The sequence below is a fragment of the Rhipicephalus microplus genome, chromosome 1, assembly GCF_043290135.1.
Source record: "Rhipicephalus microplus isolate Deutch F79 chromosome 1, USDA_Rmic, whole genome shotgun sequence".
Lineage (NCBI taxonomy): Eukaryota > Metazoa > Arthropoda > Arachnida > Ixodida > Ixodidae > Rhipicephalus > Rhipicephalus microplus.
In genome coordinates this window covers 28,020,902-28,309,259 of record NC_134700.1, presented here as the reverse complement: position 1 = coordinate 28,309,259, position 288,358 = coordinate 28,020,902, and the positions used below count along the sequence as shown (strand labels likewise).

At 45.1% G+C, this 288,358-nt stretch overlaps 3 protein-coding genes and 4 long non-coding RNA genes across 12 annotated transcripts; 3 read left to right on the top strand and 4 right to left on the bottom strand.

Annotated features, from left to right (window-relative positions):
* Window positions 1-45,121: 45,121 nt before the first annotated feature.
* On the bottom strand, window positions 45,122-59,488 carry LOC142767683 (uncharacterized). Its single transcript, XR_012885104.1, has 4 exons — window positions 59,210-59,488; window positions 56,337-56,494; window positions 55,973-56,137; window positions 45,122-45,438 (listed from the first exon to the last, which is right to left on the bottom strand). It is a non-coding gene; the product is annotated as an uncharacterized LOC142767683 (long non-coding RNA).
* A 67,685-nt stretch (window positions 59,489-127,173) lies between these two features.
* LOC142809951 (uncharacterized) lies at window positions 127,174-135,136 on the top strand. Its single transcript, XR_012894663.1, has 2 exons — window positions 127,174-132,197; window positions 132,247-135,136. It is a non-coding gene; the product is annotated as an uncharacterized LOC142809951 (long non-coding RNA).
* Lamp1 (lysosome-associated membrane glycoprotein 1) lies at window positions 134,689-197,939 on the bottom strand. The gene is made up of 5 exons (XM_037429262.2): window positions 197,751-197,939; window positions 196,879-197,096; window positions 185,560-185,776; window positions 145,467-145,649; window positions 134,689-135,324 (listed from the first exon to the last, which is right to left on the bottom strand). The coding sequence occupies exons 1-5, from the start codon at window positions 197,794-197,796 to the stop codon at window positions 135,182-135,184; spliced, it is 807 nt and encodes a 268-aa protein (XP_037285159.2). The 5' UTR covers window positions 197,797-197,939; the 3' UTR covers window positions 134,689-135,181.
* LOC142810047 (uncharacterized) lies at window positions 157,669-163,850 on the top strand. The gene is made up of 2 exons (XR_012894664.1): window positions 157,669-157,900; window positions 161,474-163,850. It is a non-coding gene; the product is annotated as an uncharacterized LOC142810047 (long non-coding RNA).
* A 167-nt stretch (window positions 197,940-198,106) lies between the features above and the next one.
* LOC142809852 (uncharacterized) lies at window positions 198,107-226,090 on the top strand. The gene is made up of 2 exons (XR_012894662.1): window positions 198,107-198,717; window positions 214,463-226,090. It is a non-coding gene; the product is annotated as an uncharacterized LOC142809852 (long non-coding RNA).
* LOC142770505 (uncharacterized) lies at window positions 201,429-207,298 on the bottom strand. Its single transcript, XM_075872683.1, has 4 exons — window positions 207,199-207,298; window positions 204,342-204,703; window positions 203,400-203,567; window positions 201,429-201,458 (listed from the first exon to the last, which is right to left on the bottom strand). The coding sequence occupies exons 1-4, from the start codon at window positions 207,296-207,298 to the stop codon at window positions 201,429-201,431; spliced, it is 660 nt and encodes a 219-aa protein (XP_075728798.1).
* LOC142809265 (THAP domain-containing protein 1-like) lies at window positions 204,568-213,003 on the bottom strand. 6 transcript variants are annotated; one of them, XM_075891452.1, is made up of 6 exons: window positions 212,607-213,003; window positions 212,340-212,471; window positions 210,112-210,224; window positions 209,729-209,828; window positions 207,199-207,300; window positions 204,568-204,703 (listed from the first exon to the last, which is right to left on the bottom strand). In XM_075891452.1, exons 1-3 carry the CDS (start codon window positions 212,766-212,768, stop codon window positions 210,168-210,170), a joined length of 351 nt encoding a protein of 116 aa, XP_075747567.1. In that variant the 5' UTR covers window positions 212,769-213,003; the 3' UTR covers window positions 204,568-204,703; window positions 207,199-207,300; window positions 209,729-209,828; window positions 210,112-210,167. The 6 variants fall into 6 exon arrangements, with proteins under 6 accessions (XP_075747567.1, XP_075747565.1, XP_075747571.1 ...); XM_075891450.1 differs by having other exon boundaries at window positions 209,739-209,828; XM_075891456.1 differs by lacking the exon at window positions 209,729-209,828 and adding an exon at window positions 210,588-210,668 and having other exon boundaries at window positions 212,607-212,997.
* Window positions 226,091-288,358: the final 62,268 nt, after the last annotated feature.

The window sequence follows — 288,358 nt, the reverse complement described above, 5'->3', positions numbered from 1 at the left end:
ATCTAAAAGCAACAGGATGTGTTGCGTGCCTCAGCGCACGAACAGAGCGGTGAAGGATGAGATAAGCCTTCATTCGTTTCCACTGGAAGTAAGTCTCAAGAAGAAGTGGGTGGTGAAGGTTCGTATAGGCAAGCCTGTGACGAAGCCAATGAAGGTTTTCAGCGCACATTTTGTCACCGAAGACTTCTTCTGGAGCAGCATCGGTAAGCCAAATGCTATTTGTTGACATTGTTCACGAAAGCATAAGGATTACGCTCTAACAATATTGTTGAAATGAACGGCGCCGTTGATGCGGGACGATGGACGTAAACACCGCAACACTTGATTATTGCTTTTGGAGAGTTAGGAAGCTAGTGCCTGGGCGTCTGTCACCCGCATAAAATGAAAGGAGCGTTAATTTTGGCATTCTATCGGTCTTTTTAACAAACCTTAATGCGCGACTGCACTTTAAAGTGTGTTTCCTCATGGGCTCTTTCATTGCGATCAGGGCCAATCCAGATCGGATTTCGTAATCAAAAATGACCGCTGTTACACGGCAAAAAACTGTTCGGATCATTTTCGGTGCAGACGTCAACGAAACCGCGATCATACTAATTCCAATCACACTTAATCGCAAGTGGCATTGTAGGGGCGATCGATATGGACCGAGCCCGATGCAAATCAGCCCTGGCCGCGAGAAAAATTTCCTTGTGACGCAGGCTTTGCTTTTTAGCGCGATAGCTTTGCGACTGTTTTTTAAGTCTCATTAGTGTGCATTAGCAATCTGGTTTAACCAACAAAACATTTTAATTTTTAATTCCACCGATAGCCGGTGCATTGTTATGAATGCAGAATTACGTAAAATGCTTGGCTACCATGCATGCATTGAATGCTCGTTTAAACAGTAATGTATTCGAAATGTGCGTTTCTGTAATATACTAAATTAGAATGTTGTTGTGGCACATGAAATTGCAGGATTACATTTCAATCTTCATTTTATGTAGATCCCAAATTGTGGACACCTAATCGAAGACGACTGAAGAAGGCTGGTGTGCCTTCGCGGAGCTTGCCCATAAGAACACATGAAAAAGAAGACATGACAAGGATTCAGAAAGCAGCAGCGCGAGATGCCCGTGCCTCTGCTAGACATGAGCATGGTATGTTTGTTATTATTAAATTTATTATGACACGCCACACAAGGCATACAACAAAGAAACCTTGGAAAGCTGTGGAATCAACCATAAGTGGGTCGCACTGTGGTATATTGTTTATTAGTCCGCATTTGTTCTGCTAGATTAGAAAAGATAGTAATCCCATAGATATTTACAAGCTTTTCAGCGCGCGAACAAAGAAAAGAAGGGATAGGACTGGGTCCACGTCGCTGAAGAGTTCACGACACTTCTTTTATTTAGCTGCTGGGCGATCGTTCCCGAGAAGCTGTACTTGCAGGGCTTGACGGTACAGACGAGCCTGCCGAAGCCATTCCGAGCGTAGAATCTTGGATACTCTTAAACCATTGCCAACAGAGGGAGTGAGGCCACCAAACAATGACTTGATTCGGGAAGTATCTATAGCCGGATGCAATACGCCAGAGAGCATGCGCGGCAAACCACCACACTGATTAAACTGACCAGAACGGCTCGTAGAAGAGGACATATAGATGCCCGATGTACTAGAAATGTAACTAAAATATAAGATAGCCAGTTGTAAGAAAATGTTCAGTTGTGTAATGTCAAACCAATTCAGTTCTGTTCTGGAAGTGCTTCAAGCTATTGAAGCAATACTGGCTGTCAGCGATCTCTACACTTTCCATAGGCAAAAGTTTCATCTCTCCTAAATTTCTTAGAATTCTAATTTATTCTGCAACCCCCATGATGTTGCAGACACTGCAAAACAATAATACCCGACATTAAGGCTGCCACTGAATTGTGCGTCATGGAACTGCAAAGAATGCACAAAATGAAACTCATGCAAAGTATTATAAGTGCATGACACCAATATTAGCAACTGGTTGAAACGTATCACGTCGAGAAACAAAGGCACAAAGAAGACACACACAGAGTGCGTTTTTCTGTCTTTGTTTGTCCTTATGTAGAGTTCACACTGCCTTTGTGTCTCTGTTTGTCTTTTGTGTTGAGTCTGTACCTTGCAATCACATTTGAAAGAAACTTGAAAGTGCCTAAGTCCTTGAAAAATGCAACAGCTGGCTGCAGAAATGCATGGTTGACGAACCGTAAATGAGCCAGACTGATTGGCTGCTCTGACTATTTGACATGAAAGAGCTGCTGTGCAGTTTCGAGTGCATGTTGTAAAATGTCTGCAGCAAAAACAAAAACTAACAAGGCATAGAGTGTGGCTTGTGACATTGTCCAAATGGCATTTTCTCGTGCTCCAGCTCAAGCAGTGAAGAAATGACAGGACAGGACGTGAGAGCTTTCAGTTACACTCCTTTCCTATTCGAAAATTGGCTTCGTTGCAGTGATTTTAGGTGGTCAAAAGATGTAATAATGCCAGACGTATATCGTCAAAACATGTGGAGCTCACTCACGCTCGGCAAATACATTTTGCCTTTAGGGCTCATTCGGCCTCAGGCTTACAAAACATTTTCTCAATCCGACTCAAATTGACTAAATTACTTACCCCGATTCACTCATACACAGACTCACCACTTCGAGTTTGAGTGAGTTCACTTGTGAGTTTGCCAACCTTTGATGCTAGATAATATCTTGAAATTCAGGACATAACAGGGCTAATTTAAAGCATTACTCACATGACTAGACTACATCACTGTAAACAAGAATAAAATTGTGCTGACCAGTAGAGCTGCTTGCACCCATCTGGGGCTTGAAAATGTAAACCAATCTACAACTATTCAAAGTATACTCATGTCGTGATATGGCCAAGATAAAGCAGTTTTCAATCACTCTTTAATATAAACTGCCTCAGGCTTGCATGTTCAACATATCGTAAGTACACTCTGAGCTGTCACTGTGCCTATATACTTTTTTGTAATGCAGAATGTTTACGAATTCTTTCATTTCACTTTTGTGCAGGATCAGCTTCTCAAAGAATATGTTGGGAGCCTGCTCAACCTGTGAATGTGTCACCCTGTGAAGAGAACCCAGATGAAGCCCTTTGTGATGTAAAGGCTCAATCATATGCTGTAATATGTAGTGCCATTGTAGTTATATGCATCCAGGGTGAAAGCTTGGAAACTAAAATAAGGATTTATACTAACCAGAGAGAACAACTTTATGTCAATAGCTTGAAGCATGTATCCCTCGAAGCGTTGTTACGCCCTCTGGCAACTTTTTTACCACCATAAGCCGTACATCTAACCTTCAATATGGGCACGAATAATAGCTGGCAGGATGGCAGCGGAGAATGAAGTGAGCAGCACGAGCTAGTATGCAAGGTATGCACAGGGTAAAATTACAAAACGGCTCAAGGAATGCATATCAACTTATGTACTACCATCAAATATGAAGTGAAAACTTCTACAGATTTTTAGAGACACTTCGGAAAAAAAATATGCCACATTTCACCTATTGCAAGCATTCATACTCTTGTTTCAAAATAGGGTTGTTGCAGCATGTACCCTAAATTTTCTCATATTTTGCTCCGTAGTCGAAAATCTCAACATGCCACTTTATCACAGAAACAATGAGTCAAGCAGCTGACAAGATAGGCAGGGTGTGAAATGCCAGAACACTGATACAGTCAAACTCATTTATAAGAGACACTAATGTAAGAAACAATTGGACATAAGAGACTTTAGTGTGCGTAGGTTTAAATAGGGGTTCATAAGAAAATGCTTACATGGTGCCCTGATCATAAGAGACATCTCATGTACATGACAAGAGTTGCTCCCCTGTGTATGCCTCTTATAAAAGGGTTCAACCGTATGCACAAATTGATATAAACAGTATAAGATCATGGCGTCACACTATGGCACGCATCATCAGTCGTTAGGCAACTGTGTATACATGTGATGCTATGAAGCATTCAAAAACAATTACAAAGCTAAACGAGCTATGTTATTGCTTTTAATAGCAATTAAGCCAAAACAAGTTAAATCATTTTGACGTCATTTCTTCCAAGAATTAGAAGATTCTCCGCACTCTTGCATTGGTTTGAATCTGTCTTTATGGGAAATCTTTCTTGCGTGCAGGTTCCAGAGCCGGGCCAGGAAACTGCATCACATCCATGTGCTAGTGGTGCAACTGCTACAGCTGTATCAACAGTGGAGGTTGCAGAAGCCCTTCTTCAGCTTTCGCAGTGCATGAAGAATGTATCAGACATCATGTGCACACAAGACAAAGGCATCCAGGTCGATGTAGAATCCATTATAGGGAAGCAGTTCAGGCTTGTAGATATGCTGACATCACATACTGTGTTTGCTTTTACTGGTGTGTCATCAATGATTTTGCTTGTAGCCGTTAGTAATGAAGTGAGCAGTACTGAAGACGCAGTAGCTGAAATATCTACTCTTGAACGAGTCATTCTCGTTCTTGTGCGATTGAAAACTTGCTTACCTTTTGTGTGTATGGCACCACTATTTTCTGTGAGCCGTACAACCATATCTCGCCATTTCTACAGCACTCTGTGTAACCTTGCAGCAGTACTGAAATGTGCAAATAAATGGCCAAACAAACAATAAATTGCAAGCAATCTGCCTCAACGTTATGAAGAATATAAATAGGTGCGTGTTGTGCTAGACTGCACGGAGGTTGCAGTAGAAAAATCGCACAGTGCTTTTTCTAGATTTTTAACATACTCTTATTACAAAGGTACACACACAGCAAAGCTTCTTGTTGGCGTCTCACATGCTGGCTTAATTACTTTTGTGAGCTGCGGTTTCGAAGGCCGAGCGTCGGACAGGACTGGCGTAGAGAAATCGGGAGTTCTAGAAAAACTCGACAGTTTTGAAGATGATGTCATGGTTGACAAAAGTTTCAACTTAGGCTCGCTATGCGAAAACCTTGGGCTGGGGGTTAGGCAGCCTTCGTTTCTTCGTGGACAGCTGCAGTTCACGGCGGAAGACTCAGAAAAGACTCTAAAATAGCCAGGGTACGCGTGCACGTTGAGCGTGCCATCCAGAGGATGAAAGTTTCTAAAGTTCTGAAGGAACCTGTACCTTGGGAAGTTGTCGGCGTTCTTGATGAAATATTTATTGTGATTGGTGGAATTGGAAATCTCTCCTCCCCTATTCTCTCTGAGAAAAGGTTCGAGTGATATTATGAAACTTCTGTTCGCAATAAAATGTAGTAGAACTTATGCAGGTAGTCAGAAACTGAATCAATGAAGAAACTAAAGAAGCTGAGCACCACAACATGACGAATAACACACCATTGTGCTATGTAAAGACTATTGAGTTAACGGAACGACACACAGGTTTCCTTGGGCAATCACCTAAGAAGACTTAAAAACGAAGGCCATCTTCTTTTTCTTCTATGTCGATGCACAGTTGTACCCCCGCCCCCCCACCCAGGGCACATTTGTTTGTGAAGAGAGTTATTTTAACTGCATTTCCGAGCTGAGGAAGTTATTTTCGATGTACTCCTAAGCATATGCATAGCTGTTTGGTAGAACACCTGCTAGCCACGCAAATGGTCTGAGCTTAATCCTCACTGGGACCCGGAAATTCATTACTTATTTTATTCACATATATCTCGATTTTTCAATCATGGACAAGATGATTGTTCACTCACAACCAACGACCCCAACGCCTGAATTTCTGTGAAACGAGCTCTTTAATGCTACCACATTATTATTCACAAACCCGTTGATGCTTCCGACTGCTCACACCATGGCTGTGTATAGAGTACATGACGAGTGGCATTACACATCCTAAGGGCAGAGGGTAGGCCCATATCTCCCATGTGTTCTAAGGCTTCAGTATCATGCAGTTTTTCTTTACTGCATGTAAAGTGTTATAGTTTGTTTCGATTTGTGCATTAGCATGTTCTTGCAGTGAAACTAAATGATAATAATATATCCACTGTTGATATTTTTCACATTTGTTTAGCGAAGCATGTGCATTTCGTCCTTACCTCATTATAGTTCGGTAGCTTCGTATTGATGTTGGGTTTATTTGAGGAAGATTTGATCTTCTGTCTTAAGTTAGAAGTATTTCTTAGCGAACTGCAGGCTATCTGTCTCGCCGCCTAAGCCTGGATGTTATGCCTCATGATCACCTCCTTGACTTGGGGTAGACCAAAATTAGTATGGAAGGATAAGAGGGTTTTGAGAATATATGCGGCTGATCTTGATATGAATAATGGGAAAATCATGTGATTTACATCGTCTAAACCTTTCTTCAAGACACGTGTGGCCCATACCTGTTATCATTGGTCGCGGTAGACAGGTAATGCGAGAAAGGTGATTGACAGTTTTTATCTACCTAGGAACGGCGAGAACAAACATTGGTGATTCTTTGGGGCATTCAAGCATTCTACCATAGTACCACACCAGGTCTCGAAACAGTTTTGGAAAAAGGCCCTGTGGAGCCGTCATGCCAGTGCCGTGTCGATTGTGGTGTTTGCTACCTCATTATATAAACCTAAATATTCCCCATGTACTCCAATGATGCAGGCGTCATGTCGAGTTAACATCATTTGGAGTTAGGCGCCATCCTCCAAAGTCAGTTTAGGTTGCACTAGCCAGGACTACTGTCCTCGCAACCATCATAAGGGATACATATCAGTTAATCACTTCTGATGTTGGTAATATCCACGTTTCTGTTAGAATTGTTACGGAACTCTTAACAACTGGCTATATAAAACACACGTGACTGTGCGTGCGTATAACATTTGTGCATATCTTTAGAATCATTTTGTAATGTTTTACTGAATGAATCAACTACAGCAGAGTCACTTCCCTTCCGCATGTTTCGTATAACAAATGATTCTCATGGTATGTCGGATCTGCCAAATTTTTTTAAGTTGCTCTGATAACTGGTCCAAGGTAACAAAAAATTGCTTTGACATATAGAGAGCTGAAGTGAAGAAAAAGTTCATTTCTTGTTTTGTTCGACTAGATCATCTGCCATGAAATCATGACATGAATCATCTCCCTTTCTTTGTTCCTGGTTTGCTTTGCTGTAACTTCCGTCTCCATTGGCAGAATACTGATAATGGCGGTCAATTGCACCAAATCATATCGCAGCGTTACGCCCAAACGGCCTTTATAGTGTTTAGTGCGGCCATTTAGGCCTTTTAAATAGTCAGAACAGTTTCAAAGGTGGCAGTTTTGGGGGCTTTTCATTTAAACAAACATGATACAATGTGTTCTCTATGTGTTTCATGGTTCCTTTGCATTCTGTGCAGATACAATTACTCGAAATCACGGTTTGTGGAACCTCCACATAAATAAAGGGAGAATATCATTTGTCACCGCAACAAAATCAACAATGGTGCAACTAAACAGAAAATGCATGCACAGAACAGCGCCTACATGCACATCCTCGACACACGAGGCAATGGGCCTAGGTGAATGCAACACATCTTAAATGTTAAGAAAAGCAGCTTCAAGCACCTTTAAGTAGCCATAATATTTTTCTGGAAGTCTGTTACGCTAATAAGAACTACTGGTTTCAATTTTAAAAACCATTACTTGATTTTCAAGTTATTGCACACCGCTTAGATGACAAAGACTGAACCACACGGACACAAGCGCAAACTTTTAACTGAGTTTATTAGACGGACACACGATGGTTTGGTACAATCGTGTTTTATGGTTAGAAAAAAATGCTGACAGAGATTGATTGACAAAAATGTAAACAGTACACTACTAATAACCACACATGCCGAGAAACCACATACCAATCGCACAACCGTACATTACGAATACAGATACATTACGTCCATCTGCGTTAGTCCCACCGATGGCATACTGACGCAGCCATTCTGTAGTCGAATAATCTCTGACACCTCAATGATTTCGCGCATCTAATAACTGTGTAGAGCGACCACCATGGTTTCATGGAACTTTGGCTGACATCCGCAATCTTGACGATGCAAGCCTAGGTGTTTTTGTACAGATCTGTGCACAGTGTTGTTCTGCTCCCAGAGTCATTAATTAAGGCACCTTCCCCTCTGGCCTACGTAATTCTTTCCGCACGAGAGCGGCATCACATCACCACTTTTTGGACACAATCCACAAACTTGTTCGTGTGGTTAGTTGTGCAAGCATTTATTCCCTTCACATTTTTCTTTGTTACCCTTCAAAGTGATGAGAACTTTCGGAGTACCAGAAAAACCGCTTGCACTCAGACACGGCTCGCAGTCTTTTTCAGGCTATGGGAAACATTGTGAAAGTATGATATCACAGTGGTCCTACAAAAGTCTTCGTCATCTAAGTGGTGCGCAATAACGTAACAATGAATAGATACTAACTTGCTCAAGCAAGTACTCATATTCACTTGAGCCAGGAACCCCAGGTTGTGCACGCTCCAAGAAAAAAAGGGACTTGGCTGCTCGTCAGTTGGTCTTCAAAAGCCAGGTCGTTCAGCTTAATCAAAACACACAAAAATGTGTGGGGAATTGAATATTGTCAAAGAAAGCTCTATCATCACAAACAACCAAAAAATCTAAATCTGATTTTATTAAATTTACCCTACCCTCAGTCCTTAAGAACTTAACATGGCAGAGCATGTAAACGAGGCCAAATGTTACTCAACAGAAATGCATAGCCTGCTCATCCTTAAGCAAACTCAGCAAGTTTCGGCAAAACGTGCTTGAAATACACAAATTGCGGCTTCCGGGCAAATTTGTCGATGTGTTCATCATTTCTATGCACAGTTAATATCATTGACTCCAGTTCTGAATACACTACGAAGTGTGTAACAGCCAAGTTCAAAAAAAACATGCGAAGTGGCACCTGCGAGAGGTATGCATGGCTAGGGTTCACAGTGAAGTTTTCGCCGTTCTTCTTTATGTAGGCAAGCTTCTTTTGCGTAGCAAGTTGGGTAGCAGTTGAAGTTTTTCCCAGTACAGGGCTCTTGACTTCCAACAAAATTGCAGGGTTGGAATTCTTGAAAAAAACACCATCTGGGCTGTATCCAAACCATGGAACCTTGGGGTGAACAACGAAACCGATCTTTGAAACGTCGTTTCTGGTTATGCTACTGTATTTCTCAACGGCTAATTGTTCGCAGTTTTCACCATAACAACCCGAGCTAACGGGGGAGTTTCTACTCCGTCCCAAGCCTAGCCGTGCGTGGCTTTGCCGTGTCCGGGGAAAAGGGGATCCTGGGGGTTGAGCCGACGCTAGGTGATTGGACCTTTAAGGCCCCCCGGCAGAGGCAACACACCCCTTTGGCCCCGGCTTCACGTAGACGGCACCCCTGGGCTGACCCACCCAGGGGAAATCGGCAGTCGCCTTTTCCTATCTCTCTCTCCCTACATCTTCGTCTTTATCTCTCACTTTTTATCTGTCCTGTCTTCTCCTTTCTTCTGTTTACTTCCAAACTTCCTGGCGGCTAGGGTTAACCCTGTGCAAATAGCCTACCTTGGTCTAGGCGCATTGGGTTATAGTAGCGTTGTACGGCTGGCGTCTGCAGATTTTAGCACCCGCAAACTTGTAGCGTCCCCTCGTTGGGCTCCGTGGTGGGTGACCGCCAACGCTTCTGAAGAAAATTAAACTGGCATGCATAGAGCATTTCCATTATTAAGTGATCGTACCGCCTTAAAGCGCGTACGCACCGAAGACTTAGGATTTTTCAACCGATCAACTGAAAACTTCCCCCATTTTCATGTTATACATAGGGAGATAAGCAGCAAGCAAGCCAGAACTGTATCCCCATTTGTAGTAGCCAGATGTCTCACAGAAACTCTAGAAGCCGGGTACAAAGTTACCAAAATGGCCAACGGAGACCTGCTCTTTGAAGTTCGAGAAAAAGAACAGTATGAAAAGCTACAGAATCTTTCAACTTTTGGTGACAATCCCATAACTGTAACGCCAAACAGATCCATGAACACAACCCGTGGAGTAGTATCTGATGCTGATTTGCTCGGCTTGACTGAAGAGGAACTTCTGGAGGGGTGGAAGAGTCAGAATGTGACCAATGTACAAAGGATCACCATTAGAAGAGACAACAAGGTAACACGAACAAAACACCTAATACTCACGTTCGCTTCCAGTAATCTGCCAGAAAGTATTCAAACAGGGTACACTAAGACGTTGATCAGACCATACATACCTAACCCACGTCGTTGTTTTAAATGCCAGAAGTATGGCCACGGCTCACAAAGCTGCCGTGGTCACCAAACTTGTGCACAATGTGGAGTGTCAGGCCACAATTCTGACATTTGCGAAGAACCATCACACTGTTTGAACTGTGGCGGAAATCATGCCGCATACTCACGTTCTTGCTCATTTTGGAAAAAAGAAAAGGAAATCATCACATTGAAAATTAAAGAAAATATTACATTCAAGGAAGCAAGACGAAGAGTGTCGCCATTTTATGGCGCTACATATGCTGATGCGGCGCGTCAGGGGGCAACGCTGCACCAGCCCTCGTCACTCCTTCGGCCAGCGCAGAGCGAGCCGACGGCTGTGGCACCTGCCCCCAAGGCGGCAGTAGTTCAGTCTACTCCGCCTCCTAGCGAATTGAGGCCGGAGACTCCAGGGTCCTCTGCTCTCAAGGCCTCCCCTCACCAGGCGAGGCCTAAAACCCGAACCACCAGCTCGCATGTGCGGGCACCCAGTGCCTCTGAGGAGGCAATGGATACACTGGTACCCTTGGTACCAAAAGAGTGGCGCACCTCCTTGGAGCGCGCCAAGAAAATTAAAAAACCAATAACGGGGCCGGACGACCGTCCTGTCACCTGAATTAACGAGCTCACTCCAACACAGGATGCTCTTTGTACACACAGCAGCATCTCTCTTGTTTAAATATGCAGACAGAAATATTACAGTGGAACATACGAGGCCTTCTTCGAAACCTCGATGACTTACAAGAACTCCTCCATGAACACAATCCAAGAGTGCTGTGTGTACAAGAGACACACTTAAAACGAACTAACACAAACTTTTTACGTAACTACATAATCTTCCGAAAGGATAGATATGATGCCATGCTACCATCCGGTGGTGTAGCGGTTATAGTAAGTCAAGGTATAGCATGCACACAATTACCCCTTCAAACTTCCCTCGAGGCAGTGGCTGTCCGAGCAGTTATTCTAAACAAACTTGTCACTGTCTGCTCTTTGTACATACCTCCGCACCACCGTCTCGAAAAACTTCAATTCCAGTCTTTAATAGACGAACTACCTGAACCTTATCTGGTCCTTAGGGACCTGAACGCACATAATGGTCTGTGGGGTGACTCTCGCTGTGATGCCCGAGGTCGTCTCATTGAACAATTCCTCATTTCATCGGGTGCTTGTCTGTTGAATAGGAAAGAGGCAACATACTATAACCTTGCCAACAAAACTTACTCTTCCATAGACCTCAGTATCGCATCTCCTTCACATGTACCATTACTTCAGTGGAAAGTCATAAGTAATCCATACGGAAGTGACCATTTCCCTTTAGTTTTGAGTACACCAATAATAAATGAATGTCTTCCACATGTTCCCAAATGGCTGGTAAACAAAGCCAACTGGGAACAATTTCAAAAGCTTACTCACCTAAATTGGACTGACATATGCGGGTTAGGCATAGATGAAGCTCTGCAGTACTTCACGGCATTTCTTACTGACGCAGCAACCAAGTGCATTCCACAAACATCTGGACTGCCCGGCAAACGACACGTTCCGTGGTGGAACACTGAGTGTCAGAATGCGCGAAAGGAACAGAACAGGGCATGGAGGTTGCTGCGGAACTCGCCGACAGCGGAAAACCCTTACAGCTTTAAGAAAATAAAATCTCGAAGCAGGAGAACGCGTCGGCAGGCCAGAAAAGAAAGCTGGCACAAGTTTTTATCAGGGATAAATTCATATACACAAGAGGATGAGGTCTGGAACATGGTTCGTAGGGTAGAAGGAAGACAAGTACACTCACTCCCACTCGTAAACACACAGGATGATAGCCTGGAAGATCAAGCGAACTTCATCGGTGCACACTACGAGCAGGTCTCTAGCTCGTCACACTATACTGAAGCTTTCCAAAGACACAAAGCAAAGATAGAAAAGCAGAAACTAGAATCCAAGTGCACAAATTACGAGGAATACAACCAACCTTTCAACTTAGCTGAGCTACAAACATAAGTAAACTCTTGCAATAATTCCGCTCCATGCTACGACCGTGTCACATATGAAATGTTGAAAAACCTGCCGCTCGAAACGCGAAAAACTTTACTCTCTCTATACAATGCTATCTGGCTATCAGGCACCATCCCTGCTTCCTGGAAAGAGGCTATTGTTATCCCAATTTTGAAACAGGGCATGGACCCTTCCTTAGTTTCAAGTTATAGGCCCATTGCACTAACCAGCTGCCTTTGTAAACTTTTTGAAAAAAATGATAAACCGCCGACTTTTACATTTCCTTGAAACACACAATTTGCTCGACCAATTGCAGTGTGGGTTTCGGGAGGGTAGATCCACCACCGACCATCTGGTGCGTATCGAGGCACAGATCCGAGACGCTTTCGTCCACAAACCATACTTCCTCTCAGTGTTTCTCGATATTGAGAAGGCCTACGACACAACATGGCGTTTTGGCATATTAAGAGACTTGTCTCACCTGGGTGTGCGCGGTAGAATGCTTTCCATAATCGAGAGTTACTTGTCCAATTGGAAATTCTGTGTCCGTGTGGGCAGTATTCTCTCGCAAACATTTGTGCAAGAAACGGGAGTACCGCAAGGTGGTGTACTTAGTTGTACGCTTTTTATTATTAAAATGAATTCCTTGCACCTGTCCATCCCCCGCAACATGTTCTATTCAACATATGTCGATGACGTCCAGCTTGGCTTTAAGTCATGCAACCTAGCAATGTGTGAGCGGCAGGTTCAGTTAGGTTTAAACAAGGTCTCCAAATGGGCAGAGGAAAACGGATTCCGGCTGAACCCAGGAAAAAGCACGTGTGTCTTGTTCTCCCGAAAGAGAGGCATGCACTCAGAACCCGACATTGAACTGAACGGCCAACGTCTGTCTGTGAATGCGGAGCATAAATTCCTAGGCTTAATCTTGGACAACAAGTTGACCTTCGTACCACACATAAAGTATTTAAAAACAAAATGTTTAAAAGCCATGAATGTTATAAAAGGGTTGTCACGTACTACGTGGGGTTGTGACAGGAAATGCCTTTTGAATCTGTATAGAAGCCTCATTCGCACCCGCTTAGATTATGGGGCCATTGTTTATCAGTCTGCGACTCAAAGCTCTTTGAAGATGCTGGATCCCGTGCACCATTTAGGCATCCGCCTTTCTATGGGTGCTTTTCACACCAGCCCCGTAGAAAGCCTTTACGTTGAGTCAAATGAGTGGTCGCTTCATCTGCAAATAACTTACATGTCCTTTGTATATTTTCTTAAGGTGAAAGCAGACAAGAGGCACCCCTCATACTCTACTATTAATGTTTTGTCGAGCTCCATTCTGTTTCAAAACAGGCCTTCAATGAGGCAGCCCTTCTCAGTTCGCCTGAAGGGTCTAGCTGAGGACACTGGAGTGTCACTCGAACACAATTTAATGGCTCCTGTAGCATACCTTCCACCGTGGCAGTGGCAGATTGCGATGTGTCTTTCCTAGAAATTACTAAACATGCACCTATTGCCCATATTGGAACATACTTCCTGCAACTTCAACACAAATACACACGTCCTGAGTTCTTTACAGATGCCTCTAAGTCTAACTCCTCTGTGTCCTACGCTGCTGTTGGCCCTTCCTTTTCCGATGCTGGCCCTCTACATCCAGGCACAAGTATCTTCACAGCGGAAGCTTACGCGATACTTGTGGCAGCTAACACATCAAAAAATTACAAATACAAAAAGCAGTAATTTTTACAGACTCCCTCAGTGTGGTAACGGCTCTGCGCAGTCTTAAAAAACAAAAAAACCCTGTCCTCGTTTCACTTTGCTCCATTTTATGCACACTCTACACACTCAACCAACATGTTGTAGTGTGCTGGGTGCCAGGGCACCGTGAGATTCAAGGCAACGTGAGGGCGGATCAGCTCGCTGCATCCGTCCACAAAAGCACGGCCCCTACACCCATATCAATCCCGTCCCTTGATCTTCAGCCGTCTCTCAAACGAAACCTCGGGATATACTGGCAGAGCAAGTGAAATACACACACACAAAACAAACTACACGTTATTAAGCCACACCTTGGTCATTGGCTGCCCGTATCGAAATCGCGTCATACAGAGGTAATACTAACGAGACTCAGGATAGGACACACATACACGACACACACATATCTTTTGTCTGGTGGCGATCCACCATTGTGTGACAGATGTGGGGAAGCATTGACAGTCCTTCACATGTTAATCCAGTGCAAACACTTAGAAACTCTAAGAAAACGACATTTTCCATTACCCTACCGACAGCATATACATTTACACCCTGCAATGTTCGTCGGTAGAAAACCGCTTTTTAGTCATAAATCATTGTTAGCGTTTTTAAAAGAAATTCATAATTTTCATATCATATACCCGGGCATTCCGTAGCACGACCTCTCTAGAGAGGTTTTTGCTGCGGAGGTTACACAAGAAAGCACTTGCCTCACGGCCCTTGGACGCAAGGGTATGAACGAGTGAGGCACTTGTGCTAATGCCATACATATCCGCCATCGTCATTATTATCACCAACTTTTGTCATCATTCACACCATACACATCTTTCACGGCATGGTCATCATTTTATTACTTGTATGTTCTTACCCGCCTTATCGCGAGGAATTTTATGGCCCTTATACAGCCGCTTATCACAATCATTGTCCATATTTTTAGTAAGATGAAATGGCGCTCTTTGGCCAACAAATGGCCCTTGCGCCAAAAAACACCATATATCATCATCATCATTTTCACCATAACAAGTAGCGTTATTTCCCCAGAAGCTTTCGGAGAGCATTTTGGACACCTTGCTTTCCCAAGATGTTGGATCTTTTCGAATATATGTAAAATAAGCGTGACATATGCTCCCTGCTATCCTCACTTTTCGAGCTTTTCGCCACTTTGTGTTGTCCTGATGCCTTGTCTCAGTGCACATTAGAAGTGCCTCCTCTTCAGTGAGTTCAACGTGTGTGTTGTAGAATTGAAGCTCATTTTTCGCAAGTTCATTTTTGGAAAACCTATAAATTCTTATTGCTGTTGCATCACTGAATGCCACGTCATGCAACATTAGTTCACTGTATTTTTCCATTTCATTCTTCATAATATGCATGATTAAAGTTTTCTCCTGAATAGTGGCACACTCGCGAACTTGATTGCTTTCAATATGGTGCATTCTGCCACGCTGACGCAGCGCTAATGCACTCTGGTGTGCTGTCGCAATCAGTCACTGGCGAATTTCTTTTTGTTGTTCGGTGCCCAGAATTGGCAGCGGTTTGGACTGTAGATGGCACAGTTCTTTGAGTTTACAGGCCTCATATAGTGCATTTGTCTTTAACTTGCCCCAGGCTTGTGTAACATCAGTAGACGTCAGCAGGTCCAAGTTCTGGATGCCAGCCCTATTAATAAAATGAAAGAAACAACAAATAACACTCAAGATAGCTTCTGCTACATTGCAGTGCTGAGAAATAGATTGCTTGGGAAGCACGTGTCGAGCATGTTTTGCAAATTCGCACGTAAAGGTTTACTGGTTAGTAACCAGTGATGTGGGCTCACTTTCTGAGAAATGCTTGTTACACAGTCACCTTGAACATTTTGTTGTGCACGTCAATGTTCCCGGTTTTGAGAATTTATTTATTTTGCTCTGTATCAATGAGCGTTTAGCAGTGATTCTGGCATGAACCGAACGGCATGAAGAGACCATAGTGAACCATGAGATTACTTTTTCACTCATCTGTAACTTTAGCTACTTATACAAAATACTTATGTGCAGTCAGTCTTGAGCTACTTGATTGAGAAGAGGCAAATTGAAAAAACAAATGCTGCGAAAGGTTTTCGCACAAATATTTTTGGTGGTGCAGCTTCTGGTACTACCATCAGAGTTTACGAACAATTCTGTTGGGACAGTAGCCCCATTTAATCATACTGGAGGAACCAGAAGCATCAGTGCATTTGAATGCTGGCTGCTGCAGCATTAAAAGCCATAAGCCGAAAGTGGCGAAGGGAAAATTAGAACCACTTTTAATGTTTGTTTGTTTCTGAGTTTTGGACACCATGAATTCGAATAGTGTGTATTCTATGCCTGAGAGTGTGAGAAGGCCAGTTGCTGTAAGAGGCAATGCTTGTGATAGCGACAGATAAGTATCATCATTTGATAGTGATTGCAAATTTTTGCATGCCTTTTTGTAACCTGTTGGAGTATGACAATGTGACTACGCGCACTTGCAAATGTCTGTATCATGAATATATATTGTAGGGTGATGATAAATAAAAGCTGAAAGTTGGCGCCTGTTCATGTTCATTCTTTCCATGTCCCTGCCGAGTTTATAAGCACATACCAGTTTTACCTTCAAGTGTGAACCAAAGTGCCAAGATAAAAGTTTTATCACTGTAGAAAACATTGATGGAAGTTTAGATCGCGTTGTCTTGCTATCTGTATGCTTGGCTGGTGTTTTATACAATTGAATATAATGAGAAAACTGCTCCTTGCCTGTTCATATGTAGCAACATTGCAATTATATGTTTGCAACGCTCAGAGTTTCCGGCCTTGCAGGAGCAGTGGCCCTGCAGAAGAAAGTAAGTTATGCACATAAACCACCTTTGAGAACATGGTAACATTTCTTCCAAATAAAGATTGAACTACTGCGTTAGTCACCTAGGCTCAGAAAGGCAAGCTGCTTCCCGGTGGCAGCTGGCAACTGTCAAACTTGGTCCACCATATCCTCACATGCACCATAACCACCCGTAGTTTACCTGAATATGCTTTCTGGGTCAGTTATAAAAGCATAAAATCTGCAAACTGATTTTAGGTATTCTTGCTACTGCGGTTTCATTTACAACAAAAAATTTCGTTGCTTTGGGTAACGTTTCATTATTTCGGAGTGCCATAATTATAGTGGGCTAAAATTCAGTTAGGAATACTGCTTGATCACTTGCATCATACACACAGTTTATCGCCGCTGTGCATGAATTTTGAGTGTTTGATAGTTTGGCAGAAGTACAATAAAATTTTGAAGTACAGAAGTGCAGCTCGCAATGCAGGAAAAAATGGCAAGGTACAGCCTGTTTCATACTCAACGGAATACCAGGAGCGCATTACAATAAGTTTTCACCGTAACGTACACCGATGAATGCTTGGGTTGCGGCTATTCGCGGTGCTTTTTTTCTAACCCACGTAGGTTGTACGATAGTGTTTTTGAACCCCAACCCAAGCATCTTGCTTTGTTTTCATTGCTGAGGCAGGCGAAACAGAATAAGCAAATTTCATGGGCGGCACGCTGAAGCGCACGTCCTTCACCTCGCAGGCTCATTGCATACGAACGAAACAGGGTCCGCAGCTCCATGCCGTCACTAGCTATCTAAGCTCAATCTTATATCATGCACTAACTACCTTCGATCCTAATTCAATTTGCAAACGAGAACAGCGTACTCTTTCTGGCCTACTCCGAAAACGCACAACACCATATCGTCGTTTTCAGATACTGTGCGGTAAGATAAGCGCGTACGCACTTCTTGTTCGTGACGACACGATGTCGAGCACGTACGCATTACTTATTGAACATGCTAGTCATCGATATTTACATAGAGTACGTGACGGTTCGGTGTACCCATATGCGCAGTCACTGTAACCGCATAAAGCTCACGTGGTACGTACCTTGATGCGACTGTTCACGTCGAAAACGAGCTCCAGCTCATGAGGCTTCCCTCGAACATGGGACGTTTGCAGGCAGAGTCATTGAATGGCAATGGCGTCAATGTTGCATGCTTTGACGCCACAACAAATAAGGTGGCCGGCGTTCAAAAACTCTTCTCCCTCGATGAGACACCAAATTCTTTTTTTCAGAAGCTTCGAGGTGTGCCATATTATTGGCTAGTGATAGCCTTTTTGTAAAAGGCAGCGGCATTTTACAGCCGTTCAGAATCAACTCTGATAGAGACTACAAAAGGCCGGCCTGCTACGACACGCTACGTGCAGTGAACAAGTTGATCATCTCTTGGTACTCCATCTTGAATCACCACGCGCTCCACCTATAGTTCGTGTGCATTGCGAATACGTCAGTCTCTACAGATCGCACCACGAAAAAAAAAGAACGAACTGGCCTCACAAACGCTACCTTATTTCATTCACAAAAGTATTCCTACACAACACATAAACTATACCTAAAAGCAGTTCTACCACTTGGAGGCAAGCTCGTATCGTAACAAGCAACTCAACAAGAAATGCACAACAAACAAGATTTTTTCACATCACGCTGGAACTATTAGTCTATTCAACCCACTTAAACATCACGCATAACACTTTAACGGCGATGCTAACTACTGTACAGTCATTGCATTCATAGGAACTACTTCAGTGGCTACATAACAACAAGAACAATGAAAAAAACTCAGCCGTATGAAACAGACAAAACATCACCTTGCCACTAAGGGTCACTATCACCGATTACAATGATCATCCGAGATGCGAAAGAGCATCAGCAGCCTCTCTCAGAGCGCCCCACTTACCAACATTTTTTTGTTTCACATTCGCCTCTCATTCAACTGTGGACGCCTCCCATTGCGATTGGCTCAGGCTCTCACTGAAAAGTGCGACTGATCATTGCCATTCCCCTATTGTTTGGGAGAGGCAACCTCTCATTGCCGTTTCCGATGCGTTCGTAGCCAAACAGAAAGCTTCGCTGGGCTGGTTGCCGTCGACTCATAAATCAACGCAAAGGCCTCCAACTCAATCAAACGCTGTCTGTGCTTCTACCTTTCATGGCAGCGTGTTCAAAACTTTCGAACTGCCGTTACTAATAAATAGCCGACTTTTCACTAAAAGCCTTTAACCATGCCACCACTCTTCGGTAACACGCCATACCTAAACACTACAAAAAAAGCGCAAAGCTAGTTACAGAAATAACTTCTCTCCGCGGCGATTACATTAAAAAAAACCTGTTTCAAACCTTGAAAAAACAACAAACCAATTTAAATTTCTTTCAACTAATTCGGTAGTTCGATTCTACAAAGAACTTGCTGCTCCATTTCACACTTCAGTCGCGCACGCGATGGTCTTACTATGAGTGCTTTTCCTATTGAACAGGCAATACGCAAGACGATGAACCCCCTCGTTCAACCGCCGAAACCCAATGCTAGCCGCTTTTCAACGCGCTTTCTCGTTTTCGTTTCTGGGCAGTTACAACCGCACGAGTTGTCGATCGCTGACACTTCATCTCGGCTCGACTCTGACACCACAGACTGGCGGGGCTGTTTCCCGTGTAATTTCTCTCTGTGATGCAGTAACCGTACATCGTTTCCTTTGACATGCGATACCTCTTTCACCTGACGCCGCGCATCGGCAAGTGACTCATCGCGTTCCTCTTCCCCGTCGCGATAATTTCCACCAAATGGACCCAGCCGCTCGCTGTCCACATTACATTCCGCAGCAGAATTGCAACTTTTCAAGTGCGCCTGCTCTAAAAGTGACGCGGACATAGTCGTTTGCGGCTCGGTGCGCTTACCAGGTGTGCATGCGACAGCGAGGTGCCCCGACATCCTATCAGCACTCGGTACAGCAGGGGAAGGTTATGCTCGTCTCCCTGTCGCCACTATGTCAGACAAGTGGTCGCGTGCCCGCGTCATTCTCAAAGGCATGCATGCATGCAAACAATGGCTTAAACTCAGACGGTGGCACCTGACCTGCCTCTTGCCAGACGCTTTTCCGGGTAAACCTTCTCCTTCTAATCCCGAACGGGGGCGATCTTGACGGCTCTGCACGTGAACCGTGCGAACGAAAAAATCTCCTTTCTTTCCGTGCTCGGATCTTCCGTGTTCACCTTCGCGGAACCGATCGGCTTCGCTAGTTGACGGGTCGGGAACTGGCTACGCACTCTGCATCAGCCGCATTAATTGCGCTACACACAACAAGGCGGTAACTTTTGCCTCATACCAGCTGCAGGGGTGTCCTCTGTCACTCTTGTTGTTCATAATGTACCTACAAGAGTTTGAGGCCACATTAGAAGGAAGTAGACTGGGCTTCAACCTTACTTTCATCAAACAAGGAAAACTCATTGAACAGGCACTACCAGCATTTATGTACGCAGATGATATTGTGCTAATGGCCAACAAAAAAGAAGATATGCAGTGATTGATGGGAACCTGAGGGAGATAGGTTAAATTTTAGATTCAGTAAAAAAAGCAGCAGTCATGGTTTTTAATGATAATGAAGGCAGTGAGCTTAGGATACAGGATGTCACGCTAGAGATAACAGATTATTGCAAATATCTGGGCGTATAGATAAGCAATGGGATCGAGTAGCTAAGGAAACACTAAATATACGTAACGACTAAAAGTAACAGGAATGCAGCAGTAATGAAAAATAGGCCACTGTGGAATTACAATAGGTATGATGTTGTGAGAGGAATAATAAAAGGGGTCATGGTTCCTGGTCTGACGTTCGGCAATGTGGTCTTGTGCATTAGATGGAAGTTCAAGCAATATTAGAAATTAAGCAACGTGGAATAGGTAGGCTAGCTCTAGGAGCTCATGGGAAGACACCAAATCAGGGAGTACAAGGTGATATCGGTTGGACATCATTTGAGGGCAGGGAACCAAACAGCAAGATAACATTTGAGAAGCGATTAAGAGGAATGATGTATGAGCGTTGGGCTATGTAGTTTTTCAGCTACTTACACATGAAGAATGTCGATACAAAATGGAGGAAGCGAACTTGAAAATTGATGGGTAAATACTTAGAAAACAGCAGGAGGACAAACCAAAAAAAAACTATCAGGTAAGAAGAGGATGAAGGAAACGGAGACCGACATGTGGAGAATTGGCATGATTAAGAAGTCCGCAGTCCGCAATAGAGATATATCAAACTTTTAAGCAGGAAATTGCTAAGGAAAGGATCTATGATATTACTCTGGGTTGTTGTCTACTGTTGGAGGCCGGGACGAGAGTATTGCGAACCAAGACATATTGGGCCAAATACGAAGGGGTAGACACGGTATGCAGTGCATATGGAGAGGAGGAGAAAACTGCCGAACACTTGATAATGCTCTGTAAATGACCCTACCCTATAGTTTAGATTGATGATGCACAGTTTTTCAAACCACCGAAGTTTAGGGACCGGGAGGGCAAAATAGACTTTAGTCGTGTAGAATTAACTAGAAGAAGGTTATCTGATTGGTGGCAAAAGTCAAGGCACAAGTGCAAATTAAACCCTTCACTCCAAAGTACCAGTCCTCAACTTCACGATTTAAAGAAAAAAAAAGATAGATCTAGTTGTTGGTTCACTAAGTATTACGGCTAGGTGGCGTTAGCTGCCGCGCGATCTAAAGGGCACCTCCACATCAATCCATTCATCTATAAGGGCCTTCGTACTTGGCCTTTGAGCAGCAATTTTGGTGTTTGCTAATTTCATAGGCTCTAGCCTTTAATTGAAAGGGTAGCCTGTTGAATAAGTGAAAAACGTCTTTCATCTATGGCGGCGTCACTTTCGTAGGGTGAATATTAATTATGTTCGCACCTTTTTACAACTTTTTTTACATATTTTTGTTGCATATTGTCTCAAACACGCAAAAACTTATTTGAAGACAACCCTACTTAAGTGGCGCCAATTCCGTAGTTCCGACGACGGCCGCTTGTCAATTGACCGCCTATAATCCGGCAGGCAAGGGAAATCCAGGAGGCTCTGTACTGGGCCACAAAAGAGTCATGGGATGAATCTGTAAGCAACTATTCAGTCGAGCTGACATCTCCAAAACCCAGAGACGGATCATGCATTGGGGCACCACTGCAGACTAACACATACCCAAATTTACTGACACACTCACAGCTACATTCCGCAGTTCGATTTTCTGATTTGATGGGTAACATCTACAGATACCACGACGATTTGTTTAATGAATTGATCATGAATTTTCGTTGTCAGGATGGTGATGTACTTACCAAACGTCAACGAGGATACATTCACGTTGAACGGAGCTATAGCTGCCAAACACCGAAACATACATTCGGCAAACCATTCGTCAATGTAAATATTTTGTTACCCCGGTAAAGGCACGTTTTACTTTCGTGTTTTAGGCCGATTCTGATGACGGATGGATCAACCATGTTTTTTAACGAATGATTGCTGTTATATTTTTTTCATTGCAAGTATTACAGGTTCTTGCATATATTCAGTCTTGTGTGTGTTATAGGTTGCCTTGTTGCTAATAGTCTGAATATTGTTCCGGGGTTGGGAGTGCAATCATTATAATATTACTATATTACTGTAAACACCTTGTTGTGAACTACTCAAGCTTTTTTCTTAAATAAAAATGTATAATTTGTGATAGGGGCGTTTTACACACAATGTATTTTTATTAGGATTTATTAGGTTCCCCGGGCACCTGCATAAGTGCGCCTATTAAAACGGGTGAACAAAGTTTTCCTTTGAAAGAACAAAATACAGGTGGTTATAAAGTTAAACTACCCTCGTTGCTTCATTTCAAATTGGTCGCTAGCTGTATATAATTGGTGTAAATGGCCTTAGTAATGCTCACAGTACCAGCTTGTTACGCAAGGCAACAAATGACGCGAAAATAATTTATGCCGTAGTGACCTTTATGCACGCCCATGTAAAAAATAGGAAAATAAACTATTTTTGATATGGCATATTGTTTGTATTGGTTCTTCAGCATTGAAAATTCCTATGTGCCCAAGATCGCCTGCTTGTTAAATGGAATCACGAAGCTGGAAAGCATCTCCTAATGTAATTTAAGTAGGCTAGCTGCCAATCACATAAGCAGCGGCTCTTTACAGCAGCTGGCGAGATAAGTACTTGCGGCATAACGGTGCTTAGTAGTTTCTGTGCGTATACATTTCTGTGAGCTGATACGTGCTGAGAAAAAGGTAAATAGAGAGAAATAAGCAGCGCCGCACGTGTGTTCTTCTTTGCTGTCCGAGATGTTTTTTCTTTGCTGTAAAAATACAATTCAAGTTGGGTGAAAACCAACTAGCCAGACTCTTAACTGAGCCTCCATTGTGTTAAACCACGGTCTCTCACCTTCTACCATGTCCGGTGGGTTAAGTTGCGGAGCAAGCATAAAAGCTGAGCTTGTGTCCACTGCTTTATTTGTTCTCACTTTGCAAGCTGCAGCTATGGCTCCAAGTTACCATAAGCAAGGCAGATGAGGTTTATCAGAGACTAAGGGGAAGCAATTTTTGGCGTTGCAGTACGGAAAAACTTGAACGTCAAAATGATTCGTCACATTCATCGGCTCGTAACAGCTTCGACAGAGCAGGGGTGATCATATATCCTTTTCGAAAAAAAATTATTTTCTAGAAGCGGCAAATGCATTTACCGGTCTTTAAAAAGTTTGCGCATTTCCATCTTTAACTGCATCAACGAGTCACAGCAGAATAAAAGCATGAATAACTAATGTAATATTGTAGGGACTCTGTTCAGCACTCACCTGTTCTGCAACACTACAGCAAAAGAACGCGTCGCATGGGCGACCCGCACCTCAAAGAGCCTACAAGGAAAATAATCACAGCGAAAACTTTGGCGAAATTTCACGTTGTGACATTGCCTCGTAACATTTTTATTCTCTTGTAAGAACATAATTGAGTGATTACTGTTGTGACGGAAAACTTTGCCTTGTTGGTTTCCCCATGCAGCGTGCAGCCAAAAGTGACCACTGTCGAAGTGGGGGGGGGGGGGGGGCGCTCAGCTTTTTTTTTCTCCGACTTTTCTAAAAGGGCTAAGCGCTCCCCTTGCCCCCTCCCCCGACTGATACGCTTATGTCTGTGAGGGGAACTCAATACAGGCCAACATTTTACCACATCGGTCGTGGGAAAATCTCTGCGAAAAGGCCTTGAGGAGCTTAGTGGTTGCCTTTGACCAAGCCCAGTAAACTGATAGTCGGTGAAGCCCTAAGTGCCCCATCGACCCTAGCTCTGAAGAACGTTTCAGCTTTTTAAATGTTCCCTTTATTCTTGCTACAGCCCAACATATGCAACCTTGTTCAGACACCTCGCTTTGCTAACATTTGGTGCATCCCCTCCTCTTCCTTTTATGCCAAAGCCTGCAAGAGACACTAGCAAGCTTTTGCTTCTCAAGTTTTGTTTACTTTCAGCTTGCATCTGATTCTTCAACATGATCTACTCAGTAAACCACTTGAAGTAAACCACTGTAATACATAAAAAACGTAGCATCTTAATCAATTTAGCAAAGCTACAACCAAGAAGCAAATGAAACAGCTACTGAAATATAGTCTTTTGTTATAAAGCCGTGAGTTGGGCTTGTCACTGCATTATTCTGGTGCACTAAAGCGCAGAAAACACACAATAGACAGAACACAAATGACCGCTAATCGGGAGAGAAATCCTGGCAGGTTATATAATCACTACCAAGAAAACCTTCAAATTATTTTCTGTCATGCGCATTCTTCACATTGTTCACAAGATCTCTTAGCCTATCGTTTGTGCAACGCCCAGTTTACCATTGTACACTTTACCGAGTTTAAAGGAATTTCATACACCATCCCTTCTGCACAATCAGCCATGGGCGTCCTCTGCTTTGAGTCACAGACCTGTTCCGTCTTTGCTTCCGGGTCGGTCAATCTGCAGAGCTTACGCAGCCATTTTGGTGCTGAAAATGAGAGTTTCATGTTTTACCGCTGGGCCCCCTTTTTCAATTTGGGCGACCACTTATGCAAATAAGGTATCATCGCTACCTTCTGTCTGCGTTGTGCGATGGCTTCACAAATATGCGGGTGATGGTGCACCTTTTTGAGCAGGCTGTCTACAACTGAAATGAGGAGTGACTTGAGATGCCAAGCACCTGAAAGCTTTTCAGCTTGACACTCAAACGCTTCAAAAGTAGTGTGGGCAAGATTTGCCCAGAGCGGTCTTGAGACACGACACAGCAATAGCTCGTTTGACGAGCTTAGAGTCGACAGACATGAAAGGCAGTAGTGGTTTGTTATTGTATGATTCGTATCTCCAGCAGATGCTGTAAAACAAAACTGGATATAAATATCTTATTTTGGGCATTTACTCGGAGAAGAGGGTGCGGCAAGTATCGAAGCGAGTGGACGCGTGCTGGCGTCAGCTCCGATTTCAACACATGAGTTTGCAGCCAAAATCACCAGATACCCGCAAGTATTTCGTACCACAAGATACAGATCGTCGCCAAGAGTCATCTGACATCACAATCAACGTGGGAACTCAAGTTTTCTCTACCGCACGGTCAACTACACATCTGTGCCTGCAGACCAAGAGCTGGGACGCGCAACATGCACGGCCGCCACCACTGCTGTAAAGGCTGCTGAGCAATTAGGTGGTAGCAAAGAAGCACCGGTTGGTGCGTCTGAAATGCCTCATTTTACTAACAAGGTAGAAGTCACCATGGGTGGTGAACAGGTCTACAATGATGATCTCGAAGAAAACGCAGGATGGCGGACAGTAGGCTCGCGGCCGAACTTTGGCTCCCCGCGTGGAGACTACAGATGACAACTGCAACAAGAAACAAGCAGTGTCTACAACAACTCGTCAAAGCAAGTCGCATGCCACATTATAGCTTGAAGTGACTACAAGATAGTTATGCGCCTATGAGGGGGTCTCCGCGTAGCAGATTACGGAACCGTCCACCTAGTGACTAGCGTCTACAAAGCAGCAGTAATCACGAAAGAAGCTCAAGATGAAGACAAGGTTTGTCCTAATCTACAACATAACACATTGTCATGAGTACCCCCATCGAGGCACATGCTGATAATTATCAACGTATAACCCACATCAAGGTCGGCAAGGACACGTATGAGGCCAGTGCCTACGAGGCTGCACCAGACTATACTTGCAAAGGCGCAATACGCGGCCTCCTTTTGGGAGATAGCCCCGGCGACGTCACCGCCAGCGTTGTCACACCCAGAAATCCCACGGCATTGGCTGCTAAAAGGCTGAGTAACACAAAGACAATGATCATGCTGTTCGAGGGATTCAGGGATCTGAAGTCTGCTTGCTACGGTAAGGCTCTACTATGATGCACCCTATATCAAAAACAAGTCATATACATGTTATCACTGCGGCAAACTAGGACACCGCGCGGATGAGTGTCTGAATCCCCAAGTTCATATATGTCGAGAATGCGGATCGCCGAGTCGCCCCAAAGACCACCAGTGTACACCCACATGCCAACTTTGTAAAAGCAACCACCAGACGGCCGTCAGGACCTGCAAGGCACGGTACAAGAACCCTTACATTGTGACACGTCGTTGCTAGGAGGGGCAACAACAAGTTTTGCCCCAGCCTACAATCATCAGTAACGACGCAAATCAGCGGGACACTCTTTCTCTTTGACCACAAGGAGGCCGGGACCAGTCCAATCGCACGCATTAATGGTCTGTATCCAGGTCACGGAGCCGAACACCAGGATCACACGAATTGAGGTGGGCAGACGTGGTCGCAGGAACACATCATAGGTATGAGGAGGCCGCACATCAGAGCACATTGAACAACTTAGAGTCAAAGCTAGTTCAACTCAAACAAATGCTTAGTCGATGCAAGCAGAAAATAAATGCTTTAAGCGAGGAAAACCGCATGTTTAAAGAGGAGCTTCATAAATTCAAGAACTCAGAACTACACCCAATAAATACCCCCCTACAAACCATGTCTGAAACACCCTTGGAACAAACAGAGGAGGCGGTGACACACACCTGCTAACCATAAAGCAAAAATTTTGGATTGTGAGGACAGACCAACATGCATTACCACCAGTAACACCACCCTTTTTGACCTGATGAAATCAGTTAAAAAGATCAGGGCGTGGATGACCACTACGTCTCGCCTCATACCTACACTCACCCATCATGTAGAGACGCTTACTCAATACAACAGCAAAATGAGCACTTGAACCAAATAATAATAGCAATGTAGTCTTGGACCTCTTCGCAGTCCTTGAACGCAATGACACCCAGAGCTCAACAATCGCAACCCATTTCACCATCCAGCGGTTTGATTCAGCCGGCATTATTTATACCCCCACTCCTCACCATGGCTAAGCAACCTACGTAGAACGTTTGGCAGTGGAATTGTCGAAGCTACGCGAATAAGAAAGCTGATTTAACCCAATACATCCCTGATAAGAACAAGCTAGATATTGCTACGTAGCTGACATATCAGGGGTCAGAAGACGACAACGAGGAAGTGGTCTGTTGGTTGTGCGTGCTGTCCTCCATCTTAGTCGACGCCATACGCATGAGTTTGAATATAGATTTTAAATAGACACGCCTCGTGTCGCTTTTACGTAACATCTTTGTGGTGGACGTGCTGGGTACTTCCCCGTCTTCATCACGAAGCTCCGCAACGGCTGCATCATCATAGGTCCAACCATGTCACAAGTTGAACAACCATCGTCTTCACAAACTGCCCCTTCCGTGACTCCTACATACGTCGTTCTACCTCCTGCTCGTGATCCCGGTGTATTTTCCGGTCAGAATGGCGTTGACGTCGACAAATGGATCAACCGGTACGAACGGGTCAGTGCAAGCTATAGGTGGGACCCGACTCTTATGCTTGCCAATGTGCTTTTTTCCCTCGATGGCCCACCACGAGTGTAGTTCGAGACGCACGAAGCGGAGATTACAAACTGGGACTCCTTTAAAGAGAAGATCCACGACCTTTTTGGCGACACCGTTGGACGACAGATCGCAGCACGAAATCAACTGGCGGCTCGTGCACAGACGTCGACGGAGTCGTACGTCGCGTACATTCACGACTTCACCAACCTATGCTGCCAGATTGACGAGCACATGAGTGAGTCTGAGAAAGTGGCCCATGTGCTGAAAGGCATAGCAGACGACGCATTTAATCTTCTAGTTTACAACAACGTTGCCACTGTCGAAGCCATCATGAAAGAGTGCTGGCGGTTCGAAGAAGCCAAGAGCCGCCGTATTACTCAGCGATTCACCCGGCTGCCCAACACGGCCGCAACCTCATCGTGTGAAGCCGCCCGCCAGTCCCCCACGTATGACAACGCCACACACGTTGTTCGCCGGGAAATTGAAGCCGCCAGTCCGGCTACTCTTCAGCCACCCGTTTTCGCAGCGCTCACCTCTGACCAACAACAGCCGTCAGTGGCGTTAATACAAGCTGTGGTGAGGCAGGAGTTTGCGAACCTCGGCCTTCCATCAGCATGTCCCTTGACTCGCCCTGAAGTCCTGTCTTACTCCCGAGGACACGCTCGCCGTTCATCTCCAACAATGCCCTTCCGTAACCCTTCGGAATGGCGAACACCCGACGACCGGCCTATTTGTTTTTCCTGCCACCAGTCTGGGCACGTTTCTCGCTATTGCCGCCGCTGTTCGTCAAACCAACCACGTCAGGCTTTCTCTACATCGGCGCTCATGCATCCAACGACCCCTCGACGTTCACTCACCGCACCCTTCAATTTCTATCCGTCGTCATCTTACGAGCCTTCCACTGACGCCTCTTTGCCCGGTCACCGCAACCCTGACGCCCCTTCGTCCAGTCGCCGCAGCTCTCGCTCCCCGTCGCCGCTACGTCGCAAATCCCGCTCTCCGCAACCTCGGCGCTTTTCCTCGCCGAGCTTCTCTGGACGACCGCAGCAGGAAAACTAGATATTGCAGCTCATAGAGGTGAAGCTGCTATACCAATGACGGCCGAAAATCCTCTACTGACGCTTCCCACGTACCACAGCCTGCTTGAAGTACAAGTCGACCATGTTCCTGTGACCACCCTCATTGACACAGGTGCGCACCTGTCTATTATGAGCGCTTCTTTACGCTGCCGCTTACAAAAGACTATGACGCCATCTACGACACAGGCATTACGTGTTGCCGATGGCGGTACTGTACCAGTACTCGGAATGTGCACTGCTCGTGTCAGCATTGCCGGTCGTCACGCCATGGTCCTTTTTGCCGTGCTAGCCTGCTGCCCTCATGACCTCATATTTGGCCTTGATTTCTTTTCGCCACACTAGGCCTTAATTGATTGTTCGTCTGGTACCCTCAACCTTAATCTTCAAATCTTTGCCAACTACTCTGCAAAGCCCACCAGCCGCTTGAGTCCAACCACTTTCGCTCGCCTGTCACCTCGAGCCACCACGTACGTGTCTTTGTCATCGACCCCTCCCGTTCCTGACGGTGATTATATCGTTACGCCAATTACGGTCGTCCGGCTGACGCGCAGTGTTACTGTGCCCTATACTATCGCGACCATAGCGGATAAGTGTGTGTTACTTCCGCTCTTTAACTTTGGTTTCACCCCTCAAGTGTTGCCCTGCCAGATGTCTCTAGCCCAGCTAACTGCCATAACAGAGGACAATGTCAGTGTTGTCGCTGTATATATTCTTGATCGAAGCGCAAACTTATGGTTACCCAGCTCAGACGATGGTATTTTTCGGAACATGATTGGATCGGAGCTGTCGCCTCACAGGCCGACGCTCTCTGCCAAGTTTTGGCCTTATACAGTGACATTTTCGACACTGATGATTGTCTCTTGGGCCAGACTAAAATTGTCACTCACCGAATCAACACTGGTGACTCTGCGCCCATTCACCGTCGGCCGTACCGCGCGTCAGCATCCGAGCGAGAAGTGATTCAGAAAGAAGAGACTAAAATGCTTACGAAAAACGTAATCGAACCATCAACGAGCCCTTGGGCATCCCCCGTGGTATTAGTAAAAAAGAAAGACGGCTCATGGCGTTTCTGCGTTGATTATCGCCACCTCAACAAAATTACCAAAAAGGACGTGTACTCTCTACCACGCATTGACGATGCCCTTGATTGCCTCTATGGCGCCACCTTCTTTTCATCTCTCGACCTCCGATCTGGCTACTGGCTAATTGCTGTAGATGACATGGACCGAAAAAAGACCGCCTTCGTTACCCCTGACGGTCTTTACCAATTCAAGGTCATGCCATTCGGTCTTTGCAACGCTCCAGCGACCTTCGAGAGAATGATGGACACGCTCCTACAAGGATTTAAATGGCCGACATGTTTGTGTTACCTGGACGACGTGATCATTTTCTCACCTACCTTTGCAACCCACCTTGAACGCCTTTCGACCATTCTATCCATATTTCGACGGGCCGGCCTGCAGCTCAATTCCTCCAAGTGCCACTTCGGTGTTCATCAGATTACTGTATTGGGTCACCTTGTTGACGCTGCCGGCGTACGGCCAGACACGGCGAAAGTACGCGCTGTAACAAACTTCCCAGTCCCACGCTATGTCCATGATGTTCACAGTTTTGTGGGCGTCTGCATCTACTTTCGCCGGTTCGTGAAAAACTTTGCGGCACTCGCACGGCCACCCACCAACCTTCTCAAACAAGACGTCCCATTTCGTTGGGGCCCTCCTCAGGCTGACGCCTTCTCTCAGCTAATCTACGCTCTAACGAAACCTCCTATTCTTGCCCATTTCGACCCCGATGCTCCTACCAAAGTGCGAACAGACGCAATTGGTCACGGAATTAATGCAGTTTTGGCACAAATTCAGCGGGGCAAATGACCGTGTGATCGCGTACACAAGCCGTCTGCTTTCTATGTCTGAACGCAATTATTCTATAACAGAACGGGAATGTCTCGCCCTTGTTTGGGTGGTTTTGAAATTCCGTCCTTACTTGTAGGGCCACCCTTTCTGTGTCATCACAGATCGTCACGCGGTGTGTTGGTTTTCTTCTCTGAAGGACCCCACTGGACGACTTGGTCGTTGGGCATTACGCCTACAGGAGTATTCCTACTCGGTTGCTTATAAGTCTGGACGTCTCCATCTGGACGCGGATTGCTGATCCCGCTACCCTGTTGATCAGCCCGACGAACCAGACATCCAGCCTAGCCTGAGCGTCATGTCAATGTCCCAGTTTCTTCAGATTAGTGATGAACAACGGCGTGATGCTTCTCTGCGACAACTTATTGACCGTCTGGAATCTGCTCCGAACAACACGTCACTTCGCATGTACGTCCTCCTGAATGGCACGCTGTACCATCGTAGCCTCCAGCCAGATGGCCCTGAGCTCCTTCTTGTCGTGCCGAAAAATGTGCGTTCTACCGTGCTGCATGAGCTTCACAATGAACCAACTGCTGGTAATCTGTGTGTATCTCGGACGTACGACCGCTTGCGTCGCCGCTTTTTTTGGCGCGGTCTCGCCCGGTCCGTTCGCCGTTACGTGTCCTCCTGCGATAATTGCCAACGTAGGAAGTGACCTACTGCGCCCCCGGCTGGACTTCTTCAACCGATCTCCATCCCTACCTTTCTTCCGTGTTGGTGTAGATCTTCTCGGTCCTTTTCCCGAGTCGAAATCGGGCAACAAGTGGGTCGCCGTTGCTATAGACTACGCGACTAGGTATGTCATCACTCGAGCGCTCCCCGCCAGCACCGCTACTGGCGTTGTGAACTTTTGCTCCATGACGTCATCCTACAACATAGCGCTCTTTGCCAATTACTCAGGGATCGCGGTTGCGCATTTTTGTCCCGTGTAATCAACGGTCTTCTGCGCTCTTCCTGGACGCACCACAAGCAGACCACTTCCTACCATCCCCAAACAAATGGCCTTACCAAACGGCTAAATCGGACCGTCACGGACATGCTCGCGATGTATGTGTCTTCCCAACACCATAACTGGGACCTGGCACTACCTCACGTGACCTTTGCGTACAATTCTTCGTGCCACGACACCACTGGTTATTCACCCTTTTATTTGCTTTATGGCCGTGATCTGACGTTACCACTCGACACCCTACTTCCAACCGCTACAACGCCGTCAACCGAATATGCACGCGACGCTATTGCTCGTGCCGACCACGCACGTCAGATCGCCCGCTCTAGACTTTCGGCTTCGCAAGCCACCCACAAAGCCATCTACGACAGCCGGCATACTGACGTTGACTTCTCACCCGGTTCTCTTGTTCTCCTGTGGTGCCCAGTTCGTCGAGTTGGCTTATCAGAGAAGTTGTCTCGCTACATGGGTCCTTACCGTATCATCCGCCAGGTAACCGACATCAACTATGAGATCATTCCTGCATCTGAGACGACAAGCCTGCCTGCAACCACACCCAGTGATGTTGTGCACGTCAGCAGGCTAAAACGTTACCACCTGCCTTCTGAAGACCGTAGTTAATTTGCACCGAGACGGCGCTTTTACCGCCGGGGGGGGGGGGGGGGTAATGCTACGTAGCTGACATATAAGGGGTCAGAAGACGACAACGAGGAAGTGGTCTGTCGCTTGTGCGTGCTGTCCTCCATCTTAGTCGACGACATACGCATCAGTTCAAATATAGATTTTAGACACGCCTCGTGTCATTCTTACGTAACAATAATATTATTCTACAGTAGTTGCATAATTTAAACAAATTAAAAGGGTACCGCACAATTGGCTGTGCCACTGGAGATACTACCAACCTTGCACCTCTAGTCCGCAGAGACCACCACACTGTTATAAAACACGATACTAAAATTAGGCCTCCTCGTACTTAACATATACACCGAAACCTCGTTATAAAGAAGTTTAAGGGGAGTCACAATTATTTCGTTATATTCATTATTTCGTTATATCGATTACAACAGTTCGTGGCAATGTATGCGCAGATGGGCGCACACTTATAAGCATGCTAAAAAAGAAACTGCTTGCGGATCGATGTACCGCTACGCGCCCAAGCGTGCCACAGAAAATAAACTCAATCGAACTTTCGGGTAATTCGAACTCATGCTGAGGTCCCGTCAATGCGATGTATATTCCAATGGGTGAAAACGCCCCGTAATTCGAACGCGCAAGCCCTTGCGACGGTTATTTCACGCATCCCGTGCTCTGAAAGTGCTCTCAGCACCATGCCCAATACTTCGGCGGCACTTCTCAACGCTGCGCGCGAAGGAGAAAAAGAAGAAAAGGAAAGAAAAGACTGTGTGGCATTGTTTGCTCTCTCTCAAATGCCGATCTGCGACACGCCTGTGCGACGCATCTCCCTTTTCCGTCTCTGCACGTAGAGACCCTTCTCCTTTCAAGGCACCTCGCGGAGAAAGACGGGAAAGAAATGAAAGCTAAGACCCCTCACGGAGAAAGAAAGAAAAAAAAGAAAGCTGGAAAAAAATAAAGAGTCCTCCTTTCTCGGTGCAGAAGGTTGCAGCCATGGTAGCAGTGGAGACGCAGTCGTTGCCATCTTGAGAGAAAATCGATTTGCACCACGGCGCCGCTTCTTCGTCATGTGACCCGCTGAGCGCTACCTAAATCCTCTCGACTGGTTGTGTGAGGAGGACAGCTCTCTCGGCCGCGCGGGGCGTGGCTGTAAGGTTGGCGCAGAAGTTTTGAAAGAGTGCGCTGAACGAGCGTCAAACTCCGCAGAAAACAATATACTTAACACACTACTGTTGTTTTTATAGTCTATTTGATACACTAATTTAGTTCGTTATATCCATTTACTGGTCAATTTTACTTTTTTACAATGAGGTTTAAAGTACATGGTTCTCAATGGAGCTTTCAAGGAGAATTTTATCTACTTCGTTATATCCATTATTTCGTTATATCGTGTCACACTATAAGAGGTTCGAGTGTACAGTAATCATAAACACAACAAAACTCAAGTATGGCAACCTCTTTAAGCGCGCTTTCAACATCGCTGGTTCCAATTGCATTATATTAGGAGGAAATTTGAATGCTCCATATATAGCTTGGGGATATTCTGCTCACCCAAAAGGTTGCGATCTCTGACTCGATATCCGAAACAAAAGCATAACTCTCATCACGAATCCAAGCGTGCCTACCCATGCCGGCATAACTAATAGCCAGGACAGTACATCAAATCTCACATTCGTCAAACATGCACCCACAACAACATGGCGTAACACACTAAAGGACTTAGGTAGTGACCATTACATCATCGATATCCACATCAAGGGGGCCCTCCAAGACCGGCAGGAAAACAACATAAGCTAGTCGACAGGGCCAAGTTGCACAAGTCACGAGAAAATAATGTTTCACCCATCGATGATATTGTACATTGAACCAACATTTTCAGAGGGGACATTGATTACGCTACACAGTGCCCCCAGAGGTGCACGTTGAGGAGGTTGATAGCCAACTTGTATATTACATGTGGGAAGCAAGATAATCACTCTAAAAGAGTTCGAAAACCTAAAATTAAACAGGAACCTTTGGAAACGTATAGCGCTCCTCAAAAGGGATCGAAACATGTGCTAAAAATTTAAGCCAGTGACAGTGGCATGAAATTTAGTTCATGGACAACCTGATAGGTTCTTGCAAAACATGGCCCCTTCTCCGTCATCTATTGGACCCTGAGAACAACAAAGCTGTCCACCATCAGAATATCAATAAGCTCATCCATGATCAGTACACAAGTACAGAGGAGGAACTGTTGCGAGAGATAGCAAACACACACTTCTCCCAACCGCCTCCTCAACTACACCGGAGTTACACCGGTCAGACAAATGCAACTCTTGAGCAGGAATTTTCGGAAGCAAAAATTCGTGCCGTGCTGCACCATTTTAATACCAAATTCGCTCCTGGTTTCAAATCCACTACTATCAAGACACTACGTAACATAGATGATGAATCTATTAGTCACCTTAGGACTACATTAACACATGCTGGAATACAGAATGTGTGCCCCCACAATGGAAAGTCGCCAAGAATATTCTTATCCCAAAACCGGGGAAGCCACTGATCATTCACAACCTTAGACCTATCTCCCTAACTTTCTGCGTAGGCAAATTCATGAGCACGCCTTCTTAGCTCGACTAACAAATTATTTTGAAGACAATGAAGTTCTCCCGTGCACTACGTTAGGTTTCCGAAGGCACCTTTCATGCCGTGACACAATGCTTCAATCGAAGCACCAAATCATATAGATACCATAAACCGCTCTACCAAAGCTTTACTAGGCTTAGATCTTTAGAAAGCATTCGATAATGTTACACTCAGTACATTACTCCAACAAATGAACACCTTAAATCTCAAAACTCGAATGTATAACTATATTAGGCGACTTCCTTGCAAATCGACAAGATGTAGTCAAAGCGGGTGCACTCATATCATCTGAGATACCCACAGGAAGCGCAGCAACTTCACAGTGCTGCATGATATCTCCTATGTTATTCAACTTAGCTCTTCTCGATTTGCCCTCAAAACTGTTCATGATTCCCGGGCTTCATCACAGCATCTATGCCGACGATATTACCTTCTGGATATGTGATAGAAGCGAAGGCTTTATAGCGGAATGGCTACAAGAAGCGGTTAACATAGTGGAACAATACCTACGCAGAACAGGGCTCTCTTCTTTGTCGGAGAAGTCCGAACTCCTCTTTTACCACCCCAAGCTCAGAGGCAGAGCACCGAAACAGCACTGTTCAGCAAGCTAATATACAGACCTTACCCTAAAGACGGCTGATGGACCCTACATACCGACAGTCAATAAAATAAGCGTTTTAGGACTTCTGCTTGAAAGCAAATGCATAAATGGCGAGACAATCTGAAATTAGAAGTCAAGGTTGTGCAAATCATGCGACTTATTAAAAGAACTAGTAACAAACATCAGGGCATAAAGGAATGTAGTATTCGCCGGCTTATTCACTCCGTCGTGCTCAGCCACATTACTTATATCGCTGTCTACCACCGATGGTTCGCGTCGGAAAACACTAAACTCAACCGGCTCATAAGACGAGTTTTTAAACAGGTACTAAGGCTTTGGCAGAGTAGCAGCACGGAACTCTTTCTTAAACTAGGCCTTCATAACTTGCTTGGAGAAATAATTGAAGCGCTGCAGATCTCGCAGTACGAGCGCTTGAGCAATAGACCTCTACCGGGGTACGTCACAGCGTAACGTCACCGACGCACGTGCAAGGCAGTGGTTGGCAAAACACTCCCGCCGGTAACTGAGTGAGGTGCAGTCACTTGGTGCTTGGGGCAAGTTTTTGTTTCTTTTTGAAAGCTTAATGTTTGTCTCACAATGGCAACATTAGCTGTGGTATGTGTCAGAGAACACCTAGTTGTGTGGTAAAGTGCCTGATAAAATATTTGCCTCGCAGGCTGGCTGTTTATCTCGGAGAAGTGAACACCGTGGCAGCCTGTGCGAGCAACAGCGGTATAGTCTTCGAAAATGTGCAGTGTTCACTGTGACGTGTAGTGTGCGTTGAAAGGCATCGACAATATTGGTTCACCTGTACGGACGGGGAAACTGAGAATATTATACGTGGTATGTGCAGTGTGAATAACGCGATGTGTCCTAATCGCGAAAACAATGGTATTCATTGTGGGCTCGTTGTAGTAAGCGGTTGTCGATGGAACTTTACTATCTGACTTTCGGTCAAGGTAAAAATGCATTTGACGCGTTCATCTGCGAATGGGTACATCTCAGCATATGCGCGACGTGCCAAAAAATAAAAGTGCATGATCTCCTGGTGATTTATACGAGTATACGCATGAGCGATAAGCATGTTGCAGCGTTGCAGAACCTGCTTATACGCTTCACCACAGCTATAACTCGTATTATCGGATACCTGTTAATGGAAACAACGGAGATTTTCATTTCTTGTCTAGTTTGTACTTTTACGGCTTGATTCTTATGATGTAACGGTGTGCATTAGAAGTTTTTGTATTCAACCTGAAGGAGCAATGTGGGCACAAAAACACGTTATAGGCGTCAAGTGCAGCAATGTAACTGTTCCAGATAATATTGTATATTATTTTCTACCGGGGTTTACATGACATGAATTTTTACTGGCTCATTAAGAAACGCGGTGGCAGGATTTCACTTTAATTTTCACGAAGACATTTTAACCTCAGCCTATCGCACGGCAAGAAGTGTTTCTTTTTTTTTCATTCTCTCCGACTAGACTTTTTTTTCTCAATCAGTGAGAATCTTATCTGTGATATCGCGCACAGCAGCTCAAAAGCATGCTGCTGCCAATGGGGCACATGCCACGACGGAAATTTAATAAGTTTACATCCATGCCATGCAAATATTTCTCAAAGTGCCAGTCACCGTGTGCATTGAATACGTTCACTTTCGAAAAACATCAGATTTTTTATGGCTGCCTTCCACGTGGGTGAAGCCTACTGCGTGATAGTCACTTCTCTCCGTACTGTAAGTAAAGTTTCTCCATCCATTTACGACGAGCGAATTTCCACACTATGAGAAGTGACCCTTCCGCGACCCCCTTTTTCAAAAGCTGTGACTTTAGAATATTGCAATGTAAAATTTTTGTCCAAGGAATGCAGACACGCAGCTCTGCTTTGCAGAAAAATGCCCCCGGTGGAACGTTCTTGCCAATGAGCACCTGCTCCAAGAGAGGGTATGGTGGGCGGAGTGCCCGCAGTGACGTCACACTGTTTACAAACAGAAAAAGGTATATACAAAATCAGGCCATCGAATTCTCGACAGTCTCAACATTTCTTACCACGCACAGCTTTGTACTGAATATGACATACAACGCGAAATTCGCACTAATCTCGTAATACTACCATTGCCGAAAACATGAATCCTGAGCACAACAAAGGCAGAAAAAGCAGTAGAGCCAAACTTATGATCCGAACTTTTGGACGCAATGGAGAGGCAGTCTTTGTCGATGCAGCGCGCTATCAGAACTATCGCCCTTTTGTAGCTAGGGTTGTAGACTATACAAACAAATGCATGACCAACGCATCAATCGATACAAATCACGTGGTTGTGTGATTTGTGTTGGCAGCGGAGGTCGCTATTACGCTCACCATAGCTCACCCTCATGGCCAGTATATTATCAGTGACTCCCAAGCAGCAGTCCAAAATTTTCCAAAGGATAGCATCTCTCCAGTGGCGTCAAAAGTCCTTATTAAAGGCAAATGCTTCTGACAACCAAAATGCATGCATCCTCTGGTTTCCCGCCCACACACCCTTCGACCACAGGGAGCTCAATCTTAAGGAGGTGTCGCACGACGTGGCTGGAGATCTCACAATCCGAGCTACGTCCTTGCTTGACACCACCCGTACAGACTCTCTTGTGGAGGAGAGGAAGTAGGGAGATATATTTACCAAACTCAACGAAATTACCTAACAATATAGATTTCAACAACGGGAATACTCCCCCCCCCCCTCACGCCAAGCTCAACTGGGCCCAATGCGTTTAATGGTGGTGATTACAACCTGACACCTACACAAATCCCGTAATCATGGAGCACATTTACCCCAATTTGTATATGACCAATTCTTGGAATTATTGTAGTAATAGGGCCACACCAGCGCATATCCTCTAGGAGTGTCCAGCACCAGTTGGCAGTTAGAGAGACGTGGCCTCCAATGACGACCTTCAAGAGTGTTGGCGGACCGCGGGGCTAAGATCAGGACTCGATTATCAACTCTGGACGACCCAGCAGTCCAAGAAGCTGCTGAGAGACATGGTCTCTCTGCTGACACTTAGGTGGGAACCCAGCCTGGTAGCGACATTACATTCGAGCACCGTTCAATGGATGGACGGACGGATGCATGGATGGATGCATGGATGGATGCATGGATGGATGGATGGATGGATGGATGGATTGATGGATGGATGGATGGATGGATGGATGGATGGATGGATGGATGGATGGATGGATGGATGGATGGATGGATGTGGCTCTACCCTTTTGATCGGGCAGCGGCTAACGCCACCTAGCCGTTATACTTAGTGAACTAACTACTGGATTGATCTTTTTTTCCTTTAAATAGTGAAGTTCAGGACTGGCACATTGAAGTGAAGGATTTATTGTCACTCGTGCATTGACTCTAGCCAACAATCAGATAACCTTCTTCTAGTTGATTCGACTCGCTTAAAGTATATTTCGCTCTCCCTGTTCCTAAACCCCAGTGCTTTGAAAAACTGTGTGCCATCATCCTCAACAATCGGGTGAAGCCCTTTACAGAACATTATCAAGTGTTCGGCAGTTTCCTCCTCCTCTCCACATGCATTGCATACCGTGTCTACCCCTTCGTATTTGGCCCGATATGTCTTGGTTAGCAATACTCCCATACTGGCCTCAAACAGTGGACAACTACCACAAGTATTATCATAAATTCTTTCCTTGGCAATATCTTGCTTAAAAGTTCGATAGATCTCTAGTGCGGAATTCTTAATTATGCCAAATCTCCAGATGTCAGGCTCCGTTTCCTTTACTTTCTTCTTAACCTATAGTTATTTTTGGTTTGGCCACCGGCTGTTTTGTAAGTATTTACCAGTCAATTTTCTGGTTCGCTTCCTCCATTTGCATCGACATTCTTGATGTACAAGTACTGAAAAACTTCCTAGCCCAACCCTCCTCCCCCATTTCTCTCAATCCCTTCACAAATTTTTTTATTGCTGCTAGCTTTCCTGCCCTCAAATAATGTCCATCCCATATCACCTTGTATTTGGTGTATTCCCGTGAGCTACCAAAGCAAGCCTAACTATTCCATGTTGCTTAATTTCTAATCTTGTTTGAACTTCTGATCTCATGCACAAGACCGCCTTGCCGAACGTCAGACCAGGAACCATGAACCGTTTCCATATTCCTCTCACAACATCATACCTATTGTAATTCAAGAGTGCCCTATTTTTCATGACTGCTGCATTCCTGTTACCTTTAATCGTCACGTATATTTCGTGTTCCCTCAGATACTCGGTACCATTGCTTATCCATACGCCCAGATATTTGTATTTATCTGTTATCTCTAGCGTGACCTCCTGTATTCTAAGCTCACTACCTTCATTATCATTAAAAATCATGACTGCTAAATTTTCTTTACTTAATCTGAAATCTAAGTTAGCTTCCTCATTACCGAAGATGTCCATCAATCTCTGCAAATCTTTCTTGTTGTCAGCCAATAGCGCTATATCATATGCGTACATTAAGGCTGGTAGTGCCTGATCCATGAGTTTTACTTGTTTGAAGAAAGAGAGATTGATGCCGAGTCCACTTCCCTCTAATTTGGCCTCTAATTCTTGTAGGTAAATTACGAATAACAAGGGCGAAAAAGGACAACTTTGCCTAAGCCCCCGTTTCACCTCTGTGGGCTTGGATACCTGTTTTCCCCACTTTATAACTACATTGTTACTTTTATAGATATCATTTAAAAGATTAGTGACTCCATCTTCCAGACCTGATGTGTCCAGTATTCCCCACAATTCCTCTTGAACCACCTTATCGTACGATCCCTTGATATCCAAAATACTGGCCACAGGGGCATTTTCTGCTACTTCGATGCGCTGCGTCAGTAAAACAGATTGTCTTACAACCTCCTGTGCTTTCGAAATTCATTCTGCAGTTCCCCAGCACCCCCTCATCCTCTATCCATGCCTGCATTCTTTCCTTTATAATCTGCGTTGCCAGCCTGTAGACCACTGATGTCACTGTTATAGGATGGTAGTTGTTTATGGTAGCTTTGTCCCCCTTTCCTTTATAGATCATACTCATGCTGCTAAAATTCCATCCATCGGGAACTTTACCATCGATTATTGTTTTGCTCACTGTCTCTTTCGAAGTCTGTTTAGACTTCCTACCCAATGTATTTATCAGCATATTTGGAATGCCATCTGGGCCTGCTGATGTACTTATTGCAATCCTCTTCTTGCCCTTTCCCACTCTCGTTTTGAAAATGGTGCCATTGCGCAACTTGATCCATCCTTGCCTATTGTGGTGCATAAGGCACTTTTTTGTTGAATTTTTCTGTCACCCTTGTTCATATATATTCAATAGCTTCGCCCCCTTCTAGCCTAGCACCTTAAGCATTAGTTATAAACCTCTGCTCTAGTCTTGTTTCATTTCTTGGAGAATTGAGATGGTTCCCAAGTATCACAGCTGCCTTTCTGTCTTCTTTATAAACTTCTGCCAGCCACTGAGAACCCTTTCTTCTAATCTTTTCATTGATCAGGAGAGATGCTTCCTTTCTAGAGCTTAGAAAGACGTCCCATTATTTTTCAACATCATTTGTTGGTTCACCCCGCTGCTTAGCATGTCTGTGTTCCCTAGAGGCTTCCTGACATTTTGCTATGGCTCTATTAACTTCCTCATCCCACAAACTCTTGGGCTTGTGTCTTCTTTTCCGGGGTGACTTGTCACGTGCCTTAGCAAGCTCTAGCTCAAACAGTCTAAATATATTTGTATATGTCCACACTGTTTTATTATCCTCAATGATTACTTCGTCAATTTCTTTAGTAGCGATTTCTATTTGCTTTTCTGAATGAAAATTTTCCTGTAGTTGCTCGTTTTGTCTGCTTCCTGCTTTCACTGCTCTTCCGAAACATAGCTTGATACGTTTGTGGTCACTACCCAGACTTCTGGAGCCAACTTCATCTATGTGCATTCCCCTGAGCTTATGATACATCCTTGGTGACATAAGTGCGTAATCTATCGTCGACTGCAGCCAGGATTCCTACCTCCCATGTTATTTGCCCTTCACGCTTCTCAGTACTGTTGCAAATAATCAAATCAAGCCTTTCACACATATTCATGATCATTTTGCCTGTTGAGCCAGTATACCCCTGTGCGCATTCAAATCTCCTAATATATTTATTTCGCACTCCCTTCCTAATTCCTCAACGTCTTTGATATACACTCCACCATTGCCTGGTTTTCCTCTCTGAACTTTGCTCTTGTCCACAAGTACACTAAACCAAGGAGTGTCATCTGGCCAGCTACTTTCCCTCTTAACCATGAATGTTCCATGCATCCCTGAGTTAGTATGAGGCACCAATTACCACCGTGTTGGGTGCATTGCAATTATTCCGGCTGATGTAGCGCGCGTAGCCAGTTCCCGACCCGTCAACTAGCGAAGCCGATCGGTTTCGCGAAGGCGAACGCGGAAGAACCCGAGCAGGGGAAAGAAAGGAGACTCCTTTGTTCTCACGGCTCACGAGCGGAGCTGTCAAAGCTCGCCCCCGTTCGGGATTAGAAGGGGAAGCCTTACTCGGAAAATCGTCTGGCAAGAGGCAGGTCAGGCGCCACCGTCCACGTTTAAGCCATTGTTTGCATGCACGCGTGCCATTGAGAATGACGCGGGGACGCGACCACTTGGCTGAACGAGACATAGTGATATTTGCAAGATGTTTCAGCGCGCGAACAAAGAAATAAGGACAGGGTAAACAGAACGAGCGCTGACTTCCAACAAACTTTATTTCAGAGAGTGGCAAGAATTTGTACGTCTAAAAAGGAACTTCACAAAGTATGAAGATAAAAAACAAACCTAATCAACACACCAGTAACAGCACGTGTGACGGGTCCTCTATTGCCTCTAAGCCCAGCCAGGTAATCACGTTCAGCCTGTGATAAAGCAACCGATGAAGTGCTTACGCATTTACCTCCTAGCACGTGTATTTTTTCGTCTTGGATAATTTCTCGGGTAAACTGGTCCCTGTGCCTTGCCAATATAGAGCACTGATCAAAGAGGGGGGTGCACCCACAATCTCCGCAATGAATGCCAAGATGCCCTTGTACCACATTGTGCACATTGTTTCGGTGTTCATTGCCGAACTTCTTCAAAACAGCCGCTTACCACGTTCACGTGGTCAACGTCACTGAAACTTTGCCTGTGTCCCACACCTACAGTAGTCGCAAAGCTAGTTATTGATTAGGAGAGAAAAAGTAATAATGGTGTTGACAAACACAAAGAAATGAAAGGAAGCTTATCTCTCGTTGCGCGCTACTTCTGCACCATCCGACCTTGCACAACCTTGCACGACCTTGAATTTGCCGAACAGGTGGAGCCCTCGAAAACACGTCCGCACAGCTCAATAGTAGGGCGAAGTCCTACCTGTGCGAGTAGTGGAAATAATGCGATATTCATAACGCCGGTGTCACACAGACCCTTGTGATCAACGTTTCTAGAACAAGGTAAGTTGCAAAACTGCCCACGTCCAACGAACTGTCACACGGCGTCGAGACAACTTCCGGCTCGGTGGCGCCAGTGGCGCAAGAAGCTTCGGCTAGCAAACGAAAACGCGCAGTCGTCGTGGCAAGACGCCGTGGCGGCCATTCTGAAAGAGCTTTTCCAACAGTATATTCTCGGGATTACTTGTTGTGCTGCCACAGAAACTTAATACTGCGTAATATTTAGCGGTGTCAGGTAAATACAGTATATTTATGGCTTTCTGAGCTGCCCACGATCAACAATGCTTGCTAGCATAACATACGAGTCTGCCCATTAGTTGCTAGATGGTGTGCGTTCGCAATCAATGCTTAGGCGTGAAAAACCCAACTACGATATCTTGTATCCTCTCTTGTGACTGTGCTTTTCGTGCCTTAAAATAAATTACAACTGTGTGGCGCAATCCCGTGGCTTTTTCTGGTTCTCTTCATGTTAGTCACATTCTTCAGCAGCTTAGACAGTCGAAAAGCTGCGCGTGCAGCGCCTTCCTTAAGCAAGTCTTCCCTCTGCTTCTTCTTGAGTTATTCTAATGAAACCTGTTTACACAGCTCAAGCCAAAGCTTCCAGCAGGGATCGCACTTTGCGGTATCGGTGGGCACTTCGTAGTGATTACTCACGAGGCTGCCTGCTGACGCATTGGGACAACATGAACACAGTTTCAGCTTTTGTATCTCTTCCAGAAGTTCAGCCAGTTAGATGATATTATCTGCATTGCCGGATGACTTGACTAATAGATGGCGACGGTTGCTAATAGTGACTGTCATGTCGTCTGCGACGACTACGCATATCTCCACAAATTTCGTTTTTTTTCTTTGAGCACTAGAAACACCACAAGACGGCTTGTCTCGCCATTCTCAACAACTTTCGGCCAGCATGGAGCATGCAAACAATCTTTTTCGATGTCTTTAAGCAAAATTATGACGCCACTGATTGACGGCATGTCGGAACTTACTTCCCCGTCTTCGAGCTCCATGCTCGAAGATAGTCTGTTCTTTTTCACCGATGATATTCTGAAAAATACCCGACTCCTATCGCGCAGCTTTCCCAACTGGCAAAAGTTGCTTGGGCCAAGCATGGTAAATCATCAATGGTCAATCTGTCCATGCTTCGGAAGTTATTGGGGGCCAAGAGAAGTATGTGCTTGGGAAGTGTGGCAAACCTACCATTGGCCAAGCAAAGGAAGGCAGCGCTTGGAAAATCATTGGAAACCCCCCTTTCCATGGTTGACACTGCGTTGGATTACCATACAATAGCCACGCATGTTCCTGGCAAGGGAGCCAACCATTTGGCCAATGCAATTTCTGGGTCATTTATTTTTTTAGGGGCGAAGCTTCTTATAGCGGCACCCGTTCGTCCCTCATTGCCGCTGTAGTATGTAACAAGTATAACATTTTGACCTCCAAGGTGGTGCCGGTGAGATATTTCTTATGTGCGTTGTTGAACAACAAGAATAGTGATGAATGCACATGCCAATGGCTGCTAATTGGGAATGAGAGACAAGAGCATACGGCTTTCAGTCAGCGCACACGCTGCGATGCCCATTAGCAGCCATTGGCATGTACATTGAGCACTGTCTGAGAGGAAAAGGTTGCTACGTTATACTCGTTGGGCGTAACCTCCTTGGTTTTAGAAAGGTTTAGCGAGCGTTGGGCCGCAGTGCCATAAATACAGTCAACTAGTATATACCATGAACTGGAGGTGGTTAAAGATGGGAAGTAGACCCGAAGCGCAAGCCATGAGAAAGTGTGCGTGTGCCACCTCTCATTTAGTCCTTGGAATGTCCGCTTAATGGTGGTGCTTATATATTCGGAATATATGATGAAATGATGCGACATGGTGGTACTTAGCGTGTTGAATGGTGGTACTTGACAAACGGACACACAGACAGATGCATGGATGGACAAATGAACGGACGCAGGGACGGATGCATGGACGAACGCAGGGATGGACGCACGAACAGAAGCACGCATGGACGGGCAGATGGATGCATAGACGGACGGAAGCAACAACGAGTGGACGGACAAATACTTCGCCCCACTCTCCATCATTCACTCCGTGGATATGCTGCCATTTTATTGTCTTGACTACAATTTGATGCACCAGCTATTTTATTCTATATTTTTATGTTCCCTTCCTCCCCCCAAGGGAAGTAACAAGACCATTTCTTTTATTGTTAGAGCCTCAGGATTATTTTACACGAAATATATAGAAGGCAATATGCCTTTTTTTCCATTTCGCAAACTCTTGTGATTCTGAAGTGTTGCTGGGGCTTATCATGAAGTCGTCCATCGTAGTGGCATGCCTTCTCGCATAGGTGCCCCTTCTTGATCTGAAGCAAACACGAGCCATCCTTTTGTTACGTCCGCAATAGCTGCGTCAGTTTTATGAACAGAGTATGTCTCATCTGGAAAGTGGGAGACAAAAACATGAAGTCCTGTTCTTTAATAAGCCATCTCTTAAGCAACTGCTTTCCCCAATTTTCAACAATACACACACAGTAGGAACATTTGTTGGGAAACTAATAGGTTATGCATGAATATGAGGATGACAGCACCTGCACAGACGGGAAGAAAATAATGTTGGACTGCATGATTCATTTTTAAATGAAGACAATTGAAAAAAAATTCGTTCATCCTGGCACAAGTATGAGCATATATTCTCTCGCTTTGAAAAAAGGAAAAAGGTATTTTCTTTAACTGATAGCATTCTGGAAGCAGCATCGGCACAGAAGCACTGTTTGGCGTCCCTGTTTCTTTCTTGTATGTACGTACTTTTATATTTATAAACATTACTGAGGTAGTAAATGCATCTTTATATACGAAGGTTATTTTTGTCGTGTAGGTTCTGTTGTCAATGTATTATTTTATTTAAATGCTCATTTTTGAGCAGTCCTGTCGCTTAGTCGTACAGCTGACTGTTTAAACGATGAAATTGGTTATGTGCTCTGGCTCCCAGCTCCCACAAATCAACAAGCTGATAGAGCAGGAATTAAGATTACGCAATGTTTAAGTGGTTAATATTGCCACGCGTTCCGTTTCCCAAGTATTGTTATCGTCCCAAAACACTACACAATTCTCAGTGGAAACCGCGCCTGCAGTTTTCGAGAAGCTTCCGGACTGTAGTAGATCATTTCGATATGTGCTGTTGTGATTGACCATGCTGTACCAACTCTTAAACTTTTACTGCTGGGCGGAGGCATTGAGACGATCCAGGCCCTGACATCAGCCAGCAATTAAAAGAAATCGCGGCAGATATCAAAGAGACAAAGGAAAGCCGCCTACCTAAAATCGACGAGAAACTAGACTCGCTCGCGAGGCTAGAAGAAAAAGTGGATTCATGTCAACAACAAATAGCAAATATGAAAATGGTAATATAATCTATGCAAGAAAATATTGACGATTTAGAGAATCGCAGCAGTCGAGCTAACCTGATAATATATGGCTTTCCCGAGGTAAAAGGCGAGACTCCCTTGACACTTGAATGTGCAGTGAACAAAAACATAATTGAAGACACCCTAGAATTAAAACCTGCAGCAATTGAACGCATACATCGCATCGGTAGAGCCCAGCCAAACAAAACTAGGCCCGTAATTCTCAAGCTGCTAGACTCAAGAGAGAAATTTTCAATATTAAAACGGGGACATAAACTTCGTGGGAAAAGCCTATCTATCGGAGAAGACTTTTCGAAACGAGTACGTGAAATTCGGAGAAAACTTTGGAATAGTGCGGAGGCAAATCGAGAAAATAACAAAAAGGTTTCCTCAGTTTTTGACAAGCTGTATATTAATAATCATGCCTATGTCTGGAGCAACGAAAAGGATGACAAGGTTCCGCTTAAGAAAAAACATGCGGAAGCTGCCTCAGAAACAGCCCGTGTAACGAGAACGACGAACGTACCCGGCGACCAAACAAAAAAGGGAGCCACTACTCGCCGTGCTGCAAAATAGGCGAACTAACACTTCTCACAGTGAATTCTAGAAGCGTAATTAATAAGCCTGAACCTCTTGAAAATTTGATCATCAATTATGAGCCTCACTTAGCAGCCGTCACAGAAACGTGGCTCACACCTGATGCTTTAGATCATGAATTTACGCCACCCAACTATTCCGTGATCCGAAAAGATCGCCCCACACGTGGTGGTGGGGTGGCAATATTGATAAGAAAAGGCCTCTCTTTCGTGGCCCTTCCAGAGGTACAAAATGCTGAAGCGGTTTTTTGTAAACTACTTTGTGACGGTACCAGCCTATTGTTAGGTTGTGTTTATCGAAGCCCAAACTCGGGTGACGATTCTATCAGTGCAATTCATGATTACATGCAACGTCATGCTTACAGTTCACGTGTTGTACTCATGGGTGATTTTAATCTTCCAGACATTAACTGGGATAGTATGTGCTATACGTTATCAGCTTCGGATGTGTTATTTGACCTCATGCTAGCCTTCAGTCTTCATCAGGTCGTTTCGCAGCCTACTCGCTCGCAGAGAGTAACTGAGAACATACTTGACCTACTATTTTTCAGCGACCATTTCGACATAAACCGCACAAGAATTGATGTAACCCGCAGAATATCTGACCACGACGTACCAGTGTGCGTAGTTCCTCTTGGTGGCACCATGACCACTCATTCTTCTGTATCCGTTGTAACAAACTTCACAAACGCTGATGACGATAGCATACTAACTCATCTCGCTCATGAATTCCTGTATTTCTCAGAAATGGGGTTGAATACATCAGTAGATGTCGATTCTCTTTGGCTTCACTTCAAATCTGTCGTACGTTTTTGTATCGCTCACCACATACCTACAAAAGTCAAACGCCCGCCAAAAAATAATCCATGAATCACGCGCAAAGTTATTCAGGCGAAGCGACGTTTAAAAAGGTTACGTAGAACAATAAAAACAAAAGGCGGGCGAGAATCCAGAATTCGAAAGCTACCGGATGCCATCGCGGAATTTAAGCACAAAGCTAAGCTTGCTAAACAACGCTACTTTGACGAGACACTACCTACGTTCCTTCTAAATCATCCCTGCAGGTTCTGGAATCACTTTCGCGCCACTAAAACAGCAGCATCGCATCTCCTTCCAGAAGAAAAAACTGTTAAGGCCAACGCATATAACGATTTTTTTCGATCGGTGTTTACCGTTGATGATAACGTTATACCGCCAATAGAAGAGCAACATCGTACGAAAGTCGACCAATTAGACATCGCTGATGCTGGGATTTTCAACCTGCTACTTAAGCTCGACACCAAGAAAAGTAGTGGACCAGACGATATACCGAACAGTTTCCTGAAGAGATATGCAGAATGGTGTAGCAAATATCTTGGTCTCATTTTCCGACAATCACTCACGACTTCACAACTACCTCACGATTGGAAGATCGCAAAGGTGATACCGATCCATAAAGGAGGAGACGCAACACAATTTTCAAATCTCAGACCTATTTCATTGACCAACACATCATGTAAGCTACTCGAACACATAATCTTAAAACACATGACAGTATTTCTAGAGCACATAGATTTTTTCTCCCCTAACCAACATGGTTTTCGAAGTCGTTTATCGACGGTAACTCAACTTACTGAACTAGTTCACGAACTTGCCATTACAGTTAATAACCGTGGTCAAACTGACTTAATTCTACTTGACCTATCTAAGGCTTTTGACTGTGTATGCCACAGCAAACTAATAGCTAAAGTAGAAAACTTTTTCGGAATAGGAGAACTTCACGCTTGGATAAAAGCTTTTTTATTTAACAGGTCACAATTTGTAGTCTATGAACAGATGTCTTCTAACACAGTAGCAGTAACATCCGGCGTTCCCCAAGGCTCGGTACTTGGGCCATTGCTTTTCTTCCTCTATATTAATGATATCACTGCTAACATCACTTGCAGCATCAAGCTATTTGCGGACGACTGTGTTATCTATAGAGAAATTAATCATTACAACGATCACGTTATGCTTAATGATTCTCTAGCTGTCATGGCTAATTGGTGCTCTAAATGGCAGATGAAAATAAATACACAAAAATTAGGGATAATGACCGTAAGCAGAAAAACAAAACCATCCAACTTCCCATACACCATGAATAACACACTTCTCAATAAAGTTGAGGAACATAAATATCTAGGAGTTACACTGACTTCTGATCTGAAATGGGACAAACACATCGCTAATATAGCTTTGAAGGCACTACGCAAACTATTCTTCTTAAAACGAACTCTAGCGCTCTCAACAACGCCAACGAAGCTGCTAGCTTACACATCATTCGTAAGACCAGTTTTAGAATATGCAAACACTGTCTGGTTTCCGTATTCGCTGGCTAATATAACCAAACTAGAAGCAATACGAAGGAGAGCTGTAAGATTTATTTACAACAAATATAGACGCACATATTCCCCAACACATCTTTTAACTCAGTCAGGTTTACAAACGCTGTCCACAAGAGCGAAACACGCTCAGTTAAAATTCCTTTTCCAGCTAGTAAAAAATAACTACAAGATAGATTCATCCGAATACCTTTCATTTTCACAGGCTAGGCAAACTCGCAATAAACATGCGCGCACGTTTTCAGAATACGCATGTAGGAACGACACGTTTAAGTACTCATTCTTCCCGCGCGCGATAGCGGAATGGAACCTACTTGATGCCACTATCACAAACTCCCAATCGCTATCAGAATTTATTGCACAGATAGAAAAAACTGGGCGCACATAACAGTTTATTCGCATGCAGGCGCACCTGTCCAGATCTGCTGTTCGTTAGTTAAAGCAACACCTTTTTCAATGTTCCTTTCACAGTAGTATAGCTATTTTTGAAGTATGCTTTCAGTGCTTGCTATTCCTGTCACAACTGTTCCATTTATGTTTTCCCTTACGGTACCAATGCTAACATAAGTTCCTTTCTTCAATCATGTATTTTATTTCTATCGCCTTTTGGCGTGGTTTCAGCTCTGTATAATGGCTCTAACTTGCTTTGTATCTTCTTTTATTGCATACATTGTGTAATAATAACATAATTAACGTTTAACTTCTGTACTGCTCAATGGTTATATGATCCTCATGTCCTGTTATTATGCTTGCATGTTTTTACGTCTACATCCTTTTTTGTGTGTGTGAAAAATTACTGTATTGCCCAACTGCCACGCTCTCGAAGGAGAGTAGCAGCATTGTAAATAAATAAATAAATAAGATAACGCCCACTCTGCGAACGGTACAGATTATTCTGGAACCTACGCCACCGCCAGCGATAACGCTAGAACATTCCACGGCAAGAGTGCAAATGTCGACGCGCTTCGCTGCTTGTCAGTTGTTGATCGAAGGCCCACGCTCTGTTTGCCGCTATAAGTCCAAGACTGCTACCGTAATCGGACTTTCCGTTTGCCCAAACAAACAGGTTTGCCCAAATAAACAGTTAAATTCCAACACAAAGTCTCCTGTCTTCGGCCACGTCACGACCCCGTGACATCTGGTGGAAGTGCTGCTTCTTTAATTTTCCGGACGCCCCCTTCAAGCCGCGGCCCCTGCCCAAGCGGCAAAGAAGACACGGATGCTAACCTTGAACAGCGAGCAAGCCGCCGGCAGAGGGGACTACAACCAGAGTACGGGCCCCTTCCTGAAGCAGCCAAGCAAATCCGGATCCCGACATGAACTACTGCAACAATGACCGCCCCCGTGAAGCCTGCACCACTCCTGCTCCGACAACCCAAAGAGCCATCAACTACTTGCGGTTTGCCACTGGAAGACCCGGAAAGCTGGATCGAAAAGGTCTACCACGTCGCCGCCTTCACTGACTGGACAGACGATGACAAGCACCGGCATGTGTATTTCGCCTTAGAAGATGCTGCTTGGACCTGGTTCGAGAATCAAGAGTGAAGCCTTACAACGTGGGACGTCTTTCACGCCAGGCTGCTCACGACTTTCGCAAGTGTGGTGCGCAAGGAGAAGGCCGCAGCTCTTCTCTAAACCCGCATGCAGATGCCAAACGAAAACGTGGCGCTATTCACGGAAGATATGATTAAAGTTTTCCACCACGCTGACTCTGACATGTCCGAGAAGAAGAGGGTTCGTCTGCTCATGCGAGGAGTAAAGCAGGAACTTTTCGCCGGGGTTATCAGAAACCCGCCAAACACGGTCGCCAAATTTATTTAGGAAGCATCTACGATAGAGAAGACGCTCGAGATGCGCACGTGGCAATATAACCGTAGCTTCTCGTCTACAAGCTACGCCGGCATTCAAGGGCTTGGAACCACTGACTTGCGTGATACGATCCGAGCGATCGTGCAAGAAGAGCTGCGAAAATTACTTACTTCAGCGCAGCCTCACGTGGAATCCATCGCGGATGTCGTACGCCAGGAGATCCAGCCATCGCTGGGCGTTCCCCTGTCTCAAGAGCCTCAGCTGCAAGCCATGAGCCATGCTGCTGCAGCCCGCTGCCACGCCCCTCCTCCACGTGCACGCCAAAACGCTGCCCCATCGCACTTACGTCGCCAGACGCCACCGCCGCCACCACTCCAACCGACGCCCTACCGTTCGCCAGCCGCCCAGTGCAGTGCGCCGAGGAAGACTGACGTCTGGCGCACCCCTGACCATCACCCACTCTGCTACCACTGCGGCGAGGCTGGACACACATACTGCCGTCGCCAGTACCGACAGATGGGACTGCGTTGCTTCACCGTCAATGCACCGCGTCCACAGCAAGGAGAACGGCCACGTGACATCGCCGACTACCTGACAGAAACTAAGTGGACACAACGAAACCCTTCCCGTTCACCGTCGCCCAGCCGCCGCACGTCACCGCACCACCGGCAGTACTCTGGCCCTACGCGGGGCCGGTCTCTTAGCCCGTATCCGGGAAACTAAGGGCAGAAATCGATGGAGGTGCGGTTGCTGTGCGACGAACTACCGAAGATCCTCCGACGACGACGACGCCGCAACGGAGCTTTCCGAACACAACGCCAACCAAGAAAAGGCTTGACGGCGAAACCTCACTTACCGAAGGTTCCCTGACGAAACAACATGGAAGCAGCGGAACAAGCCGACGCAGCCATGAACCGACGCCACGCCCTAACTGTAATGCGAGATGGCGAACTAGCGACCTCGACGTTCTTATCGACGGCCACAGTGTGACCGCTCTCGTCGATACTGGAGCCGACTACACCGTCATCAGTGGGTCGTTCGCCACGAAGTTAAAGAAAGTTAAGACAGCTTGGGAAGGCCCTGAAATCCGCCCAGCTGGAGGTCATCTCGTAACGCCGGCAGGAATCTGCACAGCGAGAGTCACCAGTAACGACCATATTTATCCTACAGACTTCGTAGTCTTACAGCGTTGCTCGAGAAATGTCATCCTTGGCATGGACTTCTTATGCCTCCATGGTGCTGTCATCAACCTAAGAACAAAGTCGATAACGTTATCCACAGAAGAAGCACTACCGCTGCGCACGCTGTCAGGAAACCATGCCTTGAATGTGCTAGAAGAACAAGTCACCATTACGCCTCGCTCAAGCGTCATTATTTCATTCGGCGTTCCTAAATCACCTGACTTGGAAGGCGTCGTTGAAGGCAGTCAGCATCTGTTGGTCACCCGAAATATTTGCGTTGCAAGAGGAGTTGCGGAGCTGCGGGGAGCCAAGACAACGGTTATGCTCACGAGTTTCAGCATTGAGTACAAGCATGCGAACAAAGGAACAACGGTCGCATACATCGAAGAAATCGTCGAAGCCACCACTGCTTTCGCCGTCGCCGATTCAGCGGAACCTGCTCAGAGGAACCAAGCCCCTCCCATAGCTTTCGATGTCAATCCCAGACTTCCGAACCATAGGCAAGAACAGCTCAAGGCCTTGCTCCTGCAATACGAGGATTGCTTTTCGTCGTCATCAAAAGTTCGGCAGACCCCAATCACGAAACATCGCATCATAACCGAAGAAAATGCCAGACCACTCCGTCAGAGTCCGTACAGGGTTTCGACGCGAGAACGTGAGGCTATAAAGAGACAAGTTGATGAAGTGCTGCGGTATGACATTATACAGTCGTCCAAGAGTCCATGGGCATCCCCCGTGATGTTAGTTAAGAAAAAGGATGGGACCCTACGTTTCTACGTCGATTATCGCCACCCGAACAAAATCATAAGAAAGGACGTGTATCCTCTGCCACGAATAGACGATGCACTTGATCGGCTCCATAACGCCAAGTACTTTTCGTCAATGGACCTCAAGACTGGCTATTGGCAAATCGAAGTCGACGAAAGAGACCGAGAGAAGACGGCGTTTATAACACCGGACGGCCTCTTCGAGTTTGAGGTGATGCCCTTCGGTCTTTGTTCAGCGCCCGCAACTTTTCAACGCGTTATCGATACAGTACTGGCAGGATTTAAGTGGCACACTTGCCTTGTGCATTTGGACGACGTTGTCGTGTTTTCCTCGAGTTTTGATGAGCATCTTCGGTGCCTTGAAGCTATACTTCAAGCCATCAAGATGTCCGGACTCACACTGAAGCCAGAAAAGTGCAGATTTGCGTACGAGGAGATCTTGTTTCTGGGGAACGTTATTAGCAAGTCTGGAGTTTGTCCCGATCCACAACAGCCGCCATTGCCGACTTCCCGCCACCCACTGGCAAGAAGGCGGTGCGCCGATTTCTGGGCCTGTGCGCCAATTATAGGCGGTTCGTGAAAAACTTCGCCCGCATCGCCGATCCTCTCACTAACCTTACCAAGGCGGACGTGGAGTTCAAGTGAGAAATGCCACAGGAACACGCTTTCCAGGAGCTTAAACATCGCCTACAGACGCCTCCGTTACTTGCCCATTTCGACGAATTTGCCGAGACAGAAATACACACTGACACAAGCAGCGTAGGTCTTGGCGCCGTTCTTTTGCAGAGGGCTGACGGACTTGAAAGGGTTATTAGTTACGCCAGCCGATCACTATCCAAAGCAGAAGCCAATTATTCCACAACAGAAAAGGAGTGCTTCGCCATCACCTGGGCTACGTCAAAATTTCGCCCCTACCTCTACGGCAGGCCCTTCAAAGTTGTGGGCGACCACCACGCCTTGTGTTGGCTAGCCAACCTGAAGGACCTTTCAGGTCGCCTCGCACGATGGAGCCTGAGACTTCAACAATATGACATTACCGTCATCTACAAGTCCGGCAAAAATCACCCCGACGCCGACTCTCTCTCACGCGCGCCTGTCGACCAACCACCACCCGACGACCCGGATGACGACTACTTCTTGGGAACGGTAACTGCCGACGACTTCGCTGAACAACAGCGGGCCGACCCGGAACTTAAGGCCCTAATAGCATACCACGAAGGCGAACCGCCGAAGTCCCGAAGGTATTCAAGCGCGCATTTGCGTCGTTTTTCCTGCGAAACGGTCTTCTCCAAAAGAAAAAACTTTTCACCGCTTCGAGCAAAGTACCTCTTTGTGGTGCCTTCAGCTCTGTGACCAGAACTCCTGCAGGCTCTCCACGACGATCCGGCAGCAGGGACCTCGGTGTTTCTCGCACGCTCGCGAGAATACAAGAAAGGTAGTACTGGCGACATCTTACCACCGACGTCACTCGTTATGTGAAAACATGCCGGGACTGTCAGCGACGCAAGACACCACCGACAACGCCCGCGGGACTTCTGTAGCCAATTGAACCACCTTGCCGACTTTTCCAGCAGATTGGTATGGACCTACTGGGGCCGTTCCCGACGTCGGCTTTCGGAAACAAGTGGATCGTGGTAGCTACCGACTACCTCACCCGCTATGCTGAGACAAAAGCCCTGCCAAAAGGCAGTGCATCGGAGGTAGCTAAGTTCTTCGTCGAAAATATCGTCCTACGTCACGGTGCCCTGGAGGTCCTTATCACCGTCAGAGGAACGGCATTTACTGCTGACCTAACTCAAGTGATCTCGGCATACAGCCAGACAAACCACCGCCGGACAACAGCGTAACACCCACAGACCAACAGCCTCACCGAGCGGCTTAACAAGACGATTGCCGACATGCTGGCAATGTACGTCAATGTCGAACACAAGACGTGGGACGCAATTCTTTCGTATGTGACCTTCGCATACAACACGGCAGTGCAGAAGACGACGCAGATATCTCCATGCAAATTGATCTACGGAAGGAGCCCGGCAACGACGCTCAATGCCATGTTACCCAACGTCACCGACGAAGAAAACCTCAATGTGAGTGAGTGCCATCAACGCACCAAAGAAGCCCGACAACTCGCGCATCTTCATATCAAGAATCAACAGGTGACCGACAGTCGCCGTTACAATCTTCGTCGACGCTTCGTGCAATACCAGCCCGGTGAACGTGTTTGGGTGTGGACGCCGATACGCCGACGTGGATCAATTGAAAAGCTTCTGCGACGGTACTTCAAACCATAGAGAGTGGTTCGACGTCTCGGCCCACTTGATTACGAGGTTGTCCCCGGCGGCATCACAAACTCTCAACGGCGCCGATCGCGACCTGAAGTCGTCCATGTCGCGCGACTCAAACCGTTTCAGGTGCATTAACAAACTGAAATGGTGTTTTTGTATTATATTGTATCGTAATTGATTCATTGTACATTCTTGAATTATTGTTGTACCTTCATCTTTAATTAAAGCATCGCCACGATGCCTTTTTCCGAGGGGGCAATGCCACGCGTTCCATTTCCGAAGTTTTGTTATCATCCCAAAACACTACACACTTCTCAGCGCAAACCGCGCCTGCAGTTTTCGAGAAGCTTCCGGACTGTAGTAGATCATTTCGATAAGATAACGCCCACTCTGCGAACAGTACAGATTATTCTGGAACCTACGCCACCGCCAGCGATAACGCTAGAACATTCCATGGCGAGAGTATAAATGCCGACGCGCTTCGCCGCTTGTCAGTAGTTGATCGACGGCCGACGCTCCGTTCGCCGCTGTAAGTCGAAGTCTGCTACTGTAATCGGACTTTCCACTTACCGGGCACAGGTTCGCCCAAATAAACAGTTAAATTCCAACACAAAGTCTCCTGTCTTCGGCCACGTCATGATCCCTTGACAATATGGTGGCAGTGAAACTGTTTCAATGTTTCATCTTGCTCCAGATGGCAGAAGTTGGCTTTTTTCAGGAGGGCAGCATATAAAACTGGAAAAAAATGTATTAGTAGGTCAAGCTTTCAAACAAACATCAGTGATGCAGTATGCGTAATACTCTTGTCATAGTGTAACACTTCGCAAAGAACAGCAACCAAAATATCACAGCGTTGACATAACAAAAATTTATAAGTATGTTGACAACAAACAGCAAAGCAAAACCAATTTATTGGTTTTCTGTTGATGCTCACCAAGCAGAATCAGCCGCACATTTGCAGGCTTTTAAATGGAAAATTGATCTCAGCAGCCCACCAGTACTTCTTTGTAACCACATTAGTACAATATGATGGAGCTTTTTGTGCACACCATGTTCAGCACTGCTGACATTCTTCAGGGACGAATAGCTGAGCTGTAAAAAAAGCAATACATAAATTAGAAAGTTGATAAATGTAATACATGTTTAGAAGCTTTGAAAAAGTCTACTATATGCAGTGCTTGTGGTGCCAACAGAAGGATAACCTTGCCAAAACAAAATAGCATCAATTCATCAAAGTATTCATTGGACATTCTACTAAGTAGGTGGACAGGCAAAAGACTGCCTTCGCTGTAGAAAATTGTGAATAAAATTCACAAAACCCAGTAAGTGTTTAGGCACAAGTATTTTTTTCAAGCAGTATTTTCGGCGCAAATTTCCTAAAGATTGTGTTGAAGAACTGGAAGAATCATGTGTTTTTGTGTCTGACGAGCAGCACTCCCTCCATGCAAGAAAATAGAACCGATATATGAACACATAATACATTTAGATGATGATAAATCATCATCAGCCTGACAACATCCACTCCAGTACAGAGGCTTCTCCCATGTTCAGCCTGTTAACTCGGTCCTGTGCTTGCTGCTGCCAATTTACACCCGCAAAATTCTTAATTTCATCTGCCCACCTAACCTTCCGTCTCCCCCTAACCCACTTGCCTTTCCTGGGAATCCAGTTAGTTACTCTTAATGACCAGCGATTATCCTGCCTACGTGCTACGCGTCCGGCCAATGTCCATTTCCTCTTCTTGATTTCAACTATGATATCCTTAACCAACGTTCGTTCCCTAATCCACTCTGCTCTCTTGTTGTACCTTAAGGTTACACCCACCATTTTTCTTTCCATTGCTCGCTACGTTGTCCACAATTTAAGCTGAACCCTCTTTGTAAGTCTCCAGGTTTCTGCTCCGCAGCTAAGTACCGGCAAGATACAGCTGTTATAAATCTTCTTCTTGAGGGATAGTGGCAATCTACCTGTCATAATTTGAGAGAGCTTGCCAAATGTGCTCCACCCCATTCTTACTCTTCTAGTTACTTCGCTCTCGTGGTTCGGCATCGCGGTTATTACCTGCCCTAAGTAGACAGTCTTTTACAACTTGAAGTGCACTATCACCCATCTCGAAGCATTGCTCTCTTCCGAGGCTGTTGTACATTACTTTCGTTTTCTGCAGATTAATTTGTTAGACCCACCTTTCTGCTCTCCTTGTCTAATTCCTTAATCATGAGTTGCAATTAGGCCCCTGAGTTACTCAGCAATGAAATGTGATCGGCGAATTGCAGGCTACTAATGTACTCTCTGTTAACTCTGATGCCTAAATGTTCCCATTTTAGGCCTCCGAAAACCTCCTGTAAGCACGCGGTAAAGAGTATTCAGGAGATGGTATCCCCCGGCCTTACAACCTTCTTTATTGGTATTCTGTTGCTTTCTTTATGAAGCACTATTGTAGCAACTGATCCCCTGTAGATTTCTTCCAGGATGCTTATAGATGCTTCATCTACACCCTGATTCTACAGTATCTGCATGACTGCTGATATTTCTACTGAATCAAACGCCTTCTCGTAATCAATGAAGGCTACTATGTATAGTGGTTGGTTGTAATCTGAGCATTTCTCTAGTACCTGATTGGTAGTATGATTGTGGTCGATTGTTGAGTAGCCTGTTTAAAATTCTGCTTCTTCCTTTGGTTGATTGAATTCTGATGTTTTCTTAACTTTGTTAGCAATTACCTTTTTAAGTAGCTTGTATACTACGGTGAGCAAGCTGGTAGGCCTGTAGTTCTTCAAGTCCTTGTCATCTCTTTTCTTACGTATTAAGATGATTTCACCATTTTTCCAAGATTCTGGCACTCTTCCCGTCAGGAGACTCCTCGTAAACATGGTAGCTAGTTCTTCTAACACAATCTGTCCTCCATCTTTCCGCAGATCTGATGCTACCTGATCCTCACCGGGAGCTTTGCCTTTTTGCATGCTCTCCAAGACTTTTCTGACTTCTTCTATCATTACTGGTGGGTGTAATTTTGTTACTGCTAGTTCTTACATTATTAGGGTCGTGCTTGTCCCGGTTACTGTACAGATATGTGTAGAACTCCTCCGCTATTTCAACTATACTTTTGATATTGGTAGCTATTTTGCCTTTTTTGTTCTTTAGTGCATACATTCAATTTTCGCATATTTCAAGTTTCCTCTTCACTACTTTGACGCTTCCTCCATTTTTCAGATCCAATTATCTTCATGTTATTCCTTCTTACATCAAATACCTTTCGGTTAATAATCAACTTCGAAAACTTTGCCAGTTCTATTTTGTCTGTTCTCCTTGAGACTTTCATGCTTTGATGCTTCTTAATGAGATTCTTTGTTTCGTAGGAAAGCTTGCCAGTGTCCTGTCCAGCTACCGTGCCTCCAACTTCCACTGCACACTCCGTAATGATACTCGTCAGATTATCGTTCACTGTATCTACGCTAAAGTTGGTTTCTTCAATAAGAGCCGAGTACCTGTTCTGAAGAGACTCTGAATTCCTGTATTTTCCTTCTCAGAGCCTGCTCATTGATTGGCTTCTTGCATACCAGTTTCTGTCGTTCCTTCTTCAAGTCTAGGTGAATTCGAGACCATACCATTCTAAACACAGTATAGTATACTGTGTTTTTACCTTACTCATTGTCGATTCGACGTCTTCATAGAAGCTTTCAACTGAAGCGTCATCATGACCATTTTGTAGCACCGTATAGGCCTCAGCTGTCCTAACCTCACGGCGCCCTATTATATCCCATTTAACACCCTCTAGCTCCTCGAATAGTTCAGCTAGATTTGCCTCACCAGATAAGCTTCCCGCGTTAAACGTTGCCGAGTTCAGGTTCCAATGGCGGCCTGTCCGTATCCAGAGATTCGTAGCACCCTCTGCCGCGTTGCAGGTCTGACCACCGGCGTGGTGAGTTGCTTCGCAGCTGCTGGGGACTGAAGGCCATAAGTTAATTGACGTATGCATGTGGGAGGTAGTGGTCAGATACTGCAATAATAGATCATTTACGACAGATTACACAATGAAAATTCTGAATAAATACATGACAATCAGAATAGCATCACTCGCCAACGTTGCGTACTTATAGACTAACCACAACTTTCAAACTGTGCCAACATCTGAAATGACAACTGTCTCAGTATCGACAAATGAAATCCCACAGTCGCTGAAGCTATAGTTTTATCATAACATTCCTTTCCAAAAGTAGAATTCCACTAAAGTAGACCCAACAATACCGAGGAACCTTATTGCGTCAAAGCATTTCGTAAAAGAAGAATATAGTACAGGCGCGGCTAAATTTAGATGGTAGATGGCCTATGACTTTCTCGCCTAAGGTAGCAGCCTTCATATCTATTTTATTTTTTTAATTATGACCGCACGCACAAGTTTATAATTTTGAATTAACTAACAAAGCTCTGGCGTCATCCCTAAATCGCATGGCGCAATAAGGCCGTTTCACATAACACAAAAAGTAGCAATTTTCAGTAAGCACATTCGCTCGCAGTGAAAAAAAGGCCATTTCCCTCACGCCGCAGCGGTCCACGGCGAGCTTCCAACATGTTGAAATTTTTCGCTCTGGTCGCAACGGCGCAAGCGATTTTTGATCGGGACTCGTCGAAATAGGGCGGGGCCGGCTAAGCCGTCAAAATAGCGTCGATGGCCTATGCTGTGCATTTTAAAATTAATTTATATTAAGACGTCTTCTTGAACGTCGAAACACGTGGGCCCTTCGTTACCGCCTATAAAACCTAATGATATAATAACGCAGAAATCACTACATTACGTTCGAAAAATTCTGCTGTGTCTTCCAGAAAGAAGCGTGCAAGAAGTCGCCGCCCCAGTCACAGAGCGAAAATCACGGAGCGTTCATGTGAAACGAACCCACCATTAGCAGCGGTTGCGAACAAAGCGAATGGAGCAAACAGAATGGCTTTTTTTTTTCACTGATTTCGCAGCATGTGAAACAGCCTTTAGCGAGATGCACTCGTCGTCAGTTGCGGGCAGTCACGTCAGAAGCGAACAAGAAATGACCGCGCACCACGTGTCCACATACACAACCAGCGGCTGAGCGCCTGTCCTTCGGAACCGGGTCGTTTCAGTTAATTTCACGTTTTCTCCGAAAACAGTCTATCGTTAATTTAAAAAAATACGCCTAATTGGATCGGTGCTCGAGCACTCTACCGAAGAACGTTTCAAATACGTCCACTTTTTACTTGTAACAAGAGACTGTAACTACGCCATGTTCAATCTCACCGAGACGAGGAGCTAGGACTACCGCTAGGACTACGCAGCGCCCGCTTCTTAACACAAGCGCGCTATTTTCGCCGCCGTAAACCTGACCGCCAATTCACATATGCCACTGAGAGAACAATGGCATATACAAGTACTGCTGATATCTACTCACCTCCTATTTCAACTTGAATAAACAGCTCGTTGCTGCACGGCTGTGACGTCGACCCAACGTGCGAACGAGGGGAATACGGCGCGCATTCATACACGCAACACGCTGTGGAATGTGGAAGCGAGCATAAACGGTGCATGCGTTTATATTGGCATGAAGCTAAATGAATTGCAATATTTTGATGACTTTTGTACTATTACGTAAGTGCTTTACAGCCGTTCCAATTTGTGGGCTTCTGAATATTGCCTATCTTTGGTGAGCTTTGGTGAACTATTTTTCTTAAGCGCAGTAGGGCTGTGCATGGGCCAAACGGCATGCGCGCGCTAGTGTGCAGTTCAAATGCCACACTATCTTACAAGTGGTACACTTGCAAAGTGTACCACTTGCTGGTACACTTTGGTCTTTTGGATGAAAAGAAACCAAAAAGAGGTATTCCATAGAGAATCCAGTGCGAACTGAATTAATGACCGGAACAAATGAGCGCCCGTGGCTAGGCGGTAGCTCTTAGTCTGACTTCACGACAAAGTTACCAAAGAAACGGACACATCCGCTCTAACCACTTTACTTTATTAACCGCTTGTACGTGCTCGCATGCTACGAATTTCTGTCGAATAGTATATGATACAGAAAAGTAAGTAAGCTTCATGAACAGGCAAATTCTGTGAGCATTGGCCAACAACCACGGTATGTGTATGGAAAGCCCTTGGCGTCCATGTTGAATATCACAGATATTTTCCAAAACTATTGCTTCGTTCTAACTATTGAGAAGAGCAAACAACTAAGAAAAACGCGCTTTTTAAAAAAAGATTTGAAGCTTTCACTATTATCTCGCCTATATATTGCTCGTAGGCCATGCACTTTTCTCTCATGCTCTCCGGGCATTGGCCAATGATAACGGAAGCCGATGGGAATCCAAGCTGTTTCCAATCATCGGTCATCGGCCACTGCTGGTAGGGTTCGCTTCTTTCTCGCATGTTTGAAAGGTAAGTGGGTAAATTCGGCAATATCCGTGGAACGCATCTCCCGACGAGGTCCCACATTCCTCTGACGATTTGTACCTTCTTACTATTGATGAAGTGAGTGGAAGTCTTCAGGATGTCCTCCCCATGAAAGTGCATATCCCACACACGTGATGTTCTGCGCAGTTTCTTATCCGCACGAGGAATAGTGTGGTCCCATTCCTCTCGCTGCTCAGGTACACGCGAGGAACAAAAGAAATGTCGTGCTGTCTCTCACTTCCTGTAGCCATTCGTGCAGCCGGGAACGCCACATGTGGGTATGATGAAAACACGCAATGCAATCAAAGCAGAACAGGGCACGCTGAAGCACAAGACTGTTCATGCAGAAAGAGACTCCATGGATAGCAGTGCACTGCAACATGCACGGGTATGACACGAGGTTACGGGTGTGACACGAGCTAGCATGCAGTCAGTGAATCCAAATTTGACAGCAGCGCCACATTTGACGCTGGCAGCGGCGGCGCCGCGCAACATCGCTCAGTTTTGCAACTTACCTAGTTCTCGAAACGTTGCTTGTGATCGTGGTCTGTGCATCTGCACCAAACTTGATGATGCACAGCACAGCAGCAACGAAGTTCTTGCGCGCAATCAGAATTTCTCGAGTAGGTTGTGCATGGATGGATGGATGTATGGATAGATATGGCTGTACCCTTTAGATCGGGCGGTGGCTAGCGCCACCAAGCCGTAATATTTAATGAATAAAAAACTATATTTATTTTTTCTCCATAAAAAGTGAGCTTGAAGATTCGTACTTTGCAGTGAAGAATTTAATTTTCACTCGTGCCTTGACTTTAGCCACCAATCAGATAATCTGCATCTAGTTAAGTCTACCCGCTTAAAGTCTATTTTGCCCTCCCGGTCCCTCAACCCCAGTGCTTTGAAAAACTCTGCGCCATCATCCTGAAATATAAAAGAAGCCCTTTACGGAACATTATCAACTGTCCGACAGTTTCCTCTTCCTCTCCACACGCCCTGCATACCGTGTCTACCCCTTCGTTGAGACGATATGTCTTGGTTCACAATACTCCTGTCCTGGCCTCAAGCAGTAGAGAACTACCCCGAGTATTATCGTAGATCTTTTCCTTGGAAATTTGCTGCTTAAAAGTTCGATAGATCTCTAGTGCGGACTTCTTAATCATGCCCATTTTCCACATGTCAGTCTCCGTTTCCTTCACTTTCTTCTAACCCGATAGTTCTTTTTGGTTTGGCCACCTGCTGTTTTCTAAGTATTTACCAGTCAACTTCATGGTTCGCTTCCTCCATTTTCTATCGACATTCTTCATGTACAAGTAGCTGAAAACCTTTCTAGCCCTACGCTCCTCCCCAATTTCTCTCAATCGCTTTTCAAATTTTATCTTGCTGCTAGCTTCCCTGCCTTCGAATGATGTCCATTCCATATCACCTTGTACTCCCTGATTTGGTGTATTCCCGTGAGCTCCTAAAGCAAGCCTACCTATTCCACGTTGCTTAATTTCTAATCTTGCTTGAACTTCTGATCTCATGCACAAGACCGCATTGCAGAACGTGAGACCAGGAACCATGAACCGTTTCCATATTCCTCTCCAACATCATACCTATTGTAATTCAAGAGTGCCCTATTTTTCATGACTGCTGCATTCCTGTTACCTTTAATCGTCACGTATATTTCGTGTTCCCTCAGATACTCGGTACCATTGCTTATCCATACGCCCAGATATTTGTATTTATCTGTTATCTTTAGCGTGACCTCCTGTATTCTAAGCTCACTACCTTCGTTGTCATTGAAAATCATGACTGCTGATTTTTCCTTACTGAATCTAAAATCTAACCTATCTCCCTCATTACCACAGATGTCCATCAATCTCTGCAAATCTTCCTTGTTGTTGGCCATTAGCACTATATCATTAGCGTACATGCTGGTAGTGCCTGATCAATAAGTTTTCCTTGTTGACTAAAGAGAGGTTGAAGCCCAGTCCACTTCCCTCTAATCCTTGTAGGTACCTCATGAATAATAAGGGTGACAGGGGGAACCCCTGCCTAAGCCCCCGTTTTACCTCTGCAGGCTTGGATACCTGTTTTTCCCACTTTATAACTACCTTGTTACCTTTATAGATACCTACCCTTTAAAAGATTAGTGACTACATGTTCCACGCCTAGTGTGTCCAGTGTTCCCCACAATTCCTCTTGAACCATGCTATCGTACGCTCCCTTGATATCCAAAAATGCTAGCCACAGGGGCCTGTGTTCCTTTTCTGCTAATTCGATGCACTGCGTCAGTGAGAACAGATTGTCTTCCAACCTCCTGTATTTCCGAAACCGATTCTGCAGTTCCCCCAGCACACCCTCATCCTCTATCCACGCCTGCAGTCTTTCCTTTATAATCTGCATCGCCAGCCTGTACACCACTGATGTCACTGTTATAGGATGGTAGTTGTTTATCTCAGCTTTGTCCCCCTTTCCTTTATAGATCATGCTCATCCTGCTAAGTTTCCATCCATCGGGAACTTCGTCGATTATTATTGTGTTCACTGCCTTTCTCAAAGCCTGCTTAGACTTCGGACCTAATGTCTTTATCAGCCTAAATGGAATGCCATCTGCGCCTGTTGATGTACTACTAGGAACCCTTTTCTCAGCCCTTTCCCACTCTCGTTGTGAAAATGGAGCCATTGCACTACTTGATTCGTCCTTGTCTATTGTGGTGCATAAAGTACTTCTTTGTTGGAATTTTTCTGTCACCCTTGTTCTTATATATTCAATAGCTTCGTCCCCTTCTAGCCTAGCACCTAGCACCTTCTAGCCTAGCACCTTAGTTATAAAACCCTGCTCTAGGCTCGTCTCATTTCTTAGGCAGTTTAGATGGTTCCAAAATTTCGCAGCTGCCTTTCCATCTTTTTTATGTACTTCTGCCAGCCACTGAGCTCCCTTTCTTCTAATCTTTTCATTGATCAGAAGGGATGCATCCCTTCTACAGCTTAGAAAGGTTTCCCATTTTCTTTCAACATCATCTGTCGGTTCACTCCGCTGCTTAGCATGTCTGTGTTCCCTAGAGGCTTCCTGACGTTTTGCTATGGCTCTCTTACCTTCCTCATCCCACCAACTTTTGGGTTTGTGTCTTCTTTTCCGGGGTGACTTGTCACGCGTCTTAGCAAGCTCTAGCTCAAAGAGTCTAAATAGATTCGTGTATGTCCACACTGTCTTATTAACCTCCGTGATTACTTTCTCGATTTGTTTAGTGGCTATTTCAATTTGCCTTTCTGGATAAAAATTTTCCTGTAGTTGCTCATCTTGTCTCCTTCCCACTTTCATTGCTCTTCCAAAACTTAGCTTGATACATTTGTGATCACTACCCAGACTTCTGGAGCCACCTTCATCTATGTGCATTCCCCTGAGCTTATCATACATCCCATGTGACATCAGCGCATAATCTATCGTCGACTGAAGCCTTCCTACCTCCCATGTTATTTGCCCTTCACACTTCTCGGTACTGTTGCAAATGATCAAATCAAGCTTTTCACACATCTCCATGATCATTTTGCCTGTCGGGTCGGTATACCCATCTATATCTTCTATGTGTGCATTCATGTCTCCTAGTATAATTATCTCGCACTCTCTTCCTAACTCCTGAATGTCCTTTGATATACACTCTACCATTGCCTGTTTTCCTCTCTGGCCTTTGCTCCCGTCCACAAGTACACGAAACCAATGAGTGTCATTTGACCTGCCACTTTCCCTTTTAGCCATAAATGTTCCTTGCACTCCTGCTTGACCCTTTGCCAGTCTGTACTTTTATGAGTGAATGCCCCAATACCACCCCCCTTTCTGCGGCCTTCTGTTTTATTACAATATTCCCACGCGTAGTCCGGATTGTTCGGAGGTTGTTCCATGTCCCTGAGATGTGTTTCTACAAAACCGTTTACCATCGGCCTCTCTTCCCTTAGCTGTTCTGCTATCTCTTCCCACTTCTGCCTGTTCCTACCACCCTGCATGTTATTATACCCTATGTCTGAATTGGCTCAGCGCTCGTGGCTACGTCTATTTATGCCCCGGACTCTACCTACCTTAGATATTGGTGCCACTTTGGAATCGTATCTGTCCATACCACCTGTCGAAGTGTCCCCCTGGTTGTTTTCCTCGTTACTAGCTATCCTGCACCCCGAAGGGCTCGCTTGCCCCCCAAAAAAGCTACTGCGTGTCCTGCAAGTCGCCAACCCACCTCATGACCTAGCCGCCCATCGAAGTGAATTCTGTCTCGTTGAAAACCACCCCACCTATGCACCTCTCTGTTTATTTCCACCACCTCAAAGCCTTTCTCTCGACTCATCCGCCATATCTCTTGGTTTGCGTTGATCTGTTTTATAATAAGCAACACGGTTTTAGAAAAGGCCTTTCAACCGTCACTCAGCTTGTTGAATCTGTTCATGCTTTCGCTACAGCGATAAACTCAAAAGAGCAAGTCAATGTCATAGCAATTGATTTCTCTAAGGCCTTTGATAGAGTATGTCACCAGAAACTTATTCAAAAAATGTTAATAATTGGTATTGATCCCGCAATTGTAAGATGGGTTGAAGCGTACTTGCGCAATAGGTTGCAGTTTGTTGAAATAAGTGGCGCACGTTCTTCTCTTTTACGCGTATCCTCAGGTGTGCCACAAGGCTCCGTGTTGGGACCTCTACTCTTTTTAATTACTGTGAATGATATTGCAACGGTTGTGCCTCCTTTTGTTGATGTAAGGTTATATGCAGATGATTGTCTCTTGTTTTGTCATGTGAAAAGCGTTTCTGATCAAATGCTCCTCAATGATGCTCTTCGATGTATTGACAACTGGTGTGAAAAATGGGACATGAAAATTAATTTTGATAAAACTGTTTGCATGACAGTTACAAATAAAAAATCCCCCCTTAACTATAAATACACAATAAACAATAGAGAAATTAAGAGTTCTAATGAGTTTAAATACTTAGGTGTTACTATATCCAGCAGTTTAAAGTGGGACAATCATATTGACAACGTTACAGGACTGGCGAAGCGAAAGCTGGGTTTTCTGAGAAGGAAACTCCGTAATGCAACGCCCTCTGTTAAATTGTTGGCGTATAGGACTATTGTTAGACCAACGCTGGAGTACGCAGCTATCATCTGGGATCCGCATACTCAAACTGAAATTGACAAACTTGAACGAGTACAAAGATTGGCCGCGAGGTTTATTCATTAAAATTACATGAGAACACAGTCTGTATCACTTTTGCTTGCTAAGGCTGACCTTCAATCGTTAGCTACACGTAGAAAAATAGCTCGCTTAAAATTTATTTATGACCTGTATCATAAGAACTACAAGCTGGATTCCAGTGTATACCTGCGCCCCTCAGGACGAGTGTCGGCTCGTACCAATCACTCATTTTCTGTCCAAGCTTATGTACCGCGGGTGGATGTATTTAAGTTTTCGTTTCTGGTGCGATCTATTGTTGACTGGAATGCGCTTCCTCCCGAGGTACTTACAGGATGTAGATCCTCACAGGATTTTCAACGACGGCTGGACTTGTTTTTTGCCTAACATTGTTTGTGTATTGTTCACCTGTTCACCTCCCACCCCTGCTACAGCCCGCAAGGCTTAGCAGTATTGTAAATAAATAAATAAATAAATAAATAAAACCGCTCTTTGCAGGTTGCTATCACACACCGGTACCACCGGTATTGTGCATATCGCTACCTGTACCTTAGGAGAAGTGGCGCGCATGTCATCGACGCCTTTCCCCAGTGTGGCTGCTAGTCCTGCTGTATCTTCATTTAGAACATCGTTTAAACCACCTGAAATTATCACGAGGTTTCGTCTATCAGCTGTTGTTTTGAGGTGTGCGCTCGCTTGCCTCATGACTGCTTCCAGCTTGCGTCCTGGGAACGCCCCTACTGCAACCCTCTTGTCACCGCTTACCCTCTCTTTGATGGCTTCTGTGCATCAATTTAAATTCGAGTCCCCGGCGATTATCACATGCTGTGACTTTTCAGCTGAAGCGTCCTGCACCTGGGGGCTACTTGCACCTGTGACGCCGGCTGCTTTGTTCCCTCCCAGCCCCACCACTACCTCGCTGAAGCTGGGCCTTGCGACAGTTGAACCGGCTAAACCTGTTTTTTCCAAACTTGCTTGCTTTTCCTTCTCCACCGTTCTGGTTGCCGGTTCCCTACTGTTCTCTCCGTAGATCGCTTCTTTGTTCAGCTTCGCTAGCGCTTCCTCAGCGGACTTCAGTCTTTCTCCCATTGCCCTCGTTTTCTCTTGCTTTGTCGCCAGCGCAGTCTCGAGCTCGGCGATTCTCATCAGCAGTTCACTCTGGGCAACCATCATTTTCTCCATTTTTTACTCGACCTCACATTGCCTACACTTCGCGTCAAATTCTTCTCCATCCACTTCTACGCTTGGGTCCACTTTCAAACCCACTCCACATCCTGAACACTTTACAGTCTTTTTAACCATGTCTTTCTGACACCAATTGTCCCTATACTCGATAATTACTAAACTCGAGCCCTGCACTACGAAAAAAAAGAAAGTCTAAGCTCTACTACAAAAGTTTGGGTGTTCAATGTACGCGCACCTCCCCCACGGGGTGGCAAAAGAAAAAAACAACAAAAAATTCAAACACGCACATACGCACTAACTAATAAATACCTGGTGACTGGCCCCCGAAAAAGCCGTACCATAAAATAAATGCTACAAAGATTTCAACCGCTGCCTTATAATTATAAAGACAAGCTCAAAACATGCAAAAACACTTATCTGCGCAGTCGATCCGGAGCGCTCGAAAAACATGTCCATCCACCGTGACAGCTTGAACTTGCTTCAAGCTGTCTGCTGGGTGACTTGCTTGAAGCAAGTCACCCAGCAGACAGCTTGCAGAACTTGCAAGCCGCCGACAGTTGCTTGAACTTGCTTCAAGCAGCTGGGTGACTGCAGCGCCACGGCGAGCCATGGCGCGAACTTATAAGAATACCCTCGCGCTAAGTGCTTTTCTCACGACCGTACGCGGCCTAGGTATCAAATAGCGCGAACATGCCTAGGCACGTTAGTCTCTAGCGGTGCGCCCACGCTGCCTGGAGCTGTGCGGGTATGTAAAGGCGCCAAGGCCTGTGTTATGTGTGTGCCACCGCTTCATCTATTTCGGTGTTATGCGGCGGTTTGTATTATTGCGAATATTGTGATGCGTGAGTGCTGGCTGTTCATTATGGACGTTAGTTCTGAATGCGCGGTGTGCTCTGACGCGCTTCAGTGAACGCTGTCACACGGGTACTTGCTGCATGTGGTTGCGCTGCACTGTATTTGATCCCGATTAGTATAAAAATATGTGGCTATAAGAGGGAAAAGAAGAGAAAAGTGAGCCCCATAACTGTCTGTATCAGGGTGCTACAACTCATCAGTAGCTCACAAGGAATGGGGTTGAGGAGGGATTAAAAGTACCGAAATAATGGTATATATATAGAGAGAGATGCGCTGGGACAGCGATCGAGGACATATAGAGGGAATAAAAGGGATAGGAAAGATGGAAACACGGTCACAGGAGTACGAGGATGGGGCACCACTCGCGAGAGCTCTTGTCGGCGTCAGGAGAAGGCGTAGGGCAAGTCCAGTGGGTCAGAGCTGCGCTGTCGTCGAAGATCGGCGTCAGGAGATGACGTAGGGCCAGCCCAGTCGGCCAGAGCTACGCTGACGTCGGAGATCGCGAGGACACCACCGGTTGGCACGGAATCTAGGACCGTGTACCTGTGATGATGATGATGATGATGTGTGGCGCATTATGGCGCAAGGGCCAATTGATGGCCAAAGAGCGCCATTTCAATGACTAGAGATGTGGACAATGATAAGTTGCGTGACTGTATAGGGGCCCTAAGATTCCTCGCTATAATGCGGGTGAAAACATAAGTAATAAAATCAAGATAGTGGCGTGATATGGATAGTAAAAATTGGCGACAAAAGGTTTTGATAATAAAAACATATGTAAAAATATTTGGCACTAGCACAAGTGCCTCATCAGCGCCCTTGTGTCCAAGGGCTGCGAGGCAAGTGCTTTTCAATGTAGTCACTGCAGCAGCAACCTCTATTGAGGGGTCGCGCTACGCAATGCCTGGGCATATAACACGGTAAAAGCGAACATCTCTTTAAAAAGCGAGCACCGATTTATGAGTGAACAGTGGTTCCATACCGACGAACATTGCAGGGTGTAAAGGTATATGTTGTCGGTAGGGTAATGGAAAGTGTTGTTTACTTAGAGTGTCTAATAGTTTGCTCTGGGTTTAAATGTGAAGAACTGATAGTGCTTCACCACATCTGTCACACAATGGTGGATCGCCACTGGACAAAAGATAGGAGTGTGACGTGTTTGTGTGTACTATATTGAGCCTCGTTGGCGTTACCTCTGTATGACGTGATTTTGATACTGGCGGCCAACGGCCAAGGTGTCGCTTAATAATGTGTAGTTTGTTCTGTGTGTGTCTATCCCACTTGCTCTGCCAGTAGTCCCTGAGCTTTCGTTTGAGAGACGGGTTAAGATCAAGGGCCGGGATTGATATGGGTGTAGTGGCAGTGCTTTCGTGGACGGATGCAGCAAGCTGATCCGCCATCACGTTGCCTTGGATCTCACGGTGCCTTGGCACCCAGCACACTACAACACGTTGTTTGAGTGTGTAGAGAGTGTATAAAATGGAGTAAAGTGAGACGAGGACAGGGTTTTTTTGTTTTTTAAGAGTGTGTAGTGCCGTTACCACACTGAGGGAGTCCGTATAAATTACTGCTTTTTGTAGTTGTAATTGCTTGATGTGTTTGACCACCACAAGTATCGCATAAGCTTCCGCTGTGAAGATACTTGTGCCTGGATGTAGAGGGCCAACAGCAGTGTAGGACACAGAGGAGTTAGACTTGGAGGCATCTGTAAAGAACTCAGGACGTGTGTATTTGTGTTGAAGTTCAGGGAAGTATGTTCGGATATGGGCAATAGGCGCATGTTTTGTAACTTCTTGAAAAGACACATCGCAGTCTATAGTCTGCCACTGCCACGGTGGCGGGTATCCAACAAGAGCCATTAAACTGTGTTCAAGTGGCACTCCAGTTTCCTCAGCTAGACCCTTCAGGCGAACTGAGAAGGGCTGCCTCATCGAAGGCCTGTTTCCAAACAGAATGGAGCTCGACATATCATTATTAGTAGAGTATGAGGGGTGCTTCTTGTCTGCTTTCACCTTAAGAAAATATACAAAGGACATGCAAGCTCTCTGCAGATGAAGCGACCACTTATTTGACTCAACGTAAAGGCTTTCTACGGGGCTGGTGTGAAAAGCACCCGTAGAAAGGCGGATGCCCAAATGGTGCACGGGGTCCAGCATCTTCAAAGACCTTTGAGTCGCAGACTGATAAGCAATGGCCCAATAATATAAGTGGGTGCGAATGAGGTTTCTATAAAGGTTTATGAGACATTGCCTGTGACTACCCCAAGTAGTACGTGACAAAACTTTCAGAACATTCATGGCTTTTAAACATTTCATTTTTAAATACTTGATGTGCGGTACGAAGGTCAACTTGCTGTCTAAGATTAAGCCTAAGAATTTATGCTCCGCATCGTGTAGCAGTGACTCATATCGGTTTTTCTCGAGAAACTTTGATCGTGCGCAAGAACATTGTCGCTGCTGTGCTGTGTAGCATCGAGTTTGGCGCAGATGCCCTGACCACGATCACAAGTGTCTGTGACACCAGCGGTAAGAATATCGCATCATTTTAACTACTCGCACAGGTAGTCCAAGTAGCATAGAGAAAAAAAAACTGTGACTGCTATATTCCCTGTCGGTGAACACACGTGAATGCTTATACCAAGTTAATTCGTTCAGTTCTGTACACTTTTGCGGCCTCTACGTCTTTGGCTGCTGCTCATGACAATGCAAGAAAAAAGCAGTCTACTAATTACATCAAAATTACGCAGAAGCAGTGCATCATACTTAGGCAAGTGTCTTGAAAAGATAAAACGTCTCCAAAAAAGCCCATGTACATGCTCGGTCTTGCAAACAAGCCTATTGCTCACGCTTTTGGCAAATTTTGTTTTTAGGGTTCTGCTGACATGAGCCGCAGTGGACCACCGCCTTATATATATATATATACATTTTGTGATTGGTGTGTCAAGTGGCCACCTGTAAATTGCGATCTTCATAAAAAGCGAGTGCTTTGCCTTCAGCGCAACTATGGCATGCTCACTTTTTGCTTAACATCTAAATCTACACCTTGTCGTACATTGAAGGTGTCATCATCATCAGCCTGACTACGCCCACTGCAGGACAAAGGCATCTCCCATGATGTGCCAATTAACCCGGTCTTGGACAATTCATTGCCATGTTATACCTGCGAAATTTTTTAATCTCATTGACCCACCTAACTTTCTGCCTCCCCTTCATGCGTTTTCCTTCTCTGGGAATCCAGTCAGTTACCCTTAATGACCAGCGGTTATCCTGCCTACGTGCAATGTGCCCGGCCCTTGTCCATTTATTCTTCTTGATTACAACTCTGATATCATGAACACTGGTTTGCTCGCTGACCCATTCTGCTTTCTTCTTGTCTTTCAAAGTTAAACCTATCATTTTCCTTTCCTTCGTTACTGGATCACCCTCTATTTAAACTCAACCCTCTTTGTAAGCATCCAGGTTTGTGCTCCGTAGGTAAACAATGGCAAAATGCAGTTGTTATATACCTTCCTCTTGGGGGTTAGTGAAAGATTACGATTGATGATTAGAGAATGCTTGCTGAATATGATCGTACCCCATTTTTGTTCTTCTAGTTACCTCACTCTCATGGTTCGGCTTTGTTGTTACTACCTGTCCTAAGTAGACATACTCCTTTACAACTTCCAGCATCTCTCCACCTATCGCCTAGTGCTGTTTTCTGCAGAGAATGTAGCACATTATTTAGTTTTGTGCGCATTACTTTCAGACCTACTTTCCTGCTCTCCATGTTCAGTTCTGTAATCGCGAGCTGTTTTTCATCTCGTGAATTACTCATCGAGGCAATGTCATCAGTGAATCGCAGGTTACTAAGATATTTGCCATGAACTCTCATTCTTAACTCTTTCCAAGCTAGGGTCCTGAAAACCTTCTGTAAACACGAGATGAATAGCATTGCAGAGATTGTATCTCCCTGCCTTACATCCTTCTTTATTGGAATTCTGCCGCTTTCTTTATGGTGGCTGTGCATCGACTGTAGATTTCTTCCAGTATGTTTATGTAGTGTTCTTCGATGCCCTGATTCAGTAGTGCCTGCATTACTGCTTATGTCTTGACTGAAACAAACACCTTCTCGTACTCTATGAAGGCTATGTATAGGTGTTAACTATATGTGAAAGTGTTTTTGATATGTTTATGGCACGCGATAACGTTAACGTTATAGTACATTCTACAGTGCAGTTAAGTACTGCGTATTTCGGTCGTTGCATCTTCTTTTCATGATCTAGCAGTAATTTATTTTCGGCAAAAAATATCAGTTATGGTCTTGTTGCTTTTTACCACTGATAATGCAAATTATTTAATAAAAGATCACATCTCATACTATAATAAAAGGACCAGGGCAGTGCAGGAACTTGACACTTTAATCATGCACTACGTTATTGCAATTTTCAACGGCAACTCAAAGACCACTGCTTGGCATGTTTATCGGATAAAATTCCATTGTTGCAACATTTGTCTGTGTAAACTTTTGTTCTAAAACATGCTCAGACGATCGACAACAGCTGGTCCATTAGTTTTTCAAAAGCACCCAACCTGCCGCTTGTGGTTTCAGCCACTTCTACTATCAAACGGGCACGTGCGTGCTGTATCGGGACAGAGATTTGTTAACCACTTTGATAGTAGAAGCGGCTGAAATGACACGCGATGATTTTGATTGTGTTAGTGCACTCTTTATCTCGCTCACTTGAAAAGAACTATGTTTTTTTTGGATGGGGTGATAGACAATAACGGAAAGTAATGTACGGGACTAGCACGTGTGCTTTTTGTTGTGTGCCATTTTTTATTCTTTTTCTCTTTGCACCCCCTTTATAAATTCTGACGTTTGCAATAAACGTTTAGTTGAATTTAAGCGCTTGTGGTGTGTGTTCTTTGTAATAGTGGCTGCGCTTCCTAGCAAGATGGATCCTTAGCAACTGGCCCGTTACAATTGTTTATTCAGGCAAAGGTTCGCTGAAATAAAAAGTTTCGTCTCAATTCCGCTGACCGCTGCAGTCTTCAATATCATGACCACATAACAATATTAGTTTTTATGTCTCTGCAAGGGATGTTTACATCCATAAATCCAGAAAGTTTAAATTTCGTTTTTTATAAATGTGCAGATGTACAACTGCAAAATTATGAAAAGTAATACTAACAGCTATCTTTTTTGTTTTAATGTGAATTCATTTGGTGAATCAGAGCAGTATAGAAGTGCCACTGTTAATAGAGACTATGTGACAAAGCCCATTGATCCTTAGAGCAGCTTCCATCTCTAGCTGTCTAGCATGTTGCAAGAGTGAAGGTTTCAAAACAAACGTCAAAATGAAGCAATAACGTGCTGCTCACAATTGTCTGCTTGTGGTCTCCCATCTTTTCAGATTAACAATGGAATGTAAAAAGCTCTTATGATTGCACTGCAGAAGTCCTTGAACACCATTACTGCTAAAGAACTTGTGCACAGCTAATGGTATAACAATTAACTCAAATAAAACACAGTTCGTTGCCTTCTATTCTAGTCATAACGTTATTTCACATACCCCCAGCCACAGACATCTTTGTGCCACAATTTTTACATTTTTAGGAGCAGTCCTAGACGCTCATATAAAGTACCGTCATCACATTTCACTTGTAAAACAGATAATAGCTCCTAGAATCAAAACTATAAAGCGCGACCATTCTTCAACATGACTTAAGCGACGTCTTTATGCACAGTCCTATTACGTACTGCATTACGTCATTGCAGAGCACCTATCCATCTCAAATACTCCTACTTCAACATCTCCAAAACAGAGCCAATCAAATCCTAACATTCAGTACTCCATTCACCAGCGTGCCCCCGCTTTTTCAGCAACGTGGTGTACTAACAGTGTGTAGTTTATTCAAGTGTAAACTAAGGATTCTTGTATTTGAGTGTCTTAACGATTTCGTAACAGCCAATGTCTTGCAAATATTTCAATTGACAAATGCTAATCCCACTAGGTTTCCCTCTAACAGCAATTTTTTACTACCATATACATGCTCTAACTACGGCAAACACACTACCATATTTGTTGCCATACATTTTTGGAATTCAGTCCCACTATGTACTAAAGAATTGTCATTCAACACTTTTAAAAAAGAACATCATCTCATTTCACAATCATAACTAAGCTGTATATATAAATTGGTACTATTCGCTTACATTTAGAGCTATAACTGTACAAGTTATTTTTACATTTATCACTCATGTAGATTTGATTTGCCTGGTGTATCATTATTCAAAGTCCCTTATTTCAAGATTCTGCTGCCATTTCTTTCATAGCCATGTATAAATACTGAACATTGTTTTATTACAATATCTACCAGAATGTACATTACAAGTTTGCCTCGTATTTATTCCTGTAAAAAGTATTTCAATAAAAGATTATGAACGTGCTAGAAAAAAAAGTCATTGCACAGTAGAAAGTACACCCAGCACTCGAAAATTTGAGGTGGGTTCGACTTTGTTTTCATCCCTGATGACAGACACCACTGTGGTGTAATTGTGCTTGCAGATTGCTTAACAGGACAGCTTTTGCCTGTTTAAGCATAAGTGAAATAAAAATATCCAACACTACAAGTTTTAATTTTGTAATATTTTTTATTCAAAGTAAATATGAAGTTTCAATAAGAGCAGGTTTGGGTTCATTTTACGTTTTCAAACGTTAGCAAAGGTTATGTTGGACAACAGTTAATTATGAAGCAGAATGAGAGATTATGCGTACTAAACGCATTCAGAAAAAGTCCGCCAAGGCAGATGATGTCCTCATTGCAGTGCTTGTCCACACTGAGCCGAGAAGCAGTAACCTGCAGAACTGCTGCTCTGGTCACTAATCCACATTGCTTTGTGGGGCCAGCACTGCTAACTGGGCGAGTTGGTGCATTATAAAAAGATGTTGCTTTAGCGCAGTTCAGTTTGAGCATGAAGGAAAGATACTATGCAGTCAAGAAGGGGAAAGACAGCCGACAGTGTAAGCGCTCCCACTGTCGTCTGTTTTTCCCCATAGTATCTTTCAAACAAGGGAGGGCATTATGGCTGCAATGAAAGCTGAGCTAAACTTCACTTCGAAAGAGACCTTCTCAGATTGCTTCCAACAATGGCAGCACCATTGGGAGAAGAGTCTGAAGAAGTGTTGCGAAATGGGTACCACAATTTCATTTTAATTTCATTCTGGAGAATTAGAGCTTGCCATAATTCCAATCCTTTCAATTCTTCGGACTGAAAAAACTTCATCTATTCCCACTCCTAGAATGGCCGGGCAAGTCGGTTCCATTCCTACACGATTCCTCAAGGTATGAAAGGCATCTTGATAGCTTCATCGGGCTAAGAATGACTGCCACATAAAGATAATGTCAGAATACAAGCCCGTCAGCTTCTTTTCCGTAGTATACAAGCTATTTACAAAGGTAATTGCTAACAGAAGTAAGACAACATTAGAATTCTATTAACGAAAGAAACAAGCAGGATTTCGAACAGGCTACTCAACAATCGACCACATCATACTATTAATCAGGTAATAGAGAAATGCTCAGAATATAACACACCCTCTACATGTCCTTCATTGATTACGAGAAGGCGTTTCATTCGGTAGAAATATCAGCCGTCATGCAGACACTACAGAATCAGGGCGTCGATGAAGTATATATAAACATCCTGAAAAAAATCTACAGGGGACCAACTGGTACCGTAGTGCTAAATAAAGAAAGCAACAGAATACCAATAAATGTGGGCGTGTCACAAAACGAGCTTTCAAAAAAGGGCGCGCCGCCAAATTCTGGCGACGAAGCACCGAGAGGTCAACGATACAAAAAAAAAACAAGCATCCAAAGACTTCCCGGGCGCGCGTCCCTCTCCCCTCAGAAGCGTAGGTTCGCCGTCGAACCTCCTCGCATCAGCGGCCGAGCGAGCCCTAGAGAGTTCTCGATGGAAAGGGGCGTGGTCATTCAAGGTTGCGTCATCCGTCGCGGACGGCCCTCGTACCGTCTCGCCCTTTCCCCAGCCTTCGCTGTGCATCGCGCCGACGAAATGATGAGAACTTTCTGGAATCTCGCGCAGAAGGTATTTAATGGAGCAGCCGAGATGGGAGATCAGCGGAAGAAGGAAGTTAACGCCAGAGTGCGTAGGGTATTCCGCCGTATCTGTCGGCAAAGGTTTTCTCCTTAGTGACAAAGCAGGAGAAGATGGAAGTTAGCGCCAGAGTGCGTAGGGTATTCCGCTGTGTAGTCGGCGAAGGTTTTTTCCGTAGTGACGAAGCAGGAGAAGAAGAAAGTATGCTCCAGAGTGCGTAGGGTGTTCCACCTTGTGGGCGAAGCCTTTTGTCTTCCGTGACAAACGAGAAGAGCATTTCCACCTGGGGGGTGAAGACTCGAGCTACAGGCAAGAGTGTGTGTCTTCCGCTAGCAAGCGAAGACGCGTGGCAACAGCTGCGTGTGGGAAGCCGACGTGTTTCCGGCGAGGAAGGTTGAAGCTTGGAGAGTGGCCAATTGAAGACGCGAGGTTTCCTGGAAGAGAAACTTCGGGGGCAGCGGTACGACAACAACGCTGGACTTTGAGGGAGTGAATCTCGGAAGAGTATCATCCAGACTTTTGTTCCAAGAACTTTGAACTGAGTAAGTTTTTTAACTCTTTAGTCTTGGTTGTTCGATGCATGCGACTACATTGTAGTGCGTATTGTTGTCTGTGTCCGTTGTTTCGAGTGCAGCTGATTGTACTGTGTAGTACATTGTTCGATTGGTGACATATTGTATTAAACTATTGTCCAGTGTGCATACTTGTGTATTGTTTGATCTGCCATAACTGAGAATATAATTTTGTTTTGTTTATCAACTCTCGGCTCTGACTTGTTCTTTGGCCCACAGCCTGCGTCCGCTGGCGCGCCAAATAGGACCACTTCTAATTGTCCACGCTTTCTTGGTGTGGTTCGGGGGGCCGATACTTCGGCCCTTGGAATCAGCCCGGCGATCGCCTCCCGAACTAACGGGACCCGTGACAATTAATCTGGCGTCCGCGACAGGACCCTTTTTGGTTCACAGTGTGTCCAAAGTAGTTAGAAAGAGCCTCGAATTGTTGATACTGCTATCGGAACGATTTTGTGTGTTGTTCAGTGTTCTCGTTAACGAGTGCAGGAGAGTGTTCCGATAGACTGATTTAGGCAGATATTTTTTGCACGCGGCAAGGTTTTATTTGCGAGACACAATGGATCTCGAAAAGTTAGTCGCTCTTGGTGAGAAGATGGGTCTTTCTGGCGCTGAACTACGGAAGTGGGTCACCCAGAAAAAAAAAGAAGAAAAAGAGAGGGCCAAAGAAGAAAAGGCAGCTGAGCTGGAAAAAGAAAGGTTGGCGGTCGAAAGAGCCAAAGTGGAAAAAGAAGCGGAGTTGGAGAGAGACAGGTTGGCAGCTGAGAGAGCCAAGAAAGAAAAAGCAGCTGAGTTGGAGAGAGAGAGGTTGGCATCTGAGAGAGAGAAAGACGAAAGAGAGGAAAAGGAGCGACAGCCGAAAGAAGAAAGAGGCAAAGGAGCGACAGCTGAAAGAATAAAAAGAGCAGCAATTGAAGTTAGAGCTGGAGAGAGAAAAGCTGGCCGCTGAGAGGGCGAGAGAAGAAAGAGAGGCAAAGGAGCGACAGCTGAAAGAAGAAAGACAGGAAAGGGAACGGCAGCGGCAGCACGAGATGAAACTCGAGTGGCTCCGTTTGCAACAGCGAAGTGAAACTCCTGTCCAAGCTAGAGTTGAAAGCAGCGAACGGGAAGATCATGGCTTCTGCTTGAACCCAAGCAAGCTGCTCATAGCGTTTTATGAAAGGAAGGACGACCTTGACGCGTACCTTCAGAGATTTGAGACGATTGCAAGGAGCCAGAATTGGCCGGAACATCAATGGGCAACTGCTTCGAGTACTTGCTTGAGTGGTGAAGCGCTCAGTGTGTTCGGCAGGCTGACGCCGACTGATGCAGCCACCTATGCAAAGGTGAAAGCTGCTTTGCTGAAGCGATTTAGATTTACTGTGGAAGGATTTCGGGACAGATTTCGGACAGGAAAGCCAGCTGATGGTGAGACGGCTACGCAGTATGCCGCCCGACTTTGCCATTATTTCGACAGATGGATTGAACTTTCAGGGACAGCGCAGGAGTACGACGAGCTTAGAGAGCAATTGCTTACTAGTTGCCACCCAAGCTTGTCGCTGTACTTGAAAAAGAGAAGAGCTAAGTCACTTAAAGACATGCTTGAATTAGCTGATCAATTCTTAAAAGCGCAAGGTGGCACTAATGTGGCCAAGGTCAAGAAGGAGTGTACTGAAGATTCGAAGAAATCGGGTCCCGAAGAAAAGCGTGCACCGGAGAGCATTCCGCGATGTTTTCTGTGTAACCGAGTCGGTCATCACGCTAACAACTGTCGAACTAACTTCACGAGCCTTAAGGTTGTAAAATGTTTCAAATGTGGTCAGACTGGGCACAAAGCAGACGCATGTCATAACGGAGCGAGTTAAACTCACCAGGTATCCTGTGTGCTAACAACACCGAAATCCGATGATAATGCTGTCACCGACGGATTCGTAGATTTGAAAAATGGGGAGAAACTTCCTATTGTGGGTGTTGTAATGACAAAACGGCACCGGTGTTACGAAGGGAATGCCAACGCTGCCTGGAAAGTTGCGGGCAAGAAGGTTACGGTGTTAAGAGATACCGGTAGCTCCACGGTTATCGTGCGGAGAAATTTAGTACGGGAAAGTGAGTTGACAGGCAGAACTAAACCGGTTTGCCTAATTGACCGTACGGTTCGGATCCTTCCCGAAGCAGAAATTGAGGTTGAAACCCCGTACTTCAGCGGGAACGTTACTGCTCTATGCATGACGACCCCCCTGTATGACCTCGTCATCGGAAACATCGACGGGGCGCGAGGGCCGAACGAACCAGAACGTTTGGGGGAAGACCCTAAGATAGAGCCCTTGCCAACCCTCAGCTGCCAACTCTCTCAGCTGCCAACCTCTCTCTCTCTCTCCAACTCCGCTTCTTTTTCCACTTTGGCGATTTCGACTGCCAACCTTGCTTTTTCCAGCTCAGCTGTCTTTTCTTCTTCGACCCTCTCTTTTTCTTCTTTTTCTTTATGGGTGATTCTTTTCCGTAGTTCGGCGCCAGAAAGACCCATCTTCTCACCAAGAGCGACTAACTTTTCGAGATTCATTGTGTCTCGCAAATAAAACCTTGCCGCGTGCAAAAAATATCTGCCTAAATCAGTCTATCGGAACACTCTCCTGCATTCGTTAACGAGAACACTCATCAACACACAAAATCGTTCCGATAGCAGTATCAACAACTCGAGGCTCTTTCTCACTACCTTGGACACACTGTGCACCAAAAAGGGCTCTGTCGCGGACGCCAGATTGATTGTCACAGGTCCCGTTAATTCGGGAGGCGATCGCCGGGCTAATTCCAAGGGCCGAAGTATCGGCCCCCCGAACCGCAACAAGAAAGCGTGGACAATTAGAAGTGGTCCTATTTGGCGCGCCAGCGGACGCCGGCTGTGGGTCAAAGAACAAGTCATAGCCAAGAGTTGATAAACAAAACAAAATTATATTCTCAGTTATGGCAGATCAAAACGATACGCAAGTATGCACACTCGACAATAGTTTAATACAATATGTCACCAATCGAACAATGTACTACACAGTACAATCAGCCGCACTCGAAACAACGGACACAGACAACATTACGCACTACAATGTAGTCACATGCATCGAACAACCAAGACACTTAAAGACTAAAGAGTTAGAAAACTTACTCAGTCCAAAGTTCTTGGAACAAAAGTCTGAATGATACTCTTCCCAGAATCACTCACTCAAAGTACAGCGTTGTTGTCGTTCCGCTGCCCCCGAAGTTTCTCTTCCAGGAAACCTCGCGTCTTCAATTGGCCACTCTCCAAGCTTCAACCTTCTTCGCCGGAAACACTTCGGCTTCCCACACGCAGCTGTTGCCACGCGACTTCGCTCGCAGGGGGTAGACACACACTCTTGCCTGTAGCTCGAGTCTTCAACCCTCAGGTGGAAATCTTCTTCTCCTCCTTTGTCACGGAAGACAAAAGGCTTCGCCCACAAGGTGGAACACCCTACGCACTCTGGCGCATACTTTCTTCTTCTCCTGCTTTGTCACTACAGACAAAACCGTCGCCGACTACACGGCGGAATACCCTACGCGTTCTGGCGCTAACTTCCGTCTTCTCTTGCATTGTCACTAAGGACAAAACCTTCGCCGACATATACGGCGGAATACCCTACGCACTCTGGCGTTAACTTCCTTCTTCTGCTGATCTCCCATCTCGGCTGCTCGATTAAATACCTTCCACGCGAGATTCCAGAAAGTTCTCATCTTTTCGTCGGCGCAATGCACAGCGAAGGCTGGGGAAAGGGCGAGACGGTACGAGGGCCGTCCGTGACGGATGACGCAACCTTGCATGACCACGCCCCTTTCCATCGAGAACTCTCTAGGGCTTGCTGGGCCAACGATGCGAGGAAGTTCGACGGCGAACCTACGCTTCCGAGGGGAGAGGGAGGCGCGTCCGTGGAGTCTTTGGATGCTTGTTTTCTTTTTTATATCGTTGACCTCTCGGCGCTTCGTCGCGAGAATTTGGCGGCGCGCCCTTTTTTGAGCGCTCGTTTTGTGATACGCCCACCTTGATTGGTATTCTGTTGCTTTCTTTATGTAGCACTGTGGTAACAGTTGGTCCCCTGTAGATTTCTTTCAGGATGTTTAAATATACTTCATCGACGCCCTGATGCAGTAGTGTCTGCATGACGGCTGATATTTCTACTGAATCAAACACTTTCTCGTAATCAATGAAGGACATGTATAGGGTGTGTTATAATCTGAGCATTTCTCTATTACCTGATTAATAGTATGGTGTGGTCGATTGTTGAGTAGCCTGTTCGAAATCCTGCTTGTTTTTTTTGGTTAATAGAATTCTAATGGTTGTCTTACTTCTGTTAGCAATTACCTTTGTAAATAGCTTGTATACTACGGAAAACAAGCTGACGGGCTTGTATTCTGACATTATCTTTATGTGGCATTCATCCTTAGCCCGATAAAGCTATCAAGATGCCTTTCGTACCTTGAGGAATTGTGTATGAATGGAACTGACTTGTCCGGCCATTCCGGGAGTGGGAATGGATGAGGTTTTTTCAGTCCGAGGAATTGAAAGGAATGGAATTATGGCAAGCTCTAATTCTACAGTATGGAATTGAAATGAAATGGAGGTACCAATTTCGCAACACTTTTCCAGACCCTTCTCTCAATGGTGATTCCATTGTTGGAAGCATTCTGAGAAGGCCTCTTTCGAAGTGAAGTTTAGCTCAGCTTTCATTGCAGCCATAATGCCCTCCCTTGTTTGAAAGATACTATGGGGAAAAACAGACAACAGTGGGAGCGCTTACACTGCCGGCTGTCTTTCCCCTTCTTGACTGCATAGTATCTTTCCTTCATGCTCAAACTGAGCTGCGCTAAAGCAACATCGTTTTATCATGCACCAACTCGCCCAGTTAGCAGTGCTGGCCCCACAAACCAATGTGGATTAGTGACCAGAGCAGCAGTTCTGCAGGGTACTGCTTCTCGTCTCAGTGTGGACAGGCACTGCAATGAGGACATCATCTGCCTTTGCGGACTTTTTCTGAATGCGTTTAGTACGCGTAATCTCTCATTCTGCTTCAGAATTAACTGTTGTCCAACATAACCTTTGCTAACGTTTGAAAACGTAAAATGAACCCAAACCTGCTCTTATTGAAACTTCATATTTACTTTGAATAAAAAATATTACAAAATTAAAACTTGTAGTGTTGGATATTTTTATTTCACTTATGCTTAAACAGGCAAAAGCTGTCCTGTTAAGCAATCTGCAAGCACAATTACACCACAGTGGTGTCTGTCATCAGGGATGAAAGCAAAGTCGTACCCACCTCAAATTTTCGAGTGCTGGGTGTACTTTCTACTGTGCAATGACTTTTTTTCTAGCACGTTCATAATATTTTATTGAAATACATTTTACAGGAATAAATACAAGGCAAACTTGTAATGTAAATTCTAGTAGATATTGTAATAAAACAATGTTCAGTATTTATACATGGCTATGAAAGAAATGGCAGCAGAATCTTGAAAAAAGGGACTTTGAATAATGATACAACAGGCAAATCAAATCTACATGAGTGATAAATGTAAAAATAACTTGTACAGTAATAGCTCTAAATGTAAGCGAATAGTACCAATTTATATATACAGCTTAGTTATGATTGTGAAATGAGATGATGTTCTTTTTTAAAAGTGTTGAATGACAATTCTTTAGTACATAGTGGGACTGAATTCCAAAAATGTATGGCAACAAATATGGTAGTGTGTTTGCCGTAGTTAGAGCATGTATATGGTAGTAAAAAATTGCTGTTAGAGGGAAACCTAGTGGGATTAGCGTTTGTCAATTGAAATATTTGCAAGACATTGGCTGTTACGAAACCGTTAAGACACTTAAATACAAGAATCCTTAGTTTACACTTGAATAAACTACACACTGTTAGTACACCACGTTGCTGAAAAAGCGGGGGCACGCTGGTGAATGGAGTACTGAATGTTAGGATTTGAATGGCTCTGTTTTGGAGATGTTGAAGTAGGAGTATTTGAGATGGATAGGTGCTCTGCAATGACGTAATGCAGTACGTAATAGGACTGTGCATAAAGACGTCGCTTCAGTCATGTTGAAGAATGGTCGCGCTTTATAGTTTTGATACTAGGAGCTATTATCTGTTTTACAAGTGAAATGTGATGAAGGTACTTCATATGAGCGTCTAGGACTGCTCCTAAAAATGTAAAAATTGTGGCACAAAGATGTCTGTGGCTGGGGGTATGTGAAATAACGTTATAACTAGAATAGAAGGCAACGAACTGTGTTTTATTTGAGTTAATTGTTATACCATTAGCTGTGCACAAGTTATTTAGCAGTAATGGTGTTCAAGGACTTCTGCTGTGCAATCATAAGAGCTTTTTACATTCCATTGTTAATCTGAAAAGATGGGAGACCACAAGCAGACAATTGTGAGCAGCACGTTATTGCTTCATTTTGGCGTTTGTTTTGAAACCTTCACTCTTGCAACATGCTAGACAGCTAGAGATGGAAGCTGCTCTAAGGATCAATGGGCTTTGTCACATAGTCTCTATTAACAGTGGCACTTCTATACTGCTCTGATTCACCAAATGAATTCACATTAAAACAAAAAAGATAGCTGTTAGTATTACTTTTCATAATTTTGCAGTTGTACATCTGCACATTTATAAAAAACGAAATTTAAACTTTCTGGATTTATGGATGTAAACATCCCTTGCAGAGACATAAAAACTAATATTGTTATGTGGTCATGATATTGAAGACTGTAGCGGTCAGCGTTTAGCGGAATTGAGACGAAACTTTTTATTTCAGCAAACCTTTGCCTGAATAAACAATTGTAACGGGCCAGTTGCTAAGGATCCATCTTGCTAGGAAGCGCAGCCACTATTACAAAGAACACACACCACAAGCGCTTAAATTCAACTAAACGTTTATTGCAAACGTCAGAATTTATAAAGGGGGTGAAAAGAGAAAAAGAATAAAAAATAGCAGAGAACAAAAAGCACACGTGCTAGTCCCGTACATTACTATCCGTTATTGTCTATCACTCCATCCAAAAAAACATAGTTCTTTTCAAGTGAGCGAGATATAGGGTGCACTAGCACAATCAAAATCATCGCGTGTCATTTCAGCCGCTTCTACTATCAAAGTGGTTAACACATCTCTGTCCCGATACAGCACGCACGTGCCCGTTTGATAGTAGAAGTGGCTGAAACCACAAGCGGCAGGTTGGGTGCTTTTGAAAAACTAATGGACCAGCTGTTGTCGATCGTCTGAGCATGTTTTAGAACAAAAGTTTACACAGACAAATGTTGCAACAATAGAATTTATTATCCGATAAATATGCCAAGCAGTGGTCTTTGAGTTGCCGTTGAAAATTGCAATATCGTAGTGCATGATTAAAGTGTCAAGTTCCTGCACTGCCCTGGTCCTTTTATTATAGTATGAGATGTGATCTTTTATTAAATGATTTGCAATATCAGTGGTAAAAAGCAACAAGACCATAACTAATATTTCTTGCCGAAAATAAATTACTGCTAGATCATGAAAAGAAGATGCAACGACCGAAATACGCCGTACTTAACTGCACTGTAGAATGTACTATAAGGTTAATGTATCGCGTGCCATAAACATATCAAAAACACTTTCAATTATAGTTAACACCTATACATAGCCTTCATAGAGTACGAGAAGGAGTTTGTTTCAGTCAAGACATAAGCAGTAATGCAGGCACTACTGAATCAGGGCATCGAAGAACACTACATAAACATACTGGAAGAAATCTACAGTCGATGCACAGCCACCATAAAGAAAGCGGCAGAATTCCAATAAAGAAGGATGTAAGGCAGGGAGATACAATCTCTCCAATGCTATTCATCTTGTGTTTACAGAAGGTTTTCAGGACCCTAGCTTGGAAAGAGTCAAGAATGAGAATTCATGGCAAATATCTTAGTAACCTGCGATTCGCTGATGACATTGCCTCGATGAGTAATTCATGAGATGAATTACAGCTCACGATTACAGAACTGAACATGGAAAGCAGGAAAGTAGGTCTGAAAATTAATGCGCACAAAACTAAATTATTGTGCTACAGTCTCTGCAGAAAACAGCACTTGGCGATAGGTGGAGAGACGCTGGAAGTTGTAAAGGAATATGTCTACTTAAGACAGGTAGTAACAACAAAACCGAACCATGAGAGTGAGGTAACTAGAAGAACAAAAATGGGGTTAATCATATTCAGCAAGCATTCTCTGATCATCAATCGAAATCTGCCACTAACCCCCAAGAGGAAGGCATATAACAACTACATTTTGCCATTGTTTACCTATGGAGCACAAACCTGGAGGCTTACAAAGAGGGTTGAGCTTAAATGGAGGGTGATCCAGTAAGTGAAGGAAAGGAAAATGATAGGTGTAACTTTGAAAGGCAAGAAGAGAGCAGAGTGGGTCAGCGAACAAAGCAGGGTTCATGATATCATAGTTGTAATCAAGAAGAAGAAATGGACAAGGGCCGGGCACATTGCACGTAGGCAGGATAACCGCTGGTCATTAAGGGTAACTGACTGGATTCCCAGAGAAGGAAAACGGACGAAGGGGAGGCAGAAAGTTAGGTGGGTCAATGAGATTAAAAAAGTTCGCAGGTATAACATGGCGATGGAATGCCCAAGACCGGGGTAATTGGCAGATCATGGGAGATGCCTTTGCCCTGCAGTGGGCGTAGTCGCCTGAGGCTGATGATGATGACACCTTCAATGTACGACGAGGTGTAGATTTAGGTGTTAAGCAAAAAGTGAGCATGCCATAGTTGCGCTGAAGGCAAAGCACTCGCTTTTTATGCAGATCGCATGTTACATGTGGCCACTTGACACACCAATCACAAAATGTATATATATATATATAAGGCGGTGGTCCACTGCGGCTCATGTCAGCAGAACCCTAAAAACAAAACTTGCCAAAAGCGTGAGCACTAAGCTTGTTTGCAAGACCGAACATGTACATGGGATTTTTTGCAGACGTTTTATCTTTTCAAGAGACTTGCCTAAAAATGATGCACTGCTTCTGCGTAATTTTGATGTAATTAGCAGACTGCTTTTTTCTTGCATAGTCATGAGCAGCAGCCAAAGAAGTAGAGGCCACAAAAGTGTACAGAACTGAACGAATTATCTTGGTATAAGCATTCACGTGTGTTCACCGACAGGGGATATCACAGTCACAGTTTTTTTTCTCTATGCTACTTGGACTACCTGTGCGAGTAGTTAAAATGATGCGATATTCATACCGCTGGTGTAACAGACACTTGTGATCGTGGTCAAGGCGTCTGCGCCAGACTCGATGCTACACTGCACAGCAGCGACAAAGTTGTTGCGTACGATCAAAATTTCTCGAGGAAAACCGATATGAGTCACCGCTACACGATGCGGAGCATAAATTCTTAGGCTTAATCTTGGACACTAGCGACGCGTGTCCTGCGTCCGACTGCCCATCCGCCAAGGTTCTCGACATTTGGGCTGAATGCAACCAGTAAGCCACGAGGTTTGTGTTTTCATCGTCCTCGGCCGATGACACTGCAGGCATGCTTACCACCGGCTCGTCTCGGCCGACCTCCATGGCTCATAACACGGCTGACACGTCAGCTTCTACGACGGCAACATCACCGAACGCCCTGGTGTCTACCACGACTACGGACATCGTCACGCCTGCTATTCACCCCCCGGTCGCGAAGGCTTCAGTGTCGACAATGTCCGAAGGTGCCTCTCCACTCACCTCAATGATCTGCGTGTCCTGCCAGCAGCAACCATCCTCGCCCTCGCAGTCTCTCGCAGGCGAAGTTGAAGCCACAAGCTGTCAACCACGGCCAAACTTCCGAGGTGTTGCGACTATGACCGACGCTCCTGAGGACGACGTGCCTGGTCTGCCTATGTCACAGCAGACCGCACATCTCACGCCTGCCATACAGGCACCCATCTTCCATACCGACCTGCGCACGAACCGACGTGCGCTGACTACTGAAGGTGTTTCCCCAAGTCAAGGTATGCCCACTGAGCCTCCTCCAGAGTCCATATCTGCTGTATCCCATGACACACCTCCTACTGAGTTCTTGACGGAAACCGTAGGCGAGCTGGCGTGTAACTGGACTGTAGGCACACCTTTTTACAAGCTGCATACGTCATTCACCTCTACCCAACGTGTACAATGCTACTTACTCACTGCCAACGTAAGTGGTCAAGTCCACTCATATTCAAATACCACTCACGTCACGACACCTGCGTACCGACATTGGCACCAGTGCTGTGCAGGCCCGCGAAAGCACCGTCAAAGCCATTGCTTGTCGATGGGTGGTCTGCAAGACTTCACTACGCCACTTCTAATTGCTTCCGCGTAGGGGCCAAATCGGCTTTTGTGCACCCGTCGTCACCTCACCCTGAACGCCTCTCTACCTGCAATGCTCACTCGCGACACCCTGTATGCTCCCAGCTAGCCCCAGCTGGTCATCCTGTTACCCACTTGTGTGCAAACACAGTTTCCGAACGCTTAAATTTTCCTCCACTGCGCAACTCCCAGTGTCGCCCACCAGAGACACACTGGTTCCCGATGGTCACTACACGTTGACAAACTGGACTTCCCAAACGGACACCTTGCGGATTGTCTTTCATGTATATAGTATCTTTCTCTTTCTTTCTTATATACACTTCAAATCGCGCAAAGCGCTAGGGGGGGGGAACCCTGTAGTGCATGATCATCATCATCATTTCTCAATAACCGCGCCGCGCCTCTCGTGCAGCTGGTGCTAGCTCGAGCTGCGCGAGGATTTGAACAAGCTAGCACACTTGGTGTGTCGGACGTGGAAAGCGATGAGGCTCCGCTTCAGGCGTGGAATAAAGTGGCGAGAGAACGACACGGCCACGTTGGCCGCCGTCCCGTCTTCCTCTCTCGCTACAGACCCGTCTCTTACGAAGGACACTGTCGGGGAAGGGCAAACGGAAGCGGAGAAATTGAGTGAGGTTCCTAAACAACGCACTGATACCACACGGGCATTTGAATCACGGAAGCCGCTAATCTGCTACAACTGCAAAAAGGAAGGGCACATCGCGATAAACTGTAAGCAAAAGTTTGCTTTAGCAACAATCCGAGAATCGGAAAAGAACATGCGGTTGTTAGAGCCGTATCTCCAAGAAATTAGTGCGAATGGGAAAACGTGTCGAGCACTTCGTGACTCAGCGGCAACTATGGATGTTGTCCATCCTTGGGAACCTCAGGCAGGAAATTCTCCGGATGAGTCACTCGAGCCGCCCATCGCAGAAGCCGTCTCTGTCGGTGGAGACGACATGATGCCATTGGATGAGAATGAGAGCGGTGCTACACTCTCGCCTGTAGCGATAACATGGAGTGAGCTGTCGAGGATAGATCGAGAAACGCTCATTCGAGAGCAGCGCGAGGACCTCTTGATGAAAGCGCTAATGGAAAGCGTAAAGGAAAAGAATGTTTTTTTAGAAGGCAGGGCTTCTGTATCAGAGCGACACAAATGTGCAAGGTCGCAAGTATGAGCAGCTCTTGGTGCCACAAAAGTATCATCGCCAAATGTTGGAACTGGCGCATGAAAACGCGTGGGCAGGACATCTCGGCATAAAGAAGGCGAAGCCTAGAATTTCTCTTGAGTTTCATTGGCCGAAATGCTGGAAGAACATCGAAGACTTTGTACGCTCATGTGACACTTGTCAGAGAGCGGGTAAATCCACGGACAAGTGAAAGGGTATTCATGAAGCTTGTGCCAAATATCACAGAACGTTTTCGGCGCCTATAGTAATTGATATTGTCGGGCCATTGCCAGAGCCAAGTCAATGTTGTCGGTGCATCCTGATGGCCTTCGGTGTAGCCACAAAGTTTCCAGAAGCGATACCACTTAAGGTAGTCGCCATCGTGAACTATCCATGACCAACCACAAAATCTGTGATAAGGACATTCTTGGGCCTAGCTGAATACTATCAGCATTACGTGAAAAACTACTCTAGCATTGCCAGCTGCCCTCTAACTGACGCACTTCGAAAGTCCGAACTGGTTAAAGTGGTACGGGACTCAGAAAAAGAGAATGCATTTTGCAAGTTGAAACAAGCGCTAAGCGAAAAGCCCATTCTCTTGGAACCCGATTTCTCTAACGGCTTTGTTATTCAATGTGATGCGAGCGATCGCGGCATGGGAGCTGAATTGTGCCAGGAAGACAGCACTAGTAACGAAATGCCAGTCTTGCATTCAAGTCGAAAACTGAGCTGCAGGGAAGATGCATACACTACCTTTGAAAAGGAATGCGCTTGCCATCGCGTGGGCCGTTCAAAAGCTAGCCTGTTATGTCTCTAGTTCGAGGTTTGTGGTCACAATGAACCATTGTCCTCCAACCTGGTTAAATAACATGTCACTAAATGTGGCCGGTTACTCAGGTAATTACTCGAACAGCTCAACTTAGATGGTCACTACAAAAAAGGTAATCTAAACGCCAATGCAGATGCATTGAGCCGTGCGTTTTAGTTAGTACCTTCTCCACCTTTTGGTCTTTCGCTGGCGAGTCTGGGCAAAATTTTGTCCTCATGATGACCTTAGCCGAGCGCTCTCGACCAGAATTATCTCAAGGGCCAACTCTATTTTATATTCTATTTTATTACGTTGTTGTACGTGTAAAAAGTTTAGTTCTCATTTTAAGAGTCTTGTGTCCCACATGTGCTCCTTGATGAGAGAACGAAATTTCGATAGACATCCAGCTAGGTATATGTTGTACTATATTTTGTCTGGTGTTCTGTCGGGTAACCAAGGGCACTTGCTTGTGTCATGTGCTGTCTGTTGTCGAACCGTTCTTGACAAGTTACAGAACCATCGACAAGTGCTGCGTCCAAAATTGTCAGAAGAGAAGAGCGCAGCTTGTCGACAAGTTTTGGCGACAGGACAGTGGAGCTGGGATCAGTCCTCAAGAATTAGATGTGTTCACGGACGTCAGCCTGGAGCTACATCCTCCCCCATTGCCCTGGAGGTGAACCTGGAAAGACCCGGTGAACGAGTGGGCCCGACATCCAAGCCACGTGGAAGCAGCTCGTCTTTCCGGCTCATTCTCTGGCGGCGGGGGTGCTGTTACGCCTGAGTGTCCAGACTGAACATCATTGCCTCTGCAAAGGCAATCTGTGTCAAGGCCAGTGAGCCAGACCACCTGACTGCATCAACTCAACGACGTCATCAAGCGGTGGCGCCGGTCTGTCTTATGCAACGCACGGCTAGCTCCCTCAGCCCACTGGCCCGATAGCATCCTGATGAAGCAATCGGCGCCATCTAGTATGGCGAGTCTTACGCAATGCGTAGCAATATCACTCATCCTTGCGTGCAACCCAGCGCAGCGGCTCCAGATTGGAGGATCATGACGCCATCCAGCGGCGGGTCCCGATTTGAGAAAGCTGACGCCACAAGCGCTGGTTTCGATTGCACGTTGGTGACGTAAGGATAACCGGGGGCCCATAAAAAAAGCCAAGCGGCGCGTCCACAAGCAGCCGACGTACATGTCAGAGAGAAAACATCTCGGCTCTTCGAGTTCCTAAGCTGTCGATTCGAGTGCCGAATATGTAACACCTCCATTTCTATGCTGTATATAAATCTTGCCTTAACTCACCATCGTCTTGTCAACTCGTCTATCAGCTCTGCTAGAAGCAGTCGCAAGCTGACAAAAACACGCTACCAAATGACCGGTAACCATGGCGTCCCATGACCCTGGCGCACTATGCAACAGTGTCGGCGGCAGTGCGAGTCGTAACAGCGCGTAAAGAATGGTTTTTGTTTGAAATATCATTTAATGCACTGAAGCCGTATATAAACGTGAATGTTTTTTTGCAAAAATGTAACCCTATTGCAAAATTAAAAGCAAACAATTTGTGCATAAATGAAATATGTGTGCTCTTTTTTGAAGTTTTATTAAAACCTTTTTGTAAGAGTTCTACATGGATCTCATTTTTTATAGGCGCCACTTTTTACGTAAGATTTTGCCCACACCCTTCCCATATTCAAAGTACGTTAATTTTAAACCATCTGTGTTACTTCTGATGATCAGTAGGCATATACAGTATGCATATCAGCACTATATAAAAGTGCTGCTTTAGATAATAGGAATTGTGTGTTGTATGGAATCAAAAGTAGCTAGACTAGTGGTAGCCTATTTACTGAAAGTACGTGCGGACAGTTTTTGAAAAAGGCCCACGTGTCAACTTCAGCAGCAATTTCACGCAGGCAACAAATAGGTGCGCTACCGAATCAGTGAAACTGAAGCAGATAAACGAGGCTATTTTTAACGGTTGCGTTTCCTGATTTTTTTTTTTTTTTTGCGAGGAAAGATGTCCTCTCTTGAAACAAGGGTAAGCAACGCTATAGGTTAAGACGAATGGAAGAAACACGCACGGTCCTTGGACTGCACTTCTAAGTGCCACATGCATTCCTTCTTTTCGTCTTCTTTCAGTACAATTCAACAAACTGCAGAAACCTTAATGCTGCCTATGTGTCTTCGTCTCCTGATATATAGTTCATTATTACGATGCCAATCTCTCCCCGTGCTTTGCAAGAAAGAAAACGCCCAGGTGATGTTAAACACTCCTGAGGCTTATAATAAACATGGCCTGTGTCATTTGCAGCTCAATATAAAAAAGCGTCAAGTCTGAAGCTTGACCAGATGACCAAGCCGAAAAGAGAGGGGGCAGGGTGAAGGGGGAAGAACCCCACTTATTTTTTTTAACTGAGCCCTCCGCACTTTTAATCCGGTCCTGGACATAAGGTGTCTGTCTCTTCGTATTTGGCTCGGTACATCTTAAATTCAGTTGAATTTTTATTTTTTTTCCTTTTATACATGCTGGATAGCTCCATTGGGTAAAAAGCTACATAAGTAGCTTGATGAGACCCAACGACCTGACTGTACCTAACCATACAGGGCAGTAACGACAAGCAGTGCCGTGCAGTGGCGAACAAACTAACAAGTAAAACAATTTGAATAGAATATCATAAGTACATATACATTGGGTTAAATATATTTCCAGCACGACAACTGCACGAGAAAAAAGTGAAAATAACATAACTACATGTGCATGAAAAAGTTTTTAAAAATTGTTACAAACAACAAAGTACCATATAGCATAAGCAGTAAACAGAAATGGTAATATTACAGAATAATGACATCGTCCTACTGTCACAATATTAGCTTAGATAAAAAATCAAACACTGGACAAATAACGCATAACACCGCAATAAATTTGTGTAATCATACCTATGCTAAAAATAAAATAATCTACACACAATTCAATTGCATAGAATGTCACAGTATGTGACATTGCATGTGTACGAAATACGAACACAAGTCTTTTTCACTAAGCATATGAATTTTTTATTATTTAAAGTAGGTGGCAGAGTATATACCAACGATTGGTGTTTATAATCTGTCCTGAAATAAGGAACTGACACTGTTTCAGGGTTCCTAATGTTCGCATTATTTGTACGACGTTCTAGAGAGCCATACTGTTTTATGTGGCTCTTGAGAGATATTTATTTATTTATGAATACTGCAATTCCTACTATGGATTTTCACAGAGTAGATTACAGATACAGAAGCATATCCCACAGTATGTATTATACAATGTATAAAGGTTGTTGATTATAATAACATTGTATTTAGGAAACGCTTCTCTAGTGCTAGAATAAGTCTGTGTTGCCAATATAGCGAATAATCTTCTTTAGTATAAGAACTCTACGTATGTTAGTTATAGTAGTTGTGCCCCTTACTTAAGTGCAATAATTTAACTGAACATGAAATAAAGCATCGTAAACAAGTAATTAGGCTTTTGTAGGCAGCAAACTGCGACATCGTGATAAGACATTGTCAAAGAGGTGACACAGACCTGTAGTACTCCTGGTCTAGCGTCGCAGAGCAGAGAAATACCGTGAAAATCATCACAGATAATTTCTTTTGCAATTTCCTGCTTGAAAGCGTGGTAAGTCTGCAGTGATGATTTCATAAACATTCCGATTTTCCACATGTCCCTCCCTGTTTCCTTCACCTTCTTTCTAACCAATGTTTTCTTTTGACTTGGTATTCTGCTGTTGTCTAAATACTTGCTTGACAATTTTTTAGATGACTGTCTCCGTTTAGTATCAACATTCTTCATGTACAAGTAGCTGAAAACATTCCTAGCTCAACGATCTTTTCTCATTTTTCTGAATCGCTCCTCAAATTCTATATTGCTGTTAGTTTCCCTGCACTCAAACAATGTCCATCCCGTGTCACCCTGCCCACATTGATTTGGGGTATTCCTGTGTGCTCGCAAAGGAAGTCTACCTATGCCACGTTGTTTAGTTTAAAATCCTAATTAAACCTCTGATTTTATGCACAAGACCGCATTGCTGAGAGCCAAACTCGGGACCGTGACACATTTCCGAATCCCTCTCGCAATGTCATACCTATCGTCGTTCCACAATGCCCTAGCTATTTTTCATTACAGATGCATTCCTGTTACCCTTAGTCATTACGTTACTTTCGTGCTCCCTTAGATACTCATCCCTGTTGTTTATCCATACGCCCAGATATTTGTATATATCCACTATTTCTAGCGTGACTTCCTTTATATGCACACTGTCTTCGTTATAATTAAAAATCATGCTTGCCGATTTTTTCTCATGAACATAAAATTTTACCTATCCCCCTCATTACCGTAGATGTCTATCAATCTCTGCAGATGTTCCTTGTTGTTGGCTATTGATACTATATCTTCTACATACATCAATGTTGCTAATGTCTGTTCAGCGTGTTTTCCTTGCTTTGCGATAGAGAGGCTGAAGCCAAGTTGACATCCCTTTGATTTGGCGTCTAGTCCCTGTAGATAAGCATAAATTACAAATGTGAAGAGGAACATCCTTGTCGAAGCCCGCATTGTATCTCTATAGGTTCTGATACCTGTGTTTCCCATATTATACTGCCATGTTACTTTTATAGATATCCTTACACTATTAGTTATTCCGTTTTCCACACCTAGTGTGTCCAATGTTCCCCCCAAGTCTTCTTGAATCACACTATCGTAAGCTTCCTTGATATCTAGAAATGCCAGCCACAGGGGTCTGTGTTTTTTCCCCGCTATATCAATACACTGCATCAATGAAAACCGGTTGTCCTCCAACCTCCTTCGTTTACAAAACTAATTTTGTAGTTCTCCCAGCACCCCCTCATTTTACACCCATGTGGGTAGTCTTTAGTATTTGCATCAGCAGCCTGTAAACTACTGATGTCACTGTTATAGGAAGAGTGAACAACTTTATTCACTTCCTGCAGGTTACCGGGCTGAGTTCCCGCCTAGGAGCTGATATGACAGTAGTTGTTTATATCATAGTTGTAGCGCTATCTTCAAGTGCTTTTGACACAATGTCACACACACTTATACTAGAAGAACTCGAAAATGTAGAATGCGGAGAGAATGTATTTATCTGCATACGTTCCTTCCTCAAAGTTAGGAAAGCCACGATAGGAATAGACACCATCAGGTCAGAGAAATTCGGCATGCCTGGTAAGGGTACACCTCAAGGAGCTATCCTATCACCTCGTTTATTTATTTTGGCATGAACAGGCTAGCTAGAAGGTTGGAGCGAATTCAAGACTTGAAATTCTTGCTACATGCGGAGGACATCACGCTGTGGGTGACAACAGGCTTTTTAGGGTACAAAGAGCAAGTCCTACAAGAAGAAATAGGAACAGCTAATGAGTTTGCGGAAGAAAGTGGCATGTCTTGCGCACCTAAAAAATCTGAATTGATAAGTTTTCAGGGCCTTAATTATAGAAAAGATTGAAGGGTTTGAGTGAAGTTCGTGTGTGTTCCCCTTTATTCTGTGCGAACCGGTAAAGCCGGCTCTCGTATGTCGCTGCTGAGAATGAGACCCTGACTGGGAATGTGCAGTTGGTTTATTCACCATTCGCACTCGGCGCGCTCCGGAATTGGTCTCTCCCAAACCCTCCCCACACATCTATTATAAACGCTGCTGCACGGGGTTTTCATAAGTTCGTCACGTCCCACGGTTCAGGCACAATGCTCAAAATGCCTCCAGCCGTCGAGGTCTGCAACGCCATAGTCGTCGGGCCATTTAGCGCAGCAGAGTCGCAGTCCATGCCGAGCACTTGAAGTCGTAAATTGTAGCCTGAGCTCGTTGTCTAAACGTTCGCTACCGTAGCTGTCAGAGATCCTCGCAATGGCCTGCACCCACCACCCAGTCGTACAGACAGAGATGCTCCGGCCCCCATCACTGCGCGTTCCTGAAGGCGCGCTTATCGGAAAACACCGCCGTAGCCAGCCGATGTAGATGCCGAGCACTGGCATTAGCTGCAGGCGCTGCGTCGCTTCGCCCGACACCTCCGCGGCCACTGTGTTGCATAAACGTCTCGCGATGCAACACATCAATTAATTCATTGCTTCCTGAACAGGCTGCATAACACAGGTCAATCACGGAGCCAATTGCAAAGTATGGATGTCTCCCTCTACTAAAAGCCCACAATGCATGGCCAGTATCATTGATATGAATGTATTCATACCCTATCCCACTGATTGTGCGCTTGCCAGCCGAGACACCGCGTCTGCGTTTGCATTAAATTTACCCTTTTTGTGCACGATCGTAACATATTAAACTTTTGCAGTGCCAGAGCAGCGCGTTAGCCATGCACTTTGAGGGGACATCAAAGTGAGGAACTTGAGAGGATTATGGTCAGTCATCGCTATGATATTTGCACCAAAAAGCGGCATCTTAAGACGCTGTGATCCCCCCAATAACGTCTCGAGCCCCTCGCTAAATCGTGGCCCAACGGGTTTCGCCTGGTGTTAACGTTTTGCTGATGAAAGCCCTCGGCATTTTGTTGTCTTCCGTCGCAGTGTCTCTGTGGGAGCAGACGCCCTGTCAAACCCAATGGCGGTAACGTTAGCACGCAGTCGCGGTAATGCTTACACAGCTTTAGAAAGCTCCGCAGTTCGCGTTTGTTCCCTGGCCGTGAAATTTGAACTGTCGAGATCTTTTCTGGGCCGGGTGCCTGTTTACCCGAGCTTACAATGTGGCCCATATATTTAATCCACTGTTGTGCAAATTTCCGTTTTGCAGCACTAGCGGTTAGGCCCACCTGGATCACCGTTTGTAGCACCTGCCTTCAGTAACCTAACTGCGTGGTCCTCTTATGTGTTTAAGTACACTACCACATCATCAATGTACGAGCAAGCATATTCTCTGTGCGTGATGCACTGAAAATTGACTGCCGAGTTTCGAAGACCATAGGGCATCACCTGCCACGCATATTGCTCCTAATGAGGGACGAAAGCCGTGTACTTCTTTGCCTCCTCGTCTAGAGGTACCTGCCAAAATCCGCGTAGCAAATCAATTACTGTGATGTGATTGGCTGCCGCTACTACATCAAGCAGTTCATTTGCACAACCCATGGGAAACGTATCAAGCTCAGTGATCGCATTTAGCTGCCGGTAATCAATGCACAGGCGCCTGCCCCCATTCTTTTTCGCCACGCATACCACCGGGTGCGCGAAGTTACTCTCCACATATCAGCCCCAAATGTAACAGCTCCTGAACCTGACGTTTAACCTCTTCTCTTAGGGCAAAAGGTACACGATAGTCGTAAGTTCGTTTGGGTTCACTCCATGCCTTCAGGTGGCAGCTGTTCACCCCGGCATTATATTTGCCGGGTGTGTCTTGAAGCACATGCGAGTAGCTACTTACTAATTTGCCGAGCTCTTTTTTTCTGCACATTTGTTAAGTGATCTGCAACGACGTAGAAGTAGTTGCTTCTCTGCGCGCTCCTCGGCAACGCTGGCGCACCCCAAACTATTCGTCCGTTTCAAATGTAACTCACACGGAGCTTACCCTTGTTACGTACTCACGTACTCACGCAACTTGTTCGCGTGGACACTTCGATGGCTGTTGTCACTTAACTCAATCAAATATGTGTACGGTCTCTCACGGCAAACCACCGTTGCCGGTCCTATCCATTTTGGAGCTAGTTTCTATATTTTGCTAGGCTCCTGCATAGGAACTCGGTCCCCCTCCTCGAACTCCTTATGTTTAGCTTTTAGGTTGTAATGCGCTGCATACTTCGCTTGACTTACAGCCGATAGTTCTTGTGCTTCCCCAATAATTTCCCGGAGCCTCGTCTTTAATTTCTCTAGGTATTCAACAGCAGAAGTGTTAAGGCCATCTGGCACTACCTACTCCACTTACCAAGTTTTCTGCAGTATTGTCAGCGGTCCCACAGGTGTCCAAGCTTGCAAACAATCTCAAATGAACGACACCTGTGGTTGCGTTGGGAACCTCACTATAGCCCCACAGAAGAAATGGAACGTGTCTGTCCCAGCTAGTTCAGACTATGTTTCCACACTACGTCAAAAAGCATGCTCTTAAAGGTGCCATTGAACCGTTCCACAAGGCTATTGCACTGCGGGTTATCTGGGGTCGAAAATCACGGGGTGGCGCCCATCTTGGCTAACGATTTCTGTGTCAGCTGGGCTGTGAAGTTTGTGCCGTAGTCGGAGCAAATTACCTCCGGTACAGCCATGCGTGAAAATATCTGCATCAGGACTTTGCAAGTTGCTTTAGCAGTTCATGAGCGAAGGCACATGACCTCCGGCCTCCTGGTACTGAGGTCCACCGCACACAATGCATAGCAACTCTCACAGAGGGCGGTTCAATGGGGCCTGTGCAGTTGATGTTGATTATCTGAAATGGGGTATCGGCCTCGTGATGTAAGCTAAACGGTAACCTGTCGTATGTTCTCAAATGCGCTTGATTATGGCACTGGCGACAGCTTTGGCGTTACCGCTTGACATCACCTGACACCGAGTGCCAAAAGAGTGTCGTCTTGATTCGCTGTAACGTTTTCCTTTCCCCGTCACCCGCCAAACCCGAATCGTGAGCCAAACGCAGTACATCTGCCCGTTTTGCTGTGGCAGCCCGAGTTGATTGCAAGGCCTATTAGCTATGTTGTCTTCATAGTACAGCAACCTATCGATTACAATCATTCCATGGGTGCACACCTGTGCCTGCTCTGACGCTTCTCGAAGGCTGGAATCATTCACTTGACTCAGCCTGAAAAACTCACGTTTGCCAATATCTGCATCGTATTTCGGTGAAGCTGTTTGCTGCACCTCATCGTTGACACACGCAGCCTCCACTTGTGGGGTAACTAACACTTGTTCATCCCCGGCCGGACTAGACTGCATCTGCGCGCGTTTGTTTTATTACGGCCTTCTAAACTATCGTGAATACAAAGGGAGTATTTCTGAGTATGTCTTGCTACCCATCGGCAGTAGGGGTGCAGGGACTCTGCCATTGCAGGGTCGCTGCGCCCCTGGAGAAGGTCTTGCAAGGTCGAGCAGGACAGTTGGTGCCGCAGCGGCGCGCAAAGACGTATAAGTTTTCCTTTATTTCTTTTTGTTTGTGAACACCATTATTATTTTTTCTTTCCTAAAAAATAACTTGGGTTGCGAGTACTGTAGGTGTGGGACACTGGCAACGTTGCAGAAGAAGTTCGGGGCACCCGGTTAGTTGTTAAACAGCCAGAGCCAAACACGAAGGGGACCTAGTGAGAGGCTACCAGCGAAATTCAACATGTGTCTGTGCGGTGTAGGCGGCAGCTTCAAACAGTTGCTGAGGTAGGAGAGTAAGTGGAGGCAGCTGGATAGCGACATTAGGGTTGAACTTAAAGCTGTCAGGTGCTCTGTCCGATGGACGGGTGGGCGATGGCTATGGAGGCTAGGATAACCACGGGCGAGAGTGCGCTAGTGCAGTGCGAAGAATGCAAGCGCTGGTGCTACTTGGACAACACGGAATTCTAAGTTTAGCCGACGCGCAGAAGGCAAGCTTCGTGTGCAGGCTGTGCGAGGCACTGAAGGCGACCGTGCAATGCATGGAGGCTAGCATCGAGAGGCTTCAGGGGGGAGCTTAGGGCGGAACACGAGCAGAGGGTAGAACTCCAAAAACAGCTCGGAGCGTCGCGTGAGCGGGAGGATGCTACCGTCAGCCTATTAGAGCAAATGAAGAGCGACGTTCGAAAAGAATGGAAAGGGCTCACCGAGCTCGAGCAGCGGGTAAAGAAGCTAATTGCACTTTGCCTCGGCCCCGAGCGATGTGAGACGGAAGGCGTGGGTAGCGGAGAAGGCGACAGGCGGGAAGGAACTGGCGAGAAGGGAGGTCGGGAGGCCGCAGTGTCTGGCCAGAGCACGGAAGCTCCGAGAACATACAGCACGGTGGCGCAGCAGTCTTTGAGCAGGGCATGAACACAGGACAGACGGCAGAGAGAGAAACAGGTGAAGCAAACAGGGGTGCCATCACTAACAGGAATCCAGCGATTGGGGTGTAGAAGGGTCCTAGTGTTGGGGGGACACTAACATGGTCAGGGTCAGGAATGGCGTTTTCTCGACAGTGAAGGAAGATGGGAGAGTGATGGTGGAGGCCCCGTCACGGAGGAGTATGGTGGATGCGCTGGACAAAGCTCAGGAGGTTGTAGAGGACAGCATGCAGGGCGAAAATCTTGTCATTATTCATGCTGGGCTCAATGATGTGTTGAAAAGCAAGGATAAGAACCTTCATAGACAGTTAGAAGATGGGATACGTAAGCTCCGGGAAGCCTCTGGTAGTGTTTGTGACCATATCCACAATCACAGAGGTCTGGGGCCGAGCATACGGGCCGAGCTAAGTCAGACATAGGCTATAATAACATGCAGGGTGGCAGGAATAGGTTAAAGTGGGAAGAGATAGAAGAGCAGTTGAGGCAGGAGGAGCTGATGGTATATGGGAAAGTGGAGAAACATTTTCGGGACATGGAGCAACCATCTTGAAATCCAGACTACGCATGGGAATAATGCAATGAAACAGAAGGCCGCAGAAAGGGGGGTGGTATTGGGGCATTCATTCATAAAAGTACAGACTGGCAAAGGGTCAAGCAGGAGTGCAAGGAACATTTATGGCTAAAAGGGAAAGTGGCAGGTCAAATGACACTCATTGGTTTCGTGTACTTGTGGACGGGAGCAAAGGTCAGAGAGGAAAACCAGACAATGGTGGAGTGTATATCAAAGAAATTGAGGAATTAGGAGGAGAGTGCGAGATAATTATCCTAGGAGATATGAATGCGCACATTGAAGATATAGATGGGTATACCGACCCAACAGGCAAAATTATCATGGATATATGTGAAAGGCATGATTTGATCATTCGCAATAGTACTGAAAAGTGTGAAGGGCAAATAACATGAGAGGTAGAAAGGCTGCAGTCGACAATAAATTATGCACTGGTGTCACATATGATGTATGATAGGCTCAGTGGAATGCACATAGAAGAATGTGGCTCCAGAAGTCTGGGTAGTGATCACAAACGTATCAAGCTAAGTTTTGGAAGAGCAGTGAAAGTGGGAAGAAGGCAAGATGAGCAACTACAGGATAATTTTTATTCAGAGAGGCAAATAGAAATAGCTGCTAAACAAATTGAGAAAGCATTCACTGAGGATAATAAAACAGTGTGGAACCACGAATCTAATTAGACTGTTTGATCTAGAGCTTGCTAAGGTACGTGACAAGTAACCCCGGAAGAGAAGACACAAACCGAAAAGTTGGTGGGATGAGGAAGTTAAGAGAGCCATAGCAAAACGTCAGGAAGCATCTAGGGAACACAGACATGCTGAGCAGTAGGGTGAACTGACATATGATTTTGAAAGAAAATGGGACATTTTTCTAAGCTGTAAGCTGTAGAAGGGAAGCATCCCTTTTTATCAATGAAAAGATTAGTAGAAAGGGGGCTCAGTGGCTGGCAGAAGTACTTAAAAAACAAAGGTCAGCTACGAAATTTTGGAACCATCTCAACTCCCTGAAAATTAGACGAGCCTAGAGCAGAGGTTTATAACTACACCTCAAGGTGCTAAGCTAGAAGGACACAAAGCTATTGAATATATAAGAACAAGGGTGGCAGAAAATTTTCAACAAAGAAATATCTTATGCACCACTATAGACAAGGATGGATCAAGTGGCACAATGGGTTCTTAGTAGTACATCAACAGCCCCAGATGGCATTCCAATTATGCTGATAACATTGGTTCCGAAGTCTAACCAGACTTTGAGAGAGGCAGTGAGCAAAACAATAATCGATGGTGAAGTCCCCGATGGATTTGAACTTAGCGGAATGAGCATAAGCTATAAAGGAAAGGCGGACAAAGCTGACATAAACAACTACCGTACTATAACAGTGACACCGGTGGTCTACGGGCTGGTGATGCAGATTATAAAGGAAAGACTGCGGTCATGGAAAGAGGATGAGGGGGTGCTGGGAGAACTGCAAAATGGGTTTCAAAAACCCAGGAGGATGGAAAACAACCTGTTCTCACTGACCGCAGTTCATCGAACTAACAGAAAAGGACCACGGGCTCATGCGGCTAGCATTTTTGGATATTAAGGGAGAGTATGATAGCGTGATTCAAGAAGACTTGTGGGGAATACTGGACACACTAGGTGTGAAAGATGGAGTCACTAATCTTTTAAAGCATATGGTAGTTATAAAATGGGAAAAACAGGTATCGAAGCCCACAAAGGTAAAACGGGGGCTTAGGCATGGGTGTCTTCTGTCACCCTTGTTCTTCATGATGTACCTACAAGAATTAGAGGCCAAATTAGAGGGAATTGGACGTGGCTTCACCTTATCTTTCGTGAAACAAGGAAAACACATTGAACAGGCACTACCACCATTCATGCCCGCCGATGATATAGTGCTAATGGCCGACAACAAGGAAGATTTGCAAAGATTGATGGACATCTGCGGTAATGAGGGAGATAGGTGAGATTTCAGATTCAGTAAGGAAAAGAAACTGGAGCCATGATTTTTAATGATAATAAAGGTGGTGAGCTTAGGATACAGGAGGTCACGCTAGAGATAGTAGATAAATACACATATCTAGGCGTATGAATAAGCAATGGGACCGAGTACATAAATGAACACGAAATATGATTAACAACTAAAGGTAACAAGATAGCAGCAATAATGAAATATAGGGCACTGTGGAATTGCAATATGTACGATGTGAGATGAATAGGGAAGGGGGTCATGGTTCCTGGTCTGACGTTTCGCAATGCGGTCTTGTGCAATAAGATCAGAAGTTCAAGCAAGATTAGAAATTAGGCAACGTGCAATAGGTAGGCGTGCTTTAGGAGCTCACGGAAATACAATAAATCAGGGAGTACAAGGTGATATAAGATGGATATTATCAGCTCAATAAAAGTGCGGCAAATCGGCTAACGAGGCATAATGCATAAAGCATGAAGCACTGGCAACGATCAGAGAGAGATAAACAACACTGCGTCTCTTGCAAGCGGCAAGCACCAAACCCCTTTGGCACCATGAAGGAAGGGAAACTGAGGAGAGGCCCCCGCTATCCAAGCGGCAGAAAAAAAAATTTGGTGAAAGTCACGTGATTTTTTTCAAAGGTTGCTCTGGCAATGTGGGCACACTGTTGATGTCTAGTCATGGCCCCGTCGTCGGCAAATCGTACTTTTTATCGGTTTGTCTGTCAATCTGCATTTTTATGAGATCGTTGTGTTCGCGGATGATGTAAGGTTTTAGAAGTCGGTCCTACAGTGAGTGTTTGTCGTCGCGGTTGCGTGCGCAGCCTTCAGCGCGCCAGAACGAGGGGTTTTCGAAGCCCACGAGAGCTTCTTCGACAAGGCTTCGCGCCGCAACATGGCTATTTGTCTTCGACATATTGCTGCTGCACTTCTTGTGATGAAAGGATACATTTACGAGAATAGAACGACACCTCCTGTGGCTTTTAAAGTTGGAGACAGTGGCGACCCGTTTCCGTGCGCGACGGTGACAAATGGAAAGCATTGGCCCGGTGCTGTCACTGAAGGCTGCATCGTCAAGAGTAGAAAATACGTGCCTAACCCAATTGTGTTTGACACAAGAAGGCGATTTTTGAAGCTGCTTGACGAGCTTAGTTTCTATTGCGTTTCATGCGAGGTAGTTTTATACGGGCCGAAGTTCTCTTCGAAGTGGTCGTACCCGAGCGACCGCCCCGCCCCATTGTACGCTGGTGCGATTGTATGAAACTCTATGGTCGAATGTTATGACGCACAGATGCAAGGGATAATCTGAAGGTGTAAGATGTTCATATGAAGGAAGGCGAATGCAGATGACACTGTTAAATTGTGTCGCGTACCCTTAACTTGCAGTTCACCTGAAAAAAAAAGTCCACGGTGATTACCCTGCCGGTTGCACAGTTTCTTGCATTCAGCTCAATAGCCTTGAAGCACGTAACTAAGTTTATTTGAAATGCTCAATAGCAATGCTTGCACTCAGTAAAACTTTGCTCCATTTCCTGTACACTCGCCTGCATGGGCAATGTATACTGACGTATAACCATGCAGTCATTTTACACGTTTCTCTAATAAAGGTTGGACATTTAAACCTGCAGCGCGCGCGTTGTTGCGGTTTCTCACGGCAGTAGGAGCAGCATCCTCGCTAAGGTGAACTGCCACTGGCGCCGCCCGATTAAAGTGCTCAGGTGAGAAGTGTTTTGAGCACACAAATGACCATTTCGTTGGTTCCCAGTCGCGTTCGCCTGGTCTAATGACCTCGATTCATAGCCTCCTTGGATGGGAATCTTCAGAAAACCTACATGGAAGCAATAATATTTGTACGCGAATTCGCTGACATTATTGACACATGGACAAATAGTCATGAATAAATTGAAACACAGCGATATCACAACGTAGACTAAGCGAACGAATGAAGAAACTCTGGCACTAGCTGCGTCGTGTCGTCAGCATCGTGGTTAATTGCGCTGCGTTTTATTGCGTTCAAGAACTGTCACCAAGAGCTGTGAATAAGCCCCAGGAACCCTACGCTGACGCACGCAGTATCGTGCATTATGTAAAGCAAAAACACTCTCAATCAAACCGTACGTTGAACATGAACAAAATTCAATACACTCACCTGTGGAAGCTGACGCCTGGTTCCCGTTTTATTGATGGCATCGCAGCTTCTTAGCAAATGCAATCAGATATATCGCTTTCTGGCTCGGTCAGCTGGAGATGTCCCTGCACTCTGGCCCGTGCGATATGATATCGTCTCCTAGCAACCTGGTGAGCGTGCCCTCAATTTAAGTGCGAAGAAGAGCACTCCTACTCTTACCTACTTCCAGCTTCACAAAATGTGACGTCACAGCCTCTCCTCAGTTTTTTCCTTCCTCCATGTTTGGCACCAATTGCTCTCGTTGGACAACGAGGCTGCAATTAAAGGTCGCTTACAGAAATGACAAGCACACCTTCCCTTTGCTAGCCATTTTCTATTTCTTTATATTTACAAATACATCTGTAGTGGTTTTCTGCAGTCTCCTGCTTGACAGCTCTTTAAAACACGTACGTGACTTGTATCTCTAACGGGTAAAATATAAGTAAAAAATGGACTTTTGCTCCTCGGCGGTTACATCGCCAAGCTTATTACAGACCTCGGATGAGACTCTTGCACTGCGCTGCTGACGACCAACAACAAGCAGCATCAGCTGTACAAGCTGCTGCTAGCACAATTAAGAAAGGGGCGAACTACACTACCCGAGACCTTAGTTTCTAGCTCTTTTGGACAAGATAGTGGTCTTTTTTGATAAGGCCTCTGAACACCTTCCCCGCAATAATGTGCTAGAAAATTTGAAACAGCAGTGGAGCCCTACTTGCCACACACTTCCTTAAATCGGTACTGACACAAAATTTCGAGCCGAGATAGCCTGCGGGGTCGATTCTCCTGAACTCTCGAATATAATCTGCAAGATATCAATAGCAAATATAGCTTGGAAGGTGTTTTAAATTAATTATGAAGCTTGCCTGAGCGACCGACCTCATGGCACCATTGGAGGGGACCCCGAGGGAACCCCCTACTTCCCCCACGTCACCATGCTGCAATCAACAAAACAAGTTATGATGACGTTATAGCCGCCATATTTCTTTTGCCGCGTTAGTTACCGAAGTCTAAATTTCTCGGCGGTTGGTTGTGAGTGCGTGGCCATGGCGCATGTTTAGAAAGTTTTGTGTTTGGCCACATTCCAGTCTTGTTTCCTATTCGAAAGTAATTCTTGTTGCGGACCGTGCGGAAGTGCTTCCCAGTTCTGTGTGCTGACGTGGTCAAGAGCTGCACACGCTAGGTGGCGACAGTTGCACCCAGTTTTTGGAACTTTCTCAAATTGAAACTGAAAATGATTGGTAATAAAGGGGCCTGTGAATATATATCTCTCACGTGCTGCAGCAAACGATCTGTTGTGTCATGACGAACAGGTCCCCAGCAACGCATTCAAGCATAAAAACACGAGGCCAAGTTTTTCATATCAGTACCCCTTTAAGTTACTCTCAAAGCATTGACGATAGTCACTCCCGACGATCCGGAGATCTCATACCCGAGAAATTCCAGAGAATTCTCCTCGTCAACCACACAAACCAACTGACTAACGCAAACGACAAGCCTTCCTCCTACATACATAAGCTAACTAGGAAGTATTTTAGGCTGTGAACAAGACATTTGAGAAGTCCGGACGAGTTTTTCACTTGAACGTGTTCAACTATTGCCAGGGCTTATAAGCAATAAATATTTATTTTAAGACCTCAGAATGTGTACACGTTCGATGGCGGAGAGCCGTACTTCGGGCTCTTACATTTACACATTTTTCAATAAACTCAAGCTCGATGCATAGCTAAAATAAGAAGTCAAAACAAACCATTTCTGTGCCTTCAACAATTAAGCAACTTGTTTTTCAACGGGTGGTGAGTGGAGGAGTGTGCCCGAACTGATGTGTTCGCCCGCTGTACGGGGCGACGGAAGATGGCTAAAGTTACTGTATATGCTACCTTTAAGTAACATATATCAGTAACTCTAAATGAATGGATTGATATTGATACGTGTATGAAACTGTCACCCCGACACAGCTGAATTGGCACCCAAATGAAGAAGACGACAACGTGGTTGTAGTGGGTTGGACTCTCGAGCTTCTCCCGTTGGCCTGCATGACTGTGCGCCCTTTAAGCCGTTAGCAAGACCAGCTCTCGGTGAATAAATCTTCCCCGTAACATCTTTTGGTGGAAGGTGCGGGTTTTTTCCACACAACCCGGCTCTGGAACTCCGCAGTGGACGCCAGCTTTCTCCAGCCGCGATGCCTGAAACTGGCACTCAGGCCTCGCCATCCGCGCCGGCTCCATCCCCTGTGATTCCCTCCCATCTTCTCGACCCTGGCACGTTTTCCGGGACGGACAGCATGGACGTCGAAGAATGGCTCGCATTATTCGAGCGCATCAGCAAGCACTACAGGTGGGACGAAACGCTTATGCTGGCAAATATTCTGTTCTACCTAAGGGGTACGGCACGCGCCTGGTATGAGACGCATGAAGAAGAATTAACCTGCTGGGACACATGCAAGCAAAAGCTTCGCGATTTGTTCGGTCGGTCAGTTGCTCGTCAGATGGCAGCCAGGCAGGACCTCGCGTCACGTGTTCAATCATCGACGGAGTCGTACGTCACGTACATCCAAGACGTACTGGCACTGTGCCGGAAGACGGACAAAAACATGTCCGAGGCGGACAAGATCAGCAACGTGTTGAAAGGCATTGCTGATGATGCTTTCAACATACTAATGTGCAAGAACTGCACCACTGTCGACTCCATCATACCCGAATGCCGACGATTTGAACAAGCAAAAAGCAGGCGAATCACCCACCACATCGCGAGACTACCAAACACTGCTGCGACTTCGTCTTGCGAGGATTCTGCAGCGCCCCGTTCACTTGCGCCTCCTGCCAAAATCGCAAGGATTGTTCGCCAGGAGCTGGAAGCCATGGCACCCGCTTCCTATCAGCCCCCTGCGCAAGACCACTGGGCAACAGTCTCGCTCATTCAAGCCGTCGTACGCCAGGAGTTTGCTAACCTGGGCGTCCAGGTTCCCCAGCCGCAGCCCATGAGCACTCCTGTCCACAACGCTGACCACCACTCTGCCTCACTTGTCGCTGCGGCAGCTTCGACTCCTCGGTTTCCACCACGCTACCGAAATCAATCTGAGTGGCGTACGCACGATGATCGACCCATCTGTTTTTCTTGCTCTCGAGTTGGGCACATCTCCCGCCATTGTCGCAACAGGGGGTATTTCCGGCCAAGCTTTCGTAATGTCGACCGCCGTCAGGACCGTGGACACTATTCGCAACCCGGTTTTTCGGATGACCATATTCAGGACTCTTCAGCTCGCCGTTCATCTCCACGCTCCGAACCGTCCTACGCTGACGTCGTCGCCCAAAGAAACTGGTCAAGCCGCTCGCCGTCACCTCAGGGTCGGCCGTCACGCTCCCCTCAACGCCGCCGCTCTCCGTCACCGGCTTATTCTGGCCATTCCCCGGGAAACTGACGAGTGCAGCTCCTGGAGGTGGCGCTGTGTTGACGACTCGGAACGAAAACCCTCAACCGGCTACAATTTCAAGACGCAATTTACTTCGGGTGTTGGTTGATGGCCACGCCGTTACTGCTCTGATTGACACTGGTGCCCAAGTATCTGTTACGAGCTCAACGCTTCGATCTCGCCTGAAAAAAGTTCTCACACCAGCTATGTTCTCTACTGTTCGAATCGCTAACGGAAGTCGAACATCGGTACTTGGTATGTGCACTGCCCGCGTTACTGTTGCTGGCCACCACACTTCCGTTCTCTTCGCAGTCCTCGATGCTTACCCACACGACGTCATCCTTGGAACTGACTTCTTAACCACCCACTCAGCCCTCATCGATTGTTCTACCGGTATCTTACGGCTCGAATTGCCTTTGCGCTCCGATTTCACTCCTCCAAGTCGGACTCGGCTACGATCCGTCGAGTCTCTACGGCTACCGCCTCAGGCTGCTATGTACGTTCCTCTGTCGCCCTTCCCGTCCGTTCCTGATGGAGACTATCTGGTAGCTCCCCTCATTGATTTGACCCTTACGCACCACATCGCACTACCACATACTATAGTGATTGTTGCTAACAACACGGTGCTACTTCCAGTTCTGAACTTCTCTACGTCGACCCAAGTTCTTCCCCAAGGCATCACTTTAGCCGATCTTTCCACCCTTGATGAATGTTCGATTTGTTCTTTTACACCTCACACTAAGACCATGGCGAAACCTGTAATCACGTCGCAAAATAAGGCGTTCCTCGACAAAATGATATCCAGCGACCTCTTACCTTCCCAAATTGCGGCGCTCCGGGGTGTTCTGTTTTCTTACCTGGATATCTTTGACGTCGACGACCGTCCCCTGGGCCGCGCAAGTGCCGTAACCCACCGCATCGACACCGGCGACGCCAGTCCACTCCACAAACGCCCTTATCGCGTGTCACATGCTGAGCGCCAAGTTATACAGACGGAGGTCGAGAAAATGTTGAGTAAAGACGTCATTGAGCCTTCATCGAGTCCTTGGGCCTCCCCTGTGGTCTTAGTTAAAAAGGACAACACCTGGCGCTTTTGCGCCGACTATCGCCACCTGAATCGGATCACCAAGAAGGACGTTTATCCTTTACCCCGAATCGATGATGCGCTCGACTGCCTCCACGGCGCCAACTATTTCTCGACCCTTGACCCTTGACCTTCGATCCGGATACGGCAAATTTCGGTCGACGACCGCGACCGCGAGAAGACAGCATTCATCACATCCGACGGCCTTTACCAATTCAAGGTCATGCCTTTTGGGTTGTGCAATGCCCCGGCTACGTTTGAACGTATGATGGACTCTCTTCTTCGCGGTTTCAAATGGTCGACTTGCCTTTGCTATCTGGATGATGTAATAGTTTTCTCGCCCTCCTTCGAAAGCCACCTGTCTCGTCTCTCGGCAATTCTTGACGTTTTTCGTTGCGCTGGTCTCCAACTGAATTCGTCGAAATGTTCATTTGGACGTCGGCAGATTAAACTACTCGGCCACCTTGTTGACGCCACTGGTGTTCAACCCGACCCTGACAAAGTCCGTGCAGTCCGAGAATTCCCGGTTCCGCGTTCCACACAAGAAGTTCGCAGTTTTATTGGGCTCTGCTCATACTTCCGCCGCTTTGTCTTCAACTTCGCGGATATTGCTAGGCCCCTCACGGATCTCCTCAAAAAGAATGTGGCCTTCTCTTGGGGAAGGGACCAAAAACATTCCTTCGCGTCGCTAATTACCGCCCTCACCTCGCCACCTGTGTTGGCTCATTTTAATCCAACGGCTCGAACAGAGCTTCGCATCGATGCAAGCGGCCATGGCATTGGTGCTATACTCGCTCAGATACAGAATGGCACCAACCGTGTGATAGCCTACGCTAGCCGCCTTTTGTCGCAAGCGGAACAAAATTATTCTATAACTGAGCGGGAATGCTTAGCCCTCGTTTGGGCTATCGCGAAATTCCGTCCGTACTTATACGGACGTCCGTTCGCAGTCATCACGGACCATCATGCGCTTTGCTGGCTGTCGACGCTTAAGGACCCTACAGGAAGACTCGGCCGATGGGCTCTTCGATTACAGAAGTACACGTTCTCGGTTGTTTACAAATCTGGAAAGCTGCACAGCGATGCCGACTGCTTATCCCGGCACCCCGTTGATCCACCTAGCTCCACTGATTTAGAATCCGATGCCTGCGTTTTAGCCATCACTGACTTTTTGAACGTGGCTGACGAACAGCGCCGAGATCCATCGTTGCTCACCATCATTGACCGCCTTCAATCGCGTTATGCTGACCCTTCTTTTAGCAGATACCTGCTTCAAGACAACATTTTGTACCGCCGCAACTTACACCCCGACGGCGCGGAACTTTTACTCGTCGTACCGCATCACCTGCGAAAGGATGTTCTGCGACAATTCCACGACGCTCCAACTTCTGGACATCTAGGAGTCTCCAGAACTTACGACCGCATTCGACGACGAGTATTCTGGAAGGGTCTGTACTGCTCTGTTCGCCGTTACGTCACATCTTGTGACCTCTGCCAGCGCCGAAAGAAGCCTACGACTCCCCCTGCCGGTCTTCTTCAACCTATTGAAGTTCCAGCCGAGCCATTTTATCGAGTGGGGTCGGACTTGCTAGGTCCCTTTCCTACTTCTACAAATGGAAATAAATGGATTGCAGTGGCCACAGACTATGCCACTCGGTATGCAATCACTCGAGCGCTACCAACCAGCTGCGCAACCGACGTTGCCGACTTCCTGCTGTACGACATTATTCTCCAGCATGGCGCTCCGACTCACCTGCTCACAGACCGTGGTCGCTACTTTCTATCTCGTGTGGTTGATGACCTACTCCGATCTTGTGCTACCCGTCACAACTTCACCACATCTTACCACCCTCAGACTAACGGCCTTACGGAGCGCCTAAACCGCACATTGACGGACATGCTTTCCATGTACGTATCTACCGACCACACTGATTGGGACATAGCTCTTCCATTCGTAACCTTCGCCTATAACTCGTCGCGTCATGAAACAGCGGGCTACTCCCCTTTTTATCTACTCTTCGGACGTCATCCCTTACTGCCCTTCGACACACTGCTTTCATCAGACCACCCATCCTCCACTTCGTACGCTCAGGATGCGATCACCCGGGCCCTCACGGCACGCGCAGTAGCACGCGCTCGGTTATCGTCGTCGCAGACAGCACAGAAGTCCCTTTACGACCGTCGACATAGAGATGCCGTTTTTTCTGCGGGATCTCTTGTTCTCTTGTGGCTCCCATCTCGACGTGTTGGCCTCTGCGAGAAACTACTATCGCGATACGCCAGGCCCTACCGAGTCATTCGTCAGGTCACACCTGTGACCTACGAGATTTCCGCTACCACAAACTCATCAGCTGCTGCACCCAGAACGGAAGTAGTCCACGTTTCTCGTCTCAAGCCCTACAACGCCGACTCGCTCACTTAACAGGCACCGAGACGGTGCGTTACGGGCCGGGGTGATGATACGTGTATGAAACTGTCACCCCGACACAGCTGAATTGGCACCCGAATGAAGAAGACGACAACGTGGTTGTAGTGGGTTGGACTATCGAGCTTCTCCCTTTGTCCTGCATGACTGTGCGCCCTTTAAGCCGTTAGCAAGACCAGCTCTCGGTGAATAAATCTTCCCCGTAACAATATGGCTGTACCCTTTATATCGGGCGGTGGCTAATACCAACAAGCCGTAATACTTAGTGAACCAAAAACTACATTTATTTTTTTCTTTAAATAGTGAGGTTGAGGGCTCGTACTTTGCTGTGAAGGTTTAATTTTCACTTGTGCTTTGCCGCCAATCAGATAACCTCCTTCGAGTTAATTCTACCCACTTATTGTCTATTCTGCCCTCCCTGTCCATAAACCCCAGTGCTTTAAAAAACTCTGCGCCATCATCCTGAACTATAGGAGGAAGCCCTTTACAGAACATTACTAAGTGTTCAGCAGTTTCCTCCTCCTCTCCACACGCACTGCATACCGTGTCTACCACTTCGTGTTTGGCCCGATATGTCTTGGTTCGCACTGCTTTCGTCCTGGCCTCAAACAGTAGAACACGACCCTGAAAATTATCAAGGGTCCTTTCTTTGGCAATTTCCTGCCTAAAAGTTAGATTAATCTCTAGTGCGGACTGCGGAATTCTTAATCATGCTAATTCTCCACATGTCAGTCTCCGTTTCCTTCATCTTCTTCTCAACTGATAGTTCTTTTTGGTTTGACCCCTGCTGTTTTCTAAGTATTTACCCGTCAATTTTCAGGTTTGCTTCCTTCATTTTGTATCGACATTCTTCATGTATAAGTAGCTCAAAACCTACATAGCCCAACGCTCTTACCCCATTTCTCTCAATCACCTTTAAAATTTTATCTTGGTGTAAGCTTTCCTGCCCTCAAATGAAGTCCAACCCATATGACCTTGTACACCCTGATTTGCTGTAATCCCGTGAGCTCCTATGGCAAGCCTACCTATTCCACGTTGCTTAATTTCTAATCTTGCTTGAACTTCTGATCTCATGCACAAGACCGCATTGCCGAACGTCAGACCAGGAACCATGACCCCTTTCCATATTCCTCTCACAACAACACACTTATTGTAATTCCACAGTGCCCTATTTTTCATCCCTGCTGCAATCCTGTTACCTTTAGTCATTACGTATATTTCGTGTTCCATTAGGTACACGGCCCAATGTCTTATCCATACGCCCGGATATTTGTATTTATCTGTTATCTTTAGCGTGACCACCTGTATCCTAAGCTCACTACCTTCATTATCATTAAAATTATGACTGCTGATTTTTCCTTACTGAATCTGAAATCCAACCTATCTTCCTCTTACCGCAGATGTCCATCAATCTTTGCAAATATTCCTTGTTGTCGGCTGTTAGCACTATATCATCTGCGTGCATTAATGCTAGTAGTGCCTGTTCAAAAAGTTTTTCTTGTTTGACGAAAGAGAGGTTGAATCCAAGGCCACTTCCCTCTAATTTGGCCTCTAATCTTTGTAGGTACATCACGAAGAACAAGGGTGGCAGAGGGCACCCCTGCCTAAGCCCCCGTTTTACCTTTGTGGGCTTGGATACCTGTTTTCTCCACTTTATAACTACTATATCCTTTAAAATATTAGTGACTCCTTCTTCCACGCCTAGTGTGTCCAGTATTTTCCACAACTCCTTTTGAACCACGCTATCGTACGCTCCCTTGATATCCAAAAATGCTAACCACAGGGGCTGTGTTCCTTTCCTGCTATTTTATGCGCTCCGTCAGTGAGAACAGATTGTCTTCCAACCTCCCGTGTTTTCGAAATCCATTTTGCAGTTCCCCCAGCACCTCCTCATCCTCAATCTATATACCTGTATTCTTCTCTTTATAATCTGCATTGCCAGCCTGTAGACCACTGACGTCACTGTTATAGGACGGTAGTTGTTTATGGCAGCTTTCTCCCCCTTTCCTTTATAGATATTACTCATCCTGCTAAGTTTCCATCCATCGGGGGCTTCACCATCGATCATCGTTTTGCTCACTGCCTCTCTCGAAGTCTGTTTACACTTGGCAGGTGGCAGGGTCACAGCACCCCCTCAAAATAGTGGCGAGAGGCATGTACTACATCCGTTGCAAAGGCCCTAAAAAGGGAGCACGCTGATGCGGTCTAGCCCGGCCGTGGTTCATCATGCTTCTTATACTCCGGCATCACTTGCTCCGAGGGGCGTTTATTAACTGAGGCAGTTTCTTTCAATAACTGCCGGTGCGTATCTTTCTTCACGACCTATATATGCAGGTTTCCTAAGCAATCTCAGCGGAACATAGGATAATTCAGCCACTGCCTGTTCACAAAGTTCTCCCGTCAACTTTATTTGGTTTCCGTCGGTCTTTCTGAATGACGCTTATCTCGGCACCGGAATCGATGCTGCTGTAAAACAGTGACAGCATGGCTGCATGCGAGATCCATTGTCTCAATAGAGTGAAATACAGGTGGTTTCACAGCGTTTTCCTGGGCAATGACATCTACATCGACTGCACTATTTTCCGTATTTTCCCTCAGAACCAATTTCGCTTTAGCTGCCTGCGCCATCGGACAGTCCCGGGCAAAATGCTCCAGCGAATTACACGCAAAGCAACCTCTGCTCTTCTAGTCGGTTTTGTTCGTCCCTACTGGAAACCTGCGCACATCAGGAATCGGTTTTGTCTTCCCATCTCTCGCTACCTCGCCAGAGTTAGCCCACCCTCTTTTAATCATTTCGAAGCTTTCTGCCAAGTAGGCAACCTCCAGAGGAAGCATTATCTTGCTCGGGCTTTCATTTTGAATGAAGGACGGACGGGCTTCAGCCCCCAGAGCGTCGCAAAGTTTCTCAGTTACTATCAAAATTTTGAATTGTTCAACGCTGCTAACTTTGTAGTCATTAAGGTAATGAATTGGGTAATTTTCAAGCCTCAGTGCAAATTGTGGCCATATCTCATCCCATATACGTTTTTTTTTTCGATTGAGTAAATAGGCGGTGATCCTCCGCTGAAGACAGTCGGAGACCTTTGAGCACGGTTTCTTTGGGAAAATTATAATCCTTTCTTTCAGTCGCACAAGCAAGATCCTGGCTCTCTCATTTAGACGAGGCAACATGATTCCCGCAATGTGGCCTCGACATCGTCTCCATGATGGAACGAGTGATTCCTGCGTAGGCATGGGCACCAACACGTACTTTAACAGGTTCGTGTACCTCAGCCTCCTGTCCTCACTCCGAGCTGCATCTGCGCTCTCAGCATTTGCGGCGGCATTGGCACTGTTGTTTTTAAACCGTTCCATTGCTAATTCCATCTCCGTAATGTGTAGCTGCATTTGCAACATTGCCATCTGGTCAGAGCCTGACTCCCCTGAAGGCTCTCCTGTGACCCTAGTCATCACGGCATTCAAGCCCACATCTGTCAATCCCCCACTCTGGTCGGGTTACATTTCGCCTACTCTGCCAATACGCAAGTTATACTCGCTGGTCATAAGCTGCGAGCTATAAGAGAAATGCGGCACCCACCTGCGCACATTGCGCTTCCAGCCGTAGCAGCTACCGCCTCGTCAGCTCACGCCCCAGATGAGTCCGTCACCATGGAGTCAGCCCGTGTCCGCTCTTCCACAACGATGGATGTTGTCCCAGTCTTCTCAGCAGGACATCCTGTCGGCTGCGCCAGTGATGTTCGTGTGTGTGTCCCTCTGTTAGGTGCGAACCGGGAAAGCCGGCTCACGTATATCGCTGCTGAGAATGAGACTGACTGTAAATATGCAGTTGGTTTATTCATCATGCGCACTCGGCGCGATCCGGAATTTGTCTGCTGCACAGAGTCTTCATAAGCTCATGCAAGGTGTTCTCAGGCAAAAGTCACATCCCACGGTTCGTGCACAATGCTCGAAACGCCTCCAGCCGTCGAGGTCTGCAACGCCATAATCGTCGAGCCATTTAGCGCAACAAAGTTACAGTCCGTGGCAAGCACTTGAAGTCGTAAATTGGAGCCCCAAGCTAGTTGTGTAGACGCTCGCTGCCGTAGCTGTTAGAGACCCGCGCAATGGCCCGCGCACACCACCCGGTCATACAATCCGCTGACAGAGATGTTCCGGCCCACATCACTGCGCATTCTGGACGGCGCGCTTCTCGGGAAACATCACCGTAGCCAGTGGATGTAGGTGCCGAGCACAGGCATTTGCCAGCAACTCGTTTTTGTTTATCCGCATCGCTTCGCCCGGCAGTTTGTCTGTGGATAGGCAACACAGTAATCCAGGAAAAACAAAGAATCCGAGTCCTAGGTTTAAGGCTACAGGCAAATGATACAGCTGATTTTACAATCAAAGCACTGAAAGCGACCACCAAGCATATAGCTCAGGTGATAAACAGAGTGGCGATAAAAGGCAGAGGTCTCACGGAGACGTAGGCCGTCCGACTATTACACGCGTTTCTTCTCAGTAGCGTCACATATAGCCTGCCATATCAAGAGCTGAGCCCTATCGAAATCAAGGAAGTGAAAGTTTTCACACGGATGGCATATAAAGCGGCCCTGGGACTCCGACCCGGCACATCGACTCAAAGGCTACAAGTTCTCGAACTTTATAACACTTTCGAGGAGCTGAGGGCAGCGACTATGCTAGTACAGAGGGAGCGCCTTTACCACCTGAAGACCGGGAGACGAGTCCTTGAGGACTTATATTTTCATATTCGGACACATTTTGCGAGGAGGATCTCGTTTCTGTACCCAAGACATTACGGGAACAAGTGATAATTTCTCCCATCCTGAAGAACATGAGTCCATTCTATGATGCCGCAAGGCGTGCGGCTTGAGCAAGACAACTCATTAAAATTTTTGGTGGGAACCAGGACGTAACTTGCACGGACGTGGAAAAGTCCGATCATGGTCACATTCTAACGGCAGTAAATTACTCCGAACATTCCATTATAACCATATCGGCCTCAGTGCTAAGCCCTAATTGTACGAGCACAGCTGAAGCAACTACTGCCATAGCATTGGAAATTAAGCAGACGCGAACGGGCACTCAGTAGAAGTCATGACAAACTCGCAAGCGGCTAGTCGTTTGTTCATAAACGGACGTCTAACTCGTCTGACCTTTAGGCTACTAGGCGAGGTACTTCACGAATCCCACACCATCACATCGTGTCCGGGACACTCGGAGGGCCCAGGAAATGAACCGGCGCACGAACTAGCTCGTGAGCTAGCGAACCGAGCTGACGATGCCCAGAGCAAAATACCAAAATACAACAACCCACACGACATCCTGGAGCACCAGCGTCACATACGGCAAATATACGCGTCTCCGCATCCGCAGCTCGGAGTATGAGACGCTCGCAAATACCGAAAGATACAGACAAACATCTATCCGCACTTGGCACCATGGCACACAATGTGGCCAGTGGTGTACGCCGGTCAATGCCCATGGTGTGGGAGGAGGCCATCTCTCCCCCACATTATGTGGGAATGCATGTTCAGACCACAAAACACAAACTCTCCGCTGGTACAAACCTTACTACAAGGGAGGCCTGGGAGGCCATTCTCGCTCAAGCCGACCTGGAGATCCAGAAAGGTCTCTTGGATCAGGCTGAGCGTACAGCAATTGCCACTGGAGTCCTGAACAAGGGACCCACTCTCCCCGCTCTCTTGTCTCTCGTTTTTCGATTAAAGTTTTTAAATCAATCTTCCTTTCCATTACAGATCATGGTGATCCTGCTTAGTTTCCACCCATTGGATGCTTTTACATCAATTATTGCTTTGCTCGCTGCCTCTCTTAATGTTTGCATAGTTTGGTCCTAGTTCCTTTATTCGCATAATTAGAATGCTCTCATGGCCTGTTAATTCGCTATTATGAACCATCTTCTCTGCCCTTTCCCACTCTCGTTGTCCCATTAGAGCCACTGCACTAATGATTGGTCCATCCTCATCCGGTACGGTGCATGCAGCGCTTCCTTGGTGTTTAAATTTTTCTATCATCATTGTTCTAATGTATCATCCCCTTCTTGTCTAACCCCTTGAACTGTGGTTATAAACCACTGTTCCTTATGCTTTTCTTATTACTCAGAGAATTGAGATGGTTCCAAAACTGCAGTTGCCTTTCTATTCTTTTTGTTTACTTCCCCCATCCATTGGGCCCCATTTCTTCTAATCTTTTCACTGATCTGATCGGACGCTTCCCTTCCGCAGCTCAAAAAGTTTTCCCATTTTCTTTTGACATCATATTCCGGTTCACCCCTCTGTTTAGCATACCTGCGTTCCCTGGAGGCTTCCTTACGTCTTGCTATGGCTCCCTTAACTTCCTCATCCCATCAGCTCTTGGGTATGTGTCCCCTATCCTGGTTGATTTGACTCGTACCTTAGCAAGCTCTAACTCATACAATCGAGTTAGATTTGTGTTCCTCCGCTCTGTTTCAGTATCCTCGGAGATTATTTTCTCAGTCTCTTTAGTTGCTAGTTCTATTTGCCTTTCTGAATAAATATTATCATGTGGTTGCTCATAATGGCTCCTTCCCATTTTCATTTTTCTTCAAAAACTCGGCTTGATACATTTGTGATCTCTAACTAAGCTTCTGGAGCCACATTCATCTATGTGCATTACCCTGAGCCTATCATACATCCGATGTGACATCATTGCGTAATCTTATCGTCGACCGCAGCCTTCCAACCTCCCACGTTATCTGCCCTTCGCACTTCTCGGTACTGATGCAAATAATTAAATTATGCCCTTCACACATGCCTGTTGGATCAGTATATCCACTCACATCTATGTGCGCATTCATATCTCTTAATATAATTACCTCGCACTCTTCTCATAGTTCATATGTCATTTTCTATGCACTGCACCATTTCTTCGTTTTCCTCTGTGGCTTTTGCGAGCGTCATCTGCCCTGTAACTTTCCCTTTTGCCATAAAATTTCCCTGCACTCCTGCTTGGCTCTTTGCCAGCCTGTACTTTTATGAATACATGCCCCGATACCACCCCCCTTTCTGCTACCTTCTGTTCTAATACAATATTCCCATGCGTAGTCCCGATTGCTATGTGGTTGTTTCATGTCCTTAAGATACCAACCCATATACCATCAGCTTTTCCTGCCTCAGCTGTTCTTATATCTCTCCCACTTCAACGTATTCCTGCCTGCCTCCATGTTAATATACCTTTTACATGTCTGAATTTGCTCGGCCCTCGTGCCTACGTCAATTCTTCCCCGGGACTCTATGCATCTTAGACATTGGTGCCACTTTGGAATCGTACTTCACTGGTGGCCTCGTCACATTAGAAAGACGCCACCTCCTTCCTATAGCAAGTGTCATGGCGACTTCCTGTAATCATTTTAGCGGCGAGGCGTTGTTCAACGTCCAAGCTTCGGTGCTGTTTTACGTGCAATTGCGAGATCTATGTGGATACATACGTGGTTATCACATTTAGCCCCATTCGGAACATCGAGCGTCAATATTTTATGTGCGACAATTTGCCTACTGGTCATCCGAAGCTAAGCAAAATGCCGCTACATCATGCACTAACTTGCACGGTCAGCGTGTTAAGGCGAATATCTATTGCTTCACAGCTTCCGCAGTATTTGCATTTTATGAATGACGCTTGGCTACTTTCACGTTGCATTAGCGACCAAGCCCTGCGTCTTTGATGTGGAAGAATTTGAACTGCACAAACACTAACTTCGAAGAGACAGACGACGTACCCTCTCTACTCTTCGCAAGACCTCACATATCAATCGGTCCTTGCGAACTAGCGCGACTTTCTGACTGCATTTTTAAACGATATTGCATGCGTTCGCACGGAGGGTCACCCGTTAACCTTTGCCTGTTTTTTGTTGTTTTTTGCGCACATAAAGATGCTTGTAGAAGAAAATGTGTTTTCGCTGGTAGAGTGAGCGAAAAATAGAGGTTTATTGGCTCAGAGAGGTAACAAGCGCCTTGAATGTCCGGCAGAACATTCGTTTGGCGCACACCAACCACAAGCACTCTGCTAGTGTGCACACTTCGTTGTCTTCTTTCTTCTATTAAATATTCAACAATATTTAACACACTCCACGGCCTGATGTGAAGACTTTCATATGATAGGTAAAAGTTCACTGTTTATAGCAGTTTTTCAAAACCACCCACCAAGAAGCTCTTTGGCTGTGCATTAATGTTATCTTAATCATCATGCTATCGTTGATGGCCTCGTCGTTTCTTAGCGATTGGTGTATATATTCTAATGATGTTTTTTTACAAGCTATTGCGTTATTTTCACGAATAAAGTAAATCACCACCTATTACAGCTTTGCCCCACAATAGCCTTGTACAACACTTGAAAATTGACATCTATCATTGCCAAACGCCAATAATCACGACAAGATCATCCGGACATGACTGGTGGACTTGCCGTCTTTGTTCGAAACTGAGCACATGCCAGGTAGTAGTTTTGACTTGCACATTTCACAGCTCGGCTGGCTCTCACCACACACAACCTATAGCACGAATTCCAGTTAACGTTGCACAAACATCACAGAGGCGCTTCTCGGTGAACTGGCATAAAGATGAACTAAGTGGCCGGTTCGGAAGTAGCACTGTCGTTTTCTTGCCGCACATGAGATGAGCTTTCTGAAGGCGTGTTCGTATCCAGATATTACGCTTGTCGTCGATAAATGTGTCTGCGTCTTCTAAAGAATGGTTTTCAGGACGTCCGTCGAAGTGGTGGTGCCTGATCGCCTTGTCATGTCGTTGCTAGAGTTCTCGCCTTGCGGCTGTGGGTCGTGCTGATCTGTGAAGCTTTGGTTCGGCTGATGCTCGGGTTTCCGCTCGAGTTGAGATCAGTGACCTCTTCTTGTCTAACTTGAAATTGCTGATCGATGTGATGCACGTCTTCGTTAAATGACCGCACTGTGTCGTTCCCGATACCGACATACGAGAGTTGTTGCAGAGAGCGGGGTATGTCTGTGTCCACGCAGCTCGTGTGAAGTACACAAATGGTAGTAGTAGGGGTACGCTTAAAATGCTGTTCTTCGCACTGTATAGGTCCTTGAAAGGTCCAACCAAGCTTTGTGTTGATGGACACCAGGCCTTGTTGTCGCCCGTCGAGAAAAACTTCGTTTAACAAAACCTTCCACATTTGGTCCGCTCCTACGAGCAAGCATATGCCATCCTCAGTTTTCAGTCCAGGAATTGCAGTCATGTCTGCAATAAACTTCTTTCCATGTAGCAGCTGTTTCGAAATTGTGTTCCTGGGTGGAAGTTCCATCATGGATGGATGGTACTTCTATAGCTTCGACATCATGCGCGGTATGGTGGAATTGATTCTTTAGCGTCACTCTGACAACGTTTAGTCGTCTTGTCAGTGCTCCGCTCGCTCTTCCAAATGCCTTGACATTCATTTGGAAGATGCACACCATAGGTAATCTTAGCTTTTCAGATACGTCTTCTATATTGAAGGTCCGCTGGCTTCCATTGTCTAATACGCCTGTGATAAAGCATGAGTCGCTTTCGCTTGCAACCATGCACGAAATGTCTGTAGTAGGACACCATTTTCGTTATGTTGCGTTATGTTGCGATGATGACTCATTCGATTTCACCTTTGAAACAGGGGCCCTTGCTTCGTTTAAGTGCTTCTTTTGCGCATATTCAGGGTTGCAAACAGTTTTAGCGTGGCTTCCGTTGCACTTATAACAAATTACACGACGGTGGCAATCTTTCGACCAATGTCCTTTGATGGTGCACTTGAAGCACCTGCCAGCCTTTGCTAAGCGGTTCTTCCTTTCATGCAAGCTAATGTCGAATATGAATGACTCCATAAAGTGTGCTGCAGAATGGCAAAAAAAAAACAGCCAGCTTTTTCAATCCTTGCGTGGCTGATCAAAGCAGATACCGTGGGTTGAGCGTCATAAAGCGTGTCTTGTCAGCGATTTTGAACACCATGACCGCTGTCACCATGAACACCATGAACACCATGACCGCTGTGTGAGCATGAGCTCACACTATCAGGTGCTGCAATCGCGTCTGATTTGGCAGTGCATTGTAGATCATGCGGATGTGATCCGTACTTGCAGAAAACTTTAATCAAATATAGACATGTGGATCAGTGCATGCGTGAGATAGCCGAATCTTTTTTTCAATAAATCCAATAACAAGTGCATAAGTCATCTATCGCTCTTCAAGATCAAGAATTTTAACTTCCTGTTAGACAAGACATGAAGCGTATTCTGCTGTAAAACATGTGTCCATGTGCACAGTTTCGATGACTCATCATCGTCATCATCAGCCTAACTACATCCACTGCAGGACAGACCTCTCCCATGTTTCGCCAGTTAACTTGGTCCTGTGCTTGCTGCTGCCAACTACTTACCCGCAAACTTCTTAATCTCATCTGCCCACCTAACCTTCTGTCTCCCCCTAACCCTCTTGTCTTCTCTGCGAAACCAGTTAGTTACCCTTAATGACCAGCGGTTATCCTGTCTACGCGCTACATGCCCGGCCCATGTTCATTTCTTCTTGATTTCAGCTACGATATCCTTAACCCCGGTTGTTCCCTATTCCACTCGCTCTCTTCTTGTCTCTTATGGTTACACCTACCATTTTTATTTCAATTGCTCGCTGCGTCGTCCTCAATGCATGCTGAACCCTCTTTGTAAGTCTCCAGGTTTCTGCTCCGTAGCTAAGTACCGGCAAGATACAGCTGTTATATACCTTCCTCTCGAGGGATAGCGGCAATCTACCTGTCATAATTTGAGAGTGCTTGCCGAATGTGCTCCACCCCATACTTATTCTTCTAGTTACTTCGATCTCGTGGTTCGGCTCTGCGGTTATTACCTGCCCTAAGTAGACAGTCTTTTACAACTTCAAGTGCACTATTACCGATCTTGAAGCGCTGCTCCCTTCCAAGGTTGTTGTAGATTACTTTCGTTTTCTGCAGATTAATTTTAAGACCCACCTTTCTGCTCTCCTTGTCTAACTCCGTAATCATGAGTTGCAATTCGTCCCCTGAGTTACTTAGCAATGCAATGTCATCGGAGAAGAGCAGGTTACTAAGGTACTCTTCCTTAACTCTTATTCCTAACTGTTCCCATTGTAGGCCTCTGAAAACCTCCTGTAAGCACTCGGTAAATAGCATTGGGGAGATTGTATCCCCCTGCCTTAAGCCCACCTTGATTGGTATTCTGTTGCTTTCTTTATGTAGCACTATGGTAGCAGTTGATCCCCTGTAGATTTCTTTCAGGATGTTTATATATACTTCATCGACGCCCTGATTTTGTAGTGTCTGCATGACGGCTGATATTCCTACTGAATCAAACGCCTTCTCGTAATCTATGAAAGCTATGTATAGTGGTTGGTTATATTCTGAAAATTTCTCTATTACCCGATCGATAGTATGAATGTGGTCGATTGTTGAGTAGCCTGTTCGAAATCCTGCTTGTTCTTTGGTTGATTGAATTCTAATGTTTCCTTAACTCTGCTAGCAATTATCTTTGTAAATAACTTGTATACTACGGAGAGCAAACTGATCGGCCTGTAATTCTTCAAGTCTTTGTCACCTCCTTTCTTATGTATTAAAACGATGTTAGCATTTTTCCAAGACTCTGGTACTCTTCCCATCAGGAGACACCTCGTAAACAGGGTGGCTAGTTTTTCTAACACAATCTGTCCTCCATCTTTCAGCAGATCTGATGTTACCTGATCCTCACCAACAGCTTTGCCTCTTTGCATGCTCTCCAAAGATTTTCTGACTTCTATCATTACTGGTGGGGTGTGATCTGGGTTGCTGCTAGTTCTTATAGTATTAAGGTCGTGGCTGTCCTGGCTACTGTACAGATCTCTGTAAAACTCCTCCGCTATTTTAACTATCCAATTCATACTGGTAGTCATTTTGCCTTCTTTGTCCCTTAGTGCATACATCCAATTTTTCCCTATCCCAAGTTTCCTCTTCACTGCTTTGACGCTTCCTCCGTATTTCAGAGCGTGTTCAATTCTCTCCATGTTAAACCTTCTTACATCGGATACCTTACGCTTATTAATCAACTTCGAAAGCTCTGACAGTTCTAGTTTGTCTGTGGTACTTGAGACTTTCATGCTCTGACGCTTCTTAATGAGATTCTTCATTTCCTGGAAAAGCTTACGAGTGTCCTGTCTAACTACTCTGCCACCAACTTCCACTGCACACTCTGTAATTATACTCATCAGGTTATCATTCATTGTATCTATGCTATAGTTGGTTTTCTCAAGAAAAGCAGAGTTCTGAAGCGAGACTCTGAATTCCTGTACTTTCCCTTTCAGTGCTAGCTCATTGATTGAGCTTCTTGCGTATCAGTTTCTGTCGTTCTTTCTTCAAGTCTAGGCGAATTCGAGACCATACCATTCTATGGTCACTGCATCGTACATTGCCAACCACATCCACATACTGCACAATGACTGGGTGTGCACTCATTATAAAGTCTACTTCGTTCTTATTTTCGCCATTAGGGCTGCTCCATGTCCACTTGTGGTTTCCTCGTTTTCGGTAGAAGGTATTCAAAATCCGTAAACTATTGCATTCTGCGAATTCTACTAGTAGCTCTCCTCTGGCATTTCCAGTACCGATACCATAATCTCTTACTGCCTGGTCTCCAGCCTGTCTTTTCCCCACCTTTGCACCAAAGTCGCCCATCAGTATAGTATAATGCGTTTTTACCGTACTCATTGCCGATTCTACGTCTTCATAGAAGCTTTCAACTGAAGCGTCATAATGGCTGGATGTAGGCGCGCAAGCCTGTACCACCTTCATCTTGTATTTCTTATTCAGTTTAATTACGATATCTACCACCCTTTCACTAATGCTATAGTATTCCTCTATGTTGCCAGCTATGTTTCTGTGAATTAGAAACCCCACTCCCAGTTCTCTTCTGTCAGCCAAGCCCCGACAGCAAAGGACGCGCCCATTCTGTAGCACCTTATAGGCCTCATTTGTCCTCCAAACCTCACTGAGCCCTAATATACCCCATTTAACACCCTCTAGCTCCTCGAATAGCACAGCTAGACTTCCCTCACTAGATGAGGTTCTAACGTTAAACGTTGCCAAGTTCAGGCTCTAATGACGGCCTGTCCGGTTTCAGAGATTCTTGGCACCCTTTGCTGCGTTGCAGATCTGACCGCCGCCGTGGTCAGTTGCTCCACAGCTGCTGGGGTCTGAGGGCCGTGAGTTACTTGACGTTCGCATGTGGGAGGTAGTGGCCAGATGCTACACTAGGGTGGACAATCCTTCTCTAATGAGACCCCCCCCCTCCTCAATAAAATTCAATGACATTAGTAGAAAGTTTGTGTTATTAGTTTATGCATAAACATAAATTGAATCTAAATAAGTTGCTAACAGTCAAGATGTTTAAACGGAGGAGGAGGTAATGTTACTGTCGTAAGTACAGTTTATAAGAACGCAAAGGGCTCTATTTTGTAAATGCTGCAAGCATGAAAGATGACACCGAAAAGTATTACCCCATGAAGCATTACCGTAATTGATACGAGATTGTATGAAAGTGAAGTAAAGAGAAAGTGCTTTGTGAGAAAAATATAAGCGGGCTTTAAGTAACGCGTGAATGCCGAATGCTGTCATTTTTCCGACGTGAGCAATATGGAGGTCGAACTTAAGGTTGGCATCTAGGAGAACAAGGAATACGCTGTCATTGATATTAATAAAATGAGAGTCAATAGTGATCCCTCGTGATGAGGTTAACTTGCGTTAAGGTGATGTAAGAACCTGTGGGAATTCAGGCCAGCCCGCTGCCTTTGCGCAGGCTTTGCAGCCTCTTTCTTCGTTCTCATGTTCCGAGGACTCCCCTCCTCCGCTGTCTGCCGCTCTGGCAGAGCGGAGTGACGTTTAACCCTCTCACCCAGTAGCGGATGTCGACTGTGGCGCCGCCCACAGAGTTTCCGGAGAGGTATTGCGCGCGCGTCGGGAGTGAAGAGACCTTTCCGGGGACGACGTGGGGGTAAGCATGCTTTTCTTTTTCGTCCGTCAGCTCCCTTCTGAATTGTTCAGACTTCGCCAACGGCGCCATGCGCCCGCGGCGAACGCTTACCTTATGTCGCTCCCTTCTGAACGCTAGACCGAAGAGTGGTGCGGGTTCCTAGTGCGTAGCCAGGCAACGCCGACCGGTATCCCTCTGAAGCCAACGCGAGCGCCTTTGCCCTCGCTCGACCAACTGGGCCTTGGTCCCGGTGTCTACGTGAATCACCTTTACCACGGAGACGTCCTCGTGGCACTCTGTGGAGTACTTTTATGCCCACGGCGTGGATAAGCCTATTTGCTTTCCCGCCGCGCCTTTGCAATGGGCTGTACTGCATTTGGTGTTGCCACAGACAATAAACTGTTGCGACCTTCAGCAGTACAGTGCCATGGCGACGGTTAACGCGTGCCCTGCGGCTTGCTAAGACCAGACCCACGCTAGTGGCTGTACTCCTTCGAGATACGTGTCGCTACAAACCATAAATTTATTTAGATTATAACTAGATGATTTTCTTTACACCACATAAACGTTACAAAGTGTAGCATTCAATTTATAAGTGACACTAGTAAAACAACTGTAAGCAAAATAAATGGTAGTATCGTCTGCTTATAAAACACACTGAGCATTATTTATAATGTCAGGAAGGTCATTAATGTAAAGTAAAAAAAAGTAAGGGACCCAGTTGTGAGCCTTGCGGAACACCTTGATTTATTGTTTTAGTAGATGAAAATCAACCTGCTATGTATACATTATGTTTTCTATTAGCCAGGTAACTGTTGAAAAACTTGAGAAATGGGCCTGTGATACTGTAAGCGTCTAGCTTTTTCGACAAAATGAGATGATTAATGGTGTCGAATGCCTTTGAAAAATCCAAGAAAACTGCCCTTACGATGAACCCTGAATCAATGAAACGCTTGATGTAGTCAGAAAGAGAAAGAAGGGCCAAGTTAGCTGAACTTTCAGAGCGAAAGCCAAATTTGTCATGACAAGACTTCAATACATCAAATTTACTCAGATACTTGTTAAGTCAACTATAAATAACTTTTCGATGACTTCACTGAGGGAAGAAAGAACACAAATCGGATGATAATTAGAAACACATTGTTTATCACCCTTTTTTGAACATGGGAAGTACTTTGGCTATCTTTGAAAAAGTAGAAAAACTGCCACGCTTAAAGGCAATATTTATGAATTCAGTTAGTGGACTGCAAATGACACCTACTACAAGTTTTAGATGGCGTGCTGAGATGTTATCACACCAGGGCTGGCCTTCTTGAGAGTTTTCATTGCTGTGGCTACATCATCAGAGCTGATGGGAAAAAGGTTAGAACACTGTTGGTTAGAACGCTGTAGTTTACAGTGAGACCTTCCTTGTTCCAGACTAAACATTTTGAAAAAGTAGTTACTAAAGGCATATGTAACACTTTAAGGGTTATCCTGTGTAATGGTGTTACACGCCACTTTCTGCAAAGATGAGCTATGTGATAATTGATTCAGAAAATGATTTAACAGTTGCCATCGCTTTTTAGAGTTATTCTCTCTAGATAATTGTTCTTTATAGCATTTTTTTTAGCATTTTTCAAGAGACATGAAAGAACATTGGAATTTTTCGTGACGAGAAGCTGAAGCAGCGTTAAATGATTGTCTTTTTAGTTTTCAGCAAAAATTCTCTTTTTCGCGCATACTTTTCAGCACTCCTTTGGAAAGCCACTGGTTTTTAGGATATTTATACTTCTTACATTTAACCATTTTTGTACACTCTTCTACACCTTTAAGGAAAAGGGCAGAGAACAAGTTGAATGCCTCGTCTACATTGCATAAGGATGTAACACTTGACCAATTAATATTACGTATAGCAGTGAAGAACGATTCCTGGTCCAGTATGAAATTAATATACAAAGGTGTGTCAAATGGTTTCACGACACTAAATGCCAAAAAAATAGGATAATGATAACTGATATTCACATCAATTACTTCTGCACAGGGATGCTGAAAAATTACAGATACCATGATCAAGTAGTGAAGCACCACCACAGAAGAGACATCTAGTAGGCAATGAAATAAGACACTCGGAACCATAGCCACTGACACAATCGTAATAATCCATACTTGAACAATGGTCACATTTAAGCAAATGAATATTGATATCCCCAACCAAGATAACGTGCTTGTTTTCAGATGACAGCTGATGCAAAATGGTGTTAAGGTGAGAAATGAAATCCTTCCTGCTCGAAGTAGGTGAACGGTAAATACACCCAAGAATGATGTTCTGATTATCTTTTAGAAAATAATGATCAAATTCAATCCACATAGATTCACAAAGCAGGATGCCTAAAGAAATGTCTTGTCGTCGGGTGTAAGAAAAATCTGAGGCAATAAATATAGCTGAGCCACCACAGCTACCTGAATGACGGCTACAGTATTCAGCTTCCTACGACGACGGACTGAACAAATTCCCGTCATAAGTGCAGAGGCAAGTTTCAGAGATGAAACGACGGAAAAAGTATGCACAAATGAACTTATGAAATCATAAATATCATAGGAATTTTTGCAGAGGCTACGCGCATTGAAATGACTCACCGAGCAATTACTAACAGATAGCATACGCTTAGCCTCATCAAGTGTAAAATTGTCTAAAGACCAAGGCCATGCCACTTATTCCGAAGGAACGCAGAATCGCGATAGCACATACAGCCCGTTTTTTGCCACTTGAAATTAAAATATTTCGCAATGACGGTACATGCTCTTCTGTTACAGTCAGTTGTAGCTATGCTAACGTGCGCTAGAAATTTACAGCATACAAGTTGGGTTCGTATGCAATACCTGTGCAGCAGACAAGACTTATGCAGCAGGAACGCTCTTTGAGAGATAGTTGGCAATATTACAGCCCCAGGTCAATTGGACCCGCTGCGCCTGTCACCCTGATAGATGTAAAAATATTCGCAACAACTTAATACAGTTCAATTTATTGAAGTTAAAACAAGCGTACATTTAAAAGCAATGTGTTTGTCAGCTTGTGCAGCTGAATATTCCACTATATAATTTTAATGAGTCTGAGATTGAAACAATGCACAGAGAATGAGAAAAATAATATATTCGCAATTCATGAGACACTCGTTTTTTGATCGTCATGTATGTCTTGCAAGGATGGTAGTCTAGAACACTCAGAAAAAAGAAACTACTGGATAAAGCCCATTCATTTGAGTGCAACATCTCTACACCATACACAACAGAGTTCAACTTTTCTTCTTTCACTGTGAACAAGTGCATACAACCATTGCATGTCACATTTCCACTTAGAAAATTACTGGGACCAGTTGCTTCCAGTTCAACTGTTGATGGTCTCCGTCGGCAGCCAGCTGAGCTGTAAGTGAAACCAGTAACTAACTAAAGCCACTTGCAACTGGGACCAACTGTTCCCAGTTGAAACCAGTTTAGCAGTAACTGGGACCCACAACCTTCTCTATCTGGGATGAACTACTAACTGAAACCACTTCCAACAGGTATTGAAGAAAAAGCCACCTGTTCATTCCCAACTGAAACTAGTTGGCCTGCAACTGGAAGCAGTTGCTCTCAATGTCAGCTAAAACCATTTCGATTCACAGTTAGATTTTTACCTGGGAAAAATTGGTGACGCTAGATAGCGGGCACATGTGTAGATATTTTGGCATTTCACAGAAATGTGCCGTTTCTACACCGTGACATGCTTCTTGGCTTTGTAGTGTTAAGTGTGTAAATGTGCTGATGGTTCATGTGTGCGAGGGCTTTTTGAAATAGACTTAGAACGAAGTACGACACGTTTGTTCTTCACTGGTTTTCTCTTCTGAATAGTATCAACCAACTCGCACAGAAGACTACATTAGTGATGTTCTGTTTCAAAGATGGTTGTGGCAAATCGGCATCTAGATCCCATTAGCCCAATTTATTCCTGGGTAGAAGGTGCATATTACTCTGGTAGCCTGGCATTTGGCGTGAAGCACATCACACAGAGCACCGGACAAAGCGGAAGACTTAGAAGAGCTGCATTCACGTCCCGAGCGTTGCTTCACACCAACTTTATAGTTATGTGCCCTACCAAGTCAATTTTTATACCTTGCTAACCCTGTAAACCCACAGGTTGGGGATCTTTTTATAAAGCACTTTGTCAGTTTGCCCTTCCTTTTGAACAGCAGTTCTTTGACTTGCTTTGTCATTATTTCAGTGCAGACTCTCTTTGCATTTTATCGCCTATTGTTCAAAGCCCACCTCAAATAATACATATCATGTGGGAGGGAATAGACTCTTCAGCCAGAATATGTTGACAGTCCTCGCCAAACACCAGCGTTAGCACCGTCACAGACAGTGAAACTCAAATGTAGTTTAGAATTCAAGTTGTTTTAATCTAACACATTTCCACATCATTTAGAGCACTAAAGTTTTTCAGGTCCAGTTAATAACTTCAGGCGGCAGGCAAATCAAATGGGGTGCATTTGCCAAGTAGGCAGAGTGTTTGCTGGTAACAGGTGCCGAATACAGGTAGGTTTATTGAAAAAAAAAAAAAAGTTCGCCATTTTGCTGACACGCTGACCACACTGAGAGAACACGTCAGCAGGGGTTGTTCCGCAGCAAAATGATGCACTGACACCTTGGCACACACCTCAGCTCATGCATACTAACAGTGCCGGTGTTTAGAGCAAACTTAACAGTGCTTACCTGAGGAAGCTACTTACGCAGCCTGCACAAGCTGTAAAGGTTGTGGAATGGCATTAACAAGATTTTGACTTTTCACACAAAAAAGTGAACCAGGCCTGACAAATCTGAACACTGACAGACTGCCCTTCAGACCCTTCACATACATTTTATATATCATCCGCTGACATGGAAGCCCGGAAACATTGCTTAGAAAAGCTCGAAGTATGGGAAGAGAAGAGACTATCACCTCTCCATTCATCCACTCTCGACTGGTTTGCTCTTCCGACGTTGCTTCACTGAAGAAATTTTCTGAAACTTTGCACATTAAGTCTATGGCTTCCACAAAATGCACTTCAACTTTATTAGGAATGACAGACCTAGTACACTGTCAAAATCTACGATGACTGCGTTTGGTGCGGGAATCTTGAGGTGGCATCCCCATTTGCCTTTTCTTTTTGCGCGATTGCTCATTAAAAGTAGTCTCCCTGTAAGTGGAGTTTTAAGAATTGTGCAATTTTACTTCACTAATACAAAAAAACTTTATTCAGTGTCCCTTTATTGTGCAAAAGCTAGAGGTCATTTTTGAGGTTACGCAGCAGACAACTCATGCTTGCCACTGCATTTGCAGTGTGTGCTGTTCCCTGACCTTCCATGTCATCGCGTGTTGCATTTACAACAGTGTGGTGTTTCCTTCACTACTGTGTGCTGCATGAACTTAACGTGCCAAGACAGCAGCTCAATGCTGCGTGGTGACGATGTAACCACGCCCTTTTCGCTCCACTGTATTACTGCATGCAGTGAAAGATGCAGCTCAGCGACGACGCTAAGTTCATGTCTCACCCCCAGTACAGAAGGCACAGAGTCTCAAAATGTGGTTTCGATGACTCCTCTGCACAATGCGAGGACTGCTTCACAAACGATGCTTGCTCTACCTTAGTGTAGACCGTGCCGACATGAATGGCTATATGGTTCATGGGACACTTTGCGACGCACGAGTGATTAAACATCTACAAGTTCTTGGAGCCCCATAAATGCATCACCAGTGGTCTCGAGGCACAACCAAGAGTAAAGTTTTAAGTACTTGTTGCTGGGCTAGTCTGTACAACAAAAATGAGGGAAAATTTCAAATACCCAAGGACTCCAGGAAAAAGAAAGCACAAATAAAGCATCACAACCCCAGCTGATTTACTTGCAGAACAGCAGAAAGTGTACGTATGCCGCACCACACATGTACAAACAGCACTGCCTCACGTGACCACTAGAGACCGGATTATAAGCAAATGTCTATTCCGTTTCTTGCGTTCCTATCGTGCTACTTTGTTATACGAGAATCAATTAGAGGTTAAGAAGAACTTTTCTAGTGTCCTTATAATGCCTATTGCGAACGTTTCTGCCCAAGTTCCTAGAAGTGCTTATAAATGCTGATTTCCGAAATCTGTGCCTATGTAAGCACTATTTAACCTCAAATTTTGCTTTCGAGTACAGTTGAAGGAATGTATGTTACCGGGCAAAATTGATGTTTTTGGAACTATGGCGTGCAACCTATACACCCATTTCATAAGTTCCTTTCAGCATGTTAAAGGCTACATGGCCTCTTAACTAATAGGATGGTTGATTAGCCTACACATGTGCATTTTACTTAGACATTGGAAATTTTACATGGAAAATGGAAGTTGTGTGTCCAATCAAAAGTTTTTTTTAGCTGGCTCATTACAGGCCGCAAAAGTGCGATGAGAGGAGAGGAGCTGGAAACCTTTGCCACTGGCCCAGAGTAGACTGAAAGCCAAATTCCTTTTCTGCCCTCTTTGCTATCGGAGCAACTATCGGAGCAACTATCGGAGCTTGCAATACGCAGACTCATTAACACATCATACGCATGCAAGGTTACATTCGCATCACGTGCGAATGTAACCTTGCATTCTCCCAAGCCAGGTTGTGCATGAAAGCTGTATGTCGTTTCGATGTTCTCTATATTGCACTGCCCGTTTCTGTGGGACGGATCCCTCTATGCACCCACGTTTGGAGAGGCTGGCACAAATCGTGTATCCTTAACGTGATGTACAGTGCTGCACCGCTGGAACTGCTCTAAGGAACGATGCACCAAAAACGCACCAAGCATTGTGAATGCTGGCGCCAGCACGTTATAAGAACAGCGAGAACACCAACCCAAATGAAATGGAGGCAGCTTAGTCCTGCATCTCGCTCGATACGAAGTTAAATAAGTAATGCGCATAGATTCTGTTCATGTTTCGATATTTCGTCAACCTTCATTCAGGCTACAGATTCAGGCTACCTTCAACTACGTCCACCTTCATTCAGACTACAGATTGCACAAACTACACACGTTGCCTGGAATAATTCTCCCACTGCGACATAATATTTTGACGTACACTGGATCATTCCTTGCTGTATACGTCAACTTTGCCATGTTGGGATGCGCGCCCGTGATATGAAGGCCAAGTGGTGTTCAGTTCGACATGTTGCCTTTTTTCTGGGCCACATATTAAAAATCTTGGCAGATGAGATCGCAAACGGTCAGTGTATGCATTTCTCTAGCCTGCTGAAAATGCTCAAACCTGGTGAAAAGCCCTTTGTGTTCACAAGCAGAAAAGAAATTGACCCTGTGCGATTGGACCAAATTTACACAAGGCTATAAGATCCTCCTGGCCTATTATCACTCCGGCTATTTGCTCCTGTGTTGCCCTTCTCAGACATGTTGAAAGGAAAGAGACTTAGAAGAGTGTTTACTTGACGGACACTTTACTCATTATGCTAGAACATAAAATAAGACCGTATTCTTCAAACCATGCGGGAAAGATTGAATGCCTATTCTAATCCAATGGTGCCTTCGTACCATCATAAACTGAATTTAAATTTTGTCAAAGTTGATTGTGCCTAAAGTTGAGATTTTGGAGGCCTATAGCACTGTTTTGCCTGCCTGTTTTTGGTACCAAAAATTCAGTTTTTAAGTGCTTTAAGAGTGCCTCTAGTGATCACTACACATCAAAACTCTGGGTCATTAGAAAGGCACGTCTAGTCCATGAACGAAGAGCGAAATGGAAACTCTCGTGGACAAAATTGCTGATGTCTCTTATAGACAAGTTTCCTTGATTTTTCATCCGCAATGCTTTCATTTCCAGGACCAGAGCATCCGAGTTTTTGGCAAGAACAGAAGCTCTTTAAAACCTTTATCATGAAAACAGTTGGTGTACTTGCCAAAAGCTCGGGCTCTCTACCCTGGGAAATAATGAGAGCATTTTGAATGAAAAAGAAAGGCAACTTATGTATAAGTGTAATTAATAGACTTTGGCACATCAGAGTTCCGATTTTGCTTATTTTTGCTGGACTAAATATGCTTTTCCAATTTCATCACGTCTAGCGATTGTGTTTGACAGTGCTGTTTGCCCGTATGTGGTACGGTGCATAGGTTTTCTGCAGTTCTCCAGCAAAAAAAATCGGTGTGACACTCTTTCTTTGCACTTCTTTGTCCTTGTGGTCACCAAATGCCTCGTAGTGAAGTTGTTAATCATCTTCGTTGTAAAGAAAGACTGTACATTATGCACTACTTTGAGTTTCTTCTAGGTATTCGTCCATTTAGAGCTCGCCGATGTGGCACCTAGCCCATTGTAATTTGTTGCCACTGTTCACTGGATACCATTTATGCTTGTTCCTCATGCCCGCGTTTCTGCTTGCAGAATTTAATTGAGCAAGCTTAACACACTCATCTTGCAGTCATTGTGCAGGTATTGAAGGAAAAGCCACTGCTGCAGTGGCTGGCAGGAAAGTTCTGTGTGCGCACATCACGTGCATAAATAGCTGACCTCAATAAAGCCAGCTCGCACATTAAAGCAGAGCATCCCTCCCTGCAAACTTATGCTACAAATTTTGTTCAGCCAGAAAACTGACCTTGGACAACAGCTCAGTTGTCCAAAAGTCGTCCATGTGTGCTTCCTCCACGCTTGTTTCACACAAAGTGGCCTAAAAATTTGATGCAACTCGAAATGCAACAATGAGTTGCTGCCTCGGAACTTTCAAAGTTTATCCAGCACGCAGCTACTAGTAGAGAAACTTCCAAGATCGCAGTATTGTAGACTCAACTCGCAAGGTAACAGAATGCCAGGGGCCACCATGCAACACCCCTAACACAAACACCGAGCACAGTGGCTGTGTGACTAACTCAAAAAATGGTGCCCCGCCTGTTTAAGAGCATACAAGCAAAGGGGGAAAAAAGACAGGGTTGCTTTTTACCTAGGTGAATGATGAGTTTCTAAGAGAAGGCACATTCCAACTGCATCTTATTGCAATAACAGTTCAAACTGGCCCAATGCACTAGTGGCTGCGCACTAGGCAGTAAGACACGTTGAGAGAACAAAGTATGTAGAAAGTGGTTTATTAACTTTCAGTAAAAACGCTCAAACTTGAAAAGTACTTCTGCCAAAGAGGGTACCATCAATTGTGGTACCCCAATCCCTTATTGGGTATTCTCCTGACCTGCCCCTCCATTCTCCTTTTCAGCTTATTACTGTTAAAACCTAGGAAATGAACAAACTACACATTGAAACCAACAGTTATGGCGCTTCTTCCCCATATGTACAGTGTCTGCAACACTAGAGGGAAAACCCGCACATTTTGAAAACTGCCACATGGTTTGATTGCGAAGCTGCACACATGTAGCCAATAAGTGTCGCCGCATACCGCAGGTGGGCTAGGATACAGTACCCTGTCTGGATGCTGGGCACCACCGACTGGCGCACAAAACGCCTGCGTACCAATTGACAGGGAAGGAGCAGAGTAAAGACATCTCCAGTCCAAGGCAAAAAAAGTGAAAGCAAACCAAACAAAGAGAAGGGTATATGAAACATAACTTCTAGACGGACTGGTATCCCTTCTGTCGGCTCTTGCTTCGCCCAATGAGGTAGGCGATGAGCACAATGATGACCAAAGCTGCCAGTGCCGACCCAACTGCAATGGGCACAATGTTGCTAATGTCACCTGCCGAGCACTCTACAGCTGTAAGAAAGAAGAAATGCAATAATAAGCCTCTAAGACAATTATAGATGGGCATTTTTAAAAAGTTAAGCCAAAAAATGACTATGGCAACTTTGCAAAGAATGAAGCAGATTTTAGTGCAAACGCTTATCAAAGCCATTTTCAAGTAAGCAGCAATTAGATGTTTAGAACCTGAAAATAAGTCAGTTTATAGCGCTTTGAAATTTCGTTCTAGGTCACTTTAGGATTTACATCAAAGCAGTTTTCATGCCTTGTTTAAGTAGGAATTGTGTAAAATATGAAAAACCTCATTTAAGCTTGTATGTGCAACATCCAATAGTGATAAGATTGTCTTTCTAAAATCTTGTATGTATAAAGTAGGAAAAATTTCTGTGCAGCAGCAAGGGGCTCATATAGTTAATAAACCTACAAAAGCTGCACAGCGATCTTGATTTAAATGTGAAGCATTTATGTACTGCAGGCACTTAAACGTCTGCACCTATATTTCTATAGATCTATTTCTCTCCGTCTCTCGACCGTCCATCCCTTCATCTATCAGCCTACATCTGGGCACTCTGGTGATAGCTGCCTTAGCTAGGGTAGAGTGTACTAGAACAAGAGTGTGCCCCGACATATCCTCGAAAAGTGAAACACAAGCAAGTTATATCCACTCGCGGCGCTGCGGTCTGTAGTCTGCAATATGTCGTCGCTCAGAGATAGAATGCCCACTTCCCACCCAAGAGACACAGGTTCGAATCAGTTTCATTTATAGTTGTATTGGTTTGCTTCCTTTTTTTTAAAATCTAGGTTCAGTTGTTACATATTGTTACAAAAAGCCATGTGAAATATGAAGTAAAAAAGAAGAAATTTGAAAGAGTGTACTGGGAAGCCTACTTGAACGGCTTCCCAGTACGCTCGCTGCCCAATTTCTTGTCGCCAAAACGGGCAAATTTAAATTTATTCTGAAGTTGAGTGGCTAGACTAACAACCTCATTTTCTGGTGTATAAGGCTTTTTCCCCCAAAATTTTTGGAGGTGTGTCTTGTACAACGATGAGTCTTGTACATACTTTTGAAGTTCCTTTGAGAAAAAGTTGCGTCAATACTGATTAGCTTTTTTTTATAAACGTCATAAGCTATTCGATGCGAATAATGAGTCATAATTATTAGAATGATGACTCAGCGTGCAGATACAGTTACACAACAAAAAAATACATAATGTCACCGTGGAGTTAAGCTCACGGATGCTGCACAAGTTTCGGAGGCTGTACTTTGAAATCTGCATAAGATCACGATAGGTGCACAAATCAAATCCAATCCAAGTTCGGCTCTGCCTCTGCCGCTGTTCAGTGAGCCGGGCAGGTGTTCTCTGGTCGGGCCAGTCTCCATTTGCAACCTTACCCGTTCTGTTGGTCCGCGCTTTTGTTATCTTCACCTGCAGTATGCCGGCTACGTGTAAAAGCTACACGGCAAAGTTTAAGCTTACCGCTGTGAAGTATACTGAGGAGTACGAGAACTGGGCAGCGGGCCTTCATTTCGACGTAACTGAAAAGATCAGATCATGGCGACAGTCAACCGGCAAGCCATGAGGAGCGACAACAAAAGCTGACCGTGGCAAGATGCCACGATGGCCAATCCTTGAGGGACGTCTGCACACATGGATGGTGGAGCAGCATACCCAAGGCAGGGCAACGCCGACAGTGCAGCTGCGTCTCAAAGCGCAGGCGCCAAGTTAAGAAGATGGGTGCAGTTGATTTTGTTGGTGCTCCAGATTTATCCGCCGCAATGCGCTGGCAACGAGGACCCACACAAGCATGTGCAAAAATCTGCCAGCAGTCTTCAAAGACAAGCTTGAAAGGTTCCAGGCTTTCGCAAGAAACGCCATTGAAGACGACATAGGCGACAGCCATATAATAAATCTGGACGAGGTGCCACTCGCATTTGACATCCCAATGAAGAGGAGTGTGGAACCGAAAGATGACAAGGCTGTCATCATCAAGGCCATGAAAAAGCTTACTTGACGATTGTGCTCGCGTGTTGCGCCTACGGGCTACAAGTACCACCAATGCTTATCTTTAAGCGGAAGACGATACCGAAAAAGGCCTTCCCATCTGGCGGAGTCATAGAAACTAACGCGAAAGGCTGGATGGACGAAAGAATGATGGGCGACTCGAGAAATGCTTTTCTAAGCGACTGTTTCTTTCATAAGAAGAAAGGGCTCCTAGTCTTGGGCAGTATGCGGGCACGTATAAAAAGCCGACTTTGAAACTCATCAAAGCAAAAAACTGCACCACTGCCGTTAATCCCAGGCGGGATGACAAATATGCTTCAGCCACTGGACATCTCAGCAAACTGCAGTTTCAAGGCTATTCTGTGGCGCCTGTGGGAATCGTGTATGTCCGACAGCGAGCACAGCTGCACTGCAACCGGATGCATGAGGCATGCTTGGTTTTGCGAAGTCTCGCAGTGGGTGCGCGAAGCCTAATGCGCTGTCACAGGCCACCGTAATTGCAGGGTTCCGCAAGGCAGGCCTGCTAGCATCCTCAACCCCTGACCTCAATGACAACAGCAGCGATTTTGAAGACTAAGCAGAAGAGGTCCCTGTGTTGCTGTCACAATGCTCACTGAGCTATTTCAAAGTGTGTTGGAAGATTGAGGGCTTCGACCATTGAGGGCTTCGAAGAATAAAGTTTTTCCTACAGTTATGTGGGACATTTTTGTGGGTCTGCATTAATTTTTCTTTCAAGTTTAACGTTGTATAGGTTTTCTTACGGACTAGCACTCAGAAATGTAAGTACGGTATTTCACAATGCTCGCTCTGACGCACATTATGAAGCTTCTTTGTGGACAGCAAGTAACTGCAGGTGCATCTAATTGCGAATTCCACTGTTAGATCTGGAGCAGCCGCTGAAATCCTGGAGAGAGCACTCTGATTGTGCCAAGCCAGATCTGCAAGTGGAACACGTGAATGCCCTGCCCGAGGTCAAGCCGGAAGTTGTTCGCACAGTCACTGAACCTGTACCGGAAACTTCCTCGACATAGCCGATTATCTTCGGCTATAGTGCCCAGACTTCAGCAGTGATTGATATGTGGGGTTTAACATCCCAAAACTACCATATGATTACGAGAGACGCCATAGTGGACGGCTCCGGAAATTTTGACCACCCGGAGTTCTTTGACGTGCACCCGATTTGAGCACACGGGCCTACAGCATTTCTGTCTATCGGAAATGTAGCTGCCGCAGCCGGGATACGATATCGCGACGAGCGGGTCAGCAGCCCAGTGCCTTGGCCACTAGACCACTGCGGCGGGGCAGACTTTGGCCGTGCACATGGCGGAAAAGCACGTACAGCTTGTCATCCTTGCTGCTGCTACTGCTCGCTGAACTAGCGTTCTCACTATTGCTCAAACCGAGAAGCAAACCAGCAGCAGCATGTCTGGCAGCATCAAACAATGCTATTTTATAAATGTAAACAAGCGCACGGGGCACCGCCTCAAAAAAAGAAAAAAACCTCAAGGCAGCTGAGGGCAACAGCGCTGCATGACTGTACTGGAAATGATGGCAACACATTCTCGGTGTTCCAGGGATTTCGCTGGAAAAAAAACAGCGGTGATTTGCTGAAATGCATGCCTGCAAAAAAAAAACAAGACATCACAGCAACACAGTATTGGCATGTGCACAGCATGTCATCTGCTCCTCACTCCGTCAGCACATGATGCGAATATTTGCGCATGCTTTCTGAAAAAATTAAGTATTTAGGGATGGACACAGTGATGAAATTTGCAACGTGCTTTGCCTCAAAAACAATCATTGAAGCTTTCGAACAGTTTTAGGAGCAGGTGTTGCAGGCAAGAGGCCAGCAGTGCAAGTACGCAAATTACGGCACTCGGAGGTTCGCATACATCGTAAGTTCCGCTAGACAAATAACTTGTATTTCCAGAAAGATGGGGTGAATTGTGACACCCCGACGTTGCGAGAGGCATGTCTTATTTTTCGCAGGCATACATTTCAGTCTATCAAGGCTGTTCTTTATATAAATTTTTCATGCTGGCTTCAGCGAGGCCGGGGTGCTTCAGCTGCCATTCATTAGTATTGCTAGGTTGCATTGTCCTGTGGCTCTTAAAGGCCATCCTTTTCTGTGGATTTGCGACGAAATCAGGATCGGGAATTGGCACACAGCAGCCAAAGTTTTCTAATTAACCGGACTAGTGCTGACCACCGCTTCAAGTTATCCGCTCATACTTTCGTAGACAAATACTGGATCGCAAAAATACTTCGAATTAAGCAAGATTTTTTAAATGTCATAGTTCCAAATAATGAGGTTTTATTGTACCTTTTTTCTGAGAAACCTACCATCCCCCTTATTTTTCATGCAATCTGCTTATGATAAAGATCCATGACATTTGAGTATTGCTATACAGTCACAGACTGTCTATTCGGACTTGGCAGCCACCACTGAAAAGTGAACAATAGAAGTTAAAAGAAGAAAAACCTATACAGCCGAGCGCGGTTATATCAAACCCACATATATCGAATTTACGAGTATATCGAACTGGCAAGTTACCCCCTTGAAATTCCTTTGCGAAACTATTCACACGTTTATATCGAACGGTATTTTTATACTCCTTCGGATATATCGAACACTGCGCAAGCTTGAAGGGCGCATGAGCACTTGCCTGAAACAGCTGCTAACCTCTTTACTCGCCACACCGTCTCATAACGTCCTGGGGTCATCCCCACATTACACGCGATCAAGGAAGCACCAGTGTTGTGGTTACGCTATGGGGAGATACAAGAGCTACGCTGGTGCTTTTAAGTCAGAAGTGATTGATCATGCACTAAATATCGGCAACAGGGCCACTTCGTATTTTACGAGTTTTGTGGCGCTACTGGCAACGGCAGCACGGGCAGCTGAAAGCTACCGAGACAAGCTGGGCCTTCCCTGTGCCTAAGAATGGGATAGATGATAAGAGTTTATTTCGACACAAAGTAAGAGCGGACGATTCTATGTTAGATGGCTGGCTATCAGCCCAAGGTTGACGTACGCTAACATTTTGCGGGCTCTGGTAGAGTGACAAACACCAACGCTACGCCCGCATGCTTTGTGCATGGTATTTGAAAACAATTTGCTTGCAGCTTTTGTGGCTCAAATAAATCTTTCCTTGTGTTGACCCCGTGGCATTATTGTTAAAGTCATAATTAGTACTTCTCAAAGCTTTTAGTTGCTTGCGTGAAAATCCTGATTTATAGCCCCTTCTGTTTATTTTTGTTTGTTTTTTTTTGCGCAGTGCATTGTCGCAGGAAACTTTCTCCACGCAATTTTCGTAACTCATGAATTTTTGCCTGAATTTGAAATAGGGCGAGGGTCACTCCAATTTTCACCAGCAAAACATCATATGACTTCAGTTTGCCGCAATGCTTAACGTTGCTGTCGAATGATCGTATTTTCCGGGACATGTTAAGTGGAATGCATTGACACAAAGCTCTATGGGAGCATTTCTACCTTTCACGATTTTGAGCATAGGAGCCAGGAAATTGTACAAAAAGGGAACGTGTGAACAAGATTCTACTGTATAACGTTGCTTTAACGTCTCACTAGTGACGCATTTGATCCAGCTGGCGATATCGATGTGAAAGTAGTTGAATTAATGCACACAATGTTTGGTTGGTTCAACCACATCTACTGTCTCGGTGTGTTTCAAGAGCCGTGCTCTCATTTCAAGCCCCCACGCGTTATTAGAGTCCTTGACCACCTGCCGCTGTTTTAAGGATCAGTTCGTCAGAAGTCAGGGTCCCTACTTCCCCTGCCGATGCAAGTAAAATTTCCCATGCAGATTCCCTTCGGTTCTGTGAAAATAGTAAACGTACATGTATTCAGTGAACCATTCACTACAATCACAGGTGCACATTCTTCTTGAAGTTGCTTCTGCTGTCATCCTAAACTTTGGTCCGTGACCTAGCCTCTTCCTGCAAAGCTTGTTTGTTGATCTTCCCGTAGGAGGCGGGCGGGGGGGGGGGGGGGGGTAGCTTGTTCAAGATTTTATACTGACCTCTTTGTTGAAATCCAGTAGTTGTAGATGCATCTGTAGATGTGCAACAAGTTTTCAACAGGATTTGAGTACTCAAGAGAGCCCTGAGGAGCATGAAATATCTAATTTTTTCTAAGGAGTACTTAAAAAACTGTATTGAAGGCTAACCAGATAAAGGCAAGTGTTGCAAACACCTTGTGGTGTGCAAGAGGAGCCCAACAATAACGTTCAAGCATTACTCAATGTGTCAGAACGATTCCTTACAGCCGGCTCCGTCGAAGAAATAAAGTGGACTGATTAAACAAAACTTGCTTAAACGGAAAATCCAAATAAACGAAACTATTTAGGCACATTTGGTTGGTCTCCTTTATATTTAATGATAAAAAGTTTCAGGTAATCCGAACATGTTTTTTCACTTACATCGATTAAATCAAACTAAAACGGGCAAAATCCATGATTGGCGGAAGTCGCCATGGCAGCCTAGCAACCATGAAACAAACGCCAAAGCTAGACTGGCCGTGCTAATCCAGCGATTATACATGTCCGCGAGACTTAACTAATCGACTCGTCGTGAACTTGAGACGAAAACGAAAAACGGCAGCACAATGCACTTTTGCTCTTAACTCTTTCCTTACCGCGCCTATTCAATTTCGATTAATCTGATCGATGGGTTCAATTTGAAATTCCCGCGCCCCAACACGCCGTATGGACATGAGGCGCCATCTGAAATGAAGCTCAGGAAGCACACAACCAGTGTCAGTTTCGGTTTCCGGACACCCGCTGATTTTGACCGTGCTTGGAAGATAAGCGAGCGCCTGGCGATAGCGGCAGCCATGGTGTCGTCGTCGCGCGCCGGGTCTGAAAGGAATCGTCGTATTTCTCGCGATTCTAGTGTTGTTACAGTAGATTTTTCGGATGAAAGTGGTAGCAGTGGCTCTGAAGAAGATTCCCTATCATCGGAGTTTAGCACCGACAGCGATGAGGCCCTCAACACACCGGGAACGTCATCGTCAGCTCGACGGTGAGTTTTTTTACGGGATTTATCGCGTTGTTGAGCGCCTGCGAGGGGACCGAGCGTGTTGTCACAGTTATTTCTATCCGCAGGGTCTCTACATCCTATGGGCGCGATTCAATGCCTCCCGCTGCACAGCACGTGCAGTTTTGTCCAAGACGGAAACCGGGAGTCGATCTGGGCATGGCGCGACGGAGCAGCGCTAGTCGGTTTCTTCGAGCCCTGGATTTCTTCCTGCTGTTTTTCTCAACGGAACTCGTCACAGCGATGTGCGAGAACACAAATAAATACGCCTGGGCGCACATTCTCGAGAAACCAACGTACTCGGAACGCGACGGATCGTGGAAAAATCTTTCCCCAGATGAAATGATGAAGTTCATCGGACTCCTCATCTACATGGGGATAGTGCAACTGCCTCGCCTGCACCTCTATTGGAGCACAGCAGAGTTGTTTTCTGGGCTAATTCCACGTGGGGTTATGCCAAGAAAACGTTTTTTCTCCTTCCTCGGTATCCTGAGCGTGACGGATCATGAAGCTACCAATCCTGCTACAGACGGCAAGCTGCACCGAATTGCTTTTTTACTTCGGCACATCAATGATGTATCTGCGCTCTATTTCCAGCCAGACCGTGACATTACCGTCGACGAAAGAATGGTGAAATCCAAAGGCCGTTCGGAAATACGACAGTATCTTCGCGACAAGATTGTCAAGTGGGGATACAAGCTGTGGGTCCTCGCCGACTCCAATTCCGGCTACACAGTGCAGTTTGGTGTCTACACCGGGAAGCGTGAGACACCGAGCGTAAATGGACTCGCATTTGATGTGACTAGCCTGTGTGAAATGTATTTTGACCAGGGATACACACTATTCATGGACAATTTTTACACGTCCACGTCTTTTTTTATACCTCCTGGAGCGGAAGACTTGCTTGTTGAACGACACGGAAGGATCGTCGCACGTTCCCTGCGGAATTGAAGGACTCCACATGGAAGAAAAAGGCCAAGAGGGGAGATGTTCGCTGGCTGCGGCATCAAGGCGTCCTGTATCTTCAATGGAAGGACAGACGCGTGGTGCACATGATGAGCACTGCCCATACTGCGAACAGCCATGTGACTGCAACAAGAAAACTAAAGGTCGCTGGCCAATGGAAGAAGGTCCCAATTAGGAAACCAAGACTAGTTGAAGAATATAATGCAGGCATGCTTGGAGTAGACAGGTCAGACCAGCTCATTGCATCGTACAATGTGTTGATGAAGTGCGTCAGGTGGTGGAAAACTTCTTCCACTGCATCGACATCGCTGTTGTGAACAGTTTTATTCTTTTTGAGGCCCATAGGAGAAAGCACCCCGAAATTGCAGAACTGCACCGAGCGCTTCGTTACGACCAGCTTGCCTTCCGAATGGAGCTTGTGAAGCAGCTACTGGAAATTGAAGCCACAGGTTTTGGCAGCGCCCCTCCCCCTCGAGAGTCTGCGCACAAGCCAAAAGTGATGGAAACTAGGCGCAACTGCAAGCTCTGCTATGCGAGCCGCAAGGTTGAGCACAAGACGAGCGTCTTTTGTGAAACGTGTGGCGTTTACTTGTGCTTCATCGCGACCAGAGACTGTTTTGGTGAGTGGCACCGCCACCACAAGGGATAAAACATTTTTGTGTGGTCTCACAGTTATTTACGTGTACTCTTGTAACCTCTGTGGTCTTTATAAGCAACTACTACCTAACCAATGTATATTCAGAATTTGTATTGCCATCTTTTCGCTTGTTACACCCACTTTTTTTTTGAAAAAAAAAAAAAATTGTGTACTTGAGAATTTTTTTGTTCGTTATTTTTTTATTCTTACTGTGTAATAATAACTTCTAAATTTATTGAAATAAATAGACCATTCATTCCTCTACATTTTCATGGGCTGCAGAGCATCTAAAATATTTTTTATCTGCGGATAAAATTCTTTTTTTTTGCACCCTCATAAAATTGTCCCGTAATCACAAGTGCTAACTTTTTTTTGCTGTGCTAACAATTTTTATGTGTACTGTTGAAACTTTTAGGATACTTAGCTATGTAAATATGCCACAAAACGTATATCTTGAATTTGTTTTACTGAGATATTTGTGCCCACCATGTTTACTTTTCCACATTTTTTTTGCCGTAGTTGCGAGAAATTTGTTGTTTGGGATTTTTTTTCTGCTACTGTGTTGCAAACACATGTTTTGTATTTATATCATTAGAAAGTGCATTTATTTGTCTACATTTTGGTGTATTACAATCAACAAAAAAACATTGTTATATAACGATAAACTTTTTTTTCTGCACCACATGAAAACGGGTCTTTTCCTGGCGGTAAGGAAAGAGTTAAGGAAAGTAATTATTCCAGAACTTGACCGCAACGACCTATCAAAGACAGAAATCGCGAAGTTTCAATATTCGCAAGTCCACACTGTTGAGGATACTCAAGAACAAAGGGAAGATTGAAGAAGCTGCAAAGCTTGGGAACTTCGCCATGGACAAAATACAGATGAGAACGGCGGTGTACGAAGAAATCGAAGGTGCTTTTTTTTCTCACATTCAAGTGTGCACGCAGTGCGAACTTCCTGATCAGCGGCCCCATTTTTGAAGAGAAGGCCAGAGAGATTGCTACTCCCATGGGTATCGAGCACTTGCGGGTACGCGATGGCCGTCAGAGCCATTTTAAAAAGCGGCATGGTCTTGTCTAGAGCTAGTTTCTGGAGAAAGAGTTTCTGGAGAAAGTGTGGCTGTAAACAGATATCTGTAAGCAATATTAGCAACAGTTTTCTTTGTAATACTATATAAGTAGTGTGTACTTCAAAATGTTTTTGTTCAGTCACCCATAGTTGGTGCTTTTGAAATAAAGTCATATTTCATTCATTTTTGTGGGCTTTGTTTAAATGAAACTTCTCATAAATTGAATAAATTTTCTTGCCCCTACGAGTTTCATTTAAGACGAGTCCATTGCATTGAATTAACAATGAGGCCAACTTCGTAGCGCAACAGAGTGTGGGTATTTGAACCATGTATGAACCAGAGATGAAAGCCACGAAGACTGAGCACTTAACTGTATGCACAACACTATGAAAATGCTTGTTCAACGCAACAGAAAGGCCGACATACCTGCACCAAACTGTCCGACAGCCTCAGCTGTGGCGTTTCGAAAAGCTTGCAGCTGAGCACTGAGCACATCCACAGTGACATTGGCACCCACGTAAACAGGCTGGTCTACCTTGCAATAGTAGGACCGGTCCTCTGGCACACTGTATAGCATGAGCGTGTCGTTGTACACCGTCAAGTGCTCCTCTGCATGGACAAAAGAAAAAAGGGGGCAGGGGGTAATGCTGTGCGGCAGCCACTGCTTCAATCTGTAGCACAAAAGCACACAGTGTCAACTGTGATACAACACCATGTGGTTACTCAACCAAGTGTCACAGAGCAATGTGGAGACCTGTCCAAGCTAAATATGCCGATATGTGCACACAATGCTAATGCTTTTAAAACAGGAGTATCAAACTCGTCTCGGCTAGTCCCTCAAGGGTCGGGACAGAAGGAGCGGGGGCCATTTACAAAAATTGTCAGCTAATACCATTCCAAAATGTTACTAAATCCTGCAAACCATAGAAATATGTTAACAAAACATGTAGAGCTGAGGTTACTGTGGTAATGAGGTTGGCTGAGGGTAATCTTTGAACTATTTTTTAGAGCAGCAAAAAGTACCTTTAGCAGCAGGAAAAAGGTTTTGGGAGCAGCCTTAAGTGTATTTTAGAGAAGTGAAAAAAGTTTTTCGAGCCGCCAAAAGTGCATGCAGAGCAGGAAAAAAGGCGTTACGAGCAATGAAGAAAATAAATTAAAGCAGGAAGATGCTATAGGGATTGTCAAGTGCTAAAACTGAATTTGTGAGAACTAAAACAGCTGAATGAAGTGCACTTGAGAAGCATTCCCTAATAATCCGTACACGTACAGCTCAGAGTACTCGGCGCATAACCACGTATTGTGCACAACCAGCTATAAAGCAGAGTTTTTAGTACAGTTTATGATCCCATAAAACTCCATGTATCGTGCCCTCCCCTTTAGCGCCATATTCTCCCAGCTTGCACGAGTGCTGGCTGCATGCAGCTTCAGCACCCTGAACATGGACTAGCGTGGTTTTGTCACCAGGCCTCTTGGTCTGGTGCAAGTCATGGGTCTTTTTTCCCTGCACGGACACACGTCTCCCAACATGCCAGGTCAACGCCTCCTCACAACGCACTAGCACACATGATGCTCCGCTGATCCTCACTGGCCACCTATGACAGCCCCTACTCCCTGCAACTAGCAATGACCAGGCCGTCGCTTGCCGTCAGGCAGATGCTCGCACACACAGAACTGAGGAAGTCGTGCTCTGCCTTTGCGGGAGACTTCTCGTTTATGCACTTCAGTGGTTCCTTTTTGTGTGGTAGCCGTGGTCCCGCAGAATAGTGTACTCTGTCTTGCCGAGTCTCCCTGCTGGCCCGTGATTAACACACTGTGCTGTATCTTGGGTTAATAAACCAGCGTTTGTCGACGACCTGTCTCGGGTGCCTTCTCTTTCCCCGTGTTGGAGAGCTGAGGAACCCATCCGTAGCCTCTTTGTGTGCAAGAACAATGGAGGAAGTCTCTTCCCTTCCTGGTTGCTTCGTAGGGTAAACTTGGCGTTGACAGTCGAACCAAAGCCTGTCCCCCACTACACGAGAATATACAAGCTCAAGTGCTAGAACTAACGTGCAAGTCTGGCCTGCACCTATTGTCGCTGGTACTCTGCTCGCACCACAGCAAGTGAACTCGGCGCAGAGACTGCCCAAACTGTCTACTGGTGGGCGTGGATTGGCAGCGGTGGTTGCTCCTCTGCACATGCACATGCGGACGGAGGTAAACCTAGCTGGTGAGCAGCCAGTGCACCTGCATATGGCTCTCTCTAGCCGCCTTGGCTGTGATAAGTAATGGCGCAAAAGTTGCATTTTTTTTAGTGGACACTGCGACATTTCACCTAGTTTCACTCTTAAAAAAAACGTCAGTGTTTTTTCGACATTCACAGATTTCAATAAAACATTGAATGCGTGTTCTCGTCGGTACTGTGGTTATGTGTATTGAATTATACAACCCTAAATCATTTCATCATCATCATCATCATCACTACCATCATCACCATCATCAGCCTGACTAAGTCCACTGCAGGACAAAGGCCTCTCCCATGTTCCGCCAGTTAACCCGGTCCTGTGCTTGCTGCTGCCAATTTACCGTAATTACTCGAATCTAACGCGCACCTTTTTTCCGGTTAAGCGAGTTCATAAATCGCATGCGCGTTAGAATCGAGTACGAACAAAAAATTACGGTCAATCTATTGCCATCGCAAATCCAAAATGGCCGCCCCCTACGTGCGTCGGCATGGTGCGTCGGCTATTTCTGCCTATGTGTTTACCATGTGCGGCACTTCGTACGTGTGCTGAGGAGTTCGTCATCTAGTAGTGCATTAGCATCGACGACGTGAAAGGGCCGACTCCAAAAACTCAAGTGCACCACGATGCCGCTTTTAAAAGAAAAGTCATCGCGTGTGCAGAAACAGACTGAAGTCGGGCCGCATCGCGGTCGTTCCCGAAACGTGCGTGCGGGGGCGGCGGAAACAAAAGCAGAAGATTGTCGACAGCAAAGCTTCACGCAAAGGCTTCAGTGAGCCACAGCAGGGTCGGTTTCCGCAAATTAAAGAGCTGCTCCGCGAGTATGTGCTTGAGGACCGAGCGGCACAGCGGCCCGTGACGACAGAACTGCTCCAAGTGCGGGCTATGCAATTAGTCTTAGAAAAAAGTCTAATGCGGAGCCAGTTTAAAGCGAGCAGGTGCTGGCTAATTAACTATATGAAGAGGAAAGGCTCTTCCCTTCGAAGGGAAACATGCATATGCGAAAACTTTTGCGGAGAAGTACGATGAAAAGCTTTACAGTTTTCAGAGGTTCGTCCTAAACTTGCGGCGCAACAACGGCTACCTGCTTGGGCAAATCTGGAATGCCGATCAGACGCCTCTTTACTTCGACATGCCTGGCACCACAACTGTCGAGAAGAAGGGGGCAAAGCAAGTTCGCGTGCTGACATCGGTCCACGGTAAAACTACAGTGACGGCAATGCTCTGTTACACGTCAGATGGGCACAAGCTTCGCCCGTACCTCATATTTATATGGAAGACGATCCCGAAAGGAATCGTTTTTTCGAGTGGTGTGATCGAGCGGGCCAGTGAAAAAAAAATGGGTGCGCGTTGCAATCGATGTCTTACGTTTATTTTTTTTTTCGCGGTGGAAATCGGGTGCGCGTTACAATCGAGGGCGCGGTAGAATCGAGTAAATACGGTATACCGCAAACTTCTTAATCTCATCTGCCCACCTAACCTTCCGTATCCCCCGAACCCGTTTGCCTTCTCAGGGAATCCAGTCAGTTACCCTTAATGACCAGTGGTTATCCTGTCTACGCGCTACATGCCCGGCCCATGTCCATTTATTCTTGATTTCAGCTATGATATCCTTAACCCCTGTTTGTTCCCTAATCTACTCTGCTCTCTTCTTGTCTCTTAAGGTTACACCTACCATGCATTTTTCTTTCAATTGCTCGCTGCGTAGTCCTCAATTTAAGCTGAACCCTCTTTGTAAGTCTCCAGGTTTCTGCTTCGTAGCTCCTCCGTAGCTAAGTACCGGCAAGATACAGCTGTTATAAACCTTCCTCTTGAGGGATAGTGGCAATCTACGTATCATAATTTGAGAATGCTTGCCAAATGTGCTCCACCCCATTCTTGTTCTTGTAATTACTTCAGTCTCGTGGCTCGGCTCTGCGGTTATTACCTGTTCTAAGTAGATAAAGTCTGTTACAACTTGATGTGCACTATTACCTATCTCGAAGCGCTGCTCTCTTCCGAGGTTGTTGTACATTACTTTCGTTTTCTGCAGATTCATTTTAAGACCCAGCTTTTGTGCTCTCCTCGTCTAACTCCGCAATCATGAGTTGCAATTTGTCTCCGATTTACTCAGCAATGCAATGTCATCGGCAATGTCATCATTTATGAAGCACTATAGTAGCAGTTGATCCCCTGTAGATTTCTTCCAGGATGTTTATGCTTCATCGACGCCCTCATTCCGCAGTGTCTGCATGACTGCCAATATTTCTGCTGAATGAAACACCTTCTCGTAATCTGTGAAGGCTATGTATACAAGTCATTTGGTTTTTTTAAAACAAGTTTTAAAATTGGTAGCAGATTTTGGAATCACCAGTAAAAGCGGGTCACCCTGTGTATGCGACATAAGGGGCAACTATTTTTGAAAACCCCGCCTTTCCCAGCAGACCAATGCAGCGTGTGCTTTTTTCTACGAGGCGAAGGTAGTGCGAGCACAGTTCAGTTTCGTCAGCTGCATACGTGTTATTCGTTGACGTCGGGCGTTACAATATTGAGCAACGAGCAAATTGATTCGAGGCATATCGAATGCTTCACGCGCCGGCAAGTTGAAAGCAAACAGCGACGCTTCCGCGCTCAGATAGCAGCTGCAATCATTATTTAGAGTCATTTATTTGACCCTTAAGGGCCCCTTGGGGGCATTACATAAAGGGGGAGAACGTTTTAGTAGATACAGGAAAACAAAGAAAGTAAGAAAGTATGAATACATGAGCAATACTTTTGCAGGACCCGAGAACCGAACTAAAAAATTTGCTTATACAAACATAAAACATGCATGCACAAAATGTACACATACAGTGACGGTGGTAGAGCTTTAATGGGCCTCCAAGTTTAAGTGAGCTGTTAGTAGCTGTTTGAATGCGCACGAGTCACGCTTCGTGACGATGGCTTCCGGTAAGTTATTCCATTCCTTGAAGCAATGAATTGTTAAAAGCAGCGGTGCTACCAAAAGGACATTGCAGACTTCGGGAATTATACAGTCGCCGAGAGTAGCTGGCAAAAGGAAGTAAGAGAGAGTCATGCAAGTGAGGGAAAGAATAATTTATGAAATAATGTTGACAAACCATACGTCTATTAGCTAGATTCTGAAAGTCTAAAGGCTCCTTAATTAAAGTAATGCTTGATGAGACATTGAAATCTGACGTGATAAGCCGGGCAGCCCTATTCTGAACAGATTCCAACAGATTAATCACATAGGTATGATGAGGGCTCCAAATGAAAGACGCATATTCGAGCTTTGTATGAACAAAGGTTACGTTCGCGATTTTACAGACTGTAGGAGGAGGCATAAAGTTTTTTAGATGTAACAAAGCTTTTTTGATGCGTCAGCAACTAAGTGTGTGATGTGTTCCAATCATGTGAGACTGTTGGAAATGAGCATGCGAAAGTATTTGTAATTGTCGACATATGCCAAGTTTGTTAAATTAAAATTGTAGACTTACATCGAGTTACACTGCTTGCGAGATATGCACATCATTTTGCATTTGGAAACAGTCTGGATCAACCACATTTAACACCAGTTTTCATCTAAAGATAGGTCATTTTGTAGAATTTCCCGATCGTTGGTGTTGGTTATTCGGTGGTAAAGGACGCAGTTCATCCACAAATCGAATAGATGAAATTCCACATGATAGATCGCTCACATATATAAGGAAAAGTAGAGGGCCGAGCAGGGTTGGACTTGTCTCTAATAAGTTCAGATGAGCTATTACAGCTTCATTCTACGCCGGATGACATCAACTTGATTTTCGTGCTATGTTTACACCCTGGCCAGCCGTGGTGGGGCGCAGCTGATCTCGTAACGTCATCCGATACCCACCATGAATGACAGAGCAACTCCCAGTTCCCGTTTCTGTTTTGACTTGCCGTTTATTGTCTATTTGAAATTTTTCACGAGTGCCTCAGCAAAATAAACCACTCTAGCTTTTACAGGACTGTTAATACTGTTTGGAAACAGCATTATCTCAGTACGATTGAAAATGCACCGGAGTTCCCCTTCATGAAGAATGCATCACGGGCGCACAGCTGACGACGAGCAGTGTAAGCGTCGGAAAAGCCTATGCTCCGGACGCCTGCCTTGCATTCCACGTGTGCGTTTCGTGGCATTATGAGTAAATAGGACAACTCTCATAAAAGCGGGCCACATTTTCTTCATAAGTGAGCACCTTGCTATTTGTTGTCAGTACCGACTGATAAATGTGTGCGTAATGCAAGATGCTTTCTTCTTGACTGTTGCGATGAGCTGTCATTATTTCACACTTAGAATATTTGTAGTGCGTGCCCACTACCCATGTACTAGCAAATACTCCGAGCATTTAGGAATATTAAGAAATAATATCTCCACGGCCACTCGCCATTGAAACCATAATGAGTGGCTGAACGGCATGCTCGTTTGTTGCAGCTTTGTGCCATGGTGATTTTTAGCCACTGAGTCTCGAAGTTCTTTCCTTGAAATTGTCGCAGCATCATCATCGCTCATCATGATCATGGTCTTTACCTTGCCGCTCACGCAGTTCTTGCTAAGGGCTTGAGGAGAGGGCGAAAAAGAACACTTTCCCATTTTAGCCAGAAAGGAAAAATGTAAATGGAAAGAAAAATGTAAATGCCCAATTACATTTTTTACTTCACCTTGTCAAGTCGCAACGACAACTGTGTGGTCACTTTGGCCACCATCACATGCGTCTCATTCACTACCTTTTGCACTGTATGCTGCTTTCTGAAGCAAACACTGACATGCACAGTTGTTGCTACAGCGTTTTCACAGCTTGGTTTTTTACCCTGTATTTCAGCTACTTTACGCCCTGCATCATCTCTCGCTTGCATGCAGATTGTAAATCGAAGAGAAAAAAGGCGTTCCGAATGCACCACCCCAAAGGACGAGATTCACTTTACCACATCGGGTGGTTCATTCCTTTGAAGCTATCTTTTGTGAATTAGTTTTTTCAGAAACTATATTGATAAACGTAGAGATTATAAACAAATTCATTTAAGGCACCACCCACTTTATGGCCTATCCCCCATTCCCCCATGGTGGGTTGCGCCAGCTTAATAAAGGTCAAGCAACCAACCAATGTCTTAGCTTGATCCTGCCGAGCAAGGATAGCGCTTCTGAACAGTGGTGTTTCCGGCAATTGACCCTGGGTGATTCCACGAGAGATCGACACACGGGTCCAAAAGTTCGTATTTTAGATTTCATTGAGTATTTTATATTTCGTGCAGCTCTCACCAGGTAGCCCGAAAGCCACCTTCGTTTTATGATTAATGGCATAACTTACGAGAAAAAGATATCGAACTTCACCAACACTGAGGCACCAACTTCGTCACCTGTCATTTTCGAAAATTGCAGATGCTATGAAAAGACAAATATTTTTGTTTCAAAGAAGATATTGTTACACGACATCGGCAACGAAAGAGCATCATAGACGACGAAGACGATGAAAGCGATCGGCCTGTTTGCCCTCCAGAAGCTTTTGCTGAAAGCTGCCCGCCATGCACATAACGACCACGTCTGCCAGAACTGCTTCAGACGCCTCAGAGATATGCTGTCTTCGACTAATGGCTTCTCAGCTGAAACAGCTGATGAGTTTTCGCCGGAAGAAGAAAAAGGCAGAAGTCAAAAGCGGTGCGTAAACACGCCTGAAGATGTCACATATGCGACTGGAGAAGCTGCATGTGCAAAATAGCAAAGTTCATGCAGAGCCAAGACAACTTAGCAGCAATTCTACAGTAACCGTGAAAGGCCACCGTGATGATGATGATTAATGGAGTTTATTGGCGCAAGGGCCAGATATGGCCAAAGAGCGCCAGAGCAATGATAATGAACTGTGCTATGTGCAGTGTGGATAAAACAGATGTAACGTGGCTGTAAATGGGCCTAAAAAACAGTCGCTGTAGGTGCGTAAAAATATACATATAGTAAAATTATGGCAATGACAAATGATGTGTGCTTTGGAGACAAAAATGGTTTAAAAGTGATACGCATGCGAAATAAAAACTTGGCATGGAGCACCAGTGCCTCGGCAGAGCCCTTAAAACAAGAGGATGGAGGCCTGGGCTTATTGAAAGCTGCTATCACAGCGGCATCCTCTGAACAGAGGATGCGCTATGAACTTGTTGGGCTTAAAACATTCAATGTTGAGCTAAAGACATTCAATACTACATCCTTTAAAAAGCTTAGAACTGATTTTGCATCAAAAAGCAGCTCTTCGCCAAGAAACATAATCGGATGTAAAAAAAAATGATAGCGGTATGCTAAAGGAAAATATTTCTCTTTCAGCTTCCCGACACTCCAGGAGGACGTGGAGGACGGTTAGCCTCTCGCCACATCTACCACAAGTAGGAGGTTCATCGCCAGTCAGCAGAAAGCCATGGGTAACATAAGTGTGTCCTATTCTGAGGTGACAGAATAGGACATCAGTTCGCCGTGTTCTCGTAGCGAAGGGCCAGTAACCTAACTGCGGCTTAATCAAGTGAAGCTTATTTATTTCTGTGTCCCACAAGCGTTGCCAGTGGCTTCGCAGCTTCTTACGTAGGAAGGATTTTAGGTCTGTAGCAGGGACCGTAGAGGTAGGATTAATAGCGCGCAATATAATTGACGTGGCCATTTGGTAAGCTAACACATTGCCCTCGATACTTCTGTGGCCAGGTACCCAGCAAATAGTAACATGCTCATTGGACATATAAGCAGTACACAGGACGGAATACAACTCGATTATTACCGGATTTCTGAATCTAAAAAGTGATCTTAATGCATTTTCGATGCTTAATAAGTCTGTAAATATAATTGATATTTGTATGTTTGATTTCCGTATATGCTTCACAGCCAACAATAGTGCATAACCCTCAGCCGTAAATATACTTGTTTCCGGGTGCAGTACTCCGGATTCGGAAAAGGATGGTCCGACGGCTGCATAAGCCACCCCTGCATGCGACTTAGAAGCGTCGGTATAAAACTACGCATGAGTAGTTGGACTGGAGTTTTCGGAAATGCATTTTAATATGTGCTTCTGGTGCATGTTTAGTGATCGACAAATGAGGTGTCACAGTGTATAAGCTGCCACTGCAACGGCGATAAAAGTTTCGCTGTGGGTGTAGGACAAAGTTCTAGCAGTGGAACACCCATTTCTTCACTTAAGTTTCTCACACGCAAAGCAAACGGCTTTCTCACTGCGGGTCGATTACGGAAGAGGGTGGCAGCGGTCATATCGTTTATAGTTGAATAAGAAGGATGCTTGATGTTTGCACGTACCTTTATAAAATATGTGAAACTGCTATAGGATCGCTGCAGGTGAAGTGACCACTGATTCGATTCTACATAGAGGCTCTGGATCGGACTTGTCCTGAAAGCACCGGTTGCAAGTCGGATACCCAGATGGTGAACGAAGTCTAGGATTTTCAGTGCACTTGGCGTTGCGGAATGATAAATTATAGAGGCTCAACCAAGGCGCTACTAGACAAGGCTTTTGTACACCTTCAAGAGACACTTGCCTTCACTACCCCATGTTGTACGTGATAGGAGCTTTAGGAGGTTCATCGCTTTCAGACATTTCATTTTTACGTATAATATGGGGAATAAACGTGAGCTTAGCATCTGAAGTGGTTCCCAGGAATTTATGCTCGCTGCTTACCGAGAGTTGGTCTCCCTTGATCTCTCAACATTTGGTAGTGGCATTACTCCTCGTTTGTTGGAGAAGAGTACACAAGTACTTTTCTGGGTGTTTATATTAAAACCATTCTCATCCACCCATTTGGAGAATTTATTCATTCCAAGCTGCACTAGTCGTTCGCAGATAGACATATTGAATGATTTGAAACTCTTCTGCACATCATTAACATACACGGAATAAAACATTGCACTTGGAATTACTGACTACAGAAAGTTCATTTTTACAAGAAAGAGTGTGCAACTAAGCACGCCCCTTGCGAAACACCACTCTCTTGGGTAAATAATCTAGAGAGAGCATTTCCCACTTTTACGCGAAAGGTTTGATTAGACATATAGCTTTCAATTGTGTTTAACATGTTCCCATGGATGCCCATGGCGGCAAGATCGCGTAGAATCCCGAATCGCCATGTGGTATCATACGCTTTCTCTAAGTCTAGGATTACCGAAAGTAAAAACTGCCTATGAATGAATGCATCTCTGATGTATGTCTATGCGAACAAGGTGGTCTATTGTCGACCTCCCTTCTCTGAAACCACACTGAAGGGGGTCTAGTGTACTGTTACTTTTAAGAAAGTGGATTAAGCGCCGGTTTAACATTTTCTCATATAGTTTTGCATAGACAGCTTGTTAACGCTATTGGCCAGTAGCTGGCGGCCAAGGACGGGCCTTTGCTATGTTTAAGTACCGGGATGACTATCGCTTCTTTCCACGACAATAGAATATATCCAGCTTCCCACATAGTATTGAAGAGCGTTAGGAGTGTTTAGTGCTTCGGGGTGAAGATACTTGATCATTTCGTACATTATACGATCGCCACCTGGAGCCGAGTTGTTGCAGTACGCAAGAGATTCCTTAAGTTCAGATAATGAAAATGGGCAGTTGTAAGCCTCCCTGGATGGACGTTTACATTTAAGGGGTTGCCGCTCTTCGCGTTCTTTGAATCTTAAAAACGTTTCTGTGTAGTGCGATGCACTTGAGACATGTTCAAAGTGTTGGCCTAGGCAGTCCGCCTGCTCCTCCAGGCTCTCCCCTCGGCTGCTTACCAAGGGTAGGGGGTGCGACTCCCGACCCATTAACTTGTTTACCCTATTCCAAACCTTCGTTTCGTCAGTGTAAGAATTTATACTGGAGATGTACCTATTCCAACTTTCTTTGCAAGACGACGCGTTCTTCTGGCTTGGGACTTAACCTGTTTGAAATTGAAGAGGTTTTCAGCCGTTGGGTAATTTCGGAGTAGTCTCGAAGCTTTATTTTGTCTATTGCCCACTTGCCGACAATCGTCGCTCCACCATTGGATGCGACCTTTATTCGTCATTCCGTTAGTTTGCTTGATACATTTCACTGCAGCGTCAATGATAAAACCTGTTAGGTATACTACAGCATCGTTTATATTAAAATCGGCAATCTCATCTCCGTCTAAAAATGTAATTTCTCGAAACAGTTCCCAGTTGGCCGACTTGATGTTCCAGCGAGGAAAGTCGGGCAAGCATGCATCTCCTTTTGTTAACTTCAACATAATCGGGAAGTGGTCACTCCCAAAGAGGTTCTTGAGAACGAACCACTCCAGATATGGAATTAATGTACTTGAGACAATACTCGGGTCTATAGAAGAGTATGTGTTGTGTGTAGTGCTATAATATGTTGGTTATTTTTTGCTTAGTAGACATGCACCTGACGAAAACAGAAAGTGCTATTAGGCGCCCTCGCGCATCTAAACAGGAGTCACCGCATAGGGGATCATGTGCATTTAGATCACCAACTAACCTCCCTGCCTTTCCTTGTATCTTTATCTCTCTATCACCAACGACTATATATGGCGGAGGAAGTTCATCAATGAAGCTTTGAAATTGTGTCTTTGAAAGTTGATAGCACAGGGGAATGTAAATCGAGGTAATTGTTAGTAGCTTCCCGAACAGCACTGCTCGGACAGCAACTGCCTCAAGAGAAGTTCGGAGCTTTAATTGCTTACAGGCAACACCTTTATCAACTATTATAGCGACACCGCCCGACGAAGCGGCAGCGTCGTCACGGTCTTTGCGGAAGATGGCATATTGCTTTAGAAAGTTTGTGTGGACTTAAGATATGTTTCCTGAAAACACAGCACCTTTGGAGTATGTTTATTAAATTCCCTAATATCATCAAGGTTATGGAGTATGGAGAAGTCCTCTCACATTCCACTGTAATATATGTGGTGTTCATTTTAGATGTGTTTTGTGCTGTGTGCTTAAGGATGGAAAGTTAGCTCACGGACCCGTTCCAGGGGCCGTGACACGAGATTTTCCTTTTTGGATCAGTCGACGGAGTCGCGCCAATCTTTAGGCGCTGGCTGCGCCCTCACGCTCGGTGTTGTGTCCATCGCTTCTAGCGAGGCGCTGGACACGCGCTCTTGCAAGCGCTGCGTTTGTTTTGAGGGCCTCGCCTCAAAAGACCAGACCTTCGCGGCCCCCAGCCCGGAGGTTGGTGGGTCTTTCTTGGATGGCGGAGCAGCACTGGCTGCAACCGCCGAGGGGGCGGATGGCGTCACCGCTGGCTCACTACGCCTGTGCCAGACAGCCGCCGGGGGCCGTCGTGGCGCTGCCCCCTGACGCGCCACTTCGGCAAAGCTAGTTTCTAGTAGGTAGGACACCTGCCTTCGTGCCTCTCTAAATATTTTGTTTTACTTTGATTGTGACAATTTCCTTTTTTTTTTCCAGCATGGGCATGACCGTGAGTATGCGGCATGCTCCCCATTACAGTTCGCACAGTGAAGAGAGTTTTCACAGGCATTTGATGAGTGTTCTTCAGCACTGCATTTCACGCAAGTTAGGCGGCCTCGGCAGTTCTGTGAACTGCGGCCGAACCACTGGCATTTGATATATCGGAGAGGGTTTGGTATATATGGCCTCACTCGAAGCTTGATATACCCAGCCTCAACGGAGTCGAACAGTACACTTGAATTGAAGGTGAGTATCAGGTGCTTAGTCTGGACTTCTTTGCCATCATGCCTCATCCTAATTCTTTTCACATTGATGACATTCTGTTCGCTGAAACCCTCCAGGAGTTCAGCCTACGTCAGCCCCAACAGGTCATCATTTGAAACAACGCCACGAGTAGTGTTCATGGTTCGGTGTGGAGTTACTATTAATTTGGTATCTCCGAATTTCATTAGATTAGGCAGTTTCTCGTATTGTTTCTGGTCGCAGAGCTCCAACAGGGGGTCACCACTTGCCATTCTCAATGCTTTATATCCTGGGCCGAAGATTTCCGTCAAAGACTTCGTAACTAGAAAAGGTGAAAGTGTCCGCACTGATTTGCCGGGTGTGTCAGCGTGGATAACGTGGAATCGTGGGAAAAATTCTGGTGACCAAAAAACTGGAAGACTATCTGTATGCCCTCTTTTCTGAGAGCGATTAGGGAGTGGGGGGAAGGAACTAGCCATATGTAAATGTTTACTTTTGGCAGCGGGGCCAGCCACCCGCCATGGAGTCCTACAAGGGGACGCTGCAGGGCCTGTAAGTACAGGCCCTGCAGACGCCAGCTGTACACCACCACTATAACCGAATATGGTGTATCCAAGGTAAGATAGCCACACAGTGTTAACCCTTGCCGCCAGGGAACACGGAAGTCAATGGAAGTGAGTAGAGGACAGGAAAGATTTAAAGTAGGAGAAAAGACGAAGATGTGAGGTGGAGACAGGAAAAGGCGACTGCCGATTCCCCCCTCCCCGGGCGGGTCAATCCGGGGGTGCCTTAAAGGTCCGATCACCCAGCATTGGCTCAACCCCCAGGATCCCCTTTTCCCGGACACGACGGAGCCACGCACGGCTAGGCGTGGGAGGGGGTCAAAACCCCGTTAGCTTGGGTCCGTGGTGTCCCTACACACCAAACGCCTACTTGCGCAGGCGCCCCTGCGGGGGCTACCGTAACGTGTGTAACCGCCACTTTCAACCATCAGATCTAAAATGCAGTGTGTGTGCCCAGTAGTTCAACAACTTCAAGCAAGCCTATGAAGCGTGTTCTTTGTATCAAGAGCGCATGCGTTTGTTGACACTGTTGCTGAGGGATATAGAGCGCCGAAAACTCCAAGCCCTTATACCAAACTTGTCAGCTTACATGATATACAGATCCCGACGCTGGCGCGCAAAACACGGGATATGGTTAGCACCAAATGCGGTAAAAAGGACACGGCCGAACCCAATGGACGTCCAGCCAGCTATGGCTTACTACTCCAAAGATGAGTATAGCAGCTCTAGGCAGAGTACCAACAAAAAAGACGTCTGTTATCATTGACGAAAAAAGGATCTTGTTTCGAAAAGGTTTATGACCCGTTCGATGCGAGAGACTTACCGTCTCTTTAGAGAAGCTAATCTGAACACGTCCATTGGGCTCTCAAAGTTTTATTCACTGAGGCCGAAGTGGGTTCTTGCACCACACCAAGAAGTGTGCCTTTGAATATACTGTGCTAATGCCACGGAGCGTGTTTCTGCCCTACAAGAAGTCACCGATGGTGCCTACATGGCAGACTTCTTGAAATAACTTTTTGAAAGAACTATGTCTTTGCAGCTCCCCTACAAGCTATTGTTTTTTAGGCCATTGTGACTTTTGTGCTAAGGAGGACGCTCTGGCAGCCACATGTTTAGAAATCCCTGAAGATATTGAGGTAGCCTATGCAGTATGGGAAAATGGCGATCTAGTAAAAAAAAAAAAAAAAAAGCCCAGGCAAGTGCTTTTCTGCGACAGCTAAGTCTATGATTCGCGAAGTGGATTACCCATGATTACGTAAGATACATTCAAGAATCAGCAATACGCCAGGCGAAAGAGAACCAAGAAAAATAATCTTGCATTTTTCACTTTGATTTCACCGAAAATTGGACAGCCATTTTATCGAATGAGGTACAGTCGTATCACTGGCACAAAAGACAGGTGTCTATATTTACGTGTGTCGTCACAAGGAAGCAATCAATTCAAAGTTTTGCCGTCATCACTGATGACACATGCCATGATGCTGCAAATGCCTGTTTTGCTCTACAAATAATCCACAACTATATGAAGGAACAACTTAAGCCTGACACGCATGTTACTTATGTTTTATGCTTTGGTGGCCTACTAAAGCATCAGGCTACGCTCTACAACCTCAGAGCGGCAAGCTCAGCTGTGATTAAGTCAGTATCCCAAATGGTGGCACAAATGAGCGCGAAGCTCAAGAATGTCAAGCTGCTGTGTGCAAATACAGACGAGCTAGAAACATTCCGTCAGTTTAAAAAGAGAGTGAAAATTGTTGCCACGTGTTCCAGGCATACGTTCTTGGCGAGTTTGGCTAAGCACATCTGAGGGCACTGATCGTGGTTGTGTTTTGTTAGCGTCACGTACTGCTAAATGTGATCTGCAAGAGATGCAGCCATTTTGAGCGCATCTCTTGTTTCACGCAGTCACCACCAAAATACCAGTGAGGGTACTTCAAGCGCATATGCTTTTTCTAGCGAGACCCAACACTTGCGTAGGAACATTTTTCTGTTGGAGTTAATCTGAAAATATAGACAAATGTTTTGCAAGTGAGTTACAGTGTGGAAGATTTCCTCCATTAGAGCTGTGTTATCAGTGGCATAAATGCGCCTTCATGGGTATGCATTTGTCAGAGTGCTAAAACAGCTTTTTTTCACCAAATGCGGCCACGTTTACTCGGATTTGAAGCTTATTGCCGCTTTTCCGTTCCGATTTCTAGATTTCTCAACTTATCAGTGCATTTTCGAAAAGCTCCGATTTGTACCATGAATATTGTCACTAAATACAAAATAATGCAACATGTTTTTCTATATTACTGTATGATAGCCTTCGGTTGTCTATTTCAGAAATTTTAAGAAAAATCGAAGATTGGGTATTTTTATTATTCAAATTTCACTGGAGTACACTTTTGCCAATGTGAGAACTTTGAGGCAATATATAAAAATTTACATTTGCCCTACGGCAGCAATATTTTATGTACCTAATAAACACACTATATCCTTAAAACTTGTAAAGTTTGAAAATGCTGCTTGCATTACTTTCAGAGAAAAAAAAATGGGGAATACGCAACTTATTTTAAACTGCCGCAAAATTAGACATTTTTAAAAGCTATTTCCTTAAGGTCTACAAACTTGAAACCGTATGAATTCATTCTTCATTAGACACGAATTTCAGGTAAAAAATATCTTCCTTGAAACAAAAATATTTGTCGTTATATAGCATCTGCAATTTTCGAAAATGACAGGTGACGAAGTTGGTGCCTCCGTGTTGGTGAAGTTTGATATTTTTTTTCTCGTAAGTCATGCCGTTAATAATAAAACGAAGTTGACTTTCCGGCTACCTGGTGAGAGATACACGAAATATAAAATACTCAATGAAATCTAAAATATCAACTTTTGTACCCGTGTCGATCTCTCGTTGAATCACCCCCCTTATTGCATTTCCCGATACTGCAAAAGATAGACTGAGAGTTAATTATTAAGGTCCCTTAAAACGTTCTCGCAGCCTCTGTCTTGCACACGTTTTTCTCACCAGCTCTATGGAATATCACTCAAGATCATTGCACCTGCAGAAGTGGTGTCTAGGACCAATTCAAGCATACAGCGGCAGAACGAGAGACTACAGAGAAAGCGGGAACCAAATACTTGCATTGCACAGCCGTGATCCACTTATTTCACTGCCCAACATGGCAGGGAGAGAAACTAAAATGTCGTTCCTGCAGGGCACAATGTGTACCTGTTGGTACATACACCCACATTTCAGAGTTCCACCACATTTACTGAAACGCAGGTGGGGAAAGGTGACTGCACAATACCATTCATAATTTGAAATTAAAAGAGGCTTTCTACGATTCTTCAGTAACTGCATGAAAGTGCAAGCTATGTAAATATTTCATGTATTGTTTTTTACCACATCAAAAAAATATTCTGGTGAGGTCCTTTCAATACAGCCAAGGTAAGTAAATGCTGCTGTCATGCTTCAAGGAATCAATTAGTCGGCTGCTTTTTTACAGCAATATAAAGCTGTGTACGTCACTTGACAAGCAGGACCATGACACCAGAACACAGAATACACATGCTACGACCCTGCATCCTCCTCTCAGCACAATTGCGCAGGTCTCTTCCATGGCTGCAGTTGTTGAAAACATTCATTGCTTAATCATTCAAAAATATTATATTTTTATTCATCTTGGAACTAAGTGCTGCCAATAATTACGGGGAAATGTTCCAAGCACAGAGGTGAACAAAACAGTGCAGACCACGGGATCGCATGGCAGAATGCATTGACATGTAATCTATACACGTGGCGCCTGGTGAGATGCGCAAGCCCGTCCCAATATGAGGTGGCCCCATATGTGGCTCTGTATGACGGGGTTACGGCCCTCGTAGCCAAAACGACACCCTAGCGTTTCTGAGCTACATCAAAAATAGGCTTTATTACGTTGTGGTGTGGCAGACCGGTTTCAAGCACCGGGCTCGTGTATCTCACAGCAACTAATTAGCCTTAGTACGCATAGCTAGCATTAACTGATCTAAAAGCCCAAGCATACAAAAATAAGATTTCAGCCCAGCTGACCTGGGTCACTTTAAGCAAAAGTAAGCATAGTCGAAAGTAATCGAACATAGTTGAACGTGATACCACATAATGAAGTCTAGCATAAGTAGTATAAATTATGCTGACTAATTCTAGTCCACCTTGTTTTCGTGTTGAAGGGGTGGTACCACAAAATTTGTGCCTTGTGCACTCTTTGCTGGAAGCCCTTCTTATAGCTCCAGGAAGCATGATAAACGCACCAAAATTCATGTATTCTCGCTAAATAATTTGGCATCGCCTTACTACTGCGACCTTTCGGCTTCTGGCCCGTGACGTATCATGTTAGTAGCTTTGTCTATTAGGCTAGTACGCATGTGCCGAGTATAGTCTGCTCTCGCGCACACGTGCCACACAAACCCCAGCAAAACAAACACACCGACAGATGAAATGATTAGCTGCATAATTAAAGAAATGTTGCAACCGATCCTTTGACAGCAAATGTTCAGCAGAGGTACCGAGGTCCCTCATATCAGTACAGATCTGGCGTGAATTTGGTACAACTTTATTTACCCTTCCTATAGAGCTATGTCAGTGTTGGCACGCTAGTGATATGACTATCAGGAGAATGAGCACTTAGGTACACTTTGGAAGTGATTTAAAATACATTAGAAATGTTTGCCGAGTCCGACCTTTTGTACAGAGTGCCCTTGCATACAGAGGAAACCCACAACAGGCTTAGTAGAGCCTCCAATTTTTAATATCTACCTTGGTGCCACTTAAGTAGCTGAGTTATGTATAATGAGTAAATATTTCATATTAACTCCAGGCTAATTATGCCTGGCTAAATTAAGAAAAACCATAAACTATGACTAATAAGCTTTGTGGGGGTGCTGACACCCCCCCTGTAAAGTTGTCTGCGCCGCGTGGCGCACGTGTCTCGCCCCAGGGCGTTATTTCGGTGGTGACCACCACCGGGCGATAGATGGCGTTGTGTTCGCTCTGAGTACCACTGTTGGTAGAGTGGTAGCGCCGGCGGTGACCCCTGGTGGAAGGCGGGCCTTGGTGGCGGGCGAGCGTTGAGCGAGCCTCTTCTGCGCGTGGCGGCTGCCGCGAACGGTTGTCTGTAGCGCGGGTCCCCGGTGCTCGGCACCGCGGGCTTCGCGCCGGGGTCCCGCGTGTAAGGTCAGGCGTTGGCGACGCCGCCTTGGGTATGTGCTAGTGTGTTGGGTGTGTTAGTGTGGGTTTATCATGTTATTGTGTGTTTGGTGTGTCCCTGCGTTATGTTGTTTGTATGGTAGCGTGTTAATTGAAATTGGTGTATCATTCGGCGGACGATATCGTCGTCTAAATTAGTTAATAAATGTATGTATGTTGTGTGCTTTGTTCCGACCGTGTTCACTGTGTCCGTCACTCCAAGAGCGTGGCGTGGCGGTGCGCGCGTTCGCCTCGCCGAGACCCCACAGCTTTGAGTTGAAGTAAGTATAGCCAAAGGTAAACTAGGCTTAACAAGAAAACAGCAAGCTGGACTCTGCTTAATTAGAATCAGCTAGTTATGCACTGCTTTATTAGGTGATACTATGCTCAACTAAGTTTTGATTAGTTTTGGCTACACTTTGAATTAACGATGCTCATCTAAGTTTAATTATGCTTAACAAGACAAAGGTAGATTTGTGTGAATATTTGAATGCTTTGAATATTCGAACAAATAGTGCAGTATTCGAATCCGCTTCGATGAATGCGAGACTTGACATCACTTGAGGGCCTGACATCGGGGATCAACTTCGATTCGATTCGTATTTAAAACATTGAAAATTTCGAAGTATTCGCAACGAACAAATGGGTGTGTATTAGCCGCACGTAACTGCCTGTAAAGCTAGTTTCACTCCAGTGTAGAGGTACTAAGCCCTGAAAGCACCTATTCAGGAGAAATCCACTCTGCCATGAAGCCCCACTACAAATTTAAAGGGGCCCTGCAACACTTCTTGAGCCTGGTCAGAAAACGCCTATCGGTAGTCGAGGCTACCGAAAACACACAAGCCAAATAATGTAGCGCACCACAATGCCCGACATACAGTTAATTCAGAAATTCAGCTAAAAATTGCTTTGTCTTTTCTCAACAAATGATGGATGAAGCTCAAAAATTACTTGTCACAGCCATTGTATCAGCCATTGGCCGGCTTGCTTAGTCGTTACTGGGGTGCCGCAGTGGGCCGCGACTTGTCCATGCATACGTGCATGATCACACCGAGAATCTGCATGTTCGAAGAAAAGAAAGAAAGCGCTCAAGGCCACGAGGCCCGCGCGGCCCATTTTCCGTCATGCCATTGCTCTCTGTTTAGCTTCCAGCAATTTCGTTGGGACAAGAGAAAATGCAATATAAGTGTGCAACAAATATTTGCAACTCTGCTCATACTGGACGTATTTAAAAATTTTTGCGGCGGTGAATTCGTAAGGCAATAAACTTTTGGTAAATCAATTCCGTGGCTACCTGAAAGGGCTGGTGTAAATGAACATATTACCCTCAAACTGATTAATCATTTTGTTAAGCCTAAAACAAGTTATGCCGGCTTATGTTGCAAGTAAAATTAATTTCAGAATGGTACGCATTTTACAGGTTATCACTTTCATCCTACCATAATTCAAATCGTCTTACTACTCAAAGTTGTATCGCCTTCCTTCAAACAAAAGAAGGGCATTTGCATGGAGGCCTTATTTCAATATTTAAAAAATATTGTGCAAGTTAGGTCATGCTAAAATATGCCCATTTTCTTATATGTCATATATAGTAATTGAACTCTATTCCAAGTTATTTCACCAAAATCACTATTCGCTTTGAATTTGCTTCGAACCTAAATTTCACTATTCCCACAAGCCTAGACAAAGGCAAGCAGGACTGGGAAAACTGGATTCTGTATGCTTGGCTTCATTAGGTTATACGATGCTAGCTATGCTTAGTTAGGCCGATTGGCCAGTGCAAAAACCTAAGAAAGCTTGGTGCCTGGACTGGCCCCGCCGCAGCTGCTACGTGGATTTGCAGCAAAATCGGGATCTCGAATCTGCACATGGGACCTGAAGTTTTTGAATTAGCCGGACTGGCATTGACTGCCGCTTCCAATTATCCTCGTTGAGGTTTTACTGTATTGTGGGGGACATGATTACACTGGCAATAAAATGTTGGAACAAGCTTTAACATACTGTCAGCAGCAACGAAACAACTCTGTTCATCTTTAAAAAAAACGATGCAAACAGGTATGTGGATCATGGGTAGAAGACATGCTAATGTAATCGACAACACTGAGCGGATGAGGATTGCAGAAAGATGCACAGAGGAAAAAGAGGGATGGTTTCTGTGCATTTCTAAAGCCCTCACGGCTAGTAGCACTTGTCATTGATGACCTCAAGGCAAAAACTATTTACTTGAAATGTTAAAAAAAACTTGTAGGTGATCAGATGCAAGTTGTTTCATAAACCTTTATCTGACATAGCCACAATGCAGCTGTTAAGGGGGGACAAGGCTTTGATATAGCGAAAAATGGCAAAAAAATGATTTTTGAAAATCAAGTTCAGTTTCTAGAACACTCTTCCTAACAGATTCCAAAATATCTACACTGAAAACCACGCAGAAGTGCTTCAGAAAATTCGTTTGATTCTCCTAGATAGCTAAACTTGTTTCTGGAAATCTTGAGAAAAGATTTTCAAAAAATTAGAGCTTCATGATGGCATGGCCGGGAGCCGGCTTCTTGGGTTCATCGGAAAGAGCATTTCTTCATGTTTAAATTTCCCGCCTCAGCCAGCTCCTCTTTTAAAACAAGCGCACAAAAGGCAAATCTTTGAAAGTAGTTTCAAGGCCCCCGATTGGCTACGACAGCCATGCTGCCTCAGCTTGCCTCGCCATTGGACAGATGCTTGCTTCGAGAAATCGACGTCTGCTGCTTGTGCGTCGAGAGGACATTGCTCTCGAAAATCGCTACTTCGTGATGTGTGCACGACTATCACTTAGGATATAACTATGCTTTAGTTAGGAGCTGCAAGCGGATGCACGATCAGATCACTAAGAGCGGGCACACTGTTAGGAGCTGTTACGAGTGCAGCATGTCATCGAAGTCGTCTGTAGGCCAAACTCCACTGACAGCAAGACTGTGGCAAGAACAACTCAAGCGCACTCGTGGCAACGTGCTTCTTCACAAGCAATGAAGGTATAGGCGAATCCACGATCAGATTACTGCGAGAGGGCGCACGGTCTATGAGCGCGGCAGCCTAACTCCGCTCACTGAGAGACTGCTGGAAAAAACGACGCGCTAGCACACTCGTGGCGACGTTCTTTGCCAGCAAGCACATCACTCGCTCCTCGGAATCACAGATAAACATTTTCCGTACCGGCAGCTGACACCACAGTCAAGCTTGTCGAACCCCCCCCCCCCCCCCTCCACTGCCAAGGATTGCTAGGAACAGCGGCTAGCAGTTCCGCGCATTGTCATACGAAAATGCGATACCAAGCACAGCGCATGCCGGTTTTGTCATCGTAGCTACACATTTCACACATCACCAAACACTGCCGCCAAGTGCATCACACGCCGGCTGCACTGCCCACGCGGCCGCGCACTCCATGGTCATGTGGAGTGCCGTCAATAAGCTTTTGTGGTGCGATTTAGATGTGCTTAGAGGCATGCTTAGTGTCACTACGAGCATCTATGAATGTTTCGAGACAATGAAAGCCTCATAGATTAGCGTTTTCGCAACCGGCCGTATGATAATTTCACGGCAAGAGTGGCTAAAAGAGCATGTATAACGCAGGGGCTCGAATTTTTATATGCCCGTCTCGGGTCATAAATACTAATAAAATTCCTGTGCCACCAGTCTCCTGCCCATAACTTTGTTATTTGGAAGAAAAGGCATAGGCTGTCATTGTGCGAGCCATTTTTTATGCAATAAACATCTATATACAAAAAATGTTCAGTGATTATTTGTAATCAAGTACTTGATTAAATTAATGAAAAGCACACTGGGCAGAGACCACATGCCTGATAAGTCGAATATCACAAGATGAACCCGAGATCACAATTTTTAGGTGTTTTAGAGATGCAAAGAGAAGCTGAAACTATAGGCAGTTTTCCAATTATGATATGTGGGGTTTAACGTCCCAAAACCACCATATAATTATGAGAGATGCCAAAGTGGAGGGCTCCGGAAATTTCAACCTCCTGGGGTTTTTTGACGTGCACTCAAATCTGAGCACATGAGCCTACAGCCTTTCTACCTCCATCGGAAATGCAGCCACCGCAGCCAGGATTCGATCCCACGAGCTGCGGGTCAGCAGCCACTAATCTTAGCCACTAGACCACCGCGGAGAGGCTTGAGGCAGTTTTCTAAACACTGTTTTAACGCGAGAGCGTTAAAGAGCTCGTGTCGCAGAAAACACGCCGCGGGCGTCGGCCCCATTTGTCGCAAGCAAAAAATGGTCTGGGACCGAAAAATCAAGTTACCGATATAGCTGCGGGAAACCTCTACTTGTCCACACATGTATGCGATCACACTGAAAAAGCCACGTATTCGAGGAAAAAATGCTCAAGGTCACGAGGCGCGGTAGTTTCTTTGCCCTGCCACCCCTCCCTGCTTCGCTTCCAGCACTTTCGTCGGGGCGAGAGAAGAGAATGCAATCGCAGCATGCGACAAACTTTAATACCTTCACTCGCGGATTCTTAAAATTTTTGCAGCGTTGAATTCATGAGGCAATAAGCCCTGTGAATTCATTTCATGGTTACTTGTAAAGTGTTTCTGGGCCCCTTTAACGCATTTGATTCAATAGGTGTCACGACGAAAACTAGCCTAATTTTATTTATGTATTGATTTATTTGATTATTAAATAAATAAAATTCGGCAATAATAGCGTGCGCTGGCTCAATCTACTGTGTGCACGTGTGCCGTGTTTGTGTGTGCATGTGTATGTAACAAAACATGAATACGTAAGCATTTAGCGGTTGAAGGGTGCACTAAGGGCCGGACTTCGCTATCGTGTTCAACTCTTAAACAGAAAACTTAGGGGCCCCCAATTTTTTTTGGGATGGGGGGGGGGGGGCATTATGCTCAGCCCCTTCAAGAGGTACAATGAAGAAAAATTAAGAAATAATTTGTCTCTCAGTATGTATTTGTGGTATTGCCTCGAAAGTTATGGAAGCACTGCGAGGCCACTCTTACTGTCTGTGCCAATTTTCAACAATATTAGACCAGAAACAAGAAAGTTTGCAAATGGCGTGGATCTGTACTCAAAAGGCTTTTCTTTTTGGCAGCTTCCTGGCATGTCTTGTTACAGCGCTAGGCTTTCCACGACTTACCACGATTTTCTAAATCGATCATCACATAGCTCATCTTTGCAGAAAGTGATGTATATGGCATTACACATAACCCTGAAAGTGTTGGTGATGCTTTTAGTAACTACTTTTTTGAAATTTTTAGTCAGGAACAAAGAAGGTCTCACTGTAATCTACAGCGTTCTACAATCTTTTTCTTTTTCTTGCGAGCCCTGATGATGATTCGACAGCAATCTAAACTCTTAAGGGGGACATGGGTCTGAGACGAAAAAATCATAAAAATATGTTTTGAATGGGGCACTTTCATAAAATACAAACACTTTCATGTGTTCTGACAAAGTTTCCTGCGTTGTGGATAAATATTTAGGCGGCAATACCAATTTAAGCAGGCACCACGAGCTATTATTTGTGAAAGAAGCACAAAAATGGGCCGTTTTTCAAGCGGCGTTGACGCTGAACCGTGCAAGCTATCACAGCCAAATCTGTCACATTGGAAACTATTTTTCTTCGTTCCCGCCACGATTTCATTTGTACATTTACTTGCTGTGTAAAAATTATGCGTAGAAAGAACTCCCAGCACGAAACTTCATTGGCCTATTCTTTGCACATGACTAAATGCAGCCCTATGATTGGTGCAGCTGGTTAGTGTCTGCTGCCGCGCGTCAACGCACTTGAGAAGGATAGCGAGACGCCATTTTGGAAATAGCTTGTGCACAAGGATGTCCGAATATCGCAAGTTTGCCAGGCAAAATAAGTTTGGCAAGAAAAGAAAGCGGGTGCGTTACAACGTAGAAAAGCGCCCCGATCCTGTTAAAGAACTCAGCGACGACTACTTGCCAGTAAGCTCAAACGAAGGCTGCGGCGGCTCCGAGATAGACTGCAGCAAGCCTCACAAAAGAGAGACAAGTCCAACGGCGTCCTGTGCCTATAGTGATCTGAGAAGTACCGTTCGTCTTGTGTTGACGTGTCCTTGTATCTGTGGCAGAAGTAAGCAGAGAATAAACTTTAACGGCTTGCGCAAACATCAGCAACAAAAAGGAAATTGCACGTTTACGATCCTCAATGACGGTGCGGACGGGCTGGCGGAGATGGGGTTGTGCTTCTTTATTGTCAGTCAAGAAGCAATGAGCGCTCTTTTCTTGCGCATAAACTGCACTCTGTGGCGGCTCCACGACTTCAGACACAGACGAGCGTGAATACAGCCTTGCCGTCAAGCTTCTCTGCATTTGCGAGAAGTGCAGCGATGTTTTTTCAGTGGCGAGCACCGCGTGTAAAAGATTGCACGACGGTCAGTCCCTTTGTTGTAAACCTGTCCACTCGTGCAATGGTGAGCACTGGGAATCTGCAGACTACAATGAATAATATTTTCGCTGCAATGAATATATAGCACTGCGGCCTTCCTACTAAAGCGTGGCCGAACTAGCAAAGCTGGCACCGGGGGCCTTAACAGCGGCACAAAAACTGATGGGCGAGTGCGCGGCATCTGTAAAAACTCTGTACAGTGACCTGAATATCGCTAATTCCGGCAATATAGCGGTATCGTACGATGGCACGTGGATGACAAGCGGCCATTTGTCGCACATAGGAGTCTGCACCGTCATCAAACTGTTTTCAGGACTTGTGCTCGACTATGTTGTGTTGAGCAACGTCTGTGCAGGTTGTGTGCACGGCCCAAAGCCAGACAACCTGGGTTATGAAAACTGGAAAGTAAAACATCTGTGCCAGAAAAATATGAATAAAAAGCTGGAGAAATGGAAGTTAAAGCAGCACTAATACATTTTCAGAGGTCATTTCAGGTCCATTAAGGGGGGACGCGGCACTTCGGGACCGAAAATCAGCCAAAAAATCGAGTTTTTGCGGACCTTCTTTTCGCGTTCCCGACATCATTGCGCACCTATTTACAAAATTTCATAGCCGAATACCATCAACTTTTATCGTTATTCAACTTTAAAAAACCGAAAACGGGCGTCCTGCCCTTTAAATTGAGGGCGAATAGCGCAGGTTTCGGCTCTACGATACGCGGGAACTACGCGCTCGATCGGCGCCATTTTGGTCTTGTTTGAAAGAACGCGTTTTCAGCTGTTTTTTTTTATTCAGTAAGCAACATTGAGCGTTTCCCCGGCTCGAAAAACGGGGCTTCAAAGACGAAGAGCCGCGCTCACTGCCATTGGCTAAACGGCGCACGTGACTGAAATGGCGCTTTCCGGTTGGCTGGAAGCTCGCAGCTTGCGCCTGCATACGCGACCCGACGCCATTTTGAAAGGGTTACCGCTGTGACGCCTCGAAATCGGCAGAGCACTCTGAAGCTTCTGATCGTATCGCCATGCCTGGAAATGCAAAAAAGTATCGGACCGTGCACGCATTTGGTCGCAGGAAACGCAAAGGTAGTGGGAGAAAGTCTACGAAGTCATCAGAGCCCTTGGTTGACTCCGACGAACGATGTGTCGACGCTCCGCGGCCGTTCAGCGATGGTGCGACCGAGCGCGTTGCCTCCGACGACGATGACGGTGAAGCGAACTCCGGACGACTACGAATCGACGCCAAGGTGGTGACAAACGCCGAAGTTGAAGAAAATCATGCCCGGGAGAAAGCGACGCTCGACCGGCTTTCATCGGCGCCAGCAACTGCACGGAAAATTGACTTTTTCACTGCGAGTTGTAGCGAGGCAACCGCACAGGACTCGGACCACGCTGCTCCTTATCTGCTTATGCATCTAGATATCCTAAACGCGATAATGGGTGCCTTGTGTTGCAAAGCCTGCCACGGACCAGCTACGATCGTCAGAGGGGATCGGGACTACGGACTTGCCGTGAAAGTGCTAGTGCAGTGTGAAAGGTGCGGCGAGATCGCGAATGAATGGACTTCGCCCCGCGCGAACGGCACGAAAACGTGCAATCCGTTTGAAGTAAATCTTCTCGCTTCGAGGGCGATGGTGGCTACCGGCAACGGCCAAACGAAAATGAATGATATTTTCGCAACAATGGGCATCTCACACCGCGGTATGCACCACAAGACGTTTCAGCGGCATTTGAAGAACACGCTGGCACCCGCTGCAACGCGAGCGGCTGAGTCCGCTATGAGCGAATGTGCGGAAAAGGTTAGAACAATTTATGATGACTTGTGCTTCGGCCACCGGGGCAATATTGCCGTTAGCTACGACGGCACGTGGAAGACGCGAGGCCATTCTTCCCACATCGGCGTGGGCACAGTTATCGAATTATTTAGTGGCTACGTGTTGGACTACGTCGTTCTTTCCAACTTTTGCCTAGGCTGCGAGGTGGGCCCAAAGCCTAGTAGTGAGGGCTATCAAGAATGGAAGGCTAACCACAAATGCCAAAAAAATACAAACAGCAAAGCGGGGCAAATGGAAGTGGAGGCGGCTCTAATTCTATTTCAGAGGTCGCTTGAACGCCATGGCCTGCGCTACACAACTATGCTGTCTGATGGAGACTCTAGGACATTTTGCGCCATACAAGACGCCAAGGTGTATGGTTACATTGACGTGCAGAAGGAAGACTGTATTAATCATGTACAGAAACGGATGGGCACCGCATTGAGAAACCTGGTGCAGAAACAAAAGTGCGATGGGAAAAGAGGCCTTGGTGGGTGTGATGTGTGGTGCGCGTTCAAAGTGCGCGCCTTCGAAAAGTGCGCGTCACGAAAAAAAAAAAAAAAAACAAAAGGAGAAATACCAGAGTGCACGTGCGGGGCTGCTTAAACAAGAATGACGACGTTAAAGAGCGTCGAGCACGAGGATGCGTGGCAGGACGTGAAGTAAACAAAAGGTAAAACATCCAATGGGCAGCGAACACGGAGATTTCAAGGCCCAATGGCTTGACACCACGAGACAGCAGTATCTCCAATGAGAACGAGACAAGTGGGCCAGAGCTGAAGCAGGAGCCTGAGCAGACCAGAGCAAGGGGAGTTCGAAGAAGACGGGGCAAGCGGAAGGTCGTCACCAGACCGGGCGCTGAAGATGGGCCGTCGGGCGTAGGACCCGAGCCTGCAGGTCTTCAACCGGCCAGGGCCTCCTGCCGTCGTGTTCCCGCTCCAAAGGACCGTGGCCATCCGGTCCTGAACTCCTTTCCAGGGCCTGCGGACTTTGGTTCCGGCAGGCGAGCTACAGCCGTCGGGCTCCGGGCCCGAGCTGTGCGCCCAGCTGCTTGACTAGGTCGACCCTGGTTCTCTGACGCGTCACCACCAGCCTGCGTTCTCTCGTCACAGACGGGTCCACACTCCTAAAGCCAGAGCCACCACGTTCCGGCCTGGTTTCTCGACGTGTCGTCAGCAGCCAGCGTTCCTTCATCCCCTTCCTGCCCGCGTCCTGAAGCCGGAATCACCGCGTTCCGGTTTGCTCATCGTCGGCGGAATTCAGCGTGTGGGTGAGACCGAACAGATATCTTGCGCTACTCCCATCACTCAGCCCCTTTCGAACGTTAGGTTTAGTTACTGACTTTGAACGTTCTTGTTGGGTGTTTACAGATGTGTTTCGTCATGTCCAGTCAACTGTTTATTAAGTGTTTTGTTTTGTGAGGAATCTTTGTCTTTTTACTTTTCAATTAAACTTTTTGTGTGTTTCTTGGAAACCGAACGGCTTTGTCCTTATTAACAAAACTCTCTGAGGCTCAGCCCGGGAGAAAAACAAATCAGCAACAAAGAACCCCGCATCACAGTGGGAAAGGCAGGCTCACAGGTGAGCTGATCACCAGGCTGAGCACATATTATGGCCGGGCTCTGAAATCGCATGAAGGTGACGTGGGCGAGATGCAAAAGGCTGTGATGGCCACATACCGCCACGTCACCTCCACTGATGAATGCTCGGACCACAGTCTGTGCCCAGCTGGTGAAACTTCATGGTGTCGGCACAATGCCGCAAAAGCAAAGGGTGAGCCCGACCCCAGGCATGCCTACAATCTACCGAAAGACGTGGCAGAGGCATTACTACCGGTTTATACCCGGCTTTCGGAAAGAGCCCTGCTTCAGAGGTGCGAACGCGGCAAAACGCAGAACTCCAACGAGAGCCTACATTCGGTAATCTGGAGTTTGGCCCCCAAGGAGCACCATGCGTCCCTGTTCGCTGTTGAAGCAGCTGTTGCAGAAGCAGTGCTGCGCTTCAACACGGGCAATTTGAATTCTGCAACGGCAATCTTAGGTGAAATGGACATGAATGCGACAAGTACTGGTGCCAGGAGAGCGAGAGAAAAAGACCACCGTCGCAGCATTGTCTCCAACAAGAAAAGAACAGCCTCATTGGAACTCCGGAAGCTAGTGAAGAGGAGGCATGAGCACAGAATGCATTCAGACTATGCTTCTGGTGCGTTTTGAGGTTGTCTTGTTGCATCTTCTGCAATAAAAATGTGTGCCCACGTTTTTTCTCGATTTCTCAAAACGACAATTTTCATGTGCTTCCCATTATGCCGGAGCAATATCTCTTGTTCTATCTGGGTTGTCATTACGATTTCTTTTTTGTTTCGAAGATAAATGCAGGTGATGTGTCGTAAAGTAAGTTTTATTGTAATAATTTTTGGAGAAAATTCTCTAAATGGATCTTTTGTTTCAAGTGTAGATGAGGAAATTTTTCATGTCATATTCAACATCCCACAACTTTGCTTCGAAATAGCCCAGAACAATGATTTATACTTTATTGCACACTGTGAACATACCGAATTGGTTCTATAGGTTGCACCTCAATATCCAAGTTACAGTTAATTAGCTAATTAGGCCTTAATTGAAAAAGTCGCAGTTCATTATATCTTTAAAACTAATTGTCACAGCAAAAAAAGAATTAAATTTTTGAAATCAGCAGTAAAATCTACATAGGCTCTCCAAATTTGACTGAGGTACTCGCAAAATTAAAAGAGTTTTTGGAAGGTGTAGCATCCCCCCTTAACCGAGATGCATCACAGCCATCTCTGATGGTTACAGTCGCTCATTTCTAGTGCTTAAGCAGGCACAAGTATATGAATTCGTGCCGGTTAAAAAGATTGTGTTATTCACGCACAAAAAATAAAGGGTGCGGCTCTGCTTCTGAAGCTTTAGGAGGAAAAGGCGAATTGACCAATGACCTCATAACCAAACTTAGTTCGTACTACGTATAAGCATTGAAATAAAAAATCACAGCATATCCACGGAGTGAATCATGATTGGTGGGGCGCAGCGTTCGTAGTCTGTCTGTCCATTCGTTCTTGTGTCCACCTATCTATGTGATCCTTGGTGCATCCGTCCGTTTGTTCATTCGTCTGTCCCTTTTTGCGGCCATCCCTCTGTATGTGCATCCGTCCGTGTGCCCCTCTGTCTAGAGAAAACTCCAAGCACAGCCATCTCGCATCTTTTCATCATGTATTCATCATATACAAGTGCCCCCCCATCCAGCAGACATTGTAAGGACCGCTATTTCGGGTATGTGCCACTGGTGGTTACGTACTACGAGGAACGCACAAGCCACGCCATAAGGGGCTTCGCCCCTAATAAAGGGAATGTTAAAAACATGCGGAAAGCTGTCATGGCAACACATGACCACATTACGTCTAATGACAAGGTTTCTGAACACAGCCATTGCCCATCAGGTCTTAGCTCTTGGTACCATCAGAATGTTGCTCAAGCAAAAAATGAGCCCATTCCAAGGCACAGATATAATTTGCCTTCACATGTCTGGCAGCCCTTTGTACAGTGTATGAGTGCCTTCAAGAAGAAAAACTGCTTGAAATGTGCCAGCGCAGTATGACCCAGAACAATAACGAATGCTTGCATTCAACGATTTGAGCATTGGCTCCAAAGGAACGGCATTCCTCGCTTTTTGCTGTCGAAGCTGCTGTGGCTGAGGCAGTGATGAAATTTAATTCAGGGAATGCGAGAGCTTCATCTGCCATACTACAGGAGCTTGATTTGAGTTCTGGCCAACCAAACAGAGAATGGCTAAAAAAGACAACCGGTGTGCAGCAGCATCAGCACACATATGCAGAAAATCTGCAACAAACTTTCAAGAAGTGCCACTCTGGTAGCTCGCAGCAGAGAGCCTACATCCCTGGTGGCTACTGATCGCATACCTAGGTGTATGCGTTATTTCTCGTTAAATCTGAATGAATATGACTTTGTTGATTTTCTCAATTCCTGAATTTTTGACTTGCAACCATTCGTGAGTGATTCCTCTGTAACCAGAGCGCCTAGAATTGTCATTCTTCTCGCAGTCCAGAGCCCAATAAATGGTTTCCACAAGTGTAGGAGCACAATTTTGCATTTCTGTGTCAATTTTTCTTTACTGTTCATTTCTTCAAACAATTGATTGGCAACATTTTGAGCCGTAAGATTTTGTGAGCTGTATAATTGCCAATAGTTGTCATATCAAAAAAGTATTCCTACCCTTGTGAAGCTCCCATTTCTCAGTATCCAGCCATGTGTAAACGAAGACTGGTGAGTAGTTATTGAGCCATTGTTCGCAAAAGCTATGCTAACTATCAATTAACAGTGCAACGAATTGACAAACATAAAAACTAAGTAGATATTTGAAATTTGCAAGAAAAACTGAAGAAGGATGAGTAACTTAATTAAATTTGATAAAGAAATCACAAGATAATAGAGGAGGTCCCCTATACCAGGGCTGGTCCCCCTTGAGGAGACCAGCCCTGGTATAGATATCTTAGCACGCCATCTAAAACTTGTTGTAGATGTCATTTGCAATCCACTAGCTGAAATTATGAATCGCATTCAAGCATGGCATTTTTCCTACTTTTCTAAAGATAGCCAAAGCACTTCCCGTGTTTAAAGAAAGGTGATAAACAATGTTTCCAGTTATCGTCCGATCTGTATTCTTCCCTCAGTAACGTCATTGAAAAATTGTAGTTCAGCTTAACAAATATTCAAGTAAATTTAATGTATTGAAGTCCTGTCAATTTGGCTTTGAAAGTTCAACTAACATTGCCCTTCTTTCCCTTTGACTACATCAAACGTTACACAAATTCAAGGTGCATCGTGTGGTCAGTTTTCTTAGATTTCTCAAAGGCATTTGACACCACTAATCCTCTCATTTTGTCTAAGAAGCTAGACACTTACAGTATCACAGGTTTATCTCTCAAGTTTTTAAACAGTTACCTGGCTAAAAGAAAACATTGTATACATATCAGGTTCATTTTTGATCTAAAAGAAATCAAGGCTCACTACTAGGTCCCCGACTTTTTTTTACTCTACATTAATGACCTTCCTGACAATATAAACAAGGCTCACCATGTTTTATATGCTGACGATACTATCATTTCTTTTGCTGAAAGTTGTCTTACTAGTATCAGTAATAAATGCTACACTTTGTAACATGTCCACGTGGTGTAAAGAAAATCATCTAGTTATCAATCCAAATAAATCAAAGCTTATGGTTTTTAGATCATCTCAATGAACGTTAACTTCATCACCAGAAGTCACAATTGACTCATTTTATTAATATTAGTGACAGTACCATTTTTTGGCGTTATACTCGATGCTAACCTTAAATTCATTTCCATATTGCTCACATTAAAAAATGACAGCATTCAAGCATTACTGTCTTCATATTTTTCTCACTCATATTTTTCTCACAAAGCACTCCTTTCTCTTTACTTTGCTTTCATACATTCTCATATAACTTACGATATTGCTTTATGGGATGATACTCATCTGTCATTTTTGATCCTTACAGCATTTACAAAATAGAGTCCTTCGCATTATTTTTAACTATGCTCACAACAGTAACATCATTCACCTCCTCCATTGTAATATCTTAAATGTTAGCAACTTACTTAGATTTAATTTAATTGTTTCAGCATAAACAAAACACTAGAGGCAGGATTTTTTTAGGCACTATAAGATGTGCTTCAGGGGCCAAAGACAGGCAGGTAAAACACCGTTTTATCCCCTCAAAATTATAATTATAGGCACAATAAACTTCTACCGAAATCTAAATATCCCAAAACAACACCGTCCGTGATTTGAATCTACAGCAAGAAGCAAAAAAAACGAACGATTGAACATACATGCATTTCCCACGTGATTCGGGGTATGTGGTCTTTTGTTTTATAGTCTAGCATTGTGCGTAAAGTGTCCATTCCATTAACACTCTTTGGGTCTCTTTCTGTTGTGGCTGGAAAAGGCAGTGCAGGAGCAAATAACCAGACCACCGATACGCCAGAAGAGCGGGATGATATAGGTCTTAATCGCGTAGGACTAATTTCTTCCCTGTCAGTGAACACTTTAAAGGGCCCCTCACTAGGTATGGGCATTTCTAGCTGACAAGCCCAATGATGCACTAGCCACTCTGGATCATTCCTGTTAATATTCGCCAAAATTACATGTCGCAGAAAAACACTCAATTTCTAATGAATGCCACTTGCCCTTCTCGCGGGCGTGTGGCCCAAGATCTAGGGAGTGACGTACAACAAGGAATAGACCCGTTTTTACGTCGCTCCTTTACGTTGAAATTGGTGGGCTGACGTCGCATACTACGCTCTTCAGAGCATCATTAAATGCTAGCTATATCTAGAAAAACAGACTAAAAATATTGTCACGCAGCAAAGGACGACGCAGTTGTCTACGAGGAAAACAAGTTTATTAGAGTAAACCTGTGCTCCCCTAACAACTGAAAAAAAAATACACAGGCGGCGAAGCAGCGGCCAGCAAAACGACGGGCACGCTAGTGAGCGTCGGCGATCGAATGACGCGGCATCGGCTGTGCGGGAATTTATATCCCTCGGCGCGAGGGTTTCTCGAATAGTCGAATTGTATCGAGAACGCCGTGATAGCGTTTGTTAGAAACGCTGTTCGTTCGAACAGCGCTTCTAACAAACAATGCTTGAAGCGTTGTTTCTATCGAGCAACGCCTGAAGCGTTGTTTCTATCGAGCAACGCCTGAAGCGTTGTTTCTATCGAGCAACGCCTGAAGCGTTGTTTCTATCGAGCAACGCCTGAAGCGTTGTTTCTATCGAGCAACGCCTGAAGCGTTGTTTCTATCGAGCAACGCCTGAAGCGTTGTTTCTATCGAGCAACGCCTGAAGCGTTGTTTCTATCGAGCAACGCCTGAAGCGTTGTTTCTATCGAGCAACGCCTGAAGCGTTGTTTCTATCGAGCAACGCCTGAAGCGTTGTTTCTATCGAGCAACGCCTGAAGCGTTGTTCGATAGCGTTTGTTCGAAACGCTGTGGTAGCGTTTGTTCGAAACGCTGTGGTAGCGTTTGTTCGAAACGCTGTGGTAGCGTTTGTTCGAAACGCTGTGGTAGCGTTTGTTCGAAACGCTGTGGTAGCGTTTGTTCGAAACGCTGTGGTAGCGTTTGTTCGAAACGCTGTGGTAGCGTTTGTTCGAAACGCTGTGGTAGCGTTTGTTCGAAACGCTGTGGTAGCGTTTGTTCGAAACGCTGTGAAAACGGCGATAGCACAGGCCGGCGCAGCCAGGCCGAAAAAACAAAACACAAATAAACAAACCCAATGCTTGGTTCGCGGTATTACCCCCCCTCTAAGAGTGCATAGACCTGATGCTAACATAAGGGACAGTCCACACAAATTAAACGTTCGTCATCGTCCGTAGAAAGGTTTTAAGCGAACCACATGGACGACTTCGGGCCACTCCCGGATAGGGACTCCCGTACATCACGACGGAAGTCGTGATGTACGGGAGTCCCTATCTGGGATCACTTCGTACGTTAGTTCGCCAACACGTCGTAGAATCTGGTAGGGTCCGAAATAGCGTCGTAGAAGTTTCTCACTGAGTCCACGTCGTCGAATGGGAGTCCAAACCCACACACGATCTCCAGGATGGTACTCGGCGTCTCGGCGTCGGAGATTGTAGCGTCCGGCATCCACCAGTTGCTGGTCCGTTATACGAGCTCGAGCGAACTGGCGGGCCTCCTCCGCACGTTGGAGGTATCCTTGGACGTCGGCGTTGAGGTCGTCGTCTTCTACGTGCGGAAGCATGGCGTCGAGCATCGTAGTCGGCCGTCGTCCAGAGACGAGCTCGAACGGTGTCATCTGCGTGGTTTCTTGAATAGCCGTGTTGTACGCAAACGTGACGTACGGGAGGACTTCGTCCCATGTCTTATGTTCAACGTCGACGTACATAGACAGCATATCCGCGATTGTCTTATTGAGCCGTTCCGGTAGTCCATTCGTTTGGGGGTGGTACGCCGTCGTTCTTCGGTGATCTGTGTTGCTGTAGCGTAAGATTCCTTGCATGAGCTCCGCAGTGAAGGTCGTTCTGCGGTCCGTGATTAGGACCTCAGGGGCTCCATGTCGCAGCACAATTTGGTTAATAAAGAACTTTGCAACTTCTTGTGCAGTTCCCCTAGGAAGAGCGGTGGTCTCTGCGTAGCGTGTCATGTAGTCTGTCGCTACGACAATCCATTTGTTCGCGGATCGGGATGTAGGGAACGGGCCCAGAAGGTCCATTCCGATCTGTTGGAAGGGCCTCGTTGGGACGGCGATCGGCTGCAGAAGTCCGGCTGGTCTCGTCGATGGTGTTTTTAGTCGCTGGCAGTCACGGCAGCTCCGGACGTAGTGGGTGACATCAGATGTAAGGCGGGGCCAGAAGTATTTCACCTTGATTTTTGTAATCGTGCGAGCTGTTCCGAGATGTCCGGAAGACGGGTCGTCGTGGCACGCTTCCAAAATTTCGTCATGAAGGTCTGGGGGGATGACAAGTAGATAATTCGTTCTCGTTCCGGGGTTGAAATTCTTCACTAGGATGGAGTTTTTGAGGCTGAATGCTGGTAAGTTGCGCTGGAAGGCCCTAGGCAGAGCGACGTTGCGTCCTTCGAGATAGGCGATCATGGCGCGGAGGTCAGGTTCGGCACGCTGCTGGGCGGCTAGGTCGCTCTCTGTCACGACTCCGAAGAACGCGCTGTCTTCATCGGAGTCCTGTGGTGGTGGGTCGGCGGGGGCGCGGGACAGGCAGTCGGCGTCGGAGTGTTTCCTGCCGGATTTGTAGAATATTGTAACGTCAAACTCTTGCAGGCGCAAGCTCCACCGCCCAAAACGGCCAGAGGGGGGGGTCCTTCAAATTGGCGAGCCAACACAGCGCATGATGGTCTGTCACAACCTTAAACGGTCTACCATAGACGTATGGGCGAAATTTTGAAATGGCTCATATGATAGCCAGGCACTCTTTCTCGGAGGCAGAGTAGTTTCTCTCCTCCTTCGACAGACCACGGTTTGCATAGGCGATTACCTTTTCGTAACCGCTTTGCTTTTGGACGAGGACGGCACCCAAACCGATATCACTGGCGTCCGTTTGCATTTCCGTTTCGGCGTTTTCGTCGAAATGAGCGAGCACGGGCGGGTTTTGCAGGCGTTGTTGCAGCTCGCAGAATGCCTTTTTTTGGTAGTTTTCCCAGCTGAAAGGGGTGATTTCTTTCGTCAGGCGCGTGAGTGGCTCTGCAATGCGTGCGAAGTTTGCGACGAAGCGCCGGTAGTATGCACACAGTCCGAGAAACCTTCGCACACCCTTCTTATCTTTCGGCCTTGGGAAGTTCGCAATGGCTGATGTTTTTGCCAGGTCAGGTAAAACTCCCGCGGCGTTCACGATGTGACCCAAGAACTCGCGTTCCTCGTACGCGAAACGGCACTTCTCAGGCTTCAGCGTTAACCCCGACGTATGAATAGCCTCGAGTACAGATTCCAACCTTGTGAGGTGTTCGTCGAAAGTCCGGGCGAATACGACAACGTCGTCGAGGTATACGAGGCAAGTGTGCCACTTCAGGCCTGCTAGCACAGTGTCCATGACTGAAACGTTGTGGGCGCTGTGCACAGCCCAAACGGCATCACCTTGAACTCGTATAGACCGTCCGGGGTTATAAATGCAGTCTTCTCTCGGTCTCTCTCGTCCACTTCAATTTGCCAGTAGCCGGTCTTCAGATCCATGGATGAGAAGTACTTGGCGTGGCAGAGGTGGTCGAGGGCGTCGACTCGTGGCAGGAGATACACGTCCTTTTTAGTGATTTTGTTTAGTCTCCGGTAGTCAACGCAGAATCTTAAAGTGCTATCTTTTTTCTTCACGAGTACAACTGGCGCAGCCCACGGACTTTTTGATGGCTGTATTATGTATTATGTATTGCGCGGGGTAACAGGGTGACGTGATCGTCGGCGATCCTTACAGCAGCACGGTGTCCGAGGTTCGGCTGCGGCGTTGTGGAGTGATCGGAAGAAAACGTTATCAACCTGGTCTGCAAATCAATTATTGCGCCATTGTCAATCAAAAAGTCCATTCCGAGAATTACGTCGCGGGAGCAGTTAGGCGAAATGACAAACTTCGAAGGGTACGTAGTGCCGTCTATGGTGACGCGCGATGTGCACATTCCATTTGGGGTCACGAGGTGGCCTCCTGCTGTGCGTATGTGTGGACCGTCCCATCTGGTCGTAACTTTCTTTAGCTTGGACGCGAATGACCCGTTCATGACCGAGTAGTCGGCTCCCGTGTCGATGAGGGCGACTACATCAAGGCCGTCGATGGACAACTGGACGTCGGATGCCGCTTTCCTCGAATTTCGGGTGCGTCGGGGCGTCGTATCGCAGCTTGCACGTGTTGATGGTCGGGCACTATGCGTCGTCATCGTCGTCTTCTCAGCGGCAGGCTTTGTCATTTCGGGTACGCGTCGCGCAGCGTAGCTGTCGTCGTTTTCGGGGGTCTCGTCAGGGTGTCGTCGGGTCGTCGGGATGAGGGCATGTCGTGAGTGACGGTCTTGTGTCGTTGGAGGGTTTTCATTTTCTCGCCGTTGTGCAACTTCACCTCCAGAAGTTGCTGCTTTTAGTTTCCCCCTCGTGGGCTGGGGGACCTTCCACGGGCGAAGTCAGCATGGCTGCGACGGTTGGGGAATTGGTACGGGTAGGGCGACGGCGAACGGTTGAAACGGGGTGGTCCACGGCTGGTGTTCGACAGGTATACTTCGATCTCAAATGGGCGCTGGTCGGCTCGCGGGCGGGGTGCGTCGACGGAGAACCCACGCAAACCCAGCCTCTTGTACGGGCAGCGGCAGTAGACGTGGTCGGCCTCTCCGCAGTGGTAGCACAGCGGACGATTATCTGGCGTTCGCCACACCTCGGTCTTCCTGGGCGCCTGGTTTCAGGTTACAGGGGGTCGGGCGGGCGACATTGGGCGGCGGTACGGCGGGGCCTCTTGATAACAGGTTGGGACGGGGTCGACGAGCAGCAGCGGAGTAGCTCATCGCTTGTGGTTCGCAAGATGGTTCCGACGGCGTGGAATTCCCCAGTGCTTGCTGAACCTCCTCGCGGACGACGTCAATGAGGGAGGCGACTTGGGGCTGCGGCGTTGCTGGGAACAATTTCCTCAGTTCCTCGCGAACGATGGCGCGGATGGTCTCCCGCAAGTCTTCCGTCGCCAATCCAGGGGCGTTTACCGGGTTCACCGAAAGGGTGTTGAGTGGTCTATCGTATTGCCGCGAACACATATCCAAGTTCCTCTCGATCGTCGAACTCGGCGACGGTCTTAGGGGGGTTGCGGATGAGTCCAGCGAAGAGCTCTTGTTTAACTCCCCGCATCAGAAAGCGCACCTTCTCTTCTGCCATTTCGGGGTCAGCTCTCCGGAACAGCATCTTCATCTTCTCAGCGAACAGTACAACACCTTCGTTAGGGTGTTGCATTCCCGTCTCCAACAAAAGGGCGGCTCGTTCTTTCCGCACAACCGTAGCGAATATTTTGAGGAATTCGCTCTTAAAGACAGTCCAGTCTGTTAGGGAGGCTTCATGGTTCTCAAACCACGTTCGAGCTGCATTCTCTAAATAGAAGAAGACATCACGAAACGTTTCTTTGTCATCCCACCTGTTAAAGATGCGGATGCGCTCCAGCTTCTCCAGCCACTCTTCCGGGTCTTCACCAGGAGATCCTCGGAATGATGGGGGCTACGAGGTTGTTGCAGAACGACGGGAGGGTTGGTAGCGCTGGTCATGGTGCCTGCGTCAATCATCGTGGTTTTTACGTCTTTATTCCTCCTTTTATCCGGGAGCAGTTCAAACTCTGGTTGAAGGCCTTGCTGTCGGCGGCTGACACGAGTTGGGCGTGCTTGTCGTGTTGGGCTTGCTTGTCGGCTTGGCAATAGCTTAGGGTTCATGTACCCCGGCACCTCCACCAAATGTCACGCAGCAAAGCACGACGCAGTTGTCTATAAGGAAAACAAGTTTATTGGAGCGAACTTGTGCTCCCCTAACAACTGAAAGAATACACAGGCGGCGAAGCAGTGGTCGGCAAAACGACGTGCACGCTAGTGAGCGTCGGCGATCGAATGTCGCGACATTGGCTGTGCGGGAATTCATATCCCTCGGCGCGAAGGTTTCTTGAATAGTCGAATTGTATCGAGAACGTTGTTTGTTCGGAACGCTCGAAACGCTGTTCGATAGCGTTTGTTCGAAACGCTGTGAAAACAGTGATAGCACAGGCCGGCACAGCCAGGCCGAAAAAACAAAACACAAATAAACAAACCCAATGCATGGTTCGCGGCAATATATATATATACACACACACACACACACACACACACACACACACACATACATATATATACATATATATACACATATATACACATATATACACATATATACACATATATACACATATATACACATATATACACATATATACACATATATACACATATATATACATATATACATATATATACATATATACATATATATACATATATACATATATATACATATATACATATATATACATATATACACATATATACACATATATACACATATATACACATATATACACATATATACACATATATACACATATATACACATATACATATATACATATATATATATATATATATATGTTTATATATATATATATAACTCTTATTGCTTAAAACAGGTGAGTCACTTCTATCTTAGAAAAAAAGAATATCTCATCCAAAAATGTTTGAAATTATTTTGCGCCCATCGCTAAGCTAGAACCGTACAACATGGAAGACACATGAACACCTTGAACTATGGAAGGTACCTTAGTCCCAGAACAACTGCAGCTTGCAATCACTAACTCATATTATTCAACCATACTCAACTGGTATAAACACATAACCGCATTAAATAAAAAGCATCTTGGCGACTGCTTTTTATCTTGATAATAACTCACGACCCTGAATTTTTGTACAAAGTTCATTGTTGCATTTTATGTGTACGTGTAATGTTAACCTTTTTTTCTCTCTCCCTCCCCCTCTGACTTAAGATTGTATAATGCTGAGCACCAACAAAGTGTACCCTCAATCTTGATGAAGGCCACCCGACTCGAGGCCGAAACGTCGAAATAAACCACGTTGTGACCGCTCACTGAAAATTCATATATATATATATATTCTGAATCTCTCCACTACAGCGTCTCAATCATATGGTGGTTTTGGGACATTTAACCCCATATATCAATCAATCATTTTTACAGTACTTTTACTTACTCTCTTCCCCCAATATGCATGCAGAGAGGGGTAATCTCATGACTTGATAAGTCTGAGGACTCCCTCGAACAAAATTTCAGGCTACGCCCCTGCTCCTCTGTATTGACCTTGTCACTCTCCCCAGCTGTACCCCTCCTTGGAGAAGTGCACTATGAAAGTTTACAAGCACCTGCATTATAAGTGCACTTTCATCTTGGGGAACTGCACAATAAGCAGTGTACGTATACATGGGGTTCCATGAGAGGGTAAACATGAGACGAAAAAGACCGACTTAACTGGTCCTGCATTAAGTGGGTTACATTATAAATGGTCAACAGTTTACTATCTTGGGTGGATTGGCTATAACGCACCTGGCTTGACAGCACCTGGGAAGAGGTCTGTGGAGAAGAAAACTTCGACGAAGAGCTTGTGGAGGTACACAGTGCCATTCTTGGCAAACACCAGGGAGAGGATGTTGTTGTGGCCAAACAGCAGCACAAGGGTCTGCTCGCCAGACGAAGAAGTGCAGCTGCTGCGCACAGGGTCAACAACCGTCTCATTGTCCAGAGGCAGGACTGCTTCCTTCACCTGGAACCAAGCCAAGCACTTGAGAAACAAAATGACGTAGAAAAAAAAAGTCTGTCGGTTTGGACTATCAGTAACAACTAAGTGAGGTCATCTCTCTTTCAATGAGAAAAATTGGTAATTTTTTTACAAGTCTCTGGACCACTTTCAGCCTTGACAACCTTTCAGTTTATATCTGATAAATAATTCCTTTTTTTTTTGCAAGTACAAATAATATTTAAGCACACAGTGTGGCATATGGAATCATGCATAATTAACCCTAGCCAGAGGCATACATGCATGTGATCTGCTAGCAACCACAAAACTGTCAAAAACATGTATGTATGTCACTACATGTGCATTTAACTGTTCTGTTACCACAAGAAAATGGCTATTTTTCATGGCTCTGGAAGAAATCTTGCCAGTTAGCGAAGTACTCCAAGATGCATTGCAGCATACCAATTTATGCCTACGTGGAGGAGTGGCGAGGGTTGCGAGCTCGATACCTCTCATCCTCGTGTCACACCCTTTCAAAAAAAAAAAAAATTTCCTGAGCTCTTAATGAACAGATTGTCAAAATTTTCTCATCGGACACACTTCCACAGTAACTAATATTTATCGGGCCTGGTGAGTGGCTCTTCAGAAAAAAAACCTATTTTCCATTACTTCATCATGAAAGGCCAAACTTAAAGCACCATAAAAAAGAAGGCTTACATTTAAAAGAAAAAAGTATGTGCAAGCCATTCAACATCACCTAAATCATGCAGAGTAAACATGAGCATTGCTATTTTGACATGAGCAGTATTTTGAGCCATTCCACTGAGAAAACAATGATGAAGTCTGCATTACATTTGCCACATCAGTCAAATCTTTTCACAGAATATGCAAATTCAAATGTAGATCTGTTAGCGATCCGGAAATTTAGGGGTTCGTAAAAATGACAAAAAGGAGCAGCTAAAAAATATCGCAGGATATCCACAGGATGAAGGATGATGAGTGAGGGGAACATCCATCTGTCCATTCATCCATTTGTGTCCGCTGGTCTGTCCGTTCGTTGATCCGTCCATGCGTCTGCTCGTGCCTGATACTGCCGGTTATGCCTGATGCAGGACAAGGATAGACAGAGGAGCTTCGCCCCTAAAGAAATAGAATGGTGCAGTTTGTTTTTTTTCAAGGGCAACACAAATGTCACACTGCTCCAAATGAGTGCCAGTAACTTTTTCAAATGTTACTGTGTTCATATTAGTACTCCGAATTATGTGACGTATACAGGCACGAGTAATTGAATGCAATGTGCTATGTCCTGGGAGTACAGCTAACAGCCCCTTCCACATCATTAATATGCTTTTCTCCAGGACACCGGAAAACTGGGGCAAAGGTTGCTCATGCAGCGTTCTGTACGGGTTAGAACAAGGCCAAGAAATTTTCGTACACTGCTACATGTCCGCTCTTTTTTTTTTTTTTCACAATAGGGGTTGGTGCAAGGCACCAGTTTTCAGCTCGCTTGCAAAGTGCATTCTACTTGTCAAGGTTAAACCAGTGTGTACCTGTTGGTCTGGTGAAGGCACCATAATCCATCACTGGGACGACGCAACTAACGCAACTTGAATGAATGAATACGCTTTGAAACACGGCAGTTTCCTTCGGGTGAAGTGGAGGTCGAGAAGATTAACCCCTGTCCCTTGTTACCCGAGGCACCGGCATCGATAATGCCGGTGCCTCCGGTAACCACTCAAAGTCCTTGGACCCGGGCGGCATCACCATCGTCTTCTCCCCCCATTGTATGTAGTATTATGCTATGCCTAAAGACTCGAGGACGCACCTGCTTGTATGCAGTGCGGCACCTTGACATGGAGACGCGGATGGACAGCACTGCACAGGCTAGTAAAAGCTCCTTCGCATGTATAATGTTTTATGTTCCGTTGCTTTGGCGACCAACGTGTCAATGCTGCCATTCGCAGCACGTCGACTATGTGCGCGAAAAACACAGTAGGCGTTTCCAGCTCTAGTTGCCAACGTGCCATATCTGCATTTTCTGACCACGAAGTACATATTTCCCGCAATGCCTCGAAGGCTTCGGCAATGCATTTCTGTCTTGAAGCTGTGTAGTCCTGCCAACAGATATCTCCTGCAGTCAGCAAAGAGATAGGCGCACGGCTTTGTTACTTTATCAGGTTGATCATGTCTCGTGAGTGCCCTAATGGGAATATATTTTACAGCATGGTTTGAATGGACACTAAAGAGGAATAACGACTGGGTTTAGATTGACGAACTGCACTCTGAGAACTGTAATGCCATACGTTTCACTATCGCAAGTCAGTGGAGCAAATCAAGGCCGACGTTTCATTTTTAAATTCCGCGCCAAAATCTTTGCATGCGACGTACAAATTTCAAAATGTATTTAGTATTTTCGAAGCATTGGTTCGATAAAATTTTGAAACTTCGAAGTCTTTGGCACCTACACATTACAATGTACTTCATTTTGATCGATTGGAAGCTACCAGTAGACAAGTAGGGAATATGTGATGCCATGGTTTTGGTGCGGGGACCTCAAGCTGGCATCGCTGCCCTCATTTTCTTTTCGAGAGTTCTCTCGCTTCCCGAGCGTCGTGTCGTGATAAGAGTGGTGTTTTAAGGATTGTGCAATTGTACTTCAATACATGGAAAGCCAGTTTGCTCTTTAGTGTCCTTAAGCCTTTAACCACATTTATTTCGAGCCTCTCAACTATTTTTCAAAATGAACAGTTCCAATAAAATGATGTAGCAGTATACACCTTCCCTATATTTTTACTGCATTGTGTGCTCTTCCGCCCAAGGTTACCTGCATCTGTATCATGGGTAGCTCGCCGTGGTGTCCCTTTTAATATACGAACCAAACCAAGTCACTACTACGCATATGCACGGCCATGCTAACTGCAGTACAGTTGGTGAAAACTTCAGCTATTTTACGCATAGCGGCCACTGTCTCAGCACCACATTATAGAGCGAAATTTTACAAGAAATTGTTTCTTTGGCACGTGCTTTGGGGCATACACGTGTGCGTAACTCAACTGTAACGTAATTGAGTCGTACAGCAAAGATACACACAAAAAACTGCTACTCATGCATAATAGCTAAAGATTTGGCCGACTGTACATGCCATTGCCGAGACAGTGTACACAGTAAAACTGCGCCGCTAAAAAATCTTAGAGACCTGGAAATTGTATGCACGGTTACACGAGCATGCTAAAATGTTGCTCAAGGCGTGCTGACGAGCATAGGGTCATCAGGTCGCATGAATTGATTGATATGCGAGGTTTAAGCTCCCAAAACCACCGCACGATTATTGGGTCACATGAAGGCTGCGCCCCTTTAATGCATACTGATGTAGGCCTGTATTACATGTTCACCGAGTAATCTCATGCAAAGGAAAACTCCAAAAGTTATTCAAGATCAATGAAATTCACTGGGTACGTTCCCTTGCACATTCAAGTAATTTCTGCCAAATTGCATGCTGAGAGATGTGCTGATTGTCTTCAAATGAATTTTAAATATTGCCTCGAAACACTTACCTGGCTTGCCACAATTATTTTTTTATTCATATGTACCCTTTTTTTTATTCATATGTAAAAAAAGCTGTATTTTGAATTTGTGATCAATACATTTGGAAATATTATGAGGCATGTTTATTGGGGCTTCACGAAAGCAAGACTTACTGCAATAAAATTTATGAACATGTGAGAACAGTGACGACAGCTTGCGTTTTTCAAGAGGGAGTAATGAAAGAGACTGTTTAATATCTGTAATGCTGTAGTTGCAAGAATACTGCTTGGAGATACATCATGCCACTTTATTTTGTATTGATTGTACTTTATCAATGCATGCTCTATCTTTGGATGGACAAGTGCAATGTACCCTAGTATTTGGTGGTAGAGTTCGTTACGTGAAAGTTTTTCCAATAAATCCAAGTGCTTTTGATGCCTTACTAGTTAGGCTACATATGTGCTCTTTCCAAGATAGGTCAGATGATAAAGGAATTTCTAGATATTTAAACATGGATACTTTTCAATGAGAACAGCTTGAATTTCATTCATATTGGCTGCTCCGTTCTGTTTTATGTGCTCTTTCAAATATGTTCTTAGTCTCGGAAGTGTTGATTTGCATTTGCCATTGTTGACACCAAAGTACCAGTTTATTAAGGTCCAAACACCCAGCGTCAGCTCAACCCCCCAGGAGCCTCTTCCCCGGACACTGCAAAGCCACGCACGGCTAGGCGTGGGAGGGGGTCAAACCCCCGTTAGCTCTGGTCCTTGGTAAAAATAAATATAGCGTGACTGGCTTCGTGTAAATCCGTTATCAATTCAAACAGCTGAGTTTCACATGAACGACCGCGAAGGAAACCATGCAGACTATTGTAAAAAAATTGTTCTAATGGAAATATCACCACGGGGGACGATATGATATGGTCCAGTAATTCACAGCATGTGCTCGTTAGTGAAATGGCTTGTAGTTCGACACTAAGAATGAATCCCCGGATTTAAAAATGGAACACCACGGGCAGTTCTCCAGGTGTTGGTACGCATCTAGCATCTACCAATTGCTGAAAAATGACAACTAAAATGGGTATTATAATTTTGCCAATCTCAACAGGTTTCCACAGATGATATCTGGTCCAGAGCTGATCTAAGTGGAATGCGATCTATAGCAGCTTCTACACCCTCCCGAGTTATGTCCGTCATTGTAGAGTTCCTTTTCAAGAACTTGAGATTCTGTAGTATTTGTTCTGATACCACAATCCCACACATTGGTTCTACGCACACCCAGGAGCGGCTGCACATGTACCGTCGTCCACATGCTCCGAGTGTCCCGTTTCAACCTGCGAGTACTGTACATTCTTTTTTTCCTATTTATAAAGCTTTGGCAATACTCTGCGACGCCATGGCATGTAAACAGAAGTGATGCGGCCGATGGCATCGCTACTTTGGCCACTAGGCCTTCACTGTGCTGACAAGGAGAGGGCGGTAGTGTTTGGCACAACGTAACTAGATTATTCTTTCAGTTTGCAAACTGCGCCGCCACAGGTGTCACCCTTCTATGCACCACCACGAGGGGTGTGCTCGTTTTTTCACCGGTCTGACGAGGCTCACGGCTGTTAGGCGCACACCACCGACCATGCCAGCGAAGCAAAACAGCAGGTGCTTCTCCGTAGCGTGCAAGTATAGTGCAAGTGTGTTCCGTGGCAACCGCTACCATTGTGTGTCTCAGAGAGATCGACGACACTCTCGCAGTTTGTGCTCCCACGGCTGCTTACTGCGATATGGTGACAATTGACGTGTCTCACTTGCCGTCAGCTCTGTTGTGTTATCATGCCAGTTGTTAGCTGCATAGCTTTCATGCGTCATGTGATGGTTTTTCGATGTTATAAAACATGCTCCGCTGCTTTATCGCTGGTTGCCGAAGCGGCTACGACTCAACGAAATATGCGACCGAAAAAGGGCATTTGTTTCAAGCCAAAATGAGGCGGGTCTTCAACAGTGGCAACGAGCAATACCGAGATTCGATAAGGAACTATCTAGATCTTGAACTGTATGCGACCTCTACTTCCAGGAGGACAATATCTTGGACTAGGTGCACAATGTTCCCGGTGAAGTAGCTTTGATACCGCATGATGTAGTTTGAATACCGCGTGAAGAAAAGAGACTTCCAGTTTGTTGTGTTCAATAAATTGTATTCACTAGGACTTTGTTGAACTCATTGTACTTTGTATTTTATAGCCTTATAAGGGACGCACATTTATTGAATTCGTGTGCTACCTTTCCTTGGAAAAAAAAAAAATGTTCGGATCGTAAATTTGAGTTATCTGGATGGAACGAACAAGTTGTTCTAGGCTTTACACTTCCAATATCTCCAGCGGCATCAGATGAATGTGGTGTGTGCCTCATCATATAACCCTAACCAAGGTTATACGATTATGAGGCACGGCGTGTTCAAGAGCTTTGAAAAATTTAGCCACCTGTGGTTTCTTTAACGTGCACCTGAATTCAAGTGCATAGTCCTCCAGCATTTACCCTTGAGCCCACTGCAACGGTTTTTCAATATATATGGTTGAAATTTAAAAAACAAGAACACAATACCGCTAAAATAACACAATGCCCGCAATATTCAGGCATCGCACACGCATCTCTGCCATGTGGCACCGCATTAGCCAACTGGTGCTTTAATAGCCCACTCGTAATAACCTTAGTGTACCATCACGGAAAATAACTCCTGCAACGCCAAATTAACGGCAAGAACTCCGTTTAACACTGTGCATAAGATCCATTATGTCGTGGCGACCAGTCAAATGGCATCGGAAGCGCCACCTAGAGAGCGGGAAACGAAAGGGGCCGCGTTTCGCCGCCTCGTCCCAGCGGAATTTGCAAACCGAAGAAGAATCTAGTAACGGTTTGGCATGGGGAAGCTTCCTTCCTCTGTGGCGTTTTTGGTCGGCGCTTTCCGGGCCTGGCTTTCAGCTTTCATACTCTGCGCCGGCGGGACCAGGATAAGACTTTCGGTTTTTACCAAACAGTATGTCATATGTAAACAATGCGCTCTGTTGGGTTTTGGTTTCAGAACTGGCTTTTTGCTTGTTAAAAATTATTTTCGAATTTCCAGCACATTTCAGCTATTCGGTTCACGACAAGAGTCTCAGGAACATGGAAACCCCATTGCCTTGTCACGGTCGAAAAAGCAGAGTTGGCCTTTAATATCAAGAAACTAATACTAACGAAAAAATGTTGACCGAGTATGGCAATCAATGGTCATGTGGCCAACTAGATCGGTGTGTTCATATTTTTGCCAGTAGGGATAACACGGGTAATTTTTCAGAGATTTCAATGACGAAATGAAAATAAATCCACCTGACAAAAAAATTAGGGTTGCTCAATGCAGTTAACACATTTCATGTTCCGAGCAGTTGTTAGTCCCTTTGAAAGCACTTGTATCGACTCAAGATGCCAATTCACAACAGCTCAAGCGGACCTTTCTTCCTTCTAATAAATCTCATCTTTTACATTTTGATTTCTTTCTTCCACCTGATTAGTGCAGGCTATATCAATTAAGAACTAGAAAACCTCTGGCCCTTTGACTCAACCAACTTCAAGTTCGGCGAAGTATTACTAATCTGCCTCACCAAATTACTCAAAATCGCGGTACGTCATGCAGCACAGTTTCGCAGCTCAATCCATATTGCTTTTGCACACTAGGTACCCAGCCATCCTTAGCTGAAAAGCTAATAAAACAGATGAACAAGGCTCAGCAGAAAAGTAATGACTGCCCTGTTGTCATACCCTGTGTGCATTACATTTCCGATCAACTGAAGAAGACCTGCGAAAACTATCGTTGAAGTGATGTTTTTTGGCCCCGACTAAGCAGCAGCAGTTTCGCAGCTCAATTCAGATTGCTTTTGCACACTAGGTAACCAGCCATCCTTAGCTGAAAAGTTAATAAAACAGATGAACAAGGCTCAGCAGAAAAGTAATGACTGCCCTGTTGTCATACCCTGTGTGCATTACATTTCCGATCAACTGAAGAAGACCTGCGAAAACTATCGTCGAAGTGATGTTTTTTGGCCCCGACTAAGCAGCAGCAGTTTCGCAGCTTAATTCAGATTGCTTTTGCACACTAGGTAACCAGCCATCCTTAGCTGAAAAGTTAATAAAACAGATTAACAAGGCTCAGCAGAAAAGTAATGACTGCCCTGTTGTCATACCCTGTGTGCATTACATTTCCAATCAACTGAAGAAGACCTGCGAAAACTCGGGGACTAAGCAGCAGCGGCTTTACAAACGAGTCAGTTCCCTACAACTGTGCCACTGTTTGTTTAGGCACAAAATGCAGCTTGTGTTGTGGGGTTTCTTTACTGAATACCAATATCTCTGGTAACAGGTATGCAGGCCGCACAAGGTGCTGCCTTAATAGAAGGGCTTGAAGAGCCCTACAACAATGCGCACAAAGCAATCCAGGAACAGATTAGCATTTGCTATCAGGAGTGTGGACGTTCCTCCAAGTGCAGTCCAAGTGTTGCAAAAGCAACCATCGCAAACGACGCAAGGAATTGCAGAAACATGATACAGCAAGGGCTGGAATCTATGTGTCAGTACCCCTTCCTTGGCCTTATCCGATATTTAAGTGTTCTTCCAACAGAAAAACTGAAATAATTTGGAAAATCTAATTCTACACTGAAAACGTGACCGTTCTGATCAAAAGAGTATTTCACGTGTTTTTAAACAGCTGGCTGTATTTTTGGTGGATTCCCAATGTACGGCGGCTGCATGAGCCATGACGGAAGTGCATGCAGGGTGCATGTGTTCTCGTCTTCGTTCAATCCGCCCCCTCCTTTCATACCACTCTCCCCCTTCTACGCACACAAATAATCTGTTTTTTATCCCAGCTGAGAGCATTGCTCACTGCCAATGCTGTTCGTAGTGCTTCTGGGAACCATAGGGAGAGCCGAGTGGGTTGAGCAGATACTGCTGGCATGCGCCAATCTGACATTGTAAAGCCACCTAGCCTAGTTCACGGTATGGCCGCTGACTATGGTGCGAGAAAAAATCGTTTGAATCTGCCTTTTCATTTTTCCTGTGCTGCCCTTTGGCATTTCGGTAGGGGCTGAGAGAAGTAGCATGGCTAGAACGAAGGCCTCCGAGACAAGGAGTCATTTCGTGACTTTTCCGCTACGGAAGGGCGCATGCGCCCCAGCATTGTGGACAAGGCAGATTCATTACTTTCCTTTAGTTTCTGCCTGGAACAAATATTGTGTCAATCGATTTCAGCACTTAGTATATCTATCTGGCTGAAAATCTTAGTTGCACAAAATTCTCTTCAGTGTCTCTTTAATTGGGTAAACCACCTGTGAAACCTGTTTGCGACATTACAATGGTGTTGTCTTATCTTGGAGTTATGCTCTGGTGTTTTTTGCATGCTGGCACAAAATTATCCAATTTCAATAAAAATCAGCCGGCAGTATTGTGTTGGCCGGCTCGGCCATTCCAGTTCAAGTACAACAAACTTACTAGCCCAATTTTCAATACTTGTGAAACCTGTACTTCTGATGGCAACTTATGTGCACACAAGGCAAAGAAAAAACTGCACCTCTACTTTTTTCTATCTAAAAAAAAAATACTTGCATAACTGTACTCCCAGCGTACTGCTATATCATTTCAAAAGTATCAAAATGAAATATTTAGTCGAAACATTGCAGGAAAATGAAATAAACGTGAGGTACAGTCGAGTGCATAATTTTAGAGACCATGGGAGCACGTGCCGAGGCGCGTTGCTGCGCCTTCTGGCGGCTGCACGGCTCTGTCCAGGAGCGCCTACTGCGCACGCTCGTCCCATATCACCCGGCAGCCTGCTCTTTCGCTCGTTTCAACGGCGCGCATCTCGAAACGATGCGGACGGTGCAAGGTGTCACTTCTGTAGCCTCTGTGAAGAAAATGAAAAAAGCCGAGCGCTAATGTGACAACAACACATCATTTGCGAGTTTCGGCGTGCTGCACATAGTGCACGTTACTCCTAGGCGATCCACGGCGCGATCACATTTTGAATGTCGAGTTAGGCAATCAATAAGCTCAACCAGCAGTGTTGCCTTTTGCGCTCTCATTCGCCGAACGCACGTAGTAATACTCGGTCCAAATATGTGTCTATGAACATGCATGAAACCACCAAACGTCCAACAGCTGCAGAAAAGAGCCGAGGAAGAAAGGTGAAAACAAAGCATTTATCCTTAATAAACTGAGTTTATTAAGGCCGCTGCGGTGGCACAGTGGTTTCGATGCTTGGCTGCTGACCGGAAAGACTCATCTTCAAGTCTAGTCGTGCATGCCGTATTTCGATAGAGAGATACTTGAAACTAGTATACTGAATGGACGTTAAAGAACCCCGAATGAGTTAACATTCTTTTCTTTTTCTTTTTTCTGGCTTATAAGAATAAAACTATAGCGTTTCCTGGCTATTCATTCCGGTTGCGCGATATTCAGTGGTTTACTGCATACCACTGCACGCGCGATATTCACACCAAGAAATGGAGCTGGCATAACATCTCTGAGACTGAGCACAAAATTCATCACTGCAAGATGAGCATATCACGCACTTCCGTTTGAGAAAAGCTGAGAAACTGCATGTTTTCCGCGCTGCATCAAGGAAAAAAGCGTATTGCATGGTGCGCTCGAGCCATGCTATTACATTAGAGGCCTTTTCACTGCTATATTATCGCTCGGGAGTACCGGTGCTTGCACAGCGACTGCAGAAGTGGCACCTTGCGCAGTCTGCATCGTTTCGAGATGCACTCCGTTGAAACGAGTGAAAGGGCAGGGTGCCGAGTGATATGCGACGAGCGTGCGCAGTACGCGCTCCCGGACCGAGTCGTGCAGCCGCCAGAAGGCGCAGCGACGCTCCTCGGAATGCGCTCCCGTGGTCTCTAATATTATGCATTCGACTGTACATAGCACCTGAACCACATTGTGGAAGAGGCCACTTATTTCTCTTGCTACAATGACTCCTGTATACACTGCTTACTTCTCTTGCTACAATGTCTCCTGTATACACTGCGTACATATCATCACTGCTGTCCTACTGCGGCGGCCACATTGGTGAACAGCCACACTGTATGCAACAGCCATACTACGACAGTGCTTAGTACGACAGCTCAAGGAGCCACAATGCCCCGGTCAGTTTCTTTTCCCAAGCCATTTCATGTGCATGGCACTGCAGAGTAAGTAGTCACAAGGCATCTGTTAAATGCAGTGTGCTATTCTGAACCGACAGAAAAATGTGTTCTCGCTGTGAGGAAACGGTACGGCTGTGCAAAGGAGTGGATGCTAACATGCTCGGACTCTGAACAGACAACTTCAAACGTTTCTACCTTCCCAGAAGTGCCGCACAGCGACATTGTGAACCATTTGGCTTTCCCCACCAACCTTGTAAGCAAAATAAAGTCATAAGAGCATGGAACCACACAACTACTTTACCAGCCATCTCATATCTAGACCTCGATGTTGCAACTGGCATTTCAAGGCACGATGCGCTACTTGTTCCTACTGGGATACACCCCCCTTGTAACCGCAACTGTTCATACACGTGACTGTCACTGAAAATAGCACGCTCACCTGGCCGTCTTTTGTTGCGTAGACAACCTTGACTTGCATGGCTGCCTCAACCATGATGCAGGTGTGGTTGGTGCCTGGCACAGTTACATTGTAGCTGTTCACTGTGGCCTCCTTCGACGCTGCTGTCGGTGGCGAAGCCGTAGTCTTCGCCGCCGCCGCTGTGGTGCCTGCGGGGGCGGTCGTGTTTTGGCTGGAGTATGGCAGCGTCGCATTTTGCGCTGAAAAGAGATATGAGCAAAAACATGTACAGAGCATTCCAGTAATGTCATGACACTGGATAGCATGGAAACAGCTTTTGCCAACACACAGATAAAGCAGCGCGCTAGACGGATTTTAAGCAAACTTCTAATTAAAGGGTACGAGCAAGAAACCGCAATAAGGAGCCCAGTTGCGACAAACTCGCACAGACTCGCTGAGCAGTTGTGCGCAGCAAGTGTTGCAACAAATCACAAACTTTCCATGCGGAGTTTCCTTTGGTCGACAAAAACAGTTCACGCGAGGCACGGCCATTCTGTGTAATCCCGTTACAACTCTACTTCCAGGGTTCATTATCACTCTAACTTAGATCACTCCTGAACAAGGAATGGGGGCGGCACACGCCAAATCTGCCGCCACGTGACCGCCAATCAGATAGCGCACAGCACCGAGAAGCACTACCACAATGTGGAAGCGCGGTGTACCGAGTAAAAATACTGCGAACAACGCCCCACGAGCCTCCATGCAGGCATGAGCAAAGTGCGCACTGTCCGACACAACGCGCGTCAGCTGACTGACTCGCCCTTGTCGCGTCCGTTCGTTTAGGGATACCGGGCGAAAAACGGAGGCTAGACGGCAGCTAGCGCACTACACTGCGATGCGGGTACAGTGCTCACCTGAAACAAACGCGAGGCAGGCGGCGAAGGCGACAGTCCACTTCATAGTTTCTCGTGGGGGCTAGCGACACTTAGCGATGACTCACGGCGACTACCGCAACGCTCACACTACGTACAGTTCAACCAGCACTGACCAAGGCTACTGACACTACTGACTAGCTGCGACCCTGCCAGAGAACATATGATCGCGGCTGTTGTTTCACAATGGTGTCACACCCCCCTTTCCTGCGGTGGCGCATGATTGCGTCATTTGTGCGTCTTTTAATGAGAAGAACGCCACATAAACAATTTACAAAATAAAACAAAAAATAATAACACAACTATGCTTAACTAAATTTTTCTTCCACGTCGAAAGCGTTTGTGATGCAGATGGCGCGACAGGCGAGCTACCGTAGATCACAGAGGAAGGAACCCTAGATAAAAAAGTTTGGCAGGTAGCGACACCCTCCCTTTTCCTCCACGCTTATTTGCCTGAAGCGCACCCCAGAAGGGTCAAAGCGTGCATAAAAAAGCGAACGCTTGTGTTCAGTTACTATGGCGGATAGAAATAATTATACCAAATGAGAAGTAAACGAGACCTAGGATAAAAGGTTACTTAGTTGAAAATAAGCGGTACAACATAAGAAGAAGCGTGATGTGTGTTACCCAACTGGCAACGTTTTGCAAGTTCTATATTTCACACCATTAGCCATGGCGTCTCGCATCGTACGTCGCAGTTCGTCAGTTCTCCGAATGTGTTTTGCTCGTGCATGTGATGTGGCACAGTTAACGTTCTTCTTGCTGGATCCTGTGACCCTGACTTACCACAGGGCAGCACTTTGTTGTGACGTTGTGACGAGTGATCACAGCCGCTTGTGAGCACACAGGGAAAAACCGCGGCCAGTCTGGAACGAACGCTCGACTAGCAGCACTGCGATTACAACTTTTTTCTGAAAAAATACGTCCACTTTCGCAATCAGGATGCCAGGTAATCGTGGTGCATGTTATATTAGCTGGGTGACTATGAAAGAGACTGCGGCACCGCAATGCGGGTGCACGCAACTTAACGACAAGTTAGGGTTCTACGAGTGGGGCGTCCCGGCACTACAGCATGCGCGTACAGAGATGTTTGTGAGTGACGCCAACAGACACGCACGTTGTACCCTTTGTGACTCATCGCCGCATTCACTGTCCCGAAGTGATGAACTTTTTGCGACGATGTCGTCGCCCCACCATCAGCGGCAAGTAGCAGAAATGTGCTGGAATACTGAACGATGGGCATTAGAAAAGCGCGATAGTGAGCGTGGCCTTTCCAGCAAACTCGCTGTAGCACTGGTCTTCCCGCATGTTAACCAAATGCTGGCGCACCACGAGCGCTTCTCTGTTGTGCACGTGATTGTGCCGTTTGTAACCGTCATTGTGAACTCGTTCGACAGAGTGGCTACATTCCCGCACAGCCGAATACTTTACAAAGTGCACCCGAGCCAGTACGGGCTGTCATTTCAGTCAGAAGCACCGACCAGCACTTCGCCCCACCTCACCTCCAGCATGCACCCCCACCCTATGCCACCCCTTAGAAAGCGATGGAAGGATCTTGCCAAGGTTCCTTGTTTTAGCTAGGGACCTTAGATCTTGCTGTCCGGCCCGCAGTGGAACAATAATATTTAGCATTCCAGTGTAATTTCTTGAGCACTTATTACCATTTAGTGAATATAATCTTAGAGACAGCCCCATAGCTAAACCTTTTTCCACAAATGTATATGTCCACTTTTTTGGTTTATACTTTAAGCAGTTGTGCAGTGTTCAGCTGGTTCCCATGATATTCAAAGTACAATGTAGCTGTGGTAACATGTGGGGCTAATTTCAAAGCAAACCAAAAGCTTGACAAGTATTTGAGCAGCCCCCGAAGAACAATAAAGTAATAAATGTTACTGTAACGTTATCAGAGAGCTAAAGATGACAGACGAAGTGTCGAATGCTGCTATTCTGGTGGAAATTGTGAGAAAAAAAACTGCAGATGGGTACGGCTAAGGCGCCCAGATAAAACAAAGTTGCTTAAATAGGAACCTTAGGCGACACATGTAACTGGTAGGGATGATAACTGATACACATACACAAATATAGAATGAGCGGTTATGAAATTATTAAACGTGGAAGTGCACGCTCAATTGAGAGGACGCAAGAAGCGTCAACACAAGAACGCTGGAAGGGGCGTTCGTTCTGCAAAGGACAAAAATAGGGCGCTGATGCATCAATAGATTTACTGAGCTATGTACAACGGCACTATTTCAACATCCTATGTAAATCGGGACACTGGAATGTTAAAAGAAACAAGGAGGCACAATGTTGACCACAAACATTTATTCTTGTTACTTCGTTACAATCTCTGGCAACATTTTCATAGCAGGCACCTATGAATAAACAAGCATGTCCTGGGCTGTTGCAAAGACACGCAAACCACACCAAGACACTTCATTTGTCAGTAAACAATAAAACTATGAAGAAAATTGCAGCATGTGACATTCAATGCAGAACATTGCTTGACCATTGCCTGAACAACAAGTACCAGAGGAAGACTCACCGTTACATTTTTTTCAACATGAACATGCGTGCTTTGAAACATACAATGAATGGCCTAGCAACATACTGTACTGACAATTTATACAGACACAAATGCCTTAGTGGCATGAACAAAGGTAAACATGCAAACTGATTTCCACTGCAGCTTGTTGGCATATACATGAGGTGTATTACAGCAAGATTCACTGAGTACGGTAACTTTCGGATCAATAATATGTATTTTCAAATATACAGGTGATGACACAGTAGAGCATTGCACTGACCATTCTCGCAGACTTCCATACAAATGTCCGCATGGGATCATGAAAGTTAAACAATGCACACTACATCCACAGAGGTGTCACAATACAGTTTGTGATGTCACATGACGTACTAGTGAAAGGCGCATTCAATAATGCTTGCAAAAATGACCTGTGTGATTTGAGATGTCTAGTAAAACACTGGAGTAACAATTTCCACAAACTTATACACGAATGTTTGCATGGCAGGAACACTTCAACGGTGTATGTAAACTGCAGATAAGTTGTTGCCATGTCGTGCGTATGCCTAGAGGACAGTATGGTCAAGTGACGTTTGGAAAAAAACTGATACTTCCAAAGTGACGGGAAGTTGCATTGTAACAGTTAGCTACCGTTTCCACTAGCTATACAAGTGCCTTGTGGCATAAACGTAGCAGTACAGTTTATATATCCACACATTACCGCAAAACCTTGGTCGTACGTTACATAACAGATAAGAGACAGGCATGTTCATCATTGCTTGGAGGAGTAACTAGACTGTTTGAACAAGTATTCAATAGTCACTTTGTACTTACAATTTGCACAAGTGATGGTAATGCCTTCATGGTGTAAATGAAATGAAACATTACCTGGTGTAAAGAGATGCTCCTAAGGTGTCTCGTTCATTTGTCGTGGGAGCTTATAGGAGGGTAAATTGGGCATTGTGTGTATATGCGTGTTTTGAAGGGGATGCAATGAGTACATGAAAACATTGCACGAAAAATTTTCGTATTGTACATGACTGCATCCATGGCAGAAGATGGAAAGGTACAGGTTATTTCTATCCCGCTCATCTATGTGACTTGCTGTCATGTTACATTGTAAACTACAGAAGGATACCTTAAGAGTTGTCCCGTGCCGGAAGCATGTTCTAAAACGATGAAAAATACAGCAATCACATACCAAAACAGGTTGTGCTTTGGTCCTTATACTTGCGCTTACTTGAATGGCATGGTACACGTGGGGTAGTGCTGTGAACCTAGGCAGCACAAAATTTTTTAACGAATGTAAATCTAATCAGGATGTTGTCAACAAGTTGACAATGGCAGCATTAAGGAACTCTGACAGTATGGCTCTTGGTACTTCAGTTTCTCAAGCACGCACGACGTGCAAGATGGAAAGATTTTGACAAGGCTATTGAAAATGCGCAGGCAGCTAGATAGAATAAAAATGCGTTCTCCAAGGAGCTCTCCTGGCACGCACGCCACATTGGCTGCAAGGGCGCTTTCTACACTGCTATTCTTTAAGGAAAGTTGGCCACAGCAGCTCTCATTCCTACACTTTTACTTCCACATTTATTGTCGATTTGCACGCTTCGAGCCAAATGTCTCTTTCCTTACTTGTATGTGCATCCTTGCGTAGAAGAACACGGAAAGAATAGCCTCCAATACATTATGACAGTGTGGAAACAGGGTATTACACGATATCGCACTATTAACAGCAATTGTGATGACTGATACAGGAACATGATTATGGATATGCTGCTCTTTATTTTTTTTAAAGTGAGACTCCGCTACCTTTAGAACTTCTACAACTGCTTCAGAAGCTACACACAACGTCAACTTTTCTTTGTATGATTTCAGCTGTGTGAGTCGTGGAACATCTTTGTTCCCTGTCATGGCACTTACACAAGCATCACAGTTTTTTACTAACTTCTTAGCACTGTGAACAACATACCCTGCGAAGTACAAAAATGACTCGTGCTCTAACATATTCATGTCATGAATGTCGGCAGGAGTTAAAACTGTTTCTCTGGTGCTGTCTTCATTGTCTGAGCTCAAACCAGCAAGTAAAAAGCCATCGTCCTTAGTGTAGCTGCCATCAGCACTAGCGTGTAGAAATTGTGCTAACGTTGCGGAACGCAACACGCACTTAAATTCATATAACCTGGGAATCGGATGCTTAGCTCTAAGAGTAGAGAAGAAATTTTCCAGTGCATCTTGACAAAATCTGCTAAGGAACTGAAAGCGGAATTTGCAAAATGATAGGAAATACTCCTGCAGCTCAAGTACAGAGAGCGTACTGAGAATAGCCTCTGTCTACACAGGCTTCCATGGGGCATTTTTGACGGTGCCGATAGAGAGCCCTTCAAAAAGTACAACGAAATTTTTGAGAAAGCCATTACTTGCCTGCCTCTCTGTCTCAATAACTTTACTCAAGGCAAGTTTGGTTGTTCGTGATATCATGATGCAGAACCACTTGGCCACAGTTTCAATAAATCAAGCAGTGGCAAGCGCGGACTTCTCTAGCAAGCAACAAGGATGCACAGTGCAGCCCCAGTATCCACATTGAAAAGACTGTAAGCAGGGCCCACCTTCATTTTTTCGTAATGACCAGGGTCAACACAAGTTTGTTTTAGGTGCGGAGCCAATTTCAAGTTTCCTTTACTGTCAATTTCAATGAGTTTTTTTATTGGTTCAATGAGAACCGCATTTGTGGAGCGACCAGCTTTTACAACAATGTCATCTGGAAGATACAATGTTTGGCCCCTGGTGAGGTGATTGCGCAGATTTTTCAACAGGCGAGGGGCATCTGCTATAAACCATAGCTTCCGATTCGAATCGCAGGGATGTGTAGCACTGCAATTTGGCCGACTGTGCTTGCCGACTCTGACAAGAAATAACCTCCATAGAGCCTGATTGCCACCACCCATATCTGAAACAACAGCATCTATTTTAAGGCCAATGTCTTCACATGCTCTTATCATTTTCAAGAGTTCTTGCTTGACAGTGAGTGCATGAAAACAATTTCCAGTCAAATGGTACCCAATGACCTGCTTCCATCTGGTAGTAACACCACCCAGCATAAATACGGGGCCATGGGTAGCCAAGGTGTCTGCAGGGGGGCTGCCATCTGCCAAGGGAATCGTAGGTCTGCCCAGTACTGCGTCAGCCGAAGGATCATATATGAGGCCTGGGGTGATCTGCATCTCATCCATCATGAGGCACGCATGTCGCTCGTACTCTATCATGCAGTTGACCTGCGCATGATTGGAAGATACGAATAACTAACATGAAAGGTTAGGCAGGAAATGAAAGAAGTGTTAGTGTTTAAGTACATTACGTCGCACAAGTAGGCTGCAATAAGGTGCCATAACGTAAACAGCCCCACAGTCAAAGGTAATCATTCCGTTAACGTTAAGGTCACCTCTATAGAAGCACTTCCCAACCAAGCATCCATTTGAATGAGGTCGACCAATGTAATGAAATAACTGTTTATCATGACAGAAACACACGAGCCGTCGAAAGATGCCACTGAGAGCTTGCAATGCGCAAAAGCGTCGTCAGGAATATGCATGTTCAGTCAATCAGTGATGATTCGTGGCTTTGGTGCAGCGCACCGATTCGGTACGCTTGCCACAACCAGAACGTGCAATGAACACTTTCGTTATTTTATATAACAACACACTTTATCTGGCCAATATCTCGCACTACCTTACACTATAAACTATAAGCTTCCTATCAGAAAACTCTCTTGCATCCTGTCATGATCAGGCAACTGTCAAATGGATGTTTGATGGCTTAGATTGTATTGTAGTGTCCTGCAAGGCCTAGGTTGTTATTACATGGGTTGCAGCTAAAATGACTACTCTATGCTATCTAACTTCCATTCAAGCAACCATGAAGTGCTAACCATTTTTCGGGAACACCGTGATTGTATTATGAGGCATGCCAGCATAAGTACAGAAAATACAAACAAAAAACAAATCGGAACTTCCATAGTGTTGCAAAATGGACAAATTCGTTACGATTACCTTAACAGCGAGAGAGTCCATAATGTCCACCAGCAGCCCTGGACGAAACTTGCAGTGCTCGATGTGACGTTGAAGTGTACGCTGGGAAGGCAATGGCTGGCCGAGCTCCTTGACCATATCATAGCCCCTCGAGCCGCAGGATAGGCGAATCTTCAGTGCTTTGGTCAATGTTTCCTTGGACCACACTGTGCCTCTTGGTGAACGATGCAAGCTGGTGAACTGGTCTTCATTTATGTACGAAGACAGGTGCAGCATAAGTTTCTTGTGCTCCTGCTCTTTCACCCTCGCCTTAGCCTTCGCAACAGTCGGCTGTCGTTCCAGAGCGCTTATTTTGGCCAACAGAGCTGCATGTGAGGCTGTACCTGCAAGTAAAGGATGTATACTTAAATAAAGAACAATGACATCTGGGTTATTCTACGTGAACCGTCCAAGTCATTTCAGCTACCATCTCAAATGTATGTAAAAAATAGTACAGATGTGTTGAACTGAAAACAGTCTGCTGCTAGATTCTCTTGGAGAAAATCTCTTTTTTTTTTTTATCGCGTGGGAATCCTTCCGAATTTTGGAGAGTATCGTCGGAGTGTTGTTTACGAAAATAATTTATGGCGAGAGTATTGCATCTCGTTGCAATACCAAATTTAGTCTACATATTAAGGAAAGGCGTTTGTGTAAAGCAGGGGTCTCAAACTCACCTCAGCCAGCGAGCTGAAGACACTACATTGAGTACTGCAAGGGCAGGCGCAGTGTGAACTAGTGGGTGAGGGGATCGGTGGGTGCGTTTGAACAATATGACAGCTATAGTTGCCTTTTGAAAGAGCGGTTTCCCCATATCACATATGTGTCTGGATACTACGGTCACCCACAAAATTTGAGCACACGTCCGTTGTTTTTTATAAACATTTCTTATTACAAGAAAACCAAATATATTACAACAGATTACTTGTACATAAAATAATTTACGAAGGGTATTTAGAGTCAGGGTTCGAGAAATAATGATACCTATCTTCAGAATGACTGAAATCGACGCCAATTCTTGAATGGAGAGTTTTCGTTCCATGACCATGTTTCAACGTGTGATGGCCTAATGGACTGCGTCACGAAAAGAATGCTTGAGGCCGGCCATGTCTGTGTAGCTCATGAACACACTTATTAAGAAAATGCAAAAAAAAAAGAAATACGGGACGAAGACAGTTCTCTGCTGGCTGCAGTCAGCATGTTTCAGACCCCTGGAGCAAGTTCGCAGCTTAATAATACATATTATTGCTTTTTTAACACGAAAGAGTTATATACCGGGTTCCACCAAGCCAAGTTCAAGCAAAACTTCAGCATTGCTGCAGCGAAATTCAAGCACCCTTAGAGCAAATGCTGTGTCTTTATACAGCAATAAATAAGCCTGGCGTCGATTAGCTTAGCTGTGTATCGAACATTGCGTAGATTAGTGCAAGCTTCGAGCCATTTTTTTAAAAAAGCTCTTCCATTCAGTTTTACGCCGTCACGGAATTCGTGAAGCGTGTATACATCTGTAGCTTCATATGGACAGTGATAGCTAAAAACAATCACGGGAATGAATAAATTTTATTTTCGCAACAAAACGTAAACAAATTCCCTGCGCATAAACTGCAGCGTTACGAGTTCCAAGTAATTGGAAGCTTCAAAATACCTGACGCTTCACTTAAGCACATGCAGTGTGAATGCGCTTCCTTAAATAGCACTGCAAGTGCATCACATGGTATCATAAATGCGAGCAAGTTGCATAACTTAGGTCTGCTTCAAAAGACAACAGTGCGTCAGCTTTGCTGTACAGTGAAATTACAATAAAGTACTAGCAGCCGATACAGTTTAAGCAGGTCTACCTTTCTCAGTATTCTTTGTTTACAACCATTATGTGTGTAGCAACCAACTCCAAGTGACCCAGCTGTGCATGCACACAATCACTGCAGTGTTTTTTCTTTTTCATTGTGCAACTACGCAAGCCAATTTCATGGTCATGAGTAGATACTTCCACTAAGATGATGCATTTACGAACATACAAAATAAAGTTCTAATAAAAAAACTTAAAACCATGTAGTGCGAGTACACAACTCTTTTTTTATGCAGCAAATTCAGTTGGTTTCTATTACCCCATAGTAAAATTGTGCAATAGTGGGACTAAACTTCAAAAATTGTTTTCTCCACTAAAAGAACAATTACTTCGATTAAACTTGTTGTAATTCTCATTCGTATGCGCTTTTCCGGTGATTGTTTCTTGGACCACCTTATAGGGTGCTACAGGTGCCTCAGCTTGGGCTGAAGTGGCGTTTTTGTCAACTTTAGGATTTTATTTCAGATCGTAGGTGCCATGCACAGGGACAACAAAAATAGGAGGAAACATTAAGTCTTATGAAGAGTTTCAATAAGTAATTTATGCATATTACTGGCAATCGTTTTTTGCTGAAAAGTTTCCAAAAACGCTACAATTTACTCAACTTTGCCTACGCACCAGAAAATGATTAATTCAAAGCTATCATAAGGAACTATCGTATATTGAAAGCACTATGCTCGAAAAATGCATAAAAGCAAGTGTTGAAAGAAAGCACGACATGGTCGACTTATAGGGAATTTTTTTTCGTGCCTGCTTTCCCACCATTTCGCGAATTTCGAATGGTGGTCACGTGCGCAAAAGAAATTTGCCGCTCAAAATATTTTGGAAAAATGCTGTAGAAGTAATGTCTATATTTGTTTAATTTTCTCAGATTTTTCAATGGAAACTGATTTTTGGCGAGCGCCACGGTTTGGACAGTCGGCGTGGGATGACCCTTGTAATAGTTCATTGTTTAAAAAAAAGCAAAGTTCACGCAATTAACATGCGCCTTCTTACCCGATATGTTGCACGCAGAACTCCTTTGCACAATGTCCAGTGTACCTCGGCGAACTACTTCGGCTTCACTCGAAATGTGAGGCACATTCTCTGGAGACATTTCTACAAAATAGAAGACAGCTCTGTTAATATACTGCATTACTTCCACGTCTGTAACATGAGCGGATACTTCCACTGACATGAAGCATCTGCGAACTTAAAATCCAACCCTGATAATACAAGGCATCTATTTCACTATCAAGAACAGTTCATTGTTCAAAAAAAGCAAAGTGTATGCAATCAACATCATAGCTAGGCATACTCACTCATGAGTGCACTCACTCACAGTCATTTGAAACTGTGAGTTTTAAGTATGAGTGAATACTCATGAATGTGAGCAGGCGTGAATCTCAGCGCGAGTGAGAAGAGGTGTGTGCAAGTAGGTGTATGAACATGAAAGAGTACCAATGAGCTAAAAGTAATGTGTCAGCGTGAGTGAGTACGAATAACTGCGAGTACACGTGAATATGACCGTGAGTAAGGGCCTATGAGGGCGAGTAAACGTGAGAACCAATTTGAGTGAGTTCCTGCAAGCCTGAGAGAGTGAGCTGATGTATGAACGCGAGTTTGAGTTTGAGCGTCTTGAATCGGGCTGTTTGGTACATACTGATCTTGAATGAAGAAACAGCGCTATAACAGGACGAGACGAGAGGACACAAACACGCCGCTGTGTTTGTGTCCTCTCGTCTCGTCCTCTTCTAGCGCTGTTTCTTCATTCAAAATTAGTTTAAGCTGATGTGAGTGTGTTTGAGTTTATGCAAGTATGAACGTGAGCGAGTACCTGTGAGTGTGAGTTGCATCAACTATGAACGTGAGTGAGTACCTGTGAGAAAGTTGACCCGAGTATGAACGTGAGCACCTGTGAGTTTGATTACATGTGAGTATGAACGTGAGTGAGCACCTGTGAGCGAGAGTTGATTTCTGTATGAACATAAGTACTACATATGGGTGTGAGTTGATGTATACACCTAAGTGACTACCCGTTAGTGTTACTTGATGTGAGTATGAATGTGAGTGAGAACATATGGGTGCGAGTACACGTGTGAGTATGAAAGTGAGTGAGTAGCTAGAAGTGTGAGTGTACGTGGATGTGAACGTGAGTACGTGTGGGTGAATACATGTGAGTATGAACGTCAGTGGGTAGCTTGGAGTAGGATTATGTGAGTATGAACGTGGGCGAATAGCTTTGAGTGAGAGTACATGTGAGTATGAACGTGAGTGAGTATTATGAATGCGAGTACACGTGAGTGTGAGCATAAGTGAGTGCGATGCCTGAAAAAAATTGGGTGAGTGAGAATTCTCTTGTAATGCCCACCTATGATCAACGTAATGAACAAGTAGACCGGGCTACTTGGTACAGATTCATCTTCGTAGGAAGGGCAAAGCTACACACAAGAACAGCAAGGAAGAAAAACACTATACAAGCGCTTAACTGCAACTAAGCTTTTATTTGGATAAGCGAACATATATAAAGGTAAAAGAATGACGACAAAACAAACGAAGAGGCCTACGTGTCATGCCAGTCATCACTCATCCATTCATGTCTAAGACACCGTCCAAAAAACAAAGTTCTTTTTGTGTAAGCGAGATAAACGGTGCGCTCACACAATATAATTCATCCCGCTTCATTTCTGCAGCTTCAACGACCAATCTCGTTAACTACCAGTCTTGTTAACATATCCCTATCACGTTACAAAATGAAAGTGTTATCAAAGTACGGTACGCAACCACAATCATTGCTGTGGATAGCCAGGTGGCCATCCGCGCATTTCTGCACCTTATTACCATGTTCTTTTGCCCGCTCATTAATACACCTTTCAGTTTCTCCAACGTATACGCGGCCACATGACAAGGGTATTCTATAGACAACATGATGTGCACACGGAACTGTCTAAACTGTTTAGTGAAACTTGCCCTGTTCCGAGAGAAAAGAAGCGTTGCAAAGTCAACCATCGCAACGACTATGTTACGTGTGCACCGTCTGTTGTGTATAGGATACCCTTGTCATGTGGCGTCGTATGCGTTGGACAAACTGAAAGGTGTATCAACGAGCGGGTAAAAGAACGCCATAATAAGGTGCGGAAATGCGCGGATGGCCACCTGGCTATCCACAGCAATAATTGTGGTTGTTGCGTGTCATACTTTGATAACACTTGCATTTTGTATCGTGACAGGGATATGTTAACGAGACTGATAGTTGAAGCTGCAGAAATGAATCAGCATGAATTTCATTGTGTGAGCGCACCGTCTATCTCGCTTACACAGAAAGAACTTCATTTTTTGGATGGCGTGTTTGGCAAGAATGGATGAGTGATGACTGGCATGACACGTGGGCCTCTTTGTTTGTTTTGTATTCGTTCTTTTACCTTTAGATAGGTTTGCCTATCCAAGTAAAAGCTTAGCTGCAGTTAAGCGCTTCTGTAGTATCTTTCTTCCTTGCTGTCCCTGTGTGTAGTTTTGCGCTTCCTAGGAAGGTATATGATCAACGTACACGTTCTTACTGGTAGAACTCCATTGCACAATGTCCAGAGTTCCTCGCCCAACTACTACTGCTTCACTTGGAAGGTGAGGCGGATTCTCTGGAGACATTTCTACAAGACAGAAGCAAGACATTTCAGTCAATAAACTGCATTGCCTCGACATCTGTATCACGAGGGGATACTTCCATTTGCATGAAGCATTTACGGTTATAATACGCAGTCAGTAAACTGCATTACTTTCATGTTTCTAACATGAGGAGAAACTTTCACTCAGATAACGCATTCACGATCATTCAATACAACACTGACGATACAGGGCATTCATTCCACTTATCTATAACAGTTCATTGTTGAAAAAAAGTAGAGCACATGCAATTAATATACACGTTTTTACCTGGTATGTTGCATGCAGGACTCCATTGTGCAATGTCCAGAGTACCTAGGCCTTACCTAGGCCAACCCCTTCCGCTTCACTTGAAAGGTGAGGCGGATTCTCTGGGGACATTTCTGCAAGACAGAATCAAGACATTTCAGTTAATAAACTGCATTACTTCCACGCCTTTAACATGAGGAGATACTTCCACTAATTTGACACATTTACGAACATAATATCGAATCCTCACAATAAAGGGCATCTGTTTCTCTTCTCTATACCAGTTCATTGTTGAAAAAAAAAAGTTACGTGCATGATGCAATAAACATACACCTGCAATAAACATACACCAGCGGCTACCTTGGTCAACCACTTCTGCTTCAATGAAAGGTGGGGCGTATCCTCTGGGGACATTTCTACAAGATAGAAGCCAGCCATCTCGGTTAATTACAAGCATTACTTCCACGTCTACACCATGAATGTCACCGCAATCGTACCTTGAGTATCACTCTCATGAGATCCGTGAAAGTAGCAATGGTCATGTCCTATTGAGCTGCTGTCAATGCTCATGCCATTTCCTGGAAATGTCATTCATAAATGAGCAGACACTATAAAATCAAACGAGACAAGGGTAATACAATTGATTGAAATGCCGTTTTATTCAACCATTCTAGCAGCTGCTTTCACTTAAACCGCTCCAAAGAAGTCGACGCTTTGTTAACAAACTTTGAAGTCTGCTTATACGCCAACCTAGCAAATTCACTGCACTCATTGTATTAGTGTTTCAATGTTTATTGTCATACAGTTCCTACACTCTGGCATCTGAACACAAAACTAGCGTGTATGCCACACTGATGGGATGCCTGATGAATACGTGAGACACAACATTGCTTCGAGTCTTACGCGTATGCTTTCATGTACTCATAATCACAATCAATGAACACATTCCTTTTTACTGTGTGCACGTAACATTTGTCGTTACAAATATGGAAAAGGCCGCATCGATTGCACAAACCAGAGACCATGTTCAGCTGTGCAAATTAAGGCAGGGCAGTTGAAGTTCATGCAACAGTGCACGTAATATTGCTGCAAGATTTAAACATGCACAAAAGGAAAACAAAATGCATTGGATTTTGTTGCATGCCCTCCAACTGCTACCACGTGGATTGCATGCAAATATGCGTACATGTGTTTTATTTGTGCACCAAAATGCATTTCTAACTTGGTGAAATGAAGCGCTATAAACGGACCAACAAAAAGAGAGACACAGAGGAGAAATGACTGCATTTTCAACTGTTTGCAGTAGCAAGGAGCACACAACCCTTAAATGCTGTTTGCTGCCAAGCGGCTGTCATTTCGAAACTCCTTATCCGTAATGCGTCATTTCAGCAATGGTGGCTTCAGCTTAAGACAATGAGTTTTCGATTAAGGGACGTCCGAAGCACTCAATTACTCGATGGCCCCAACGGGCAATGCACAAAACAACCAACACGGAGGGCCAGGTGCCCCAAGCACCGCAGTGGTCTCAGCGGCTCACAAAGCTTCGATGCGGTCGCTAACCCCTGTATCACTTACACATGACAACATTAACGCAACTGATTATGCGGTATGCTTCATACACGCGTACATCTTTAATGAGTCCCTTTGCTGCAGCCCCAGAAAGTTATATCGTAAAATTATGCATAACGCACAAAGCATGCAACTTTTCCCTCATTAATGCATGCGAGTCCGTAAGAAATACACCGGGTTATTTCTCTTGCAAGTGATTCCTTGTAACGTATTGATGACATAAATAACGTTAAAACTGAATTTTCTCTGTCTCCATACATGTTGATTTTTTTCACAGTCTATCGATTTCTTGCGAATGCAGAATGTTCTTTAATTCAAACGTAAAGACAAAACGTTCCTGTGCTGGCGCTACCACTCAAAAATAAAGTGGGGGTAGGGGGGGGGGGGTGGGATGGTAAGCTGGCAATGCAAACTAGCAATCTTGCAGCATCGCGTGAAAGCGAGATCAGCTGTGATGCATTTTTACTCCACTGCGCCTTTCAGTGTAGTCATCCCGTGCTCACCGCAGGAACCAAATATCGGTCGCGCACAGCCCGACAATCTCTTTCAGTAGCTATGTTCAAGTTGCTATGTTTGTTTGTCTACCTAAAAACTAAACGTGTAATGCTCCTACAAGATATCGAGCAGTGCGATTATTCAGATAATGCAGCACGAGTAATACAAACAGCGCAATGACGTACCTGAAAGCAGAGGCCTTTCGTGCGCCTTCGCTGCCGGGAAGGCTTAAAAAGCGTTGGCACAGCGTCGCGTCTGAGCTTCTTTACGCCGCGCTCAAAAGCTAGTGGCTCAAACTGGTCTGGCGTGAAATGCTCCTGAAAGTGCAGTCATTTCAGATGTATTAAACCGTACATGTATACGCACAAATATTTGTAACGAAGGTCACGTACTAGACGCGTGTTAGACGCGCATTGTGTAGCGTTTCAACAAAAGCCGATAAATCAACTCACCTCACAAAGCCACGTCGACGGCGTTGCACGGAAGTCCTCGCGTGAAATGTTTTGTAGCCACACTTCACGGCGTGCACTATTCCGGATGCCACGAGGTATGTTGTGGAGCGAGAAACCATCTTCTGTTTTGTTGCTGCAGCCTACAGCACAACAACCCGGCATTGTTCAAAAATTGGCAAGTACTTAACGTATTCAAGATCCACTGCGAAGCATGCTTGGCCGAGCGACTTCGCGCCAAATGGAACGCTCCTCTTCTACAGCTTATGTCTTGGATATGATCTCGTCTTTCGTCACGGCAAGAATCCAACTGGAACCATATGCACATGCGCACTCGTTCTGAACCTTTTGCTTTATAATAAATATCACCACCATCCACTAATACCGTCACGTGCAACGAATTCACCTATCACAGACGCAGATGATGGAGAAAAGGAGGAGTAGGCGCGAGAGTGAGGACAACGGCGCAAAAAACTATGAGTGTCGCTACCTTGAAAACTTTTTTATCTAGGGACCTTAGCTAGGACAAGGGTTGGCAAAAAGTCAAGCACAGATGCATGCTCAGAAGGAAAGGTGGATGTATGGAACATTTATGTTTAAGATGGAAAGTAGCTGGGCAGATGACACTCCTTGGTTTGGTGTACTTGTGGATGGGAGCAAAGGCCAGAGACGAAAACCACGCAACGGTGGAGTATATATCAAAGGACATTGAGCAATTAGAAGGAAAGTGCGAGATAATTATACTAGGAGATATGAATGCGCATATAGAAGATATAGATGAATATACTGACTCAACGGGCAAAATGATCATGAATATGTGTGAAAGGCATGATTTGACCATTTGCAACAGCACTGAGAAGTCTGAAGGGCAATTAACATGGGAAGTAGGAAGGCTGCAGTCGACGATAGATTATGCACGGATGTCACATAGGATATATGAAATTGGCAGTGACTGCTGCGCGGCGCAGCAGCCATCCCACACAAAAGTGGCTCCTGCGCCGCACAGAAGTGACGTCACAAAAATTGTCACAAAATGCGTCGTTTTCGATTTAGCGCGTTGTTTGAATTTACCGAATCGGAACGTGACTCAGCTGCTCAGCAGACGCTCACTTGCCGCTGCTGCTGGAGTACGGCTGGTTGCTGCTTCTGCGAGCTATCCACTGGCCTTGTTCTGCTACATGCATATTCGCAAGCCTCGAACATCATCTTCATCTAAGCTCAACCGCTCATTTTCACTTATATTTTATATTTACAAACGTTGTTTATATCCATCCCAATACGCATTTTTGTGATTTTTCGCCTATAGGCTGATTTAGCAGTATCTATACGCGGCCCTTTCTTTGGTCATCCGTGTTAACGTGCTTCGTATCTGTGGCGTAGTGCATTTGCATAATTGACAGCCGTGTTTTAGATTAAATATTTACTTTCTCTTTTTTTTCATGGTATAATTCCGAATTGAAAGTGTGCGCAACATGACGCGTGTGTTAGTGGCTGGCGATTCGATGGTGACATACGTGGACCAGTATTTCCCATCGCGCCGTGGCTTGTCTGTTAGCGTTGCCGCACACAGAGGAATAAGGATTGAGCACTTGCTCTCAATGATTGCTGACAAGCTGGCCAGTTTTGATGTTGTCATTGTACATATTGGCACGAAAAACACTGTTGACAGTGTCAACATGTGCATGGACAAATATCGCCAGCTCGCTCAGGGAATCATCGAAAACAATCCCACATTGCATGTAGCTTTTTCTGCCATTCTTCCTCGGGGGCAGAATCGGTACCGCGAAGGGGAAGAACAGTTGTCTGATGTTTGTCAGTTGAATGGCCACTACAGCAACGCGAATGCCGCACTCGCACAGCTTTGCCTGGAGAGGGGCTTCACTATCCTGGATAGTTTTCTGGACAGCTGGCCTGGATTCCTGATCAGGGATGGTGTCCACCCCAGCCGGCTTGGCAACAAGGTGCTGGCAGACTTCCTGCACTAGGAGGCCTGTGCCTTGTCCACCCATCTAGAGAGGAGACGTATCCAACAGTCCTACAAGGAGTCCAAGGCATCTCCATGGAAAGGGTGGGCTCAGCAGGAGCACTTTGCCAACAACTTGGAAGTCGATTTTCCTGCACTTGGTATGCATGCAGTTCAATATTCTCCAGCAGTAGGTGGACCTTTCGCTGCACCAGCTCCTGTCTGGAAAACCAGCAGTGCTCTGATGCAGAGACACGACACTGACCAACTGGCCAGTACCATTCATGGTATTGGCTTTACGCTCCTTGGCGGTGTCCGCTTGCGCTGCAAGGGAAGCAAGGCTTGGTGGACCTGGGACAGCCTGCCTTCTCCCATTTTCCATGGCACCATGCAAGGGAAACACTGAGGAGAGGCCTGTTCAGCCAATGATCCCTAGTCGAGGTGCAAGTACCACTTGTTACAGGAAAATGAGGAGAGCCTCACAGGAGCATGAGAGTGCTCTTATTGTGCGCTCTTCTGTGGGGGAAGAGGAGGCCAGTGCTGGAAAAGCAGCTGTGCCACAGGCTGTCGGCCAGTGTGGCGATAGTGAGTGAAAACTGGTGCAGTCAAAGAAGAGCCGGCGGAAGGCTGCGGCACTGCACAAGCAAGAACAGAGCTCTAAACTGTGTGCAGACAGTGAAGGCAAAGTTCTGGCTGTGACATCTGCCAAGTCCATCAGGTCCACTTCACCTATGACAGCAGTGTTGAGCCAGAAACAGATTCAGTCTGCTTCTTCCCATGTCTGTGGTAGAAAGCCTGAAGGATAGCCAGTGTCTCGCACGTCATTTGTGATAGTTTTAAAAAGGTGCTGCATGTTCCTAGCAAGCAGTTGAAAGACTGCTCAGTTAGTTCCGCAACTCACTGTGAATCTGTCACGAATGACGCTGGGAACGAGGTTTCTGTCTGCAAAAGCCATCTACCAGCACTGACTCGGGATTGGATGCGAATTGAGCGCGATCCAGGCACAGAGGCTGGTGACCCTATGGAAGCTGGGTGCACTACAGCTGTGCAGTACAAGTTTTCTGAGGCTGATTTGACATCCAGAAGCAGCCCTGCCAGCCCTGGTGCCCAAGCTATTTGTGTAAACACCGGTGCCAACCCAATTGTCCTCAATAACCCAGTAAATAGACTACATGGGGGGGGTAGCAAAGTTTATTTAAATGCAACATTTGATAACTTTCCTTCTTTTAAGCAAAGCTTTGATGAGTGGTGCAGGCAGGGCAGGCATGTAGTCATGATAAATAAGAGTAATAAAAGTCCATTCACATCAGAAGATAAGGACTTCGAGTATATTAGGATTAAATATAGCTGCATTCACGTTCACACAATAAAGCCCAGGAAGATGGGAAAGCGACCAAAGCAAGCTTACAATGGTACTGGCCGTGAAATGACAGTATCGGTAAGCCTATGTAAATTGCCTACTCTGCACTACAAGATAACTAAACTACAAGCTAAGCATAACCATCTCACAGAGTATTATGATTTGTATCTTCAGAAGAGGCTCCTGAGTTATGGAGAAAAAGAAGAATTCTTTGACTTAGCTAAATGTAATATTGGCGCAAAGGATTTTAAAAACTTGGTCGAGCAGAAAACTGGTAAGAAGTTAACTACAAAGGACATTAATAATTACAAGCGACGATTTTCTATTCGTATCTGCAATGAGCAGGCTCATGGTGAACTGGTTTTAGAGAAGGTAGAGACTTTGCTAAAAAATAATCCAAACTGGGTTATTCACTATGAAATGAATCAAAATAATAACCTGCAATTCATATTTCCTCAAACAACGCACAGGCGTGAAATTTCGGAAAAGTATCCAGAGATTCTATTTATTGATGAAACGTATAAAATGAATATTCAGGGTTATATTCTTTACTCTATATTAGTTCAATATGGTCGTGGTCATGGGAGACCTGTGTGTTATGCCTTCTTACGAAATGAGAAGACTGAAATTGTTGAGCCCATGTTCACAAAGTTTGTAGATTTCAACCCATTTGTTGTGTCTGCTTGCAAAGTAGTGATGATTGATAAAGTTCTCAATGAACTGTGCATTTTAACCAGTATTCTTCTTAATTCTAACATACTTTTGTGTACGTGTGTTGTGTTGCATTGTTTCCAGCAAAAGGTGAATGAAAAAGCTAGACAGCAACGTGATCAGTTGCTTCCTCTCTTAAAAAGCTTAGTTTATTCCCCCACTGAGCAAGACTACTTCGATAAGCTTGTTGACCTCCAAGCTATGACTTGCACAGATTTCATTTCTTACTACTGTATATACATAAGTGGCACTTGTGTAAGGAAATGTGGGTACATGCATATCGGCAAGCCCTTCCTAGATTTGGTAATAATACTAATAATCGCATTGAGTGCCACAATCAAAAGATTAAAAATTATCTCTCTTCAAGCATGCATTTGGTTCAAGCAATAGAAGCATTGGTAGGTTACATTGATAATGATTCTTTATCTCTACAGTTCTCTAAGCTTAAAGAAATGAAGCTGAACCTAAACATAAATGATTTCAACAACCCATTTCAGCTAGAATTGTCCCGTAATTGCACTTTTGAGGCTACAAGTAAAGTACTAGAGCAGTATGAGAAGTTTAAAAATGTAAGTTCTCAAGTCACTTCCACTGCTAATTCTTATGTTGCAGTTTCACCAAGATCACAATACAGTGTTTCATTGTGCTTGACTTCTTGCACATGTGCTTTTTATAACCAGTACACTCTGCCTTGTGCACATATTTTAGCAGTGCATGACTTTACCAAGCAAGATCTTTTCGACAAGGCTTGCATACCGGACAGGTGGTGCAAGGATCATTTCCTGAGTGGCAGCTGCACAACCACTAGTGCCACACCAGTGGTAACAAGCAGCATTCAATCACCACCCTGTGTGAAGCTTGACACTGCACAAGAAAAGTATACTTATGGGTATAGGAGTCTTTGCGAAATGTCAAAAACCGTGGCTAACGTCCTGTGCCTCCCCTGTGCCTGACTGCGCCAATGCTGCGTGGCTACCAGAAGTGTCTCTCGGCGCCTGCGCTACGTGGCTACTAGAAGATAAGATCGACATCGACTCGGTATCATCGTCTTGTACGACCTTTAGCGACCTGTCATTCGCACGTGGAGCGCTACGGCGCATGGTCACCCCTGCGCCTACGCTGGCCTCATCAGAGGTTATATAAGGAAGTCCCCAGCGCACCCGAACCAGTTTGGAGCAGCTGCCGTAGGATTCGGACGTCTACTAAGAATCTGTTCTCTCCGCTACAGGTTGGTTCTTGTACTATTACCCCCGCTCGTGTTGCCTACTCACATGCGGCTGCTGCTCATAAGTGTTGCCTTCTGGTTTTGCTTGCACACCATGCCTTCTAACACCGAACTTGCTAAGAAAATCGAGCACCTTGAGTCCCTGCTTCATGCTAAACTTGACAATCTTGTTGATGATCTTGTGTCTAAACTATCGAAAAATTTAGAAGATCAGGGACTAGGCAATCTTTCTGCACTTGCCGATAGTGTACGTTTCATCAGTGACCAATATGATTCAGTGCGCAAATCTGTAGATGAGCTGGTGCAGTCAAACAAAGCACTGAGGGCAGAAAATGACGAGTTAACCAAAAAGATTGCAGATATGGAGCAATACAGTAGGCTCAATAACATTGAAATCAAAGGTGTTCCATGTACACAAGACGAGGACTGCGCTGTTCTTTTGAAAACCATCGGACAAGTGATTGAATGTCCTATTTCATCGACACATAATGATGCAGTTCATTGCGTCGCCAGTAAAACAGCTGACAAGTGCATCATCGCACGCTTTTGTTCACGCGAGAAGAAAAATGAGTTCCTTCGCAAAGCGCGTAAAGCGCGACTGCGTGCTTCCCAGTTAGGACTATCCGGAAGTAATGACAATACAGTCTTTGTCAATGAACATCTTATCATTGCCAATAAAAAGCTGTTTAGTAAAGCGCTTGTTCTAAAGAAGGAAAAGAAATGGCGGTTCCTCTGGACAGAGAATTGTCATATCAAGGCCCGCAAGACAGAAGACAGCAGGGTATTTTGGATTAATACGGAATCTGATCTCAACTTATTCACGTGATGTTGACAAATTCGGTTAGCTTTTCCGACCTCATAGCTTTCGTTGTGTATCATCATGTTGTTGCTTCCTTTTGAGTAAACTAAATCCCTCCTTGCTAATTCTACTTGTTCATTGCTGCACATCAATGCGCGGAGTTTGCCAAAAAACTACGATAACATTATTGGATTCACTGACTTACTCTGTCATTCCTTTTCATTTTTATGTGTTACTGAAACATGGCTAGGATCTTGTGATGGCAATCTGTACGGATTTCAATCGTTTAACTCTGAATATTGTCACCGCGATTCGGGTCGCTATGGCGGCTCGGCCATATTTATATCGCCTGAGATAAAGTACAAGCGCAGGACTGACCTATCTTTGAATATTCCGTACTGTGAATCTGTATGGATCGAGGCTGCCTTGCCCTCCTCTGTTAATATAAATAAAGTGATCATTGCATGCATTTACCGTTCTCCATCTTCGTCTTTTCCGCATTTTCTACATAATTTAGCTGCTGTACTCGACATTATCACCGCAGAAAATAAGCAAGTTGTTTTGGTTGGTGATATCAACATTAACCTAATGAATACAGATAACAACAGCACCATAGCATATAGTGATTGTTTTCTTGGCTTCGGGCTTGAATCCTTAATTTCATTTCCTACTCGATTTTCACCCACTGGAACTAGCACGCTCATTGACCACGTATTAAGCAATTTTTCGCCAACCCCTAGCGCAGGAGTCATTGATGTGTGCATCACTGATCATCATCCTGCCTTTGTAACTTTTGCCGTAATCTACCTCGCCTTAACACGTGCCATTTCACATCAACCTTCGATCAGGAAAACTTTATCAAGGCAATTCAAGGCTCTGAGTGGTCTTCCATTAGCACCCTAGAAAATCCTGAAGAAGCACTAGGCAACTTCTGCTCACTATTTCTTAAAGCTGTGCATGCAAACACTAAAACTGGTAAATGCAAGAAAATATATAGGTTTCAACGTAATCCCTGGTTAACTCAAGGCTTGTTAACTAGTATGCGGAAAAAAGATAATCTCTACAGGAAAACCAAAAGCAGCCATTTACTGTGAATTTGAAACTTAGGTATAAAAAATATAGTAAGATGTTGAATAAACTGCTGAAACAATCAAAACGACTTTATTATGAAAAAGAATTCTGTAAAGCAAGAAATGACCCAAAGAAAAAATGGAAACTTTTTAATGACTTTTTAAACAGGCCTCAGGTTAGTAATGTAATTGATAAAATTAGGTATAAACAGCAAATCTCTACTGAGTCCTCTGACATAGCCGAGTCTTTTAGGGATTACTTTTATGAAATATAGAATGGTAGGCCCAAAGTATCCTCGTACACCCTTACCCGCTGTATCCATTCATTCTTTCTATTTCCTGTTACCATTGACGAAGTCTATTCTACAATCCTGAGTCTAAAAAACTGTAGTGCTGGACTAGACAATGTATCGGCGTGTCATTCAAAACTTGCTGCTCCAGACATCTCAGAAGTCTTAAGCAATATAATTAATGTCATTTTTAAACATGGTATATTTCCAAGCTCACTGAAAAAAGCCAAGTTAATCCCAGTACACAAAAAGCCAAGAAAAAAGCCAAGTTAATCCCAGTACAAAAAGGTGATACGACAGATGTCCGTAACTACCGCCCTATTTCTATTTTGTCTTCCATCAGCAAACTTATTGAAAAATTATTTCTGAAACGTATTAACAAGTACCTCAATAAATTTAAGCTGCTAAAGCCTTGTCAATTCGGTTTCCGGGCTGGTAGTTCTACGAATTTAGCATTGCTATCATTAACCGATTTCTTGAAAACGTCCATCGACAACGGTAATTTCACAGGGTCTGTATTTCTTGATTTCACGAAAGCCTTTGATACCATTAGTCATAATAATTTATTTAGCAAATTAGAGTCCTTGGGTATCACTGGCTCATCTTTGACCTTCATAAAAAACTACCTTCTTGATCGTGAACAATCAGTCTGCATTGGGGGCATTAATTCTAATGTTAAAATAATTAATCAAGGGGTCCCACAGGATTCTATTCTTGGAACCTTACTGTTTTGTATCTATATTAATGATTTGCCTGACTGCCTTGAAGATTCCAAAGTTATTCTTTACGCTGATGATACGACCATTTCTATGTCGCATAAATCATTACCTACTCTGATCAATATGTTGAACAAAGAACTGACTAATGTCGTTGAATGGTGTCGCTTAAACAACTTAATTTTAAGCCCGCTCAAAACTCAGTTCATGGTTTGTAAAACATCACAAAAAATGCTACCTTTCATTCCACAAGTGTTCATTGACAATCATTTCATTCCTGCGTCTAACTGTGTGTGTTTTCTGGTCGTAAAATTAGACCCTCATTTAAAGTTCACCAATCATATTCTTTACGTCAAACAAAAAACAGCATTTGGTATAAGATCACTCATCAAATCTCGTCCTTTTTTTTTTTTCACTTGAAGCCTTATTGTCTTTATACTTTGCCTTCATACATAGTCACATCACCTATGGCATTACATCATGAGGAAATACATATAACACTCATATTTCGTATGTACTGCACATTCAGAATCAGGCCATTCGCATTATTACCAACAGTTCATTTTATTCTAATGCTACCCCACTCCTTCAGGCTAACTGTATTCTTACTGTGTCTGGCTTATTTAATTTTCACTTAATCATATTGCTATATAAACAACTTAACACACAGCTTGTGTTTGATTTAATCGAGGCTAGTTTACTCACTAACACCAATAGCACTAGATTTTCCCACAGTCACAACTTCCTTTTACCTAAATGTACCAATTATGGCAAAATGACATCCGCCTTCGCGGTCATTAAATTGTGGAATAACCTGCCCTATACACTAAAATCATCATCATCTTTTCATGCATTCAAACGTGAACTTAAGAACTTCACCTTGCATAACTAGGTTGACAACGATGATTACTTAACGATTCTTATGTATCCGGGCATGAAATCGGTAAGTCTTTGCAAATTTAGGTTATTGCTTTATGGCGTGATTATGTTTTACTTGTATAACTTATTACCATTGTTCTTGTGTCGCATTCTGACTGCCTTTTTTGTTTACTTGATGTTATTTTATGTAAGTTCACTGTTTTAGTTTTCACTTGTATTGCGTATTTTACGTGCTGTTATAATTATTAATTTTATTGTTATTGTTAACCGAGGGTCCCACTGCAGTCGCTTGACTTTGGGACCCTCGTCTGCATACTACATTCTACGAATTGTGTATTTTGAATGAATGAATAAACTGAAACTAAACTGAAACTGAACGTATTATCTAATTGTGGTGAGAAGGAGTTCATGGAAAAACTTTCGTCCTGCAAGGCTTTCTTCAGAAATTTAACCACATTTCCTCGTAACCAAACTTCAGCAGCCATAAAGGCTGCACCAGCTCAGTTAGCACAAACTACTGCCACAAGTTTTCTTGGGCATTCTAACAGTACAAAACTTATGGTATCTTTAGTTAAAGCAAGAAGGGGGCGGCCAAAAAAAGTGAGAGCTGTCAAGCGGAAATTTTTCCCAAATCAAGTAAAAAAGGTACGCCTTGCGACGGTTAAAGTAGACGTGCTAAATGTCTACAAACGGTATTCTTTTTCAGATGCAGATTTAAATGTTCTGGTACAGGGCACCTCCATATCAGATAGCGTAAACATTGTCGCACGGTATTTAATTCAGAAAAAATATCCTACCTGTGTCGGCTTTCAAGATGTCTTACTGGGTCAATGTTTACAATTCACTCAAATAAAAGGCCCTTTCGTTCAAATCTTGCATGTTCAGAACCACAATCATTGGCTTACAGTAACAAATGTTGGTGCCGACAAAAACAAAGTCTTCATAAATGATTCAATTGATCAAGATACCCCTCCTGACGCTGTCAGGCAACTCTGTCATATTCTAAAATTACAATCGCCAACATTAACCATTCAAACAATGAAGGCACAAAACCAGTGCAACACACTTGACTGTGGCTTGTTTGCAATTGCTAACATGTGTTATAAAGCGTCAGGCAGAAAACCAAAAATTTTGAACCTTAACCAAGCTATGCTACGCAAACATTTGGTGCAATTCATACAGAATGGTATGATCGAAGACTTTCCCCTCATAAACTCTATGTCTGCTCGCGTACAGCCAAGAGATAGTATTTAAGTTACATTGTGTCTGCCGGCAACCGCTATATAGTGCGGTAGTATTGGACATTACTTGTGCAGGTTGTTCAAGGGGATTTCACGGAGCTTGTCTCGGCTCTTTAGCAGCTAACTTGAACAAAAAAGTATTCGTGTGTTCTAAATCATGTTTGCTGGTTGCCAAGGAAAAGATATGTTCTCTTAATTAATAATAGCATTTCATTTTCGCGTAGACGTATCGCAAAATTTCTCACCATTCTTCATGTCTCCTACTCTAATTTTTGCTTTTCTTTAAAGGGCCGCTCACCGGGTTTGAGGATTTTGAGCTGAGAAGTGCAATGCCTACATTGGGAGTTAATAGTCACGTCTGCCAAACATTGCAACTCTATGCGCCGCGGAAATAGGTCAAATTTCAAGACGAATGCTTCTCCCCCTTTCTTTTTGGGGCGCGCGCCCAGAAAAGAAGGGTATGATGTGGTGCACGTATGAATTGCCCTACATACACAGCAGTGCAGTGACGTTGGTCCTTCATGTAGACGACTGTGCTTTGACGCTGCCAAGAGTGGCACGTGAGATGGTGGAAATTCTTTTAACGTGACATGCGTAGGTAATGCAATTTGTAGCTTGAAGAGATTAATAAAACTTGGGATACATATTGAGACACACTAGGAGAATGTGTTTGTCTTTTTCATTTTTTCCCCGTGAATTACAACGAGACGCGGAGCTAATGTGCCGGCGTTTCGCATGCGTTCGTGTCTCCGGGGTTACTGCATCAAGAAGACGCCTGTTCTGAAAAAGAAATTAATGGTCCTGTGCGTTCGAGCACTCATTATGCTCATCTTTTCAACCGCATCAAAGCCAGCGTTTCCAAACAATCTTGCAGAAACAGGCAGTAGACACAAAATAATGCTGGTCAACAAAACAACACCGCTCCCCCGCTCGAGGGTTGGGCTTGTTTGAGCACATCATGTGCACGTGACCTCTTGGTTGGATGCTGGAGAGGGTAGGAAAGAAATTTGGCTTGTGAAGGCTACACGGGGAAGTGGCAAGGGTTTTTAGCTTGCCTCCTTTCATCCTTGTTTCCTGCTATTAAAAAAAAAAGAAACTGTTCTCTCAGCTCGTAATAAACCGAATGAAAAACTTTTTGTGGTATGATGCTCTCCATCGGACACACAACAACTTCCACAGTCTAACTAAAATTTGTTATGGGACCTGGTGAGTGGACCTTTAAGGACTGACTTCAGGGATCGAAAGTATGAAGTTAGGCATGTTAGTAATGCATAACTGATCACACAGCCAAAAATTTGACCCAGGACAAGAGAAGGAACAAACACGAGTGCTCACTTCTAAGTAGATTTATCTTGAAGAGCAAACACATATATACTCCTGAAACGTGAAAATCGGGCATATCATTCAAGACGCCCACTACTGCCATGCGCAAATATCTTGCATTTTCAAGAAAGACAATTCGTTTTGACAAAGCCCGAGACAGAGTGCTGATGCAGTTCAGCTCTAGTCTACAAATCCTTTTTGCCTCGATAATATCTGTTGTCATTTTATTTGTTGTTGTTTTTTTCAGCGATAATGGTGTCGTGCAAAAGCATTTTGCCGCCACACATGCTGCAATGAACACGCTTGTAACCTCAAGAATGGTCGCAATCGTTTCTTGGCCTTGCACTGCAGCAGGTGTGGCTCCAAACCACTTTTGTGTGACACCATTATCATTGGAAAAAAAACCTTCAAGAGAAATTGTCGTGGCAAAAATAATTTGTAGACTAGAGCTGAACTGCATCAGCACTTTCTCTCACTCTCTCTCTAAGGATTTTTCAAAACGAATTGTCTTTCCTGAGGATGTAAGGTTTTCATGCATGGCAGTTGTGGGCTTTTTGAATGATTTGTCTGTTTTTTGCATTTCAAGAGTATATATGTTTGCTCTTCAAGATAAATCTTATTGGAAGTGAGCACTCGTCTTTGTTCCTTCTCTTGTTCTAGGTCAAATTTTCACGTTATGTAATGAGTTAACTTTCTGCATGCACCATCTTATTTTTCTTCCTTGTTGTAAGTGGTGGAGCGTTAACTAGAAGTACATAAAAACATTGCCAAATGTATGTTACCCCGACGAACCAAATTCCTTTGTTGAGGCAATCCTTTCTGTGGCATTCCTTCTTTATTGACTTCTCATCACGTCAAACCTGTCTCTTCTATAAAAGTTCTAGGACTAGTTCTTGCTTTGTTTCGTTTCTTTTTTGCCAAAAGTAGAAAAACTTTCCTTCATTGAGAAAATTTTTCTGAACTAAAATATATTCATATCTAATGCCAGGAATGAAAAATAAAAAAAAACTGAACAAAATTCATAGGCTGATTGCTAAATGTCAACTGAATAAGGATTTCGGAAATAATACCATGAATGGCACACAACAAACACTCATGCATGCAGCCTTTTACGATGTGCAGCTGTAAACTGCAAAAAAAAGTATCAAATATTGTATATGATTTGCTTTTTTCTTTCTTTTCAGCAACAGTAACTTGCCCTTTAGGAAAAAAGTATGAATATCAAATTTTCAAAAATAGTCATTTTTTAAAACCTGTCAATATATCAAAATGGTTTAGTTGATTCGTGATTATGCAAGCAGTTCTTGCATGCCTGTGGCACTGAAATTGTTAATGTAGGCAGGCTGAGTTTGTAATGTTCTATAGCCTCAGCATTTTGGTGTTATATTACATTCAAACATTATATGAATTCATTTATGAAATTTGCTCACAATGACTTTGCTACAAATTAAGCACCCAAAGTCTCTGTATATATTGCCCACATTAACGTCACACTGCCACAAGTCTCTAGGCGGCGCCTGACCGCTACAGAGCGCGTTCTCGTGTGGCGGATTGAGAAAAGTCTTGCAATGAAGTGATACTAAGCGCTTCTATTAATAAATAAGACTAGCACTTGTGCCCGTGGACCAACAGGCAGAAAATACATATGACAGCAGGAGTCTTTTCACTGCTGTGGTGGGCAAGTTGAAAGTTTCAGGTGCCATTTTTTTATACTCTTTGATTTATCTGTTCTTTTTTCATCTGTTTTCCTCATCACGTGCAGGTCCAGTACACTGTGGACTCACCCTGTTGTCAAGTCGTCAGGACGTTGGATGATGCTGTCTTCCAGCTAAATTATGCAACTACTAAAAAGGGGATCAGAATTCTATTTTGTAGCAGTTATTTTACAAATAAATGTTAGTGAAATATTTCTTAGTTGTAGTAGTGTCATTGTGTATTCACAGACCATAACATTACATAAGACAGGAATTCAAAAGCACAGCAAAAAAAGTGCTGCTATGAGCACCTGTTATCAATATCAGCTGGTCATTCTTAATTTTGGTCTTTTATTTATCTCACATCAAGTAATCGCGAATGCTTGGTTTACAGGCTGAGAGAAAATTTAGCTCCCTTTCTTGCACACCAAAGGTGGCTGGCAGTGAAACAGCGTTGTCAGCATTTTGATAGATACTTTGAAAATGAACGTGAAAACGACGGAGGCAAAAGACAAAGGCGAAGTACTGAGTCTTTCTCATCTCGTGTCTCCGTCGTGTTCGTGGCTATTTTCTAAGAATGCATAGTTTCCAACTCGACCTTACTTATATATTGTGAAAACTTTATAAAAACATGAATCCCCGAAGTTAAGTATCAAACTTTCACATAGAATGCATCACTTCTAGCGTCAACAGTTGAGCTATTACAAAACTTTGATAAGTCCGAATACACATGAAAGCAAGTATGGTCAAGCTTCACTGCCTTGTGAAAGCACTGCGGTAAAGCCAAAGTTGGCAGAAGAGCATTACATGATACGAAATGAACGCATGCACAGGCCACTTGTGCATCAAACAAATATAAGCATTTGCGACGGCTCATGCCAAATATACATCTTGGCACCCCCGTTTCAGGGAGACAAAAGGATTATTAAGCTTCACTGCATCGAGAAAGCATTGCGGTAAAGCCAGCGTGAGCAGAAGAGCATTACATGAAACGAAATGAATGTATGCAGAGGCCACTTGTGCATCAAACAAATATAAGCATTTGCGACTGCTCAGGCCAAATATGCATCTTGGCACGTCCGTTTCAGGGAGAGAAAAAGACAATTACCAAAAGATAATTAAGCTTCACTGCATTGCAAAAGCAATGCGGTAAAGCCAGCGTGAGCAGAAGAGCATTACATGATACGAAATGAACGCATGCACAGGTCACTTGTGCATCAAACAAATATAAGCATTTGCGACTGCTCAGGCCAAATGTGCATCGTGGCATGTCCGTTTCAGGCAGACAAAAGGACAAAGACTAAAATATGATTAAGCTTCACTGCATCGCAAAAGCACTGCGGTAAAGCCAGCGTGAGCAGAAGAGCATTGCATGATACGAACATGATACGAAATGAACGCATGCACAGGTCACTTGTGCATCAAACAAATATGAGCATTTGCGACTGCTCAGGCCAAATGTGCATCGTGGCATGTCCGTTTCAGGCAGACAAAAGGACAAAGACTAAAATATGATTAAGCTTCACTGCATCGCAAAAGCACTGCGGTAAAGCCAGCGTGAGCAGAAGAGCATTGCATGATACGAACATGATACGAAATGAACGCATGCACAGGCCACTTGTGCATCAAACAAATATAAGCATTTGCGACTGCTCAGGCCAAATATGCATCTTGGCGCGTCCTTTTCAAACAGACAAAAGAACAATAACTAAAATAAGGTCAAACTTCACTGCATTGCGAAAGCATTGCGGTAAAGCCTATAAATGCATGATGTGCAGCAATCAAAGGATATATGCCTTATTCATCGTACCCACCTGTTGGTGTATTAAAGCTGCTCACATTTGGCAGGCTATTATGTGAGTGAGAGGCAATACCTGATGTGATAAAAGCTGTTATGTTTCTTTAATTGCTCACTTTGGGAACTATAGCTGGTTGACCGCAAGTTGAACTTGCATGAGTCCTTGAGTAACTTAGCCACGTGCCATCTTTGCACATGATGTTTTAGCTGTCACAGAGTTATATAGATAAATTGATGTTGCATGGCTTTGATTGCACGTGCAGTGCTGTTTAGGTTAACTGCTGCAGATGGGGAATAAATATTTGAAATCTGGTGGTACGCAATGCATTTAATTGGTCAGGCATGCAGGGCTTTTCTTAATGTACGGCTCCTGCTTACGAGCTGCGCAGTCTGCGATTTGCGCCGATAGACGAACTGATGGTGGAAGAAAAATTACTCTCTTCCACTAAAGGAAACCATGATACTGCGGCGCTGTTGACGCTGGCTCTCATCGCGGCGTTGCACAGGAGATCAACCTGGAGACGAGGTGCTAAGCACGCAGTGATGGACTGGTGTTTCTTACTGTAACATGCCAATCGCTGCTAATGGGTGAGAGACACAAGACTCTTATTAAATGCAGAGACCCTCAGTACACTTTTACCTAAGTATAACGCGCACTCTGCTCATTTTCATTGTTCAACAACGCACAAGAGAAATCTATCACCAGCACTACCTTAGAGGTCAATATCCAGTGCCTAATACGGCACTGCTCAGGCCAGTGAACGGTTGTGCAGTGCTAGCAGTCATTTTTTTTTTTTTTATCAAGGAACTCGCTATCAGATGCTGCTTGCGTCGGTGGTGCGAGTCGAAAGAGGGGGATTGTAGAAGAGAAGAGAGACGGGGAGGGGACGCCCATGCGCAGCAATGGTGGTCACGCCGCACACAGCATTGAACTCGACCATAACACGCTTGGCATCTAAAATGGCCCCAGTGTACGAGAGAAAATTGCTGGATCTGCAGTCGAAGATTTTCCGCCTAAGAAATGTAGACTGCAGACTCTAGATCACATTACGTACGGCTGCCATTCAATTCAGCACATTAAAAATATCAGTTAATTTACATAGAGCATACTACGAACTATAGCTACATGTACTTTATAAATGTGCCCGCAAAATCACTTGTAAATTTACACGGTGGACACTAAAACAAAGTTCCCGCCTGTTTCTGAAGCATTGTTACAGCAGAACACTGAAAAACATTGCTGCAGGTGCATATATATATATATAGTTGTTATATATATATTCACACAGCAATTCACACACGCCATTCTAACAACCTGACACATACACATGACCCCACTCATCGGTTGGCTGCTGTGAGGAGCATGCACAGTAGCTTTCTCTGGCACTCGCAGTGCATCATGTTACTGTAACATAAACAACAGCATCATAAGGCGAAACTATATTTTAGTTTTATGACATCTTTGGCTCTCAAGGAGCAGGATGCTCTTATTGAAAAGAAAAAGAAAAGGCAGATCCCACGCACAGTATAAAGGAATCGATGCATAATGCGAAGTAGCCAGGAAGGAGGAAATCATGCTGTACAATTAAGACGTGGATATTATGATTTGCATGTTAGGAAATGTCATTTATGTTCTTCATACGGTGATATGCAATGCAAATTTCGCTGTATATTAAGCTAGCGAAATCGCCACAAGCACACCAAGAGCCCGGCATGTAAATCACGTGGTGCATGATTGTATGTCATAATTTACATGTTACCATTTGCTCTTTATGTTCATCATGCAGTCACGTCCATAGGTTGACGAACTCACCCACGAGTTGACTCAATCAAACTCAGATCAAGCCGTAAGCCTCAGTCTGAATGAGCTGCATAAGTTTTGCGGACCTATGGTCACGTCATATTAATTTTGGTATACACCAAGCTATAGCAAAATAACTGCAAGCACACCATGAGCGTGACATGTATGTGAGCCCATTCGTGACATGCATGTCATGATTTTCCCATTACCACACCCTTAATTTATGTTATTTGTACAAAAATATCTCGTCATATGATATTTGGCATATATCTATATAATGAAATGGCTGCGAGTGTACCAATCAATGTATAACGGTATGTATACCAATTTTGGGGTGTAAATTCCTTTAATGATATGCTAAGGAGTGCACACAGAAGTTCACTAAGAAATGCATTCAATTTGAAGTTAAACAATTGTAAAAGGTCAGCTTTTATTAGTAGATTGCGTGAATGGCACCAATGCTCTATCTGGCGTATTAAATGCATATTATTTATTTATTGTTATATAATATTACAAAACACACCTATTTCATTTGCAGAACCCTCTGAAAAAAGTAGCATGTTATGACCGTAAATCTGTAATGGCTGGATGGCTCATTGGGATGTTGTCACTATCTCACCTCATTGCTTGTATTGCCTCTGTTGGCAATAAAACGCCAATGATAACCCCATTTCAGTCATAGACAGTGCCAAGTTTACTGTCTACATCCCAGGTCAGTGGATTTGGGCTGAAGGCTGCTGTTGCGAACGGGTGTTGCTACTTGCATTACATCATCAAAAAGCTTACAGTGTTACAAAATTGAAAAAAATAAAGTATTTCTCGAGTTCAAAAAACAATACTTCCCTGTAACTTCACATATCTTTAGCTAATATATATAACTTTATGAATACTTTCAGTCCACTAAGTGACCAGTAAAGTTGGTTTTCAATGAACACTGAGCTTTTTTCTAAAAAAAAAAGCGAAATTGGAATTTATTTTCCAGGCGATATATCTTGAGCACCTTAATCGTTTTTACTTCATAGCATGTTGAACAGGCTGCTATGACATATTATTTGTGCGGTTTATTTTGACATGCTTCCACAGTGAATATAGAATTTCACAAATTCATTCAATTTGGCTGATGTCAAAATCCCTCAATGAGTTTATATACATAAAAAAGTAATTTATTTATAGTGACATTATCTCATTAGCTTTCCATAAACACCTTTTTATTGAGTGCATCCTATAGACGTCCTTTGAATGAAAATTGTTGTTTGATAATCTCTAGCTGAGTCGGTGAAAAGCTACAAACTAGCACAAACAGGCAGGAAAATTTTCGTCTACAGAAATTAGCAAGCAGAGCAAGTTTTAAACACAAAGAAAAATGTGGTGATTTTTAAGCCAGATTTTTCAAAAAGCTGTTGGAGAGTGAGGATCATTTTAGTGGAGAGTTGGAAATGCTTGTCTGGCTTTTTGCCTGACTTGTTACTCCAGATACTGGGTGATAACTATGATATATGCAGTGATAAACACATAACACATGCACTCACACACGTGCACTACACTATTTACAATGTTTCATTCAGATTTGGGGCCCAAAAGAATGTCAGTAGCACTTTTGTGGCATGTAATAGACTGGAGCTACTTTGCCATGGGCCTAAAATATCTGGTCATCATCATCAGCCTGACTATGTCCACTGCAGGACAAAGGCCTCTCCCATGTTCCGCCAGTTAACCCGGTCCTGTGCTTGCTGCTGCGAATTTATACCCACAAACTTCTTAATCTCATCTGCCCACCTAACCTTCTGTCTCCCCCTAACCCGCTTGCCTTCTCTGGGAATACAGTTAGTTACCCTTAACGACCAGCAGTTATCCTCTCTACGTGCTACATGCCCGGCCCATGTTCATTTCTTCTTGATTTCAGCTATGATATCCTTAACCCCCGTTTGTTTTCTAATCCACTCTGCTCTCTTTTTGTCTCTTATGGTTACACCTACCATGCATTTTTCTTTCAATTCCTCGCTGCGTCGTCCTCAATTTAAGCTGAACCCTCTTTGTAAGTCTCCAGGTTTCTGCTCCGTAGCTAAGTACCGGCAAGATGCAGCTATTATATGCCTTCCTCTTGAGGGATAGTGGCAATTTACCTGTCATAATTTGAGAGTGCTTGCCAAATGTGCTCCATCCCATTCTTATTCTTCTGGTCACTTCAATTTCGTGGTTCGGCTCCGCGGTTATTACCTGCCCTAAGTAGACATAGTCTTTTACAACTTGAAGTGCACTATTACCTATCTCGAAGCGCTGCTCTTTTCCGAAGTTGTTGTACATTACTTTCGTTTTCTGCAGATTCATTTTAAGACCTACCTTTCTGCTCTCCTTGTCTAACTCCGTAATCGTGAGTTGCAATTCGTCCCCTGAGTTACTTAGCAATGCAATGTCATCGGAGAAGAGCAGGTTACTAAGGTACTCTCCATTAACTCTTATCCCTAACTGTTCCCATTCTAGGCTTCTGAAAACCTCCTGTAAGCACGCGGTAAATAGCATTGGGGAGATTGTGTCCCCCTGCCTTACACCCTTCTTGATTGGTATTCTGTTGCTTTCTTTATGAAGCACTATGGTAGCAGTTGATCTCCTGTAGATTTCTTCCAGGATGTTTATATATACTTTGTCGACGCCCTGATTCCGTAGTGTCTGCATGACTGCTGATATTTCTACTGAATCAAACATCTTCTCGTAATCTATGAAGGTTATGTATAGTGCTTGGTTATATTCTGAGCATTTCTCTATTACCTGATTAATAGTATGAATGTGGTCGATTGTTAGGTAGCCTATTCGAAATCCTGCTTGTTCCTTTGGTTGATTGAATTCTAATGTTTTCTTCACTCTGTTGGCAATTACCTTTGTAAATAGCTTGTATTAGGGAGAACAAGCTGGTTGGTTTGTAATTCTTTAAGTCCTTGTCATCTCTTTTCTTATGTATTAAGATGATGTTAGCATTTTTCCAAGACTCTAATACTCTTCCCGTCGGGAGACACCTCGTAAACAGGGTGGCTAGTTTTTCTAACACAATCTGTCCTCCATCTTTCAGCAGATCTGATGTTACCTGATTCTCACCAGCAGCTTTGCCTCTTTGCGTGCTCTCCAAAGCTTTTCTGACTTCTTCTATTATTACTGGTGGGGTGTCATCTGGGTTACAGCTAGTTCTCATAGTATTAAGGTCGTGGTTGTCCCGGCTACTGTACATATCTCTGTAAAACTCCTCCGCTATTTTAACTATCCTATCCATATTGGTAGTTATTTTGCCTTCTTTGTCCCTTAGTGCATACATACGATTTTTGCCTATCCCAAGTTTCCTCTTCACTGCTTTGACGCTTCCTCCGCTTTTCAGAGCGTGTTCAATTCTCTCCATGTTATACCTTCTTACATCGGATACCTTATGCCTATTAATCAACTTCGACAGCTCTGCCAGTTCTATTTTGTCTGTTGTAATTGAGACTTTCATGATTTGACGTTTCTGAATGAGATTCTTCGTTTCCTGGGAAAGCTTGCCAGTGTCCTGTCTAACTACCCTGTCTCCAACTTCCACTGCACACTCCGTAATGATACTCATCAGATTATCATTCATTGTATCTATGCTAAGATTGGTTTCCTCACTAATAGCCGAGTACCTGTTCTGAAGCGAGACTCTGAATTCCTGTACTTTCCCTCTCAGTGCTAGCTTATTGATTGGCTTCTTGCGTATCAGTTTCTGTCGTTCCTTCCTGAAGTCTAGGCGAATTCGAGACCGTACCATTCTATGGTCACTGCATCGTACCTTGCCAACCACTTCCACATCCTGCTCGATGCCTGGTTGTGCACTCATTATAAAGTGTATTTCGTTCTTATTTTCCCCATTAGGGCTCCTCTATGTCCACTTGCGGTTTCCTCGTTTTCGGTAGAAGGTATTCAAAATCCGTAAATTATTGCGTTCTGCGAATTGTACTAGTAGCTCCCCTTTGACATTTCTAGTATCGATGCCATAATCTCCTACTGCCTAATCTCCGGCCTGCTTTTTCCCTACCTTTGCAATAAAGTCTCCCATCAGTATTGTATACTGTGTTTTCAACAGTTCCCTACCGGATAAAAAAAAATCCGCATGGTGATGGAAATGCATTACGAGGCCTGGGGTGCGGCCTCACCGGTAACCACTGCCGGGAATGCACTTCCTCACCAGAGAAGGATTGGCCACCCTGGTGCAGTATCTGGCCACTATCTCCCACATGCATACGTCAAATAACTCACGGCCCTCAGTCCCCAGCAGCTGCGAAGCAACTCACCACCCCGGCGGTCAGATCTGCAACTCAGCAGAGGGTGCTAAGAATTTCTGGATCTGGATAGGCCGCCATTAGAACCTGAACTTGGCAACGTTTAACGTTAGAACCTCATCTAGTGAGGGAAGTCTAGCTGTACTATTCGAGGAGCTGGAGGGTGTTAAATGGGGTATATTAGGGCTCAGTGAGGTTTGGAGGACAAATGAGGCCTATAAGGTGCTACAGAATGGGCACTTCCTTTGCTGTCGGGGCTTGGCTGACAGAAGAGAACTGGGAGTGGGGTTTCTAATTCACAGAAACATAGCTGGCAACATAGAGGAATACTATAGCATTAGTGAAAGGGTGGTAGATATCGTAATTAAACTGAATAAGAAATACAAGATGAAGGTGGTACAGGCTTATGCACCTACATCCAGCCATGATGACGCTTCAGTTGAAAGCTTCTATGAAGACGTGGAATCGGCAATGAGTAAGGTAAAATATCTGGTGACTCTCCTTAAAAAGTAAAAGTGATTGCTGTCTATATCTAACAAATTCTGGCATTTTAGATTATATTTATCATACCTTTATCTCGTGTGTGTTTTGATACTATTGAGATTTTGCTGTATTTTTAAACAATCAAAAAACATTCCCCTAGAGTTATTCAAACAAAAGACGAAATTGAATGGTACTGCACAATATTGCACTTTTCAAATACTTTCACACCATTAATTCTGACACGTCAACTCTACCATGCTGTGTCAAAACTTTTATTGCATGACTTCATCAGTGTACTGTTATGATTCACTTTAAAGTTTTGCCTCTAAATTTAGGTTTACAGACTTTAACAAAGTAGTACGACCTTTTCGAGACAGTGTATTGGAAGGCTCCAGACATTTGGAACCCCATTGGGTTCTTTATTGTGCTCTAGTATTCCACCTGACGTGGTTCTCTAGGATTTCACTTCTACAGAAATGCAACCGTGGTGCCTGGAATAAACAAAGCTGCATCTATTGGGCCAGTAGGCGAGTACTGTATGAGCCACTGAAGCGGCACCACCTCTGAAAATATAAGCGCATACATGTGCACCAGCCTATACATGCAAGCGCTTCTCTTGAATAGAAAATGATTTTATTGTGGCTAAAGTATTTTCTTGCTATTTTGTTTTGCTTCAGGCTTAGAAATAGCATAAAAAGACATTCACAAACTTTTTATGGACAATGACTAACCAGCCTAAAAATTGATAAAGCGGTTTCATTTCAAAGGGAAGGAGACTTTGGTGCATTAGTATTGCCATTTACTGATTTTATTGCAAGAAACGCCTCAAGGCCCTTACTTGTAGGGATATATTACATAAGGAGGAGGAAAAAACAGATAAGCTGTAGCATCAATAAAAATCAGAACAACAATACTCATTCAACAAACACCTAAAAAAAGTGTGACATAACAAACAAAATATACAAAAACGTAATTCTGAAAATATAAAGGCTCTAGTGAGACAGACTACAAATGGGTAATATTTTCAAGAAGTTTAATAAATTTAAGTGTATTCATTTTAGTTTCAATACAAGGAGGCAGCCGGTTCAACTTGATAATGGTTTTAGGGATGAATGATTTAGCAAAGTTGGTAGTACAGCAAGCTATGTGTTTAATTTTGAAAGAACGATGGTGATGTGGAAGTATGATTGGAAACAAAATGAAGTAATGAGTGGCAGTATATTTTATAAAAAAGAGGTAAACAAACTAGTGTACAATGATGGTAAAGGTTATCAAGACCAGCACAAGCCTTTAGGACTGACACACCAATGGAATGGTAGTAATCAGAAAAAAAAAGTCTGTTGCATTTTTCTGGAGAGATCGATGTTATCTATGATATAGGCCTAATCCAGGTGCCACATGAATTATACTCTGTATGAAGTATACTCTATATGTTATGATGAATTGAAGTAAAGTGGGTGAGTTTATGCACCTGTGCAGGAGCATGTTGTAGATTACAATTTAAGAGGCAAAGGGGTAGTGGCAACTACAAAGTGAAATAGGCATGACGGTTCCATGTCAGGTCAAACATAGAATGAACATTTAAATAGTTGTCAGTGGAAGATGAATCAACATTTATGTCATTAGGAATATGTGAAGTTCAGAAAGCAGCATGAAACTTTTTGTAAACATGACAAGTTTAGCCTTACACTTATTTAGAAATATAGTCATGATGAGCAGCAAGTCGTAATTGAACAGAGGTTGCTTTATAATAACTGATAGCCAGAGTTACTTTTCATGGCTCAGTACACTACAAATGTGGTCATCAGTGAAAAAGTCTAATTTGAGAAAAAATACATTTAGGCAAATCATTAACAAATATTAGAAAAGAACAGGGGACCAAGGAAACTTCCCTGCAGAGTGCCAGATGTTACTTCAGCCGTCAAAGAGTTAGAGCCATTAACAGAGGTGAATTGACTGCGATATCAGAGGAACCCTTGTATACTAAGATGTGTGTGTGAATTTTCAGTTGTATTAACTACAGAGTCTATGGCCCCTATTCACAAACCAACCTTAGCCTTTCCTCGAGTTTTCCTCAAGTTTCTGTACCCTCTACATGTGTTATAAAGGCACAAAAATGGTAAGGAGGTAAAAAAACTACAGCAAGACTGGTTTACGAATACTGGCCAACTTTGTACATCAAGCGCAATAAAGGCTTACAACCGATAACAAAAACTTGAGGTAACACCGAGGATGGTTAGTGAATACAGACCTATGGTTGGAGACCCAATTAGTGCATCGAAAAAACTGGGAAACAAGGTTTCAACTTGAAAGCCAGTGTCTATTAATAAGCCATGAGTAAATTATGTCAGCTGATGATCCCGAGAAAATTCCTTACAGAAACTGTGCTATTAAACATAATGTAATCTTTGAAATAATTATTTATTTGAGTTTGAATGATGCCTTCAAGGAGCTTCGAAAAGGTGTAAGTTAAAGGAATGGGTCTGTAGTTTAGAGAATCAGGGCAGGTGCCTGATTAGAACATTCCATAACTTGGCTTCACACCAGTCATGAGGAATGCAGCAAAAAGATAATGATCAATAAAAAGTGCAGTGAAGGCTTCAAAAATACTCCCAAATATATTTTTTTAATATATCGTTGCTTAAAACAAGGAGATCCAAACTTGCAGCATTTTTTATTGTTTGTAAATAAAGAAAAAATACCATCTTAACTGATGACTACAAATTTATTGCATAGAATAGAGAAATCATGAAATGAACTAAAGACTCGAAAAATACTAACCATTTCAAGAGTGAAAACAGATGAGAACGCTTTTATAATAAGATAGGCAGAATGGACGCCATTTAGCTAGTCAACATTCAGATGCATCAGCACGTAAATGTGGCTTATATTACATTCCAAAATCTCCAGGGTTTATTACATAGCTTAGTGGACATGCAGGGGCGTCTGCGTAAGCAGGCGTTTGGTGTGTAGCAACACCACGGACCCGAGCAAACGGGGGGGGTTCTCACCAGAGATGGATTCGCCACCCTGGTGCAGTATCTGGCCACTACATCCCACATGCATACGTCAATTAACTCACGACCCTCAGTCCCAAGCAGCTGGGAAGCAACTGACCACGGCTGCCGTCAGATCTGCAACACAGCAGAGGGTGCTAAGCAGAGGGATCTCTGGATCCGGACAGGCCGCCACTGGAACCTGAACTTAACAACGTTTAATGGTAGAACGTTATCCAGTGAGGCAAGTCTAGCTGTACTATTCGGGGAGCTAGAGGGTGTTAAATGGAATATAATAGGGCTCAGTGAGGATAGGAGGACAGATGAGGCCTATACGGTGCTATAGAATGGGCACGTCCTTTGCTATCGAGGCTTGGCTGACAGAAGAGAACTGGGAGTGGGGTTCCTAATTCACAGAATTATAGCTGGCAACATATAGGAATACTATAGCAGTAATGAAAGCGTGGTAAGTATCGTAATTAAACTCAATAAGAGATACAGGATGAAGGTTATACAACCTTACGCGCCTATATCCAGCCATGATGATGCATTAGTTGAAAGTTTCCATGAAGACGGACGTGGAATCGGCAATTAGTAAGGTAAAAACACACTATACTACACTGATGGCAGACTATAATGCAAAGGTAGGGAAAAGGCAGGCTGGAGATTAGGCAGTAAGAGATTATGGCATCGATACTAGAAATGCCAAAGGGGAGCTACTAGTAGAATTCGCAGAACGCAATAATTTACGGATTTTGAATACCTTCTACCGAAAACGAGGAAACCGCAAGTGGACATGGAGGAGCCCTAATGGGGAAAATAAGAACGAAATAGACTTTTAATGAGTGCACACCCAGGCATCGTGCAGGATGTGGAAGTGGTTGGCAGGGTATGATGCAGTTACCATACAATGGTACGGTCTCGCATTTACTTAGACTTGAAGAAAAAATGACAGAAACTGATACGCAAGAAGACAATCAATTAGCTAGCACTGTGAGGGAAAGTAGAGGAATTGAGAGTCTCACTTCAGAACAGGTGCTCGGCCCTTATCGAGGAAGCCAGCCTTAGCGTTGACACAACGAATAATAATCTGACGAGTATCATTATGGAGTGTGCAGTGGAAGTTGGAGGTACGGTACTTAGACAGGACACTGGCAAGCTCTCTCAGGAGACGAAGAACCTCATTAAAAAGCGTCAAAGCATGAAAGTCTCAAGTACAACAGACAAAATAAAACTGGCTGAACTTTCGAAGTTGATTAATAGGCGTAAGGTATTCGATGTAAGAAGGCATAACATGGAGAGAATTGAAAATGCTCTGAAAAACGGAGGAAGCGTCAAAACAGTGAAGAGGAAACTTGGAATAGGGAAAAATTAGATATATGCACTAAGGGACAAAGAAGGCAAAATAACTACCAATATGGATAGGATAGTTAAAATAACGGGGGAGTTTTACTGAGATCTGTACAGTAGCCAGGACAACCACGACCTTACTACTATAAGAACTTGCAGTAACCCAGATGACACCCCACCAGTAATGATAGAAGTCAGAAAAGCTTTGGAGAGCATGCAAAGAGACCAAGCTGCTGGTGAGGATCGGGTAACATCAGATATGCTGTAAGATGGAGAAAAAATTGTGTTAGAAAAACTAGCCACCCTGTTTACGAGGTATCTCCTGACGGGAAGAGTATTAGAGTCTTGGAAGAATGCTAACGTCATCTTAATACATATGAAAAGAGATGAAAGGAACCTAAAGAATCGCAGGCTGGCCAGCTTGCTCTCTGTAGTATAAAAGCTATTTACAAAGGTAATTGCTAACAGAGTTAAAAAAAACATTAGAATTCGATCAACCAAAGGAACAAGCAGGATTTCGAACAGGCTACTCAACAATCGACCACATTCATACTATCAATCAGATAATAGAGAAATGCTCCGAATATAACCAACCACTATACATAGCCTTCATAGATTATGAGAAGGTGTTTTATTCAGTAGAAATATCAGCAGTCATGCAGACACTACGGAATCAGGGCGTCGATGAAGCTTATACAAACATCCTGGAATACATCTACAGGGGATCAACTGCTGCCATAATGTTTCATAAATAAAGCAACAAAATACCAATCAAGAATGGTGTAAGGCAGGGGGATACAATCTCCCCAATGCTATTTACCGCGTGCTTACAGGAGGTTTTCAGAGGCCTAGAATGGGAACAGTTAGGGATAAGAGTTAATAGAAAATACCTTAGTAACCTGCGCTTCGCCGATGACATTTCATTGCTGAGTAACTCAGGGGACTAATTCCAACTCATGATTAAAGAATTAGACAAGGAGAGCAGAAAGGTGGGTCTTAAAATGAATCTGCAGAAAACGAAAGTAATGTACAACAACCTCGGAAAAGAGCAGCGCTTCGAGATAGGTAATAGTGCACTTCAAGTTGTAAAAGACTATGTCTACTTAGGGCAGGTAATAACAGCGGAGCCGAACCACGAGATTGAAATGACTAGAACAAGTAACTTGCCACTAGCGGGAGGTATATAATAGCTGTATCTCGCCGGTACTTAGCTACGGAGCAGAAACCTGGAGACTTACAAAGAGGGTTCGGCTTAAATTGAGGACGACGCAGCGAGCAATTGAAAGAAAATTGCATGGTAGGTGTAACCATAAGAGACAAGAAGAGAGTGAATTAGGGAACAAACGGGGGTTAAGGATATCATAGCGGAAATCAAGAAGAGGAAATAGACATGGGCTGGGCATGTAGTGCATAGACAGGACAATAGCTGGTCGTTAAGGGTAACTAACTGGATTCCCAGAGAAGGCATGAGAGTTAGGGCGAGATAGAAGGTTAGGTGGGCAGATGATATTAAGAAGTTTGGGGTGTAAAGTGGCTGCAGCAAGCACAGAACCGAGTTAACTGGCGGAACATGGGAGAGGCCTTTGTCCTGCACTGGATGTAGTCAGGCTGATGATGATGATGATGATGATAGTGGACAGCACCTCAACTGACGGCTTGAGGCTTTCAGCATTTTTCTGTAATCCATATCACTTGCTGTTGAATTCCCAAGAAATAATAGGGTACAGTGTAGACCTACACAGACATTTTTGTTTCTTTTCTTATTGGCTCTTTGAGGCAACAATGCACGTTTACTACACCGTAATTTTGTAACAGGTATGTGTCGTGTCATGAGTTCGGGTAGTTTTGAGTGGCGTCTACTTTTGTTTAATAAAATGGGGAGAACCTACATGTGATGAGTGAAGAAAACGACGACAACGGCGGAAGTGCGCTAAATTACAATCCCTCAAATTTTTAAATAACATATTATTAGATTACTTGGAGCATGCAAAACCTAAAAATATAATAGCCACAGATGCTTCCGTAAATAATCAAAAGGCAGGTGTAGGCATTGCCTCTGATTTGCTTGACTGGTCCTTTTCAGTGAGACTGCCTGATTTTACTCCAGTTTTTGAAGCGGAGCTCTTGGCGATTATTTTAGCTCTTCGAAAACTTCCATCAAATCAAAACAATGCAGTAATAATGACGGATTCTCTTTCAGTTTGTGCAGCTCTGACAGCTTCAGAGAACTCTCGAATTCTAAGCACATTCAAAACATTAGTACCGCCGCAGTTGAGACTCCTGAGATTACTATGGGTTCCGGGTCACTGTGGATTAAGATTAAATGAATTGGCCGATCCCTTAGCACGAGCCGCACTTGATGGGCCAGTTTTGTCCATACTGCCAGATGTAGAATATATCACGGCTATAAGATATTGAAAATCAGCAATCTCCACTGATACGATAGAAAAAGTAATTACATGGACAGACTATAACCACCTCATGTTTCCATGGCAACCCCACTGGAGTCAGTCCAGAAAGATCCAAGTCTTAATCACTAAATTTCGATGTCGTGTCCCCCCCCCCCCCCCCTAAACCTGTATCTACACAGAGCTGGTCAGACAACATCACCCCTCTGCGCATTCTGCGGAGAAATGGAATCACTAGATCATTATTTTTTGTATTGTCGCCGCTACGAGATACTTAGAAAAAGGTTACTAGTTATGCCATTTCGGAAAATAGGCCTTACATTGACGGCGGAAACGGCGCTAAGCTTTGGCGCCTCAGCTTTGGGACATTGCCACAGGGATGCTTTCAATGCCGTTTGCGATTATATTCAGGCAACCAAGCGTATACCTTTGTGATCTTCAATCAAAAAAAAAAAATTATTTATTACTCCCAAGGGCAGAGTGAAGTAAACGCAGCTAAGTGGTAAACATAACACCCCAAATCTCAAAATTGCTCAACTTGATTTTTTTTCGTTTGCTCTTTTTATGTTGTTTTTATTTTTACATTAGTCTTATTATAATACCAATTCATTACACGTAGTTAAAATGATCACAGAAAAACTGCACTACACTTTCTTGGCCAATCCCCCTGAGTGGGTATGAGCCAACCTCCCAGGGAAACAAACAAAGTGCGGGGCAAGGCCCGTGTGATTTCGAGCCAACAGTGAGCATGAGGCTAGCCAATCAGCTGATGACCTGTGGTGGCCCATAGAGGTGGCGTGCCGCGATTGGGCCACGTGTGACCATTACGTGGCGGTAAGCTTTGTGGCTGGGGACGAGCCGCAGCAGCGGCAGACGGAAGACAGCGGGCCGAAGCGTCGGACGCAGGTGATCCAGGTTCCGGGCGGGGAATGCAGCTGTCCACGCTACTGCCGTCCAACTACCAGCTGGGGTGGCGTTGCCGGCACGAGTGCTGCATCTCGGGGCGCGGCCTGGCCGGCTGTTCTTTTCCTTGCCGAGGGCATCGCGGATCTCGGCGAGGCGTCTCCACGGTCGGCCGTTCAGCAGAGCGATGAACGTGGCCTGGCTAATGGTCACGGTTGCGCCGAGCATCGCGTCTCGGCGCACGCTCTTCGCTGGACGGGCTGGCTATTCCCCGCATGGAGCATCGCGTCTCCAATGCGGGTTGACTGCTCTGTAGTCGCACCCATGCCATCGAGCGCCGGCGTCACCAGGGCGTCGCACATCGGCAAGTGAGCGCATTCCATAGCGTCTTTCCACCGCCTCCTGCCCTGCACCTCATCGGCGTCGGTCGTACCGCCGATCTAGCCCTCAGGATTTAAAACGCTTTTACTTGAACTCTTATTGGTCATTCGTTAATCAAGCTTAGTTCTCTCTGTCCCATTGTATGTATATTTTCTTATGTACTAAACAGTATAGAGCTTCCTGGTATACACTCGTGATTTCTTATGCCAAGTAACTACCTTTTGTGAACAGAACGAATGAATGAAATCTATGCGCCTACGCCAAACGCCAACTCACAATGTCAAGCGCTGTTCACTTACAATGTCTTTAAAACTGCCGTAGCCGTCACCCGTCAAGAGACTTTTCTCTCCGAAGTTTAGCATTTTCCTAGCATAATCTACCACTGTGACATCGCCAACTGTAGCGACCCCAGCCCAATTGTTTTCTCGAACTAGCTTTAGAAGGCTCACACGTGCCTGCGGGCAGCACTGCTATACCGTCTGTAAGCATGTCCCACGCTCCTGCGCCACCACCATGCTACCATCACTGTCACGTAACCTCAATGCTCCTGTCCACTCTGTCTGCTGCCAATCATCGAACTAGCCGAGTAGCCGACCAGCAAATTGTCGCCCTGTCTCAGAATTCTCCGGCTTAACTCAAAATCTTTGCAACAAGGTTTGCTTCAGCTTTTCGTAGTCTGTGGCATCCTCCGCAGCCATACGTCCTACAATACTCAAGGCTTCGCCTGAGAGGCATAAGCTTAATGAGAGCGCCCACCTGTCGCCTAGCCATCCCTTGCTCGTGGCTACCCACTCGAAGCGCTGAATGTACGCATCGAGTTCGTCGCGGCCCTCATTGTAGGGAGGAATAAGCTTGTGGGGGCTCCTGAACGCTTCGCTGCTGGCTTCCACGCTCTCTCCACCGGTTCCTACCATCCCAGCCGTGCGCTCAGCAAGACGACACTTAGCCTCCAGCAGACTGTTCCGCCGCCAGACGAGCTATCTCCTGTTCGTGTACTATTCGCGATGCGTCCCTATCCTCACCTCGTCTGTCATGCTGTTTTTTCCGCTGCTCTTCAATCCACTCCTTCAGTTCGTTACCCGACAAGCCAAGTTCCTTGCCAATTCCTTGTCACACGTGGCCCAATCGTGGCACGCCACCTCTATGGGCCACCACAGGTCATCAGCTGATTGGCTAGCCTCATGCTCACTGTTGGCTCGAAATCACACGCGCCTTGCCCCGCACTTCCGTCGTTGTCATCGTTTTCTTCACTCATCACAATACAGCTAAAAGGCTCTCAGAAAAAGAAGTTTCAAGGTTTATCTCATCAAAATCAGAACCTACAATTTGTGTAGGCTTCGTAATAAACTGAGTTAGGCGAAAGTCTGAACAAGCTTTTATAGAAAGGCCGGTGCTACCTTATCAATAGCCGAGATAGATAAAGGGCCAAAACTGATACCTGGAAGTTTAACATCGCCGAACGTTTATAACTAACACTAAATTTGGCGTAGGTGAGGAGGCGACAAAATTTATCTGTAGACCATCATATAAGGTTGGGAGGATTTTGCCCGGTCCGTTAGACCCACATGTTTTTGTCCTGCCACTGTTGAGCTTCAGTTATGCACTAAATAGCCAAAAAGGGCATCTCTTAATGAGAAAAATTAAGGTGCATGTGTCGTATCAGTTTAGGTCATCGTGCACAATGAATGCATGGATCCGATGCAAGCAAATCAACGCAATACAGGCATCACACATGAAGCAAGCACTTCAGCTCCTTAGTCAGACATATGATCACATCACTTCCAACCATGCCCTGGTCACCTCAATAGCGAGATGTGAAGACTTCGTAGAACATGTGAGTTTTTTGACAAAATTGTAGTGATTTTGTAATCTAGCTGCTATAGGCAACATTGAAAGAGGCTCTCGTGCAGCGCCAGGATTGCCAGCCTAATGCCGACTGTAGTATCATTGCCGTCACAGGTGAAATTAATGAATTAGTGTGGTTTTAATGTTGGGTGTTGCATTGATTAAATTGACAGCAACCTGTACAGTATGACTAGCAATTCAAGTAGTAATGGGTTAGTAATTTTTATCTCATTTGTAAAGAAATGTTGGATGAAAACAGCTTGTATATACCTTTCTCTTATGCTGATGATGATAACCTCTCTACTTGGAAAAGGTTTCTACATGCTTACGAAGCTACAATAGTCAGCCATGTCCATAGCCGTGCAAGGTTTGCAAGTTCTACCTGCGAACCAATCGCTGCACTATAATGCGCTAAAAAAGAAAAAAAAAACCTAAAAGCACCTGCTAGTGTTTTATATGGCAGTCTACTTGCGAACATATTTAACTCATACTTAGTGGAAGTGCAGTAGCACACCGTAGCCGCATGAATTAAGATGTGTGACCCTGGGTGTAAGGGAGGTCCAGCTGGTTTGCTTGGTGGTCCAGACACGACTACCTGGTCTAGGGGCATAAGCGACAACGTGGCCGACATTCCAGATTTGTTTAAAAGAAATAAGCGTACCATCTCTTCCTCAGAGTGTAAGCATGTAAGCATTTTAATATCCAGTGCAAGGGTATAGTTAGCACAGAAGCTTAACGTGGCATAGCACGTACATAAATGACTTTTTGTTAACTTTTTCATATAAGGCGATCAATAATGTGCTGCATGAAAACTGACAATTGCATACGCAAGTTAGAACGGATTCTTGATTTTAGCAGCGCACTGAAAGATCCTCGTCCCTCAAAGCGCTGCTGAAATCAATAACAATAATGTGCTGTCCGCGACACAAGTTAACAATTTTCTCCTTAGCACATATTAGACTGATCTTCCTGAATGCCACCTCCTTTGATTTCGAATGTTTGATTATCCTCGAAGAATTGGACATTTATACGCTTGTTCAACAATCGATGCACTTTCTTGCCGAGACGTACAAGGACACACAAAACTCCAGGCCCGTAAACGAAAACGATGCAGCTGACTGCATCGTTTCCTCCACCGCTGGGTAAGCAATGCTGTTCACGCTATTTATTGAGGCTCTGATGACAGAATAACACGTCCCAATAGACGTGGTAGCATAACAGCGTCACTGGACGCATAGATTTTGCGAACGAAAGGCAAGGATGCCCATTAATTTGACACCAGACCACTAATTTCCTCTCGGTCTACCAAAGAAACACTCTGTCGACAGGCAAGGATGCACATAATTTTACACCAGACCACCGATTTCCTCTCGGCCTACCAAAGAAACACTCTGTTGACATTGCGACGCTCTCGCTTTAGCAGATTTATCACACGGCGTTCGGCGAATGCTGTTAACATGGCACCACATTGCGATGTAGAACGTACACGTGTACTGTACAATAATTTGGGTAGTCGTAGGATCAAAATACGCTCCAAACCGAAACCAGGGGCGAACTTGCTGCACCCTTGAGCACAAAACAAACAATCAAATTATTTTCCTTTTATTAATACTTATAAACCAACAAATAACTTATTTGGTTGTTAAACTGAGCAATATATATTAATAATACAAAAACAGTATACAAAACAAACATTTTTACACAATGCGTTAATAATAATTTATGCATATTAAAAACACAATACACATTTGTTTAATAACACTTTTGTGAGTTTATTGCATTATAAAGTAATAATTTGCTCATTTTATCAGCTTTACACTAACTTTTTAAAAAGTGACGTCACTTTCGTGCAGCGCAGAAGCCACTAGTGTGTGGGAATGGCTGCTGCCCCGCGCTATGGTGGCTAGAATTCTAGCCACCATACCCCGCGCGGCGCAGGAGACGCTGCCATATATTGACGCAAGGTAGGCTGGCAACTATAGTAGCCAGCATCTGAAGAGGACAACGAAGTAGATCTGTGTGCGCGTGCTCTGGTGTTCGCGTTTCTGGCCCTTGGGTTGCGAAAGTAAACGCCCTATTTTGTACCTGCGTGCCTGTGTCTTTGTGACATTTTCTGGTGGAAGTGCTGGGCACGGTAGATGATACGATCCCCTGAGAGCACCCCTGACGCAAGTCCATCGAGTAGTTCAGCCGAACTTACCCCTGTGCACGTACATTCCAGCCGTCGTCTCCAGGGACTCGAGCCACAGCTCGGTTTGCTGCCTGAACGTGAGAGGGCTATGAATCAAACACCGCCTAACGTCACCGCGCCAGCACCAGCGCACCTGGTTATCAACCAGCCCAAGACGCCGAAGACATTTCACGGAGCTGCTTTTGAAGATGCCGACGACTGGCTCGAGCATTTCAACCGGGTCGCCGTCATCAACGATTGGACCCCAGAGCGTAAGCTACGCTATGTGTACTGCTTCCTGGAGGACTCCGCGAAAACGTGGTTTGAGAACCATGAAGCAGCGCTTACGTCATGGGATGAGTTTCAACGGCAGTTCCTCAAGGCATTTTCCCGAGAGGACAGGAAGGAGACAGCGGAGCGTGCTATAGAGGCAAGAGATCAAGGCCCTAACGAAAGGGTGACGACCTACGTAGAGGACCTGGATCGGCTTTTCAAGCGTGCGGAGCCCTCCATGTCCGAATCCAAGAAAGTTCGCCACCTAATGCGTGGTGTTAAAGAAGAGATTTTTGCCGGCCTGATTCGAAACCCGCCTGCGACACTTGCGGAGTTCCATGAGGAAGCCACTGCCATGGAGAGGGCCCTTCAACAGCGTGCCAGACAGTATAACCGTGGTGTAAACCCAAGTGAGGTCACTTCTGTCACTCTCGGCAATGACATCAGCGCGTTGCGAGAGCTTATCAGAGCTCTCATTAAGGAAGAGCTACAAAAGATGCAAGTGACTGCTTCACCTGCAGAGCAGCTCTCCGTTGCGGAGATGGTACGCGCCGAGCTACGGCAAGCCGTTCACGCTCCCCAACCATCCGAGGCGCCACAACAGAGGCACTGCGTCGAGATGAGCTACGCGGAAGCAGTGCGACGTCGTCCATCGTGCAGTTCAACCAGCGTATGTTACCCCAATGAGCGACACGCTCAACAAATGGAGGTAGGCTTCCGCCCTCGCAGCTCACCGTTGATCGCCGAAGCAAGACCGAGAAAGAGTGACATCTGGCGTACACCCGACCACAGGCCCCTTTGCTTCCACTGCGGGGAAGCCGGACACGTCTACCGGACATGTCCATACCGTCTTGTGGGTCTCCGTGGATTTTCGCTTAATGCCCCTCGTCCACGACCTGGCGAGCGACCACAGGAAATAGAGAGTTTCATCTGGAATCGTCGCAGTATCGAACATCGGTCACAAGAGCCTCGCTCGTCGTCGCCTGCTCGCTACAGGTCACCGAGCCCAGCCTATTCACGCGGCGCTCCAAGACGCCGTTCACCCAGTCCTGCAAGTCGGGAAAACTGAGTTCAGCGACCTCCGGAGGCGAGGCCGCTGACGCTGATTCTACGGAAGATCCTCCACTACGACGACAGCGGCAGCAGCAAAAAGATGTACAGACGCAGTCAAACGGGATGCGAAGAGTGGTGACATCAAACATTGCGGTAACTGTGGACGACGAAGAAGTAATGGCGCTAATTGACACTGGAGCAGACACTTCTGTTATGAGCATGGGTCTCGCCTGCAGGCTGAAGAAGGTTTCCACCCAGTGGGCTGGGTCGCAGATACGTACGGCAGGAGGCCATCTTCTTACTCCGGTGGGGCGGTGCACAGCGCGAGTCAGTATTCACGGATTTACGTATCTCGGAGATTTTGTAATACTGCCGAGTTGCTCGAGGGACCTAATTCTCGGACTGGACTTTTTGCGTGATAATGGAGCCGTGATTGATTTGCAACAGTCGCAAGTGGCGTTTTCTACGGCACACGCTTTAGCGCGCAACTTTCACGGCAGTTACGTCAATGCTCTGAGAATTGTTGACGATGACGTCACGTTACCGCCGAAGAGTAGCGTGTTCACCTTGGTAGCCTGCGACGTTTTCGACGAATTCAACGACTATGAAGGTATTGCTGAGGCAAATATCCCGCTGCTGCTCAAACGAAACATATGCATAGCCCGATGCCTTGTTCGGTTAGAGAATAAACGCTCTCGAGTTCTGCTGACCAACTTCAGCAATGAGTTTCAGCACGTTCCTAGAGGGACTACTGTCGCTTTCCTCAGTGAAATAGCCGACTTTTTCGATATCAGCACAATGGATACGACTTCACCACATGCAAAAGCTTGTGCTGACCTGGGAAGCCGCATTCACGTTAATCCAGACTTGCCAGATTCACGAAAAGAGCGGCTGCTAAACCTTGTGAGGGAATTCTCGGACTGCTTCTCCACAGCATCGAAAGTTCAGCGTACCACCGTTACAAAACACCGCATTGTTACCGAGAAGTCGGCGTGGCCTCTTCGCCAACATCCATACCGTGTGTCCCCGAAGGAAAGAGAGGTAATTAAGCGTCAAGTTCAAGAAATGCTGAATGATGACGTCATCCAACCCTCGACAAGTCCGTGGGCGTCACCTGTTGTCTTAGTAAAGAAAAAAGACAACACACTACGCTTCTGCGTTAACTATCGACGGCTTAACAAAGTCACGAAACGCGGCGTTTACCCCCTGCCACGGATTGATGACGCCTTAGACCGTCTACGCCACGCCCAGTTCTTCACATCACTAGATCTCAAGTCAGGGTACTGGCAAATTGAAGTTGACGAAGGCGACCGTGAGAAAACCGCGTTCGTGACGCCTGACGGGCTGTACGAATTTAAAGTGCTGCCTTTCGGTCTCTGTTCCGCTCCCGCCACGTTTCAACGCATGATGGATACTGTACTAGCTGGACTAAAGTGGCAGACGTGTCTTGTATACTTGGATGATGTCGTTGTGTTTTCAACCACATTTGACGAGCATATTTCAAGGCTAAAAAGTCCTCACTGCAATAAGGAGAGCGAACCTTACCATCAAGCCCGAAAAGGGCTACTTCGGCTATCAGGAACTCAAGTTTCTCGGCCCCGTGGTTAGCCCGGGGGGTGTTCGACCAGATCCGGAGAAGTTGGCTGCCATTGCCGATTTCCCTCGTCCTGGAGACAAAAAGGCTGTTCAGCGATTCCTTGGACTCTGTGCGTACTACCGCCGTTTTGTCGAAGGATTTTCGAAAATTGCGGAACCTCTTACAAGACTGACACGGCCAGATGTACCTTTCGTATGGACGGAAGAACAACAACAAGCCTTCGTAGAGCCGCGCAATCGACTGCAGACAGCTCCAGTGCTGGCACATTTCGACGACACTGCCGACACCGAGATCCACATAGACGCCAGCAACGTGGGAATCGGAGCCATTCTAGTTCAATGGCAGAACGGCGCAGAGCGTGTGATCGCTTACGCGAGCCGCAGTCTCACAAAAGCAGAGGCTAATTACTCTACCACCGAAAAAGAGTGCCTAGCAGTCGTTTGGGCCATTAGCAAGTTTCGACCCTACCTATACGGCCGGCCATTTCGAGCGGTCAGTGACCACTATTCGCTCTGTTGGCTTGCCAATCTACGGGATCCATCAGGCCGCCTCGCCCGCTGGAGCCTCCGCCTTCAAGAGTACGACATAACGGTGGTCTACCGATCAGGACATAAGCATACAGATGCTGACTGCCTGTCTCGTGCTCCTATTTCTCCGACGTCATCTGACACTGAACAAGATTTACCGTTTCTTGGCATCGTCGATGTGGTGCGGATGGCTGAGCTTCAACGTGAGGACACTGAGCTACTTCCTGTCATCCAGCATCTTCAAGGAGAAGACGTTGTCGTCCCACGCTGACTCTTGCGTGGTTTGGCTACGTATTGCCTGCGGAACAATGTTCTCTACAAGAGAAATCTTGAGAGCAGAAAGGAAACTTTCCTCCTCGCCGTTCCAATGGCACTGCGTGAGCAAGTTTTGCAGGCGTGCCACGACGATCCTTCGGCCGGTCACTTAGGCTTTGCTCGGACATTAGCGCGCATCCGACAGAAGTACTACTGGCCACAGCTGTATTCGTCCGTTCAGCGCTATGTCCGCACCTGCCGTGACTGTCAGAGGCGTAAAGTTCCACCCGCAAAGCCCGCCGGTTTCCTCCAACCTTTAGATCCACCTCGAGCACCATTTCAGCAAGTAGGAATGGATCTTCTTGGTCCCTTCCCTACGTCATCCTCAGAAAATAAGTGGATAATTGTCGCGACCGACTATCTGACTCGCTATGCAGAAACCAAAGCTGTGCCTAAGGGAACTGCAGTTGAAGTCGCCAGATTCTTTGTCCACGACATTGTTTTGCGCCATGGTGCACCTGCTGTTCTCATAACCGATCGCGGAGCAGCATTTACGGCAGAGTTATTGCAACAAGTCACCAAGCTGACGCACACCAACCACCGGAAAACAACAGCTTATCATCCCCAAACAAACGGCTTGACGGAGAGGTTAAACAAAACATTGGCCGACATGCTATCTATGTATGTTGACGGAGAGCACAAAACGTGGGATGAAATTTTGCCGTACGTCACGTTTGCCTATAACACCGCTGTGCAAGAGACCACAGACCTAACACCATTCGAGCTTGTTTATGGACGTCGCGTCACAACACCGTTAGACACTATGCTCCCTGTAGACCAGGACAACAGCGGAAATGACAGCGTTGACGACTTTGTTGAGAAAGCCAAGGGAGCCCGCCAGCTTGCACGGAACCGCATTCGCGCGCAGCAAGATATCGACGCTCGCCGTTACAACCAAGGCCGAAGGAGCGTCCACTATCAACCAGGTGACTATGTATGGGTGTGGACACCAGTTCGACATCGTGGGCTTTCGGAGAAGCTATTGCGGCGCTACTTTGGCCCTTACGAAGTTGTGCGCTGCCTCAGTGACGTGAATTACGAGGTAGTTCCCCAAAGCTCCGACACCAGTTTAAGCCGAAGACGTCCACGTCCAGAAGTAGTCCATGTAGTACGGATGAAACCGTACCATGCCCGCGACTTATGAACACTTCGAACTTTTTGCTTATTATCCACAACAGCGTGGGCTTTTTTTTTCATTGACGTGATCATTTTTTTTTCTTTCATGGCCACCTCTAGCATCTCAGTCAATCGACCGGGACGGTCTCTCTTGAAAGGGGGGAATTGACGCAAGGTAGGCTGGCAACTATAGTAGCCAGCATCTGAAGAGGACAACGAAGTAGATCTGTGTGCGCGTGCTCTGGTGTTCGCGTTTCTGGCCCTTGGGTTGCGAAAGTAAACGCCCTATTTTTTTGTACCTGCGTGTCTGTGTCTTTGTGACAATATGATAGGCTCAGGGGAATGCACATAAATGAATGTGGCTCCAGAAGTCTGAATAGTGATCACAAACGTATCAAGCTAAGTTTTCAAAGAGCAGTGAAAGTGGGAAGGAGACAATATGAGCAACTACAGGAAAAATTTCATTCTGAAAGGCAAATAGCAATTGTTACTAAACAAATTGAGAAAGTAATCACTGAGGATAATAAAGTGTGGACATACACAAATCTAATTATACTGTTAGAGCTGGAGCTTGCTAAGGTACGTGACAAGTCACCCCGGAAAAGAAGAAACAAGCCTAAGAGTTAGGGGGATGAGGAAGTTAAGAGAGCCATAGCAAAACGCCAGAAAGCCTCTACGGAACACATGCTAAGCAGCGGGTTGAAAGAAAATGGGACATCTTTCTAAGCACTAGAAGGGAAGCATCCCTCCTGATCAATTAAAAGATTAGAAGAAAGGGTGCTCAGTGGCTGGCAGAAGTACATAAAAAGGACAGAAAGGCAGCTGCGAAATTTCGGAACCATATAAACTCCCTAAGAAATGAAAAAAATCCCACAGCAGAGGTTTATAACTACAGCTCAAGGTGCTAGGCTAGAAGGGGACGAAGCTATTGAATATATAAGAACAAGGGTGACAGAAAATTTTCAACAAAGAAGTGCCTTATGCGCCAGAATAGACAAGGATCGATCAAGTGGCGCAATAACTTCATTTTCACAACGAGAGTGGGAAAGGGCTGAGAAGAGGAGTTCAAGTAGTACACCAACAGGCCCGGATGGCATTCCACTTGTGCTCATAAAGACACTAGGTCCGAAGTCTAAACAGACTTTGAGAGAGACAGTAAGCAGAACAATAATCGATGGTGAAGTACCCGATGGATGGAAGCTTAGCAGGAGGAGGAGGAAGGAAAGAAATGAAAGGCAGGGAGGTCAATTAAACGCACGTCCGGTTTGCTACCCTGCACTGGGGGAAGAGGTGAGGGGGCACAAGCACTCCCCCGGCCTGAACTCGGCTTTGTTCAGGCTTGAGCCGCTTGGGAAGGGAAGCCTACGCCATTCAAATCTCGGCGAAACATGTGGGCACAAAATGAACCCTGAAAAGGGAGACAAGGGAGGTCACTGAAAAGGGAGGTCAAGGTAGTTCTGGTACGTGCTGAGAAATCGTTGTTCTCTTGGTGCTGCATATTCAATGCATATTCAATCGCTCAGGTCCTTCCTCAGTTAACCGCATGATGAACATGATCTATAAAGGAAAGGGGGACAAAGCTGACATAAGCGACTACCGTCCTATAACGGTGACATCAGTGGTCTACAGGTTGGCGATGCAGATTATGAAGGAAAGACTGCAGGCATGGATAGAGGATGAGTGGGTCCAGAGAGAACTGCAGAGTGCGTTTCGGAAACACAGGAGGTTGGAAGACAATCTGTTCTCACTGACGCCGTGCATCGAAATAGCAGAAAAAGGAACTAAAGCCCCTGTGGCTAGCATTTTTGGATATCAAGAGACCATACGGTAGCGTGGTTCAAGAGGACTTGTGGGGAATATTGCACACACTATGTGTGGAAGATAGTCACTAACCTTTTTAAAAAATCTATAAAAGTAGCAAGGTAGTTATAACGTGTGAAAAACAGGTATCCAAGCCTACAGAGGTGAAACGGGGGCTTAGGCGTGGGGTCTTTTGTCACCCTTATTATTCATGACGTACCTACAAAAATTAGAGGCCAAATTAGAGGGAAGTGGACTTGGCTTCAACCTCTCTTTCGTCAAACAAGGAAAACTCATTAATCAGGCACTACCAGCATTATTGTACGCAGATGATATAGTGCTAATGGCCGACAACAAGGAAGATTTGCAGAGATTGATGGATATCTGCAGTAATGAGAGACATGGGTTAGGTTTAAGATTCAGTAAAGAAAAGTCATCGGTCATAATATTTAATGACAATAAAGGTGGTGAGCTTAGGATACAGGATGTCACGCTAGAGATAACAGATAAATGCAAATATCTGATCGTAAGAATAAGCAATGGGACCGAGTACCTAAGGGAACACGAAATGTACGTGACGACTAAAGGTAACATGAATGCAGCAGTGCTGAAAAATAGGGCACGGTGGAATTACAATAGGTATGATATTGTGAGAGGAATATGGAAAGGGGTCGTGGTTCCTGGGCTGACATTCGGCAATACGGTCTTGTGTATGAGATCAGAAGTTCAAGCAAGATAAGAAATTAAGCAACGTGGAATAGGTAGGCTTGCTTTAGGAGCTCACGGGAATACACCAAATCAGGGAGTATATCGGATGGACATCATTTGAGGGGAGGGAAGCAAGATGAAATTTAAGATGTGATTGAGAGAAATGGGGGAGGAGCGTTGGGTTAGGAAGGTTCTGAGCTACTTGTACATGAAGAATGTCGATACAAAATGGTGGAAGCGAACCAGGAAATTGACTGGTAAATATTTAGAAAACAGCAGGTGGCCAAACCAAAAAGAACTATCTGTTAAGAAGGAAGTGAAGGGAATGGAGACTGACATGTAGAGAATTGGCATGATTAAGAAGTCCGCACTAGAGATGTATCGAACTTTTAAGCAGGAAATTGCCAAGGAGAGTATCTACGATAATACTCAGGGGTAGTTATCTACTGTTTGAGGCCAGGACGGGAGTATTGCTAACCAAGACATATCGGGCCAAATACGAAGGGGTAGACACGGTATGCAGTGTATGTGGAGAGGAGGAGGAAACTGCCGAACACTTGATAATGTTCTGTAAAGGGCTTCACCCTATAGTTCAGGATGATGGTGCAGAGTTTTTCAAAGTACTGGGGTTTAGGGACGGGGAGGGCAAAATAGACTTTGAGCGGGTAGGATTAAATTAGGATTAGAAGAAGGTTATCTGATTGGTGGCTAAAGTCAAGGCACGAGTGAAAATGAAACCCTTCACTGCAAAGTACCAGCGCTGAACTTCACTATACAAAAGAAAGAAAAAAAATCTAGTGGTTAGTTAACTAAGTATTACGGCTAAGTGGCGTTAGCCGCCACCCCATCTAAAGGGTACAGCCACATTCATCCATCTATACATACATACATACATACATACATACATACATACATACATACATACATACATACATACATACATACATACATACATACATACATACATACATACATACATACATACATACATACATACATACATACATACATACATACAAACATACATACATACATACATACATACATACATACATACGTGTCTTTGCTTAACATAAGGAGGAACTCCGTGGCACCATATCCGTGGCTTAACAGGAGGGCAGCCATGCCACGGATTCAAAACGAGGAGGCGGATTTGGCCGTCTGTGGTCTTTCGTAACATCATACAGAACATATGCGTCGTCTGTACCAACCCGCACAGTCAGCAAGTGTGTCTGCAGAGGAGAATGAAGCAAAAATACACTGTCCCGAAGTTATCATGAAATGGCAAGTAACACGGAGAGCGGTTGTTATGCCTGCGAGTCGACAGCGAACGTCGATGCCTCTGAAAAAAGGCAATCTGTGTCAAGGCCAGCACGCGAGCCCGCCTGACGCGAACAACTCAACGGCGTCATCACGCGGTGGTGCCTTTCTGCCGCGCACGCACAGTGAGTCACCTCAGCTAGCGAGCCCGTCGAAGCAATCGGTGCCTTCCTGTCTGGCGAGTCTGACGCAATGCGTGGCGACGTCACTCGTCCTTGGGTGCAGCCACGTGCAGCGCAGCGGCTTCACATTTGATGACGCGGCCTAGCGGCGACCCCATTGGTTCTGACCTTACGACCAGCGGCGCTTCTGGTTGTACATTTGGTTACTCAAAGAATCCACCCGGCGCATATAAAAAAGCCCTGTGGCGCGTCACGAGCAGGAGACCTGTGTGTTAGAGAAGAGAGCTCGACTCTTCGAGTCTCTAAGTTGTCGGCCCCAGTGCTGAATTTGTAATGCCTCTGTATATATGCTGTACATAAACCTTGTTTAACTCACCGTCGTCTCGTCCGCTCGTCTATCAGCTTTGCGCAGAAGCAGTCGCGAGCTGAGAAACCTACGCTACCAAACAGCTGGTGACCTTCCCGGTGGAATTCGAAGCAATGGCGCCTTCGGGACCGTGTTGGCGTCGCCGTCTTTCGAAACAGTGGTTTCAGCGGTGAGATTCGTGGCGCCCTTTGTAACGTCGTCGGAGGCGCGCTTCGTAACAGTGGTTGGCAGCTGCGGGATCGGCCGGCGTCAGCGACATCGATGCAGTGAGTGCCTGATGTTTTCCCCTCAGTTCACCAGACTACTCCAGCTCAGGTTATAGTAGACGCTGTAACAAGCGTCCTATACCGTGTCCTTGCACAGGTATTGAAGGCCTGGATGAGTGGGTGGGCAAAGAACAATGTGCTCGCAGACTTGCAGAACGGCTTCCGAGCTGACCGACGCCTGGAACACAACCTCCTCGTGCTGATAATGGCTCGCAAGAAGTCCAGAAACCTGTTTGGTTACTTTCTTGACGTAACTAAGGCATGTGACAGTGTCCCACATGAATCCTTATTCCAGCGGATGGCGCATGTCGGAATGTCAAAGGTGTGGGTCGGCCTAATGCGTTGGTTGTACAAAGATAATTCAGTTATAACGTGCTTTGATGGAGCCCAGTCCCGACCAGTAACGGTAACACGGGGACTTATGCAGAGCTGCCACCTCTCACCCCTCTGCTGTGCAAGATATATGTTTCTGGACTGGAACATATCCTCCTAGCATCCGGTATCGGCTTCTCATTCACCCACCTATACGATGAAATGCCCGTGACTTGGAAGCTGCCGGGTTTAGTCTATGCCGAAGACCTGGTCCTGCTAGCCGAAAGCCCAACGGACCTGCAACAACTGGTCACCCTCGCTGTGACCCAAATGTACCACCTGGACCTGGTATTCAATGCAAAAGAGGTCTGCTGCATTACAGTTGTCAGGCTTCCACCCTAATGCCGACATACACCTGCCAGGATGAGATCAGATACAGCGGGCCACTGAATATCGGTACCTCGGGGTGGTATTGAGCACTTGCGGGGACTTGGGGGCGCATGAAATAAATTTGCGCAAGACTTCGCAGAGAGCAGCAAACGTGCGGCGCAAAAAAAAGCCTATGGGGATGCAACCGTTTCTTCCTCATCCGAGACTTGTGGAAGGCTGTTCATGTCCCAGGCTTCACATTTGCTAATGCCATACTGTGCCTCACTGTGACAACCAGGCAATGGGTAGAGCGTGGCCAGCGGGAGGTGGGCCGTGTGGCCATTGGATGCCACGAGCGTTTCGCCATAGAGGCCTTTCAGGGTGACCTCGGATGGTCCTCATTTGAGGCGCGCAAGGCGAGAAGTAATGCTACTTACAAAGGACGCCTGCGACTCGTGGACAACGAATGGTGGCCCAGGCGACTGTTCAGATATGCGAGTCTAACCGGCAGACAAACGCAGTGGTGCATACACCTAGGCAGCCTGAGAAGAAAGTTTGGCTTCTTTGCAAATCCTGTGATTGAGGACAAGATGTACAAGTGGGCCCATGCAGTGAAGACGGTGTGTGAGGAGGAGCGAGAGCTGTGGCGGCGCGCCATGGAGGATAAATCCACACTGCTCACATACCGCGCTCACAAGACTGACATTGGCATGGAGCCCTTTTATGATAACAGCGGTGGCAACGCACTCATTTTTGAGGCATGGCAAGAGCCCTGCGTACGTTGGCATACCGTCGCAGGTTCGACACATCTGCGGACGTGGCCCGGGCCATATGCCAAATATGTGGCACCGAAGAGGAGACTACAGAACACATCATCCTCCGCTGCGCTAACTTGTGCCCGGGTCACTTAGAGGGCCCCACCTTCCCGCTGGCACTGAAATTCCGAGGAGATACGGAGATACAGAGCGGTGGTCAGAGCGATCCATGTCACAAAACAGATTGGTGCAGTGGTGGTGCGGAACGCACAGACAGTGCAGATGCGCAGAGAATGTAGCTGGTCTGCAAAGAGTCACTGGCTATCTGTTGCAAACGAGATAACTCGTTTGATGTGTGTGTTTGCGTGTGTGTCTGTGTGTGTGTGTGTCACATTTTGTTTCTCTCTCTCTCTCTCTCTCTTTGCTCTACGTCTTCATTTTTTTTCTTTCTTTCCTCTTTTATTTCTGGTTAAGGCGATGTAAAGCTGCCTACCCGTTACAAAGGGCAGGACAACAATCCATCATCATCATCAGCTCATGGCTAGGGCGAGCGTCTGTTTATCGCACATAATCTTACCTAGGAAGAGGTTTTCTGGGGATTTTCTGACCTAGGGATTTTCGATGGTGGCGCCGTTACGTCACAGCGGAGTTTTTAAAACGCCGCTTTGCCGGCCGGTGAGGTGTTCGCTGCCCTGATTCTCAAGCTAGTGCCTTGCTCGAGTGAGTTTGATCGTTTGGCTGTGATTTGGCTCTGCGAGTCCTGCAGCTTTCGTGTGGCTAACGTGGTGCACGAAGCGGTGCCCCGTGGTGATTTTGTTTACATCGTGGTGACTGTGCTTGCTCGATCGGCAGACTTCGCAGGCAGAAGTGCGCTGCCTTGCCACAACAGGTAAGCAGTCGTCTCTATTATTTGTAGTTGTACTCTGTCCTGTTGGCCGCTATCCCGCATGTTGTAGCAAAAAATACTTGTCCACATCAGATAGCGTGATAATATAGGGCTATGCTGCCGGGATTCAAGAACACTTTCCCAGGTGCCTCCCATATGTAGTGCTGGATTCTTTGGCACTTGTATTGGCTTCCTGAAAAGTTGTGTAACTTACACCCAGTCACCCTTTCATTACACCGATATGATGGAATGGCAAAATTAAATTCTGCTTAACGTTGCCCATATGGGATAAAGAAAACGGTGGGGCTAGGCCTACGTCCAGACGTAACTGTAAGCACCCCAATTGTTACGTCCAGACGAAACTATAGCAACCACAATCGATGTGTCCAGCCGTAACTACAGCCAACTATAGCGCTACGTCCAGACATAACTTCAGCCACTGCTTGTGTTACGTCCTATGTCCCATGGTGACGTTTGCATCTGCTACGGTAACGTTCGGCACTGCCACTCGCCGAATTAAGTGGTCATGAGCTCGGATTCACTGATTTACCGGAATCACGTGTGTGTTGAAAGCTGCGTCGTTGACTGTACCGGACTTTTTCGCGCATCAGCAGCTCTGTTGAGACATACCAGCTGACGAGCTTTCGGAAGACGTTGCCGGTACCACTCTACCATATCGGGTGCTGCCTTTTCGTTAGCTTCCTTGAAGCGGTCAACAAGGGGAGCAATCATGATAGAACCCTGCTCACACCACGGTTAGTGGTAAACAGCGGCGCTCCAACTGGGTGCTAGTGTGGTTCGCGTGCCCGTTCTGAAGTATAAAACGTTCACTAGGGTTACGCCCATACGGTAACAGTAGTTACAGCAGTCCCGCGTCACGACATGTAAATATCTTGTCGTCCGAAAACCCCATCCGCCTAATTTTAATGGCGCAGCCCACGCCAATGTAGTATCTATAAAGGTGTACAGTGGAAGTATCTCTAAACGCTGGCCCACGCAACCTACTAGTAGCGCATTGCCACTTGTAGCAGCCTGTAGCCGCGATATTAGGCTACAGGTGACAGCAGCAATTTCGGAAGAATTTAGCGTAATTTTATATACAGTATCGTGAATAATTCTTGATTGATCACGTAGTTTGCATTATTTCAGAACTTCTAAATTATTTTGCACTGATATTGAGCATTCATAGCCTGTTTTAGGCCTGTATGGACTACAGCGCGATCACGTCACATCAGACAGTGGATTGACGACACGTACACTTGAAGTATAGGATAATATAGATTACGGTTGTTGTCGAGCGACAAAAATACATCCATATGACTCGTTATATATACATTATTAGGGGTTTAATGGTAAAAACATGAAAAAATTACCTCACAACACAAAACAATTTGTCACTGAGGCCACAGAGTTTTCTGTGGAAAACGTTATGACTCATAGAGTTAATAGCGTAGTTAATAGCGTAGGTTAAGGGAATGGCTTTACCATGCAGCAAACGTTCGTTGTGGGCAGCGTCTTATAGTTTAGCGCAAATAGCGCTTACGTGGTTTTCGTGCCCCCAAGTGGGATGGTGGTGCCACCTATTAGATGGTTAATAAGTTAAACAGTGAAAATGAAAAGAAAACAAGAATGTTTGCATATGCCACCGCGCGAAGCATTGTTAAAAGTTTATTTTTGTGATAATAAAAGTAAATAAATATGAACCACGTACAAAAAGCGAAACCATCTACGTTACCAAATTGTTTACATTGATCTTGTAGTTAGGCCTAGGTGCGTTCGAAATGGGAAGCCATCTCAAAAACTACGCCAACTTATCCGTAATACTCAGTCATATAAGCTAACTGAAGGCAAGCGAAGCCACTTTCAACAGTCGTTTGCTGCGAACAAGGCGAATCTTTCAACAACTACGCCAAAATCACTTCGAAGCGGGCGTCTGAGAGCGCCACCATATTTACGTACACTACGTGGACCTACGCTACCTTAAATCTGAAAAATACCGCGCGTACGGTAAGCGGTACGCATAACGTACGTATCTGCGCATGCGCACTTCGATTCTGGTATCACGGTACGCCCGGTATCACGGTATACCCGGTATACTATAACTCTCCAATTTCGCGGTGCGCTATCGTCGCTAACACTCACTATTTTGCTACAGCAGAATTCTACGGATCTGCAGCAACACGGTTTTGTGCGTCCACCGCGGCCACGAAGGCTAATATAAATATATATATATATATATATCATTTAATTAGGGCAAACCTGCGCCCGTAACTCAAAACTAAATGGTCAGCCAAAATGCCCCTTGCTCACTGTCTTCAACTTCATCGGTCTCATTCTCTTCACCTCGAGTCTCGTGCCGGTTCCGTGGCGTAGCATCGTGGCGCGTGCAGGACGGCGTTCCATGGCGCGGCTTTCTTGCTTCTTGTATGGCGGCTTTTAGAACGCAAATGGCTTTTAGAACGCAAAAATTACTGTCATCAAGATAGACAAGGCATGACTGTCATTTGAGGCCGGAAAGCACAGAGTACATCATCCTCTGAAGGGTAGCGGGAGCAGAACACATACCAAATGGGAGTACTTTGAACTCGTTGAGTCCGTCGGGTGTCACAAACGCCGTCTTCTCACGATCTCGCAACTTCTATTTGCCAGTACCCGCTCTTTAAGTCCAACGATGAAAAAAGTGAGCATTGCGCAGTTTATCTAACGTATCGTCGACTCGTGGAAGTGGCCCCGCCGCGGTGGTCTAGTGGCTAAGGTACTCGGCTGCTGACCCGCAGGCCGCGGGTTCGTATCCCGGCTGCGGCGGCTGCATTTCCGATGGAGGCGGAAATGTTGTAGGCCCGTGTGCTCAGATTTGGGTGCACGTTAAAGAACCCCAGGTGGTCAAAACTTCCGGAGCCCTTCACTACGGCGTCTCTCATAATCATATCGTGGTTTTGGGACGTTAAACCCCACAAATCAATCAATCAATCGTGGAAGTGGGTACACGTCCCGCTTTGTGACGAGGTTGAGTTTTCTGTAGTTTACACAGAAGCGCACGGTGTTGTCCTTTTTCTTCACAAGTACTACCGGCGATGCCCATGGGTTTTTGGAGGGCTGTATGACATCGTCGTCGAGAATCTCCTGTACTTGCTTCTTTATCGCCTCCCTTTCTTTCGGAGCTACTCGGTATGGACGCTGACATACTGGTGTAACATGTGCTTCGATTACAATGCGGTGTTTTGCTACGGGAGTACGTCGGACTTTCGATGAAGAGGAAAAACACACTGCGAATTTTTGATCAACTCCACAATCTGGTATTTCTGCACAGATGAAAGCTGCCGGTCAATATCTATTTTCTGGAGGACAATGTCCACTGTTGAGGAAATTGTTGGCTCTTTTTCTATGGTGCAAACATATGAGACTTCTGCGTAGTCATGAAGTGATGCTATGGCTGCTCCCTTGGCCACATGCTTTTCCTCGTTGGTAAAGTTAGTCAATAGCACATCAGTATATCCGTTCCGCAGGTTCACTAGACCTCTCGCCACGCGTATCTCCTTGGTGAGTATACCAGTTCGGTATTTCCATCAGCTAGTCCGGCATATTCCCGAAAAACGTCGCCTTTCACGGCAACTGTCACGCTGCTACGTGGCGGTACTGTCACACCTTCATCCACAATACGAAGAGACGAAACGATTGGTTGCTCCGCATGACACGTGGCAACAGCGTTCTCTGCAGAGAAAGAAACTTGGCATTTCTGCAAGTCGATGATGGCACTGTTTGATTGCAGGAAGTCCATGCCCAGAATTGCCTCACGGGAACATTCGGGGAGAACAATAAAACTGCTGACGTACACATGGCCTCTTATTCCCACTCTTGCTGTACACAATCCAACGGGGCTGACTTAAGTGCCCTCCGGCGGTGCGTATCTGCGGTCAGGTCAAATGAGAGAGCACTTTCTTCAGCTTCTTTGCGAGCATGCTACTTATTACGGAGTAGTCTGAACCAGTATCGATTCACGCTATGGTCTCGACGTCGTCAATTTTGACTTGTAGCTCGGATGTCATGCCGCCATTACTGCACTTGTCCGTCTTATCCATTATTGTGTCAGTGTCGTCGTCTGATCCGGTTAACGATGGAGGGTTTTCAGTTTTCCTAAAATCAGCGGCCCTGCCTTCACAGGTCGCTGGTTCTAGTTTTCCCGTCGCGGGCTTGGTACGACACCTCAGGAAAGTAAATACTGGGCGTGGACTCTGCCACCTATTGCGCATCGGTGCAACAACCGCGATTCATGTCCCTGAGTGTTTCGAGAGGCATAGCGCGAAGAAGAAAATTCTGCGATTTCGTAAGAGCGCTCACCGTTACGAGGGCAAGGTGCATTCACTGGGAAGCCATGTCGCCTAACCCGACGGTAGTGGCATGTCCGATAAAGATGACCTGCTTCCCCACAGTGGTAACAGAGGGGCCGCCGGTCTACAGTGCGCCATACATCACTTTTACGGGGTCTCGCTTCTGGCATCGGCAGTGGCGTACTGCAAGCAAACGTCGGTGGCATAACGGGAGCTTTTGCAAAGTTCGGGCGTCTGATGTCTTGCCGTACGACTTGCGCGTACGAGAGCTGTGGCTGAAGTTCTGACTGCGTGTGGGGGGGGGGGCACCTCAGGCTGTGGTTGAAGAATTGCTTGCCGCACTTCACGTACAACGTCCGCGATTGAGGGCATCGCTGGAGGACTTTGGGTGAGTCGTAGTTTCTGGAGCTCCTCCTTAACGATATCCCTCACCATTTCTCGGTGGACGTCGGCGTTGGTGGGGAGAGTTGTTGACTCCACCCTAACTGAAGAGACGCCGATGTCTCTGTTGTACAGTCGCGCACGTTGCTGTAGTGTCCTTTTTTATGGTCGTTGCTTCGGACAAGAACTCCGCCAGAGTTTGCAGTGGATTACGCACCAGGCCTGCAAAAATCTCTTCTTTTATTCCGCGCATTGCCGCAATTTCTTCTCCTCGGCCATGTATTGGTCAGTTCGGCGGAAAAGCCACGACATGTCTTCTATGTACATGGCCACGCTCTCGTTATTCCGTTGGTTTCTCACCTGAAGCGCAGCATCTGCCTTCTCTTTGCGGTCCGTGTTCGGATAGGTTGCGATTAGCTCTCGTCGAAAGTCGTCCCACGACAGCAAGGACGCTTCGTGATTCTCAAACCACATACGTGCCGAATCTTGCAGGACGACGTAAACATAACGAAGTTTCTGGGCTTCGTCCCAACCAATCAAACGTGCAACGCGCTGGAAGCCTTCGAGCCAGTCCTCGGCATCTTCAAAGGTGTCACCGTGGAAGACCTCCGGTGTATGTCGTGAATCCACGATGAGGTGAGATGGAGATGGCATCGACTGGGTGGTGATCGCAGTGATGCTTGTGCTTGAGGTCTCAACAGGTCTCGCTGGATGAATTAGGGGCCAAACTCGGGCTGCTCACCACGTAGTCGGCGACTTGTGCGTTGGTGCACAGGTGTTGATTCTGCTGGCTCCAATCTTCTGGGATCTGGGCTGCTATACCTTGCTTGTAGTGGGCTTGGAATAATACCCAGAACTTCCACCAGAATGTTACCATAAATATAGCACCTGGTGCTATACAAACTATTTATTTAGGGTGAACCTGTGCCCGTAACTCAAAACTAAATGGTCAGTTAAAAATGCCCCTTGCTCGCTGTCTTCAACTTCGTTGGTCTCTTCCTCGTCACCTCGAGTCTCGTGTTGGTCCCGTGGCGTAGCATCGTGGCGCGTGCAGGACGGCATTCCATGGCGCGGCTTTCTGGCTACTTGTGTGGCGGCTTCTAGAACGCAAATCGTTGCACGCGTCTCCTGTGAATATCGAACTGTGGCAATCTCTCTCTCTCTCTCTCTCTCTCTCTCTCTCTCTCTCTCTATATATATATATATATATATATATATATATATATATATATATATATATATATATATATATATATATATATATATATATATATTGTGAGCGCGACAAGCGAATGACTCTTTATTCTCTGTAATCATCATCACCTGTACATCTTCTTCACCTAAGAATATCATCACCAGCGTGATTGAGCTCGAGCCTGGCCGAATAAACCGGTTCCTCACAAGTGGTGGACTGTGCTTTTCGTTCCCTCAAGTCCTCTCGCCCGTTCTCGCTGGAGCTCCGCTCGGGTCGTCGCATACAACCCCCTGGCATGGCGGCCCAAGAAAACCCTGGCCCATCCAACATCGCCGTCTTACTGCAGCCACCGCCACCCGCTCCGCCCAACAACACTCGCCTGCGTGATCCACCTGTGTTTTCCTCTTATAAGGACATCCTCTTATATTGAGGATGTCCTTGCACTGTGCAAGCGCGTTAACACCGGCATGTCTCAAAACGACCAAATACGCCACATTATTAAAGGCATTAACACCGTCGCCTTTAACGCCCTCGCCACGCAAAATCCTGCCACCACCCAGGACGTGATAACCATCTGTCAGCGACTTGACGAGCTTCAGTCTCTTCGCCTTTGCTACGATGCCACCGACGTTCGTTTGCCTGCACCCCTCGACTTGCGTGCGCTTATTCGCGACATCGTTCGTGAAGAGCTGTACGGGCGCTGCTCTTCTTGTGCTGCAGAAGTTACTTTACCTCCTGAAAACGATAGCTTGCGAGACCTGATTAAACAAGAGGTCGCCTCCGCATCGCGTGCGACGTGTTCCAACAGTCCCTGATTGCGCCAGACGTGCACGTACGCCGAAGTTGCCGCGCTCTCTGCCGCGCCCACCGTTTCTGTGCCTACAACAGCAGATCATACGCCTGTGGCTTCGTTATCACAGCCAGTGCGTGCACCACCTTACTACGCACCTCAGCGCCCACCTCGACCAATCTGTTACTACTGCGGCTATCGAAGACATATCGCTCGATTTTGTCGAAGGCGCCAACAAGACGAGCAACGCGGCTACGCTCCCGAAGAACATAGAAGCTTCCGTCCGACCATGAACTACTTACGGCCACTCTTCCGATCGTCCTATTACCGTTCACCGTCACCTACTTACCACACGGACATGCATGGGAATTCCCGTACGTCTCGCCGCAGGTCGCCTTCGCCAGGTCGCCGTTCAGTGTCGCCTCTACGGCCCGCCTCCCATTCCACGAACGCCCACGCGGAAAACTCCCCAATGCAGTTTTAGGAGGGGAAACTGCATCCCTTGGACAGCTAACAATTCCTCCAGAGCGGCCATCGAATTTGGTAGTAGTGTTTGTAGAAGATGTACAGGTGATGATGATTACAAAGAGAATAAAGAGTCATTCGCTTGTCGCGCTCACACACTATATATATATATATATATATATATATATATATATATATATATATATATATATATAAATATATAATGGAGGCGCCATTGTAATAGACAGAAGCATCTATATCAGCGAAGGCCATAGGCAGCTCAGTGATACATCATATTACATGCGGCAAGATCATGACCCAACAAACGAGTTCAAAGATATCGTCCGTGATAGTTTGACTGCGCTCTTTAATGATAAAGAAATGAGCTATGACACTCTGAAATTTCTAATACCGTTGATCCCAGTAGCTGTCAGGTATTACCTTCTTCCCAAAATTCACAAAAGAGATGATCCGGGTAGACCAATAATTTCTGGAAGTGGAACCTTTCCCATTATGTAGATAGCCTCATAAACACCATTCGGTCCAGCTTTTCTTCTTACATTAAAGATACCAATCACTTTCTAACAGATACTGTTGACACACAGGTTCCTCAAAATTTGTTTCTTGTTACGTTAGATGTCACGTCACTATACACTAATATCCCTCACTCAGATGGCATCGAGGCAGTTATCTGCGCGTACAACAATTGCGACGCCGACAAACCAGTTTCCGCACGTACGTTAGCTATGTTGCTTAAGCTCATTCTTGAACTTAACAATTTCGAATTCGATGGGAAACATTATGTTCAAGTTAGCGTTACATCTATGGGCACAAGAATTGGACCAAACCAAGCAAACATATTTATGGAGCTCCTTGAAAACAATTTTTCTTGCAAATTGTGTATATAAGCCATTTGACTATAAGCGGTTCATCGACGACATTTTTCTAATCTGGCACCATAGTGAATCGCAACTTCTTTCTTTCATAGCAGATCTTAACAACGCTCATCCGGCGATTTCTTTTTCGCACTCGTATTTACCTGTGAACATAAGCTTCCTTGATGTCATGGTCACTCTACGTAACAGGAAGCTGATAACTAATCTTTACAGGAAACCCATGGATAGGCAACAATATCTTCACTTTAGTAGTAGTCACGTGAAACACAATAAAACTAGTATTCCCTACAGCTCGACCGTTCGGACCTGCTTAGTACAAACAGAAGACCCAAAGGTTGTTCGCGGACTAATCTAATTTTGACACATGTGGCCTCAGCTCCAAATTTGAACCATATTTTAAAGAAACATTTCAACATTTTAATACAGAGCGAGCGGCTCAAAGGAATCTTTACAGAACAACCCCGCGTGGTCTACCGACGATCGCGGAACCTTCGTGATTTACTGACCTCATCTAAAACCACGTGTTCATATCATGAAGGTGGCCATCCCTGCAACAAACCACGTTGCAAAGTGTGCACGCACATGACGACATCTAAATCAGTTTTAAGTACATCGTTCAGCTTTTCTTTAAAGATAAATGGGAACTACACATGTGATAGTACCAGCGTCATCCATCTTCTCCAGTGTTCAACATGCAAAGCTCAGTACATAGGTCAAACAAAGACAAGTTTCAGAATTCGTTTTAATAATCACCGTGAACATGCCGTAACCCTCCCAAATTTACCGCTGTCGAAGCACGTTAGTATGCCTGGCCACGGTTTCGACAAGATTAGGGCCACTATTATTCAGTCCGGTTTCAAGACAAATCGCGGTAGGGAAGTGAGGGAATCCTTCTTGATCCACAAATTTAACACCTTTCGTTCAGGTATAAATGAAAACGTAGGAAAGCTCACCTGCCTCGCATTATAACAACACGACTTCTTAGATTAGTAAAATATTTTAGTGTATATTAAAATGTATATTAGTCAACCGTGGTTTCTTTACTTCAGAGCTCTTTTACATGTCCTGCCAACCATACTGTGCCCCACGTGTCGATGCGCAAGGAAATTTGAAACTTGTATATTCATGCACCCGTCGCATGTCAGTCATGTCAACACAAGGTTCTGACAGATTACCATTTTTTTCACTTTGATTGTCCTAGCTGCTGTACCGAGAGTTCATATGGGGGGGGGGAGCATAGGAAGGCAGTGATTGATGGTAGAGGAAGAGAAAGTACTTAATGAAATAAAGATGGCGTATGAGCCAGGTCACGTCTCCCATTCATCACAGCGTCACCCGAGTCGACAGTATACGAAGACCTGGCAGCCACTTCGTCAACCGGCCATCATGATCGCACACCTCAGCAAAACGCAGTGACTGAACGTGGACCACACAAGTGCATCCCAACTGTACACCATGACCAGCATCATGACAGCACCATTAGCTGACCTTGACATCCCCAGGTACACCGAATCAGCAGACGATGGACCCGTGCAGGACTGGTTCAACCTATTCGAGCCTTTGACAAAGGCTGGTCCACCAGCTGAAACGTCAGTCAGAATATACCATGCAAAACCAACGTGCGTCGTACTCTATTTTTCTTCATTCTACCGGGGCCAGCGTTACTTCCCTGCTGCACATTATATATATATATATATATATATATATATATATATATATATATATATATATATATATATATATATATATATATATATATATATATATATATATATATATATATATATATATATAGTGATGCCCTTGGAACAGTAATGCTGCACTGTTTAAAAAAATACTTGCGCAAAAATAAAATTAAGCATTTTGAGTAGGGCTTGAACCAACAACCGCACTGATCTGCACATGCTGCGTCAGCTTATCACGCCACTGCTGCCGATTGGTTTGGTGGGTTTAACAAGCCGGTTTTGTATTGTTGTCACGCTGGACGCATCTCTGCGTCTTATTTTTACGCCTGGATGTCACTGGTTTCTATTGTTACGTCTAGACGTAGCTTTTGTGAAAGGTGAAAGATACGGCCAGCTGTAACGATAATTAGCTGCTAAGGTTACGTCCGTCGTGTGGTTCACAATATGCACTTGAGTTTGATAATCATTTCACAGTCTCGCAGGTTTTCTCGTGTTGGTTGAACGTGAGACCTCCGCATCGTGAATGCGAGGCGTTACCACTGAGCCACTGTGGGATACCTGTTTGCTCGTGTGCCACTGGGATAATCTCGATTCGTGGTGCGCTTGCTACAACAGAACTGTACGGCGCTGTAGCAACCCAAGTAACCACGGATATCCGTTAGGGATACGTCGGGACGTCCGTCTCGGATATTCTGGACATCCATCAGATATCCGCGGACGTACAATGTACGTCCAATGGACATACTGTGAATGTACAAAGGTAACAAATTTGTACGTTCGCTCGTCATCCGTCTTGGACAGCCGACACGGACATTAAAAGGACCATCAGGGGATGTATTATACATATACACAGGTACATATATGTTCATAATAGATATGTATATTGATTTCTTATTCATTGTGCATAAATAATCTACCCCCTAATGGTCCTTTGAATGTCCATGCGGCCTGTCCGAGGCTGATGTTGAGTGAGCACAAATACCTAGCTATATATATATATATATGTGTGTGTGTGTGGTTATATCGAGGGTCCTTGAGGTTTTGTGCACTCTCGCAATTGATGCTTGAACGTCTTTCACAAGAACCCTTTTGCTGCAGATTAAATATCAAAGCACTAAAATTATTTCTGGTGCAATGCTAAATTAAAACAAGATTCATGGACACAAATAAGGTGACGACTAGGGATCCGGAGTGCCAATTACCAGCTGTGTATTGATGGTATAAGCTAGAAAAAACAATCATGCACAGCGACGTGAAAGAGTACAGCGAACTTTCGTGCCACTGTGCATGCTTAGAAGCTTATTTGTTTTCAAGCTTTTACCATCGATAAAACAGAATAACATATGTTTGGCAAACTTAGGCATCAACTTGCCCAGGAACAAGTGCTAAAGCGTAAGAAGATTGGGCTCACACAAGGTCTCTGATGCAATAAAATGTTTATTATCATTAGGTGAAATCATGTACTCTAGTAATAATGAATAAATAAATTAAGCAAACACTAATTAAATCAAGTACGATGTTCAAGTTGAAGTGTGAACACAATGATGAGAATAGAAGCACAGCTCCACACAATTCTAGCAGTGAAGGTAATACAATGAAAGAAGTTAACTGTGATTATTTCATTTTGTAATATCAAAATTAAAACTTACAGGGCCATAAAGACACAAGCTTTGGTACAAACAAAAAATGTCAAGAACATTTAGCCAGAAATAAAAAAGGTTTAAGTTAAAAACTGACAAAATCCAGTATGATGCAAAACACCATTCCAATACAATACTGCAGAACAGGCGACAAATATGACTGTTGCAAAAATACAAAAACAAACATGAAATGGGAAATACCAAAAAAATGTATCAGACAAATTCACATCATGGAAAGCACAGGGCTCAATTCCATCACATGCTGAAAATGGATGACATAGTTTTATTGTTTATTAAGTACAATAAACATTAATCATACATAAAACTGTCATTTGCCCAGAAGCATTTTAGAGCTCTACATAGAACAATGCAATGGGACAATTAAGATACCCTTATGACATGGATATCTCTTAAACACTATGAACAGTCCTCACATAGACATCAGTTTTAATTCAAGCACAACCAATACACCTCTTTATCTTTGGAGAATGTGAATGTTTATTGCACAATAGTGGTTGTTTCGTTTCACTGCTAGCACAATATGGTGACCAAATAACTGTCATATTAAAGGGGTAGTGCCACCATTTTTTTTTGAAGGACAGTTTACTCTGCCCTACAAATCTCCTGTGTATAGAGATAGCTCGGAGAAAGTGTGAAGTACAGCAAATGCCGAGATAGATTATTTTGGAATTAAAGCCAGAAGGGTGTCTTGAAGGGCCAGTTGATACACGATTTGCATGAGCGCATGACTCAAACTATGTACCTAAGAGACGACAAAAATTAATTGTCTTTCCTGTGCTGAGCAAAGCACCAGGAAATACCCAGCACAAGACAAAAAATTTCCACCATCCCTTACGCACGCGGTGCGAGCCATGCACTCAAGATCGTTAGCAAAGCAGGCGTAAGGCTTTCTCGGCAGCCTATGCGAAAAAGTAAAGTAACCCCAAAGAGCATGCGTGCATAAAGAAGCACAGGACACAGTACGAGGAATGCATTAACAATGTATTACGACATTCCGTTGTCATGTGGCTACACCTATGCTGGACAGACCAGTCAATGTTTCAACGATCACCCGTTCAATCTCAAGACTTCAACAAGCAGCACCTTTGCAGCCCATTGTTCCTCGTGCAGCTGCACCCAGCTCTTCCATAATTGAAAGATGCTTTCACAATATCGTAACAAGATCGAGTGCGAAATCAACGAAGCCTTCCATATTAGGAAGAAAGGACACGTGTGTCAGTGAGCCTCCACTTGCCCTCCTCGAAAAAGAGAACATGTTTCTGAGCTGTTAACTTTGGACATTTTGACTCGTAAGAGACTCATCTTGCTTTTCATCTTTATGAGCAAGTGTTGTAGTCCTATTTGTTTTTGCAGCTCTATATTTTCCCGTGTAATAAACACACACACAGTTGTTCCTCAGTTCCATTGTTCCTCAGTGTTGTGCGGTCATTCTTTCTTCGTCCCAATTTAGTGCCATTTTTCCCTCAGTACTAGTAAAGCCAATTTTCCCAAGGTGCACCTCGCGACATCGACACTAGCTTGACGTCAGGCTACAGTACTAATTCTGGCGACATCATACAGGATACTTGCCTGGCCATGGGAACAACACAATTTCTTGCTCCAGCATGTGAAGAGCTCATATCGCGACTTGAGAGTACAGTAGGAACCAAGACTAGTTTTTAATAACATGTTGCAATTACTTTTTCAGGAAGCACTTACACTTATTTTCTAAGATCAGCAGTGCTTGGCTTAACATTTAACGCAACGGTGGTATAGTGTCTAAGGTACTCAGCTGCTGACCCGCAGGTCGCGGGATCAAATCCCGGCTGTGGCTGCTGCATTTCCGATGGAAGCGGAAATGTACGCCCGTGTGCTCAGATTTGGGGGCAGGTTAATGAATCCCAGGTGGTCGAAATTTCCGGAGCCCTCCATTACGGCGTCTCTCATAATCATATGGTGGTTTCGGGATGTTAAAGCCCACATATCATTTAACGCAAGAAAACAACAAATTAAAACTATCATGTAACAATCACTTAAAGGGGAACTCCGGCGTTTTTTCGATATTAACTGATTTCAATAAAACTTTAAACATGTGTTTTCATTGGTACCGTGATAATATGTGCCAAATTATGCACCCTAAGTCTTTCAGTTTCTTGGAAAACAAATTTTAAAATTAGTAGCCGATTCTGCAATCACACTAGTAAACGCAGGCCACCCTGTGCATGTGACGTAAGGGCCTACTCTTTTTGGAAAACCCTGCATTCCCCGGCAGACAGATGCAACGTGCGCTTTCTTCTACGAGGTGACAACGCTAGCACAGTTCAGTTTTGTCAGCTGTATACAACGTGTTCGTCATCGTTGATGTCGGTCTTACAATATTGAGCAACAAGAAAATCGATTAGAGGCATGTCAGATGCTTCACGCGCCGGCGGGTCGAAATCAAAAAGCGATGCTTCTGCGCTGAGATAGTAGCTGCAATCATTGCTGAACTTGCCACTAGTAAGTTCAGACGCTCTGGCACAGCTTGCTTCTGTGTCCATATCGCCAATTTGCTTTTCGCGCATCAGAAGAGGAATGTGAGCTATGTGTGCACCCTAGCAAGCCGTGGCAAGGTGTAGCCGATCTCGTGACGTCATCAGCGACGAATTCTCGAGACGTCATCTGATACCCACCATGGATGACAGAGCAGCTTCCCATTTTGGTCTTTGTTTTGACTTGTCGCTTATTGCTTAATTAAAATTACTGACGAGTACCTGGGCAAAATTAACCACCTTAGCCTTTGCAGGATTGTCAATACTATTTGAAAACAGCATTATCTCAGTATGGTCGAAAATGCACCGGAGTTCCCCTTTAAGAAAACAAAGCATCTCTTCATAGCAAAGCGGTGTGTCAAAAACTGTTGAAGGGTAATCTATCCTAAATGCAATCAATTATTCTTTTAGTGCCCTTAAGACAGATGAAGCAGTGGAATAGTAACAAATTTTCCGTGCCAGGGTAACCTAGCAACCTTGCGTACATTTCTTAATGGCCAACATTTAACACCAGAAAGCTGTGAAACCACAAAAACATCAATGGTGCCATAAATAAATGGCTTCTCATACAAGTTTTCTTTTACTTTGAATTCACGGCCAATGATGCAGGGCACCTTTTGGCACATATGGTGCTAACAACACATTAAGGTGAGAGAATTGTCTGCGCTTTGCAGGCCCAAGGCGTTATGTCTAAAGGACCACTTAGCCAAGCATTATGCAGCTTTTTCGCAATCCCCAAACACAACAGGTGCATATAGTCCAGTGGTGCAGAGGTCACACAGATCATGGGCAGTGATGTTAATACTGATGCGCCCCGGTGATGGTCAGAGTCAATCTGACGCCTGAAAGAATCATCCGTACGCAAAGTGGATGACGTAGTAGGGAAGCTGAGTCGACTGTTTCTGTATGTACCCTCAGCTGTGCACTTAGGACACCCAGAATAACCTGTATGTCCTTTAATCTGAAACACAAATGATCGTGCTGGGGCATCCAAAACAAAACACTTCAAAGAAACATCAATTAGGTGCCCATGAAAAATCATTCCTTGGGAAAGAAGCTGTTGCAGGTCACTGACAAGTTTGTTGAAAAACTCATTGGCTGAAGCAGGCTTTCCTGGGCCTGCGAAAATTCCAACTACAAAGGGTAGTATTCTTCGATCTTCACGAATCATGCACTGTATGGGCCACAACTGCATGGTGGAGCTTTTGGAAATTGGCAGCCCGTCAATGTTAAAGGCAAGAGAAACATGACTGCCTTCATAACATGCTTTTTACAAAGCATTCTCGGGGCTTTTCTGTAGCCCAAAGTGGCAGTAATGTCCCGGTACCATTGAACTGACAACAGGTGCACGCTGTGTATCTCTAGGCATGGCGAGAAGAGTATGAGCGTCGCTAGGCAGAGATGAAGAATCGAAAGTACTGACCTTGAGAATTTTTAGAAGAGCGGACAAAGCTGTATGAGTAACATTTTCTTTGATGACCCAACTGCGCAGTGACACAACAAAATCTTTGTGCTTTGACAATGCATCAGTGGAAGATGAACAAACAGGTACCTCCGGGACTCCGCTTACAGGAGAGGGCACATCGCTGAGTTGCATTGGCGAGCCTTCGGGTTCAGTGTGCGATGCTCCCGTGGACGAACAGGGTGAACATTTTGTAGGCGATGTGTCCGTTGAGTCACTTTCGGTGACGCAAGGCGAACTGCCCTCAGGGGGCGCCGAGCTGCAGCAATCCGCCTGAGTAGCTGCTGATGTAGCCGCAGTGTTTTCGTCAGCCCCAGGCACGCAAATGCTCGCACACTCGCTGGCACAGCATGTGTTACTGCATGCGCGTAGTGTACCACACGCACTACTGCATTGTTCGAAGTTCCCGATTCCTTCAGACGTTGACGGCTGGCTGCCGGCTTGAAATCCGAAATCCCGAAATATTGCCTTTGTTTGCAGTGACGCTTTCTTGCGCGTGTAAGACTTTTCCTTCGCTTTAGGCATGCTGGCACCTGCGACGGAAACACATTGTAGTACTCATACGAAGTTTTGAAGTCTTTGACTGTATTCTTAATAAATAAATAAATGTAGCTGTCTTACCTCCGTAGCTGGGGAAGAAAATACAATCGTATCTGCACTGGCACTACAAGCACGCTGTCATTATCCACAGGACTAACAGAACAAATCCAGTGGCTTGGCTTGACTGGGCGATGGCTCGCCAAACGAAACTTTTTTTTTCTCCGCTGTTTGGATAGATCACCGTCAATATAAACAACGTCGTTAAAGTAGCTTTATAATATTTAAAAATTAGGCGGTGTATTACAACTGTTTTTGATGATAATTATTATCAAATAACCTGAATTGGAAACGCCATTTTTGTGACTTGTTTCAGTTTTTGAGAGAGACATTTGCGACGCGGCAGCAGTGTCATCGCTAGCACCGTGTGTATCACCTTCCTCCGTGGTGTACCGCATGTAACTATTACATTTGTCGGGTTGTCGGGTTGCGCTCGCTCCGTGGCATTTATTTACCTAAAGTATTCTTACACGTGATTTGTAATAAACGTTCAGCAGTCAAAAGTTAGTCGATTCAGTGATAGATTGAGTGTATGGTTACATTGTATATTTTTTGCTATAGTGGTCAACGGGATAAAAAAATTTAATTGATTTCATGGAACAATTATTTTAAAAACTGTTGGTCACTTTCTGCTGACAAAAACTAGTAAGATAAGTGCACGATATACTACAAGCAATGCACAGTATACAACATAAGTTATACGAGCACATATATTTTTAATCCTGACAAAAACTGCACATGCCTTAAAAAACCCTGAACTAGATGCTATATTTTTGTACGTTTCAAAATAAGATTGATATGTGGGGTTAACGTCCCAAAACCACCATATGATTATGAGAGACGCCTACGTAGTGGTGGGTTCCGGAAATTTCTACCACCTGGGGTTCTTTAACGTGACCCAAATCTGAGCACATGGGCCAACATTTCTGCCTCCATCGGAAATGCAGTCGCCGCCGCCGGGATTTGATCCCGCGAACTTTACGTTTCAAATAACCGTCGCATTCAGCTCAGAATGCCGTGAAAATTAAAAAAACAATACCTCATCCTTGAAGGGCTTTTTGGTTTCCCCAGCGTGTGTGTTGGCCTGGGCATCGGCATGCGAGTCAGCTCATGCCATCCACGGAAACTGTCTGCTCACAGATACACACATACGCCACTACTACGGCCGCTATACAAGGAGATATGAGCTCTAGATCTGAAAGCAGATCACTTGTGGATCACCATACGCAATTAAAGCCCCACTATTATCACAAGATTTAGAAAATTTCTGATGACTGCGAGCATAGGATATGCTCATGCACTGCAGTACTCCAAAACTAATTTCAATTCTCATGTGTTCTTTGGGGCCCTTTGATGGATAGCCAGTGGACATTGGCAACTGGCTGTCCGACTGAAATCCTATTCGGATATCCACCAGAAAGCCACCTAGTACATCCCGTCAATGGACCTTCCTTGTACGTCCAGCGAATGTACGTGCTGTGTCCGCTCTGGATATCCGAATTTTTCGACCTTTGGATTCATAGCGGACAGCCGACGGATATCCGTGGTTACTTGGGAACGCGGTTTTGCACGTCCGCCGCGGCGACAAAGGCTATTTTCTTTCAGAAAAAAAATATATAAGCGGCGCCCTTGGAACAATAGTTCTGCACTGTTTAGAAGAATAATTGTGCAAAAAAAGAATAAAAGTAAAATATTTGGTTCAGCTTGAATTAACGACCTCACCATCCTGCACGAGCTGCGCTAGTCGACTACGCCACTGCTGCCGATCTGTTTCGGCGAATTCAACCAGCCGGTTTTGTGTTATTGTCACGCTGGACGTAACTCTAACGGCTTCTATTGTTACGTCTAGACGTAACGCTAGACACTTCGTTGAGCGAAGAACACTGGTGTAATTGTAATGACTCTAAACGCGTGCTTCTCCGCAACACACGTACATTGCAGTGAATTCGAATGTTTAAAAAGCAGTATCTTTAGCGTGTGCTTCTCCACAGTGAACCTGTATGGCACTGAAGCCGAACCTGATCATGCATTGCATCATTTGTCGTATTTGCAGGCATAGAGATGAGCGTTTCAAGTTCAAATCAGTACGTATTTTTTTTTACTTTTATCCAACAACCAAATTTCTTTAATAATGAGGGCATATTTGTCATGGATTTCGCACCAAAATCTTAAGCTCTCATATTATGGAAGAACATGTCATCATTTGGTGCCTCCTACACACTGCTGTATCACGGAATGAACATATCGGCTGTTTCTCATGCTAATATATACTGGGCGATAGAAGGGCCATGGCGTGGATGTGTAAGCAACTATTCAGTCGAGCTGACATCCCCAAATCCATGGATCTTGCAAAGTTTAGTTCTGAAAAGCACTTCGGCTTTATAAGTGTTCGCTCTATTCTTAGTACAGCCCAAGGTATGCAAGCTTGTTCAGCTAAAATCTGTGGCATCCCCTCCTGGTTCTTTTACGCCTAAGCTTGCAAGATACACTAGCAAACTTTTGCTTCTAAAGTTTTGCTTACTTTCAGCATCAAACTGATTCTTTCATATGATCTGCCCGCTAAACTGCTTGAAGTAAACTACTCTAATGAATTAAGAATACAATATTTTAATTATATTACAAAACTGCAACCAAGAAGGAAATGGGACAGCTACTGCAATATAGCCTTTCTTAATCAAAGCGGCAAGTTGGGCTTGTCTGTACATTATTCAGGTGCACTACAGTGCAGAAAAGACACAATAGACAGAACACAAATGACGACCGCTGATTGGCAGAGCAGTTCTGGCAGGTTATACAATGGCTAGCTATAAAACCTTCAGAATCTTTTCAGTCATGTGCATTCTTCACATTTTTTGCACGCTCTCTTAGTCTATCATTTATGCAATGCCCAGTGTGGCCATCGACACTTTATCTCACTGTGAGCTAGCACTGTGAGGGAAAGTAGAGGAATTGAGAGTCTCACTTCAGAACAGGTGCTCGGCCCTTATCGAGGAAGCCAGCCTTAGCGTTGACACAATGAATAATAATCTCACGAGTATCATTATGGAGTGTGCAGTGGAAGTTGGAGGTACGGTACTTAGACGGGACACTGGCAAGCTCTCTCAGGAGACGAAGAACCTCATTAAAAAGCGTCAAAGCATGAAAGTCTCAAGTACAACAGACAAAATAAAACTGGCCGAACTTTCGAAGTTGATTAATAGGCGTAAGGTATTCGATGTAAGAAGGCATACCATGGAGAAAATTGAACATGCTCTGAAAAACGGAGGAACCGTCAAAACAGTAAAGAGGAAACTTGGAATAGAGAAAAATTAGATATATGCACTAAGGGACAAAGAAGGCAAAATAACTACCAATATGGCTAGGATAGTTAAAATAACGGGGGAGTTTTACAGAGATCTGTACAGTAGCCAGGACAACCACGACCTTAATACTATAAGAACTTGCAGTAACCCAGATGACACCCCAACAGTAATGATAGAAGAAGTCAGAAAAGCTTTCGCGAGCATGCAAAGAGACAAAGCTGCTGGTGAGGATCAGGTAACATCAGATATGCTGAAAGATGGAGAAAAAATTGTGTTAGAAAAACTAGCCACCCTGTTTACGAGGTATCTCCTGACGGGAAGAGTATTAGAGTCTTGGAAGAATGCTAACATCATCTTAATACATATGAAAAGAGATGACAAGAACTTAAAGAATCGCCGGCCGGCCAGCTTGCTCTCCGTAGTATACAAGCTATTTACAAAGGTAATTGCTAACAGAGTTAAAAAAAAACATTAGAATTCGATCAACCAAAGGAACAAGCAGGATTTCGAACAGGCTACTCAACAATCGACCACATTCATACTATCAATCAGATAATAGAGAAATGCTCCGAATATAACCAACCACTATACATAGCCTTCATAGATTATGAGAAGGTGTATGAGAATTCATAGATTATGAGAAGTAGAAATATCAGCAGTCATGTAGACACTACGGAATCAGGGCGTCGATGAAGCTTATACAAACATCCTGGAATACATATACAGGGGATCAACAGCTGCCATAATGCTTCATAAATAAAGCAACAAAATACCAATCAAGAATGGTGTAAGGCAGGGGGATACAATCTCCCCAATGCTATTTACCGCGTGCTTACAGGAGGTTTTCAGAGGCCTAGAATGGGAACAGTTAGGGATAAGAGTTAATAGAAAATACCTTAGTAACCTGCGCTTCGCCGATGACATTTCATTGCTGAGTAACTCAGGGGACTAATTCCAACTCATGATTAAAGAATTAGACAAGGAGAGCAGAAAGGTGGGTCTTAAAATGAATCTGCAGAAAACGAAAGTAATGTACAACAACCTCGGAAAAGAGCAGCGCTTCGAGATAGGTAATAGTGCACTTCAAGTTGTAAAAGACTATGTCTACTTAGGGCAGGTAATAACAGCGGAGCCGAACCACGAGATTGAAATGACTAGAACAAGTAACTTGCCACTAGCGGGAGGTATATAATAGCTGTATCTCGCCGGTACTTAGCTACGGAGCAGAAACCTGGAGACTTACAAAGAGGGTTCGGCTTAAATTGAGGACGACGCAGCGAGCAATTGAAAGAAAATTGCTTGGTAGGTGTAACCATAAGAGACAAGAAGAGAGTGAATCACGGAACAAACGGGGGTTAAGGATATCATAGCGGAAATCAAGAAGAGGAAATAGACATGGGCTGGGCATGTAGTGCATAGACAGGACAATAGCTGGTCGTTAAGGGTAACTAACTGGATTCCCAGAGAAGGCATGAGAGTTAGGGCGAGATAGAAGGTTAGGTGGGCAGATGATATTAAGAAGTTTGGGGTGTAAAGTGGCTGCAGCAAGCACAGAACCGAGTTAACTGGCGGAACATGGGAGAGGCCTTTGTCCTGCACTGGATGTAGTCAGGCTGATGATGATGATGATGATGATAGTGGACAGCACCTCAACTGACGGCTTGAGGCTTTCAGCATTTTTCTGTAATCCATATCACTTGCTGTAGTATTCCCAAGAAATAATAGGGTACAGTGTAGACCTACACAGACATTTTTGTTTCTTTTCTTATTGGCTCTTTGAGGCAACAATGCACGTTTACTACACCGTAATTTTGTAACAGGTATGTGTCGTGTCATGATTTCGGGTAGTTTTGAGTGGCGTCTACTTTTGTTCAATAAAATGGGGAGAACTTACATGTGATGAGTGAAGAAAACGACGACAACGGCGGAAGTGCGGGGCAAGGCCCGTGTGATTTCGAGCCAAGTGTGAGCATGAGGCTAGCCAATCAGCTGATGACCTGTGGTGGCCCATAGAGGTGGCGTGCCGCGATTGGGCCACGTGTGACCATTACGTGGCGGTAAGCTTTGTGGCTGGGGACGAGCCGCAGCAGCAGCAGACGAAGGACAGCGGGCCGAAGCGTCGGACGCAGGCGATCCAGGTTCCGGGCGGGGAACGCGGCTGTCCACGCTACTGCCGTCCAACTACCAGCTGGGGTGGCGTTGCCGGCACGAGTACTGCATCTCGGGGCGCGGCCTGGCCTGCTGTTCTCTTCCTTGCCGAGGGCATTGCGGATCTCGGCGAGGCGTCTCCGCGGTCAGCCGTTCAACACAGCAATGAACGTGGCCTGGCTAATGGTCACGGTTGCGTCGAGCATCGCGTCTCGGCGCACGCTCTTCGCTGGACGGGCTGGCCATTCCCCGCATAGAGCATCGCGTCTCCAATGCGGGTTGACTGCTCAGTAGTCGCACCCATGCCATCAAGCGCCGGTGTCACCAGAGTGTCGCACATCGACAAGGGACGAGCGAGTCGTTCTGCCGGGCGAGACGCGGGCGTGTGCACGGAGGACCACGGAGCCGGGCGAGGTCCAGGGTGGCCGAGGATTGAGGGGCCAGGGGAGTTGCTTGCTGAATCGAGGATCGCCAGCGGCGCCGAGCCGTACCAAGAAACGTGCGAAAAAGAGCTCGAGGGTGGAGGCCAGGAAGGCAGAGGAAGCGGTGCGCCGCTCGAGAGGACGAGTTTCTGACAGCGTTCCTGAGCCGGACGTGGGACCCGTACGTGTCGGCCAGGTCGAGCTCCGGTGTGTCGGTTCGAGGTCGAGTTCGTCGGCCTGTACAAGGTCCAAGGACGGGGCCTGCTGAATGGCTCCTGCCTGGGTGCAGTGGCCGCGAGCAGGTTCGTGGGCGAGGCCTACCGGGTGTGGTCCTCGTGAGCCGTGGCCTGATCCTGGACCTCGGGAGTTGCGGCCAAGGCTGCTGGGTTGGTCGCGACGTCCGATTCGACGGCGCTGCACACGGTAGCGCATCCGTGTGTGGTCAGCCGTTTCAGCTGTGCCACCTTTGCCCTCGCGCACGTCGACGACCGCATCATGTCGGGATGACGGGGACCCAAACTGCGACGTTCCCATTCCTGGACCAGGAAGTGCACAAAAACGAGAAGAACAAGGTGTGGTGTGCCTGTACAAGTAGGTGTTTCCGCCGCACCTGCCGCACCCGACGCTGGCCTTCATCGGGCTGCTGCAGCTGCTTGGGGGCGTGTTCCCAGCGCAGGAGGCGCAGAGCCATTGGTTCGCGCAGCTCATCAACAAGAAAGTGTCACTTCCTTCTCTAGTGTGCAATATAAAGCTTCTTTTGTTCGCATGAATTGTTGATGTTAATCCTTTCTTGTCCGCTATAAGCAAACATAGTGACGAACGTCGTTAACCATCTCACTCACATTAAGTCCTGTGCTTTGTGCCACATACTTGTTTCATCTTTGCCTCCAGGTCGGTCAATCTGCAGAGATCAGACAGCCTGTTTGGTACTGAAAATACGCGTTTCACGTCGTACCACTGGGCCACCTTTTTTGTTTCAAGACAGCTTGTGCATATAAGGTATCCATGCTACCGTTTGCCAGCGCTGTGCGATGGCTTCACAATTTTGTTGATGGAGGCGCAGCTTCTTGAACAGGCTGTCTGAAACTGAAATAAAGAGTGGCTCGAGATGTCCAGCACCTGACAGCCTTGTAGCCTGACGCTCAAATGCTTCAGAAGTGCAGTGTGGACAAGATTTTCCCAGAGCACTTTTGAGGCAGAATGTGGCAATAGTTCGTTTAACGACCTTAGAGTGGGCGGACTTGAAACGTAGTAGTCGTTTGTTAGTACATGGTTCATAGCACCAGCAGACCTTAACACATGTAAAGCAAAACTGGATGTCTGAAAATCTAATTTGGCCATTTACTTAGAGTTCATGGGTTAGGCTTAATGGGTTCATCACACCAAAAAACACATCAAGTAGCACTTTGCATTGTATTTCTAAGTCACGGGGATCCCAACTTAAGTAATTGTCAACACATCAGAATATGCTAAGATCATTTTCATTGGTGAGCAAGCCATTGATCTCACGATTGAAGTGAGCAAGAACTAGGCCTCTAATCACAGAGCGATGCAAGAACGAGTGCATACGCCTTGCTTCTGCAGGTGCGGGATCCCTTCAAACATTATGTAGGTAGACGGCTAATAAAAGCTTAAACACTCTAAGAAACCACCATCAGAAATCTCCGCAGAGTTTTGGAAAACAACGCAACTGTATTTGTCAATAGAATGCTCAACATACTCAAGGATTAGGTTATGATGCAAAGAAAAAAAAAGATCTTTGATATCAATCGATAAATCCTGACAGCACATGTCAGGGAAAGTGTCAAAGACGTCTAGAGCCTGGTTAGATTTATACTCAATAAAAGGGTAATCTATCACTAAAAGCTTGAGAGGAGGTTCGCACCTCCTGCAATACAACATGCGCTCTAATCCGCTGGAGGGCTCATGCGAGACCTTACATACAAAAGAAAGCTGTGCTGGCCTCGACTCCCTGAATGCCACAGCAAACTTATATTCAAGAGAAATAACACAGGTTAGACCGGCTGACAAAGTTGCTTCACCGATGATGTGCACATTGCATTGTGACTTACGTGCGCAGGGTACACCAGGTCTTCAGTTTTCTCAGGGCGGTATAAGTATACGTGCCATTTCCCAATAAACATTGTTGAAAGTTCAGTGCTTGTTCTCATCATTTGTGTTCTGTTCATTGTGTCTTTCTGCCCTGTAGTGCACCAAAACATTTATTGTTTTCACAAGTACGTTCACAGACCAGGGCCATCGTCAAAGTGTTTGAGTCCCACCATTTATGTTATGAACTGTACATAATCTTGTCTTTCGGGTGCATAAACATCTTTGTAAAACAAACACCTTTAACTCTCATACGCTCCTCCATCTGTAAAGAGCGTATTTGAGTTAAACATGATATCGGCATCTGCAAAGAGCTTCCAATGTCAAGTCAGCTGAACATAACAAAGAAAAGTTTTTGTCTGCATTGGTCTGCATTTACTAAGCAGTTGTTTTTTAGATATAGCGTGTGAGTTCATTATCACTTCTCTCCTGAGTGATCTAGTTGACAACTAAAGGACATTCATAGTAATGCCATGAAAGAACATATGCGATAAAGTTTGTGTGCCCCTTTGTTGTGAGATTGTTTTTATACAAGGTAAGAGGAAAGAGTGCGTAAAAACAACTCTTGGATAAATTTAATAGCTTAAGAAAGCTGCATGTTCGCTATTATGCCTGCATTACCTTAAAAAAAAGGTGTCCTTTTCGAGCTTTCTGCTCAGTTTTATTTTTGTGTATTGCAGTTTCAGTGAATGTTACAGTAATACTTTGTTCTGTTTTTTTTCTGCATGTGCATCACAGCAGCCTCCTTGGAAGATAAGGGATGACCTTGGCCCTTTATGCTGAGATGTTTCTGCAGTGCAAACAAGATTTATTCATATGGATGAGGCAATAAAGAAGTATAGCGAATTTCAACAATGCATAAGTCTCGCAACTCATTTACTGCAAATGCAGCATTCTGCCATGTGGTCTAAAGTGACCTGTGACCAACAATATGTCAACTCTTACAATCTTCTTTCATTTGTTTTTGTTTCAAATATTCTATCAAGCCAATATATGCTTTCAAGCAGGTGCACGGTTGTAGCACCAACTAGGTAAAGGCCTCCGAGAAGGCGTGTCTGACACAAGAGAGATGGAGACACTTGGGCTGCCAAAAGGTGCCAGAAAGAACACTTTTTTCACATCGAATGCACTTTACATATAGCTCACAGTAAGAGTGCTCGGGCATCAGAGTGACACGAAAAGTTCATATATTAACTTCTCGTGGTCACTAGTTTCAACCTGGAACTATGTTGAAGTACCATGTGAAGTGATAATTAGTTGACCACGAGATGAGAAGTGGCTTACAGTTTTGTGTATAGAGCATATAATGGTTCATAACAGGGAAAATTATCGGAATGGTGCCTTTTATTTGTTTTTGCAGTCACAAGTTGAGTAATGAAAAGAAAAAAAGGTTCAAGAGCAAACCTTTGAACTTCGCACCGAATCCTCACTGCCCAACAGCCAGCATGGCGTTACATATTCAAACAATCTTTTTATGTATTTAATAATTTATTCATCTACGGCTAGTTTCTACAGATCAAAATGTTATGAAAACTTAGCAGGGATGAAAAGTTTTGAGAAGGAGGAGGAAATAACTTTATTAAAGAAAAAAACGATGGCAAGATGTGGAAGAATTGTCTTCTTCCCCTGGGTGGCAGCTGAAAGTCCTGAGCTCTGGCCTTTTCCTCGGCTTCCCAAAGGACGTCGATTTGCACTTCTAGGTCTGCGCTTAGCATTGCGGTCTCCCACTGCATTCCATTGCTGTATTTTTTATATTGCCCTGTCACTGAGGGGCAAGCCCACGCTATATGATTGTGATCCACCTTTTGATTGCAGAACTTACAGAAATCTTATTTCTCTGCGTAGATGTAGTGAAAAGATGCCATGTTCGGGATCGTGTTGGTTTGTAAGAGGCGCCATGCCGTCACCTGCTGCTTGTTGAGCGAAACTAAATTTTTTTTCTATCCACACCTTCAGCTCAGCCAAAGGGCCCAGATGTGAGTACGCAGTAATCATTTTTTGTGCAGAAAAAAAGTTTGTTTTATGTATTTATGGCTGGCCCGCGCGAATGCCTAGTCTATCCAAGATGCTTATAAAATTCAAGGAGGTTCTATACTGTCTTATGGAGTGGAGATGCACCACGATAAGTGACGCCAGTCGCCGCTATATTGAAAAAGGAAAGACTCGGAAGCATACGACAAAGAGCGTTGCGTAGCTCAGCCCTCGCAGTGGCCTTTGGAGACTGTGACATTCTTTTGTAAAGCAGTTAGAGAATTTACAAGGCCATGGTGACTTCGTGCGTCGCTTATGGCAGCACAAGCCGCATCAAAAAGACGCCTGGGATCACTTTTCACGTGTAAGTATTCTCGCTTCGTTCGCTGACGTTCACCTCTTTTTTCGCGTATTTTGTTGAATTAGAAACAATAGCAAAGGTGCGCATGCGTGTAATACATGCGTATAGCTGTATGGAAGGTAACTTGAGCGTTTAAATGCTCGCTGACATGACGTTGTCCCTGAGTTTGAAGTTTATGAACGAAGGGCTTGCGGTATGTGGCTGCACGTATCAAACATTAGAACAAGTAGGACGTCTGAATGCCCTTCAAATTCCAAGTTTTTTGGTGTTAATTGTCTTACAAGGCAAGACTGACGGCGTGCATGCATAATTTTTTGGCGAGCGAATATCGAATTTAGTGCACGTCTATCAAGAAATTCGCAAACGTAGAGAACAAATCCATGCCGTGATTATCCGTGTTACCGGTTTCCAAAAGACAGTGCGCTGCATTCTACCTGAGAACGGACTGTTCGAAGAAATAGTTGCAGGTCTACGGATGGTGACCACCTCTGTTCTATTCACTTCGAAGAATGCTGCTTCGACAGAATGGGGCAGACAACCATACTGCGCCTGGCAGCACACCTTCGATTTTTCGTGCTTCCCGAGCTCATCTGCAAAAACCTTTTAGTTTCTACCTCCTTGACGTAGCTTCAATAGAATGTAGTCACAAAAATATGCAATTGTGTCTAAAAAAGATAGGACACCTTTGGAATCCGTTCTACTTTGCCAACGAAACCGAAACCAAAACACCGATAGATGAAGTTAATTGTCAAAATGAGTGAGTGGCATTATATCAAACATCAAGCCACCTCGTTTCTAGGCTCTGAAGACTGCGCTTGCCATGACAACACACGTCGGCAACGGAAGTTGAAAAGTATTATGCATAACCAACGCCACTGCAATCGTTCTTATAAACGGTTCATTTGGGGTACGTTTCCTGGAGTTTGTCGGTTGCTCGTGACATCGGTGCTTCGGTTTTGGTTCCGCGTGTAAATTGGTTAGATATCGACATAAGAGAGAGAGAGAAACAACATTTATCAAGAGTTTGGCGATGATAAATCGGGGTGAACTTGAACCCCGGCCTAGGCATCGGCCGCGAGCCTTTGGGTTCGGGCTGCTTCCTCGGCTCGCTGGACGGCCCATAGTTGTTGTTCTAATACGGAGCAGAGCAGAGCCACCTCCCAGCGCACCCTGCGGTTCGAGACTGCCCCCTCGTTTGTACTGCTGACTGCGTCATTGAGACTTGAGCGCTCCCATAACATATGCCCCCGGGTTGCCCGGGAATCGCATGCTTTGCATTTATCTGTCGAATACAGGTCAGGGTAACAGAGGCGAAAGATCACTGGATTTGGAAAAGCGTCTGTTTGAAGTTGTCTCCATGCAACTGACTGCTTCTTAGTTAATTTGCAATGTGGTGGTGGATATTTACGCCTACCGCACTTGTAATGCTGCGTGATCTCACTGTAGCTAGTCATGCGTTCCTCGCACTCCCACAATTTTCCATTTGTGGCCTCGTAGAGGCGGCATCGGCATGCGCAGCTGCTCAGATCGTGAGCTCTCGAGTCGTCGCGTCTGCAGCCTTTTTGCCGGCCAGAGGGCAGTGCGTGTGGGCAGGTGTCCATATCACAAATGTATCATTTTTGTTTCTTATCATTTCCACGTTGTTCGTCAATATTCACAGCGCCTCCCGGCCAGGACACCCAGCCGTTAGCATAGTTTCGTATCGCCACCTGCGAGTCGCTGATCACTATTTCGGCCTCAGTGATGGCCACCGCAAGGGCGATGGCCACCTCCTCGGCCGTCTCTGCGTGCTGGGTTTTAACCGTAACGCTCGCCTTGCATTAGCCTTCGTGGTCGACCACCGCAGCCACGAAGCCGCGCTTGCGCGCGTAACGAGCCACGTCAACGAAGACCGCTTCTTTGCGCTTGCCGAATTTCCTCTGCAAATCCTGCACCCATCTGTTTCTCCTACAAGCGTGATAATCGGGGTGCATATTTCTCGGTAACTGAGGGACCACTATTTTGTCCCTCACCCTCGCAGGCACGTCTGCCTTTTATCTGTGTTGCGTATGATAACCTATATCTAGTTGTTCAAGGATGTACCTGCCTGTTTTCGTTTTTCAAAGTCATTCGAATTGGGCTATGTTGTGCGCTTCTACCAATTCTTCCAGTGTATTGTGCAATCCTGCATCCAAAAATTTCGCTGTGCTCGTGTTTTTTGGTAATCATAAGGCTTGCTGAAAAACTTTCCTGATTAAGCGTTCTAATTTTTCTTTCTCGGCAACCTGCTATCTGAAGTAAGGAGCAACGTACGTAATTTTACTAAGGACGAAGGCGTGCACGAGACGAATCGTATTGCCTTCTTTCATGCCACTGTGCCTGTTCGTAATGCGTTTTAGCAGTCTGATGGTCTGGTCTACCCCGTTTTCTAACTTACGAATGGTTTCGCCATTGTGCCCGTTAGCGGAGAGGTGCAAGCCTAATACTCGTATGCTCTCTACGGTGAAAATGACGTGGCCCTCCGCGGTTGTCAGCCGTATCTCGCCCTCCACCTTCTCTCCACTCTGCTCGTTGTCTCTCGGTTTGCGACCCCTGCGCGTAGGTTTGTAGGCCAGTAGCTCCAATTTCTCAGCAGAGCAGGTAAGGCCTGTGCCCTCTAAATAGCCTTGAACGGGGTCGATGTCTCTCTGCAGTGTCTGTTCTATTTGGCCGACGCATCCCTGCATTACCCACGTGTTCATGTCGTCGGCGTACAGGCTGTGGCAGAACCTGCCAGTCTCCTTCAATTTTGCCGGCCACCCTATGAGTGCGAGGTTAAAGAGCATAGGCGAAATCACCGAGCCCTGGGGTGTGCCGCGCTGCCCATCTCAATTTCCCCAGACTCGAGCTCTCCCAGCGTGATCCTTGCTGTCCTGCCCGTGAGAAAATCACGCACGTATTCGTACGTCCGCTTATCGAGTCCCAGTATTCTTTATTTGCGTCAGTATTGTAGAGTGTTTGACAATGTCAAACGCCTTCTTGAGGTTCAGGCCTTAGGCCGCTTTGGCGGATCTGGTCGCGCTATCTATTATTTGGTACTTAAGTTGTAACATGGCGTCCTGCGTGGAAAGGTTTCTTCTGAAGCCTAGCACGGTGTGAGGGATCGGGTCACGGTCCTCGAGACAGTTGGTAAGCCTCGCGAGGACCACGTGCTCCATGACCTTGCCCATGCAGGACGTCAGCGAGATCAGTCTTAAGTTTTCCAGCTCTAGGCGATTTCCGGGTTTGGGTATCATTACTATGCGGGCAGTTTTCCACTGCCGAGGAATTGGTCCCTTTTCCGAGAATTCATTAATGAAATTAGTGAGTTGCCCTATGTATGCGTCATCTAGATTTCTAGCCGTTTTGCTAGTAACCCCGTCCGGTCCGTGTGCAGACTTAGTGTTCAGCCTTTGTAACGCCGCGCGAATTTCGGCAACGCTGAACGATCTATTGTAATCGTCGTTTGCCGTACTTTCGTAGTCGGAGTGAATTAGAGGTCTGTCTTGGTTTGTGTACCTCGCCCTGAGCTCGTTCAACAGTTCTTCATTGGTGCCATTGAATTCATGTATTATCTTATTACCTTTTTGCTTATGTACTGTTTTGGTTTCCTTTGGGTCCAGTAGGAACCTGAGGAGATTGCACGTCTTAGCGAAAACTCCGCGCTGACTTTCCATGCTGTTACAAGTTTCCTCCCACCGTGACTGGCAAAGCTGTAACGCATATTCCTCGATATCTCGGCTTAGTTTGGCTATCTGCCTGAGCAGACTCCTATTGTGTCGTTGAGTCTTCCATCTTCCTTGTAGACTACGCTTAGCCTCCCACATGTCTGATAGCTCACTGTCCAAGACCTCCAGGTTTGCGTCGGGCGGGACTTCGTGCATAGCCGCCGCGACGTCCCGCCTCAGCATTTCTGTCCATCTTTCGATGTCATTAATGTTTTCCATCGAGTTACTCCCCTTGTGCCTGATCCGTCTGAACATGTCCCATTCCACCAGTGTAA

Excerpts from the sequence above, each read along its gene's own strand:
- LOC142770505 (XM_075872683.1), bottom strand. The coding sequence starts at position 207,298 with ATGTCTCCAGAGAATGTGCCTCACATTTCGAGTGAAGCCGAAGTAGTT. Across the intron at positions 204,704-207,198 it reads TTCTGCGTGCAACATATCGG|GTACAGCCTCACATGCAGCT; the intron begins GTAAGAAGGCGC and ends CTTTACTTGCAG. Across the intron at positions 203,568-204,341 it reads TGGACTCTCTCGCTGTTAAG|GTCAACTGCATGATAGAGTA; the intron begins GTAATCGTAACG and ends AATCATGCGCAG.
- LOC142809265 (XM_075891452.1), bottom strand. The coding sequence starts at position 212,768 with ATGCCGGGTTGTTGTGCTGTAGGCTGCAGCAACAAAACAGAAGATGGT. Across the intron at positions 212,472-212,606 it reads CGTCGACGTGGCTTTGTGAG|GAGCATTTCACGCCAGACCA; the intron begins GTGAGTTGATTT and ends CTGCACTTTCAG. Across the intron at positions 210,225-212,339 it reads CGAAAGGCCTCTGCTTTCAG|AAATGTCCCCAGAGAATCCG; the intron begins GTACGTCATTGC and ends TCTGTCTTGCAG.
- Lamp1 (XM_037429262.2), bottom strand. The coding sequence starts at position 197,796 with ATGAAGTGGACTGTCGCCTTCGCCGCCTGCCTCGCGTTTGTTTCAG. Across the intron at positions 145,650-185,559 it reads CCCAGGTGCTGTCAAGCCAG|AGGAGCACTTGACGGTGTAC; the intron begins GTGCGTTATAGC and ends TTGTCCATGCAG. Across the intron at positions 135,325-145,466 it reads TGTCGGACAGTTTGGTGCAG|CTGTAGAGTGCTCGGCAGGT; the intron begins GTATGTCGGCCT and ends TCTTTCTTACAG.